Genomic DNA, 288,358 nt, shown 5'->3' on the forward strand with positions numbered 1-288,358 from the left:
CTGTGGGGTTGTTTGTGAATGGTTTGGTTGTTTTGGCAGAGATTAGGGGATTTGAAGATCTGAAGACTCTTGTGGAGTTGCTTACTTTTAAGTATATTGAAGGTGGACATGTGAGGGAAAGGGCTGGTGGTGGAGCATGAGTGCCATGCTGAATGGTTCTGACGTAAGCAATGAATGATAGATGTGTGGGTGTGTATTGTTTGTTTGAGGATTGAGTGCTTGGTGTAGTTGATGCACAGAGAATACTGAATTTAGATGGTTTTCATTGTGATTTAGGTATGCTGGTATTTGGGGAAGAGTGTATGTGTGTATGTATGTTGAGATAGGGTGAGGTGTTTAATGAGTGAGAGTATGTGCTGATACATTATGTGTATTTGTTTTGGAGGGCTGTATTAGCTGGTATTTTGGTGGAGATTTGAGGTGTATGATTAGAGTGTGAAGGACTGGTGAGTTGTGCATGTTCAGGGAGAAGGGTGTTGGTTTGTGTGTGAGTACAGTCTCTGTGTACACGAGAGAAGAGAATTTTTGATTTAAGATATGTTTGTATGCTAAACGGAGGATGATTTAGTCTTATTTGTGTTGATAGTGAGTTGTCATAGTTTGTTGGTGAGAAGAAGAGGATTGTTGTGTTGGTAAACGGTTTGATAGGTGGTTGAAGTAATGGTTCAGAGGGGTGGAGTATTGGAGGTCTGAGATACCCCACTGAGCACTGATTCTTTCACTTTTACTATAATGACATCAGCATGCCCTGTACGCTGATGTCATTACAGTATACAAAATAATTCAGATTCCTCTGGAAGTTCTTCCTGAGCAGTCTGATATTAAAAAAAGATAAAGCCACAGAGAGGCCTTTAATTACATCCCCTTTGTTGGCCAGCGGCCGAAGGACGCACTGGGGAGGTAGTGGAGGTGTTGTCCATTGGCCACCACCCACACTTAAAAGGTGAATATAATGCTTTATTGAAAATGTTGTGACAATCACTATTATTAAACACTGCAATGTGTGAATTTAAAACGAAATATTTGATTACATATAGAGATGAGTTTTTGACACAGTACTGTGCTAACCCACTGATAAAGCCAAAAGCCCTCCTGCTTTTTACGGGCGAGCGCAAATCGCTCTGTCCCGTGTTGTAATCTCTCTTTGGGCTTCAAACCACACCCATGCCAAGTCAGTTTCTTTCATTGGTTAGTGAGCTTGCCTTTTAAAATCTGTGCGCCTTCATTAGTGAAAGGCATGCATAAATCATGCCTTTTCCGGTGTTTAGCCCTCCTCGAGCGCAGCGACCAAGTACTGAAAACATACGAGGCTCCACGCTTTTCAGCCGGTTTCTGGACTACTTTTTCTCTTTTTTTTGCAGCACAATCTCCCTGAGCAGAAGTCGAGCCCTTTGCATGACATCGAACCAGTTACATTGTTAATAGCACTGTTGCCGGTTACGTAGATAAATGCACTTTTGACTGTTACATGGATAATTGCACTTTTGCCAATAGGTTTCACTACGAGTGAACTTTTATTTCCCTTTGTGTGTCGGCTTTGCACTGATGGCAGCTGTCAGCTTGCTTATGTGAAACTTTTACTTTTCAGTTTATATGGCAAGAAAAGTCCAGTTAGTTATGTGGAACTGTTTTATTTTCATTTTCAATTTATGTGGCAATAAAAGTCCGGTTAGGAGTTTACAATGCTAATTGCTCTAGCTCAAACAAACGCGAGACAGGTTGTATTCCAAATGCTTGTTATATTTTGGTCTTCTGATCCTTTAACAAAGCCAGTAGATTTGCCGTACTTAAAAGGATGTCCATGGGGGGGGTTGGGTGAAGGGCCTGGCCACAGGTGCCCGACCCTGCCACTTATGACAATGGACATCTTATCTTACATTACAAAACCACAGAAATGTACTGACAAACCAAAAGGTTAAAGTGACGCTACAGCTAAGAATTGGAATAATATCTTACTACTCATTTAAAAAAAAAATCTTAGAAATTCACAGAAAAAACAAAGGGTAAAGGCATGTTATACTTAGGTAAAATGTCAGTTATAACCTACCATTTTAAATTAATTAAACCACTGAAATTCAACAAATATAGTCATTTCAAGTAACTATAAATTGTGCCCTAGAGTAAGTATAACTCTCGCCCTTGCCATGCACTGCTAATTACCTCATCTATTTCATGCTTTACTGATTGGGCCACAGCTACCTGATCAGGCCTTGCTCCTCCCCTCACACCTGCCACAGCTTCTTATGTTTGTGGGAGAAATTCCAATGGCAGCCACCTCTATTTTGCAGGACTAGATTCTGAGAGGCTTGAACAGCCTGGAGAACAAGGCCAAAGGAAAGCTGGTAAAACACACACTTTGTGCTGTGCAATCTTAACTCCAAAACTCCTGTTTTTTTTTTTTACTAAGCATGAATGTTTAAATTTCTTTCCTTGTTTTCCTAAAACTGTACCAAGGCTACAAGAAGCCAACCCTCACCCGCATATAGAATCCAAAAAGAAGAAAAAATACACCCCTAAGCCTAACCTGAGTGTCTTAGAGACTGATAAATCTGTTGTGTGCTTTAAACTGTGTTTGGAAAGTGTATGTGGCACTGGCTTTCAGCTGGTTAATCGAGGTTTTTAAGTGCACGAAAAGCATTATTCAGGGGCTTTACATTTGGGCCTTACCTGCAGGGTTAAATAGGAACTGAAAGGTGTGTATTGGCTTGTGTGTATCTAAGGAAACTGTAAGCTGCAGAGTATTTCCCTCCCATTCTACACACCAGTGTCTGCTTTAATGACTGGGCCAAAGCCACCTGAGCAGGCCTTCTTCTCCCCTCACACCTGGCACAGTCCCTTAAGTTTAAGGTCACATGCTCTTTAAATAAGTGTTTTGGTTTGGGTTGTGATTGGTTGGTAGGGCTAAGCTTTTGATTGGTTCTTGGGTCAAGTGTGTTTGGACTTAGGGTTTGGGTTCTGATTGCCTCCTAGGGCTAGCATTCTGATTGGTTGCTAGGGTTTGTATTGGACCTAGGACTTAGGGTTTGTATTCTGATTATTTGGCAGGGCTAGGCGTCTGATTGGCTCCTAGGTCTAGGGTTTGTATTGCACTTAGGGCTTAGGGTTTGGTTTCTGATTGGCTAGGGTTACGGCTAGTGTTCCAATTGGTCCAAGGTCACCTGATCACCAAGGATATTTAGCAGTAGGGCTCAGGGCATCTCAGTCCATGCATCAAGGCTAAGGGCAGAGAGTACAAGAGCAATTGCCTCTTTGGGCCTGTTTCGGCATAGGGCCAGAGATGCTGCCCATTTCACAATCCAAAACCACTCGCCAAGAAACAGCCACAAACACAGCCATGCACACAATCTCACAAGAAACACACACCACTCTCTACAAACATACATTGTCAATCCACTCTCCGTTCACTCTTCAAACTCTATCTAGTAATAAAATATGCTCACACATACTCTTATATTTATACACCCACAAACTCTTACACAATCCACTGCTCGGTACTACAACACAACCAAAAACACCTTTTACTTACCAATAAAAGACACCCCAACTGAATGAGGGCAACAGTCTTTTTGCACCCCTACCCCATCACACTTTGCAAAAAATGGGTCAGTTTTGAGTGGACAAATGTGATGTATCCATGTTGCGTTTTGGGCCAGTTCTGGTTGCGGACACTAAACTACCCACACAAGTGAGGAACCATTTTTATCAGAAGACATGTGGGACCAGAGAATAGTATTTGTTATTACTAATTGGACTGAAAAATGCCAAAACTTTGGAAATATATTTTTATTCATGTCTGAATGTTCCTGAAAGCTGGGAAGATGTTGACTTTAGCACAACAAACCATTCGTTGATGACATTTCTAGAAGAAAACAGACACTTATTTAGAGCACTTTCTCGTATTTTTCCCCAAAAGCTCAAGCCATTATTTTAAACTGGGTGGCCCGGTGCACCAACAATATATAAACGTTTTTGATGCTGCAGGGACCTTTGGGCCCCAAGGCCCCCACTACCCATGCCGGCCCTGCAGCCAGCACCCGTCCTGTGTGACAGCAGGAGCCAGCTGCATTTCGTTGCTTACACCCAGGACCTATTGAGCAGACTGAAATATGACAGCACTACTGTACTCTTCCACAGCAAAAGTACTGTGTCCCTATGCTCAGCAAAACCCTTTGCTTGCCTCAGAATCATATTGCTATTTCAACCAATGGATTACAAGATCAAATAACACATTTTTAACAGGCTTTGTCAATCATTTGAAAACTATTAGTAAAGCATCCGTCACAGCTTACAAAATATGTATTTGTTAGACATTGTTTGCCAAAAAATAGTAACTAATGTTCCGATTGCTTACTTGTAATCTTCCTAACCACATTCTCTGCCTTCCTTGTTGCAGTTTCGACATAAGTGAGGCTCTACAAAGCACATTAACTGGCATTGTAAATCATAACGAGTGCCCACAGATTAACAGTTTTATTTAAGGACTATGCAAATGTTCACAGAAGCAGAACCATGAGTGCCGATGTGGAAAGAGCCCCTACCTGAGCTAAAGACTTCTAGACATTAGTGGGAGACAAGCATGTTAGAATGTAACTGTGGAGGGATGGACGGAAATATGGCTTTGGAGGCTTTTCGGTTTTCCGAATGTTGACTTTTATTTAATACAAATAAGGGAAATAAAAAATGTATATATAATTCTGCGGGCAAACAGTTTAAAAAAAAATCTGCCTTTCTTTTTATATCCAGTTCTTCTAGGTGGTGCAGATGTTTGTTACTTTTTTTTAACCTTGTCTTTTTCTCCCGTCTCTCCTTAGCTTTCTCTGGATGATCACCGCCAGCACCCTCGGAAGAAGCAGGTAAAATGTAGTTGTAGGTAAAAAGGTAGGTAGGCTTTTCTCCCCCTATTTTTGCATCTGTCCTACTCCTCCAGGTGTTTCATTGACAAAGTTGATAAAGCCTCCCCGGTCATCTGTGAGGGAAAGAGCAGGGGGCTAGAAATCCCCCCTACTATATTCTGGTGTCTAGTTTCTCCCATTTTTAAGTGTCAGGGTCAATAGGATATTTGGGAACGATGGAAAAAGGAAAAAACATGAACGTAGGATCCAAAACCAAAATTTAGATAAGCCTTCTCCCTTTTAACCTTGTACATAGTGCCAGATTGACGAGGCCCTATCACCACCAGAGCGTCACTTTTTGCAATGCTCCGGTGGCGCTAACCAATTCTTCATGTTTACAAGGAGGTGTAGTGCCACATTTTGTGGCTTTATGCCTCCTTGGAAATATGGGCCCCTCGGAAGCAGTTTTCTGCATCAGAGGGGAGTGCAATAGATGGTGCAGTGGGTGTTTCATAACAACACCCATTGCTTTTGATGCTGCCCCAGATTTACGAGAAATTGTAAATCTGTGGCAGTGTCAAAAAGAACTCCACCCATGGGGTGGCGTTAGCATGGCACAACGAGGAGGAATACTTTTATTCCTCCTCGAGTTTTGCTTTTTCCATGTGTGCTGCATTCTGCAGCACACATAGAAGAAGAAAATGTCATGGATGATTGTTTATGTGCAGGAAGGTGTACCTTCCTGCACATAAACAATCATTCAAAAATGACGCTTTGACACTTCTATGTGTGCTGCATCTTTCAGCACACATAGAAGTGCCAAATCACCACTGTAAATTTTTTATGTGCAGGAAGGCACACCTTCCTCCACATAAACAATCACTCCCCTCAAAGCAGACACCCTTGTACTATGGTGCAAGGATGCCTGCCTTGGTGCAGTTTAATGTAGTGCTGGCACAGGGGGAAACGCAGGGTTGTGCCGTATTCTTGTAAATACGGCGCTGCCCTGCATTTCAACACTGGCTCAGCGCGGCGCTGCTGATTTTGGTGCAGCACTGCGCTGCACTAGTTTCTTGTAAATTCGGCCCATAGTTTCACCAGCAAGCAATATCCCTTTTGCTTAATGGTTCTGTATGTTCCTCCCTCCTATACATAACACCAAGATGAACTCTATGGTTAATACAAATGAAAGGACAGACAAAAAAATGGTGAGTGGGAATAAAGGGAAAGAAAAAAAATCTCCAAAGTGCTACAACTTCGGGGAGACAAGATCCCTCACCTGGGTGGCCACAGTTCTCCTGAGCTGTGGCGGGTTGAAATGCAAAAGCTGGAGGTGTCCACCAATCTGTAAATGAAATGAGTACACTGTTCCAGAAGAATCTGTCTATAAGGACGAAAAGTGTCAGTATTGTGGTAGGAGTGCCCTCAAGCATCGTTTAAGACGCTAAGCATCATCATTGGGCTAACTCCTCGTCAGACCGGCACTGCAACATCTGACGGGCCACCACACAAGTGGTGGTGGCACTAAACCGAAGGTGGTATCGCAGATCCAGTGGAGTCTGCAGTACGTGCTGACAAGGAAAGGAAAGGAGAGTGAAATATATGTTAAAATTAGCTCAGAACACCCAATATCTCAATTTAATTACTCGGAATGAGGATCAGGCCAAGATTAAAATTAAATAAGGGAGTGCTTGAAGGGAATAATGTCCCCCTGACAGATTCTTCTGGAACAGTGTACTCATTTCACTTACAGGTTTACGCTTAGGGAGAATGTACACTGGACCATTAATCTCCCAGTCCCTCCCCTCTTTTTAGGTGTCCACCAATCCTCATTCCACTCCTCTGGAACCTTGCTTGATTCTCCCTCTTTGTCAGGTTGCATCTTGCTTGTTTCCATTCTGTCTTTCCCTTGTTCGGGGGTATGCTGTTATCCTGTTGCTGGTTCCTGTAGTTCTCCTCCCCTTGCCCTGACCTTTGACTTTGGCATCTTCCTTGCATGCCGGACCTGCCCCTTTTTGGCCCTCATTTCTTTTATTGCCTCCGATCTTCCCATCTGCTCCTGGAAAATTCTTCCTTACTTTAGGTAGGTGGGTGGATTACGTTAGCCCATTCTTGTTTCTAACGCTATGTTTTCTTTCTTCCTTCAGATGCCGCTGGTGTGGGACCTGGATCTCCGAATGAGAGTTGTTCACCCTGGCAGATAAGTCCAGGGTGGAGTTTGGCCCCTTTTCACATCTCCTCTCCCTTGCTTTCTTCCTCAGAAGAAATATTTGTTGAAGATAGCGAGATAGGAAATATACGTTGATTTGTTCACTCCCTTTTCGGTGATGGGTTTGAAATCTAAAGGGTTGAAGGGCTAAGAACTATCCTAATACACAAGCATTGTTTCCGTTATTCTTAGCATCCATTCCAGTGGAGCTTGATTGGTGTACATATCAAATTCTCGCCCTACTAGATAATAGCTCAGAGTTTCAGTAGCCTACTTGACAGCTAACCCCTCTTTCTCTACTGTAGAATAGAATAATTATTTTCTTGTGTAAGTAATGCCTCTAGCCCCACCCTGGAAGCATCAGATTGTAATATAAATTTTTTGAATAATCTAGGATACAGAGGTCAGGGTCTGAGGTGAGGGTTTTTTGAAGCTTCATGAAGGAGTCTACCACTGCTTGTGAGGGATGTTTTAATTTGTGTTCTGTTTTCCTGTTAGCTTTCAGTAAGTCACGTAGGGAAGATGCCAACTGGGAAAGTCGGGGAATGAATCGTCTATTATAGTTCAGTAATCCAAAGGAAGGCCTAAGATCCTTTTTGGACTGTGAAAAGGGTCCCTGGAGGATAGCTGCTACTTTTTCTGTTTGGGGTTGAATCAATCCCTTTCCTAAGAGCTATCCCAAATATTTTGCTTGCTTAGTGGTCAGATGACTTCTCCCCGGGTTTACTTTTAACCCTTCCCTGTCTAATGCCCCCAAGATGGCTTGTACATGTTTTATGTACTCTTCTCACGTGGAACTACATATGGTTATATCATCATTACAGGCGGCAGCACAGGCATTATGAGGTTGCAGTATTTTATTCAAACTTCTTCACAAGGTGGCTGGTGCCTCATGTAAACCGAAGGGTAGGATGGCAAAATGGTATAGCCCCCCTAGGAGTGGAAAATGTAGTCTTTTTCTTATCTTTAGGGTTGAGAGGGACCTGCCAGTATCCTTTATAAAAATGAAATGTGCTGATATATTGAGCTTGTCCCAATTTTTCAGTCATCTCATCAATGTAGGATAATGGGAAAGTATCAAATTTTGAGATCTTGTGAAAATCTCTACAGTCTATAAAAAACCTAATTGAGCTGTCTGGTTTTGGGACCAACACTGTAGGTGAATTCCAATCACTTACAGACAGCTCTATCAACCTCATTGCTAGCATCGTTTGAACGTTCTTTTCAATAGTATGGCACTGGGCTTCAGTTATTCAATAGGGTTTAAGGTGTACCCGTTTCCCAGGTTCAGTAATGATTGAGTGTTGAATTAATTGAGTTCTTCCCAGTGTTGTGGAAAACACTCCTAAACACACCTTTAATTGGGCTTGTAACTCTTATCTCTTTATTTCCCAAAGTTCTGCAAAAAGTAATTGTGAAAGCTGAGTGTCCACCGATCCTCACACCACTCCTCTGGCTCCTCACTTGGTTCTCCCTCCTCATTTGGTTGCGTCTCGCCTACTTTCATTTGGCCTTTTCCCATTTGGGGTCTGTTGTTGTCCTGTTACTGGTTCCTGAAATTTCTCCTCTCTTGACTTTCACCTCTGACTTTAGCGTATTCTTTGCGTACTGGACCCACTCCCTTTTTGTTCCTCATTTCTTTTATTGCCTTCGGGCCTCCCACCTGCTCCTGGAAAATACAGTCCATCCTTAATTGTGATAGGTGACTGGACCATGTCAGCCCATTCCCCTTTCTGACAATATGTTTTCTTTCTTTCTTTTGGTGCTGCCGGTGTTGGACCTGGGTCACTGAAGAAGTCGCGTTCACCCTTGCAGGCAAGTTCAGGGAAAGTTTGGCCCCTTTTCACACTTACCAAGTGGTTGTCATAAGTATTTCATGTAACAGAACCTCACAAGCCTTAGCCAAAGAGGTAGCAATGGCCCTAGCTGCTGCTGTTTAGAGCCCTTCTGGAGGAGCTTTACTAAAAGATGAATAAGCCTTGATTTAGGCAACTGGTTCAAAGCAGCAGTGAAGGGCTTTTTTTAACTCCTACAAGAAATCCTAAAGATAACAAAAAAGGAATTCTAAAACCATGAAATCCCTTGATTCTGTTCAAGTGAATGAGCAGGGACCATGGACAGCTAAAGAGTGAAGATCATCGCCTATGCCTTCAGGTTGAAAATCTGTAACAACAATTTCCTTGGATAAATAAAATTGAGAAGCAACCATTGGGCGAATGTTGGACCAAGGCATAAAGCAACTCGGTCAGGACAGAATTTTAAGTAGGGAGGGGAAATGATTAAAGAACCCAATTTTCCTAATTTTCGAGGTGAAATAATCAGCAGTAGGAAAGAGACTTTTTGAAGAGGAGCCAATTCTAATGTTTCAAAAGTGGTACTTTGCAAACCTTATAAAACAGTGGGAAGTTTCCAAGAAGGAAGTTATGAGTGGAGAATAGGACTTTGGCTGCTCAACTCCTTAGATATTTCTACAACAAGAGGTAACTGCAGACAGGGACCCCCAGAATTGCCTCAAACTGCAAACCGCTGCCCATTTAGCCAATTATGTGGAAGGAGCCAAAACATAAAAAAGCCATCAGGAAGTAATTTCAGAACCAGAAAGGGATGACAAGACTTGGGATTAAATTTACCTTTCTCATGCCAGTTTTCGAAATATCCCCAGTGTTTGCAATAACAGGCCGCAGTAAATGGCCTCATGGACTCTTGAATATCCATTGCTATAACTCTGGATCTGTAACCCTAGCCGCTCAACTTCCAAGTCGTGAGGTCAATGCGGAGAAATGCCTGAAGGGAGATGCTAGGAAACTGCAGAGGAGATTGGTACACTTGTAGGTGGAATGAAGAACCCACCATCATATGTAGAATGCTCAGCAAACAAGGGTGCTATTAAGATCACTGATGCGGTCTACCCTCAAATATTCCTCAGTACACACAGGAAGAGGGGAGTTGGAGGGAAGGCATACAGTACTCCCAAAGAGCAAACCAGAGACAGGTCATCTACTCCCAGGCCCTCAGACATTAATACTCCAAACAGAATTTTGGAAGAAGGGTGCTAACCTTTGAGACAGAGTTCCAGTCAAGGTTGTTTCAACTGGGTGGATATTGGCTGAAAAAAGTCTACAGTCAGATAGAGTAACCCCAAGGAGGGAAACACCCAGCTGTGGTGATCGGCTGCCTGGATCTTTTTCCCTGAGGCCTGAAGAGACAGGAGGTGCTCTTCTGACCATAAAAAGATGAGCTATAGCAGCTGTGTGGTGCCTCCCTGCCAATTGAAGTATGCCTTTGTTACCCAATTGTTTATCCGGACAAGGAGTGCCAGACTTTGATGAAGAGGAGAAACTGTAAGAGTGCTCTATGAATGCCTGAGAGCTCTCTTCAATTTTCGGATCCTTCTGGGACCAATCATTAAATTCCTGACTATTCTCTAATGGCCGGCATCTGTGGTTAGGAGCATTCAAACTGGAGGGTCTGAAGTACACCCAACTGATGGGTTCCTCAATCAACCACAAGGCTATGGCATGGAAAATTACAGGAGCCACTGGAATTTGGGGCCTTGTAATTCAGTAAGGCCCATCTCCAGTGAAACAGAAGGTGAACTGACAACAGTTTCAACTGCAACTGATTTTGCAGAATCACTGCAGTTTTTCTGACATGAAACACTGGCTTGTGCTGAATGAATTCTCAATAAGTTGCAGAGTTACATTTTGAAGGCATCGACTTCTGTCCTCTCACAGGAACACATAACCCAAGTCGGTCCTGAACAAGGTTCAGATAAGTGAAAATGTTTGAGCAGGCACTAGTTTAGGCTTTGCCCTGGTCAGAAGAAACCATAGCATCTGAAGGGAGCACACATTCTGGGTATCCAATTTCTGCTTAAAGAAAGAATATGCATAAATTACCCAGTCATTGAGATAAGTGAAAATTAGAATGTCTTCAAGTTGTAAAGAAGCAACTAAGGCAGAAAGTACCTCTCTAAAGACCCAACGAGCCAAAGCCAGTCTGAAGGTTAGCACCCTGGGGAGAACCTGGTGCCTGTATATGACCTGCATTCCATCACGGTTGGCCTGAACTTGTGATTTTCACTTGGTTCATCGCCACCAGATACCTGTGAGTGGAGCTTTTTATTGGTGCCCTTTTCACCTAGACCTTTAAAAATTAATTACTCTGGTTCTACTTATTGCTTTTTTGTTGTTTTGGTGTAGTTCTATTTATTCCTTTATGATTTTCTTTGTATTGTGTTTTTGCTTTATCGCTGTTTGATTGCTGCATAAATACTTTATACGTCAACTCTAAGTAAAGCCTGGCTCCTCTTGTCCCAAGCTACCAGAGGGTTAAGCACAGGTTTATTTACTGACTTTTGTGGTTCACAATGACAAGGACTGTGTTTACTATTTGAGCAGGACTTCCACCCTTCTGAATAACCCAAATTGTTACAGCGAGCCAGCTCAGGAGGGGTGTGAAATTTTCAGAGCTTATTCACCTTTTGTCAGATGCCAGATTGGAGATCCAGTGATGGCTGTATCATTTAGAAGTATGGAATGGGAGAGCTATCTTCAGAATATCCCCTTGACATAGTTATAGAGTCGGTGACAGCCAATGGGGATCAACAACCAACTTCTGGATTACTTCAGCGAGAGCTGGAGGGAAGACAGCGGTGGACACTTTCCTGCAGGACTGGTCGAGTGCTTAGAATTATGCCTTTCCACTGTTTTCCATGTTTGCAAGACTCTCAGCTCACGTGAGATGATAGATGGTGGATCTGATTCTGGAAACTCCCGTTTGGAGATCGCAGACTTCATTCCCAAGCCTGCTCGAGCTATAATGAGAGGCTCCAGTAGCTCTACTGTCCAACCCAGAAACTGTAACAGATTACAGAGGCTAATTTCACCCTCTGGTCCTAAAGGGTCACCTAAGATTGATGTCTTGGAGGTTTTCAGGGGAAATTGGATGGACCAAGGAATTTTGGAAGTTGCTGCAGATGTCATACAAAATATCAAGGAATTACACCGTAGTCAGGAGGTACCACTCTCCCTGGCGGAAGTGCCATAGTTGATGAATGGAGAAACACTGAGATACCCTGGGGGCAGAATTGTTGACATCCTAAATTTTTTGTCAGAGAAAGTGGAGTCAGGATTGGCTTACAAAATAGTGAAAACCTTCAGATTAGTGGTCTCAGTAGGGCACTACCAGTTGAATGACTCTCCAATGGAGGAACACCCCAGGGTATGTAATCTAATGAGAGGGATAAGGCTGTCCAAACCCTCAGAGCCTATGTAATCCAATTTATGGTATGTGGACAAAGCGTTAAATCTGCTGTTGACCTGTCGAGACAATGAATTCTTAACTAGGAAAGAATTATCAGGCAAGTTGACCACATTATTATACCTTGAACAATAGAGTAAGATTTCTGATGTCAGGGCTTTAGACATCTCAGGGTGTTATGTTTATGTCAGAAGGAGTTACCTTTGTCATTGTTGTTAGAGGTTGTCTTGAGACAAGGTTGTTTTAAGATATATATATATATATATATATATATATATTCACTGAAAAACACAAAGGTTACAGGAACATTATAGTTAAGTTGATGCTTTACCTGTACAAAACTATTGAAATTCAGCAGTTATAGTTATACCTATAGTTGTACTTAGGTTAAGAAAATATAACTCGTGGCCTAAAAGTTACTTAACGGCGTGAGTTATAGTTTCTTCAGATAAGTATAATTATAACTGCTAAATTTCTGGGGTTTTGTATATGTAAAACATCAACCTTACTGTAACGCCCCTGTAACCTTTGTTTTTTTCAGTGAATTTCTTTTAACGTAAAGTAATATATAATTATTATTGTATGGTATTACAACCACCGTTAAGTACAGCCAAAGGCTGGGGTTTGGTGTGTGAGTGGGTCTATGTTTTTCCTTGGCTTTAGGATTCGCTGATCCATCGCAGGTTTATACTGAGGTCCTTGCTAAGCGCCACGGATCCGCAGATCAGCCCCCCCAAAAAATGGGATATTTGTTGCCCATGAGGGGTTCCCTCAGAGACCCCTCCATGTGTCCTATAGGGTCAGGATACCTCTATCCTGACACAAGATGTTATTTTTTTACTTTTGTCCCCCCCATCCCTCACCACCGCTCCCCAGGCCAACTAAGAAACAAAATAATGGCCTCAACTTTCCTTTCAGGTTGGGGCCAGCAAATCAGGGCCTTGCTTTTGTCCAGGATCCGCAGATACACCATGGGTGGCTCTGTGGAGGAGCCGCGCCTCTAGATATCTATATTTTGCTTTCTGTAATAACTCCCAAACTACTGAACAAATGTACACAAAATTACAAAAAGGGCTAATTCTAAACCAAGTTTGGTGTAATTATGTTGAGCGGTTCAGGCTGTAGTCATGTCTAAAAACTGAAAATTCCCCATAGACATTGCATGGGGTGAAAAGCGTCAGGGACCCCCTTCCCCTTTCAAAACTGGTACACTAGTTCTGAAAAAGTTGTCACGATTCGTTAACAACACTAAAGTTATTAGCAAAACAAAAAACACTTTGTCTATGGGAAAAGTTGGCCCTAACTATAACTAGCTACTGGCTATTGCTTGTAGGTAATACTTTTTTGTTTGTCTTGATTAAGTAAGATATATCATTTGATTTGAAACACTTTGATGATAGAACTGAATATTTGGTTGTATTTTTTATGAGGATCGGATCAGAGGATTGAACAGATAATAGGAAAGGAGGTTAGGATTTCCTTGCATGAAAAAAGAGGATGATCACAGGATTTTTTAATGGACTGAGTATTGTGATTGGTGAAACATGTGGTTACTTTGATGTTTGTTTTTTCTCAGTGTTCTGTAGGAAATTAAGGGGGTCATTCTGACCCTGGCGGTCGGCGGTGAAGCGGTGGTAAGACCGCCAACAGGCTGGCGGTCTTTTTTCATGTATTCTGACCATGGCGGTTACCGCCATGGTCAGCCGCCGATTCACCGTTCCGACCGCCACGGCGGTAACGACCGCCGGGCTGGAGACCTGGATCTCCAGCCCGGCAGTCGTCACATACCGCCGGCGGTATTCCAACCCGCCTGACCCCGGCTTACCGCCATGGATTTCATGCGGTTGGGGACCGCCATTCAATCCATGGCGGTAAGCACTATCAGTGCCAGGGAATCCCTTCCCTGGCACTGATAGGGGTCTCCCCCACCCCCAACCCTCACCCCGACTCCCTCCCCTACCCCCCCACCACCCCTGCCACCCCCAAAAGGTTGCAGGACCCCCGTCCCCCACCCCGATCCCCAACATATACACACACATACACACATACAGGCACGCATTCATGCACATACACACACCCCCCCGCATTCATGCACGCATTCATGCACATACACACACCCCCGCATTCATGCACATACACCCCCCCACATTCATGCACGCATTCATGCACATACACAAACCCCCCCGCATTCATGCATGCATTCATGCACATACACACACCCCCCGCATTCATGCACGCATTCACACGCCCCCTAAATATACACACACGCACACCCCCATGCACGCACACAACTCACAACACCCCCCAACCCCCCTTCCCTAGCGGACGATCACCTTACCTGTTCCTGGTGATCCTCCGGGAGGGAACGGGCAGCTCCGCCGACACTGCGACGCCAACAGAACACTGCCACAGCGAATCACAGGTCGTGATTCGCTGGGTGGTGTTCTGTTGGCGTGGAGGTGGAGCTACCTCCACTTCCCCACCTGCCGCCAGTATAGGCTGTTGGCGGCTCTTCATCCGGAAACGGGTGGAGAGCTGCCAACAGTCAGAATGGCCCATGCGGAAGACCGCCAGAACTGGCGGTATTCCGTACGGCGGTCCCTCAGCGGTCTATTGAAAAGACCGCCGAGGTCGGAATAACCCCCTAAGTGTTTTGAAATCAAAAGAATGTACTTGGTAACAACTTTTGTCAAATAAAGTGAAGAAAGAAATGTATAATCCTTTCCTCCCTGTCCTTAATATAATTTAAACTTTCCTTCTCAATAGCTAGGAAATTTTATTTTCTCACCAATATCCATGCCCCAGGTACAGCACATGAGAGGTGGTGGTTGCTGTATTTTAACTACCTGTCCCTGCTGCATAAGCGCTGGTATAGCTGGAGTGAGGGAACAGCAGCAGTGTAAGGAGCACTGCTGCTGTTCCCTCACTCCAGCTATAGCACGAGTGGGTAGGTTGAGCGCTCAGAAAAGCATCTATTGTCCAAACTACAGCAGGACACGAGCAGACTTTCCTAAGCACCAGACATCAATCCAGGCTGGAGATCAGTGTTTCAAAATGTACTGTCCGTAAACGCTGTACAGAAAACAATATTTTTGTCAACAATAAGAGCAGACTTACCTGCATGTCAGAAGTGGGTAATCGTCACTGCAGGTGACCCAAAGAGAAGTAAATCTTGAGAGTAGGAAGAGGGATGATAAGGAAAGAGAGGGTTTTGTATCGTTTGGGAAGGGAAGGGAAGGAGGACTCTCCTAGGAAGTTAGCAAAAGCCTTTCTTGCCAACTATGCAAGAAGAGGGTAAATGGCACATGGTAGGCATGACTCATCAGGCATGTCAGGACTGGGTCAGGGAAGATGACAGCAGTTGAATGTCATGTGCTGGGCTGCTTAGCGCCCGCTACCATTTTGTATCACTTGACAACATTTTGTTTTTCGATTGTCTTGGTGGAAATTAATTGACAAGTTGATAACTGGAAGAAAGTAAATAACTCTAGCGAATCACTATAATAATTGCTTACCAGGTGTCCAAATACGTAAAAAAAGACTTTAGAATAATTGCCCCAAAATATATGAATCTGCAAATGACTCAATTTTCTCCAAAAATTGTATTTCGCAATTTAAATTACAATATAAAACATAAATGTAAAAATGTTCCTAGATAATAATATAGTACTTTTGAAGGTGCTATGGTTCCAACATTTATTTTAATTACATTCCGAAACACTGTCAGAGTCCAGTCCAAGGAGTGCATTGTCTTTCTGGTAAAAATATTCCCTTACACTGAAGTCACCCTCATTACAACTTCTCCAGAATTGCCGTTCTCCAGTGAGTTGTGCTGAGGTCGTATCCGATTGAACAGGTGTATAAGGACAAAGCCACACTGAAACCTCGGTGAGCTCAGCTGCGTAGGATGCACTAAAGTCCGGGATCTTAGTGACGTCAGCGGTAGCCACAGTGTCCTGGCCGCAGACGACATTGCGCGACTGCTTTCCTCAATGTCCATGGCCTTGTCATAATTTAATACGTTCCAGTGAATGTTAACCGCGCGCCAGCGCATGAACACCTTGTAAACTGCGGCCCCTTCGTGCAAAATGAGACCTGGGAATATATGAAATGACCCGTTAGATACAGGTGCTTTGGGTGTTCATTACCATAACACACAACAAGAAACTCGTGAGGCAGAATTAATGGTAATACTGCTGAACACTCCTGTATGTTATTTACAATTTATAATAAGGACATTTGGGAAACAATTAATTAAAATGTTTGTATATTTTTTCAACAAATATCGCTGCGTTTTCGTCTTCTGTCAAACGAAATTCGGTGGTAGTTAAAAAATGCTCTCACTGAAAACGGAAAGGGAAGGTCGGGAGGTTTAGGGAAACAACCGTAATAGATAACAGGGGTTGGTTATATCACATTTCAAGCGTGCACATTACAACGTTTCCTTTACCTTTGTCTTTTTTCACACCCTTTAAATGTACAAAAACGAGGAATTTGAGATGAATTAACTTTCATTTTTCTTAAAAACAAAAAATATTTGCCGTTACAATCTTCCCATCGGAACACAAACTGAAATGCATAGCGAACAAACACTGTGGTAAACATGGACCTCTTGCAGGCAGCCACAATAGCAACTTCTATAATGATAACCGTGGAAGCTTCGTTGCACCCTAGAAAGGAGGTAGTGAATGGACATCATTGAACTTTAGCTTACTGGTAGCTCTTATCATGTTGAACTCTCCCACCCACTGGAAATAGGATTCTGTTTCGAAATTCCTTGCCAATGTGATCACTTAAGTGCTTAATCATCACTTTTCATAACATGCTTATATGTTAAATGTCCTTGTTGAACGACAAAGGACATAATTTGTAGGTGGTCAATTAATTAACTTCTACTGCACTCCTGCAAAGAGAAATACGTCTTATCACTATTCTAAACCTCTCTTCCAAAACTCACCATACGTTGCATTTTTGACCTCATGTACAGAGGCTTACCTGAGAAATACTTCATTTGTATCTGGCATCAGACCTGTGACACTTGGAATCCTAGCAAAGAGTGTCCCTGTGTGCATCAAATGGGATGCAACTAGATACTCTTGGGCCCTTCCCATGAAAATATGTTTACCCCACTTGCGAGTTTCCCCTGGGATGCTCTTTCTCCTCTTTGCTTGTTGACATATACCTCAACATCTTTTAAGATTAATTCAAGAATCTATCGGGGCTTAATCCATGCACATAGGGGCATAACATCTGCATCACTAATTTATTCGTGAACCATTAGCTATAGAGGACACAAAGAGCAGACATAATTAGCAAATAATATGTTGTTATTATTAGTTGACTGATTTGATAGTAAACTGCAGATCTGTTGAGTCAACCACCTTTAAGTGACAATGAAGCCCGTATGGAATTAAGTGATGTGGACTGTAACAAATAAGCTTGTCGGAAACATACAATTATATAGTGGTTTATTCTTATACCTCACCAATAAGTGAGGCATTTTAAAACTAAAGAAAAGACATGTAGTGTCTTGTGGAAGGCATAGATGTATAGTATACAGACCCATTTGAAAGTATAGTAATAACTATGAAGGCCTGTTACATTTATCCTCCGAAGCTGCAATAGAACTTGACTAATATACAAGTCACCGACCTTAAGTAATTGGCAAGTACAGTTGACTGGTGGGTATCTAGGGAAAAAGAGACCACAACAAATCAGCCTGAAACATTCAGCAATTTCCAGTGCCCCCAGAATGGAAGGGAAAATGAAAAGTGGAGTAGGTCTTTTCTTCTGAGCCAGAAGTGTAAAGAGGCCAGGTAACCTCAAACAAAGTTTAGGAATGGATACCTAATTGTGGACTTTGACCTTAAGTGAGGCTCAAAAGATATCCACTGCTTTACTACTCAGTTAGGGAGTGTGCCAAGTACTCCTTTGGATGTTTGTTATGTAGTGTGTAAAGATCTCTCAAAGTTGCTACCAATCAGCAGCTACGCATAGTGTATGAAAATGGTGGGGGGACATGGATGGCAGCTGATACAGTAATTTGAGTTCCATGCCAACAGAGGCATTGATTCTATCACAATTGACGGCTTTGGCAGCACTTGCTGAACCTGAGGTGGTGAGAGTCAACCAGCCATATTAGAATAGCTGAAATCAGTGAGTACTGCTTCTTATGATGGGAAGCTTTAGTGCAGCAGTAGTTAGCCTTTCAACATTGCATCCATCTCTTCATACTAAGACTGAGTTCTCAGAAGACCAGGCCCAGGAGTTTGGAAGGAATTTGCTGCTAATGATACCAGTGAATAGGAAAGCAGAATATAAAAACAAACAAGCAGCAGCTGCTGAGTGGACAGTTTGGGTGGTGAGGCATTCTGACCTGGTAGAATGGGGAATGGCACTCAGGAGAGTTACATGAAGGGACCCACAAGAACAGCTGCGGAAAGCAGCAACCACATTCTAGGATAAATGGAGAAGCATTGTATTGGTATGGGCTTGAGGAGTTGTGTCCTTCTCTTCAACACCCTGATCTGAGGTATTAGTGGAATGTGATCAAAAGGGGCCGATCCATGTTTTTGCATAGAATTGCTGAGTCCATGAAACTGCACACAACCCTGCTGTGCAGAGATGATTAAGGAACTGTAGCCTGTAGTTTTGCCCTGCACTGAGGCAATACTGGCATCGCCGTGTAGGATGAGAAAGCCAGAAATCTGTACATGCACCAACTTAAAATAGTACTGCTCTAATTCATTGGATTTCTGTATGAACTCACTAATTGAAGCGGAGTGATCTTTTCTTGCTGATTTTAATATAACAGGGGGGGGGGCTGCCTCTATTTTATCCCCAGATTTGTGCGTCTCAGGAACTGAGGTGCCATGAATAAATTCGGGCAGCTATCTTAAATGGCCCCATCCCTAGTAGGACAAACCTCTTGAGAACAGAATCCCCACAGCTTCCCTGGAACCATCTGACCCCAGGACCTGCACTGCCCAACCAGACAATAATAAAGCAATTCTACTGGTGTTTAAACACAAAAAGGGTGCACTAGTACACAAAAACAACCCTTTTGCTATAGATCTCTGCCTTATACAGGTGCACCAAGGAAAGGGTAGCTAACACAGTCTGAAAATTAGAGCAAGCTGGGTAAACTGAAGCATGAAGTTGGCTATGTGCTTGGGTGGAAAATATTCAAGATATAATCAGTTACTTGGAATGTGAAACTGAAGACATAGAGGGCAGGCTCACTCCCAACAATGTGAGATTTGTAGAGCTACCTGAAGGAACCAAATGTGGTGCTGTTTCTGAAAGGCTGTTTTAGGAAAACTGTTACAACTATGATAATATTTCTTCACTGTGAAGCACACCTATAGGGTGCATGCATCTGTGCCTGCCACAGAGAAGCAACACAGACCAGTCATAACTAGATTCATGAATAGAGCGATTGTGACCTACTCATACAAAGTGAGCAGCAACATGGCCCTATCGAAGTGGAATATGCCTAAGCCCTATGTTTGTAGTCTATACTGCTGTAGAACTACAACAAAGAAGCTCCTTTTGGATGGTGAAATTACAACTTTGCAAACTTGAACTATGTTATACCTTGATGCTCCCAGTCAATCTCAAGGTAATATATGGTGAGACAACAATCTTCAAAAACCCGAAGGACTGATGGAAGGACAAACTAAGTCTGATCGCTGGCCACAGCCGAACTGTGACATCCCCCGCAACACTGTAAAAGGGCAAAAAGTTATGTATTACGTTGTGTTTTAGTTCACTCACTTGGATGTTGGTATATTCTTTATAGATGCACAATGGCAACTCTATTATCTGTACTGGGAAATATGGGTGGAGAACTGCACACAGTAGCAATATTTAATGCTTGCACAAAGAAACCTTTAGCAGGAGCTGACTTTATGGTAACGGTCTCTACTACAATGACTACCATCTCAATATCCATTTATGCCTTGAAATATTAGGGGCATTGGTGACATGGTAAAGAGGAACAAAATGCATATGTATGCATGAGAAGAAGCGATTGACTAGGCTAGAGAGAGAGAATATTAACCTCTTTGGTGCGTGCGTCGGCCACTGGCCGATGCAGCCACACCCTCCCTCCCTGCAGTGGCCGATACCAGGGAGGGGTTTTAAAAATCCTCCAGTGCGTTGCACTGGAGGTTTTTTTTTTTAACTTAAAAGACCCTTGCGAGACACGGAAGAGCTTCTATGTCAAACCCTGAACCCCCCACCCGCCCCTCTGTGACATCAGCACACCGTGATGCGCGCTGACGTCACAATTGTTTTTTCCCAGCAGAGCAGGAAGTGGACGTAAGGCCGCTTTCTTCTCCAGTATGGGTAAACAGGCCTGATAGGCTCCCCCCACCTTTCAGGAAGGCCTCATTTGAAAGGGGATGCTGCGATCCATGGGCAGGAAACCTCACTAGACAGCATGGATTACACTTGGGAGAGGGGCATATTTAAAAAAATATATATGTTAGTTTACCCCTGGGGGGGGGGCGATCGCACCCCCCCAGGGGTTAAAAATAAATACATTTAAAAATAAAAATGAAACGAACAGGGGGTTGCCCGAGAGCAGAGCTGACCCCCTGTGGGGGCATTTAAAAAAAAACATAGATGTATGGTTTCCCTGGGGGCCATGAGCCCAACCCCCCGGGAAACCATACAGCTATTAAAAAATATATCTATATATCTGTATATATCTGTAGATCTCTCTCTCTCTCTCTCTCTCTATATATATATATATATATATATATAGATCTATATATATATATAGTTTTATATATTTATATATAGATCTATATATGTATGGAGATCACTTTTGCATGTGTGTGACTTCCCAGAGGGCTGCAATCGGCCCACAGGGAAACCACACCCACATATAAAAGTGATCTCTTTATACATATATATATAGGTTTTATATATATATATATATATATATATATATATATATATATATATATATATATATATTGTGACCGTCTACCCAGGGGTAGTATTTCAGAGGGACAGTTTAACCAGTAGCAGAGATGGCGTCTCGTTGGATGACTGCTGCTCAAGCCCTTACTCGGGTTATGGAGGACAGTTCTGACGTAGGAACAGAGACTGAGACAGCAGATACTGAGAAAGCATCTGAGGGAGAGGACAACAGAGCAGAGTCTGGGAGTGATTTGTCAGTTGGAGGAGTCCCACTCGACAACTCCTCTTCCAGTGAGTCTGAGGGAGATGATGAGGACACTCGTGCTGTCCCTTCGCAAGCACAGTCTGTGCAGCAGGACAGTAGCGGGTTAGCCCAACCCAGAGAGCAGGTGCATGCAGTGGTAAGCAAAGAGAGAGAGCTCTCTTGCGAGCTCCCCTATTTTAGTTCAGCCTCAAACTCCACCGCTCAAATCGTATTGTGGAGACATAAGAATTATCTATCACAAAACAACCTGGTTGTGTAAGGTAGGCACCTGCGTTTTTGGTCCTGGGCACCACGGCCATATAGGAAAACCTACCAAAACTACCACCCAGTGTTTCCCCTCCTGTCCTGATAAAAACGCTACTGCACTTGTACCTACTGCCTGCATCAGGAATGGATCACCCCAGGGTCAACAGTTGCCCTTGTGTAAGGACTAACATTGACCATTGTGTGATCCAATCCTATCACGGGCACTAGGCCTACCCACACAAGTGGGGCACCATTTTTATCGGGAGACCTGGGTGGAAGGATGTTTGTGGCTCCCCTCAGAATCCAAAACTTCCAGTCGCCGAAATGTGCAGTAAACGTGTTTTTTAGCCAAATTTCGAGGTCTGCAAAGGGTTCCGGGTGCCAAAACTTGGTGAGTGCCCCACAGGTCACCCCATTCTGGATTCCACTAGGTGTCTACTTTCCATAAATGTATAGGTTTTGTAGGTTTACCTACGTGCCGGCTGAGCTACAGGCCAATATTCACAGCTAGGCACTTTGCAAAAAACATGTCAGTTTTCATTACAAAAATGTGATGTGTCCACGTTGTGTTTTGGGGCATTTCCTGTCGCAGGCACCAGGCCTACCCACACAAGTGAAGTACTGTTTTTATAGGGAGACGTGGGGGAATGCAGGGTGGAAGGAAGTTTGTGATTACCCTCAGATTCTAGAACTTTGCAACACTGAAATTTGAGGAAAATGTGTTTTTTAGCCTTTTTTGGGGGTTTGCAAAGGATTCTGGGTGACAGCCAGCCCAACAAATCACCCCATACTGGATTCTCCTAGGTGTCTACTTTCCATAAATGTATAAGTTTGGTAGGTTTCCCTAGGTGCAGGCTGGGTTGCAGCCCAAAATCCACAGCTAGGCACTTTGCAAAAAACACATAATTTTTCAATGGAAAAATGTGAGGAGTCCATGTTGTGTTTTGGCTCGTTTCCTGTTACGGGCACTAGGCCTATCCACACAAGTGAGGTACCATATTCTATTGGGAGACTTGGGGGAACACAGAATAGAAAAACAAGTGTTATTGCCAATTGTCTTTCTCTACATTTTTGCCTTTCAAATGTAAGGCAGTGTGCAAGAAAGGAGTCATTTTGGGAAATGCCCTGTAATTCACATGCTAGTATGGGGTCCCCTGAATTCAGAGATGTGCAAATAACCACTGTTTCTAAACTCCTAATCTTGTGCCCATTTCAGAAATATATAGGTTTCCTTGATACCTATTTTTCACTCTTTATAGTTTAACAAATGAATTGCTGTTTACCAGGTATACAATAAAAATCCATTGCAAGGTGCAGCTCATTTATTGGCTCTGAGTAGCTTGGTTTCTTCATGAACCTAGAAGACCTATATATCCCCGCGGCCAGAAGGGTCCAGCAAACTTAACCGTATATTGCCTTAAAAAATCTATCATAGTTGGAAAAAGTTACATAAGATATCATAGTCAGAAAGGGCTGTTTTTTCAACTCAATATTTTTTATTTCAACTATACTTTCTGTAGGAAAATCTTGAAGGCTCTACACAAATGACCCCTTGCTGAATTCAGAATGTTGTCCACTTTTCAAAAATGTTTAGCTGTCTGGGATCCACCATTGGTTTCACACCCATTTCTGTCACTAACGGGAAGGAGGCTGAAAGCACAACACATAGTAAAAATGCAGTATATCACAGTAAAATGCCAAAGCTGAGTTGGAAAATGTGGTTTTCTGATTCAAGTCTGCCTGTTCCTGAAACCTGGGAAGATGGTGATGCTAGCACTGGAAACCCTTTGTTGATGCCATTTGCAGGAACAAAACAGATGCTTTCTTCTGCAGCACATTTCCCCCATTTTTATTTTTTAAATTAGCTGTATTTTAGCAAATGTCTTGGTGTCCTCCAGGGGAACCCACAAACTCTGGGTACCTTCACAATCCCCAGAATGTTGGAAAAAAAGGACACAAATTTGGTGTGGGTAGCTTATGTGCACAAATGGTATGGGGGGGGATCTAAGCACAAACTACCCCAAATAGCCAAAAAATGGCTCAGCACTGGAGGTGGGGGGCAGAAGGCCCAGCAGCTAAGGGGTTAAGAAATGACTGATAGGGTCCGGTATTCCATACCATGTTCTTTTCATATGCCAGTGGCTTAGGGGGATTTAAGATGGGTCAACTTGGGAGTTCCATTCCTAGCCAAAAAAAAGAAAAAAATGACACTAAGGGAAGATACATCATCAACCAGCGTCCGTCAAATGGAGATGCATTTACTTATAATAGGTCTTGTGCACTAAGTGTCCTACATTCTGCTTTCTTAGAATGCCTCTCCCCTCACTTAGCTGTTGCACCACATAAGCCAACTTATGTACCTGGATACTTTAATTGTGGCATGCAAATGAAACTAGACAGCTCACATCCCCCACAATAGGGGGATGCCTCTTAAAAACACTGAGACAAACTGACGGTCTGAGCTAAAGGTTGCTGAGGGACAAACGTGTAGAAGGCAGCATACTCACAGGGTAGCAAGAATTTAAACATTTCACTCATGTATTATCTACATCTTATGTTCCTCTAGAACTACGGGGACTTTCACTACAAGTAGAATACCTAGCTAAAACTATTTCTGAGCACAATCTACTCCTAATGTTATTATGATGGGACAGGCTGATCACCATCATATATGAGTTGGTCGCTAAAAAATGCAGTGCTCAAAGAAGCAGCATATCTAGGTACTACCTGAAATTTAACACTGTTACTTCAGGGAAAATGCAGGCTTTACTGGAGAAACACTATTTGAATGGGAAGCTGTTAAGACATATGTTAGAGAAATATGCATCAAGACCATGGGTGGTGTTCTCTGGTCCTGCAGAGTGAATTGAGAGAAGCTAAAACTGAGCTTAAAGCTGTTGGGAAGCAGACCAGCATTCTTTCCTATGCATGGGGAGACAGTGCTTTAAGTGGGATGGAAAAGGTGTCCGCCTCTAAAATAGGTGTGGCTTCAGAAGCCTTTATACGAGGCGAGGCCTATGTAATAAATGCATGTGAAATAGCAACCTGTGTTTGACAAATTCATAAAAGGGTTCTTGGACAAAGCAAAACCAGATCAGTAGCATATTTTATTTAGCAATTTGTATAACACCATTATATAAGAAAAAAGGGAATAAAAACTTGACAAAATGAGTTCAAAAGTAGGTTCTCCAGCTGAAATGAAATAATGCTTCAGACCCTAGACCACCAAGGTTAAACAACAATAGCCACCAGTCACTTAGTCCCGGTGTGAAAAAAAGGGAATGTTTTGACATTGTGTTACAGCACTAACATGTGACAGACAGGAAGGTATGTTTTTTTTTTTATTCAGCCAGCAAATAACAGAAATAGAAAGCTCGACGGGTCCCTGCTCGGTTGTTCATTTGTTTGGCTTGGCAGGCCGGGCCTGGCCCTGCTAGAGCACTGGATTAAGCATTACCTGGAGCAATAGCAGCATATCTATCATTACTGGATAGGCTACGTTCACTTGACTACTGCAAATATAGAGGCAGCATTCAGAGTGGGAAAACCAGACTGAGGAGTATTATGCCATGTTATACTCACTGCTTACCTAATTTAACACTTCTATGTCATTGTGTGGCAAGTCCCAACATGAGGGCTGTCACTCATGAACAAAATTACTCCGCTGCGCACTCACTGTGTCACAAATTGATATTAGCAATAACACTGTTAACTCCCAGAAACACTCAAGGTGGTGATGGCTTGCTGACAGAATTATATGTCACCTAATAAGAGGTATTGGCACCACACTTACATGACAGGGCTACAAAATAAGACATACTCCCTCTAAGCCGCAGGAAAGCCAACATTGTGGTACTGCTCAAATCTAACCCAGACCCCGATGCTCCTATCTGCTTTTAAAACACTTTCTCAATATTTAATCTTGATTGAGAGATTCTTAGGAAAATACTAGCTACACGCGGAAGGGATGATGAAACATGCTATCAGAAGTGAGGGCCCTGCATTCTTTTACACAAAGATTATGAGTAAAGCATACTATATCAGATTGGATCTCCTCGGATCAATAGAAACCTTCTCAGTACCACACACTAATCCCAGTTATGCATCTTTTTGTTTCTTTCCTGATACAGAGGGGCACAAGGCAAGGTTTCCCCCCATCTCCATTGTCATTCACCCTGGAGATGAAGCCACTGACAATTCATCTAAGGGTTGTTGTACACTTTCATGTGATTATAATTAACAACATACCACACATCCTCTCCTTTACACAGATGTCTTATTATGTGTACAGGATATCACTTCAGGCTTGGAGTGAATGATGAACCAAGTAGAAGCTTTTGCCGCCATATCTAGCCTAGGAATTAATAAGTCAAGCCTTTTAGCTATAAATCTAAACAGCTCACAAATATTGACAGATCTGACCAAATTAGTTCTCTGATGGGGATATCATACTCTGTGTAGATAAGTGAGCGACTCTACCATCATATGGAAGACGTCATTGCTGGAAACATTATTACAACCCTAATGTCAGTTTGATCCTTAATCGCGTTCTGGAAGAGTCAGCCCTTGTCTGTTATGGGCAGAACAGCCCTATCAAAAAGGGTACTGCTGCTCAGGCTATTGCAGTGTTTTATCAATGCACCCATAGTACTTATGTGATGAGTGTTCAATAACCTCAACACAGTGCTTTTGGATTTGTATTAGGGCACAGCAAGCTACAGTAGCTGTTCCCTAAAGGTGACTTTGCAGCACTGGACTTTGAAACTCACAAACTTACACTGCAACTCCAATGGGTGACCAGGTGGATACAATGTGAAGAACTTACTGAAGTTTGGTAGCACCTTCAGAGAGGACTGGGGCCATACTCTCTACGAGATATTGGGGGTTATTACAACTTTGGAGGAGGTGTTAATCCGTCCCAAAAGTGACGGTAAAGTGACGGATATACCACCAGCCGTATTACGAGTTCCATAGGATATAATGGACTCGTAATACGGCTGGTAGTATATCCGTCACTTTACAGTCACTTTTGGGATGGATTAACACCTCCTCCAAAGTTGTAATAACCCCCATTATGTTTGTAGGGTACTGCCCCACGCCTTTCATCCCTGTCCTGCTACACGTAGCCAAGCACAGCACTGTTAGTACTAATATCTTAGAAAGACATGGACAGTGAGGTAAACACACCAGATCCACCTATGTATCTAGGGTACCTCCTGAGATTCTGTGAATTAGCTAAGATGGTTGACTTTTGTAGGAAGTTGGCTCTGTATATACTATTTCAAGGTAAGAAATAGTGTGCACAGAGTACAAGGGTTCCCCTTAGAGGTAAGATAGTGGCAAAAAGAGATAATTGTAATGCTCTATTTTGTGGTAGTGTGGTCGAGCAGTAGGCTTATCAAAGGGTAGTGTTAAGCATTTGTTGTACACACACAGGCAATAAATGAGGAACACACACTCAAAGACAATTCCAGGCCAATAGGTTTTTATAGAAAAATATATTTTCTTAGTTTATTTTAAGAACCACAGGTTCAAGATTTACAAACAATACTTTAATTGAAAGGTATTTCACTCAGGTATCTTAGGAACTTTGAATTATCACAATAGCATGTACAGTTTTGGCAAAAATGGCAATAAGCTATTTTAAAAGTGGACACTGCAAAAATCAACAGTTCCTGGGGGAGGTAAGTATTTGTTAAGTTCACAGGTAAGTAAAACACTTACAGGGTTCAAAGTTGGGTCCAAGGTAGCCCACCGTTGGGGGTTCAAGGCAACCCCAAAGTTACCACACCAGCAGCTCAGGGCCGGTCAGGTGCAGAGGTCAAAGTGGTGCCCAAAACACATAGGCTACAATGGAAATAGGGGTGCCCCGGTTCCAGTCTGCCAGCAGGTAAGTACCTGCGACTTCGGAGGGCAGACCAAGGGGGTTTTGTAGGGGACTGGGGGGGGACACAAGCAGGCACAGAAAATACACCCTCAGCGGCACAGGGGTGGCCGGGTGCAGAGTGCAAACAGGTGTCGGGTTTTCAATAGGAATCAATGGAGAGACCCGGGGGTCTCTTCAGCAATGCAGGCAGGCACAGTGGGGGCTCCTCGGGGTAGCCACCACCTGGGCTAGGCAGAGGGTCGCCTGAGGGTTGCTCCTGCACTGGAGTTCGGTTCCTTCAGGTCCTGGGGGCTGCAGGTGCAGAGTGGTTTCCAGGCGTCGGGTTCCTTGAAGCAGGCCGTCGCGGTCAGGGGGAGCCTCTGGATTCTCTCTGCAGGTGTCGCTGTGGGGGCTCAGGGGGGTCAACTCTGGCTACTCACGGGCTCGCAGTCGCCGGGGAGTCCTCCCTGTGGTGTTAGTTTTCCACAGGTCGAGCCGGGGGCGTCGGGTGCAGAGTGGAAAGTCTCACGCTTCCGGCGGGAAACGTGTGGTCTTTAAAAGTTGTTTCTTTGTTGCAAAGTTGCAGTTTTGGTGAACAGGGCCGGTGTCCTGGGAGCTTCTTGGTCCTTTTAGATGCAGGGTAGTCCTCTGAGGCTTCAGAGGTCGCTGGACCCTGGGGGACGAGTCGCTGTTGCAGTTTTTCTTGAAGTGGGGAGACAGGCCGGTAGGGCTGGGCCAAAGCAGTTGTTGTCTCTGTCTTCTCTGCAGGGCTTCAGGTCAGCAATCCTTCTCCGTCTTCGGGTTGCAGGAATCTAGTTTCCTAGGTTCTGGGGTGCCCCTAAATACTGAATTTAGGTGTGTGTTTAGGTCTGGGAGGGCAGTAGCCAATGGCTACTGTCCTTGAGGGTGGCTACACCCTCTTTGTGCCTCCTCCCTGTGGGGAGGGGGGAACATCCCTAATCCTATTGGGGGAATCCTCCAAAATCAAGATGGAGGATTTCTAAAGGCAGGGGTCACCTCAGCTCAGGACACCTTAGGGGCTGACCTGACTGGTGGGTGACATCCTCCTTGCTTTTCTCATTATCTCCCCTGGACTTGCCACCAAAAGTGGGGGCTGTGTCCAGGGGGCGGGCATCTCCACTAGCTGGAGTGCCCTGGGGCATTGTAGCACGAAGCCTGAGCCTTTGAGGCTCGCTGCTAGGTGTTACAGTTCCTGCACGGGGGAGGTGTGAAGCACCTCCACCCAGAGCAGGCTTTTGTTTCTGTCCTCAGAGAGCACAAAGGCCCTCAGCACATGGGGTCAGAAACTCGTCTCTCAGCAGCAGGCTGGCACAGACGAGTCAGTCCTGCACTGAACAATTGGGTAAGATACAGGGGGCATCTCTTAATAAATCCAACACTGGAATCAGTATGGGTTTATTATTCTGACAAGTTTGATACCAAACTTCCCAGTATTCAGTGTAGCCATTATGGAGATGTAGAGTTCGTTTTTGACAAACTCCCAGACCATATACTTAATATGGCCACAACTGTACTTACAATGTCTAAGAATAGACTTAGACACTGTAGGGGCATATTGCTCATGCAGCTATGCCCTCACATGTGGTATAGTGTACCCTGCCTTAGGGCTATAAGGCCTGCTAGAGGGGTGACTTACCTATGCCACAGGCAGTATTTTGTGTGCATGGCATCCTGAGGGGGATGCCATGTCGACTTTGCCTTTTTCTCCCCACCAACACACACAATCTGCAATGGCAGTGTGCATGTGTTAGGTGAGGGGTCCCTTAGGGTGGCACAACATATGCTGCAGCCCTTAGGGACCTTCCCGGGTCACAGGGCCCTTGGTACCACTGGTACCTTTTACAAGGGACTTATCTGTGTGCCAAGGGTGTGCCAATTGTGGAAACAATGGTACATTTTAGGTGAAAGAACACTGGTGCTGGGGCCTGGTTAGCAGGGTCCCCACACACTTCTCAGTCAAATCAGTATCAGGCAAAAAGTGGGGGTTAACTGCAACAGGGAGCCATTTCCTTACAACTTTTCATTGTAGACTGCTGCAGGGATAATGCACGCAGGCAAGCTCTTTGAATCAGAAAACTAATGAAACGCTGATGATATTAGAGGGGCAGCAACATTTTATTAGGGCAGTTCCTTATACAGTAATTATTAGTAAAAGCATCTAAAGTGGATAAGGGAACACATTGAACGAGCCTGTCACTGACGAGATGCTGCATTCATTGGTAATTGTTGGAGGTGCAAGAAGTAGTAGATTTACTAGCCTTTGGGAAGCTGTAGATTTGGCTTTGTAACTAGCCAAGCGACAGATAGAGATGAAGTGTTAATCATCTCATGCACCTAGCGCAGAAGCTTGAAGATCTGACCAAATGAAATGAGCGGTAGCTGAAAATTAAGCTTGTAATTTCCTAAGAAGGGCTGGTAGGGATCAAGCATCACAAGCTGGAACACACTGTTATTAGATCTGGCTCAAGGTCCGATGATAAGCCACCCTGATCTGTGAATGCGTGCTATTGTCTTGTCATATGACAATGTTAAAAACTACATTGCTGGATACGTGCATTTTGCACATCTCCTTTGTTTTTCTAGCATGTCGATGCTGGGCCACATGGACAGAACTGCATATAATACAGGCTCCTAGACAGTTGACCTATTTCTCATGTATTAGAATTTCGACCAATTTTTATGACTTTGTTACCTAACAGACTGCTCTTATGTAAATAAAACCGGGTTTAAATATTATAATGTATTGTACAACATGTTTGTCCTTCTTATTTCTAAAAAGAAAAAAACAATATAGACATTGTTTTAAGTGTATGACAATGGCCCGAATTTCACTTCTTCCCATGCCTGGCATACATGTGGTCATGCATCAGTTTGTAAACCTAAGGGGCACACTAGCTGCCCCCCTTTGTATGCATGGAGCCACTGTGGATCATTACTAGTCCTATGAACTGTGTTCAGTAACATAGTTACTATCATTTGAGCCTCCAGGCTCTGGTATACCTTGTGTCCTGGTGACTAAAGGCAAGTTGTGTTTACCTTTGCAACCTCCTTGTTCGTAGTTTGAGATCCAAGTCACGATTGTATGGTGGTTTACAAGGTCTTAGGAATGATGTCTGCAGCACTACAGTAGTTCACCCCCTATGAGCACCCCCCTTTAACATGAAGCATTGGAGGACACAAAAACAAAGGCAAGGCATACCGAAACAACTAATTACATTGTTATGTAAGCCACCCTCCTTGCAAGATGGCATTCGTAGGGTTGTCACCAGTCTCCACAGTTGCTAGAGGACAAACAGCTGAACTGTAAAAGCCTTCAGTGTTCATGTAACCACTTTAAAACATATATGTGGTTCTTCAGGCAATAGTTTTCTAAGCAGTAAATAATGTTTATGTTCACATTTTAGTCCAGAAGGTGCTCCTACCTTGTGGTTATTAGTACTGTTTTTTAAAAAAAACTGTGCCTCCTTTTCTGTGGGTATAAACCATTGTTACAGGAGCAGAATCTCTTGCTGGGCATTAATTTTATAGGGTATGATTAGAGTCATAATGTATTTGTGTTACAAATCTACTATTACTCCCTGCAGTAAGTTTTTCTTTTTCATCCAAGCTACTATTGGGAAGTCAAGAGTTCAAAAGCATATCTAATTGGATTGCAACAGTAAATAAGGTCATGTATCAATAGTGATAAATTGCAGTATCAATCAACAAAACTGCCCAGTTAGCACTGACTACCTAAAATGGAATATAAATGCCCTAACACTGAACAATAAATATAACAAGAAGGATGTGGAAGGACCAAAATGCCCCTTTGTGGTCTTTAGGCCAAATTAAACTAAATTAAAACCAACAGTTTTTCGTCAATATTTATCCAGAAGTGTGGCAAAATCATCTTGGAAACTCCAGACACTAAATACTGTACTTAGTCAATAGGAAACAAGTTATTTTTTTCCTAAGAACTATAGAACAACTATAGAAAACTAATGTCTCGTAAGATGGCCACACAATTTGTTTTCAGCTTTGCCTTACACGTCCAACATACGAAGGCAGCCTGCAGAATAGATAAATGGAGGTGGAGCATGCAGGTTTGCTCCTGTCACTTTGCAGCATGCACCTCAAAAATGTGGCAGCAAGTCAGGGTTGCATCGAGCAGCACTTGTCTGATGGTTAGCGGCAGAACAAATGTAGATGCAAGCATAAACAAATTTAACAATATTATTTGGTGCACTTTGAACCGAGGGGTATTAGAGCAGTTTGTAGCTCACTTAATTGATAACGATATATATACCCATAAAAGAATATCGAACAACAGGATGTACAGCACAATAGGTACAAAGTTTGTAGGGAACCTATGAAAAACTCACAGATTCAAATTACATTTTGGTAGATTCGTGGTAGGTTTTAAAAAGAGAGGTGAATATACCATTAGAAGATGTGGAAAAGATGATCATATCTGGACAAGACCTTTTGAATTACTAGTATTATAAATTTATATATTACAATTAATCATAGAGGCTTTCAGCCAGCCTTTTTTATCAATTGGTCTATTACTGTGTCATTCACATTTTTTACGCTCACTAGAAGCAGTGGTTCTTAACCTTTTGACTTCTGTGGACCCCCACTTTACCTTACTGGAACCTGGGGTCCCCTACTGAATCGTTATTGGAATACGGCGAGCTCCCAATAAGTCATTACTGGAACCCGGGGACCCGGCCTAAACACTGTCGAGCTGAACCGCAAAACAATACACAACAAATACAGAAAAAAGCATTCCATCAAACACATATACAAATGATAACACATTTTGTTTATTTTACAAACAAATCTAAATAACAAAATAAAAATGGAATTTTAATAGAAAAGTTGGAGCTTTTCTAATTTCAATTGAAGTCGCACATCATCCATGCTATATTCTGTTTGATTCACCTGCACTCCTTCCTCAAATCAATCTGAGGATACTAATGCAATTTTTAGAGCATAAAGGCTGGGGCAATGTTTCAGTCCACTTCAACCAGCCTTACTTCACTGGGAGTGGCTACATTCTGTTCTTCACAATGAGTATATGTACACACAAAGTAGATCCCTAGAGTGCCAGGGACTAGTTTGGAAATGTGTACATTTTTAGACCAAAAATACGTTTGCTTTTTGCCAATGTTTTGGTATTATAAGTATGAATGTCTGGAACATCCCTCATTAATAATGCTTTACAAAAACCATGGCAAAACAATGTTGACAAAGCCAAAAATTTGGCACTCAACACCAGATCTAAAGGGTTTGCCAGTGCTAATTTTAAGTACTTCCTGGAAGTGAGACAGGTGGTTTGAATTTCAACCAGCAGAGAGTTACAGACATTAGTTGCGGCTCCAGTGAAAGAGTGCTCTGGACAACAGAAGTTCTGAATCTTGTGACTTCCAGGAAAATTGAGTTTCTGTACCTGATGCCTCTTTTGCCACTGGATAAGGGCAGCAGATCTGATTAAGATCTAGGATTGTTCAGGAGAATGCCACAACGGCATAATTTGTGGAGAGTCAAAAAAGAAAGAAGTGGAGTGGTGCACTACTTTTTTGGGCAATTAGCCATGACTTTGAGAAATAAAGTTGTTATAGTCCTTTCCAGTGATGATATTCAAACTAGTCTGTTGTGATCCTTAGAGTACAGTACAATTACAGTTTGAGACATGATTATTATGAGGTATATTAGGTTTTGTTAAGGCTTAAGACAAGCTCTCCTCAACTTATACAGCATAGAAAATGGGTGATTTTGTTTTAGAGCAGAGTATGAATGTTGAACTAACTAGTAAAAGGGTTTGTAAATTACTTTTATGCTGCTCTTTGCTTTCTAAAATCTGAATGCATCATAGGTCAAATACCTGCAAGAAAGAATTAAGGGCACTTATGAAGGATTTTAACTTCCTAAACATTTAACCCCCAGAGTTCTGAGAGTTCACTTTACGCTCATTGATCCATGCTTCTCACTTGACAATCGATTTATTACAAGAAGTTCATAAAGTTATAGCAATTTGCTTGTCTCACGCAGAAAGAAAAGTTTTTATAAATTTTACTTTTCGATGGGATTGTGCTGAAGATTGGATAAAATTTAGATATTCAGCTTCAGTTCAACAAAAGCAAGACTAATTAGAGGGGTTGTAAAAGGTGTTGTTCCCCAGTTGCCGATTCATATTCTATTAAATCAGTTTAGTGCAGTAATTTTGTTTTTAGAAATAATAATCATCATGTTGTACCTAGCATTATGATGCATTCTAGTTTTACAATTTGAGCTCCAAAAGTTAAGAATCATCAAAAATTGGAATGAAGTTGTGTGTACATGAATATATTACTTTTTTAAAGCGGCAATTAGCAGACATGAAACCTTGATTATGAATCAACAGCCACTGTGCTGTCAACCCAGAGATTGCCAAATTTCTGAATAGCTGGTTTGATAGCCCCTTAGGTACGATTTGTGTGCACCAGTACTTTTATCGCTAGCCAAAGTTCATGAAACTGAACTGTAAAAGGTGATTACTCTGTGAGTTTGAGCCTCAACAATACCCTCCAACACAATAAAATGACTAAAGCCAGTTATTTCTCCAAAGGAAATGCTCAATGAGGTTCTAAAAGGATCGGGTTTACATCAAAGAAAGCACCCAAGTGGTCTGTAAATTAAGAGGCAGAGGTTATGTCACAGACGTTAATGCCCAATGTTGCATGAATATGATTACTGAAAAAAACAACTTGGAACTAGAGAAAAAAGATGAAAAATCAGTTTGCCTGAAAATCAGTTCTAACATGTAGGACAGACAACTAAATGTTCAGGTGTTATCAAAACTTATATGAAGTTGATGATGGTAGTTCTAGCCTACAGACTCAACAGATAGATGAGCATGTGGTCCGTGATCTCAGAAAGCATTTTGCATGGTGATAAAGAAACATACCCATCAGAATAAACAATTTCTATGACAAGTGACTGAAACCAAGAGATACAGCAACGTCCTAAAGCTCCTCATACACAGGCATATGTTTTTGAAACCTCACACCACAAAAAAAAACCTAAAAACCCTAATTTAAACTGTCATAAAAATAAAGTTAAATCCCAACTTTACACCAACCTACTTTGGAGTGTTTTTGTTTATTAAGTCTTATTTGTTGTTTTTGGCTGGAAAAAAACAGTACAACAACAAATACATAAATCAGACAACAGGAAATAAAGAAAAAAGCTCTAATAACTAATACCTATGCAAGTAAAAACAATATTTAAAACATCGCAATACACACACGATCTCACTTGCACCATTGTCCTAATACATGATGTATAAAAATACTAATAACAATGGAAGCAAATGTCAGATTTGTAGTTAATGACAAATACATACAATGTATTTACCACAATAAGCTACAGTGCAGGTAAAGACACAAGCATTTTGTTATGACAAAATAAAACTGCATACCCTGTTAAACTACATCTGCTTTCGACAAACTGTTGAGTGCCAGGTCACAAAAGCATACAACACAGGGACAATTTTGATGTTCTTACTAGTGTAAAAAAAATCAGGCACCTGCGAATATACCCTCTCCAAATAAAAATCGTTGTAAAAGATTATTTAGCACAGGCCAAGCTCAATTACATGTGCCAGAATGTCAGAACAGGTTAGATAAACAGCACTTTCGTCTAGCCTTGTTGCCGACCATTTTAAGATGACGTGTAGTCTAACAACATTTAAATATTTAAGGTCAAAAGGCCTTTGCGAGTACTGCAGCAGAAAGGTTCTATAAGATGATGCTGTGGTCGAATCAGATAAACGTGGGCCAGGGCAGTTAACATGTTCCATTCCAAAGCAACTGAATACCATCTTTGCCAAGAAAAATCTAGTTGCACACTGCCAAAATGGCTTTCATTCTTATTTCAGCATTGAAACAGCCATACTGATAATCCTGGATGACATGCGCTCAACGTTTCGAAAGATCATTCCACATTTCGATCCACAATTGAAGAATATTGTAAAGGGACACAGCTCAATTAAAAGGAGAATACCCATCATTCACCATCATTCAAATTATATAGTTTGCTATGACAGCAACTACGTCAGGTTCTGGCTCTTGGAGCTTTTCCAACTTTAATAGAATTCATCATCATCATATTGCAAAACATTTTATTTTCATTTAGATCGGAGGTACCATCCCATCTATTATATGAAGCCAAAACAAACTAATTTACGGGCCCATCCATCACACAGGCATCTTGACATCATGGGGCATATTTACAAGAAAGTGGCGCATTGGTCCCGATGGGCCACTTTTCTTGCATGCCTCTAACACCACATAATGACACTATGGTTGCGCCGTATTTACAGTGTGGTGCACCAGTATTGTGGTGCTTTGCAGGATTAGTGCCAAAAATTATGGCGCTAATCCTGCAAAGTAAATGGAGACCCATTGAAACCATGGGACGTCATTTTAATGCCTGCCTTTGGCAGGTGTTAAAAAGGACACTAAATATGGCGTAGTGAAAGCTTATAAATTTCACTGCCTCATTTTTCTGGACCTCCTAACGGGGAACACCCCTGTTGCATAAATTATGCCTGGTGCAGGCATGATGTGGTGCAAGGGGTTAGAAAGTGGCGTAATGCATGCATTGCACCACTTTGTAAATATAGCGTAACGAAAAGGCCACCTCACTACCACATTAGTGTAAAAAAGAAATACGCTAATGTTTTGCAAGGGGCTTGTAAATATGCCCCCAAAAGCCAGAATCCTCTGTGACATTTTATTAAAGACATTAAACATAATTATGCTTTCCTTTTTTGTCCATTTAATAGACCTTGGCACTCATTCAGAGTCCCGCAGACTTGGTTAGTACAACTACCTAGGAAAATACCATTATTGCAGAATGCGGTTTACCCCCGGGGGGCTTTTACTTTCCGATTCCGAGGTTACCTGGAGAAACCTGTGTGTGTTAAGATGGGGGTGGGCTGGGTTGTATTACTGGAGGTCCAAACGAAATTTGCGAGGAACTGAGAATGCCAAATCAGCGCGCACACTGTTACTAATTCAACCGCTACCAAGCAACTTGGATTACGCTTATTTTTGTACACATTGCTCGGGGTGGTTCAAGGCCCTTTTACATTGTCGTGGGATAAAGGCTGCATAAACAGATCTGGCAAAGAAGCGCTCGTGACAAACACTGACAGAAAGCCTCCAATTACTTGAACAATGTATGAGGTCCCTACTCAGATTTCCTCAGCTCCAGATAAGTGGGGATAATCTCCTTACATAAGAAAATGCGAGAGTTCAGCAGGGTTCATGCATCACTCTCAGTTCACTTTCCAAAAGCATCTGCAAGTGGATTGATCAGCCGTATGTAGCGCTGTACAAATTCAAGGTAACATACATTATAACAACTAAACATAAAACATACGTCATAGTTGTTTTGTAGTGCTGAGAGATCAAGAAATAATTGTTTTTATATATGATTTGTAGAGGACAGTCAATAGCATGGGGAATGCCTTTTCCTTATGTCTAAGACCCTGAGATATAACGTAAAAATATTCCAATGCGGAAGGAAGGGGAAAGGTCCTTCACGTTGAAGTGTGAAGTCAGAGAATGATAAGAGTATGATTCTCGGGTTACATCATTGCTGTCTGGAAAGACTTTGGTGCATAAAATGGGAGTGCAGGAAGAATAAGATACTTACCTGTACATATTGGTTCTCACACCTTGGGGAGTATGCAAGGTGCCACCAGAAATGGTGGGGATGCCTGTAAAAGGTAACAAAAATGTCTTTAGTGCTCCTCTTCATATTCGCTGCAGCAAACACTACTATGGCAGTGGACAAGGAAAATCTCTTTCTAATATTCTCAACACTCTCCTGTTCCCCCTGTGGGCAATGGTGGACTCCTTCAGGTGTAATGTAATACTTTGCAGATGCCACATACTTTTCCCTTAGTTGTGAATCACAACAGTTCTGGAACGTTTAAGGTACCTAGTAGTAGTCATGTCAATGTAAGAAAAAACATTGGTAACTTATATGCACCGCAAGTCATTGGAATCTATGTTTTCAGGTAGGTGACATGTTTATCATTTGACAGTGTGATATATTCAGGTCCATGCGCCAGCACGAGTAGTTAGATTCTGCAGGGATATTAAGAGAAAAAGATCCGTAGGACTGTTCTGCCAAATCTAGCATCAGACCTGGCATCAAGATGTGCCGAGCAATATCAGATAATGTGCACGTAAATGCCCAGTCTCGCACATCTCATTCATGGCAATGCAACTCATGCAATCATTAATTGTTGTCCCATGCCCCAATTCAATATGGAAAAGGAATGGAGGGAAGGTGGGAAAAAGGAAGAGAAGATGCGACAGAAGGCAGAGAAAGAAGATAGATCATAACAGAAAGAGAAAGTAAGCACGTACGCAAGTAGGACAGCAACATAGTGAGGTAACCCAATAATTTTAGGACAAAATAAGTAACATGTTTGCATTAATAAAGAGAATGTGCTGATAATGCTTAATGTGCAGAAAGGGCTTTTCCAAATTTGGAAGCATCAATAGCCCCCTAATGCTCCTCGAGTCATCACACTACAACATCATATAGACACTGGACACAATCTTCCTCTTAGACATAAACCAGACAATAAACTACCAACAAATGGTATAACTTGGATTTTGCCAACAAGAAAATATTAAGCCAAAAACTGACGTGCAGGTTGGGGACCAATCTTGAAGAGGAAAAATTTGGTGGAGATTTCCCTGTAAAGAAAAGTACATAGCTACCAGTATTGATAACAAAGGAGCACCATTCTAACTCTTGACCCACTATGAAGTTAGTAATCAATATCACGCACAAAATGAACCCAAAGGCCTCAAAATACTACTTGTGCACTACCCAACCTCGCTGAAGCAGAAATAGTGCAAATGTGAGTGGATATGTGTTGGAAACGACCATCCTTTCTGTGGCATTCCCTAAAATTTTGCTTTTTTCACTAAACAAGATTTTTTGGCCCTAGGACTCGGTGCACTTAATTCCTGCTAATGAATGATAAAGTGCTTGTGCTCTCACTTTAAACATGGTAAAAGTGACATACGCTCTATCATTTACTTTACGTCCCCATTATGTGGTACTACATGTTAACAGGGCCTGTAAATTAACTGCTACTAGTGGGCTGCAGCACTCATTGTGCCACCCACTGAAGTAGCACTATGCAACATGTCTTCAGGATTGCCCCTGCAGCTTGTGTATGCAGCTTTGAACTACCATTTTGACAAGGAAAAATAAACCTTTTGCCTCGCCTATACCTTCATTTTTTAATGCTTATAAATTACCCCTAAAGTAGGACCTATAAACCAACGGAGCTCTCTTTCGTGTTTCTTGCTCTAAATTGTGCTGTCAGGAGAGCAGTGCGTGTGATGGACACCAGAAGGCCAAATTGACTATTCTAACTCCAGTCCTACAATATTTGAGGAAAGGGAAATTACCCCAGATATTCCAGGGGTCGTAATATTTTGGGAGTATTTATAAATTCTAAAAGTACTTTTAGGAGGCGTTGGAAAGTAGTAATTGTTTATGATTTAGGCGAGGGCTTAAAGCAGTTCTGTGGCTGCGACTTGTGCAGTGGGCTTCTTTATGTGGATAAAGACTTCCTTTTGGATTCTGCACTTTGCCTGGATTTCTTTCAATTAAAGAGGATTTACTACAGTTTTGACGACGATCATGAACATACACTGTGGAACCCCTGAACACTTAAGGTACTGTTACTTTTTTGTCTGCTTTGCTTTTGCCTTTGCTACGGTCTCTCTGTTTGGATCTGTACACTCCGTAAAACGAGCGACAATTAGATTGTTTATCTGAATTTCCTCTTAAATTTATTGGCCATATTTTTCCTACTAATCAGGCCTTTCTTGTGTATGCGTTTGTCTCCAGTGTGCGGCCGTTTTGACTGCTTCTTTGAATGGAATCCTCAACATTTCCTTGCGGCTTTGGATTCCCTTACAGGAGCCTATTTTATGAACTTTTTAAAGTTCTTGCTAAGATAATTACTAATATTTCACTCTCCCCAAGCGTTGCCTATGTTTCACGCCCGTCTACAAGCTTTAGGGCCATATTTATACTTTTTGACGCTAAATTGCGCTAACGCAATTTTGCGTCAAAAAAATTTGCGCCGTCTAACGCCATTTGGATGCGCCATGCGGGCGTCAAATTTATACTTTGACGTACGGCGGCACAACCAACAGGTGGGAGTCATTATTTCGTGACGCAGACAGCGTCGGTCTGTCGTAAAGGAAACCAACGTAAATGCGACGCACATCACTGTGGGTCGATTTACGACAGCGCAATCGTGAAAACGCCGTTTTTTTTCACGCAATTGCGTCACATTTTTGCGCGAAAACTGCCCTTTCAGGAGAGGAGACCCAAAATGGATCCTAGATGCCCCAACAGACCCCAGGAGGATGAGAGCAGACCAGGAACCAGCCAGGAGGAAGCGTACAGGAACCAGGACATTTAAAAAAAAAAAAAAAAAGTGTCGCTTCAGTGCAGAGGAGCAGGAAATCCTGGTGAAAGAGGTGACGGAACACCAGCACCAACTTTTCATCACCTCCAAATTGCCACTCAGTAGGAGAGAGGCCATCTGGAAACAAATTGTGGACAAGATTAACAGTGTGGCTGAAGAACGCCGGACAGTCACCGAGTGTAAGAAACGCTGGCATGACTGCAAACGTAGGACCAAAGAGAAAATGGCCAGGAACAGGAAGGCAGCAATGCAGACTGGAGGGGGGAGTCCAGCACAACAGGAGGCCCTGGACCACATGGAGGAGATGGTCGCAGCCGTCATCCCGGAGGAGATCGTCACAGGGATTCAAGGACTGGACAGCGCAGACTACCACGACACTACGCACATGCAGGGTAAGTCGCATGGGGAATCATGATACAATAATGGGGACTGTAAGCAGGGGGGGGATACCTACTACACAATGCATGTAAGTCAGCACATATATGAAGTGGCATGGGGAAAGGGGCACGGCAGGGGGGCATGCCCAGTACTGACCGAAGCTGGGGCACGACAAAATACAGCAACAACAACAGTCCCACGGGGACATCCTGTAATTACAACAAGAGAGCCAAGGGAAAGCAGTGACAGGTGGGAAGGACACTACCTCAAATCCACATCCAGGCACTTGTATTGCAAAATCTATTCTACATCAACTAGGTCCCTATCTGTAATGCAGTAACAAATACAACAACTGTAACTTAACTGCAAACACAGTTGACAATAACACCTCTCATCTCTGTGCAGCTATAGTACCAAATGGCAGAAACCCCACCCTGGAACATACATACCTAAATTAGGGGGTGAGGGTGACATCTGCAATTACTCCTAGAAATAAGACAAAGGTACCAGTACACTCAAATGCCGAATGTCCATAACTGACACATACATAAGCCTAAGTAAACAGCAATAGGAGCCACACAGCACTAACGATACACACATGCTGCATACGTCAGGGTCCCTCACGTGCCTGGCTAACAAGGCTACATCACTAATGTCATACTGCTCAGACAACAACATTGAGGAGGGGACACAGGCAACTGGTCACTGAAACACACCTGCAAAGTCGGACAAACAAATAGGACCTTCATACGATAAACAGGCCAATCCAATTCAAAACACATCACCCAACATCATCTCAAAACATCAAGAATGTTTACATCCATACCACATCCTAACATTGACATGCATAGGTAATGCCACGTTACATGTACAGATCATGCAATGTGAATAAAAAGTGTATGGGGCAGGGCCTGAGAGGCAAGTGTGCTGGCAGGGCAGTCACAACACCCACAGTCAGTCAAAGTGTAGTGTGGCAAGTGAAACATATACTTTGCGCATTAGCCTCAGGCTGGAGGCCTTTGTGCATCTTACCCTGAATGTACTTATACTCATTTGCTCACATCTAAGTGCCTCAGAGCAATTTGCACTAAATGATTCTCATTGCCCTTCCTATCAGTTAATGTAGCAAATAGTCAGTCCTAAGGTGTTGTCAATTAGTCAAATCACACTGTTTTGCCTACTTCTGCACTGGAGTTTGCCAGAACATATTCACTCTGTGCCCCAGTCAAGGATACCGTCTGGTACGTTGCTGATAGATGTGGTAGGGGTCAAGGTTTGGCATTCCTGCGTAGGGAAACTTTGTCATCACCATGACATATGTCTTTTACATTCACTCCCTTGTCCCAAGACACGCATGGGGGAGTTTCCAAACAGAAAATAACAACTAGATGCTGCCTGCCTTGCTGCTGATGCACAACCAGATCCTAGCCCATTCCTCTGATATGAGGGATGATGTCTCCCCTGTGATTCTGACAGGCAACCTCCAAACTTAACAAGCTGTGCTATACATAGAACATGCAGGGGGAGAGTAGAAACAGTTAGGCACCATGAAAGCTGTGTACTAATGTATTACTCTCCTGCGGACTATTTCAATTCTAACAGTGTGTATTGTTTGTGTAATTAGGGCTCACACCTAAATTCCTACAAGTCAGGTGTACAATGAAACTTCATATCAAACTAATACTGTCTTTGTCTTTTGTGTATGGGAACATACCGGAAAAGATACAAATGTGTAGGACCTGAGTGACCACCACTTCCCTGAGAAGTTCCAAAGATGTCATGCGCTCGGATGTCTAAACATTCCTTTGATGTGGGAGACCAGAGGCACTGCTAGTTAGTCTTAGCTAAATTGAATATCTGGGTGACAGAGTTATTTTCAAGTGGGTCAAACTTAGTCCCCCACACCATTAGCTATCCTGCTGCCTAGAAAGCCAAGAATCACATGTTGGATAATGAGAGCCCACCCTACAAAATGTCCCTCCATAACAATAGTGAAACACCGAGTGAGGAGTAGGAGAAAAAAACGCCTATTCCTAAATAATTACAAAGCAACACCTAGAGGCGACCTGGCAGACATGTCTGAAAGATCCATATCAAACATGTGACACACAGGTGGGCCATAGGCCTACAACAATGCCCTATGACGGACAGCAGATACCTAGGCAAACACAGAGTACAATGTTAAGGCATCCAAAGGCTTGTATCTTACTGCAAAATTGTCACAACACAGACACACTAATTGTACCCTGTTTCATTGCAGAGGAACACGGATCTCCTGCTGATCTGCCTGTCCATGAGTTCCCTGATGACATGGATGACGAGACCATCAACCTCCCACAAGAGACCATTGACATGGTCCTTGAAAGTCTCCAAACCCCACCTTCAGTCACAAGGAGGAGCACAGAAGAAGCAGCCACCACAGTAGAACCACCCGCCACCCCAATTGTAAGACCTGCCAGCTCCAACACAGCTGAGGACTCTGACGACACTGGCACCAGCTTCGAAAGAACTGTCGTTGGGGTCCAGCGGGAGCTGGCCAAGGAGGTGCGGGTGGGGATGCAAAATATGGCAGCCAGCCTTGAGGGGGTGCGTTCGTGCATGTTGTCAACTGCTGATCAGGCAGCTGCAATGCAAGCCAGAAATTTTCTCTTGGAGAACATTTCAAAAACACTGAAGGAAATTGGCACAGCTGTCATCCAGTTGACACAACAACTCAAACTGCAAGCCACTCAACGTGTGCACGAATGCAACATAGAACCCCTCAGGGCCGACCTGGCTGCCTACCATCGGGATGTGGCTGCCATTCTGAAAAACCAGCAGGCCCTCCTTGCTGCAGTACTGCCCTTCCTTACTCAACAGGGATCAGCCCCCGGGATGTCTGCCTCCATGTCTTCTAACACTGAGGTGTGTGTTGCCCCTTCACAACCAACAACAACAAGGACACACCAGGCAACACACACATCAGAAGAAGAAGACATGGAACAGATAAAATTCACACGCAAGAGTACCCGGAAGCCCTAGTCCCTGCACCATGCCCTACTCTGACCAAGGTCCTACGTTTTGACACATGCCAGTCTCACTACAACTAACCTCAATGACTGTTCGGCAATCCACTGTATGACTTGTCCACCTTGCCAGTGAATGTTTCTCTCCTACCATTTGGCATTTCATGTTCCTCTGCACTGTCTGTGACATCACCCCAGCATGTCAGGAGCATCATCCACACCCCTTCTGTAGGATCACCATGTAATAATGCACCAGAAAGGAGTCAGCAAACATGGTGAATGGACATTTTGCACAACATCACTTATAAATAAATATCACTTGCACACCTATTGTGTCTCTGTGTCATTTCAAAATTCAACTGTGCAGTAGATAACTCCAAAGTGGCTGTGTGGAAACCATGTCGATTCTCTATACTACTGTCCTGATTTCATGTATACTGAATCATCTGTGCAGTGGCCAGGATTGCATCATAGCTTTACTATACTGAGGAAAATAACTGATGAAGGGACTAAGCACACACAATCATGCTGTGTTGGACAGAATGATGCACCATCTATAGCTATTCTACACAACTAATGGTGGCTGAGAAATGTAGGCACCATGCAATACTAAAATTTGAAATTATGCTGTAGAATGAAAGGAATGATAAACAAATTACACTGCATCAATCACCCTTACGGCGTATACTTCCATGAAGGAAAGTCATGCTGAATCAGTACACACATGATGCAGGTCAGCAATGATAGCAACAAGACAAGAGTGTGAACAAATCATCATCTATAAAGCTCTCCCTGAACTTCACAATGCTGTCCGACCTATCTATTTACCTACAATAACAAGTCTGGAAGCACTCTTTTGAAGTAGGATACATACCAACCCCAAACCTTGATGATCAATGCACACTACCAATGGTGGATCTCCAACATGGTGGATACTTACCAAGTTAGCACACGGGTAGCTGGCATGTTAAACCTCATAAGCCTGGGGATAGGGAGCATGGAACACAAATGTCATACTTAACATTTCTGCTACACTGATGTCAAGGCCATGAAAAGGTAGCACCTAACGCATCAGGTAAAGGGTTAACAAATTTTTTATTTAAAAGTAGTAATAAAAGAGGCAACTAAGGGAAAGGTAAACCTACACTAATCTAACCTGACTACTACTAACCCACAACTGTCCCTAACTAACCTAAGCTAAACTTACTCTACACATGTAACGAAACGATCTAAACATCAACCCCCCACCCACCATTAAGAGACAAGACACATGCAGGACAACACTTACTAACCTACACACATACTATACTATCCTAAACAAACATATATTTTTTTGTATTTTTTATTTTTTATATTTTTATTTTTTTATTAAACAGGAATCCCAACATTGCCCAACACACAAATATTAGATAGAACGTATAAGGACCCCCCACCCTCTTACCTAACACTAACTAAGCTAATTACCTATACTTATCCTATAACTAACCCCCCAAACCCAACTAACAGTATGAAAAGAGGAAAGAGGGGAGAGGGGAGGGGTAAAAGTTCAGGAGGGCAAAATAACTAAAGATTTGCCCTCTGAAGTGTGCGCCGGATGGAGCGCACCTTCTTTTTAACCTCCGCCATGTCCTCCGTCAGGTTGTCCACCTTTCGAATTAACCTGTCCAGTTTCCTAGACAATGCCTGGAAGGCTGCAGGGTCAATTGGAGGGTCACTGCTGGTCTGCGTGCCGGTGGAGGTGGAGATTGTCGCTGGAGTGGAGTGGCCACGGGACAGCCCTGCTCCCAACACATGGCTGGGTCCAGGTCTTGAGGAAGATGGCTGGTCCGTCGCTGGGTCCCCTTGGGCAGACCTGGTGGTTGTAGGTGGCACCGTTGGTGGAGCCTGTGGTGTGGCATACCACGCCCCGGAGGCCCGATCGGAATTGTATCTGCGGGCCATCCTCCGATACCCACACTGCACCTGCAGGATGTGCCTGTACCTCATTGCCCTGTGCTCAAAATGGTTGCGCTCTGCGGCACTCAGGTTTGCAGCTGTGAAGAGAAAAGGGAAATATTGAGCATTGAATTTACAGTGGGTTGAATCCCACAATGGCTCATTTGTCCATTACTAGAAATATATTGTATGCAGCAATTGTTACAACATAGTTCACGGAAATGCTCAGAGGAAGTACATGTGAATCATGCATCCCTAAGGTCATATCACACCTAGCATATCCATGTCTCTACATGATGGATGACATCACCCTAAACTTCTCATCCAAATCATACCTAAGGCATTTGACATTATGGCACCAGCTCTTCCGCATACTGACTTCAGTACATATGTCATTCTATGTGATTACACTCACACTCCTCACTCAATAGCATTTTTAATTAGTTGTGTGCTAAGATTGAACCCCTGGACCAGAATCATGTGTCCACACTAGGTGTCAGATGTAGGAATTTAGGAAAATCAACTAGCAAATTGCAAAGCAGAACGGTGTCTCTGACACCGTCTGCGAGTCGCTATGGGGTCCCTAAACCCACCTCATGAACATCAATGATGTGGGTTCCAAGTTGCCCCACCTTAGCAACATGGGCACTCACGGGGATGGTGGCCTGCTGGGACCAGCAGAACTCCATAGACGTGACTGTTTTTAAATTAAGCAAGTTATTTCTCCCCAAGTGTAGGCCGTTTACCGGAAAGAAAAATGAGCTGCAATTATTTTTAAATCACAACAATTGTACTTGGAAATTTTCACGGTAATTATTGGTCCCTTAGACCACTGGCTTTTTTGCGCAGGATTTTTTTAGTCCACTCACAAAGGCTGAAGCTTTACAATGAGGACCCCTTCCAGTCAGCAAGGTGGTTACCATCCACTTCAAGTGGATGATAACAGTTACTCACTTTGCAACCACGTACTCGGTTGCAAATGGGATTGCCTACCACTGTGATTTGCAAGTAGGTCTGGTAAAACCCTTCATTATATCAATTTTGAAAAGCATTTTACTCATATGTACATGACCACCAAAGACATTTTGGATTAGGAAACAGACGTTTGCAAATCCCACACAGATATTTATGCCATTTGCAACGTGTAGACATTTTTCTCACTCTGGCCCAAGGTACTAACTCAAGTCACAAAAGGTGTTAAGTACGTGTAACATACTGGTTGCTACAGTCCTAGGTACCCTGTTTCACAGTAACATCCCAGTCTTTGTGGGTGGTGTGGGAAGAACAACCAACAATCCCATGTTCAATGCACACCCAGGAGTGTACAGAAAGTTCAACAATTATGTGTCTTCACACACAACACCTATGAAGGGCTAGCAACACGTTGTAGTCAGCCCAACCTTGTCACATCCCAGGTCCACACATGTCAAAATGTTATGACTTAGCCCAACATAACATACTATTAGTGAGGCATGTTTAACAACACACACAGGGGAGGTAGTACACCCATTCACATGATTCAACTGAACACCTAGGGCATTGCACTCAAGTCATACACACTTCGAGTTCACCTTGTGGAAGTACATGCCCATGGAAGATCCAACCTACAGTGTACACAGTCCATCCTCAACTAGGAAGAAGCACTTGTCATCAATGCCATGTGCCTAAGCTATCTGGGAGACTGTCAGTCTGATATGCAGACTCAGTTCATGGCAAGTCCCTGACCAAGTCTAACATTGACCAGTCTATTCCAAATGAGTCATACCATTCCCAATTGCCTCCATAATTGAATGGGCTACAGCCCCTCAATCTGAGAGATGACTACGTATTGCTTTGCAGAAACATTATTCAAATTTGATATCACACTAAAAGAACAAAGCCAATGAACGGCCAGCACATCAAATCATGAATTCTCTTGAACACACAGTAATCCATCATGCGTCATTACCAAACAATGTAAATAGCACTCAGGCGACACTCACTGTAGGTATCGGGGTCGTCAAAATGGGCCACCTCTCCCACGGTGTACGGGGCTGGTCCACCTGTAAAGCATGAAACAAAGATTATACTCAGACTGGGTGAACGGACAAAAGATTTCTGTTACAATGACACTGTGTGAAAATGACATGGTAATGATAGACTTTCACACATGCTCATCCTGCATGGATCACTTTGTATTCAACATTAACATTGGATGAGTCTCCTGCTCCAGTGTCACACCCTACTACACTCATGCAGTGGTCAGGACAGTCATGTGTCGTCCAAGTTAATCCTCCATTAGTATGCCCCAACAATAATGTTATCCATACATCTCAGCATGTGCATCCCCGAGAGACATTCCAAAACTGGTTCCATGAGGACTGCATGACCACTCACAATTAAACAGGCTATTTGGACAGGGTCAACAGACAGCAAACAGACACACATGTGACATATGTGTGAACAACATGACTAACTTCATGTGACGTGACGGCAACACACATGTATAGCATCATCATGTGTTTCCAATTTTCTGTCTAGCTATGGCGTCTGCATATGTAGGTATGTTGTTTCTACATGACGTACTCACTGGCCATTATGACCAGTGGAGGACAAATAGAGCCGTTCACGTGTTGCTTTTCTGACACAAATGCAACACTACATTACATGCAGCTACAGGCATCTGGTATGTGTTGCAAAAATGATCCATCGGACTGGTAGCATAGGTCTTCATACACATTCTGCAACAAATACACATTAGGACACATATGTATACCTTTGTAGCGCAGCATTTGAAACATTTTGGGACGCAGAGAGGGGGCGACTTAGCATAATACAAATAGATGTTGAATTTATAAAGCTGTCATTGCGTGTACATGTGTTGCAAGAATGGGGATTAATGTGTATAACCATGGGCCTAGGTTTCCCTGGCATTACACACACTCAGCTACTTATTTTGCAGATTCGCTAACAATCATCACATGTTCACACACCGATTTCTGTCATTCCCATGTAATTGTTTTTTACTCACCAACATGGCCACCAATCTGGAGTCCCAGGTGGTCCAGCAGGTCCTGTTCCCTGGTGATCAGATCTGCCCAGCGGTGCTTGAGTTGGTGTACATTCCTGAGACTCCCATAGACCCGGACCAGGTGATGGCGCACCTTCTCCCACCGGATTTTCCTGGCCTCCGTGTGATACCCCTGTATCACACGGCCCCCAGCTTCCAGCATTAGTGGGAGGAAATGGCTTACGAGCCATATGAACCCCCCCAATTCGTCTTCCCCCATCCTGGACAGGCGAGGCCTACCTGACATATTGAGAGGGATAAGAATGTACCAACAAAATATAAAATATAAAGGGGGAAATGGGGAAAGGTAGAGGTGTGAAAGAAAAAGGAGAAGTAGAAAAATAGCCCAACTAACCCCCCAAACTATGCTACCCACAACAGACTCCCACAGACAATACAAACTATCACAGGTATAGACAAAATAACACTAAACAGACTGAGACAATGTGATACAACAATAATAGATTGACACTAAGACAAAATACAAGGCACACAGGACACTAGAGCAGTAAAACACAGGACAACACCTTTCACACAACCACACAGTCTAGAGAAATCTGAGACTGCAAAGTGAAAGTGAAAGTTACCTCCCAGTACAGATTTTGTAAAGAGAATATCCTATTACATCACTTCCTGCATAAAATGGCCGCCGTTTTTATTTTCCCGTTATGCGTCATATTTTCACGCATACACAGTTGTGCGTCAATTTTTTATGACGCATTACAGTGCGCATGATGCGGAGTGAAAAAATATGATATGAATATTAATAATTAATACTGTACATGAAATGACCAATATATTGTGCATGTAGCGTCAATTTCACCACGCATACATCATGGGCGTCGTTTTTTTTACACGTACAGTGGTGCACATGATGCGGAGTGAAAAAATATGTTATGAATATTAATAATTAATACTGTACATGAAATGACCAATATATTGTGCATGTAGCGTCAATTTCACCACGCATACATCATGGGCGTCGTTTTTTTTAGACGTACAGTGGTGCACATGATGCGGAGTGAAAAAATATGATATGAATATTAATAATTAATACTGTACATGGAATGACCAACATATTGTCCATGTAGCGTCAAATTCACCACGCATACATCATGGGCGTCGTTTTTTTTACACGTACAGTGGTGCACATGATGCGGAGTGAAAAAATATGTTATGAATATTAATAATTAATACTGTACATGAAATGACCAACATATTGTGCATGTAGCATCAATTTCACCACGCATACATCATGGGCGTCGTTTTTTTTACACGTACAGTGGTGCACATGATGCGGAGTGAAAAAATATGATATGAATATTAATAATTAATACTGTACATGAAATGACCAACATATTGTCCATGTAGCGTCAAATTCACCACGCATACATCATGGGCGTGTTTTTTTTACACGTACAGTAGTGCACATGATGCAGAGTCAAAAATATTGTGGATGTAAATAATATTTTGAAGGCGAAATATCAAGACACTTTTGGATACATTTGTATCTGACTCTGCATTGTGTGCACTCATGTACGTGAACAAATTATGACGGCCATGCTGTATGCGTAGAATATGGAGCAAATTTATCCAAATGTCTTCATGTGTTTAGCTTTGGAAAGGTGATTTGTCATGGTCAAACGGTGCGATGTGAGACACATTTGTGTTTGTATATGACAAATGTCCGTACTTTTATGTATAGACGGCCTTCACACTGTGATGTTTGGGATACGTTAACTAATGTATTGACCATATTTGACAACATATTTGGTGTAATTGCTGATGGCTATTTTGAAATGATGTTTTGGATACCATTATGTATTCCGTCTCCAAAATGTGCCCACCTTTATGATGGGGATGCTTTTATCTGTAGTCCTAACAGGGAGTGGGAGAGTCACTTTCAGTTTTTATGGGGCTGACCATGTCCCATTATGATTTTGTGTTTCATATTTGTGTAGGACTTGTGACATGGAGGCCACACATGTGCCTTATGCATGTGTTTAGTTCACAAGTACATGATTCTTGTATGTTTTGGGGGTGGTAGAGGTGGACTTAGGCCCCCAGCACCCTAGGATTTGACCATCCAGAATAGCTACTGTATCCATGGAGTATTTTTATCATATCATGGCAAACCTGCAGCAGCGGGCTAATGTAAGGCCATATGGTATGAATGACTGTTGACCATTCATTCATCTCATTAGCCCATTTGACGTTTGCAGTAATGATGATTTGGAGCTAAGTTGCATACCATTTTCATATGACTAAGTTTGCAAGACTCTCAGCGTTCACGATGTGATAATGCGAAGAATTTTTTGCTTGTCTGTGTCCCTTTCTGCATAAACTGGTTTAGTGTCATGTTACAATCTTCCTGCTAGGTTCAAACTGGGACACAACTGTGATGGTCTACTTTCAAATATTAGGTTGGTTGTATGACATATGTGTACATGTGTGTGGGAATGTGGATCCAGTATGACCTGTCTGTGTGTATGTTGTCACTGTAACTTCAAGGTCTCCTCCTGAGTTAGTGGCAGCTGATGTTGTTGCAATTGTGTATTGCTCACATCATACACTTGAGAGAAGCCATTGATGACATGTTCACGTACACATGGATGGTCCCACCCTGTCTATGAACACGTGTGATGTGACTTTCAAATGATCTCCAATTTTGGGCTGGATGAGAGACTGTTTCAGTTGTTTGGATCCGGCATGTGTAATTGTCACATTTGTACTCTTGTTGGGCTCTGTGTATGGTAATGTAACATGTCACATCCTACCCTCTGTGCATACAGTTGTGATGTTTATTTTTGGTGTGATGAATTTTAATGGCATTCTTGATCAATGAGACGACATTCATCTTCAGCTATTTCAAACTAAAGGTGGTCAGAAATGAATAGGCCAAAGCATGATGTGGTGTTTGTTATCTGTGTTTATTTACAAGTGTGGAATACAAGTGATTATAATAACTTAAGTAAAAAAATTGTTCACAAGCTGTTGGCGCCTACGCACTCCTGCTGCGGTGTTAGGTTGTTCCCCCTCCTGTTGCAGGCCAGCATCCTCCTCATCATCATCCTCAGGCATGTCTGGGTCCGGTTCAAGGAGGGGAATGTTCCTTTTTACACAAATATTGTGTAATATGGCACAAGTGAGTATGATCTTGCAGACCATCTCTGGGGAGTATAGTAGGCTTCCGCCAGTGATGTCAAGGCAGCGGAACCTTGACTTTAGGATCCCAAAGGACCTCTCCACAATGCTGCGTGTCCTCTTGTGGGCGTCATTGTATGCCCGCTCAGCAGCAGTATTTGGGTTCCCATATGGTGTCATTAGCCAAGGCTGGATGCCATACCCCTGATCAGCTGAAAGAGAAACACAGAATGGTATCAATTAGATGTAGGAGGCACTGTTGTACGTATCTTTGATGGCAGTAGTTGTGTTGTGTTGTCTGTGACTATTTTGTGTACTAATGTGACAACCTATGGTTGTTGGTGGAAACTTTGGCATTGTTTTTTTTCCTTGGCTGAGCAAGTGTTTGTTGTCTAACTGTTTGTCAGCAGGATGTATTGGTTTCTCAAGTACAGTGTGCCCTCCCTTGCATTGTGACTTGTGACACAGGTGTCCGTGCGTCCTCACTGGGGGTGTGATGATAGTTCCATGCAGAGTTGAAACATGAAAGGGTATTAGAAACTTTCATATGAACATACCCAGGCCATCCCATCCCTTAAAAGTTATGCATTGTATTAGTGTACAGGTTATTGTGAGACTTCCAATTTGCAAGGTGACATTTAGGCAACCACAGTCATGAATGTCTTCACACTAAGCTGTGGAGTAAATTCCAATGTGTGAGAGGTTCAATGGTGACTTGTGACACATGGCTAGTGATGTGAGTACCTCAGTGTGTTCCTGTCTAGGTGTTGCTATTCTGGTGTATGTGTTGTTTATCCTAGAGGGTTTCTGTGCAGTGAGTATATAAGTAGATTTTTGTCCTTACCAACAAGTAGTCCATTGCCATACCGTCCATCCTGGTAAGTGTTGGTTGATGGTGCAGTGACGGAAGATGAATGCGTCATGTACACTCCCAGGATATTTAGCCACAATGTTGCTGATCAGTCCTTGGTGATCGACTATAGCCTGCACGTTGATGGAATGTGTGTGCTTCCTGTTGCGGTAGAGGTGTTCACTCGCAGCAGGTGGCACAAGGCGTACGTGTGTGCAGTCGATTGCACCAAGGACGTGCGGAAAGCCACTGATGGCGTAGAACCCCTGTTTTGTTTCCTGCTGCTTCTGCACTGTGTTAGGGAAGCAGATGTGGCTGGGTGTCAGTCCAATGATGGCATCCAGTACTTTAGGCAGGAATGCGGAGAAAGATGGTTGTGAGATTCCACCAACCAGGGCACCAGTTGTCTGAAACGAGCCACTTGCCAGCAGGTGAAGTACGGCAAGCAGCTTTGTTTCGGTTGGGATAGTGCGTGGAGTCACTAAAGTGGGGGCCAATTGCTGTTCAATATTTGTCAGCAGCTGCTGAATGGCCTGCCAGTTCAACCGGTACCTCTGGATGATGTCTCGTTCCCTGAGGCCATGCAGGGTTGTTCTTGGGCGGAATATCCTCTCCTGCCTTCTGCGCTGTCTTTGGGGTCCCTGCTGTTGTTGTTGTGGCTGCTGTTGTTGCTGCAGGGCTCTGCGTCTACGTGCACGTTGAAGAAAAAGCACCTCCATGTCTCCCTGTTGCTGCTCTGCTGCTCTGCTGCTCTGTTGTTTGTTCTGTGTGTTCTGATTAAGTACAGGTGTGTTTGCCCCATTTTAACGCCTGCCCTGACCCAGGCGTTAAAATTTCACGATATTCGTGCTTTGCGCCATTTTTTTGCGCCGCCTGCCGCGCGGGAGTGATTTTTGCCCTGGAGCATAAATACCACGCACCGCTATGTGCGTCTGTTTTTGGACGGGAACGCCTACCCTGCATGTCATTAACGCAGGGCGGGGTGCCGCTTCCAAAAACTGGCGCACATAGCGCCATTTTCCTGGTGCGCCGGATTGGGCGTCAGGGTTTAAATATGGGGCAACGTTTGCGCTGAAAGTGCGTCAAAATTTTTGACGCACATTCGGCGCAAACGGAGTATAAATATGCCCCTTAGTTTCCTCGAAGATTTTCTGGCCAGTTTCTTCAAGCGTTTTCTGTCCTGGAGTGCCACCTGCTGTCTCCACTCCAACTTGCTCGCGCTCTCTACCTTGAATAATCCATCCCTGGACCCGTTCTCTCCAATTTTATATCTTGTTAGGTCTTTGCCTCCGCAATGTGGAGTTTTTGTCCTTAAGCCAACCGCGTTCTACCGCCAGACTTTCTTCAGCAGAACTATTGAAAATTGGAAGCTGTTATTTTCTGCTGAATTCTTTGGATATCCATTGGACAAATGTTCTGTCATTTATTTACTTTTTAATCACTAGAACGTCTGCCAATTCTCCTGCTATTCTAAAGACTCTGAAGTCATTTTTTTCAGCACTGGCTCTTATTCTTGGGGATCGTGGTTGTTTTTTTTTCTAATAGTTTTGCCTTTTAGGGCGATACTCTCGGGCACTACATGGAGTGTCAATGTTTTAACTTTTCAGCATGCAAAGTATTTCTCCATAGCCGTTTTTCTTATTATCTTCTGGAGAACCAATCCTCGATTGGTCAAACTGAAAGGAGGTTTTAGTTAACTATTTAAAGGACTGCGGTTCAAATGTATCACCAGAAAAGAAAACCTCTATGCTTATGCATTGTTTAGGAGATGATGCTCTGGAAATCTATGACAATCTTCCTAAACTTTCTGATGATGATTCAGATTCTGTGTCTTTTTCATTAAATTATTCTCATACTGCCTTGAAGAAGTTAGACAAATACCTCTCACCTAAAGTTTCTACTATATTAGAACTTTATCATTTTGGCGTGAGAGAGGAACTCAAAGTAGAGACTGTTGAAGAGTATGTCACCAATTTAAGAAAATTAGCACCTACTTGTAATTTCGGTGACTCTACTGAAGAACGCGTTAGAGATCAGGCTATGTTGAACTGTACCAGTGATTAAATTAAAGGGAAATTCTGGCTTAAGGAAAATCCAAAATTAGACGAGGTTATCTCAATAGCAAAACGCGTTGAACATTCAATGGCATGTGTGATTAAATTGCGCAAAAACAAAGATAATATACACTTCCGATGCTACTCAGTGTGGAATGATGACAATCTGTATTGTGTCCTCCCTTTGTTTGCAACTGCAATGTATAACTTTGTGAAAACTTAATAAACAGAACTTGAGCAGAAAAAAAACAAATTCAATGCCAAGTCAGTAACTTTTGTCGAAACGAATATTACTTGTTTTCAGTGTGGCAATCCAAATCATTTACCAAATAGTAGAAAATGTCCTGTTCTTAGGTTATTGTTCAAATTGGGTGGGAAAAGAGTCTCTTTTCCAAGTGCTCTAAAAAGGGAAAGTGAACGAAGTATCCTCAAAAAGTGAAGAAGTTGTTCTTCAGATTATGGATAAAGTTAATACCATTTCTAAAACCACATGTGAAAATCCTTTAGATGAGTGATTCCCAACCTTTTGACTCATGAGAACCCCCACTGAATCACTACTGGAAGCCCAGGTCCCCCAAGCAATTTGTACAATTTAAATTTCAACCATTAAAACAGTAATTCAAAAGAAATACACAAACAAGTACTGCATCTTGGCAACAACATTTTTGATGTTTGGTTTTAATTCGGGAAGTTGAATCCTCAGGTCAGATTCTACATTTGCCAAGCAATTTCTGTACCTAATTTTTAGATACAAAATATTAGAGAAAGCTTTTTCATATAAATATGTGATAGGAAAAGGAAGGTAAACCTAAGTGCATTTTGTCTCCCCATATCCCCTCTGTCACATGTTTTTCATTTGTTTCATAACACATCTCATACCAGGGTTAGGTGTCAGAGTACTCTACACCACACACATACAGAGACAATGAATCATATGTGTGTAAATCAGTGTATAGAAAATGTTGCATAAGGCAAAGGGGACTACAAAATGTATGATTCACGTCATCCATACTGGTAGGGATTTTCTAAGAGTGCTTAGTTTGGAGAAGAACAAACTCTGGATTCAGAACATAACACAGTGGTTAGTGTTCACTTTAATAATAAGAATGTATTTCCATGCCAACAGTCTTTTTTTAGCAGCATCAGTAGAATGAAAGACTGGGAAAAAAAACTTTCTAACTTATACCATGCAGTTTGTATGCAGCTCTTTGATGGGAGTTCATAGCTCACTGTGCTAGATTACGGTTGTAACTTATGAACTGCACAGTAACAAAAGGATCTCTGCAACAAAAACAGTAACCCACTGTGCTATGCACATAAAATACTGTTCTTTAATATGCATGATACATGTTCTTTGCAGTAGGCATAATAACCATCTGCGCTACCTTAGATGAGTCAAAACTGCCACTAGACAAAACTCTCATCTCTTTCCTCCAGGTACATTAAGTACCAGAGTTATCTTGACACTTTTATTTTTGCCTGAAATCTGCTAAATATACAAGAACCTTGCAGTGCTTTTAAAACTGCTGCACAAATAACAAATATAAAAATACTTGCATGTTTCTGTCATGAGACCCCAACTGGAGAAATGCCTTCTTGCCGGCCCAGGCCATAAGATGCCTGCACCCCCACCCCCCCAGAATGTGTCACGGACCCCTGGGTGTCCGCAGACCGAAGGTTGGGAACCGCTGCTTTAGACGATGTATCCTTCAATGGTGTCAATGGTAATAGGATGAGGAACCTGGGGCACATCTTGCTTTGATTTCTGAGCATGATTTTGCTTGTTTGTTTGAAGGAAAAGTTGGAATACGTGATCCTGACGTATTTCCATTCAGCTATGGTGAAAACCCTGTAGATTCTGACATAACATTTTGTGGTGGTAATCACACATCAGGCAAGATATATGTGCCCTTAAAAGGTGATACCATTTCAAGTTGGCCTTTTCAGAAGGTCTTAGGTATTCATCCCAATCCAAATCCCTTTCACCAAGTTTTAGTATCCAAGGTAGAGTTTCACAATTGATTTCCAGATATTACAGACAAAGTGGGTTGTGTAAAAGGTTACATACACCGCTTAGTCCTGAAAAGTAATGTTGCATTTGAGGTTTGAAAAGTTTGAAATGTACCTTTAGCCTTACAGGACAATGTCAAAAAAGAACCGGATAGACTTTGCCGTTAAGGTATTATTGAAACTGTAGAAGCCACAGAGTGGCTTGCACCAATTGTATCGGCTTCCAAGTCCATTGTGGATATCAGGAACAGTGGATATGAGATAAAGAAATGAGAGGATGGTGGAATATTGCTTTCAGTTATGGAATATAACTGAAATGATTTCTTTATTAGCTGGAGCTAAGTATTTTATCACTTTAGATTTAAGTTCAGCATACCATCAGGTCAAGTTGACAGAAGATTCTAAAAATTTCACATCTTTCATTACACCATTTGAGAGTTTTAGACTTAAATGCATGCCATTTGGGTTGTGTTCTGGTGCTGAGATTTTCCAAAGACTGATGACAAACTTATTAGGACATTTAAATTGTGTAAAATTCTTTCAAGATGATGTTCTTATTTTCAATGATTCACCTGAAGATCACGTGAATACGATTAAGGAAGAACTTGATATTTTCAAAAGCAAAGGTTTACTTTGAATAGTAATAAGTGCACGTTTGGTTGTGAGGAGAAAAAGTATTTGGGTCTTATGATTTCGAAGGATGTTGTGCATCCCAATTGAATATTAGTAAACACTCTCCTAAAATTGTCACCTCCCAGTAAGAAGTTCAAGTGTCTTTGGGAATGGTGGTGTTTTATTCATGTTTTATTCAGGATTTTGCTATTAAAACATTTTCCATAAGGAAACTGTTGAGAAAAGGAGAACCATTTGTGTGGTGTGTGGACTGTGAATAAGCGGTAGAAGGAATTAAAAAGTGTGTAGCCAAAGATCAATCATGGAGAGGTTTTGTTCCAGCTTGCCTTGCTAGGTTAATACTGATGCCAGTGTGAAGGGATTATATTCTGTGCTTAAACAAAGGCAACATGGTCATGAAGTTACCATTGCTATACAACTATAGAGGAGGAAGTGTTGGCTGTTTTCTGGGCTGTCAATAAGTTTAAGGAATTTTTGTGGGATACCAAATTTCTGGTGCAATCTGATCATAAACCACTGTGTGTGGTTTTGGCCAACAAGGGATTAGATTGTATGTTATCTCGTATTTGCAAATGAATTGTTGCTGTGCAAGATTATCATTTTGATGTTCATTATATACCAAGTGTTACCAATAAGGTAGTGTTTTTTTGTATAGATTGTTGTGTAAATCCTCTGACTAAAATAAATTTAGGTATACGTTGTGGAAGGATGAGGACTGCAAGGTTTGTGTTGTCATGCAGGGTTGTATTTCCCATGAAGAGTGGATATCTGAGTTGGAGAAGGATTCTGCAGTGAAGAAGGTTAGTCTGATGGAGTTGGAAGGAAAGTGTGAGAGTATTCTTGGAGAGGAAGAGAGGTGTTGTAGGAAGACCTTTCACAAACTATCTCTGGAAGATAGTTTACTGCTCCGAGGCTGGTAACTCCAGTGGGTGATTGTAAAAAATGTTTACTTGCTCACGAGGGGCATCAGAGTGTGAACAAGACCATGGAAAGATTACATTTCTCATATTGGTGACCAGGCATAGATCTACAAACTGAATTATGATCAGAGACTGTATGGAATGCAGGTTGTGTGATAAGTCTAAAAAAGGTGAGATTCACTTCAGTGGTGTGCCGAAAGCTTCCTGAAAGTTCATGGGATGAGGTAGCTTTTGATACTGGGGGGCCACCGTCCTCTAGGTGGGATAATTTGTATTTGTTTGTACTCATGGACATGTTTTCTAGGTGGCCTGAAGTGATGATTGTATGTGCTACTTCTACATCTTCTATTATCAAGTTTTTGTCAGATGCTTTTGCCAAAGAAAGTAATCCCAAATGCATCTTAACAGATAACAGGGTGCAGATGGCATCCAAAGCCATGACAGAGTTCTTAGTATGGAGAGGTATTACTCACATAAAATGTGCTTTGTATCACCCCCAAACTAACAGTATGATTGAGAGATTTAATAGGACTTTAAACAAAGCTATTGAACTCTCAACAGTCAAGGCTGAGTGTTGGGAGTGTGCTGTTATAGATCTTGTTGAGCAGTATAGGATTACACCACATTCAACTATTGTTGTGACTTCCTTTGAGTTGTTTCACAGAAGAAAACCATGTATAATCATTTGTCCACCCTGTGTGAACTCTCAATTGCGTTCTTCAAAAGTTTTGGAGGAAGGATGTGTGGATGGTGTAAAGGTAAAGGAAAGAAATGAACAACTTTAGTGGAAAGAGTGATTTGACAAAAGCAGAGGTGTGAAAGATGTGTCTGGCAGATTTGGAGATCATGTTTGTGTGAAGTTGCCAAGGAAAGGGAGCAAGCATAGTGCTCCTCAAAATGTTGTAAGAGTCAGTCAAGGATATGTTAGAACATGGTAAAGTTTGGAATTTCAGTACTATGGTGGCAATGGTAAAAGAACAAGGTAAATGTTTAATTTTTAACTTCTCTCTTTATAGTTTTATTATTAAGTGAAGTACATTTTAGTATTCTTTAATGTTGTTTTGCTTTCCCCAGTTTATTTTATGTTGTTTTTGTTCTCGTAAGTCTCTTTATCATTGTGTTTGATGTGTCTCATGTAGGTTGTTTGGGGTTTTTGTTTTGGTTGGGTGGGAGGTGTGTTGTGTCTTGGCTTTTTATGGTTATGTGTCTTTAAACTCTTTCTCCTCAAGCGGTTCAATTTGGAATGTTCATTTATGATTAGGGGAGGAGCTAAAGCAGTTCTGCTGCTGTGCTGGGTACTTGTTTAGTGGGTTTCTTTATGTGAATAAAGACTTCCTTTTGGAGTCTGCACTTCGCCTGGATTTCTTTCAATTAAAGAGGATTTACTACATATACCCCATGAGGCAGGGTGCATGGCATTTGAAAAGTGGGATATATATTTAGGCCCATATTTATACTTTTTGACACAAACCAGCGCCGGCGCTGGTTTGCGTATTTTTTTTTACCGCCGGCTAACCCCATTCCAACGCACCAGGCGGGCGCCTTATTTATGGATTGACGTTAGCCGGCGCTGCGGGTTGGTTAGAGTAAAAACAAATTACTCTGCCCGGGCAGCGCAGGCGTAGGGAAAAATGGGGGTTGTGCGTCAAAAAATGGTGCAAGTCAGGTTAGAGTAAAACATCATGGCTCTAACCGGACTTGCGCCATTTGTTGATGCACAACCCCCATTGAAATGACTTCTGTCCCCTGGGCATGGTCAATGGGCATAGTGGCCTATAGGGGGGCCCAAGTTAGGCCCCCCTATACCACTTAAAAAAAAAAAAAAAAAATTACTTACCTCAACTTACCTGTACTTACTTGGGATGGGTCCCCCCCATCCATGGTTGTCCTCCCGGGGTGAGCAAGGGTGGCAGGGGGTGCCCCTGGGGGCAGGGAAGGGCACCTGTGGACTGCTTCCATGGTCAGAGACCATGAAAATGAGCCCACATGTCCCTTAACGCCTTGCCTCACCCAGGCGTTAAAAAAACAGCGCAAATCAGGCTGTGCGCCATTTTTAAGGTCCACCCCCTCCTGTGTGTCAAAATGACACGGCTTTACGCCTTAAAGTCATTTTTGGGACGGGAACGCCTACCTTACATGTCATTAACGCAAGGCGGTTTCCCGCATCCAGAAAATGATGCATACTGCTGAATTTTGTCGTTCGCGGGGTCGGGCGTCAAAGTATAAATATGGTGTTAGGTTTGCACCGAATTTTGGTGCAAATTTGTCACAAACAGAGTATAAATATGCCCCCTAATGTTTTACATGTCCTTGCAGTGGAAACCCCCCAAAGTAATTTTTCATTGCAGCAAGGCTGGATCACCCATAGGAAAACCCTTACACTATAACAACTTATAATGCTTAATTTCAGTTTGGGGACAGCTACAAAAATGATCCAAGGGCTCATTTTGGTAATAAATTAAAATCTAATGTATTGGTAAAGTAGCATTTTATATTACTATTATAGAAATGACACTTTAGAAAGTTGGCATTTCTCTGCCTAAACCAAAAGGGCCTCTCTGCCAGTATCAGCAGACTGCTGAATGGTTCCCCTGTGGTGAGATGTAGATTGCTCCCTGACAGTGAACAAATAGATTGGGCATAGGTGCTTTTCCACATTAAAAAGAATGTCCTGTGCAAGCCCCCTCCTGAGCCTCAAAGGGGCCTGTCCTATCACAGGCAGATGTAGTAGACACATGAGCTTGCCCTCTCCACTGTCCTGCTAGCCAGTCCAATGGGAGGGGGAGCTACCCCAGAACTGGTTTAGAGTGACCACCAGGGAGGGTTTTTCCATTTTCAAAGCCACACCTCTAGGTGGGCAAACACAACTCTGACCAGGGAAGGAAGGGTTCTGCCATGTTGGATTTAGAGAAAATGGGATACCTTACAATACAACACACAGGAAGTGCTGCAGAAGTGTGTAGGGTTACCCCCAGGAACTTTTACCACACTGGTTAGGTAATGTTCATAACTTTCCGCCACCCACAGGCTGGCATGGGGCATACATTTGGCACTTCCAATAGTACTCTCTTCAGAACACTCATAGACCTATGGAGAGTCAATAGAAGGAGTGCCTTGCTGCATGAAGAACCAGAAATAAGAGTGGACCTGCTTGCCCTGAACCCAGGACCCCAGAAGTGACCCAAGGCACAGTTGGCTGACCTCTTCATTGAGCTATAGGGGCGCAACAAGGTTCCAGAGGCCTTTTCCTGCAACTTTCCACCTGACCAGTACCAACTAGACCTCTCCTGGACCATGCTACTGGCCTCTGTTTAGTGAGTCTTAATACCTAAGTGACGCCCACCAGATCCTGGACCCCTGACTGTTATTAGAGTGTATTCCTCCTGACCAAACTACAAAAACTGAGATTTGGAAACTTTTGAACAAAATTTACTCCAGAGAACTAATGGAAGACCAGGATCAGCATGAAGCAGAAGACAGTTATTGGCAGTCAAATTCAACTTGCTGGTTTGCCAAGCTGAAGGGGTCTGACTTCTATAAATATTCTCAGTCACCAAGAAGTTACCTGTCGACATCAAGGCCCTGCTGGTCACAGACTTCAGCCACTCTGAGATTTCACTGTGCCGTCAATGACAACCACACCGACACCCTGGTCTTCAGCAGCTCTCCATCCCCATAACTTGAGATCTAGCATGCCCTGCTGATGACTCATCGATGACCACTTTTCTCCATAAAAAGGTAAACTTTCCATAAAGACAAACCTGGTCCCTGTACCTGACCTGCGTTCCATCGCCGTTGGCCTTAACATTTGACTTTGACACGGTCTAGCACAACCAGATACCAGTGTGTGGTGTTATTTTTAATTTAAACTTTTAAAAAATCATATCTCCAGTTCTGATTAGATTTTTTCTGCTTTGGTGCCATTTCTTTTATTGAAATTTAATCTGTTTTGGATTAAGTTGGTTGGATTATTCTTGTGTTGTGTTTTCACTTTACTACTGTTGAAGTACTGCATAAATAATTTACCCACTGCCTCAAATTTTTGTGCCTAGCTACCAGAGGGGTAAGCCTGGGTCTACTTACTGACTTTTATAGTTCACCTTGACAAGGATTATGATTTTTATTTGAGATGGGTTCTCATTCTCCTCAACTAATACCCCAATTACTTACAATATGATTAACAACTGGAAGCAGTCGCCATACGCAGATACCAATGATTTATTCCTTTCTACTTTTGAACCCTTGACGGTGGAATAAATGAGTAAATTGACCAAAAGGATTTTAATGTCCAAAATGGTTGCTAGCCATGCTCAAACCATGAAAAAAAAGGAAGAAGCTTCTGCAAATACTGGGACCAGAATGACAAAAATCCCTAAAGTCTCTCTGACCAAGGACAGGGTCCCCAAATGCATTAGACATCAGCATTTCTACTGTTTCTGAAGAGAGCTACACGTGATCCTGAAAGCCTAGCTATCCACCACCTAATGCCAAACCTGCACTATTCATGCATATTACTGCAGCAGAACGATATAAAACAACTACAGGTACTTTAGGGCCTACTGATCCACTGCTGATCAGGCTTTATGACCAAGAAAGGAAATGAACACATGGCAACAAACTCAGGTCTGTCTCATTAGCTTGAATGAAGAATATCAGGCACTGCTAATTCAACTGGATATTTGCTCAGACACGCTATGACACAGTGAACCACAATACTCAGATTAAAATCCTAAAGGAACGGATTCCCGAGTGGTCACAGACAGAATATGACAAGTACTTCCAAATCCTACAGAAAGGTCATTATTGCCCACTACCGAGCTCCCTTTCCATTTTAAATATCTTTGCACACTATGACCCAAACAATAAATCAGTTTCAGCTGGGATTTTTAATGTTTACAAACTATTTACATTCAGCGTCATCTGGAAGCGGAGAAGGTAGGAAACCTGGCAGCAACCACTGTTGGAAATTAGGTTTTTGGTTGACTGTGGTGTGAGCCCTGTCAAGCAGCAACCACATTACTTGTCAGGGTAAGGCACAAGCAAACCCCAAATAGCAGTCAGGCTTAACTTGAAGGCAATGTGTAAAGTATTTGTGCAACATGTCAAACAATAAAACAGTGAAAACACTACACAAAAAGGATCCAACATCAAGTTAAAAAATAGAACTTAATTTAATAAGTAAAACAAACTGTAAAGTAGTGCTTAGAAGCAAGAAGCGCCAACCTGGAAAATTCGAAAGTTCAGCCGGACTACAATGGAGTGCAGGCCAAGTACAGGAACCAGTTTAGGCTCCCTGAATCAAAGTACCTTAAATGTTGGCTGTGGGGTGTTGCGTGGTTCCAAATCAAAGCTGTGTCGGCCAAGCGGGGTGATGGTTCCGAGATGCAGCGAGGCTGTGGTGCGAGGTCCTGATGCGTGACGTTGAGGATCCTGACTACTGGGCTTCTGAAGCGAAGATTGGTGTTGAGGATGTATGGTGCATTTGAGGTGATGCACTGGTTCCGATCCACGCAGTAGTGGCGATGGGGAGGTTCAGCATCACCATCAAGGCTGCTGTCAATGAGGGATGCGAGGAGCTTACGTTGAGGAAGGTATCGCGCAATGGCGGTTCCACAGGCGAAGTATCGGTCCCAAGATGTGGCGATGCAAGTTTATTGCTCTGGTTTCAACCACGCTGTAGTGGTGATGCCTCGGTTCTGTTGCAAACAACAGTGGCAATGGATCGGTCCTGCTCCCGCAGCTGAGGATGTGTTGGTTCCGCTGGAGCCTCTCTTAGTTGGAGATATGCAGGCCCAGTCCTTCTAACTCCCAGGCAAGAGGGCAGCAGGTCAGCACAGCAAAGCAGGAGTCCAGCACTACAGCAGTCCTGCAGAGTGGCAGTCCTTCAGCAGAACATTAGTCCTTCTTCCTAGTAGAGAATCCACAAGTCCAGAGTGTACTGAAGTGGTGGTGTCAGAGGCCCAGTACTTATATCCAGTTGGGCCTTTGAAGTAGGGGAGACTTCAAAGACATAACGTCAAGGGCACCGAGTTTCTGTCTTTCCTGCCCTGCCCCTAGACTCACTACAGGGGTTTATACAGCCCTTTGTGTATGGACAGGTCACAGCCTATTCAGGTAAGTAAGGCTGTGCCCAACTTCTCCCTTCCATCCTGCCCAGGATGGCCCATTAAGGCCCATCAGGTCACACCTAAGCTTCCACTGAGTGTGGTTATTTAGGAGGAATACACAAAGCCCAACTATTACCCCACCTAAGACATTTATTCAGAGACAGACAGTAGGCACCAAATAGCTAAAGTAAGAAATTGCCAACTTTCTGAAAGTGGCATTTTCAGAATTGCAATTTAAAATCGGACTTCACCATAAGTTGGGATTTTAAAATGTGATTTTAGGGATACCAAACTTTCGGGATGGTAATTTATCTCTTCCCATTAAGAAATTACACTTATACAGGATAATAAGGTAACTCCAATGTTTATCCTGTCGGAGGATAGGCCTTACAGTAGTGAAAAATGAATTTAAGAGTTTTGCACTACTAGAATATGTGAAACTTAAAAGTACGTGTCCAACTTTTTAAATACACTACGCCCTGCCCTTGGAGCTGTCTCGGCCTACTTTAGGGGTGACATATGTATTAAAAAGGAAAGTTTGAACTGGAAAAAGGTTTACTTTGCCAAGTCGGTATAGCAGTTTAAAACTGCATACACCTGCTCTGCAGTGGCAGGCCTGTGGCACATTTAAAGGGCTACTTAAGTAGGTGGCACAATCAGTGCTGCAGGCCCACTAGTAGCATTTATTTTACAGGCACATGTAGTGCACTCTAGGGACTTATAAGTACATTAAATGTGCTAAATGCAAGATATGTGCAGGAGGGATGGCTTGGATTGTCAAAGGTATATCTATATTATCTAGCTATGCAACTCCTGGTGTTCAATGATTGATTGACGGGTGGGTGGTCAGACCCGGCATATCAACTTGAACTATTGACATTGGACTTTCCCTAACTGGTTGACTTACTGTACGCTGCCCCCACCCACAAGATGTTCCTGGAATGACAAGAATGGTGTTTACGGGCCAGAGGGCAGCAGAGAGGGGGACTGGGTGGTGGATGAGTTTCACCAGCAAACTCCACTGTGGTGGAATATGTGGTTGAGTGTGGTTTCTGCGCTGGAGGGTTTCCATAAGTGGGACAATACAGGTATTTCCCTGTTGGGGGATGTCTGGAGAGGTTCCACATGCTGTCTTTCCAAGAGCTACAGGAGCAGTATTCGCTCTCCAAGACTCAGGCCCATATTTATACTTTTTGACGCACAACTGCGCCAACGCAGTTGTGCGTCAAACATTTTACTGCCGGCTTACGCCATTCCAACGTGCCATGCAGGCGCCTTATTTATGGAATGACGTTAGCCGGCGCTGCGGACTGGTGTGCGTCAAAAAAAATTACTCACACTAGGCAGCGCCGGCGTATGGGAAAATGGAGGTTGGGTGTCAAAAAATGGGGCAAGTCAGGTCTGAGGCAAAATTCAGGCCTCAAACCGGATTTGCGCCATTTTCTTTTTACGCCCAACCTCCATTGACATGACTTCTGTCTTAGCAAAGACAGGAGTCATGCCCCCTTGCCCAATGGCCATGCCCAGGGGACTTATGTCCCCTGGGCATGGTCATTGGGCATAGTGGCATGTAGGGCGGCCCAAATCAGGCCCCCCTATGCCACAAAAAAAAAACGGATAAAAATACTTACCCCAACTTACCTCAACTTCCCTGGGATGGGTCCCTCCATCCTTGGGTGTCCTCCTGGGGTGAGCAATGGTGGCAGGGGGTGTCCCTGGGGGCATGGGAGGGCACTTCTGGGCTCCTTCTGAGCCCACAGGTCCCTTAACGCCTGCCCTGACCCAGGCGTTCAAAAACGGCGCCCATCAGGCTGTGCGCCGTTTTTTAAGGCCTGCCCCCTCCTGTGCGTCAAAATGACGTCAGAGTATAAATATGGGGCACAGGCCTTAAAGTCATTTTTTGGAAGGGAACGCCTACCTTGCATATAATTAACGCAAGGCTGGTTCCCCCTTCCAAAAAAATGACACACATGGTGGAATTTTGACGCCCGCGGCGTCGGACGTCAAAGTATAAATATGGGGCAGGGTTTGCGCCGATTGTGCGTCAAAAATGTTGACGCACCTTCGGCGCAAACAGAGTATAAATATGCCCCTCAGTTTCATAAATATTTACAATTGCGGCACGCATTGGGAACACACATCCGGGGGGGTACAGTCCTCCCTGAATTTAGCCCGGTGGAGGTGAAAGTCATGATGGGTGGCTTAGGCAGGGGAGGAGTATCTCAGATCTATCGTACCTTGGTCACCAATACAGCAGCGTCGCTGGCGGGCCTCAGTTAGCGATGGGAGGGCTGGCTGGGCCCACTAGAGGAGGACTGGCTTGATGCCTTAAAAGCCACCAAGGCCTTGACTATAGCTACCCTCCTCCGACTGGTGTAGACATACTAACTGCATATCGCATACCTTACCCCAGATAGAATGTACAGAGCGGGTATCCGACCAAATGCTGGTTGTCCCCGTTGCTCAAGTCTTAGTGCAAACTTTTACCACATGGTGTGGACCTGTCCACGCATAACAGCCTACTGGCGAGGGTGAACAGGGAGCTATCTTAGGTGCTAGCAATGGCAGTAGATATGACCTCGCTGCAAATCCTTTTGGGTGTTCTGGAGGGAGTGGGGAATAGCAGAGCTGACCGAGCCTTCCTGGGGATGGCGTTCCTAGTGGCCAAACGTCACATAGCTGTTGCCTGGAACACAGAGGCAGCACCAACGTTCACCCGATGGAGGCAGGGGGTCGATTGGTGTGCACAACAAGAGAAACTAGTTTATGAGTCAAAAGGATGCCCGGGTAAATATAACAGGGTGTGGGGGAAATGGAGAGAGACAGTGTAAGAAGTACTGCAGAGTCATTCGTGATATGGCAAACTTAAACGAATGTAACTGTGGAACGAAGTAATGTATTAGCGATCTGTCCGACGGGGCCAAAAGGATATTTGTCATTACAAATGTATACTGTTGTGGATCTGCGGAGCGGATGTGATCTGCTGTTACCTTGTTGTTGATCCAATAAAATCGAATAAAATGGTTTATCGAAAAAACAAAAAATTTGCTAAATAGGGGTAAGCCAGTGATACCACATTTTTTAGAGAAAGAGCACAAGCACTTTAGCACTGATCAGCAGTAGTAAACTATGCAGAATCTTAAGGCCAGCAAAAACAAAGTCAACAGAAACAGGAAGTCTGAAGGCAAACAGCAATCTCAGCAGAGTTTACAGTCATCTTTGGGGTTTCAATAACATCTCATAGAAAGATTTTTCTTTTTAGATGGTAAACTGATGTTAGCAGAAATGCAAACGGTATTGATCAACCTTGATCTGCTCCAGCAGAACAAATGAATACTTTAATTTACAATTAAGTACACACAAAACCTAAAATGTGCACAACAAAAATAATTTCAATCTATTACAGTTCTCAAGAACATTGACTTACAAGATAATAAGGACACATAGGGCATCAGCCTATCTTTTTTATCTCACAACAAAAGTGATCATAAAACCTAAAAGAAATAGTGAACTCTTGAACTGATCATTGCCATTTTTGCAAGAGCTTTATTATTAGTTCTATCAAATAATCTTCATCTCAACACCAACCTGAAATCAAGCGTTTGCACAATTATTGAATGCAAACAAAACATACACAATCTTCATATCTGCTCTTAGTAGGTATCATGAAAATGAAATTCTTCCAATCAGTAGGATTCCACAGTTTTGAAGACAGGGAGGATGTCTTGTTTACTCTATCAAACTCTATCTATCTCTATCAAAATCATAGAGCATATAGCAATACACTCTAAATGTAGCAAATGTTTGTATCTGCCAAGTTCTAAACACATCTGTTAATAGCCCTTGCACTGCTAGGCAAGATATGCTCCTGCCTGTTTTTGCTTTTCAGACCTACTCTCTAAGTTTTCCCCAGAGAAATCGACATATGTGAACCCACTCAGAATAAATGATAATATTCCTCCACCAGTGGGTGACACGGGTCTGCTGCTCAGGGCTACACCCAAAGTGTACCCTGACCCACAGTGAAGGGAAGCTACTGCCAAATCCGTGCTTAGTGGTAGCTGATTATAGTACAGGAACTCAGGGTATTAGGGTGCATCTGTAACAGAAGTCACTTATGGGTATTAGGGTTCAACTAAAGCAGAGGTAACTCCCAGACAACTCTTCTGGTACTCTGAGAAATGTTCTACACTAAATACAGAAACTTCATAATGGTCAATGGGCTTCTCACAAAGTCTACATTTGCCACCATACCTGGCCATTCCCTGCTGTTTCACAACATAGGTACTTTTGGTCCTGAATTTCACTCCTAAATCTTGTGAGCATCTGGCAGCCATGTGTTTTTACAGCAATTATGTAAACCATGTCCCAGCTGGGGTCTCAATAGCATATGCAGAATGTTGCAGTACAGGAACACCAGCCAAGCATTTATATCAGTTGGCAAGATGGCTCAGTGAGAATAATGTTCATTTGTAAGACATGAGTCTGAATCCCAGCAAAGTCCGCTCAGCCTCTGATCATTTTTGGGAGGCTAATAGATTGATTATTATTAAATAAGGGAATTAGCAAACCTTCGTCATATGCAGGCTTAGTCACAGCAATAATTATAGTATTATATGCAAATACAAGACCAGAGGTATGTTTCACCACAGAGCACTGTCATGCTAGTCACACTTTGGATTTTATCTCATCCTTTGGACAGGAAGTGCATCCAGGCAATCTAGACTGGCAGTTAAACTACACCCATGTTTAGAGATAAAGGACAAACTCTGGAATTGAGTGCAATAGCGCAACCAATGATCAAGCCATACTGAGAAAATGAGAACACATGCAAGCTTTATACAATGCATATATTCAGGTCTGGTATGGAGCTTCACCAACAGAAAAGCAGACATTCAGTCCTGGTTTTGCTTATTGATGTTGGGCATTTACGAAGTTTCCATTACAGGTGTAAGGAGAAGAAAATGGTTAGCCTGTCTAGTTCTTGAGGTGTTGTAAAGCAGACTGTGGCATAACTCCTTTAGGTCTCATTTTCCTAACGGATAAGTGCTGGAAAGAATTTCCCTCAGACTAAAACTCATTACCACCATAAGAAAATGATTTTGAAGGAATGTGTGAACTGATCCACTGACAAAGAGCTTTTCAAGGGCTCAGAAAATGGACAAAGCATGCCCCAAAGTAAGAAGCAGTTAAAAGAAAAGTACAGAGCCAAAAGAATAGCTCCTAGGAAGACGAAATAGGCAAACTGAAACACCTTTAATTCGTTAAACTATGGACAACCACACATAACTGAACTGTCAATTCGGGGAGACAGACAGCTTCAGCAAGAGAGAGAGAGAGAGAAATCAAGATGTAGAGACATACACACGCAAACATATCTGTACCCTCTAAATTTGTTTTTTGCTGGAAAGTGCCCAGCAGCAGGCCAAATGCTGCCCAGCATGTCTGCAGGGTCTCTCAAACAGACATCCTGATGGCCAATTGGTTCTTCTTCCAATCAATACAATGTATGAGCACCACAGAAGAGGTGCCTAAATTAATGCCCTGGAAACATGACTCTGATGATGACATACCTTCATTAGCTGTGGAATTCTGGCAGTGCCTGGAGAACTAAATCATTACTGGCTGGCACAGTCAGTTGCAGTTTCTGGTAATCATGTGAAACTACGGAAGCTCTGCAGCATCAGATGAACCCCTTGTTGCTCTTCCCCTTAGGGGTAATACCAGTTCTAGGACACCTGGGACGTTGGAGGAAATGTGCTGCTCTGCCCTTCCTGGAGAACAATCTCTTGGAATGCTAAAGCAAAAGTAGCTCCACTGACCTTAAGGACAAATGTAAGGCCCACCATACTTTGGGGTGACTAGAGGAAGAGAGTGTTCTCTAGAGCCATACTGATGTGCTGCTTAGGCAGCCTTGCCCAAACTGAAGAAGTGCATCGTCTGAGGGCTGAACATATAAGTTGGAAACATAGAAACCCTACACCTGCTGGTGAGCCTACTCTGCCCCTTGAGGACCTGCTTGACTTTGAGGGGTGTGCATCATCCTTTTTTAAGCTACAGAGGAACACAAGATTTAAATCCCTATCATTCCAGGCTTTTTCGTGTATTCCAATGGTTGAGGCTGGTCATTCTAAATCCAAAACATTTGCACCATTGTTGTGCAATACAAGATTATAGAGATTTACCACTAGCTCCAAACCAATGGCTCCTCCAAATTGTAGGTTGTAGCCAGCTGGACAACTTGGAGCTTCTGGTCAGGTAGGTGTCCCCTATGCCACAAAGGTTTAACCATGACAAGCAGCTAAACAGATGTGGGGTCTTCCAGCAGTAGTGACGCTGCTAACATCAATTCAGTCAGTTTAAATAGCATCTTTCCTCCCTAAACAATGTCAGCAGTCCCTGTGCACTGACCACTGAATCTGCAAGTGGCCCACTTAACCAGACACAGAAGAAGTAGGAATGCTGTTCAGTGTGCTTTATGCCAAACAGTATTACTCACAAACGTGGGTTGGAATCCAGCTCACATTTGGATGGTGGGCATAGGGGACATTAAGTACTTGCTGCAGCACTCCCTCAGGCCCACTGAACTGAGCTAACCCCTGGGAACCAACATCGATTAGAGAAACAAGGTCAAAGGAGAGGTATGTCAGAATTATTTTTGTTACACTGCAGTAGCTCAATGATTGAACTGTAATTGATACATCTTGCACTATCAACAGGCTTACTCATGAACAGAATAATAGAACAGTCGTTCTTAATCTTTTGACTGCTGCGGACCCCCAACCTATTCATTACCAGAATCTGGGGACCCCCGCTGACTGCCTGGAATACGGGGACTACTACTGGGTCATTATTGGAATCAAAGGATCTCGGCCTAAGTAACTTTGATGGCTCAAACCGCAGAACAATACCGAAAAACACAAAACAGGCATTCATCAAACAAATACATACATTCTGAAATATTTTATTTAATTCACAAACAAAAGAATCGAAATTTTAATTTTAATGTGAAAGTTGGAGCTTTTCTAAATTCATTAAGGCCACTCATCATCCATATTATATTATGTTTGATGGCCTTAAATCAGTATGAGGATAGCAACCTAATTCTTAACCTCTAATTTTCAATTCTTCCACATTTATAGAACGTTTTCAAATTTTTAAATTTACCTTTGACTTGGTTATTTCTCATTATAGAATTTTCTAAGCAGTTGCTGACCCCTTGATTAGGCGTCGCAGACCCTTAGGAGTCCACCCAGCCAACAGGTTAAGAACCACTGGTCTAGAAGGTTTTCACGGATCACAATACGTTTTTTAACTTTATTTCTCATGCCCAGTATTAGAGGCAGTAAGTGATAGTAGCATTTCTGGTGTCATATTGTGGTCCCAGATGTGACTAGATCTCTTGGTTATCTTTGGTGAACAATTTTTAACTGCCCCGTCTTTTCTACAGGTAAACAAAGATGTGGTGACATAATAAAATTGTCATTATGCATGCGAGTACTGAGCTATACCATATCTGAGTACAAAAGTACTATGACACCTCTGCACAAAGCCTCAAGTGCGCCAATGAACTACACTTGAGGAATCAATAGGTCAAAAGAAATCAATGGAGTCAATGCTACCCACAGGTAATAAACACCACTTACACCAGCGATAAATAGCAGAATACACAAAGCATTTGCCGGGTAACCCAAAGACTTGTAGATCAGTCCTCACAGCTCCAAGCGCACCCTTGTGAATAAGGATCACAGCTGTGGCAAATACTCAAACCTCATTAAGGTGGTTCTGCTTATAAAAAGGGGCTACTTCTTGTGAAGCAGACTCAAACAACCCAACCTACAAGTCTGACAAGGATCTTCAGCTTATCCATCCTAAATGAATACCATCAGTGACTTGCATTTCAGAATTTTTGATGTTGAAACTTGATTAATAAGCCTATGGGTAAGCCTGTGCAATTTGAAACCATTCCCAGATGAAAATTAACAATTGCCTGAATGACAGTGAAGAGTGAATGAGAGCTGTTTATTTTCTATCAGCCGCAAACCAGAGATTCTTGTAACGGGTAGTCTTGGCAACAACACTGGTGGCAAACAAGGATCAAATCTAAAACCAGACTAATACTTTTTGGGTCTTATACCATATGCACTTCTGCAAAACCTACTACTGGACAGAGTTTCTACATCCCAGGTAATGGTGCAAAGATGGTTCCAAAAATCTGAAAAAGGAGACTACTACACTGCATGTCAAGACAGGAATCATTTTACAGTATTCCTGAAAGAGAACTAGTACAAACTACTACACCTTAATGGACACCTGCTACATTCCATAACTCCTCATTGTTTTGCTGCTCCTTGAACAAGTATATTGTCTTTTTTGATGCTTGCGCCTTTGAGGTAGAGTTTTTAAATGTTGGGGTAGTTTCCGACTGTTTTAATTTTTTTCATGGAAAAATGCTGACTATGGATTTATTTTTATGTGTGTTTGTTTAAAATGACTAGTTGATTTTCAATCACAATTTGTGTTTTTTCTTTGCTTTTGGGCATTTGATGTTGCATTTAGTGGTGTTTAGTGAGAGTGGCATTTCAGTGTTATTTAATCTCTGATGGCCATGGGTCCTGTGGTGACAAAGAGGTTCTATGTGCACTTGGTTATGTGGGTGGGTACATGACTATCCTCATCTGCATTCCCATTCGGCCACACATGTGTGTGTGATTTTTTTCATGTCAGTATTCATACTACCCTTTTTCATTGCAGGCCTTAAATTGTGATTAAGCTGTGCAGCCATCGTCCTAGCTTAGTAAATTGTTTATTTTTGTCATAGAAAACCGAGAACATCATTAAACTGCAGACTTTTTTAGTAGTTTCATACACATACATATTTCAGTGGTGTATATACATGTAATGTAAGAATATTTTCATATTCCAAATAGATTTAGAAAGAACTTGTACAAGAAAGTGTGATCAGACCAATAGTAATGGAGGTAAGAGTAAAATAATGGGGGTTAGAGTAAATTTAAGAAAAAGCTTGTGAAACTAGACAGCTGGATGAACTAGAGAAAGCTGCTAAGGTGAGATTATGTATATCACTGGCATAAACAATGAATAATAAAGATGAAATTAGACATCACAGTTTAGTCTTTTTCAGAGGGTATGAGTCAATCTTAGGAAAAATGAATCCAAATCTCTTTGAAACGACTTCAAGCAGTCTGATGTAGAGGCCAAATGCTTGCTTTATGTAGAAGTGTTTTTTAGAGGCAGCAGAAGAAGCTTTCCTGGGCAAAATGTTCAAATGTCTCACAATTTTGCAAACAGAAAACCAGTGTTCTCTGTGTTTTTGGATGTAGACATACAACTGCTTATTTCCAGTGCCAGGCAGATTTGGCTGAAAATAAGCCTACCATGCTAGACAGAAGGGATACAGACATGTGCTTTCATGTGAGGCATCCTCTCGCTTAGACTTCCATAAAAGCTAGGGAAAGCACAGACTGAAACATCTCAGAAGAAATAACAAATTATTACAACCGACATGTAAAATAGTGAAAATCTATGTGTAGGGAGCTGGTTTCTGGTTGCAGCCCTCCCCCAACTTTTTGCCTGTTTTTTTAGATGCAACCTTGACTGAAGTGCACTGGGATCCCGGTAACCAGGTCCCCAGTGCCAGGGTTCCTTCCCTCAAACAGGACACCTGGTCCCTTGATTCCCAGGTGACCAGGCCCTCAGTCACCTATAAGTCCCTAGTAAATGGCCGCTGGTACCTAGGGCATGGGTACTGAAGAGGGCCCCTGAGAGCTGCAGCACAACTTGTGTCACTCTGAGTAACCAAGCACTAACCTTATGCAGACTGCCATTGCAGGCTGGGTGACAAAGGGGTCCCAATATTGAAAACACAACATGGCACACAGCCTGTGTGCCATGTCCCCTAACACTGCATGCAAAATATCTAATTCACCCCTTTACAGGCCTTACAGCCCTAAGACAGGGTGCTTTATTTTACATGTGAAGGCATCTAAGCATCAGCAAATATGCCCCTACTATGACTTTATCAATTCCTAGACATATTAATTGTACAGAGAAGCCATTTTAAATGCATGTACTCACTACCAGTTCCCCAACTACATGATGGCTTCTATTAATCCTAGGATGTTTGGTATCAAACATCTCAGAATAATAAACCCTCACTGACTCCAGTGATGGATTTATTTAAAAATGCACACAGAGGGCACCTTAGAGGTGCCCCCTGAAAATCTACCAGCTACTAGTGTGCTGCCTGACAGGTCCAGACCAGTTCAGCCACCACAGATGCGTTTTTGGCACCCCAAGGTGAGAGCCAGGGCTCTTGAGGGCCTGAGACAAAGGCCTGCTCTGGGCAAAGGTATGACATATTTTTCCAGGCAGGGTGGACATTCCAGGGCAGGGAGTTTTAAAGGCCTTGCCGGGTTTGTAACGTGAGCCAGGTCTCTCCAGATGGTGGAGATAACCAGCCCTCCTTCCCTGACCCTACTTTTGTCGGCAGCACTGGCGGGAAAAATAGTTAAATTATGAGGAGTGCCCAATTCATGCCAATCCCACCCCTAAGGGGGACGAGCTGAAGTGGACACTAATTTTCAAATTCCTCCATCTTGTTGGGAAGGAATTAGGCTACTACAGTTAGGGTTATCCCCACTTCCCAGCAGAAGTGGTGATAAGAAGAGTGTAGTCACCCTCAAGGGGGTCAGCCCATTGACTACCGCCTGCCACTCCCTCTAACACCCCTAAATTAAGTATTTAGGTGGCACCCCTGTACCCTAGAACTCTGATTTCGACAACCTGAAAAGACACAGACTAGGAAGAGTTGCACCCACAGAAAAGGAAAAGAAAAAGCAGCTGACCTGGACCCAGCCCCTCTAGCCTGCCTGCTGACCTCGAAGCATTCTGCACAAAATGCCAACTCATCCAGCCTTCAATAAAGCCTCGAGTCTCCCATGGGCAGCGGACTTGCCCTGAAAGAAGAAAACTCCAAAGAAAAGACTGGAGCTGCTGGACCACAGAAACCTGAGACCAAAAGTGACCACTGCACTGACGTCCATGACCCGAGGTGAAGCTATCTAATGGTGCCAAAGCAGGCCCTCAGTTGCCCTGGGACCGAGCCCAGTGTGGTCTCACCCATCCTGGACTTTCCCAAGATGCCTGGAGCCTCTGCACGCTAGCCTCCTCTCCCACAGGCTTGTGGAGAGAGAAAATCGGATTTCTCCAGCAACCACTGCACCCGTGACCCCAGCTGAGGTAGGTTCTCGGGCCAATGACATCGCCCAGCCCCTAAGAGCTGGAGTCCACCCTGGGTCCACCCCTTCCGGACTCCCCCACAACGCCTGCAGCCTCAACACACAGGATCCCCTGATTGCAAGAACTCTTGGATGTGAAAAACCGATGCCTAAAGACACCCCTGCATCCGTCACCCCTGGGCACAGGAGAAGAAGACCAAATGTCCACCTATGTCCCCAAGCACCCCAAGTCTACCACCTACCTGGTTGTTGTCCCTGACTGGCTTCCTAGCCAGAGCCTGCAGCCTGTCGTTCCCAAGATTGGAGCATAAGTCATTGTTAAACCTGTGTTTGCTGAACATTGTTTCCCTCCCTAGGGTAACATTGAGAAGAACTCTGAAAATTGCATTAAATGTTGGTTTTTGAAACCTGAACAGTATTTATGCTTAAAAGTCTACTTTTATGAAGTTCCTGGATTTGAAACATATACAAAATAATAATTTTTCTAAATTAGTCTTGGATTTATTCTGTGAGTGTGTGTCTCATGTATTGCCTCTATGAATACAACAAATGCTTTGCACTACTTTCTGATAAGTCTAACTGCTCCCCCACACTTCCACAAATAGAGCATTAGTCCTAACTTCTTTTGCTTCTGCAATACCATTTGGAGATCCACTGGAGTCTCTGCACAGTGTACTTCATTTTAGTGCACTATATAGAGTTCCAGTTTCCTACATTATGCATACTTGCACAGCTGGTTCATAAGGAGACACAACATCTCACAACTATGAAGAAAAAATCAAAGAAGAAGGTAGATCCAGCAGTAAATGCTGCAGTAATGACATATTATCACTCAGGCACCTTTCACTTTTCATGGTCACTAGGCACTATATTTTTGGGGAGGAATAAAAGGAAAACAAAACATGTTATAAGCTTACGGTTCCCGACCATGGAAGAAATCCATCTGCCAAGATATAAGTTGCTTCATAAGGATTGGATGGTAAGATTGAATCTGAATAATGCATATTTCTTAGTTACACACAGCTGAATCATCATAGTTAAATTCAATTTGTTTAGAATGAAAGAAAATGGAAGTTTATGTCCCTTCCTCTTGGTCTCAAGTCTGGACCTTGGTGCATATCAGACCTCAAACAGGCTACGGTTTCATTGGTCTGTGATTGCTGAATTGTTGACAAGGTTCTCACTTTCTTTGCGATTACCAAAGATGGACATTAGATGCAAGGGACTTAAACTGCTGATAGGCAATACTTGGTTCATTAGAACTTCATTTGTTCACAAGTACTGTATTGTGGCACAGCTTTCAGGTTTAATCAGATTAATGCCAAAACAAAATCATTGACCTCTAATATGCATCTTTGTATTTTGAAGGTGACGGGAGATCGTGTGATCCATGTTATCCATGTTTGCTATGACACCTTATGCACTTTTGTCTAGCAGATGCACATTTGAATACCTAGTAAGGTTTTATAGTGAAAAATTAGGCCAGAGCACACAGAATGTCGTGTCCAATAGTGTTGCATGGGTTTTCATCCCTGCAACACTATTGGACACGACATTCTGTGTGCTCTGGCCTAATTTTTCTCTAGGTTTGGATGTGGGTATGTTGTTACCCGCTTTGGTGCCTGCTGGGTAGTAGGGCACTCGGCCTGATTGCACCAGACATTGCTCTTTCATATATATTTGTTAAAAACTACTGTGTTACTACCTAGAAGTGCGGCATCCGTCACCCTTACTACCCTTGTGTTTCTTTCACTTCCAGGTTATATTCTGTCTGAATAGGGTTAGCTGCACTCTAGAAACTGTACATTGTATGATTATATCACTTGTACTTCTTCTGATCGGAAGTGGTACCCCATCGTTAGGCTTCACAACATGGCCTCTTTTGATGATAACCGGGACGCCTTAGCTGCGGAGCTATTCTCTAGAAAACCCCTGACTCAACGTACCACAGACTCTACACCGCTCAAGGAAGGACTGAGACAGAAATGTATTAAACTTGAGAGACTAAGAAAACAGGAGCTTGCCCGCTAGTGCGACATCACCACTCTTAAACGTTACTTTGTACTTAAACAAGTCCCTAGAGGACTACGAGTGATAATCTTTCCATCCTTTGAAGACCTTGACCCTGACTTACTTGGGGAATGGGAACACCTTATCTCCTCCACCTCCTTCAGCATGATTAACATATTGATTAAACATGCTGATAGAAAACGCAACAAACTACTACAGGACATTGCATCCCTGGAGGAGGAGATCAAAAATCTCAACCTCCCGGAAGCTACAGACAAGAATTACACTATTATGAGGGAAATACTTACAGGGTATCATCTATATATTAAAGACAAAAAAATGTGCAAACTTGTCAGAGATGACAACGACTACAATAACGGTAGAATTTCTACCTTTGCACAGAAATTTGACCAGTTTAACAAAGACTCCGGTAACAGACCCGCTAAACCTAACACGCCTGCTGGGTCAACCACGGGTAGTTTATCTGACATCTCTAACCTATCCAGTGACTGCAGTGAATCACACATAGATGGGTCCTCTGATAGTACACACCCACATAATACTACTCAACAGTCGAGTTCTTTTTTAGAGGAACTTGGCCGATACAGAAAGGGATTACGACAGAACTACAACAGGTCAGGCCCAAATACAAACCCACCCGCAGGGGCGGTAGGAAACACCCTAGTAAACTCCAGGGAGGGAATGAAAACTCGCGCGGCCGCGAAAACCCAGAGATCCTGAATGGTCTCCCTCTACAACAAGCCACCAACGCTTCAGAAGAAACAGTACAGGTTATGAATCTGTCTAAATTGCAACTTTCTGTACATGAAATAAATGTTTTGAAAAAAGGTCTGGGTTTCTGTCCCACTTCCAAACCTGATTACACTACCATCCACATAGATCTTTTTAAATTCATACGCAAGCTCAAGCTCAGAAAGTTTTTTCATGGCAAACCAGACATTAATAAAGCTGCTCGGGCTACATTACCAACTTGCAACCAATCCATTAGGGATCTGCATGACATCCACACGGTTCTCTCCCTTGACAACGCTTCCTCGCCCTCACTAAGCTTCAGTGAACTATTGACTGAACTCAACATCACACCCAACTTAGAAGTTGACAGTGGGCTCAAACCTAGCTCCACGTTTGTCCCCATTTTACCACCGGACAATCACATTGATGTCTTTTACAAAGCCATCAGTACAGAACTTTTCAACTTAGAGGACAAGACAAACACCCGTACCTACAGACCTAGTAAGAATCTAAACCCCAATGAACTCCAAGCATTACATAAACTCTCCACATATACAGATATAGTTATCAGGGAGGCGGACAAAGGAGGCAACGTTGTCATCATGAACAAAATTGACTACATCACGGAAATCAACAGACAACTCAGTGACACACAGGCTTACTCTGTGGTCCAAACCAACCCTCTGGCTGACATCACCAACTTGATCAAAACCAAACTAACGTCTTTAAAAAATCGTTGTCTCCTGACTGATTTAGAATACAGGTTTTTGTTCATTGAGGCACCACGTGCCCCTTGCATATACATCCTACCTAAAGTCCACAAACCAGGAGGATTTCCTCATGGCAGACCTATCATCTCAGGGATCGGTTCTCCCACGGAACACATTTCTGAGTACATTGACTCTTTCCTCCAACCCTTGGTACGTAACTTACCTTCGTACATACAGGACACTAGGGACCTCTTGTGTCAACTTGAAGACATCGAATGGACGGATACATGCGTGTTTTGTTGTCTTGACGTTAGCTCACTCTACACGTCCATTCCCCTGGAAAGGGGTCTTGATATGCTCCAACGCACAGTCAGTACCCGGGATGCAACACTATATGAACACACACACATGCTTCTTGAACTCACACGACTGGTGTTAGAGAACAACGTATTTTTGCATGATGGCAGGTGGTTTCGGCAGTGTCAGGGTGTAGCCATGGGAGCCAAGTTCTCGCCATCGTATGCCAATCTATACATGGGTCAATTTGAGAAAATACACCTTTGGTCCAATTGTCCGACACATCTCACCCAGCACATTCTTTACTGGTGATATTCTTGCCATCTGGACTGGTGACATCCCTGACCTTAATATACTCATAGAACACCTCAACGCTAATGAATTCAACTTAGCGTTTACTCACAAGGTGGACACTACTCAAATTGAATTTTTGGACCTACTGCTGTACACTACCAACAACAAGGTTATGTCTAGACTTTACAGAAAACCCACCGCCTGCAATTCTATCCTGCATGCACAGAGCGCTCATCCCCTTACACAGATCAAGGCCATCCCATACGGAGAAATGGTTAGGATTCGACGCAACTGCACTGACACTGATGTTTTCAAGCAGGAACTCGAAAACCTGACCCACCGCTTCCGAACTAGGGGTTACTCCAACAAACTCATCTCGGGAGCTAGCAAACGCATCTTTAACAAGGAACAACACGAGTTACTAATCAAAGGCCCTAAGAAACTTGCCACTAAAAATCCCAGTAGCCAGAGACCGGTCTCATTTATTACTCAGTACAGCCCAGCAAGCAAGGCGATACTACGCATTCTCAAGAAACATTGGCACTTGCTAATGCTGGATACGTGTCTCAAAGACTCACTAGGCGGGTCCCCCACCATTGTGCATAGCAGGGGTCGGACTCTCAGGAACATTTTGTGCCCTAGCTTTCTCTGCCCCTCCTCTCCCACACGCCCTTTGGGGTGGATTCCAGAGAAACCAATTGGCTTTTACAAATGTGGCTGCTGCATATCCTGTCAATTAGCCCTCAAAAAAACCATATCCTTTTCGTACAACACCAGGACAACGTACCACATTAGGTGTTTCATCAACTGTAACACGAAATACACTGTTTATTGTTTGATATGTGTATGTGGTCTGATCTACATTGGAAGCTCTATACGCCCACTAAAAGAACGTATTCAGGAGCATATCAGGGCCATCAGAAATGTTAACATCAACTATCCCCTTGCCGTTCACTTTAACACTGCACATGGGGAAGGGGATCTTCTAAAAATCAGATTCCATGGCATTACTCAGGTTTCTAACTCACCAAGATGGGGAGACAGAACCAGGGAACTGCATAAATGCGAGGCCAAATGGATCATAAAACTCCGCGCAGCTGAGCTAGGCCTCAACACGGACCGTGAATTACACTTCTTTCTGACATAATCAACCTGATCCTCCATCCTGATGCATGGTGCATCGTATCTACTTATGCACAACCCGTATGCTCAAGCTCAATTATGTATACAACGCTTTCGCTATGTTCCACTAGGTTTGGATGCTTCTCTGTGTACTAACAATTTACTCATCCATTTATGAATAGATGTTAATTCTGTAACTCTGTCAATATATTCTATGTTCTTGGCCTTACTCTGCACCATGTGTCTAGTAACACTAAGCATCCACTTAGTTCGTTTGTATAGACATATGTGTTGTATGGGGATCCTCCATTCAGATGCATGTTGCATCATATCTACTTATGGACAACCCTTCTGCTTTAAGCTTAATTATGTACACAACGTTTTTGCTATGCTCTACCATGTTTGGATGTATCTCTGTGTACAAACAACGTACTCATCCAATTATGAATAGATGTTAATTCTTTAAATTGTCATTATATTCGGTGTTCGTTCTCGGCCTCACTATGCACCATGTGTTTGGTAATACGAGGCATTCATTTAGTTTGTTTGTGTATACATATTTGTTGTATGGGGTTCTTTGCAATACATGGCCTTGCCTCTCACATTCACCATTGCCTTCGGTTCTCTGGACTCTCATTGCTTCTTTTTCACTCTACGGTGCTTTTATCACCTTTTCTGTCCACTACCTATGTGTACTATCATCCTTTGGCATGATGCTCACACCCCCGCATAACTCTATATTTATCTTCACTCTTATTTTTACCGGGTTCTTCCAATGTATTTTGCTTCTCTTACTACTACTGTAAGGGTTATACACCCTGATCACCAACTTAGGACATGTCTCCTCCTTTTTCCTTTCTCTTCCCCCCGTTCTAACCTCACTTTCCATGTTCCCACTTTACATACTTACTTTTCGCCTGCTCCCCCCTTCTTTCTCTCACTAATTCTCTTTCAGTCTGTTTTTTCCGGACCTTTATTCTATACACCTAATATGGCCGCCTCATTGTCCCCCTCAGCCCTAGTTTGGGTCCCCCCTCCATTTCCATGGCACCCCAATTCCCTGATCACCATAAGAGCGCGGGTCGTCAACGACCATCAGACGCTCCTTTACTGTTCACCGCGCCTCCCCGGCCGGACTCTCTAATGTATGTCCTCAGTTTCTGGTTATTAGTCCACTCCGCTTTTTAACTCATCTGAATGTTTAGCTCATGTTAGATGCATTTATTTACTTTTTACATTATTGCCGTTCATGGCATAACCAATTTTCTAGCCTCAATTTAAATCCCTTGACGCATTCCGTTTCTGAACGCGCATTACTAATATTGTCTAATTGCCCATTCTTGATGTACGTTCGCCTCTTGCCCAGTACCGGCATAATATTACCGTTTATACTGCGTGTGACTTACCCTAATTTACAACGTATGGCCGCTTTCTCTCTCCGGGCTCATTTTCGAGTACCGTTCTATGCCCTGACTCTACTACCGAGGTTCAACACATTTCGTACTGCCGCAGGGGACCTCCTCCTTTGTTGCATGGACCTTTTCAAGCCTGGTCTTCAGTACTTTGGTACTTTACTGTTCCAATATTAGCGCTCCGTGTTTACATTACGTACCGCACCAATTTTTGGATTGACATCAATCTACCGTACTTGCCTCATATTTTCTTTTGTGGTTACTTATCCTATCCCACCAGGTGCACGTTGCAGCCCTGTAGGACTAGTGTTATTATTGGTCTTTAAACACAGACTTCAGCTATATTCGTCACTGGCCTAAAATTTACTTAAAAAATTTACTTTAATAATTTTTTCTTTTTTGCCTCTGCTCACTCCACACCGACCCTTTCATTTTATTTTTATTTTTCTGACACCTTTCAGGTCTTGTCTCAACGGCTTATCAGGGCCTCCCATACCTTTCTTTACCTACGTGCTACCTAACCACCCTGCTGCTGCTCAGGCAGCCTTACCACTTTGAACTTCACTAATCCATAAAGGTATGTACACAGTGACTTTCTTCTCTCTCCGTACATCATTCCTACGGACATTCTTGGATCGTATTCCCCTACGGGCTACTCATACCTGTTTTACTCTTTTTCTTTTCCTTCCTAGATTATTATCACCTATTCCAGCCCACAGATCTAAATAACATTGATCACTCTGGCCGGATGGCCCAGGTATAAACTATGGCTCTAAACCACTATGGGCCATTTCTTCTCTCTGTCACCCACTCACTATGTACCACTCCACATCCTCCTTTTTAGGTGTTCGCACTCATCCACTTGCATTGGTCTCTCTTAACCAGGCCCTAGTCTCGTATTCACCATACTTCGTCTCACTGTTTACAATGTATCAGCTCACTATTAGAGACATTCTGGGTCTCTACATTTACTGCATGGTCGTGCTCAATCATTTTATCTATATTGTGTCTCCTTTCTTTATTGGTGTCCCGTTCACACTGTATTCGCTCGTCATGTTCACTTAAATACCAATCTTCTCAAGCTCCCACACTAAGTCACTGGTTTTTGGTTTTGGAATCTTCTCTACATAAGTTCACTATTGATTCCATACACTTATATATACACCAACTGTTGCTTTTATCACTATTTTTTGCAGCCTTGATGAAGTCACTTGTGTGACGAAACACGTGTTGGCTGTTTATCTATGATGATTATCATGCTCTACAACACCTACGAATAAAGGCATCTTCTACTAACAAGACTCTGGACGTTTTCTTCAACCTCAAACTTTCGCTTACCTTCAACAAACCATCAGGGTTTTCATCCCTGCAACACTATTGGACACGACATTCTGTGTGCTCTGGCCTAATTTTTCTCTAGGTTTGGATGTGGGTATGTTGTTACCCGCTTTGGTGCCTGCTGGGTAGTAGGGCACTCGGCCTGATTGCACCAGACATTGCTCTTTCATATATATTTGTTAAAAACTACTGTGTTACTACCTAGAAGTGCGGCATCCGTCACCCTTACTACCCTTGTGTTTCTTTCACTTCCAGGTAATGTTTTATAGTGTTAGTGCTGACATTTCTATCAGAAACGTTTCATAATGGGAAATCTCACAAGTATGATAAATCGTTATTATTCATTTATTGTTGCAGTAACCACGTTGGAGACAGGAGGATCAACGAAACCCCAAGTCTAAAGTAGCAATCTCTTTGGGATATGAATGGACTGTTCCTTACTTGGCCAGAAAATATTTTAATCTTGAAACTACTCACTTCAATGTTGATCATGTTGTTGTGTGTGGTATTTTTCTGAAAGCTTTTAAACTGTTGAATATTAGGAAAAAAGTTAATTTGTGAGATTATTGAAAAAGAGAAGACTAATATGAGATTAGGTTAGCTCAACCAGCACAGTTATCAAATTAATATGGTAACCCATTAAACCTACCTGTCTATACCTGGTGGAGACAGCTAACTTTTGGACATTGAGCTAAAAATGCCAATGCTTTTAATATTTGTGGAAATTTGCAGGATATTTTGTAAACTATGAATTAATTAAATTCTATAATATTTTTCAAGTATCTTTATTAAGCCTACTGAGCTTGTCTCCAATAATCTGCAAATGCAGATACTGCAACCCTCTAGACTTCACATAAAATGGATAGTTTGGGGATTTTAAGAAAGACCTATGTTCTTAGCATTTAAATAGTTTTATGCCAGAGTTATTTGAATGTGTCTGTGGCACTGACAATATCAAAAACAGATTTGTGTTGTTGGGATTTGAATTCATTACCTCTAAATGTTATTGGCTTAGTTAAAGTGAACAACATTTAATTCAGTGACATAACATTGACAGCAATGAAAAATACATTATATGGAACAACAGCTTCTGCTGCTTAATAAAGTATTGCTGACACAAATCTGTTCAAATTGTAGTGCCAAATACCACCACAAAACTGAAATACCACATGTTGGAAATAGCCCTTTTAGCAGGGTTACCCCAAACTTCTTGCCTTCCTTCTCTTATTTTTCTGACCTTCTTTTTGTTGGCGTTAGGACTCTGAACTGTTTGGCATATTTTATTTACCTGTAAGTCCCTTCTAAAGTGGTATACCATACCCAGGGCCTGTAAATTAAATGCTACTAGTGGCCCTGCAGCACTGTTTGCGCCACCCACAGAAGTATCCTTTCAAACCTGTCTCAGGCCTGCCACTGCAGTGCCTTTGTGTGCAGTTTACTGCCATTTCGACTTGGCATTTAAGACCCCTGCCAAGACTTAATCTCCCCTTTTATTACATATAGGTCACCCCAAAGATTGGCACAAGGTAGCCCATAGGACAGGGTGTTATGTGAGTAAAACGCAGGAGATGTACTTTTAAGTTTACATGTCTTGGTAATGAAAAATTCCCAAAGTCGTTTTTAATCGCTGTCAGGTCTATTTCTCTCATATGCCAGCATTCTGTATTCCTTAATATACCTTTAAGCTGTAATTCCTGATCCAAAAGGAGTAGATATGTCATGTTTCATATCATCTGAATAGTAATGATAAATCCTCTTTACTTGTGAAGACAGATTTATTACTATTTTAGAAATGCCACTTTTAGAAAGTAGGCATTTCTCTACTCTTACTGCTCTCTGTGCTTGACAGCTGATCACCAATACAAATCTGGACTGGGTGACAGTTACATTTGTGCATTCCCTCCAGACAGCCACAACACAAGACACTCAACTGCATCTGCATTCATCTGCATACTGATGGGTCTTCCTGGGCAGGGAAGGTAGGAAGGGGTCACACTTTAACTTCAAGGGTAGTGACCTGAGCCCCACACGCAGGGCTGATTACCCCCACCTTATAGTCTGGTTCCAGGGCTTGGATGAAAAGGGGATCTGTGTACTTCAAGGATGCTGCTTTGAGGTCACTCCCACTTCAAAGGCACATTTTGGTATAAGTACTGGGGCTCTGACCCTAGCAAATCAGTACACTATTGGACCTGGAAAGAACTCTGCTGGAGTAAAGGCTGCTGTGCTCAAGGACTGCCCCGCTGCTGTGACTGTGTTCTGTGTTCTACGGAACGGCCTCCCTGCTTTGCTGAGCTGCCCTTCTGCCTACTAGTCTCTGTCCTGCAAAGAACCAAGGACCAAACACAAAGTGGCTCCAAGGGCTTGCCCCATGTTCAAGAAATCTGAGGGCCAATAAAGACTTCGCCTTCTTTCCACTGCTGTAAGACTGTCAATTGTGAGTCTAGCAGCTGGCTGTGGACAAGGATCAGAGTGTGTCTGATCGCTAGCCCGTTCTGCTACAAAATCAGAGCTTCGCTTGAAGGGATTCAGCGCCCTGGGAACAGTCTTGGCTTGATTGCAAGTTCATCTACTGCAAAGCATCAGTGCTCCATGAGCAGCACGGGCCTAATTACCAGTTCATTTACGCAAAAGACCCTGTGCCCCGTATTGCCTGAGATCGGCATGTCCCCCCTGAAGACCCAACAGCTTCTTCCAGTGCGGAGCTCTCTCTGTGATGATTTGCCCCGGTAACCAAGGGTAGACCAGAGAAGCAAGGATCATTAGCCGTCTCCGCCCACCCTTCCAGTAAGCCAACAGCACATGACGGTGTGGGCCCTGCTTCCGAGGCCTGCTGACAGCCTCACTGCCCAGCTCCTACCTTGGCCACCGCACTCGGTGTTACCCAACATCCTCAACTCATCCTCGCAAGGTCCTATGATATAGGTGAACCGTCGGGGGAGGCGATCTGCGCTACCTCATGGGTGGCACAAATCAACCAAGCATCTTGCCTGAGTGATCCCTGAGACAATTGTCCTAAGCAGTAGGGGCTCGGGGCCATTGCTTGTTTCAGATACGGGGTGGCAACCTCTGCAAAGCACCACCGACTGGAGTGGTGTAGATTTTCTATGGTCCAGCGAGATCGCCCTTGAACACTTGCATATAGTAACATTGTGAGAACTATTTTTTCCTGCATCATAAAAAAACTCATAAATTCGTTTTGGTCTTATTTTAATCATTTCTAAACTTGTGTGAAGTCTTTTTGTGGTGTTTTCATCGTGTTACTGTATGTGTTGCACAAAAACTTTACACATTGCATCTTTAGTTAAGTCTGACAGCTCTGTGCCAAGCTACCAGAGGGTGAGCACAGGTTAATTTAGGGTGTTAATCTGACTTAACCTGACTAGAGTGGTGCTCCCTACTTGGACTGAGTGCATACCTCTACCATCTAGAGACCCTATCTCTAACACAACATGTATATACCTGTTTACATGACATGGTCTGCTAAACCATATACTACCCCATCAAATTTTATCCACTCTTTCGCTATCTGTATTCAAAGTTTTTTGATGGAGAAATCAGGAGAGGAAAGTAAACGGTATCTTCTTTTAGAGGTAGACATATCCACTGTATTCTATTGAAAAAAAATACAATTGCTAATTTGCTATAAATATGCTTACCAGTAGTTTTTAATAACTGTAGTTTTTCTCATTTCAGTTGTTGGAGTCCTACTCTCAAGGAATGAAATGTATTTCCTAAAAAGCTTTCATTGGCGTTCCAGTAGTAATAATAATTGGGATTATATTCGAACAATTTCAAGAAGAAGAGTTGAAAGAAATACTTAAAAATGGTTATGGATTTTCTTTAACTTTCCTCAAATTATCCTGGGAGTGCAAAGGTAAGCAAACCTTGATTTCATCATTTCAAATTAATTGGATTGTTGTAGTATGCTGTAGGTTAATCAGGTTTTTCCTAAATAAAATAAGCAACGCATTAAAAAGTGAAAGTAAATAAGACATTAGAGAAATTGAAACCTTGAAAGCTGATCTATGAAAATAATAACCCACTGTTTCCCACATAGTCTTCTAGTCAGAATGATATAAACCTTTGTTTGTTCAAATGTTTTTCTGATCCAAAAAGCAACGTGTGGCTTGTGATACCAGCCATGCATCACTTGACAGCAAAAATAAATGAATCAACAGTTATTTCCAAGGACAGCTATGTATTTTTGAATCTGACACAGCAGTACAAGTTTCAGAATAGATGTCATGTGTTCAACCCAGATTTTGGAATATCCATGATGCCATAAAATTGTGAGAACATTTTTGAAAAAAATAGATTTGTTGGGAAGTCAATCGCAGTATGAACACTCTGGGTTTTCCAACCCCTTCCAATAAACGTAGTATCCCGCATGTGTGTGTTGGCACATAGACAGTGCTAAAATGGGTCAATACTGCACAAATGTCAAGTGATTCTGAGAAATAAAAAATACTAATAGGCCATAAGAATGTTGTAGTGATTGAGCAGGACATAAGCAAATACCCAGGCAACCCTACCAACCTGAGACATGGCTAAAACACAGACACCCAAGATAATCCCAGGAGCTGTGGCTTTGCAGATTGCATCATCTTGTATTGCCCACAAAAACAATAAAAGGTCACATGGGGTATGGGAATGCAAAATGGTTGGACATTTGCTTTTAGCAGCAAAATAAATTGTTTATCACAACAAAAAGTGTAAGGAAATATATATTTTCCACGGTATTTGTTGTTTCCAGGCCATTATTGGTAAAGAACTGTTTGCATGATCCAAGCAACTCACACCTCTGTAGATTCCCCCTTATCTCTCCTTTTCATAATGCACAGGTTTGGAGCTTTCCTTATGTTCTAAATGAACTCAGGCCAAAAACTACACACATACCACTAGTCAAATCTCAATGACACACCACGCCTCCCATTCTACACATGAATGCAGGTTTGATTTGTTCCTCTTCATGGCAGTGTGGACATCCATATATGTGGTCTGTTTTTGACAGAGTGAAGATTTAGGTAGGTGAGTGGTAGGGCAGAAAGGGGGGGGCAGACAAAATGTCACTTTGGACAGCTCCTGCACATTCTCATTTTTAGAAAAAAAACCAAATATATTTCTTGAAGTTAATGGGTCTCACCTCTCCTTTGATAGGTAGGATCCTCGGGCCAGATGTAGCAAACGTTTTGCGACTCGCAAACGGCAAAATTTGCCGTTTGCGAGTCGCAAAACGCGTATCCCAATGCAGAAATGCATTTTGCGAGTCGTTACCGACTCGCAAAATACATTTCAGACTCGCAAATAGGAAGGGGTGTTCCCTTCCTATTTGCGAGTCGCATTGGGATGCAATACCATTTGCGACCGCATATGCGGTCGCAAATGGCATCGCAGTTACCATCCACTTCAAGTGGATGGTAACCCAATCGCAAATTGGAAGGGGTCCCCATGGGACCCCTTCCAGTTTGTGACTGGAGCCCAAAATATTTTTTCAGGGCAGGGAGTGGTCCAAGGGACCACTCCCTGCCCTGAAAAAAACCCGAAACTAAAGGTTTCGTTTTTTTTTTAAGTGCAGCTCGTTTTCCCTTAGGGAAAACGGGCTACACTTCAAAAAAAAAAAACTGCTTTATTTAAAAGCAGGTCGCTAACATGGAGGTCTGCTGACGTCAGCAGGCCTCCATGTTAGCGAGTGCCTATACTCGCAATGGGGCCGCAATTTGCGACCCACCTCATGAATATTCATGAGGTGGGTCATTGCGACCCCATTGCGAGTTGCAGTCGGTGTCTGAGACACCGTACTGCATAGCAATTTGCGACTTGCAAATTGCGAGTCGCAGGGATTCGCAATTTGCAAGTCGCAAATTGCTTTTTTCCTACATCTGGCCCTAGATTCTGCTCCTCCATTTGTATCTAGTACTGCCTAGTGGTCTTTTAGCCCTGCATGGGAGAATGGATGAGGGGCAAAGCAGTCACAGCTCGCTGCGCTCTGAAGGGGCAGGGCGGGTGCGGCGCACAGGGTGTTGAACATTTAATACAAAAATAAAAACTTAACTGCTCCGTTGCCGCGCCGCTCCTCTTTCCCTCATCACTGCAGGCAGGCGCAAACTTCCAGCCTGCCCTGCAGCCAATCCGGCTGCCTCTCAGAGCAGCGTTACGATTGGTTGGGAGCGCCCAGCCAGGGCACTCCCAGGCAGACTGGGAGCTTGTGCCTGCTCTCTCCAGCCCGGCAAAACAGTGCTGAGCTGGAGAGAGCACAGTACGCATGTGTGTTTGGCCGGCCTGAGATGGCCAGCCAAACATACATGCACACTGAGGGGAGGGCACAGTGCACTCCCCTCGTCTCCCTCATCCCCCATAGCCCGCCCCTTTTACAACAAAAGGGTAAGAAACATAGTTTATTATCCTTTTGTTGTAAAAGGTGTGCAGCTTCTGCTTGCTGCTGGCGGTAGCAACACTCTGCCTTAGCAGAGGAGCCGCCCCTGGGGCAAAACTTGCCCTAGGGAGCCTGAAGGTAGTGTCTGTGGGGTTGGGGGGACCATGGCTTGTGCCAGGGGTCACCCATTAAAATAAAAATATCTACAGTCTATGATGAGATTCCTGCTCAACGATTGCCATTGCCCCAGGGATGACTGCCAGCAGGAACTCATTTGTGAGTGTTACAGCTTCTAAAGAAGGAGCATCTCCGTTCCACTGATACATGTCCCTTCCTGATACATAATCAAGAAGTAGAGTTATGTTTCTAAATGGCTCTGGCGGCTTTGATTATTAGTAACAGTAATGTCAGTGTGCAAGCAAAAAAATCTGCACTGGTTCGCCTGATGACAGGTACATTGTAGAGAGAAGGAAAAAAAAACTACAATAACCATTTTCTCTAACTCAGAACCATACTTATCTAGAAAACAGAATTAGATTTGGGGAAAACTGAAGAGTATAACAGTACAGTGACTTCAACAATCAAGCAGAAAATCCGTTTTAGCAAATGGAAGATGGCAGTGATTTAAAGAGAAAATAGAAACTGCTGCGCAAAAGCCAATTTAATATGATTCAGCCTGGCAAATGTTAGTGCCACTAAATAAGTAACAGAAGGAAAAGGATGTTGGACAGGTAGAAAAGGCCTTGGGGAATGAGGAACAATCGAATGCTCTGATCACTTTCTTGTAATTCCCATTAGTCTGCGTTGCATTCGTCACAGCCACCTTTTTCCATCTAAATTTAATGTCAGTGTAGATGTTTATTTTAAGCGTATTCATATCCAGCGTAATACGTGACAGACAATCACCCATGAAATATGCTGTGACAAAACCTGATTGGAAATAGTGGGGAGAACAGGAATGAAGCAGGGAGATTACAAGGAATAGAATCACTCAGTGTATTGACGAAAAAGTGATCAGGGCATTTTCACTTAACCACTTTTTCAGACTACAAACAATATCTATCAGGATATACTTTTGACTGTAATACCAAGAGTTGTACACAGTGCTGCAAACTTTATAAATCTGTTTTACGAATTAGCACAATGCTAAAAAAAAACAATGGCGTCTACAAAAAGAGATGAAAGGTGCTTAGATGTGGCCACAGTACTATACGACTAATATTTCACCAGTGTTTAATTTCAGACTTTTTAGTACCTGTAAGAATAATTGTCTCAATAGAGAAAATATTTTACAACAATTTATGGATCTGGAAAGGAATGTCAAATAGAAGAAGATGGAGTATAGTGGCTAAGCTAACTTTAAATCTGGGGACCTGGGTATGAAACACAGACTTGGCACTTGATTGAAAACTCGTATGATTTAGAACAAATCTCTTAATTTCATGAACATACAATGTAAATATGTGAAATTTAATTGCACAAATTAAAGATTTTATGATGTACAATGCCAGGTTTGCCTTGCAATAACAATACATATATGGAACACATGTCATAAATGGAGATGTAAAACAGTTACAGTTGCGAGCTTACCTATACATACTAGGTCCATAAAACCATACATTCCATAGCAGATCTGAAAGAGGATGTCCTTCCTTTGCCATAATGCGTAGGGGCTGAAAGCTGACCACAGGAGCCAAGATACACTTGAGACGAGGAACAAAGATCCTAGAATTACAGCAATGATTTGAACTTTTTCAACCAGTGTTACTGTAATGCTTTGCCACTGAAATACAAAAAAAAAAATGCACCAGATGTTTTAAACAATATCTTTGTAAAAATGCAGTATCAATATGATCTTCCATGTGTGATGTACGGCGTAGGGCCCTATCCACAAAGAGAAAATTACACATGTAAATTTACTCACGTGTGAATGTACTACTGCACTAAAGTAATAACTTCACATGTATTTGCTATTCACTATTTCTGAATATGATTAGCATAGGGAAATTTATTAAAGCTTATTGTTCTTGAAAAACATTTAAAATATTTCAATATAAAGTATTATTGTAAGTTAATTTTATATAGTTAGCTTAAACCTAGAATTTAAAAAAATAAAATCCTACAGCACATTAGGTTATACGTGCTTTAAATAATTAAAACAAATGTAATTCTTAAATAATATGTCTAGAACTGTAATTTAAAAAAAATCCCACCTATAGTAGAATTTTTTCTTTGCAGTTTTTTCAAACCAGGAACGAGAACCAAGGGAATTAGAGCACTTTATATGAGCACTAGATTACATTACACAGGCTCAGATCTTTTTTTGGCACAGGGAGATTAAATGATGTGCCCAGAATCACAGGCTATTGAGCCGATACCTGGACTCAAACCTGGTTACCCCCTTCCAAAATAGGCAGCTTAGGCCATAGGCCACGTCTCATCCTTATTTAATATCTGTCATGTTGCATTAAAAGTTATTTATAGAATTAATATACTTTTATAAAAAAAAGTAACAAAAGTTTAAAAGTATAATTTAATTTGAATATAAAAATACGTTTATCATTTAATATTGTAATACTATAATTACTTGTTAAAATATATATACGAATGTTCTTGGAGAAAAAAAAATCTCTCTCTCTCTCTCTCTATATATATATATATATATATATATATACACATACCTACAACTATATATATGAAACAAATGAAACTATAGCAGCGGTTATGCTGTTGTACTGCCTACAGTTGACGGCACGGCCTCTGTCCAATATAGATACAGTTCTTGCTGTCACATAAATACATAAATAGAGCGGCACAGGGAAAGCATAACACCAATTCAGAATTCAACTATTTAATTGTACATGTAAGTAAATACCAGGGCAAGTGCTTCAACGGTATGTTGTCACTTTCCATTAACCATTAAGTGTATATCTAAAGGAAATAGAGCACTTTTCAATTACTTTGAGAAAGACTTCTTTGAAATGCTGTGTCCTGAGCACGATTACATCAGTGAAACCTGAATTGGTGTGCTTCTCTCTGTCTGCTGCGCTATTTATGTGAGAAAAGGAACTGTATCTAACTATATATAACACAAACATTAAATTCTCTCTCTCCAATTTTTGGTGTGTTGTGAAAGTCTTAAGTAATAAATAAAGATGCCTTTAAATTCTGTATGTTTTGTCACATTTAATGGGTTTCAAAGACAGAGGTCAAATATCAGGTGTGTCTTCTGCCAAATTGCTGCTTATGTTTTTAACATGGGGACTGGTGTTTACAGGCTTCTCTTGCTTTGCAGTCAGAAATCGAAAAGTCAAGTAAAGTATGTGACAATTTTGCTGAGGTACAGGTAGTGTAGAAAGGCTGTAGGGTGTAATTTTTTGTAACACACTACAAAATGTAAATGCCTGTAAATAAACTGTACACATTCAGCAGTTAGGAAAGCAAAAACGAAGGACATTTCCTTCAATTCTGAAGAATGATGGAAGACTATAATACTTTCAAAACAAATCAAGACACTTTGGGGGTTATTACAACTTTGGAGGAGGTGTTAATCCGTCCCAAAAGTGACGATAAAGTGACAGATATACCACCAGCCGTATTACGAGTTCCATAGGATATAATGGACTCGTAATACGGCTGGTGGTATATCCGTCACTTTACCGTCACTTTTTGGACGGATTAACACCTCCTCCAAAGTTGTAATAACCCCCTTTATGAGGTGAGGTACAAGTAATATTCACTGAAACCTGATTTCACACATTAACATTTGTGTGCAGTATAATTTTATCAGTAAAACTGTATGTCTGCACAAATTTTGTTGCCATCACAATGGAAAATGTGCTGTCTGCAAATGGCAGTGGCCTACCACACTATGCTTTAGATACATTAAAAACGTGCTCGCCTCAGGTCCTTTAAAGCTAGGTGGGTTGCAAAGGTTTGTCATTTTAAAAACTGGGTTGTGGTTCTAAAGAATTTGAGAAACACTGTCCATGGTGTGTTATTTTACACCCCTGCCTCCATTATTTTCTATGGGAGTGTGGTACAACTGGTGTGAGTGGCCATGGGTGGTACTGGACTTGCTTGCCATGTTCTTTTATACATATTTTGTGTTAACTGTGGGTTTAGGCTTATTTTCAGAGTACTGGAACAACCCCAACCTATGTAAAGGTATAATCACTAAGCCTAAAGACTCTTTGAACATTATCACTAATAGCATTATAAGGGGCATCTTTTCAAGAACCCTGTATGCATGAAAAGGCTTGAAGAGTGTAGGTCAGTGTGCCGTTACAAATAGAATACTGTATTTAGTTGATAAAGGGTTGGATTTCTAAAGAGCAAAGTAAAAAATAATTATGGGGTTACATCTTGCATTCAAAGGCTAAACTGTATCACTCAACAACCTGACCATATATGATACGTCATTTACTTCAGTTAGGCCTACTGATGTTTGAATATATAACTATTATTTAAAAGAATAGTGTTGTTCCTCCATATATTAGCACACGGAGCAATTTTTAATTGCTATCTTTGTACCTATGTACTGATCTTGTTGCTGTCACAACGCCCAAAAACACTGCAGCGTCATCCCCCTACTGTATACACTGCTATATGTTTTTATCTCTTAATCACAAGGAGTATGCAGTGCTTTCTGAAATAAGAGAAATTAAAACAACAGTCAGTTGGTGGGAGGAAGGGGGTAAGCAAGCCAATTGAGGAGGGTCTAATTGCTCAGAAGCAAGAGCCCTCACATGCCCAAACTGGTGTCATGCTGCCGAGCAGCTCCTCGTTGGGCCAGTGCTGCAATGCCCAATGGGCTCCTCGGGGGGCTCTTTACCAGAGGTCTTGAAAATGAGCCGCCATGGTTAGGTGTGGATGGCGGTGCTCTATATGTAGATTGTTGTAGAGTGATTTAAAATTAACTAAGAGGTACTAAGGGGAATTCTTGTGGAGGTCCTCTTGTTATTTTTTTAATATATGTTTTTATTATTTTATGCAGCATCACACCACAAACAATCAGTACATTATATGATTGTTACATTAACATTCTATAGAAATACAGACAATAACCGGCAGTATGGTTGCAAACAAGTGTAAGAGGTAAAAGCACCAACATTCATCCCTCCCCCTACTGCTCATAGTACTTCTCGGTCCATTTGACATGATTATACGCTCAATAACTATTATACATTCTATTTTTTATTTCTAAACCCAAGAGGCAATGCGCCACTTTGGGCCTCCCCACCTGCAAGGTTAATTGATTTCGAACACCCTCTCCCACCCATTCATGCTTCACTCAGTCTCAATAGGGCCAGGCATATTCAATTAATTTAGCCATCGCTACAATTTCTGGCGGCGTATTTGGTGCTCTAAGATCTTGTAACATATGTGTCCAAGCCGCTATGTCATATGCCAGTTTTGCCTCTGTTCGGACATGCTATCCTCTTCCACCACTGCCCATTTGGAGACATCCCAGAGCCAGTCCACATACCTGGGGAGAACAAGATTAAGCCACTTGATTGCCATACGACGTTTTGTCAACAAGAGTCCCAACAGCATAAATTTGCGGCTTTGTTTTTTTCCCTTTTGGTGCAGGAAGCAGTCCTAACAGTATTACCCTAGGTGCATTTACCAGTTTCCACATGGTGGCTCTCTCCAAGGACGCCACTATGCTCTTCTAGTATGATTCCAGTGCACTACATTGCCACACTATATGAAAGAAATCCGCAGACGCCGCAGCACAGGCACCGAGGGAAACGCACAGGAGATATATATATATATATATATATATATATATATATATATATTTATATATATATATATATATATACGATGAAGAATGTTGGGGGCTAGATACGTCTAATGGTTATAGTTATATTGTATATATTTGAATTGCGCATTTACTAGTCCTAGTACCTTCATACATGCATTTCCACTCTGAGGCTGAAACCTCTTCACCAAGTACTGCCCCCAAATATGCTGAGCAGTCAGCGTAACGCTCAGGATATCACCTCTCAGGGCTCTATAAATATGCAACAGTGCAGTCAAAGTGGCCAAAGCTGAAGGTTCGTTAGGAAAACAGGGGCACAAATCATGTCGCCGCCATTTTATCGTACTGTAGGAACTGGCCCCTCCCCATCTGGAAAGCATCCATTGCATCTTGCTGGGTCATAAATTCCAAGAAAAATCTCTCCCATGAACTCACACCCAACCATCCCTCCATTTCTTCATAGACATATCCAAGGCAACTCTTGCAAATGCCTTCATATCCCATATTAGTGCATCCCTAGAGTATGGGTTGCATCGCAACAGGCATGACAATGTATGGGCCCATATATTACAGACCTGTTGAACAATATATGAGACCCTTCCCCAATCCGCCTGGTTCCCCAGCAACAGGGCCAGGTATATTCAATTAATTTAGCCATCCCTACAATATCTGGCGCGGTATTTGGTGCTCTAAGATCTTGTAACATCTGTGTCCAAGCCGCTATGTCATATACCAGTTTCGCATCTGTTCCGACATGCTAACCTCTTCCGCCTCTTCCAATTCGGAGACATCACAGAGCCAGTCCCCGTACCTGGGGGGATCAGGATTAAGCCACTTGATTGCAATATGACGGTTTGCCAACAAGAGTCCCAACAGCATAAATTTGCTGCTTTGTTTTTCCCCTTTGGTGTAGGAAGCAGTCCTAACAGTATCACCCTAGGGGAATGTACCAGTTTGAAAGTCACAAACGAGAGTACGGGTTTTTTTGAAATTACAAATGGGTTGAAAGTGTGCTAATTGCGTCACTATACCAATCCTAAATCTCAACTAAAGATAAAACGAGGGGTGGTTTAAGGTCTGTGTAGGGGGATTTCCTTTACGGACTAGGTGGTCTCACACACTATATAGTGTCATGCTTCATCATATGACCACCTAGCCCCACCCAGGTAGGACAATACCACCTGGGCGGACTCAACCTCGCTGTTAAAGGAACAGGAGGGAGTGCGTAAATTAGTTTGATTTCTGGAAAGTAGGGATCCAGCTATGCTATGGGAATAAAAACACCTACTCAGATACCAGGGTGAGTTTTAATAAAAGGTTCTGTGTGGTGTGATTAAAAGAAATGGGAGGCCAGGGTTAGAACAATGACTCACAAGGTCACCTATCTAGCCGACATGTTTCTGCCCTTGTGATTGAGCTATGGAGGGTCTCTAGGCATTCATCAGGGCGTTGGATCCCTGTTGCAGATGCTTATAGCGCGCCGCATTTTAAATCGCAGTAGGAAAAAACGTGGGAACGGAAGGAAGGGCCTACCTTAGCCAAGGGAATACCTGGGGAGGACCTATGGTAAATACAATAACATAAACAGACCAAAATTGGCGGTGAGAAGGTAATTCACGGCAAACCACAGCACACGTGACAAAATTTCATGCATAACACAATAGTACTAGTTGCAAAAAAAACGGTCGCAGCGATGCAGGTTATGCGGGGCGAGTGGTAAGTCAGGGAAGACAATTCCTTACCCTAACAATAAAGGCTACTAGCCTCTGGTATCCTGGAGAGGGAGCGTCCCCTTATAGTCAGACTCTAGGGTTAGAAGGGAGAGAGCAGAAGGAGAGTAAAGATAAAGAAGTATATATCAGAGAATAGAAATAGGACCGGAAAAAGGAAAAGAAAGAAAAAGAAGGAGAAGGGAAGGGGGAACAAGGGAAAAATAAGGGGAAGAGGGAGGGGGCAAAATAGAGGGGGGGGCAGAGGACTAAGGAAGGAATGAGACAGGCATAGAAGAAAAATTAAAAGAAAAAGCACAAAAAAGAAAAAGAGAAAAAAAAGAAAAAGAAAAAAAAAAAAAAAAGGGTGGGGAGACAGCTTGGAAAAAGGAAGGTGGGTGAAGTAAAAGAAGAAAAGAAAAGAAGAGAAGAGAAGGGCTTCTTATCTGTGTATCCATCGATGGTAGACTCACTGCATCAAAGGTGGGCGCTCTCTGTGCGCCTATACCGACCTCTCTTTCAGGACCGCTTGGGTAAAGTGACCTGAAAGTCGTTAGTTTATATAGTACTCTTAATGGGGGGAATTGCCTGCAGCTGTAGGTGATCACCGCCGCGGCCCGGGGGCTGGAAGTACTACGTGCTGTAAACGTTTGTGCACCGGAATAGATTGCGGTCCCTCCGAAAGTCGGAATTGGCCGAAAAGTTCCAAAAATGGGTGGGGTGCTCGTCAATAGCATAATCCACCTGATCGGCCCCCTCCGCGAGGGCCGAGGCAGCCACGGTCTGCGACCGCGGCTTTGGAAAAGCCCTGTACGGGCGGGGACGCGTGCCAGCTAGTGCTGCCGGGAATTGTAGTTCCCGAGCAGCAATGCGGGTAGCCTGCACTCGCGAGCCGGGAAATATGGTATCCCGGCTGCGAGTGAGGCTAGATGGGGGACAGGGAGTAGCCGATGGCGGCGGGGGGGGGGGGGGAGGGGGTACGGAGGAAAAAGGAAGGGGGGAGGAAAAAGGGGGGTGGGGGGGAAAAGTAAAAAAAAAAAAAATTAAACGAGGAAATCAAAAATTATATAAAAAGATATTTAAAAATTAGAATTAGTGGCTGAAATTGAAACATAAAAATATAATAGATATCCAAGAAAGGAGTGGGGGTGGGGGTGTTGGACAGAGGGGGAAGAGGGGAAGAGGGCAGATCTGGGAGAGGAGGAAACAGTGAAAGAAAGGGATGGAAAGAACCGACAGAAAAAGGAAGAGTAAAGGAAAAGGGGGGGGGAAGGGAAGGGGGAGGAGGGGAGGGGGAGGGGAGGGGCGAGGCAGGGAAGGAAAGAGATAAAGGGAAAAGAACAAAAGAAGATTCAAGGAGAGACTGCAGGACGAGGAGGAGGAGGGAGGGGAAGAGTGGGGGAAAATAGAGAACGTATGAGCGAAAGATAAGGAAAAAAGGGAAGAAAGAGAAACAGGTGAAGAAAAAAGAAAAAGAATTGAGAGACAACAGAAGAAAAGAAAAGGAGGGGAAGCAGCACTGCCAGAGAGGCGAGAGGGTGGGGAACAAAGGGGGTTCTAATTGTGAAGAGAGAACCACGGTATCTCGTCATTTAATCCAACCATGTCAGTGTGCAATCTCCAAATCCAGCGTTGTTCTGCCCTAAAAAGTTTATCGGACAAGCTGGGGGTTGAAGGAGAGAATTGTTCCAGGACCGTCCAAGACATGTCATCTGGAGAGTGGTTTCTTTTTAGGAAATGGCTTGTGAGCTTCGTCGCATCTCGTTTGCACCTAATTGTGCTTCTATGTTCACAAATTCTGGTGCTCACTTTCCTCGTAGTGATACCCACATATTTAAGTAGGCAAGGGCATTTGATTAAATAAACTACGTTTTTGCTGTTGCAATTTGTCAGTGATTTTTGCACCCATGGAGTTTTGAGGTCAAGATCGATGGTGGTGGATCTATGAGTAAAAGGGCACACGCTGCAGTTGCCGCAGGGGTAATGACCAGCGGGGGGGGGCATTTGCCAAAGTGTGGTCTGTGCAGACCCTCGCTTCTCCTTCGGTCTAGTGTGGACCACCATGTCCCGTATGCTAGTTGCTCTCTTAAATGCATGTAGTGGTGGTTCAAAGGGTAAGCCACCTGACGTCAAGATTTTCCAATTTTCTCTAATGATCTTCTGGATTTCATTGGAAAGGGGATTGAAAGTGGTAACACATACGATTTTATCCAAACTTGGTTTCTGCGCTTGGGGCTGGAGCAACTGGTCTCTGTTATTGTTACGTGCCCGTTTTTTTGCCCTATTAATCAAATGTGTGGGATAATCCTTAGTGTGTAGTTTGGTAGACAGTTTCTCTGCATGTTTGCGGTAATCGGTGATGGATGAGCAGTTTCGTCTTAACCGGAGGAACTGCCCAACCGGAAGGTTATCTCGTAGGGCTTGTGGGTGGAAGCTCTGGTATTGTAATAGATTGTTGCAGTCTGTTGGTTTGTAATAAACTTCAGTTGCTAACCCGCCGTCTTGCTCGAAGATTAGTAGATCGAGGAAAGGTAGTTTATTGTCACCTATGTTCATAGTGAAGGTTAAAAACGGGTTGGCCCCGTTGAGCCAGATAGCGAATGCCTGGGCTTCTTCTTTACTACCGGTCCATATCAGCAAAACATCATCGATGTATCGCTTCCAGAGTTTAATCTGATCTCGGTAGGGGTTGTTTTCATGTTTCGTATGTCTTTCAATATGGTCAACGTATAGACATGCTAGGCTGGGGGCAAATGTACTACCCATCGATGTGCCTTGTGTCTGCAGGAAGAAACTATCTTCAAACTTGAAGTAGTTTCTGGTCAGGGCGAGATGTGCTAAGTCCAGTATAAACCCGGGGGGGGGTTTGAGTTTGGGATACTCCCATATGTATGTCCAGTAGGATGCTGATTACTTCCAGAGTAGCCTCTTGCGGGATGTTTGTGTAGAGTGATTTCACATCAAGAGTAATTAGCAGTTCCTTGGATTTGTCGAAGGCTATGGACTCCAGTAAAAGGAGGACATGGGTGGTGTCTTTAAGATAGGTTGGGATCCTTTTGACTATTGGCTGAAGAAAGAAATCCACAAACTTAGACAAGGGCTCAAGTGCCGAGCCTATCCCGGAAACTATAGGCCTACCGGGTGGGGGGATCTTTCCTTTATGTATTTTCGGTAGAATATAGAAGTACGGGATTTTTGGATTGGTTTGTGTCAAATATGATGCCTCATGATCTGTGATCCAGTTGTTTTCTTTCCCTTTTGACACTAGGAAGGTGATCTCTTCTTGGACATCAATTGTAGGATCACCTGACAGCCGCTTGTAGTGTCTGGTATTCCCCAGTAGTCGCTCACACTCGTCTCTATACATTTTGTATGGTAGGATCACAGTGGCCCCGCCTTTATCTGCTGGTTTGATGATAATATTAGGATCGGCTGTGAGGCTCTTCAGTGACTCTATTTCGATATTACTCATATTATGGAATACTTTGTTGGATGACTCAGATAGCCCATTGATCTTGAGGGATACTGATTTTTCAAAAGCCAGTACCTCCGGGGGCATCTGCCCTGCTGGGGGGCAAAAAGTAGACTTTGGACGTAGTCCTGTGTTCTGTGCGGGAGTATCAAATTCTCTACCGAGGAAAAAGGTTTTTAGGCGGATCTTACGAAACAGACCTGCCAATTCTATTCTAGTTCTGAATAGGTCTACTCTAGGGGTAGGCACGAAATTCAGGCCTTTATTCAATGCTTGGGTTTCGGTTGGACTCAGGGTCCGATTGATTAGGTTGATAATGTTAACTGTATTCTCTAAATCGGGGTTCACTTTGTCTTGCTTGTCCCCGGTACGGCGTCTCTGTGCATTGGGTTTTCCAAAACATCCTCTTTTTGACGCCACTGTACTTCTTTTCTCCTCCCTCTGTCCCTCCCATGGCCTCTGTCTAAAAAAGGAGGTGGGGGTTCAGGGAAGGACCATTGGGCATGGTGTTGCAGGTAAGGTGCTTGGTATTGCGGAGGGGGGCCATACTGGTTGGGCCAGCCCCATTGTTGGTTAAAGTATGGTGGGTATTGGGGAGGTACGGGTGGATAATTCCATCCTCCTCGGCGTTGGCCACGTCGTCCGCGGCGTTGCCGTGTGTACCCTGACGAGTTGCTGTCACTATCTGAATTGGTGTTGCTCCCTGAGGAAGTATCAGATGTGTTAGAGGAATTTTTTGCTACGTAGTCAGGTTTTGTGTAGGGGTATATCTTTTCTAGGGAAAAACGGTTCAAGTCTTTTTGAAACTTCCCTATTTTTTGCTGAGTTAAGTATTCTTTGTATTCATTTATATTTTTGTTTACCTCCTCCAGTTTCTTTTTGAAGGAGAGAATACTCACACCTGATTTCAGGTTATTTTCACTGGTTTTTATTTGAATCAGTAAGGTTTCAGATAGCCTAGTCGCGGTTTTTATAATTAATATCAGCCAATCTCGTGTGCATTTCCATGCTATAAGTGACCAATCTTTACGAAACTCCAGGTCGTCTAGGAATATACGAGGTTCATTGGTGACAAGTAATCCATTCGGTGCCGAATTACTGCGTGAGTATTCAGTGAGGACGGCTCCGTGTAATATGGTCTTAACCTGGGAGCGTTTTAATTCCACTAGGGAGTCCCAGTCCCCAAGCTGGGACAGACTTTTGGACAAGGCCGTGTCCCCTAGGAGAGAGGGGGCTGAGAGGATAGCTGATACTTCCTCGTCGTTGAAGGAGAGACCTTCTGCCATGGTGTGGCAGGCGTGGTGGAGGGGGTAAAGAAAAGGAAAGTGGGTAGTAAAGGGATTCGGTCCAAAGGTCGAGGGGACGTCAGGAAGGAAAAGGCCCTAAGTACTGTGGGGCGCAAGCAAGGCACTGCGCTTGCTTAGGAAAAGAGGATTCAAAGAGTAAACAACTCTCGCAACCGGGAGGCTGCTCTACTATAATAGTACACAAAGGGAGAGTATAAGGGAGTAGGAGAAGACACCCTTCGTACTCGACTCCCCAAACACAATACTAAGTCACAAACGAGAGTACGGGGTTTTTTGAAATTACAAATGGGTTGAAAGTGTGCTAATTGCGTCACTATACCAATCCTAAATCTCAACTAAAGATAAAACGAGGGGTGGTTTAAGGTCTGTGGAGGGGGATTTCCTTTACGGACTAGGTGGTCTCACACACTATATAGTGTCATGCTTCATCATATGACCACCTAGCCCCACCCAGGTAGGACAATACCATCTGGGCGGACTCAACCTCGCTGTTAAAGGAACAGGAGGGAATGCGTAAATTAGTTTGATTTCTGGAAAGTAGGGATCCAGCTATGCTATGGGAATAAAAACACCTACTCAGATACCAGGGTGAGTTTTAATAAAAGGTTCTGTGTGGTGTGATTAAAAGAAATGGGAGACCAGTGTGAGAACAATGACTCACAAGGTCACCTATCTAGCCGACATGTTTCTGCTCTTGTGATTGAGCTATGGAGGGTCTCTGGGCATTCATCAGGGCGTTGGATCCCTGTTGCAGATGCTTATAGCGCCCCGCATTTTAAATCGCAGTAGGAAAAAACGTGGGAACGGAAGGAAGGGCCTACCTTAGCCAAGGGAATACCAGGGGAGGACCTATGGTAAATACAATAACATAAACAGACCAAAATTGGCGGTGAGAAGGTAATTCACGGCAAACCACAGCACACGTGACAAAATTTCATGCATAACACAATAGTACTAGTTGCAAATAAAACGGTCGCAGCGATGCAGGTTATGCGCGGCGAGTGGTAAGTCAGGGAAGACAATTCCTTACCCTAACAATAAAGGCTACTAGCCTCTGGTATCATTGAGAGGGAGCGTCCCCTTATAGTCAGACTCTGGGGTTAGAAGGGAGAGAGCAGAAGGAGAGTAAAGATAAAGAAGTATATATCAGAGAATAGAAATAGGACCGGAAAAAGGAAAAGAAAGAAAAAGAAGGAGAAGGGAAGGGGGAACAAGGGAAAAATAAGGGGAAGAGGGAGGGGGCAAAATAGAGGGGGGGGCAGAGGACTAAGGAAGGAATGAGACAGGCATAGAAGAAAAATTAAAAGAAAAAGCACAAAAAAGAGAAAGAGAAAAAAAAGAAAAAGAAAAAAAGGGGGGGGAGACAGCTTGGAAAAAGGAAGGTGGGTGAAGTAAAAGAAGAAAAGAAAAGAAGAGAAGAGAAGGGCTTCTTATCTGTGTATCCATCGATGGTAGACTCACTGCATCAAAGGTGGGCGCTCTCTGTGCGCCTATACCGACCTCTCTTTCAGGACCGCTTGGGTAAAGTGACCTGAAAGTCGTTAGTTTATATAGTACTCTTAATGGGGGGAATTGCCTGCAGCTGTAGGTGATCACCGCCGCGGCCCGGGGGCCGGAAGTACTACGTGCTGTAAACGTTTGTGCACCGGAATAGATTGTGGTCCCTCCGAAAGTCGGAACTGGCCGAAAAGTTCCAAAAATGGGTGGGGTGCTCGTCAATAGCATAATCCACCTGATCGGCCCCCTCCGCGATATTAGTGCATCCCTAGAGTATAGGTTGCATCACAACATGTATGACACTGTATAGGTCCATACATCACAGATCTGTTGCACAATATATGGGACCCTTCCCCACTCCGCCCGGTTCCCCAGCAACAGGGCTGATAGGGTATACTCCTCACACAATCCCTGTAAAAGCTTCTTCTCCCAGTTACTGTCAGGGTCAAGCTAATTTACTGCATGCTGCAGCTGGGAGGCAAAATAATTAAGTTCCATATGAGGGAGCTCAATTCCTCTGCGTTCCGACGTTTGCCACATCATAGGCAGGCTCACTCTCTTCCTCCTGTTAGCTCATAACACCTCTAGTATTAGGCTATCAAAAAGTACAAAGTGTGATTTGGATACTTCGTACAGGGTATTCTGAAGACCATATAGGCACTGTGTCAGTTTAAGCATCTTCGTGATGGCTGCTCTACCCATCCATGAAAGCGGCAACTCTTTCCAAAATCTAACGGAAGTTCTCAATCCCTCCAATACCCTGCCATGATTAAGGTCATAGAATTTGTCAGCGGTATGTTTCAATCTTATCCCGAGGTAACGAAGGCCCTCAGATGCCCATGGTAGTCCAACCGCCGGGAGGGCGTCAATCTGCTCCCTGGTTATAGTGCTAATAGAGAACAAGTAGGACTTTCAAATATTTACCCAGAGCCAGAACACACCCCAAATTTCCATAGGGCGTTTAAGAGAATGAGGATTGAAGATTCTGGGTGCCGCACATAGACCGGTACGTCATCAGCATATAAGGAGACCACATGCGTAGTCTCCCCAAAGCATAATCCTCAAGGGTTTAACAGCACAAAAAGGAATACTGCCAATGGCTCCATTGCCATAGCAAACAAAAGGTGGGACAGCGGGCAGCCTTGCCGCCTCCTCCGTCTCAATTGAATGGATTCCGAGACTACGTTCCCAGATCTCACATGGGCCATTGGGCGATTATACAGGAGCTGAACCCAGGCAAAATATTTCGGGCCGAGGCCCAACTTAGCCATAACTTGCCATAGACACCCCCAATCCACAGAATCAAAAGCTTGCTCTATGTTCAGGAGTGCAAACAACACTGTGATCTTCCACTGTAGGGAAGTATGATAAATATGGGAGAGGCGATGGAGATTAAACATCGTGCTGTGGTGGGGAATATATATTTTAACATCCACATTTAGAAGCGATAATGGCGTGTATGCAGCTGATTCTGCAGGATGTGAATTCGGCTGAGGGATAAAAGCCACCCATGCCTCCCGCATCGAGTCAGGTAAGCTACTGCAGGCTGTCGCCTCTTGGTACACCACTAGTAGGCTTTCAGAGAGGATGTCAACATACTTCTGATAAAACTCTGCCGGAAGTCTGTCAGAAACAGGCATTTTTTATGTGTTTAAGTGCTTTTATGGCAACTTGTATTTCGTCTCGGGTGATGGGAGCATCTAATAGGGCCCCGCTGTCCTATATCAGTCGAGGAAGTGTGATTTTGTCTAGCAAGGCAGTCCCAGTATCTAAGGGCACATTACTGGGCAAAGCTTACAGCTTGTCAAGGTGTACCCTAAATACCTCATTAATTGCTATCTGCGTAATATTCTCTTGCCTGTAACGTCCACCAGTGCAGTGACCGACTTGCGGACAGAGTGTTGCTTTAGCAGACGTACCAACAACACGCCCGCCTTATCCCACTACGCATGCAGAGAATGGCTGTAGGCCTTGTAAACATGCCTGTCCAAAAGTGGCCAGTCATCTAGTAGCGCAAGTTGAGATTGCTGCCATTCCTCTACACATTGTTACTGCATAGGAAGACGCTTCTCCAAGTCCCTGAGCTTGGCTTCATGCCCAAAAATATAGTTTTTGAGCAGGCGCTTAACACTGTAGGTTGTCAGCAGGCAGTGTCCCCTGATCAGTACCTTCATTGCTTCCCAGTCACAGCTCCTAGTCGTCGACATTCCGCAATTTACATCAAAGTATTGCGCCAGTCCATCTCTGACTGTCTTCTCAAAAGGTACATCAGTCAAGGCCACCGGAAGTAAGCGTCACATCGGGACCAAAGGCCCTTGATATCCTTCACTCAATTTAACTAGGACCGCGGAATGATCCGAAATGTAACAGGTCAAGTAAGCAATAGCTTTCACCTGCAGGGACAGTGTTTCGGACACAAAGATGTAGTCCAGTCTACTGTAGGTGCTCGCTGCGGGGTGTAACAGGAGTACACCCTTAGAGTGGGGTTCCTATGTTGCCAGAGATCACGTAACTGAAGTTCTCGTAGGCTATCTACCGGTTATCTGGGCAGGTGGGGTTTTGTGAGTTGTTGCAGGGGGGTCCCGGTCCAGCATGCCACCCAGAACACAATTGCAGTCTCCTGCCAACAGAATCTCTGCCGTTAGGTATGGGAAGGCAGCTCAGCTCACAGCCCTAAAATAAGCCCTACTGTCCACATTAGGGGCATATACATTTATCAAACATTACTCATGGCCATCTAGTGTCTCTAACACTACCACATACCTACCGTCTGGGTCCAGCACATGACTTTCGTGCTGGAATATGACCCCAGGGGCTATCCAAATCAAAACCCCATGGCAAAGTCAGAATAAGAGGTCGCATGAAGCTGGCCTCTTCAGTGCTTTTGGAGATTAGGAATACCCCAAGTATGAGTCTCCTGCAGCATTGCTATCTATAAATGGTAGCGCTTAAGGTAGGCATGTACCTGGTGACACTTATCCAATTGGGTCAAACCTCACACATTCCAAGATATTATTAATGTATAAGTGTCTGTCATCAGTACAACCTAGGGTATGTCTCAAGGAAAGCCATCCTATTGATCATGACTGAGAAATGCACATTTTCAGAATCTATTACAAGCAGGAGATCACCTTTTCAACCTGTAGACTAAGAAACAAAGAACATTCCCCAGCTCACCTCCTCCCACAGGCACAGACCTAATCCCATCCTGTGTGGACCAGAATGAGTTAGAGGCCAGTCGGCCCGCCCCATGACCCAGTTAAATGTTAAATGAAAAAAACAAGATATAACCCTATTAACTAATTATGTAAACAAGTTCTTGTAACATTACCCTTCGCCAGAGGTCATCACCGAGCCAAACCACAAGACTGTGCTTCTAGTGGTCATAGCTCTGCATGAATCCCTGTGGGGCTAGGGAGCCAGCCACCCCGTACATTAGTGTAGGATATCCAGCATTTCATCAGGATATTTAGATTGTCTCATAAGGCCAAAATAAGTCCAGACATTAGAAACAAATCACAACTGCTACGCTGTCATTTTACATCCATACATCTATTGCAGGTTCCCCCACTGCAGCAAGAACAATACTGGTACAGACAACTAAATTTTCCAACAATGTCAAGGTGGGACATCCCCTGTAGTGTCCATATCTGAGTCAGGATGACTTTGCATTTCTCTAAATTGTTTCTGGTTGCATCTTCTTGCACTGCATCCCCCTCTAACTTCAGGTCTGCAAATTTCTGGGACCTGACGGGATCCCCACTGCGGAGTCACTCGCTTCCTGTTGATCAGTGAAACAATTTACCTTATTATTATGAATTACTCTGAGCTTAGCCGGGAATACTAAGCTGCTGCAGATTCAAGTCTTGCAACTTTTTCTTGACGTAAAAGATTTTTTAAGATTCTGCACCTTCTGGGTGTAGTGTGAGAAAACCAGTATTTGGTGTCCTTCATATTGTGGCTGTCCATTATTCCGCATCTGCTGCAGGATCAAGTTGATGTCTTTATAGAGGAAAAAACGGGCAATGATTGCACAAGACAGCATCCCAGGTGGTGGAGGAGGCATCAGGGTCCTGTGGGATCATTGGACATTGATAGAGGGGGAACGTCCCCACAGTGGGCCACAACGCCTAGCCAATTTTCCAGGAATTGTTCCACGTTTCACCCTTCTACTCCCTCTGGGAATCTCACAAAGGAAAATTGTTCTGGTGGGATCTGACTTCCGTGTCCTCTGCCTGTTCCTCAAGCTGCACAGTGAGCTTCTGGAGGGAGGAGACAGTGCCCTTCAGGGTAGCCACTTCTCGGTTGAGCACTCCAATGTTATCCTCCGCCTCTGTCACCCTGTCCACCACCTTACGTAGGTCTGCATGTAGTAGTGTAACATCCACTGCTACAGCGTCAATCTTAGTGACCAGTTCAGTGCGCGTGCCTTTGATTTCATTCAGGATATCAGACATGGATAGCTCTGGAGGGTCACCGCCCTCCGTGGCACTCTGAGTAGCCTCCAGGGTTTTCGTACCCATCTTATCTCTATAATGGGTGGCTTACGTATAGCTGACAATCTTATTGATATTGGACTGTCGCCCTCCTTTGACTTTTCCCATATCACCAGGCTGTTCTAGTGTCATGAACCAACCACGGAATAGACATCAAAAAAGAAGAATTTGCGGGCACCTCTGTGTTGGACTTTTTTTGCTTTTGCAGGGTCATCCCCAATCTTTTTGACTCCTGTCTCCTAATTTTTCTTACTTGTTGCTGTTGGCGTTTGAACTCTGAGTACTTTACCACTGCTAACCAGTGCTAAAGTGCATATGCTCTCTGTGTAAATTGTATGGTTGATTGGTTTATCCATAATTGGCATATATGATTTACTAATAAGTCCCTAGTAAGGTGCACTAGAGGTGCCAGGGCCTGTAAATCAAATGCTGCTAGTGGGCCTGCAGCACTGGTTGTGCCACCCACATAAGTAGCTCTGTAATCATGTCTCAGACCTGCCACTGCAGTGTCTGTGTGTGCAGTTTTAGCTGTAAATTCAACTTGGCAAGTGTACCCACTTGCCAGGAATAAACCTTCCCTTTTCTTACATGTCAGACACCCCTCAGGTAGGCCGTAGGTAGCCCCAAGGGTAGGATGCAGTGTATGGTTAAGGTAGGACCTATAGTGATGTGTTTTATATGTCCTGACAGTGAAATATTGCTAAATTCGTTTTTCACTGTTGCAAGGCCTGTCCCTCTCATAGATTAATATGCGGCTACCTTTAAATCTAATTAATCTCTTTCCTTAACTGCCTTAGGATTCATACTCTGGCACGAACCACACCCCTCGACATCATGCTCAGAGCTAAGGCACCAAAGGCAGTTCTCATGTGGATCCGTGACCGACATCCTACCTCCACACTCACTACAAGGCTTGAAACCCGATGTTCTCGAAAGAGACATTGTAACAACCAAGGATACACACTATCCAACGAGCCAGGAAAAAACCATTGGCGTTGAAGGCACAGAAAAAAGAAAACTGACATCAGCACACCAAGAGGACCTCTTATTGGCACGTTGATGTCAGACCGAGTCGCGTGGAGCCGTGCTATTGTGACGACCTCGTTGACGTGGAGAGCTAGGAAGAGATCTTTCCATCGGATCCTGGCGCAAGGATGAATTCATAAGGTGAGGAATCCACAGGTAGTTTGTATCCATCAGAAACTACAGACTTTAGAAACACTTCTGGAAACAAGAGGAACCTCTGCCTGGAGAAGAGCTGAAGAGCTGAGGAAGAAGAGCTGCCCTGTCTGTGACTGTGCTTTGTGGAGCTATCCTGCAGTTGCTGCTTCTGCTAGAGTAAGAGGGCAAAGACTGGACTTTGTGTGCCTTCCATCTTGTGAAGAAATCTCCAAGGGCTTGATTTAGAGTTTGCCTTCTGTTGTTTGAAGTCTCAGGGACAGCAAAGACTTCTATCTGCCAGCACCTGGAGTCTCTGGAGAGACTCCTGCCCTGACGAGTGGTGCGCTATCCAGTCCCTGGGCCCTTGAAAGGAAAGCTGGTGAAAATCCAAGAAAAATCGTCTTCGGACGGCTTCGGATCGACGCCGCTGCTGAATCCAGTGACGACGCCTGCACCCGACTCAGTGATCTTCGCTGGAACGCAAGGACCTTCGCAGGGCCGACATCGCTGCAGCCCCACAGAAGTCCGTGACTCCATGGAAGTCGCTGCACCAAGTCGTGACCGACGCCGCTCGAAGTGCGCAGGTTCAATGTTTCGCACAGATGCTGCAGTCCCCCACTTCGCGCATTGGCTTGTTTTCATTTCTTTACCAACGTACTGTACCTGGGGGTCTACGCGACTCCGTGTCCGGTGCCGCTGGTATCAGATTGTTGGGAAGGACTCTGTTACGACACCGAAGCATTTTTTGTTTCTAAGCACTATTTTTGAGTTTGATCTTTAAAAATTCATAACTTGACCTGTGTATGTCGGATTTTTTTTGTTTTGGTCTTGTTTTGTTTAGATAAATATTTCCTATTTTTCTAAACTGGTGTTGTGTCATTTTGTATTGTTTTCATTGAGTTACTGTGTGTGTTGGTACAAATATTTTACACCTAGCACTCTGAAGTTAAGCCTACTGCTCTGCCAAGCTACCACGGTGGTAAGCGGGGTTAGCTGAGGGTGATTCTCTTTTACCATGACTATAGTGAGGGTCCTTGCTTGAACAGGGGCTAACCTGACTGTCAACCAAAGACCCCATTTCTAACACTCTGGTAGCCTACAATATAACAGCCGGGGCCTAGCAAATCAGCAGACTAGCCAGTCGCCAAACCACATCTGAGGTGTCCCCCCAACTTAACAACTTTTCAATCAATGGAGGAGATCTGGCACACCGCACCACTTTGTGCCCCAGTCTGGCCACCACCGCTCCACACACAGGCCTCTACTATTTAATATAAACTTTCGTAGCAGAGCCAAGTGCTGGGATTGATTGTCCCCCTTTCTTCCTTGTGCCCCCGAATGTCCATACTGTGACTGTTCAGGGCCTCTCTATGCTTTCCATTGAGCAAATGGCTGTCCAAACCATTTTGCATGACCAGGAATCAAGGGGCCCCTCCGTGGCCCGCAATCAATCTCCCTCTGCGATCGCCTCCTCACCTCTGGGTCGGGCTGTGCACCACAGCCTAGACAGCACCAGCAGCTGGCCCGGCTGCTGCCTCCGTCCGCCACTTCACTCCAGCAGGGGCCGTACAGCAATCTCGGTGAACCACGTCCGGGGAACAGCCTTCCAGGTCTCCAGTTTTGCCAACCTTCCAACGGGGAGGACCGGCGACAGGGCCTCACGGGCACCGGCACGCTCCCAGCAGCAGCCTTCATGTTGGCTCCTCTTGTGGCCACCTCACCGCTGTGACGGCCGAGGCAGCCACACTCACCTCTCGATCTTCAGACTCTGGGCCACACCACCTCCCAGCTCAGGCAGCACAGCGCTTGGGCCGCACCTCCGTCCACCTCACGGCACCCAGTGATGCCCGACCGCAACCAACCCCGGCCAGGGTAAAGGCCGCCAGCGCCTGACCGTCGATTCAGGCATGCAGGCTGGGCCGCTCTCCAGAGCTCGCTTGCACTAGTTCTAAGACCGCAAGACCTCAACTTAGTTTCCATATGAAAAATGTTTTTTGTTTTGCTAATAACTTTGGTGCCGTTTGAGGATTCTTCATGAAACTTTCAAAACTAATTTGCCTCTCACTTCAGCTGCTGTCTGGAAAGTTTTGGGGTAATTCATTGAGCAAGGGCCAAGAAAAAGTGGGGGTTCTAAAACATGTTTTCCCCATGCAATTTCCCCTAGGGATTTTTGTCCATGACTACAGCCCAAACTGCAGAACAGATTTACATCAAATTAGGCAGAAAGCAAGATCTTGGACCAGAAGGAGTGCTTTTATAATATGGTGTACATTCGTTCAGTAGTTTTGGAGTTATTAAAGAAAAAAGATTTATGTACATCTAGGGAGGTGGAGTGTTTGTGAGTCCAACAGATCTCAAAATGAGATCTGATCGGTTGCCAACCACTTCAACCTGGAAGTGGTAGCACCCACCTTGGGATTCAGACTCAGTTGAGTCCCAAGAAAAACGACAAAAAAACATAAAAGGGCCCCTTACCTTGGTGGTGGGTTCCACAGGGACCATGTCGGGGGACAAATATGATTTGTTTTAAAATTTTCCCAAGGATCCGCAGGAAATATTTTAAAAACACCACAAATGCGGTATTCTGCTCTTGTTTTTAGTAGACCCTCCAGGTGGGAAGATCCCAGGAAGGGATTGGGGGAGTTTTAGGGTTGACTGAATAATATGAAAGGGGGAGGGAGCGCATGAGGCCCCCGCCTGGGGTTGCATTTGGTCCCGGGGGCTGCTACACACTAGGGCACAGGCAATATCTACAAGAAGAGGGGGGCCATGTGCCCCCCACCCCTCCCCGGTCCGATTTCGGCCCCGGATTCCCCATCCCCTGGGGCCCAACCTTTTTTAACACTGGGAAGGGGCACATGACGCTCCTGGGGACTGCCACCCCTTGGGGCCCGGCAGTAATAATGAAGGGGAGGGGGGCACGCAGCCCCACTCCTGGGCTGCTTTTGGCCCAAGGACCCAGCCATGAACAAAAGGGCCCACCACTCCCTAGGGCCAGCTTCAGCTATGTCCCGGGGTGCCCAACGCGCAACATAGTGATTTTCTCTATTTGCTTATGCTTGGTGGGAGCAATTTCAAAGCTACCACCAAGCGAGAGCAAACACTCAGGGCCTGATTAGGAGTTGGGTGGTTGAACCTCCACAACTCCCATACGGCAGTGGTGAGGTGGACATTAAGCTGGCGGCCCCACCACTACTGTATTACAATTTTCCCACCAAGCTGACAGGCAGAAATTCATATTAAGATGTTTCCGCTCGGTTACAACAGTGTGGCAGCATTGGTCTCTGCTCTCTCAGGGAGCCGAGGACAATGACGTTACACAGAGTACAGACAGTGAGCATTCTGACGGTGCTGTCAGGGTGGCTCAACACAAATACTCTACAAAACAACACATATACAAATGATCCTTTGTCGCTCTCCTTATTTGGAAACCATCTGCATTATTTATACCATGAATCCACATCTAAGAGATGGGTGCATTATCTAGTGCATCTCTGATCTTCTTTTATTTCCATCCTTATTTAAACAGAGATGTGTTCCAAAATCCTTATAGGTCAACTAAATCTTCCTCGCAACCTCTCTTACTATCAAAAGGTTGACACGTTTCGGCCCCTTCCCATATGGGCCTCTTCGGGACTGACGGAGAGACAAATACCTAATAAATACAAACAATATACATTACTAGACTGAAACTTTTTTGTAAACGATAAAGCCCGCCACCGTGAGGAATTGTCTTTAAAAAGTTTTTTTTAAAAACTTTTTTGAAACGCTCTAAGATGTCTCCAATCAACTAACCACCTTGGAGTCTTTGCAGATAACCACATAGTTTCCAAATAAGGAGAGCGACGAAGGATCATTTGTATATGTGTCGTTTTGTAGAGTATTTGTGTAGGGTTTTACATGTATGTTAATGTGGATGCTGATTTGATATAAGTTTCATATTGTCCTTTTTGCTGGAGAAAAAGATTGAATTAATATTTGTATAGTTAAATTACATTTGAAATGATTGATTTACAGTTTCATTGAATGGGAATTAGAAATAGATCTTTCCCTACTATTTGACCAATTGTGTTTAGATGGTGTCTCAATCCACCCATGGTATAGTAGGGTCAATAGTGTAGACCCCTTTGAATAAATTATCAGTCAGGGGGGCTCCATGCACTGCCTTTCCCCCAGCCTTTTCATGGAGAGGACACAGTCATGAAAAGGCTGTCAGAAAGCAAGGTCGTGATCAGCATGGCGGTCTCCTGAAGGTCTGACTGCCAGGATCGTAATCTAGCAGTTGGACCGCTAGGATTGTGGTGGTCGACTGCCTCAGAAATTTTGGCGGTCCATGGACTGCCAAACTTGTAATTAGGCCCTAAGTCTGCTCCAGGTGGGCGGGAGCATGAATATTGCTCCCACCCACTGGGAGCGGATTTTTCATCTCTTTCACTCTCCGCTTGTTCTTTTAAGCCCCCTCAGGTGGGCCAGGTCCTTGGGAAGAGACATAGGTCCTAATTACAACCCTGGCGGTAAATCCCGCTTACCGCCGTGCAGAAGACCGCCAACATACCGCTGCGGCCGCGGCATTCCACTACAGGTATTACGACCCACAGCTCGGAATCCGCCACAATACAGACACCCACACAAGTCCGCCACACCAAAGGTCAGTGATAAACTGGCGATAACAAAACCGACACCGTCACGCCAATAAGAATACGCCCACACTATCACGACCCATGAATCAACGCGGAAGTCTTTCAACCGCTGTAAACCATTGGCGGTACACACCGCTGCACTCAAAATACACACACATTTACAAAACACAACCACACTGGACAATTCAAAATACACACACCTGATACACATACACACCACTATAAAACACACACCCACATTACCCACAAACCCTTACTACTAGAAATTTGAAAGCAGGCCAGAGAGAGACACTACCAAAAACAGCTCCAGCATCTACAGACACACAACACCATCACTTACACAACATCGACGCATCTCAAACAACACACACCAACACATCCCCTCACACATCACAACAGACACCACCTCACACATCACCCACACCACATAATGGCACCTCTAAGACACCCCAGGTTCTCTGAGGAGGAGCTCAGGGTCATGGTGGAGGAAATTGTCTGGGTACAGCCACAGCTATTCGGATCACAGGTGCAGCAGACATCCATTGCAAGGTAGATGGAGCTATGGCGAAGAATTGTCGACAGGATAAACGCAGTGAGACAGCATCCAAGAACACAGGATGACATCAGGAAGAGGTGGAACGACCTACGGGGGAAGGTGCGTTCCGTGGTATCCAGATACCAGATTGCTGTATTGCTGATTGCTGTGGAACCCCACCTCCTCCCCAACAACTAACAACATGGGAGGAGCAGGTCTTGCCAATACTGCATCCTGAGGGCCTTGCAGGAGTAGCAGGAGGACTGGACTCTGGTAAGGCAAATCTTTACTACCTTATCCCCTCCACCTGCATGCCAACACATACTCCCACCCTTACCCTCACACCCATCACCCCAACAACCCACAGATACTCCACCAACACAACCCACACATCCCAAAATCAAGCCCTGCATGTAACACCAATGCATGGACACCCATCACCCAAGCATGTCCAGTACAGAGACTCACTCATGCCCCAAAATCACCAATCATACAAGGACCAAGCCAATAATGCAAGCACTGGAGTAGAGGGTCACTCACCCAGTGCACATGATGGCACACACAGATACAATAACTATGCATTTACACCCCAACAGGATCCCTACCCAACGTCACCGGACAGGAGGTGTCAGACATATCCATCCCCCCCACAGAAGAGGCCAACAGTGATGACAGTAGCTCTGCACGCCTGGATCAAGATGACCAGCCCGGCCCAACTGGGACCTCAGGACAGTCAGTTCCCCTGCCACTGTCACAAGCCTCCACAGAGCCTCCCCCCTCAGGAAACACCATCACAGCACCCACCCAGCGGGCCCATCCCTCTGTCCCCAGGACACGTCCACCACTACAGGGAACCCAGGCAAACCCACCAACCCAAGAAAATCAGGGACCTGGGGGAAGTGGCAGTGGGCACAAGGTTCAGGGGACAGAGGCACAGGATAACAGGGAAACTGGGAGGACTGCTGTGCGACGGGGGGACAGGCCCAGGGAACTGACACTCCACGAGGCACTCTCCAACATCATGGGAGCTTACCATCATTCTCAGGAGACCATGGCAACGGTACTGGCCATGTTTCAGGAGACCCAGCGGCTTAAGGAGGAACACTACCTTGGGATTAGGGAGGACTTGAAGTCCATTAACACCACCCTGGTCACCATTGCAAGGGTGCTGGCAGACCTTCTCAACACCAGGAGGGACACAGTCGCAGAACAAGGGGTCCCTGACACTAGCCTGGACGATGAACAGCCCTCCACCTCCGCCGGCGCTGGTGGACAGGAGGCACTGCCACAGGAACAACAGGACACCAGCACCCCACCCTCCTGCAGATGGTGAATCACCCCGCAAACGCTCCCTGAGATCCAGGAACAAGACAGAGAACATTGCTAAGACCCCTGCCAGGAAATGAGACCCCCCTGAATGTCACCCTTCTGTCCCACTGTGCCACCCTGTCCATCCTTAAACTGCCATTGCTCCTCTTCCTATGCCCCTTTGGACAATGCACCTGTGAAACAAATAGACTGGACTCTGCCATGGACATTCCTCCACCATCACCCCAGCCCATTTTACAACCCCCTCCACTTATTTGCACAGGAATAAACACACTTCAAACACAAAACAATCTGGAGTCAGTCTGTGCTTTCACAAATGTGTAATTGCAATAACAATGGAATATAGCAATGTCAATTTACTTGTTCACATACCAATGTAACACAGCTGTAGGCCCGGAGTAAACAGAGCAGAGGGCACAAAGTGGGACCCAGATCTGTGAAATGGAAAGTCAAAGTGACAAGTCAGGGGCCATACACTGACTGAAAATGACAGACTTATGCTAGCTCAAACAACAGTATGAGATGTGGGAAGCAGTTACATCTTCTTACCTGTGTCTCACTGGAAGTATTGCATGATGATGTTGTTTCGGTTGTCGATATCCTCTTCTTCTGCCTCCTCTTTTTCACTGTCCACAGGCTCCACAGCTGCCACAAGACCACCATCTGGCCCATCCTCATGCAGAAAAGGCACCTGCCGTCGCAAAGCCAGGCTGTGCAGCATATAGCAGGCCACTATTATCTGGCACACCTTCTTCAGTGAGTAGTGTAGGGAGCCACCTGTCAGATGGAGGCACCGGAATCTGGCCTTAAGGAGGCCGAAGGTGCGTTCAATCACCCTCCTAGTTCGCCCATGTGCCTCATTGTAGCGTTCCTCTGCCCTTGTTTTAGGATTCCTCACTGGGGTCCGTAGCCATGACAGGTTGGGGTAATCAGTCACCTGCAAATGTCGATAGACACACATGAACCCTTAGGGACAGCCCCATACCCAGACACCTATGTCAACTGCATTGGGACCTTGCCCTCAGCTATTAGCCACACACAGTGCCTCTGGAGTTGCCCCATCACATAAGGGATGCTGCTATTTCTCAAAATGTAAGCGTCATGCACAGAGCCAGGATACTTGGCATTGACATGGGAGTTGTATTGGTCTGCTAAACACACCATCTGCACATTCATCGAATGGTAGCTCTTCCGGCTTCTATACACCTGTTCATTCCTGCGGGGGGGGTACAAATGCCACATGTGGCACCAATGATGTCATGGCCACTGTTGTTTGAAAAGACCCACTAGCCAATCAGGTCTGGCTCCAACTGGGCACACAGTTCCTAGATTGTTGCACGATCAAGTCTGTATGTGACTAGGATGTGTCTCTCTTCCATTGTCGACAGGTCCACCAGGGGTCTGTACACCGGAGGATGCCACCATCTCATCACCTACCTCAGCAGACATGCCCTATGGAGGAGAACAGCGAGCAGAGAGTCATCCAACACTGAGGTATCACAATTTGTTATTTGCAGAAATGTTATTAATTCGCAATGTGCAGGTATCTGTCTATATTCCCGGCCCAGATAGGTGTGACGCAGTTAACCTTCATCCCATGTGGCCTCCTGAAATGGTGGCTGCCTGACCTGTAAGGTGGGACAAGGTGATATAAGGTAACTGCGCTGGCGTTGTACACCGTTGCGGTGGACGGTCGAAGACCGTGGCGCAATTCTGCATTGGTTAACATTGGGCCCTATGGGTCCCAGGAACCAATGACGATGTATGCTGGCGGTGACGGTATGCACTGCCGCGGACGTGACCGTCATTTTCTGTCTGTTCCCTCACTTGATACCTGACCTTCAACAGGAGAGGACCTACACTGCAAGTGCTGCTGTGACCTCGGTCTGGAAGCGAAGATGGCTACAGTGTCTGGGGAAAGGGTCCCTGCCTTCACTTCGGAGGAGTTGGAGAAACTAGTGGATGGGGTCCTCCCCCAGTACACGCCACTGTACGGTCCTCTAGACAAACAGGTGAGTACACTGTGAGCATGCTGCATGGGCAATGCCTGTTTTGAGTGGTGTGGATGGAAGATACATGGGGGGGCTGAGGCCTGCGTGTGCAGATGGTGAGTGGATGTGCGTCAGGGCATGGGTGGGGACTGGTGGGCAATGAGTATGACGGTCCGGACGGGTAAGTAAATTCCTTTCCCCCTGTACCATTCCTCTAGGTCAGCGCCCAGGAGAAGAAGGATATTTGGTGTGCCATCGCCAAGGGCGTCCGGACCCTGGGGGTCTACCACAGATGGAGCACCCACTGCCGTAAAAGATGGAAGGACTTGCGCCGCTGGAGCAAGAAGACGGCGGAGGCCCAGCTGGGGATGGCCTCCCAACGTGATAGGGGTCCCTGTCGCACCATGACCCCCCCTGATGTTCCAGGCCTATCCGGAGTTAGATGGGCGCTTGAGGACATCACAGCAGCCACAAGGGGGTGAGTACACTTTCATTCAGCTGACTCTGCGCGCATTACGAGATGTCTGAGTGGGGGAGGTGGGCAGTGCGTTCCCCTAGGCCAGGGCGAACTTGGGAGGCAAAGTCCCTTGTGAGGCAGGCTATGTGGCACCCTAACCCACCAGTGGTAAGAGCCATCTACACCTAGTCAGGCTCCTGTGACTTCCAGGTGTGCAACAATTGTTCTTATGCCTCGTACCTCATGGTCAGCTGAAATTTCTAGGAACTGTCAGTGCATAGAGTAGTGCAGAGGGCTGCTCCATGTGTGTTGTGTCCGCCAACGGTAGTGGTGTTGCATGCACTGAACATGTCTGTCTTTTGTCTCCACCCCCTTTTTTTGTGGTCTCTCTTTTCTTGTGTGCAATAGCATCATCAGGCGGAGGAGCATTGGCACCGGAGCAGGACAGAGCTGCAACCCACGTGGCCCTGGAGGGTGAAGCAACGGAGTCTGAAGCCACCAGTGGGACGGAGGGCGAGGGGAGCTCCATGGTGGGGACAGGACAAGACAGCAGTGACAGCAACTCCTCCTCTGATGGGAGCTCCCTTGCGGTGGCAGGCACCTCTGTGCCCACCGCATCAACAGGTACAGCTGCCACCCCCCCTACCAGCACCGCCCTCCCAGCAGCCCCTCAGAGTGTGCCCGCTCACCCAGGAGGGTGGGCATCTCCTTCGCCCCAGTCACCTCAGGCCCTGCCCCAGTCAGCCCTGCTGCTCTCAGTGAGGAGGCTATTGACCTCCTGAGATCCCTCACTGTTGGGCAATCTACCATTGTGAATGCCATCCAGGGTGTTTAGAGGCATTTGCAACAAACAAATGCATACCTGGAGGGCATTCATTCTGGGCAGGCAGCCCAACAGAGAGCATTTCAGGCTCTGGCCTCAGCACTGATGGCAGCCATTGTCCCTGTGTCCAGCCTCCCCTCTCCTACTTCCTCCACCCAGACCCAATCCCCTGTACCTCAGCCTATCCCAAGCACACCATCAGACCAGCATGCACACACATCAACACACAAGAGTGGACATGGCAAACGTAAGCACCACACATCTCACAGGCACCCATACAAGCACCATCCCCGTGCAGACACAGCAACATCCACTGCCTCCACTGTGTCCCCCTCCTCCACGTGCTCGTCCTCCCTCCCTGTCTCATCTCCACTCACACCTGCATGCACTACATCCTCAGCCACTACCTCCATCACCAGCACGCCCATCTCCACACACCGCTCATGGGCACTCACCACCCCCACTACCATTCACACATCCCCAGTGTCCTCTCCCAGTGTGTCAGTGAGCCCTCCTCCCAAAATACACAAACACAGGCACACACTTACCCAACAGCCATCCACCTCACATCAGCCTTTGGCCCATGCACCTTCACCCAAATTCAGCAGGCGTACACCTCCTACAACCACTACCTCTACCTCTACTCCCAACCCCCCTCCATCTTCCCGTCCCAGTGTGTCTAAAAAACTCTTCCTGGCTAACACTGACCTCTTCCCTACACCTCCCCCCGTCCTGCCAGCAACTGCGGGGTCATCAAGTGCACCACCCATCAGGGCTGCCAGTGTGCCACGTAGCGAGGCCAAGGACATTCCGCCACCTGCCAAGGTGAAAAAGGTGCCCACATCCCAGAGGGAGAAGCCGAAACTACCAGCCACCAAGGGCTCAGCAAAAACAAAAGGGGATAGTGGCAAGACAACTGCGGCACCATCAAAGGTGGGGAAGGGCCAAAAGCAGAAGAGCGGGTCAGGAGAGGGCATGGTGGCACCGACTGAGGGACCAGTGTCACACCTTCTGTCCACGACCACACCAATGTGTACGGCAGCAAACACCGCTAGCTGCCCCACCACCACAACCGCCACCTGCACCACCCCGGCACATCTACAGCCTCAGCGACAGTCCCCAGCCTCTTCCCCAGTGGGCAGCCATCCGAAGCTGCAGGAGACGTCCTGCTTTGTCCCTCAGCATGTGCTGACCTATGAACCGCCGCCAGAACCGCTGCCACAGACACCACCGCAAGCACCGCCGCCACCGCCCAGCAGCGTCCTCGGACACTGGCACCACCGCTGACATGGCTACCATCCCCAGTGGTCAGTCGTCTGAGGCTGGAGGAGAGTTCCTGGATCCTGGGCAGCTTCCATGAGGCATGACTTCCATCACTGTTTGCACCTGCAGGTGGAATGTGAAGCTGCAGCAGTGTGGGGTATGTCGCTGCCTCCATGGTGTATCATGCTACCTGAACCTCGCCAATCTCATGGCACGCACACCCAGGTGAGGGAATTGTACCGGCCACACTGCACGTGGAGCACTCTGGGCCCCATGCCCCCTCCAGAACCAGTGGAGTATCACATTCACTACCTCAGTCCTTGGCAGGATGAAGCACTCTGGGCACCATGCCCCCTCCAGAACCAGTGGAGACTGTTATCCACTTGAGAGACTGTGGCTTTGCACTCCCCAGGATAGAGCAGTGGGCAACCCACCCAATGGAGAGACTTGAGAAACTGTGGCTTTGCACTCCCCAGGATAGAGCAGTGGGCAAACCACCCACTGGAGAGTCTTGAGAGACTGTGGCTTTGCACTCCCCAGGATACAGCAATGGGCATGGAGCAGTGGCGTCGTGCGTTCATCTGGCTGAGGTGCCCCCACTCCCCCTCCCCCTGAGGTGTCTGTGTATTTTCGATCTGATGCCCCAGCAGTGTTCTCTCCGTTTCCAGTCAGGTATCATGTGTGGACTTCGCCCATGCATTTTGGGCCCAGTGGTCCACGGACAATGATTGGTACACTATCCGGACTTGTGTAGTTGGTGTACATATTTCTGTATACTGAATTTTGACTTTTGACTAATGGATTTTAAATGATTACAATCGTTACAATCATTTCCTTTTGTCCTCACGTTCTTCCAGGTGGTGGGGGGTGTCTATGTAATGTTGATGCATGTACTTGTGTGTAGGTTGTTGGGTTTGAGGGTGGAGGTGTTGCGTGTTGCATGTGTGTGTCACTCTCTTTCCTTCTCCCTCCCCTGTGTTGTAGGTGCAGTACTCACCGTAGTCGCCGCCGCCGCCGCCGCCGTTCGTACTCCTGGTAGAAGAGGAGGTAAACCAACATAGGTAACACCTGAAGTTCGGGCTCCATGGCGTCCTGGTTCCTCGTTGGGTGTCGAGAGGTGAGTGGTTTCCCTTCTGTGTAATGTTTCCGTTGTGCTTTTGATAGTGTTGGTTCCACCCCAGAAAAGGTGGCGGATAGGCGTCTTGAAATACGGTGGGCGGTACTTTGTCTTCCGCCTGTCTGTTGGCGGTTACCACCACGGTGTTTGTTTCTACCGCCATGGCGGTCGGAGTGTTAAAGTGGCTGTCTATGTTGTAATCCCATTTTTTTTTTCTGTTGGCCTGTTTGCGGTATTACTGCCGCTTTAACACCGACCGCCAGGGTTGTAATGAGGGCCATGTTTATAATCTGGGGGAGGGGTGCATGTGGCCCCCCTCCCCAGGTCAATTCTATTACCTGGTGCCTGGACACATAATAAAGGGGAGGAGGGGCACGTCACTCCACCTCCCTGGGCTGATTTCAGAGACCCCATCCCCTGGGGGACGGCCGCAATTTAAAAGGGGAGGGAGGCACGCCTTCCCCCTTCCCAGGCCAAATATGAAAAGGAAATTCACTGAAAAAACAAAGGTTACAGGGGCATTATAGTTAGGAAATATAATTGAAAAACTCTTTAGCAATTCACTAACAAACCAAAGGTTATAAGGACGTTAAAGTTAGATTCAGACTTTACACACACAACCCATAGAAATTCAGTAGTTATAGTTACAGTTATCGCAAGAAACTATAACTCATGCCCTTGCTATGCACTACTAATTACCCCACATATTACATCAGTCATGGCATCTCCTATGACATCATTGATATCACTGCAACATTTGTAGTGAAATTATTGATGAGAAAATTGTGCATGGTGGGGGCACAAGTTATAGTTACCTTAGGGCACAAGTTATAGTTACTTGAGAAATACAACTATAACTGCTGAATTTCTATGGTTTTGTGTGTGTAAAGTCTGAACTTAACTATAATGTCCCTGTAACCTTTGTCTTTTTTTGTGGGGGAAAAAAAAAAATATATATATATATATGTATACAACTAGTCTGCAGCTTCTTTATTATAGACAACATTTGCCTAGTATAAAGAAATTACATCATAACTCAACAATAATGACTTATTACGGTTGAGTTTTGACATCACAATGCCTGCTGCAAGAAAGAGGAGCTGAAGGAAAAGGCAGGTCAGCTATTTAAAGAAAAACAAAACATTGCTTTTTTTCTCTGCTCTGTTTTTCTAGCTTACAGTGACAAGCAGAAAGGAGATATTTATGGCACCATGTTTATATTTTGCACCCCATGGGTAATTAAGGAAAAGTTTGAATCTTTCTACATGTTTCTACTGCTGTTATTTTTTTTAAACTAACTTGTAATAAATTGATTCTATTATCTTTTTGTAACAAATGTCTAACAGTTTTTTTGATGTACTTAATTTTGCACAAGAGGTCCTATTTTAATTCTTCATATTTGCACCCATGCTCTGTCTTTAATATGGAAAACAGCCCTGTCAAGTACCAAGCATCAGGGGTTAGACTAACACATTTCAGTGATGTGGTCAGCATCTCCGCACTAAAATGCAAAGTCACCCATTTATAGCGCCTCCTCAGCTGTCAAGCCGGAACGCTGCTAATTAGCATGGTCCGCGCTGCTTGTGGACAGGCTCAGCTCGCTCTCCCTACATGTAACACAACATTCACCCAACACCGCGGCATTCAGATTAGTGTGACATCACGAGAATCAGCATGATTTGCCCAATGGTGACTGCCAAGACTGCCATGACACACTGTGACTGACACTTTTATAGGCGGGAGCGAGCGGGCGGCAGGCAGTGAATGTTTGGCAGTACAGCCCTTACCCCCGCTGCTCGTGCTGCATTGTGCAGCATAATGCATTGGTTTTGGACCCGTGACCTGCTGACTGACCCAGAACTGCGGCCGCCAGCGGAGTGGTGGTGCCTCAGCAGCCGGCACTGCAGCCCAGTGCAGTCTCATGAATACCATGCAAGTTGAGTCCTGGACCGCAGTTGAAGCTAGGGAGTCATTGCGGCTGGCTGTACAGTGGTTCTAGCTCTCAGACACAGAATAGTGTCACTCACACTCTCTGGTTGTTATCTCCTTCCTAATTTATATACAATTTACTTTAGAGAGTGCTTCATAATTTTGAGCCTTAGGTACAGCTCATTAACTGCAATTTGCTCACGTCAGTCTCAGGCTGTGCTGTGGACCATCGGTCAGTGCCACCGGCACCTGGGTGGAGCTGTGTTCAACTGCTCTGAGCTCAGTTGTTGAAGCCAGTTATTTCATTTTGCATGCAGAGACACAATAATTTGTTTTGGGGTGAGGTGAGTTCCATGTTTACTTCCAGGGCACAACAGCGTAGTGCAGTTCTTGAAGGGTAGGTGTGATGGTTTGTGGGCTGATTTTTTGTCTGTTTGTGCAACTGCTGGGTTTTGTGCAGTGAGCTTACTGTAGATTTTCCTAATATGAGCACAAACCTTTTCTGTGGGAAGCCTAAATGCACTTGTTCTCCCATAGATGCAAAACCTTGCCTGCAGCAAGTATAAATCCATGCTGTCTACAATACCTAGCAAAACATCTACACAGCAAGTCTTGACAAGTTCAAAACTTGCCCGATTTGCAAATGTGGGTCACATTTCCCACTGTCTGATTTGCAGATGGAGGCCATTTTCAATTTAGTGACCTGGCTCATTGTATGTCCCAGCTGGGGGAGTGAAAAAGGTGGTGGGGTGTTATATATAGATAATTCTAATCTGCCTTGACTGGCAGACCTGGTGAGCTTTCTGACAGCTCAGAGCTGGACTGTCTGCAGCTATTCATCCTTAAACGAATCAGCACCGCCTGTTGTGACAGCCCAGGGGGCCACCTGCCCAGCACAGCTGAAGAACTTTGTAGTTAAGTGAAAATGGTGTGACCATGTATTACATGGGGTAAAGTACCACTGCCATACATGATAAGGATTTTCCACTACCTTATAAAGGAACTCTAGCTTTGGCCTCATTCCTCTAAATGGCCATGGAACTCCTCTGTGACTTGCAACATCCTTACAATGTACGACAAGAGGTATATATTCTCACCAAAAAAAACATAGGTTGAAATGCCATTGTAGTTAGGTGAACATGTCAGTTAAAACATAACATTATAAACTAAATAAAATCACTGAAATTCATCAGTTGTAGTTTACAGAGTTAACTAGAACCGGTGCCATGCATGGCGTGTGGACCGCTAACCACCCAGGGGTTTCTACCTCACACCATAAACTGCCTGCTTATATACTTTAAAAAAAAACAATTTCAGGATAGGGGACCAAGTCCCAGAGTCCAGTAATGGCCACCACAGCATTTCTGATCTTGTTGCAGCCGGCTAATCAGGTTTCTCACTCAAAAAGACCCTCTCAGTCAATCAGAAGGCTTTAATTTTTTTATTTCTGACCAATTGTCCATATACCTATAACTTCTGAACCTTGATTTCTACAAAACTACTGATCAACACCAAATTACAAATTTAAAAAGCACGCCCTCTGGGTAAGGATCAAGCTTTGCGCCAAATTTGGTGTAATTCCATTGAGCAGTTTTGGCTTTATTGCTGTCTAAAATTCCCCATGGAAACTGCAAAAGGAAACTGTGTTTTGGAACCACCACTTTTTCTCGTTATTCGCTTGAAGCATCACCCCAAAGCTTTCCATGAAAAAGCTGAGGTGAGTGACCTTTTTTTGGAACGTTTCAAGAAGATTTGTCAACAGCACCAATTTTATGAACAAAACAAAACCCACTCTTCCTAAGGAAAATATGACCTAACTATAACTATACATTAGCAACCATCATCTTTTATAAACCATAGACACGATTTCTATGTTTTGATGTTGTCGATGAAACTTTGGCCGCTGTGGACTGTTCTACTTGAATCCATGGGTCTTTGAGTATACAATTCTGTAGTACAATAAAAAGATTAGCCAAGACATGATTAGATAATGTTTCTGGGTATTAATAACACAATTAACCTTAAGACTAACTAACCTCAATGTTCAATAAGCAGCAAAACAGTTCATTCCTTAAGATGGCATTATAGATCATTGCAGGCTTTCATATTAATGCATTTACTTACATCATTCCTTTTTCAGCATTTTATTCCAGCCAACTTTGACAACCCCTCGAACCCTTTTGCCCCTTCCCACCACACCGATATGTCCATCTCTTCCTTCACTTACCCTATTAAGGCTGATCCCAACCAAACCCATGTCTTAACATCCCACCCCAGGTGCTGCTTCTTCTAGGGCAAAAAACACTGACCTCTATAAAGACTGACCAAGTCACCCTTCAGAGTAGCCAGCATGAATCTGTAATCTAAGCCTGGCCAATGGCACTCAACCAAGAAAAGAACATTCTTAGCAACACTTCATATCATATGAAAATGCCCAGACCCGAACACGTACAATATAACCAGCTGTACAACCAAGGCTTGGGTGCTAGTCTCCTTCCAAATTGGTACCATTGGCCCCATCACCCATTTATGTCAGGAGCTGTCAAAACCCATGTCCACAAAACTTGAGATGAAAAACTGGTATTCACTTTCTTAACTTTGAGATCTCCTTCTTCTATCAATGCCTGTTCCTTCTAAGTCAGAGGAAAAATAGGAAGGGGCTTTTCTTACCAAATTTAGAATTGACAAATTTGAAACAGTGTTCTAATAGAAACATCACCAGGACAGAAAGTTAGAAACGTCCTGTAAACAAATTCATGAAGCTGACCACATTGCCATCCATTTTTAATTGCACGGATAAGCAATGACTGGAACAAGGTGATCATTTTGCTAAACCACCATATTTCAATTTAATTGTATTTATTTATTTTTTCAATTGTGACAATCTACTTTGGACTGTTCCCAGGTTATCTTCCATATCATTGAGCTGCTCGAATTTTTCTTGCTCAGTTCAGAATGTATTGGTGACTCTTAGCTGGTTGTACCAGAAGTAAGGCCCAAGTTAGTGAAGGAGTAGTACAGGAGAAAATATTCCTTTACGTTTCATGCTTGGATTCTGAAAGCTTACCAGGTAAACCTGATCCCTCAGAGTTGGGTTGAATTTTATCACTGGTATGTTTTTAAGCATTAATTCTACTAAACAAAGGCCATTTTCTTAAATTATTAACTACAGGATCAAACACAGTACTAGAAGGCAACAAGGTGGTTTCCATGGGGCCTGAAAATATGTCCATTTTGTTTATTATTTTAGTTATCCATTTTTAGAGGGCAATTGATGTCCTAAGTCAGGTTGTCCTGACCATGAATTTCAAAATTCCTCCAACCTATCAAAAAAATGAAATCAATTCAAATAGTCTTCAGCTGTATTTTAAAGAGATAAAAAGAAGACTCATGTCTAACAGGAAGAGTAAATGTGTTCACCCTCTGGGTGCAAGAAAACAAAAAAGGGCTGCCACTTGCTCTACTGTGACGTATCCAAGGAACTGCAAGCAGATGGCCACTGGTGGGGCGAGTGGGACAGTTAGCTACAATGGAGCTCATAAGATATCCTAGGCCACTCCAATGCAGGGACCTATTAGTCAGACAGAGCGACTTAAAGAGATCTTTCTTGAGGATGGGAAGCCAGTGAAGTGCCCTCAGGTGGTGTTCCATATGTGTGGTCTTAGGAAGATAGAACATCATCCTAACCGCAGCATTCAGATCCTCCTGAAGACGAGTAATGAGACTCTCCGTAAATCCCAGGTATAGGGCATTTCCATAGTCCAATCTGGATCAATATGGATACAATCAGTGCTTGGACCACTGTTTTATGGGCCCCTCGATCATTAAAAAAACTCACAAAAACTGTTTTAATAGGGTGGAACATGTGCTGGCTAGGTTAGCAATTTGGGGAGCCATCAAGAGGTCACGATCAAAGAGGACACCAAGGTTCTCAATATGGGGCACCGAACAGGGAACAACACCCACATCTGCCTGCCATCACACATTATTCCAAAACATTAATAATTCTGTGCCCTGTTGGAGAACACTGGTCATGATACTCGACCATGGGACTTTTACCATCTAATGTAAATCTTTAAACTGAACTGGGATGGGTGGACGGGCGTGGGGGTGTTAGAGAATGAGGGGAAATTGCAATTATACGAAAGAGCTTTGAAGCTACACAATTTTATGTTTATTGATTTTGTGATTTTGATTGAACTAAATGCAGTAAAAAAGATTTGTTTAAAAAAACTGGAATACTTCCGCATATCCAATAAAAAAGGACCTCTGTCTTGTCTGAGTTCATTTGGAAGCAATTAGTGTGCATCCAGCTACCTACCACTCTCAAGCACTTACAGAACGTGATCTATACAGGCAGAAAGTTCTCGGATATCTGCTTAGGAGATGGTCACCAGGCCAAACAATTGCACTAACTCTGCCAGTGAAGTCTTACACACATCAAAACCAGTAGAGCTCAGGGATGAGCCCTGGGGAACCTTTTTTGTGCCATGTAAGTCACAGATGAAGAGAAGGGGGCTAAGAATACTGCCTTCAACCTACTTGTAAAGCATGAGGCTAGCCATTTAATGGCCTGGTGATAAACTCCGTTCTTGAAGCACTAGTCAATAAGAATCGCATCAGATACTGTGTCAAAACTGCAAACAAATCCAAAAACAACAAAGACGGCCAAGCTGCTTTAGTAAAACAATTGCATGCAGGTTGTCTGTAGCCGCCAAAAGAACAGATTCTGTACTGTGATTTACACAAATATGAACGGAGAAACGCTCAATAAATTGTTCTATTCTGTGTACTTACAAAGCTGCTAGTTAGTTGCTTTTTCCAGCAGCTTTGCAGGGACAGGCAATAATGAAATTGGGCATTAATTGGCTTCAAGATCAGGATTGGGTCGAGGGTTTCTTCGAAAGTCGAAGAATCTTGGCATGCTTCCGAAAGTACATGCTGATGAACAGACTGCAAACAGCAGTCAGTGAGGGGACCAAAGATGGGTGCTGTTTTCCCCACAAAGCATTTCCCTCATAAGTATCACCTTCATTTTTCCCAGTGTTTTTCTTCACCCGGGATAGTTTGGGAGATTGTCTGGATTTCTGAACGGACGACTCCTTGGCAGACTTTCACTACCTCTCTGCCTTACTGTGGTTTTCCAACTGATTGTATCACCTCGCTCTTGCACTCACGTCAACCAAGAATCTATGGCGGTCATTACAACCCTGGCGGACGGTGTTAAAGCGGCGGTAAGACCGCCAACAGGCCAGCGGTAAATAATTTGCAATTACGACCGTGGCGGAAACCACCAACAAAGACAGCCACTTTAACACTCCGACCGCCACGGCGGTACAGACAAACAGCGTGGTGGTCACCGCCAACAGACAGGCGAAGGACAATGTACTGCCCACACTATTACAACCCACCAATCCGCCACCTTTTCCGGGGCGGATTCACCGCGGATAAAAACACGGCGGAAACAGGAATTCCAAAGGGAAAACGCTCACCTCTACACACCCCACGAGGAACGAGGACACCATGGACCCGGAACTTCAAATTCTCCCTGCGATAGTCTTCCTGCTCCTCTACCAGGAGCACGAACGCCGGCGGCGAAGACCACGGTGAGTACTGCACCTACGACACAGGGGAGGGAGGAGGGAAAAAACAGGGACACGCAACACCCCCACCCTCGCCCACTACGACACACACACTAATGCATATTGATACATCACAGTTACAGCCCCCAACCCCCCCCGGAAGAATGTAAAGACAATAGAAAATTTGTGTAACCATTGTAATCGATTAAAATCAAGTAGGCAAAAATATATCTATATATATACACCATGTAAAAAATATATACCAAGCATAGTAGTCCAGGTAGTGCTCCAATTAAGTCCGTGGAACACTGGGCCCACACGGTATGGGCGAGGCCCACACAAGATCCCCGACCATGACGGAGGGAACACTGCAGGGGCATCAGAGAGCAACAAAACAGGCACCTCAGGGGGAGGGAAAGGGGGGGCACCTCAGCCGCTTGAGTGCACAATGCCAAATCCACGAGGGGGCCACATGCCCATTGTACAATCCTGGGGAGTGCAAAGCCACAGTCTCCCAAGTCTATACAGTGGGTGGCTTGCCCACTGTTCCATCCTGGGGAGTGCAAAGCCACAGTCTCTCAAGTCTCTACAGTGGGTGGTGTGCCCACTGTTCAATCCTGGGGAGTGCAAAGCCACAGTCTCTCAAGTCTCTACAGTGGGTGGTTTGCCCACTGTTCAATCCTGGGGAGTGCAAAGCCATAGTCTCCCAAGACTCTACAGTGGGTGGTTTGCCCACTGTTCAATCCTGGGGAGTGCAAAGCCACAGTCTCTTAAGTGGATAACAGTCTCCACTGGTTCTGGAGGGGGATTGTGCCCATAGTGCTTCATCCTGCTAAGGACAGAGGTAGTGGATAGATCTCTCAACTGGTTCTGGAGGGGGCTTTGTGCCCAGAGTGCTTCATCCTGCTAAGGACAGAGATAGTGGATAGATCTCTCCTCTGGTTCTGGAGGGGGCCTTGTGCCCAGAGTGCTTCATCCTGCTAAGGACAGAGGTAGTGGATGACAGTCTCCACTGGTTCTGGAGGGGGCTTTGTGCCCAGAGTGCTTCATCCTGCTAAGGACAGAGATAGTGGATAGATCTCTCCTCTGGTTCTGGAGGGGGCCTTGTGCCCAGAGTGCTTCATCCTGCTAAGGACAGAGGTAGTGGATGACAGTCTCCACTGGTTCTGGAGGGGACTTTGTGCCCAGAGTGCTTCATCCTGCTAAGGACAGAGGTAGTGGATGCATCTCTCCACTGGTTCTGGAGGGGGCTTTGTGCCCAGAGTGCTTCATCCTGCTAAGGACAGAGGTAGTGGATAGATCTCTCCACTGGTTCTGGAGGGGGCCTTGTGCCCAGAGTGCTTCATCCTGCTGAGGACAGAGGTAGTGGATGACAGTCTCCACTGGTTCTGGAGGGGGCTTTGTGCCCAGAGTGCTTCATCCTGCTAAGGACAGAGGTAGTGGATGCATCTCTCCACTGGTTCTGGAGGGGGCCTTGTGCCCAGAGTGCTTCATCCTGCTAAGGATAGAGGTAGTGGATGCATCTCTCCACTGGTTCTGGAGGGGGCATTGTGCCCAGAGTGCTTCATTCTGCCCGTGATGGACTCAGTAGCGTCAGTGCCCTTGGCGCTCATGGGCCAGCGGTGCCCTGTTCAGCGGTGCCTGAGACGGCGGTGCCCTGTTCAGCGGTGCTTGAGACGGCGGTGACCTGTACATCGGTGCTTGAGACGGTGGTGCCCTGTTCAGCGGTGCCTGAGACGGCGGTGCCCTGTTCAGTGGTGCCTGAGACGGCAGTGCCCTGTTCAGCGGTGCTTGAGACGGTGGTCTCCATTGCAGTGACTCAGCTGCTGGCGGACCTTCATGGCCCAGTGGGGCTTTTGCTGGCGGTCCTTCATGGCCCAGCGGGGCTTTTGCTGGCGGTCCTTCATGGCCCAGTGGGGCTTGTGCTGGTGGTGGCCTCCTGGGCAGCTGGGCTGGTGCTGGCGGTGGCCTCCGAGGCAGCTGGGCATGTGCTGTCGGTGGCCTCCTGGGCAGCTGGACTTGTGCTGGCAGTGGCCTCCTGGGCAGCTGGGCTTGTGCTGGCGGTGGCCTCCTGGGCAGCCGGTGCTGGCAGTGGCCTCCCGGGCAGCTGGGATGATGGCGGTCTTCTCCGCCGTGCTGCTCTTCCCAGACTTGCTGACCTTCTTGTGGCCCTTCCCCACCTTGGAAGGTGTGCAGCTGACTCCACACTCCCACCTGTACCCCTGGGAGTGGCTTTGGTGGCTGGAGTCTTCCCCCTCTCCCGCCGGGCACTGGCCAACTTCTGATGCTTCACAGGTGGGGGACTGTCTGTGCTGTGGCTCCGTGCCACACTGCCTGCCCTGGTGGCCTGTACACTCCAGATTCTGGTGACTACAGGCACCACTGGTCCTGGAGATGTTGTGGCTGAGGTGCTAGTTCGGGACCTATGAGACGGACGGGGTGGGGGAGGTGTGGGAAAGAGGTCAAGGTTGGACAGGAAAAGTTTTTGGGAGACACTGGGACGGGTAGCTGGACGGGGTTTGGGAGTGGAGGAAGAGGTTGTGGTTGTAGGAGGTGTTTGTTTGCTGACTTTGGGTGAAGGTGAATGCGCTGGAGGCTGTCGTGAGGTGGATGGCTGTTGGGTGGGTGTGTGCCTGCGTTTGTGTATCTTGGGAGGGGGCGTCACAGACACACTGGGAGAGGACACAGGGGACGTGTGAATGGTAGTGGGGGTGGTGACTGCACGTGATCGGTGTGTGGTGGTGAGTGTGCTGGTGATGGTAGTAGTGGCTGTACAGGTAGTGCATGCAGGTGTGAGTGTAGACAAGACAGGGAGGGAGGAGGGAGACGAGGAGGATGGGGACACAGTGGAGGCAGTGGATGTTGCTATATCTGCATGTGTGTGATGCTTGCGTGAGTGCTTGTGGGATGTGTGGTGCTTATGTTTGCCTGAGCTTCCCTTGTGTGTTGACGTGTGTGCATGCTGGTCTGTAGGTGTGCTTGGGATAGGCTGAGGTACAGGGGATTGGGTCGGGGTGGAGGAGGTTGGAGTGGGGAGGCTAGACACAGGGACTATGGCTGCCATCAGTGCTGGGGCCAGAGTCTGAAAAGCTCGCTGAAGGGCCGCCTGACCAGAATGAATGCCCTCCAGGAATGCATTTGTTTGTTGCAACTGCCTTTCTACACCCTGGATGGCATTCAAAATGGTAGACTGCCCAACAGTGAGGGACCTGAGGAGGTCAATGGCCTCCTCACTGAGGGCAGCAGGGGTGACAGGGGCAGGGCCTAAGGTGCTGGGGCGAAGGTGATGCCCACCCTCCTGGGTGAGCGGGCACGGGGCGAAGGCTGATGGGCTGCTGGCAGGGCGGTGCTGGAAGGGGGGTGGCAGCTTTACCTGTAGATGCGGGGGGCACAGATGTTGCTGCCACCACAAGGGAGCTCCCATCAGAGGACAAGTCTGTGTCACTAGTTTCAGCTCCTGTCCCCGCCGTGGAGCTCCCCTCGCCCTCTGTCCCACTGGTGGAGTCCGATTCCGTAGTATGGCCCTCCATGGCAATGTGGAATGCAGCCCCCTCGTGCTCCGGTGCCACTGCTCCTCCGCCTAATGATGCGGGAGACCACAAAAAGGGGGGGGAGGGATGACAGAAGAAAGACATGTTGAGTGCATGCATTACCGCTACCGTTGGCGGACACGACAGACACAGAAGCCCCCTGCACTACGCCGCGCTCTTGGGCTCCACTGTTCAATTCCTGGGAAATGGCCTACAAGGCTATGGACGACATCTTCACACATGGATGACAGAGGGGCATGACTAGGTGTACTTGGCAATCTACAGAGGTGGGGTGGGGTGCCACATGGCCTGCCTTACGGAGGGACCTTGCCTACTAAACTCGCCCTGGCCTAGGAAAACCCACAGCCCACCTCCCCCACCCAGACTCCTCCACTGCGCGCAAAATCAGCAGAATGCGAGTGTACTCACCCCCTTGTGGCTGCTGGGAGATGCCCTCAAGCGCCCATCCAACTCCGGGTACGCCACCGCCAGGATCCTGAACATCAGGGGGGTCATGGTGCGACGGGCACCCCTCCCACGTTGGGAGGCCATCCCCAGCTGAGCCTCCGCCGTCTTCTTGCTCCAGCGGTGAATGTCCTCCCATCTTTTCCGGCAGTGGATGCTCCGTCTGTGGTAGACCCCAAGGGTCCGGACGTCCTTGCTGATGGCACGCCAAATATGTTTTGTACAGGGGGAAGAGAAACTTATTACCAACTGCACCGTCAAAGTGATTGGCCCCCATGCCTACCCTTGCCATGTGGCACATGCACTCACCGTCGTTTCATGCATGTCGCACTCTCCCCCCTTCCTTCTTACACCCACCCCTCTCCACACAGGCATAGCTCAAACAGCATGCTCCCAGTGTACTTACCTGTTTGTCTGGAGGACCAAAGAGTAGCGTGTACTGGGGTAGGACCCCGTCCATGAGTTTCTCCAACTCCTCCGATGTGAAGGCAGGGGCCCTTTCCCCAGACACTCGAGCCATTGTCTCTTCCAGACCGAGGTCACAGCAACACTTGCAGTGTAGGTCCTCTCCTGTCGAAGATCAGGTATCAAGTGATTGTACAGATAGAAAATGGCGGTCACGTCCGCGGCGGTGCATACCGTCACCGCCGGGGTACATCGTCATTGGCTCCTGGGACCCATAGGGTCCAATGTTAACCAATGCAGCATTGCGCCGCAGTCTTCGACCGCCTACCGTGACGGTGTACAACGCCAGCACAGTTACCTCACATCCCATTGTCCCACTTTACAGGTCAGGCAGCCGCCATTTCAGAGGCCCACATGGCTTCATTTTCAACTGCGTCACACATACCTAGGCCTAGACTGAACACACATACAGGCCACTTTTTGATTATGAATGGTGTTCTGTGTAAGCTGTGGGTACGTACCTCTGAGTTGTTTGACTCTGTGCTCGCTGTTGTCCTTCATAGGCGCCATCCGCTGGGACATGTGAGGCGTGTACCGACCGTTGGTGGACCTGTCGACGATGGAGGAAAGACATGTGATAATCACATACAGGCTAGACCGTGCCACAATCCAGGAACTGTGTACCCAGTTGGAGCCAGACCTGATGTCAGCTATCCACCATCGCACAGGAATCCCCCCTCAAGTGCAGGTTCTGTCAGTACTCCATTTCCTTGCAAGTGGGTCATTTCAAACAACAGTGGCCATAGCATATGGGATGTCCCAGCCTATGTTCTCCAACGTGTTGTCCAGCGTGTTGTCTGCCCTGCTGAAACACATGCGGAGCTACATCGTTTTCCCTCAGGTGGAGGATTTGCCTGCAGTGAAAGGTGATTTCTTTGCCCTGGGACATATCCCCAACATCATAGGTGCCACTGATGGGACACATGTGGCTTTGGTACCCCCCCCCCCACAGGAGTGAACAGGTTTACAGAAACTGGAAGAGTTATCATTCCATGAATGTACAGATGGTATGTTTGGTAGACCAGTACATCTCCCATGTGAATGCCATGTTCCCTGGCTCAGTGCATGACGCCTACATCCTACGGAATAGCAGCACCCCTTATGTTATGGGTCAACTCCAGAGGCACCGTGTGTGGCTATTAGGTGAGCACCTGGAAGCTAGTCAGTGGGAATGGTTGTCTGGGTCTGGGGATATCCCTCCAGGTTAGTGTGTGTCTAACAGTTGTCCCTCGCCATTTGCAGGTGACTCTGGTTACCCCAACCTGTCATGGCTACTGACCCCAGTGAGGAATCCCAGGACAAGGGCAGAGGAACGCTACAATGAGGCCCATGGGCGAACTAGGGGGGTGATCGAGCGGACCTTCGGCCTCCTGAAGGCCAGGTTCAGGTGCCTCCATATGACAGGTGGATCCCTATTCTACTCACCAAAGAAGGTGTGCCAGATCATCGTGGTCTGCTGTATGCTTCACAACTTGGCCTTGCGATGACAGGTGCCTTTCCTGCAGGAGGATGGTCCAGATGGTGGTGTTGTTGCAGCTGTGGAGCCTGTGGACCGTGAAGACGAGGAAGCAGAGGAAGAAGACATGGACAACAGGGACTCAGGGATCCAGCAATATTTCCAGTGAGACACAGGTAAGAATACAGACCTGCCTACAACATGTACTTAAACACTACTACCTCTCTACTGTCTGTCGTTTTCACCCAGTGTATTGTCACTGAGTTGTCACTTTCCCTTACGATTTCACAGATGTGGGTCCCATTGTGTGACATCTGCTTTGATTCCTCATGGACTAGAGCTGTGTGACATAGCTATGTTGACATTTCCAATGAAAATGCTTTTTGTTACAGTTATTGCTAATACAGTATTCCGAAATCACAGACAGACTCCAGATTGTTTTGTGCTTTAAGGGTGTTTATTTCAGTGCTCAATATTGGAGGGGGTTGTAGAATGGTGAGGGGTGATGGCGGAGGAATGTCCATGGCAGAGTCCAGTCTATTAGTCTCACAGGTGCATTGCCCATATGGGCATAGGAAGTGGAGCTGGGGTACTTTAAGGATGGACAGGGTGACAAACTGGGACAGTAGGATGACAATCAGGGTGGTCTCATTTCTTGGCATCGTTCTCTGTCTTTGTCCTGGATCTCAGGGACCGTTTGTGAGGTGGTTCTCCCTCTGCAGGGGGTGGGGTGCTGGTGTGGTGGTCCTGTGATGGTGTCTCCTGTCCACTAACGCCGGCGGGGTTGGCGGGCAGTTCATCGTTCATGCTAGTGTCAGGGGCCCCTTGTAGTGCCACAGTGTCCCTCCTGGTGTTGAGTACTTCCTTCAGCACCCCTACGATGGTGCCGAGGGTGGAACTGATGGTTCTGAGTTCCTCCCTGAAGCTCATATACTGTTCCTCCTGCAGGTGCTGGGTCTCCTGAAACTTGGCCAGTACCTTTGCCATCATCTCCTGGGAGTGGTGGTGGGCTCCCATGATGGAAGAGAGGGCCTCGTGGAGAGTGGGTTCCCTGGGCCTGTCCGCCCGTCACACAGCAGCCCTCCCAGTTCCCCTATGTTTATGTGCCTCCATCCCCTGGACCGTGTGCCCACTACCACTGCCCCCAGGTTCCTGTTGTTGTTGGGGTGGTGGGTTAGCCTGGGTTCCCTGTAGTGGTAGACACACAGCTGATTGACGTGTCCTGGGGACGGAGGTATGGGCCCGCTGGGTGGGTGCTGTGCTGGTGTTTCCAGAGGGGGAAGCTCTGTAGTGGCCTGTGACTGTGTGAGCGGAACTGACTGTCCCGAGGTCCCCGATGGGCCGGGCTGGTCATCTAGATCCAGTTGGACAGAGGTGCTGTCATCACTGTGGGCCTCTTCTGTTGGTGGTGTGGACATGTGTGGTCCCTCCTGTCCTGTGTCGTTGGGTAGGGGTCCTGCAGGGGTATAAAAGCATGATTATTGCATCTGTGTGTGTCATGGTGTGCAATGGGTGGGTGACTGTGTACCCCAGTGCAAGCATTCCTGTGTGGGACCTTGTGTGATGATGGTTTAGGGGGGTGTATGGGTATGTGCAGTGGGCATGCTTTAGTGTTGGGTGTCCATGCTTTGTTGTTGCATGCAGGGCTTGGTGTTAGGATGTGTGGTTTGTGATGTTGGGACATTTGTGAGGAGTTCGAGTGATGGGGGTGAGGGTGAGGGTGGGGGTATGTGTTGGCCTGCAGGTAGGGTGGGGGATGTAATAGTTAAGATTTGACTTACCAGAGTCCATTCCTCCACCTACTCCTGCGAGGCCCTCAGGATGCAGAATCGCCAAGAACTGCTCCTCCCATGTTGTTAGTTGTGGGGGAGGAGGTGGGGGTCCGCCGCCAGTCCGCTGAACCGCCAGGTGGTGTCTTGAGACCACGGAACGCACCTTCCCCCGTAGGTCTTTCCACCTCTTCTGATGTCCTCCCTATTTCTTGGGTGCTGTCCCACCGCGTTGACCCTGTCCACTATTCTTCGCCATAGCTCTATCTTCCTTGCAATGGAGGTGTGCTGCACCTGTGATCCGAATAGCTGTGGCTCTACCCAGATGATTTCCTCCACCATGACCCTGCGCTCCTCCTCCGAGAACCTGGGGTGTCTTTGCCGTGCCATGGGGTGGTGTAAGTAATGTGTGGGGTGATAAGTGTGCTGATATGTAGTGGGGTGTAGTGTGAGGTGCGTGGAAGTTATGTGGGTGATGGTGTTGTGTGTCTGTGGATGCTAGTGTTGTTGATGGTGGTGTCTCTCTCTGGCTTTCGTTCGTGAATTTTGGTTGTAAGGGTTTGTGGGTGTGTGTTTTATATTGTATTGGGTGTGTGGGAGTGGTGTGTGTATGTGTATCAGGTGTGTGTATTTCGAATTGTCCAATGTGGCTGTGTTTTGGAGATGTGTGTGTATTTTGAGCGCGGCGGTGTGTACCGCCAATGGAATACCGCGGTTGAAAGACCACCACGTGGATTCATGGGTCATGATAGTGTGGGCGTAATTCTGTTGGCGTGACGGTGGAGGTTTTGTTTTTGCCAGTTTATCACTGACCTTTGGTGTGGCGGACTTGTGTGGGTGTCTGAATTTTGGCGGATTCCGAGCTGTGGGTCATAATAGCTGTGGCGGAATTCCGCAGCCGCGGCGGTGTGTTGGCAGTCTTCTGCACGGTGGTAAGTGGCTTTTACCGCCAATGTTGTAATGAGGGCCTATGTCACTAATCGGGATGTTATCATGTTTTTTGCATTGTTAGTCTGTTAGAGAACTCTGTGCCTGCCAAAATGCTTTTGGTTGCTTACATTCAGAAATAAACCTGGTGCCTTAATTAGACCATAATTGAAGCTGAAGGAGGGAGTATGAATACCTGGATAACAGGAGGGGACGATTCCATGGTCACTAGACCTCCAGCTGCCACCCACTCCTTTCTAGTGCAGAGGTATCAAATTCGGAAGTGAAGTCTGAGGTTTGATGGCCCTCCTGCATTGAACACCGTCATTTATCGTTCTGCTTTTTCCGACAAGGAGATTTAATTGGACAAGCAGCTGTTCACTGCATCAAAGTTTACATTTTGTGTTTGGAGTCTAATAAAGGTGAAGTGTGATCTCAGCACCTGCATTTTGCAGGTGGAAGCAGATGTTCAGGGAACGTGCCATGCTAGCTCCCTGGTGAAATTTGTCAATAAAGCTGGAAAATTATTTAACTTAACCACTATCGAATTCCTCCTAGTACTAGAGTGGAGAACTACCACCTGGAGTAAATGGGGGACAGTGTTCAGCCAACTTTTAGCAGAACCACTGGGTCACTACCTGATTAGTGCAGGTCCCCCACTGCCTGCTTCAGTGGCTTTCTGGCTTTCACGTGGATGTGGCAGAACTCATCACATCACTGGTATTGCTTAGTGACCATTAAATAGGACAGGGCCTGTGATACATTTAATTTTGACTCAATGACAGCCAGGGATGGAGGCATGGAAAGAAGGACAACAGGGCAGGCTTCACCCTCGCTCCTTCCTTTTAATGAACAGGAGACAATGGACTTAACTGGCTTAAGTGAGTGATGTGTATATTTCATCATGTTTTAGTCTCTTGATGGAAAATTATTGGATCAGTTGATAGGATACCAACAGCAAATTTCTGGTTGGTACATAATGGTGAACCAGCTTTTGGAGACAGCCAGGACCATTGACCCACTGTCCTTTACGCATCTTGCATATTGACTTTAATTTTTTTCTGGATTCACAGGGATCTAACAGAAAGCTTCTAACACTGGCTTGACATGGCTGTGTCTCCATAGTTGTATATACATTGAATGCTTGGTTTGGCACAATCTAAAGCATAGCAGCGAGTTTTTGGATAGGCCGGAAGGAAATGGATTGTAACAGTAGATGAGTGCCATCACCAAAGCTCAAGCCGGCTTTATTCAGAGTTTAGTTTGCAGGAGTGGAAGGATTTACCACAGGACAAACAGTTGAAAGTTCATTTCCTCAGTGACGGCATTAATTTAGGAAGTTCAAAACTGAAAATAAAACCATTTATTGCTAACTTTTTGTGTGAAAGTTGCTTAGATTTTGACTAATGGGCCACTTGAAATGGATGACTCAAGGCCATCTCTTCTGTGATTAAGATTCGGGGCCTGGTTTAGATTTTGGCGGAGGGGTTACTCTATCACAATGGTGATGGATATCTTGTCCGCCGAAATACAAATCTCATTATGTCTTATGGGATTTATATTTCGGCGGGCGGAATATCCATCACAGTTGTGATGGAATAACGCCTCTGCCAAACTCCATATCAGGCCCTCAGTTTTTTTCCAAATCAGACAGAGAGGGAAATTCCAATATTTCATCAGTTGATTCAACCTAGGTACTCTAAGCTGTACTAGCTCCTTTGCTATTCTCCATGCAGATATGAATCTGGATATCATTATTGTACTTTTGGGACGTATCTATTCTAAATCAAGTATTTGCATCAGGTGAAGCATGTAGACATTGAAGAGAAATGAGGGAAAACCCTGTGGTACTCTACACTGGACTTTGCAGGAGGATGATAAAGAAGGCTCTTTACATATATGGTGCCTTCAGTTGTAGTCAAATGATCTAGTCCAATCAAGGACTAGCCCTCATACCCCTAACCATTACTTCAGCCTCTGCAAGAGAGTGTTAGGAGACACTATGATGAAGACTGACAAGAGATGCATGAGACAGAAGGCTACTTAGTAACCTATATCAAGGATGACACAATTTGGATCCTGTGCCGCATAATGGTATGAAACCATAAAGTTGGTCAGAACTGACCCACCCCCTCTAATTTCCACATTTAGTTTTTCAGTAGTCTCTTGTGCTCCAATTTTAACTGACTCAAAATAATTGAATCTTGACAAGGCATGCTCTTTAGGTTACTATGATCAGACGATGAGTTGTCTCATATTTCCCTGTATTTTTCCCTCTTATACCACTGTGTAAGTTAGAGGTGTAAACCATAGATTGCCATCAAAACAGCCTCTAAACAATGGCAGCCTTCCATTGCAGCTAATGCTGTTCTTAAACTCTAAGGCTAAGTAAAAGGCAATATGATGTATTGACTATTGTGCTCAGCAGCCTCCTTTTGGAAGTGCTAAGTAAGCGGTAGCAGTGCCTCAAGGAGGAATCCACAACATACGATCTCTGCTGTGGAACCAGTAAGCAACAACCAGGTGGATGTGAAGCAGATAAGCATGAAACTGGGAAGCTGCTCCAAGAAGTAACCCTTTCTCTACATGCTACAAATATACCACTAGTCTTAGAGACCTGTCAGCTCAAAGAAAAAGAAGCTGCCGCTTCCTTCCAATGGAGAGATAGGCATAGGAGATGTTGAGGTCATAGTCAGCAAGAGAAATGAATGCTGCGTTTTTAACATTTTCTCAATCAGAATACCATTTACTTAGTATCATTCATGCCCACTTGTTTGCTACTGAAGGGTTATGGTCTGGGCCAACAGTGGCTCTAGTAGCATGAGAAACGTGGACCTCAAGCAAGAAGATGTACTGACCATAAGTAGGCTTAAAAAGGCCGGTACTATCAATGTTGTTTTTTTCTATCTTTTTAGGGACATATTTAGTAAAGGCACACCAATTCTGAAGTGTGAGAATCCCTTATTAAACAACTCTAAAGACTTTCACCAAGAATTCAAAACAGTGTTTCTGCAGGCTTTGCTGCACTGGTGAGAGACTAAACTCTTTGGCAGTAGACATAGAAATTGTGATCCTTTCACAAATATGTTACATTTTAAATGACTGATAACCGAGTACACTGGTCCCCGCAAGCACAAGTAATTGCATTTATTTCAGTGTGGGTAAAACAGGGAATTAAAAGACATTATTTCAAAAGTTATCCTTTTACTAGTAAAGTAGGAATCATCAGCATTGGCAGAGAGGTTTTTACGGCAGCCAACACAAGGATGGTAATCTTTATCCTCCATAAAAATTTACACATTTCAAACTGATGCGTCTCCTTACTATAATCACCAATGCTGCTGCTGTGACATTTTTCTTACCTGCAGTCTTAATCCCAAGTAGACATTGATGCTAAGGGCAGGGTATTCATGACTCTATTTTCTGTAGTACCTAATTTCTGTCACGCCGGTTAGGAATTTAGTTAAAATACCCAAATAGCCTGTTATTTCTTAAATTTCTACTGGTATAATGCCTGCCCTTCCTCCAGTCTAGTAAGAGCTAAGAGCTACAAAGCACTGAATTGCTTTTGTGAAACCCTACAGCAGCCACTGAATAGAATGTTGTCTTTGGGAGTACCAACTTCCACAAAAATAGAGCTAAATTACTGAAATTACACAAGCTGCCTTGTCGGATCTCACCTTGAGTAGGCAATTTTTAAAACACTGTCCTATTTGTAATAGACATAGTGGGTCATTCCAACCCTGGCGGTCGGTGTTAAAGCGGCGGCCAAACCGCCAACAGGCTGGCGGTAAAAAAAATGCAATTCCGACCCTGGCGGAAACCACCAACAGAGACCGCCACTTTAACACACCGCCCGCCACAGCGGGACAAACAAACAGCGTGGCGGTCACCGCCAACAGACAGGCGGGAGACAATGTACCGTCCACCCTATCACAACCAATCAATCCGCCACCTTTTCCGGGGCGGTAGCCCCGCCGATAAAAACACGGCAGAAACAGCCATTTCAAACGGAAAACGCTCACCTCCATACACCCCACGAGGAATCTGGACAGCATGGAACCCGAACTACACATCCTACCAGCCATTGTCTTCCTGCTCCTCTACCAGAAGCATGAACGCCGGCGCAGAAGACAACGGTGAGTACTGCACCTACGACACAGGGGAGGGGGAGGCAAAAAATTACAGGGACACACATATGCGACACACCCACCCTCACCCTCACCCTCAACCACTACAACACACACATCAATGCATAGCAACACATCACAGTTACACCCCCAAACCCCCCGGAAGAATGCAAAGGCAAAAGGAAATGATTATAAATATAGAATTATATTGTAAGACTGAGTATAAAATATATCACACATCTATAACTTTATATACATAAATTGTCCAGTCCGATATGTCTATCAGCCATTGTTCGTGGGCCACTGGGCCAAAACACATGGGCAAAGCCCACACAGGATACCTGCCTCCAACGGAGAGAGCACTGCAGAGGCATCAGATAGGAAAACTACAGGCACCTCAGGGGGAATGTAAGGGGGGGCACCTCAGCCAGATGAGTCCACGACGCCAGATCCACGAGGGGCCTCCATGGCCACTGTGCCATCCTGGGGAGTGCAAAGCCACAGTCTCACAAGTCTCTACAGTGGGTGGGTTGCCCACTGTCTCTCAAGTCTCTACAGTGGGTGGGGTGCCCACTGTGCCATCCTGGGGAGTGCAAAGCCACAGTCTCTCAAGTCTCTACAGTGGGTGGCTTGCCCACTGCCATATCCTGGGGAGTGCAAAGCCACAGTCTCTCAAGTCTCTACAGTGGGTGGCTTGCCCACTGCCATATCCTGGGGAGTGCAAAGCCACAGTCTCTCAAGTCTCTACAGTGGGTGGTTTGCCCACTGTGCCATCCTGGGGAGTGCAAAGCCACAGTCTCTCAAGTGGATAACAGTCTCCACTGGTACTGGAGGGGGACTAGTGCCCAGAGTGCTTCGTGCAGCCCTGCCCGACACAGATGCGGGCCTGCCCCTTCCGCCAATGGGCCAGCGGTGCTTGAGATGAAGGGCCCAGTTCAGCGGTGCTTGAGATGAAGGGCCCAGTTCAGCGGTGCTTGAGACGGCGGTGCCCAGCGGAGCAGTGCTTGAGATGAAGGGCCCAGTTCACCGGTGCTTGAGACGGCGGTGTCCAGCGGAGCAGTGCTTGAGATGAAGGGCCCAGTTCAGCGGTGCTTGAGACGGCGGTGCCCAGCGGAGCAGTGCTTGAGATGAAGGGCCCAGTTCAGCGGTGCTTGAGACGGTGGTGCCCTGTTCAGCTGTGCTTGAGACGGCGGTGCCCAGCGGAGCAGTGCTTGAGATGAAGGGCCCAGTTCAGCGGTGCTTGAGATGAAAGGCCCAGTTCAGCGGTGCTTGAGACGGCGGTGCCCAGCGGAGCAGTGCTTGAGATGAAGGGCCCAGTTCAGCGGTGCTTGAGACGGCGGTGCCCAGCGGAGCAGTGCTTGAGATGAAGGGCCCAGTTCAGCGGTGCTTGAGACGGCGGTGCCCTGTTCAGCGGTGCTTGAGCCGGCGGTGCCCAGCGGAGCAGTGCTTGAGATGAAGGGCCCAGTTCAGCGGTGCTTGAGATGAAGGGCCCAGTTCAGCGTGCTTGAGACGGCGGTGCCCTGTTCAGCGGTGCTTGAGACGGCGGTGGCCTGTTCAGCGGTGCTTGAGACGGCGGTGCCCTGTTCAGCGGTGCTTGAGACGGCGGTGCCCAGCGGAGCGGTGTTTGAGATGAGTGTCCTGGTCAGCGGATCCGGGCCAGGCATGGATGTCACTCGCCACCTGACATGTGGCTGGCGGGGCCTTCCTGCCCATCTGTCTGTTGGCTTGCGGGGCCATCCTGGGCTGCAGTTCTCGGCCTGTGGGTGTCCTCCTGCCCACCTGGGACGTGGCTTGAGGGGCCCTCCTGGGCTGCAGTACCGGGTCTGTGGGTGTCCTCCTGCACACCTGGGATGGGGCTGGTGGGGCCCTCCTGGCCAGCTGGCCTGCTGCCGGACTTGTCGGGCGTGCTGCCCTTCCCACCCTTCCCTGCACGCTTGTGGCCCTTTCCCACCTTTGGCGGTGTGCCAGGTGGCACCCGACTTCCTGCCGGAGCCAATGTAGGGATTTTTGTCCCTGGGGTCTTTGGTCGCTCGCGCCGGGCACTGGCAATCTTAGGATGCTTTTCCAGTGGTGGGCTGGCCGTGCCTTGGCTCCTAGCTGAACTGGATGCCCTTGAGGGTGGGGGACTCCACAGTCCATGGACAACAGTCTTCACAGGTCCCGGTTTTGTGGTGGCTGAGCTGCTGATTGGAGTCTTAAGAGATGGACGGGGTGGGGGAGTTGTAGGAAAGAGGTCAAGTTTGGAAAAGAAAAGCAATTTGGAAAGAGAGGGACGGGTAGGTGTAGTGGGTATGGGAGTGGAGGAAGAGGATGTGGTTGTAGGAGTGTGAAGTCTGGTGTCTTTGGGTGCTTGGGCTGGAGGCTGTCGTGAGGTGGATGGCTGTTGGGTGGGTGGCTGCCTGCGTTTGTGTAGTTTGGAAGAGGGGGTGACAGACACACTTGGAGAGGACACATGGGATGTGTAAATGGTAGTGGGGGTGGTGACTGCACTTGTGCAGAGTGTTCTGGTGGGTGTGCTGGTGATGGACGTAGTGGCTGAAGATGTTGTGCCTGCAAGTGTGAGTGGAGACGTCACAGGGAGGGAGGAGGGAGACAAGGAGGAGGGGGACACAGTGGAGGCAGTGGCTGTTGGTATGTCTGCATGTGGATGTTGCTTGTGTGAATGCTTGTGTGATGTGTGGTGCTTATGTCTGGATGAGCTTCCCTTGGGTGTTGAGGTGTGTGCAGGCTGGTCTGTAGGCGTGTCTGGGATAGGCAGAGGTACAGGGGATTGGGTCTGGGTGGAGGAAGTTGGAGGGGGGAGGCTAGAGACAGGGACAATTGCTGCCGTCAGTGCTGAGGCCAGAGCGTTGAACGATCGCTGATGGGCAGCCTGACCCGAATGAATGCCCTCCAGGTATGCATTACTCTGGTGCACCTCTCTTTGTACACCCTGGATGGCATTCAAAAGGGTAGACTGCCCAACAATGATGGTCCGTAGGAGGTCAATGACCTCCTCACTGAGGGCAGCAGGGGTGACAGGGGCAGGGCAGGGCCTGAGGTGCCTGGGGCGAAGGAGATGTTCACCTTCCTGGGTGAGCGGGCACGGGGCAAACGCTGAGGGGCTGCTGGGAGGGCGGTGCTGGTGCGCTGGGTGGCGGCTGTACCTGTTGTTGCGGGGGGCACGGATGTTGAAGCCACCACAAGGGAGCTCCCTTCAGAGGACGAGTCGCTGTCACTGACATCAGCACGAGTCCCCGCTGTGGAGCTCCCCTCGCCCTCCTTCTCACTGGTGAAATCCGAGTCAGTTGCATGGCCCGCCATGGCCATGTGAGATGCAGCTCCCTCGTGCTCCGATGCCACTTCTCCTCCGCCTGATGATGCTAATGCACACATGAACAGGAAGACCACAAAAAAGGGGGGAGGAGAAATAAAGACATGTTGAGTGCATGGATTACCGCTACCGTTGGCGGACAAGACAGACACAGAAGCCCCCTGCACTACGCCGCGCACTTGGGGTCCACTACTCAATCCGTGGGACATGGCCTACAAGCCTATGGACGACAACTGCACACATAGATGACCCAGGGCCATGGATACCTGTACTTGGCCCCCTACAGAGGTGGGGGGCGGGGGCACAGGGCCATGCCTTACGGAGGGGCCTAGCCTACAGAAATCGCCCTGGCCTAGAGATACCCACAGCCCTCCTCCCCCATCCAGACACCTCCATTGCGCGCAAAGTCAGCAGAATGTATTTGTACTCACCCCCTTGTGTCTGCTGTGATGTCCTCACGCGCCCATCCAAATCGGGGTAGGCCACCGCCAGGATCCGGGACATCAGGGGGCGTCAAATGACGACTGGCACCCCTCCTACGTTGGGAGGCCATCCCCACCTGAGCCTCCGCCGTCTTCCTGCTCCAGCGTCGGATGTCCTCCCACCTCTTCCGGCAGTGGGTGCCCCGTCTGTTGTGGACCCCCAGGGTCCGGACGTCCTTGGCGATGGCACGCCAAATCGCGACTTTCTGGTGGGCGCTGATCTATGTGACATGTACAGGGAGAGAAGAATTGTCATCACCTTCTGCATGCTCGATGTGAGTGGCTCCCCATCCCCACCCTTGCCATGTGGCACATGCTCTCATCTGTCGTTTGATGCATGCCTCAATCGCTCCCCTCCCCAGCATCTTTCATCCACCCCACTCAACCCAGGCATTGCCCACTAAGCATGGTCCCAGTGTACTTACCTGTTGGTCTGGAGGACAGTAGAGTAGCGCATACTGGGGGAGGACCCCATCCACAAGTTTCTCCAACTCCTCCGCAGTGAATGCAGGGGCCCTTTCCCCAGTCGCATGAGCCATTGTCTCTTCCAGACCGAGGTCACAGCAGCACTTGCAGTGTAGGTCCTCTCCTGTCGAAGATCAGGTATCGAGTGATTAAGCAGATAGAAAATGGCGGTCACGCCCGCGGCGGTGCGTACCGAGGCGGTGCGTACCGCGACCGCCGGCGCACATCGTCATTGGCTCCTGAAACCCATAGGGTTCAATGTTAACCAATGCGGCTTAGCGCCGCGTCTTCGACCGCCTACCGCCGCGGTGTGCCACGCCAGCGCATTGACCTCACATCCCACTGTCGCACTTCACAGGTCAGGCAGCCGCCATTTCAAGGGCCCACATGGCCTAATTACCAACTGCGTCACACATACCTAGGCCATGCACCAACACTCATACAAGCCATTCAATGCATTGGGAATCGTGTTATGTGCAAGCTGTGGTTACGTACCTGTGGGTTGCTTGACTCTGTGCTCGCTGTTGTCCTTCATAGGCACCGTCCGCTGGGACATGCAAGGAGATGGAGGAATCTTCCCGTGTACAGACCGCTGGTGGACCTGTCTCAATGGAGGAACGACATGTCATACTGACATACAGGCTTGACCGAGCCACTATACAGGAACTGTGTGCCCAGCTGGAACCAGACCTAATGTCACCCATCCGCCAACCCACAGGGATCCCCCCTCTAGTGCAGGTGCTGTCAGTACTCCATTTCTTAGCAAGTGGGTCATTTCAAACAACAGTGGCCATATCATCAGGGATGTCCCAGCCTATGTTTTCCAAGGTGTTGTCCAGAGTATTGTCTGCCCTGCTGAAACACATGCAGAGCTACATCGTTTTCCCTGAGGTGGGGGATTTGCCTGCAGTGAAGGGTGATTTCTATGCCCTTGGACATATCCCCAACATCATAGGTGCCTTTGATGGGACACATGTTGCTTTGGTCCCCCCCAGCAGGAGTGAACAGGTGTACAGGAACCGGAAGAGTTATCATTCGATGAATGTACAGATGGTGTGTTTGGCTGAGCAGTACATCTCCCATGTTAATGCCAAGTTCCCTGGGTCAGTGCATGACGCCTACATCCTGCGGAATAGCAGCATCCCGTATGTGATGGGTCAACTCCAGAGGCACCGGGTGTGGCTATTAGGGGACTCTGGTTACCCCAACCTGTCCTGGCTACTGACCCCAGTGAGGAATCCCAGGACAAGGGCAGAGGAACGGTACAATGAGGCCCATGGGCGGACTAGGAGGGTGATCGAGCGAACCTTTGGCCTCCTGAAGGCCAGGTTCAGGTGCCTCCATATGACAGGTGGATCCCTAATGTACTCACCAAAGAAGGTGTGCCAGATCATCGTGGCCTGCTGTATGCTTCACAACCTGGCTTTGCGCCGCCAGGTGCCTTTTCTGCAGGAGGATGGTCCAGATGGTGGTGTTGTAGCAGCTGTGGAGCCTGTGGAGAGTGAAGAGGAGGAGCCGAAGAGGACGACATAGAGAACAGGAACACAGTAATACAGCAGTATTTTCAGTGACACACAGGTAAGAGTCGTACCGGCATATTACATTTACTTAATGACTCCTACCTCTCTACTGTCTGACTTTTTCCCCCAGTGTATTGTAACTGTGTTGTGACTTTCCCTTCCGTTTTCAGAGATGTGGGCCCCACTGCGTGACATCTGCTTTGTTTCCACATGGACTACAGCTGTGTGACAGCGGTTTGTTAGCATCACAATGTGAATGAACATTTTGGCACGGTCATGTCTAATACATTTGTTCTAAATCACAGCCAGACTCCAGATTGTTTTGTGCAATAAGTGTTTTTATTCAAGTGCTCTAAATTGGATGGGTGGTTGCAAATCGGTGAGGGGTGATGGTGGAGGATTGTCCATGGCAGAGTCCAGACTATCAGTTTCACAGGTGCATTGTCCAAATGCCTGTGGGAAGTGGAGCAGGGGCAGTTTAAGGTTGGACAGGGTGACAATGTGGGACAGTGGGATGACAATCAGGGCGGTATCCTTTGCTGGCGGGGGTCTTGACATCTTACTCTGTCTTCTTCCTGGATCTCAGGGCCCGCTTGCGGGGTGGTTCTCCTTCTGCAGGGGGTGGGGTTCTGGTGGCCTGTTGGTCTTGTGTCGGGGCCTCCTGTCCACTAGCGCCGGCAGAGGTGGTAGGCAGTTCTTGGTGCATGCTAGTGTCAGGGGCCCTTTGAGGTGCCACAGTGTCCCGCAATGTCGTGACTACCTCATTCAGGGCCACTACGATGGTACCCAGGCCGGAACTTATGTTTCTTAGTTCCTCCCTGAACCCCATATACTGTTGCTCCTGCAGAAGCTGGATCTCCTGAAACCTGGCCAGGACCGTCGCCATCGTCTCCTGGGAGCGGTGGTATGCTCCCATGATGGATGAGAGGGCCTCGTGGAGAGTGGGTTCCCTGGGCCTGTCCCCCCCCTGTCGCACAGCAGCCCTCCCAGTTCCCCTGTTTCCCTGGGCCTCTGTCCCCTGGACCGTGTGCCCACTACCACTGCCCCCAGGTCCCTGTTGTTGTTGGGGTGGTGGGTTAGCCTGGGTTCCCTGTAGTGGTGGACACACCGCTGATTGACATGTCCTGGGGACAGAGGTATGGGCCCGCTGGGTGGGTGCTGTGCTGGTGTTCCCAGAGGGGGGAAGGTCTACTGTGGCCTGTGGTTGTGTGAGGGGAACCGACTGTCCCGAGGTCCCCGATGGACCGGGCTGGTCATCTAGATCCAGGGAGACAGAGCTGCTGTCCTCACTGTGGGCCTCTTCTGGGGGTGGAGTGGACATTTGTGGACCCTCCTGCGCGGTGACGTGGCGTTCGGGTCCTGCAGGGGTATAAAAGTATGGTTATTGCTTCTGTGTGTGCCATAGCGTGCAATGGGTGGGTGCCTGTGTACCCCAGTGCTGGCATTCCTTTGTGGGAGCTGTTGTGACGGTGGTTGGGGGGGGGTTGTATGTGTATGTGCAATGGGCATGCTTAGGTGATGGGTGTCCATGCTTTGTGGACGCATGCAGGGCTAGGTGTTGGGATGGGTGGGTTGTGATGGTGAGGCAGTTGCAAGGAGTAGGATGTGATGGGGGTGAGGGTGAGGGTGGGGGTATGAGTTGGCATGCAGGTGGGGTGGGGGGAAGAAGTAGTTAAGATTTGCCTTACCAGAGTCCATTCCTCCGCCTACTCCAGCGAGGCCCTCAGGATGCAGGATGTTCAAGACTTGCTCCTCCCATGTTGTAAATTCTGGGGGAGGAGGTGGGGGTCCGCCGCCAGTCCGCTGCACCGCGATGTTGTGCCTGGATACCATGGAACGCACCTTCCCCCGTAGGTCGTTCCACCTCTTCCTGATGTCGTCCCGATTTCTTGGGTGCTGTCCCACAGCGTTGACCCTGTCCACTATTCTGCTCCATAGCTCCATCTTCCTGGCAATGGTGGTGTGCTGCAACTGTGCCCCGAACAGCTGTGGCTCTACTCGTACAATTTCCTCCACCATGACCCTGAATTCATCATCGGAGAACCTGGGGTGTCTTTGCGGTGCCATGGGGTGGTGTGGGTGATGTGTGGGGTGGATTGTGTGGTGCTAAGTGTGGTGATGTGTATTGTTGTGTTGTGTGAAGTGCGTGCAAATATTGCTGGGTGACAGTGAATTGGGCGTCTGGGTGCTCGGATGTCTTTTCTCTGTGCGTGTTCACGAATCTCTAGGAGTGGAGGTTTGTGGGTGATGTGGGTGTGTATTTTATATTTAATTGGGTGTGTGGGAGTGGTGTGTGTATGTGTCTCAGTTGTGTGTATTTTGAATTGTCCAATGTGGTTGTATTTTGTAAGTGTGTGTGTATTTTGAGCGCGGCGGTGTGTACCGCCAATGGAATACCGCGGTTGAAAGACCGCCGCGTGGATTCGTGTGTCGTGATAGTGTGGGCGTATTTCTGTTGGCGTGACGGTGGAGGTTTGGTCATCGCCAGTTTCTCGCTGCCCTTTGGTGTGGCGGACTTTTGTGGATGTCTGTATTTTGGCGGTTTGACTGTTGTGGGTCAGAATGACCGTGGCGGTTTACCGCAGCCGCGGCGGTGTTATGGCGGTCTTCTGAACGGCGGTAAGCGTTTTTTACCGCCGAGGTTGGAATGACCCCCAAAGTTTCTTATTACCTCACATTGCTGTTCTCCAGCAAGGTTTGTGTTGTAAGAGTGCCTGTAACTGGATACATACAGAACACGTGATCTTCACATTTGTAGAACAGTACCATGTTTTGCGGTGTGCCAAATTGAAAAAACATCATTTTATAAACATATAACAATTTCTGAGATTTCATGTATGCCATATATAGAGTTCTAAGTTCCACCAGGAGGCACCAGATATGTAATATAGTACACATGCCCATGAACTTTACTTTTGAGCACAGACAATTTCTCTATCAGTCTGCCAGTATGCAACTTCAGTGTCCTGTGGCTATAAAGTATGAGTGGAAATGGGAAATGCCTCTTGAGGCTCAGAACTGAAGCATCATCTAGTGTTTTAGCTCAAACGTTCTGGAAGGTTGGCTTTTTTAATTTCAATACTTTTTATTGAAAATGTATGACATCATGTAACATCAAGATACTTCTGTAGCACAGACCGCGTATGACAAATGTTGACCTTCACTGGTAGCAAAAACATGTAACATTCTTTAATGTGCATAACAATCATAAAACATTAAAAGCAAACACTGGCATTTTAACATTAATCGGGTGCCTGGGTAAGGGGAAGAAGTGGGGAGAAAACAAGGGATAGAAAAAGGGAATAATGATTATGATCTAAAACAAAACTTAGGGCATGATTTAGAGTATGGTGGAGGTGAACTCCCTCACAAATATGATGGATATTCTATCTGCCTTATTAGAAGTTAATTTCATCCTATGGCACATGTAATAAGGCAGACAGGATATTTGTCACGTCTGTGACAAAGTAAACCTGGTGCCAAATCAAACTCCTAGTCTCCAACAAACAGTCGCTGGAATTATTCCTATAATCACACTCAAAAGAGCATCTCTCTGTTAGCATATTATTCCTGGCTGCCTACGATCGCAAGAAGGATCATTAGATGACACTCAAGGTTAACCAGCATGGAAAAGGGACAACAAACTCAATTAACTCCTGCCTCTGCAGCATCTCTGCCACTGTAGGCCCTTAAAATATCCTAAGTATCATAAGGGTGTACAAAACTATATCTCTCACCTTTGCGTTTTACTTCCAGACTCAAAGAGAATCAAGGTGATGCATCAAGACCCCTCACAATAAATTCCTTTTAAGAGGCTGCCATTCTTGTCTTTTCAGAGATGTGGCTCCGTTTTGGCCAGCAAGCACATGTATTCTGATACTGGAGAGGCGAAGATTGGACTTGTTGGCCACTGCCATGGCTAATATTTCTCTGTTTCGAATTTGTCACCTCTCACTCCTCCAGAGACCTTTGTGGGGAGTCTGAATACCTCTCATACGTTAACTATACATTCAGAGTATTGGCCTAACGCCTTACTTCTTTAAAAACCTCTGGTTCATTCCCTTATGTTTCCAAAAACTTCTGATTTAAAATTGGCAGTTCCCCTTTGCCAAAATAAATGGGCATGTCCAGTATTCGTAAATAAAAGCCACATATGTTAAACATATTTCACCTTGTTCTCTACATTACTGATGGAGACAATGGCACACTGTTTGAAGTTATCACAGTGTTACTCTTTTGCCTACACTTCTCTTTTTTTCCAACCCAAATTCTTGATTGAAAAGGTGGACCACATAATTTTTCGGCATACAGCACCAGAAATCGAAGAGTATCCACTTTACTGAAGGCATCATAGCCTCGATCAGTTCTCATGGTCCTCAGGGACTCACGAGGCAAAAATAAAGCCTATGTGTGTTTCACTCTTTTCCTTGTACTCCCTTGAAGGGGTTCCTTTTGAAGCAAAACAGACCCTCATCCTTGAAGCATTTTCTGTCATCCCAGTGGCGTACTGAGCTGTTGCTCACCCTTTGAATACAAACAGCAGCTGTCTCCAACTACTGGGAGCAGGAAAGGAAGGATAGCTGCTTTGCAGTCATTCTCCTTTGAACTCACTCCCCTCACTGCCCAACCATCTTCATCAAGCGCAGGGCCTGTTTTCCATTGCAATATGAATTCACCCTCCCACTGTTCTAAGCAGTGCCGAATGCTGCAAGGGACAAAGAACCTATTCTGGCACCACAGCAATTGATCCTCTTCCTGCTGGTTCTCTATAACAGCTGCACACAATGCTACCTCTTACCTGTATGCAACCACCATGACTGTCACCACCTCAATGGTAGAGAGGAGCTCACCTCAGGTTCACAGGGCCAGGCATGACTCCTGGTCCCACCAGGGTCAAACACCAATATCTATTCCCATAGCTGAGTAAACACACATTTCTTGCTTCTCAGTGGTCCCTTAGAAATGGCCAGGACCTCCTTCCAGAAGGTAGACTTTTGATGAATGGCTGGATGGGAAAGGGAACACAACACTGTAGGTTTCAGAGATCTCTAGTTCTTTCCTGATCTTCAAAAATGTGCTGTACATTAGAGACCACATCTCAACATATAGTCGCTGCATAGTTTGTAGGGCATTTGCAGTAAAATCCTCAATTCCCCCTTTAACTTCACGTTATTGCATTAGCTTCTCACACAATATTTTACACATATAGAAGCTATCAACTTGGCAATGTTATAATAAGGGCTTTTTTTACAGTGACAAGTAGGTTTAATTCGTAATTTTGATTGCAATACATTTGACTTTATGAATAATTTCAAAGGCTGGCACTAGAAACTAGTCAGATTACCTCACACTGCCCATCCTGAAACTATATGCTGTTTTTGAAGTGAAGTTTATTAAAATAAAAGGGTGAGCAACCAAATCCACATATTAATGGCCACTGCTATTTGTTCAGTACAGTAGGAAAGATTTCAAGTTGTTAGATGTTTGCTCTTTTGTATGCCAAAGTCACCTTATCCACTTTTTTTCCTGCATATTGATGGGGGTCACATGTTGAATCTGATCGCAGCCCCGCCTGTTTTAGACTGATGCTCTGGAATAGCAGTGTAGGGCATCAGCAGTGCAATAATAAACGCATTGCAAGACACATCTAGCCCGGAGACTAAAAACCTCCTTTGTGTATGGGTGCAGACTTGAGTAGGTGAGAGGGGATGGCTTGACTACAGGGATGGCAGATTTCAGAGTAGCTGTTCCATACTTAACAATGCTCCCCTGGTGGCACCATCTCTGCAAATTACCGAAGTCCAATTACCCTCTCCAACCCAGTAGCAAAGACAACAGAAAAGCAAATTGTTTTAGTTTTTTCCCTAATTTTGAATAAATATATATAATTAATATAAATTATTTGGGAAAAACAGGACCAGGAAACCTATGTACAGTGTATAGCACTAAGAAAATAATACTTGGACGAAAATCGAAACCAAAGTTAAGTAGAATACACCCCATTCAAAAATATGCAAAAGTTAAAGGGTTTGTAGACCTCCTGAGTGGAGCTGAATGTAAAGTCAGAACCATTTTTCTTACAAAAAAGATTGTTCTACCAAATAAATCTTTGCATCTGTTCATAATGCTGGCTGGGTCTATGCTGATGTAGAGGGCTACAATGCCAAAACCATTATATGTCTCCTTAAAAAAAAACTGTAAGTTTGAAAATGCCAAATAGATGACAGTTTCAGAGTGAGTGAATAACTCCACGCTAGTATATGAATTTTCATGAAAAGGTAGTTGGTTTGTCTTAGAGGTGAGAACTTTGCACTAAGTAGAAAAGTGGCACGATGAGGAGTAATAAACATACTCAAGGATTGCAATGTACTAAATGTAGGAAAGTACCATCTTGCCTGGCATGTTATCCCCATATTTCACTGTATATATGTTGTTTTAGTGTATGTGTCACTGGGACCCTGCCAGCCAGGGCCCCAGTGCTCATAAGTGTGCCCTGTATGTGTTCCCTGTGTGATGACTAACTGTCTCACTGAGGCTCTGCTAACCAGAACCTCAGTGGTTATGCTCTCTCTGCTTTCCAAATTGTCACTAACAGGCTAGTGACCAATTTCACCAATTCACATTGGCATACGGGAACACCCTTATAATTCCCTAGTATATGGTACTGAGGTACCCAGGGTATTGGGGTTCCAGGAGATCCCTATGGGCTGCAGCATTTCTTTTGCCACCCATAGGGAGCTCTGACAATTCACCTGAGTGAAATAACGTCCACGTTATTTCACAGCCATTTACCACTGCACTTAAGTAACTTATAAGTCACCTATATGTCTAACCTTTACCTGGTAAAGGTTGGGTGCTAAGTTACTTAGTGTGTGGGCACCCTGGCACTAGCCAAGGTGCCCCCACATCGTTCAGGGCAAATTCCCCAGACTTTGTGAGTGCGGGGACACCATTACACGTGTGCACTGTACATAGGTCACTACCTATGTACAGCGTCACAATGGTAATTCCGAACATGGCCATGTAACATGTCTAAGATCATGGAATTGTCACCCCAATGCCATTCTGGCATTGGGGAGACAATTCCATGATACCCCGAGTCTCTAGCACAGACCCGGATACTGCCAAACTACCTTTCCCGGGGTTTCACTGCAGCTGCTGCTGCTGCCAACCCCTCAGACAGGTTTCTGCCCTCCTGGGGTCCAGCCAGGCCTGGCCCAGGAAGGCAGAACAAAGGACTTCCTCAGAGAGAGGGTGTTACACCCTCTCCCTTTGGAAAAAAGTGTCATGGCTGGGGAGGAGTAGCCTCCCCCAGCCTCTGGAAATGCTTTGATGGGCACAGATGGTGCCCATCTCTGCATAAGCCAGTCTACACCGGTTCAGGGATCCCCCAGCCCTGCTCTGGCGCGAAACTGGACAATGGAAAGGGGAGTGACCACTCCCCTGACCTGCACCTCCCAGGGGAGGTGCCCAGAGCTCCTCCAGTGTGCTCCAGACCTCTGCCATCTTGGAAACAGAGGTGCTGCTGGCACACTGGACTGCTCTGAGTGGCCAGTGCCAGCAGGTGAGGTCAGAGACTCCTTCTGATAGGCTCTTACCTGTGTTGCTAGCCTATCCTCCTTCCTAGGTAGCCAAACCTCCTTTTCTGGTTATTTAGGGTCTCTGCTTTGGGGAATTCTTTAGATAACGAATACAAGAGCTCATCAGAGTTCCTCTGCATTTCTCTCTTCACCTTCTGCCAAAGGATCGACCGCTGACTGCTCAGGACGCCTGCAAAACCGCAACAAAGTAGCAAAGACGACTACTGCAACCTTGTATCGCTGATCCTGCCGCCTTCTCGACTGTTTCCTGGTGGTGCATGCTCTGGGGGTAGCCTGCCTCCTCTCTGCACTAGGAGCTCTGAAGAAATCTCCCGTGGGTAAACTGAATCTTCCCCCTGCAACCGTAGGCAACAAAAGACTGCATCACCAGTCCTCTGGGTCCCCTCTCAGCACGACGAGCGTGGTCCCTGGAACTCAGCAACTCTGTCCAAGTGACTCCCACAGTCCAGTGACTCTTCAGTCCAAGTTTGGTGGAGGTAAGTCCTTGCCTCCCCACGCTAGACTGCATTGCTGGGTACAGCGTGATTTGCAGCTGCTCCGGCTCCTGTGCACTCTTCCAGGATTTCCTTTGTGCACAGCCAAGCCTGGGTCCCCGATACTCTAACCTGCAGTGCACAACCTCCTGAGTTGTCCTCCGGCGTCGTGGGACTCCCTTTTGTGTCTTCGGATGAGCTCCGGTTCACTCCTCTTTGTAGTGCCTGTTCCGGTACTTCTGCGGGTGCTGCCTGCTTCTGTAAGGGCTCCCTGACTTGCTGGGCGCCCCCTGTGTCTCCTCATCTAAGTGGCAACATCCTGGTCCCTCCTGGGCCACAGCAGCATCCAAAAACCCTAACTGCGACCCTTGCAGCTAGCAAGGCTTGTTTGCGGTCTTTCTGCGTGGGAACACCTCTGCAAGCTTCTACACGACGTGGGACATCCATCCTCCAAAGGGGAAGTTTCTAGCCCTCCTCGTTCTTGCAGAATCCACAGCTTCTACCATCCGGTGGCAGCTCCTTTGCACCCTCAGCTGTCATTTCCTGGGCATCTGCCCAATCTCGACTTTGTCGCGACTCTTGGACTTGGTCCCCTTGTTCCACAGGTACTCTTGTCTGGAAATCCACTTTGGTTGCATTGCTGGTGTTAGTCTTCCTTGCAGAATTCCCCTATCACGACTTCTGTGCTCTCTGGGGAATATAGGTGCACTTTACACCTATTTTTCAGGGTCTTGGGGTGGGCTATTTTTCTAACCCTCATTGTTTTCTTACAGTCCCAGCGACCCTCTACAAGCTCACATAGGTTTGGGGTCCATTCGTGATTCGCATTCCACTTTTGGAGTATATGGTTTGTGTTGCCCCTATACCTATGTGCTCCTATTGCAATCTACTGTAACTTTACATTGCTTGCATTACTTCCTTTTGCTATTACTGCATATTTTTGGTATTGTGTACATATATCTTGTGTATATTTGGCATCCTCATACTGAGGGTACTAACTGAGATACTTTTGGCATATTGTCATAAAAATAAAGTACCTTTATTTTTAGTATATCTGTGTATTGTGTTTTCTTATGATATTGTGCATATGACACCAGTGGTATAGTAGGAGCTTTGCATGTCTCCTAGTTCAGCCTAAGCTGCTCTGCTATAGCTACCTTCTATCAGCCTAAGCTGCTAGAAACACCTCTTCTACACTAATAAGGGATAACTGGACCTGGTACAGAGTGTAAGTACCCCTTGGTACCCACTACAAGCCAGGCCAGCCTCCTACATTGGTTGTGCAGCGGTGGGATAAGTACTTGCAACTACTTAGCACTTCGTCATTGTGTACTTTTCATAAGAGAATAATATACAAAACAAGTCCAGTGTATGTACACCTAACCAAAAAGTTTTGCTTTTCTTCTCTTACACTATCTGCTAAGTGCTGAAAAGTACCTCTAAACTTTCTAAAAGTTTCTAAAAAGTTGAAAAAGTTTTTTTTTCTGTTTCCTTAAAAAGTCCAGAAACTTTTTCTTTCTTTTATCCGTCCCTAACCCTTTTTCTATCATGTATGATGTAGGAACTTCTCTTGATATGGTCAGCTCAGCTTATGACCACCTTAACTGGAAGGGTTTAAGGAGTCTCTGCATTGATAGAGGTTTAGGGGTGGGGAAGAATCCCTCTAGAGAATTGTTATCTAACATGCTTATTGAGAATGATAAGGCCTTAGCTGGCACATCCATTGAGAAGTTAGGAGATGGTTCACACTCTGAGTCAGGGGCACCCCCAGTGAGAGTGTTAGATGGTGACCTTCCCAACCTGCCCCTTAGCAGACCACCTAGCATAGCTGGTACTAATGTGAGCTCACATCACAGTAGGGATGTTAATCCTGCAGGCCAGGTTGTTAGGGTGCCAACTGTTAGGGACAGGTCTCCCTCTGTTCATTCACATCATTCTTCTGTGTCAAAGCATGCCCAACCCACCCACCCTGATGACAGATTGTTAGAAAGGGAACTCAATAGATTGAGAGTGGAAGAGTCCAGGCTGAAGCTTAAACAGCAACAGCTGGCTCTAGACAGGGAATCTTTAGACTTAGAAAAAGAAAGACAGAGGTTGGGGTTAGGACCCCATGGTGGCAGCAACAGTATTCCAGATAGTAATCCTGTGAAAGAGCATGATTCTAGGAATCTGCATGAGATAGTTCCCCCTTACAAGGAGGGGGATGACATTAATAAGTGGTTTGCTGCACTTGAGAGGGCCTGTGTTGTACAGGGGGTCCCTCAAAGGCAGTGGGCTGCTATCCTATGGCTATCTTTCAGTGGAAAGGGTAGGGATAGGCTCCTTACTGTGAAGGAAAGTGATGCCAATAATTTTACAGTTTCGAAGAATGCACTCTTGGATGGATTTGGCTTAACCACTGAACAATACAGGGTTAAGTTCAGAGAAACCAGAAAAGAGTCCTCACAAGACTGGGTAGACTTTGTTGACTATTCAGTAAAGGCCTTGGAGGGGTGGTTACATGGCAGTAAAGTTTCTGACTATGAAAGCCTGTATAATCTGATCCTGAGAGAGCATATTCTGAATAACTGTGTGTCTGATTTGTTACACCAATATCTAGTGGACTCAGATCTGACCTCTCCCCAAGAATTGGGAAAGAAGGCAGACAAATGGGTCAGAACAAGAGTGAACAGAAAAGTTCATACAGGGGGTGACAAGGATGGCAAGAAGAAGGATGGTAAGTCTTCAGACAAGGGTGGGGACAAATCTAAAAATGAGTCTTCATCGGGCCCACAAAAACACTCTGGTGGGGGTGGTGGGTCCAAATCCTCTTCTAATCAAGTAAAGAAACCATGGTGCTATTTATGTAAAGTAAAAGGCCATTGGATAACTGATGCCAGTTGTCCAAAGAAAAGCACCAAGCCTCCCACTACCACAACCCCTACTGCAACTCCTAGTGCCCCTAGTAATAGCAGTGGTAGTGGGAGCAAACCTACTAATAGCCAATCCAAGGGAGTAGCTGGGCTCACTTTTGGTAATTTAGTTGGGGTTGGTCTTGTTAGGGAGACCACAGAGGCTGTGCTAGTCTCTGAAGGTGCCATTGATTTGGCCACCTTGGTTGCTTGTCCCCTTAATATGGATAAGTAGAAGCAACTTCCCCTAATAAATGGTGTTGAGGTTCAGGCCTACAGGGACACAAGTGCCAGTGTTTCCATGGTAATAGAGAAACTGGTACACCCTGAACAACACCTACTTGGTCACCAGTACCAAGTGACAGACGTTCATAACAACACTCTTAGCCACCCCATGGCTGTTGTAAAACTCAACTGGGAGGGGGATAGTGGTCCAAAGAAAGTTGTTGTTGCCTCAGATTTACCTGTAGACTGTCTACTAGGGAACGATTTAGAGACATCAGCTTGGGCAGAAGTGGAGTTGGAGGCTCATGCAGCAATGCTGGGTATTCCTGGACATATTTTTGCTTTAACCAGGGCTCAGGCCAAAAAGCAAAAAGGACAGGGTGACTTGGATCCTGGAACAATGGACCAAGTGCTCCCTAAAGCTAGGGTTAGTAAGGGTAAATCCCTACCCACTATCCCTCCCTCTACAGATGATTCTACTTCTGAAGAAGAAGAATTTCCCCCCTGTGCAGAACCTTCACCAGAGGAGCTGGAAGCAGACACTGCTGAGCTTTTGGGTGGAGGGGGGCCTGCCAGGGAGGAGCTGAGTGTGGCACAGCAATCCTGTCCCACATTAGAGGGTCTAAGACAGGAAGCTGTCAAACAGCGAAATGGGGATGTCAGTGACTCACATAGAGTTTACTGGGAGGACAACCTCATGTATACAGAGGCAAGGGACCCAAAACCTGGAGCAGCCAGGAGATTGGTCATTCCTCTGCAATACAGAGAGTTCCTCCTAACTCTGGCACACGACATTCCCTTGGCTGGACATATGGGTCAAATTAAAACATGGGAAAGGCTTGTCCCCCTGTTTCATTGGCCTAGGATGTCAGAGGACACAAAAGACTTTTGTAAGTCCTGTGTGACCTGCCAAGCCAGTGGCAAGACTGGTGGCACACCAAAGGCTCCCCTTATTCCACTGCCTGTGGTTGGAGTTCCCTTTGAAAGGGTAGGGGTTGACATAGTTGGCCCCCTTGACCCTCCTACTGCTTCAGGCAATAGGTTTATCTTGGTGGTAGTAGACCATGCCACAAGATATCCTGAAGCAATTCCTCTAAGGACCACTACAGCTCCTGCAGTGGCAAAGGCCCTCCTGGGAATCTTTTCCAGGGTGGGTTTCCCAAAAGAGGTGGTATCAGACAGGGACAGCAACTTTATGTCTGCATGCTTGAAGGCCATGTGGAAGGAATGTGGTGTAACATACAAATTCACCACACCTTATCATCCACAAACAAATGGACTGGTAGAGAGGTTTAATAAAACTCTCAAAGGAATGATAATGGGACTCCCTGAAAAACTCAGGAGGAGATGGGATGTCCTGTTACCTTGCCTCCTTTTTGCTTACAGGGAGGTACCCCAGAAAGGAGTGGGCTTCAGACCCTTTGAACTCCTATTTGGGCACCCTGTAAGAGGTCCTCTAACACTTGTAAAGGAGGGTTGGGAACAACCTTTAAAAGCTCCTAAGCAAGACATACTGGACTATGTACTCGGCCTAAGATCCAGAATGGCTGAGTACATGAAAAAGACCAGTAAAAACCTTCAGGCCAGCCAAGAGCTCCAAATGGCATGACCAGAAGGCTGTTCTGATTCAGTACCAACCAGGACAGAAAGTGTGGGTCTTGGAGCCTGTGGCCCCAAGAGCACTCCAAGACAAATGGAGTGGACCCCACATCATTGTTGAAAAGAAGGGAGAAGTCACCTACTTGGTTGACTTGGGCACTGCCAGGAGTCCCCTTAAGGTGCTCCATGTCAATCGCCTAAAACCCTACTATGACAGGGCTGATCTCACCCTGCTCATGGCAACAGATGAAGGACAGGAAGAAGAGAGTGACCCTCTCCCTGATCTCTTCTCTTCCACAGAACAAGATGCTCTAGTGGAAGGTGTAGTTTTGGCAGACTGTCTTACTGCTGAGCAGAAAGACCACTGCATAAATCTCCTGGGTCAGTTTTCTGAACTCTTTTCTACTGTGCCAGGCACCACTTCTTGGTGTCAGCACACTATAGATACTGGAGACAGCATGCCTGTCAAAAGTAAGATCTATAGGCAGCCTGACCATGTCAGAGACTGCATAAAACAAGAGGTTCAGAAAATGCTTGAAGTGGGAGTGGTTGAACATTCTGAAAGCCCATGGGCCTCTCCTGTGGTGCTTGTACCAAAGCCTCACTCTAAAGATGGGAAAAGAGAGATGAGGTTTTGTGTAGATTACAGAGGTCTCAACCAGGTAACTAAAACTGATGCTCACCCTATACCCAGGGCAGATGAGCTCATAGATACACTGGCATCTGCCAAGTATCTAAGCACCTTTGATTTGACTGCAGGGTATTGGCAGATCAAATTATCAGAGGATGCTAAAGCAAAAACTGCATTTTCAACTATTGGAGGGCACTACCAATTCACAGTAATGCCCTTTGGTTTGAGAAATGCACCTGCCACTTTTCAGAGGTTGGTGAATACAGTCCTACAAGGGTTGGAGGCTTTTAGTGCAGCATATCTAGATGATATAGCTGTCTTTAGCTCCACCTGGGATGATCACCTGGTCCACCTGTGGAAAGTTTTGGAGGCCCTGCAAAAGGCAGGCCTCACTATCAAGGCTTCAAAGTGCCAGATAGGGCAGGGGAAAGTGGTTTATCTGGGACACCTGGTAGGTGGAGAACAGATTGCACCACTTCAGGGGAAAATCCAAACTATCATAGATTGGGTTCCCCCTACAACTCAGACCCAGGTAAGAGCCTTCTTAGGACTCACTGGGTATTACAGGAGGTCCATTAAGAACTATGGCTCCATTGCAACCCCACTTAATGACCTCACCTCCAAGAAAATGCCTAAAAAGGTATTGTGGACAGCTAGCTGTCAGAAAGCTTTTGAGGAGCTGAAACAGGCCATGTGCACTGCACCTGTCCTAAAAAGCCCATGTTACTCCAAGAAATTCATTGTTCAAACTGATGCATTTAAATTAGGGGTACGGGCAATCTTATCACAACTCAAATTTGAGGGTCAGGATCAACCTGTTGCTTTTATCAGCAGGAGGTTGACCCCTAGAGAAAAGCGTTGGTCTGCCATAGAGAGGGAGGCCTTTGCTGTGGTCTGGGCACTGAAGAAGTTGAGGCCATACCTGCTTGGCACTCACTTCATTGTTCAGACAGACCACAAACCTCTACTTTGGCTAAAGCAAATGAAAGGTGAAAACCCTAAATTGTTGAGGTGGTCCATATCTCTACAGGGAATGGACTATACAGTGGAACATAGACCTGGGAGTACCCACTCCAATGCAGATGGATTCTCCAGATATTTCCACTTAGACAATGAAGACTCATCAGGTCATGGCTAGTCTTATTGTCCTTCGTTTGGGGGGGGAGGGGGTGTGTAGGAAAGTACCATCTTGCCTGGCATGTTACCCCCATATTTCACTGTATATATGTTGTTTTAGTGTATGTGTCACTGGGACCCTGCCAGCCAGGGCCCCAGTGCTCATAAGTGTGCCCTGTATGTGTTCCCTGTGTGATGACTAACTGTCTCACTGAGGCTCTGCTAACCAGAACCTCAGTGGTTATGCTCTCTCTGCTTTCCAAATTGTCACTAACAGGCTAGTGACCAATTTCACCAATTCACATTGGCATACGGGAACACCCTTATAATTCCCTAGTATATGGTACTGAGGTACCCAGGGTATTGGGGTTTCAGGAGATCCCTATGGGCTGCAGCATTTCTTTTGCCACCCATAGGGAGCTCTGATAATTCTTACACAGGCCTGCCACTGCAGCCTGAGTGAAATAACGTCCACGTTATTTCACAGCCATTTACCACTGCACTTAAGTAACTTATAAGTCACCTATATGTCTAACCTTTACTTGGTAAAGGTTGGGTGCTAAGTTACTTAGTGTGTGAGCACCCTGGCACTCACCAAGGTGCCCCCGCATCAATCAGGGCAAATTCCCCGGACTTTGTGAGTGCGGGGACACCATTTCACGCGCGCACTATACATAGGTCACTACCTATGTATAGCGTCACAATGGTAACTCCGAACATGGCCATGTAACATGTCTAAGATCATGGAATTGTCACCCCAATGCCATTCTGGCATTGGGGAGACAATGCCATGATCCCCGAGTCTCTAGCACAGACCTGGGTACTGCCAAACTACCTTTCCCGGGGTTTCACTGCAGCTGCTGCTGCCAACCCCTCAGACAGGTTTCTGCCCTCCTGGGGTCCAGCCAGGCCTGGTCCAGGAAGGCAGAACAAAGGACTTCCTCAGAGAGAGGGTGTTACACCCTCTCCCTTTGGAAAAAGGTGTCAGGGCTGGGGAGGAGTAGCCTCCCCCAGCCTCTGGAAATGCTTTGATGGACACAGATGGTGCCCATCTCTGCATAAGCCAGTCTACACCGGTTCAGGGATCCCCCAGCCCTGCTCTGGCGCGAAACTGGACAAAGGAAAGGGGAGTGACCACTTCCCTGACCTGCACCTCCCAGGGGAGGTTCCCAGAGCTCCTCCAGTGTGCTCCAGACCTCTGCCATCTTGGAAACAGAGGTGCTGCTGGCACACTGGACTGCTCTGAGTGGCCAGAGCCAGCAGGTGACGTCAGAGACTCCTTCTGATAGGCTCTTACCTGTGTTGCTAGCCTATTCTCCTTCCTAGGTAGCCAAACCTCCTTTTCTGGCTATTTAGGGTCCCTGCTTTGGGGAATTCTTTAGATAACAAATGCAAGAGCTCATCAGAGTTCCTCTGCATCTCTCTCTTCACCTTCTGCCAAAGGATCGACCGCTGACTGCTCAGGACTCCTGCAAAACCGCAACAAAGTAGCAAAGACGACTACTGCAAACTTGTATCGCTGACCCTGCCGCCTTCTCGACTGTTTCCTGGTGGTGCATGCTCTGGGGGTAGCCTGCCTACTCTCTGCACTAGGAGCTCTGAAGAAATCTCCTGTGGGTCGACGGAATCTTCCCCCTGCAACCGCAGGCAACAAAAGACTGCATCAACGGTCCTCTGGGTCCCCTCTCAGCACGACGAGCGTGGTCCCTGGAACTCAGCAACTCGGTCCAAGTGACTCCCACAGTCCAGTGACTCTTCAGTCCAAGTTTGGTGGAGGTAAGTCCTTGCCTCCCCACGCTAGACTGCATTGCTGGCTACCGCGTGATTTGCAGCTGCTCCTGTGCACTCTTCCAGGATTTCCTTCGTGCACAGCCAAGCCTGGGTCCCCGACACTCTAACCTGCAGTGCACAACCTCCTGAGTTGTCCTCCGGCGTCGTGGGACTCCCTTTGGTGTCTTTGGGTGAGCTCTGGTTCACTCCTCTTCATAGTGCCTGTTCCGGTACTTCTGCGGGTGCTGTCTGCTTCTGTGAGGGCTCCCTGACTTGCTGGGCGCCCCCTCTGTCTCCTCATCCAAGTGGCAACATCCTGGTCCCTCCTGGGCCACAGCAGCATCCAAAAACCCTAACCGCGACCCTTGCAGCTGCAAGGCTTGTTTGCGGTCTTTCTGCGTGGGAACACCTCTGCAAGCTTCTACACGACGTGGGACATCCATCCTCCAAAGGGGAAGTTTCTAGCCCTCCTCGTTCTTGCAGAATCCACAGCTTCTACCATCCGGTGGCAGCTCCTTTGCACCCTCAGCTGGCATTTCCTGGGCATCTGCCCAATCTCGACTTTGTCGCGACTCTTGGACTTGGTCCCCTTGTTCCACAGGTACTCTTGTCCGGAAATCCACTTTGGTTGCATTGCTGGTGTTGGTCTTCCTTGCAGAATTCCCCTATTATGACTTCTGTGCTCTCTGGGGAATATAGGTGCACCTACTTTTCAGGGTCTTGGGGTGGGCTATTTTTCTAACCCTCACTGTTTTCTTACAGTCCCAGCGACCCTCTACAAGCTCACATAGGTTTGGGGTCCATTCGTGATTCGCATTCCACTTTTGGAATACAGGGAGTGCAGAATTATTAGGCAAGTTGTATTTTTGAGGATTAATTTTATTATTGAACAACAACCATGTTCTCAATGAACCCAAAAAACTCATTAATATCAAAGCTGAATATTTTTGGAAGTAGTTTTTAGTTTGTTTTTAGTTTTAGCTATGTTAGGGGGATATCCGTGTGTGCAGGTGACTATTACTGTGCATAATTATGAGGCAACTTAACAAAAAAAAATATATACCCATTTCAATTATTTATTATTACCAGTGAAACCAATATAACATCTCAACATTCACAAATATACATTTCTGACATTCAAAAACAAAACAAAAACAAATCAGTGACCAATATAGCCACCTTTCTTTGCAAGGACACTCAAAAGCCTGCCATCCATGGATTCTGTCAGTGTTTTGATCTGTTCACCATCAACATTGCGTGCAGCAGCAACCACAGCCTCCCAGACACTGTTCAGAGAGGTGTACTGTTTTCCCTCCTTGTAAATCTCACATTTGATGATGGACCACAGGTTCTGAATGGGGTTCAGATCAGGTGAACAAGGAGGCCATGTCATTAGATTTCCTTCTTTTATACCCTTTCTTGCCAGCCACGCTGTGGAGTACTTGGACGCGTGTGATGGAGCATTGTCCTGCATGAAAATCATGTTTTTCTTGAAGGATGCAGACTTCTTCCTGTACCACTGCTTGAAGAAGGTGTCTTCCAGGAACTGGCAGTAGGACTGGGAGTTGAGCTTGACTCCATCCTCAACCCGAAAAGGCCCCACAAGCTCATCTTTGATGATACCAGCCCAAACCAGTACTCCACCTCCACCTTGCTGGCGTCTGAGTCGGACTGGAGCTCTCTGCCCTTTACCAATCCAGCCACGGGCCCATCCATCTGGCCCATCAAGACTCACTCTCATTTCATCAGTCCATAAAACCTTAGAAAAATCAGTCTTGAGATATTTCTTGGCCCAGTCTTGACGTTTCAGCTTGTGTGTCTTGTTCAGTGGTGGTCGTCTTTCAGCCTTTCTTACCTTGGCCATGTCTCTGAGTATTGCACACCTTGTGCTTTTGGGCACTCCAGTGATGTTGCAGCTCTGAAATATGGCCAAACTGGTGGCAAGTGGCATCGTGGCAGCTGCACGCTTTACTTTTCTCAGTTCATGGGCAGTTATTTTGCGCCTTGGTTTTTCCACACGCTTCTTGCGACCCTGTTGACTATTTTGAATGAAACGCTTGATTGTTCGATGATCACGCTTCAGAAGCTTTGCAATTTTAAGAGTGCTGCATCCCTCTGCAAGATATCTCACTATTTTTGACTTTTCTGAGCCTGTCAAGTCCTTCTTTTGACCCATTTTGCCAAAGGAAAGGAAGTTGCCTAATAATTATGCACACCTGATATAGGGTGTTGATGTCATTAGACCACACCCCTTCTCATTACAGAGATGCACATCACCTAATATGCTTAATTGGTAGTAGGCTTTCGAGCCTATACAGCTTGGAGTAAGACAACATGCATAAAGAGGATGATGTGGTCAAAATACTCATTTGCCTAATAATTCTGCACTCCCTGTATATGGTTTGTGTTGCCCCTATACCTTTGTGCTCCTATTGCAATCTACTGTAACTTTACATTGCTTGCATTACTTCCTTTTGCTATTACTGCATATTTTTGGTATTGTGTACATATGACTTGTGTATATTTGGCATCCTCATACTGAGGGTACTCACTGAGATACTTTTGGCATATTGTCAGAAAAATAAAGTACCTTTATTTTTTGTATATCTGTGTATTGTGTTTTCTTATGATATTGTGCATATGACACCAGTGGTATAGTAGGAGCTTTGCATGTCTCCTAGTTCAGCCTAAGCTGCTCTGCTATAGCTACCTTCTATCAGCCTACGCTGCTAGAAACCCCTCTTCTACACTAATAAGGGATAACTGGACCTGGTACAGAGTGTAAATACCCATTGGTACCCACTACAAGCCAGGCCAGCCTCCTACACTAAATTAGTATTGATGAGCTTGCAGGAGATCACACACCAGCCAGTAAATGTCCCCTGTCCTGGCATGGGCAAGTGTATAGTGTGCTGATATGTTTCCACTACAAAGCATTGGTGCTAGTATGTATTCACTTAATAGGACCTGTGTACACTATGCTTCTGGTTTCAGCAGCATGGGCACGGCACAGCATACATGGGTTCCCAACAAAATTAATATGTTTTGTATTGCTCATCTTAACTCTCAGGCATCTATCTCTTGGACAAGTTAATTGGCATTATTATCATTTAGCATCAGATATTCACTTGGAATACTTTAATGTCAATTAAAGTGTGATAAGATGGTCTGCAAGAACTGTTTTCCATGAATTGAACTTTATCATATTATCACGGTTTGACCAGCTGGAACACTGGAAGGCACTGCTGTGATCAGGAGCCTGGGGTTTTCCTTTAGCGCATGATTACTTGACGAGATAGAGAAAGGCAGGTGCAGAAAAACAGATGCCACTTTGCTGCAGAGAGATCAATACTTTGTTGGGGATCCTTTGATGACAACCATGCAGAATGCCAGGAATGGTTAACTGTGTCACATGTTCCATATATGACATGAAGCACTTAATCATCCAGAGAGCCAGAATTTTGTTTATCCTCAATTTGCTGTAATCCCCTTTCAGTAATAAAAACTGATCAGTTGTGACACTAAAATATTAATGAAGTTGAACTCAGGTTAATGGAGAGTTAAAGCCGTGCCAGTGTTTTAATGTCAGAGAAAATTAATTGCAAGAAATAAGTTACTTACCTGTAACTGTAGTTCTCCAGTATTGGTATCTTTCATAGATTCAAGTGCTTGAATCATTCCCCATCGTCAAAGTCGGAATCCCATACTACAATTAGAAAAGCAGTGTAATGTTAAACTTAGCATGAGAAGGTCATGAAGCGTTCACTTTAGTAACATATCACTATCATTTAAGATAAACCAATCAGGTTGCAACATCCTCTAGAACACTTCCTTCAGAGACTTCTGTCTCTGAAATTTACATAGTACAAGTGTGAATATGTAAACAGGTGAGCCTATCAGGGGAGGAGGGTGGGTCGGCTGTGAATCTATGAAAGATACCAATACTAGTAAGTAACTTATTTTCTTCTCCAGTACTTGATCTTTCATAGATTCACATGCTTGACTCAAATTAAATAGCAGTTGAATGGCACATGTTTTGTATGAACATCAGAATACACTTTTGGCATATCCATACATTTATACGTATACATATATACACAAAGGAAAAATGTGCTAAATATATTAGAGGATGGTGGGTACCACTTACTACAATAACTCACTTTCACTGGAAAAGTTGCTGTAATACCACCTGGCCCACTGCTGCATCTCTGTGAACTGTAGAATCCAAGCAGAAGTGCTGCTTAAAGGTGTCTATTTTATCAGGTCTCTGCTCTGCAGACATCTTGGCTAGACACCCCATCAAACTACACTGTCGAAGTCAATATATCTCTAGTGGAATGAGCACACGTTTGTTTATAGTGATGTGCTGGCTTTCTGATGACAAAATTGTATGGCATTAGCTATCCATCTGGCTATGCGTTGTTTCGAGGGTGGGCAGTCCGTTCTAGGAGCCCTGTATGCTACTAACAACTTATTGGACTTGCAGAAGTGTTTCATTCTGTCAATGTAAAATTCTAGACAATTCTTGAAGTCCAAGGAATGCAATGTCCTTTTGGCTGCAGTCTTGGGATCTCGGAAAAAAGTCTTTAGAACTATTGGTTCATTTAAGTGGAAGTCTGATGGAACTTTTGGAATGAATTTTGGATTCATTGAAGAATCCCTTCATCAGTTGTGAAATGAAGGAAAGGTTCTTGAATGGTGAAATCCTGTTCTTCACCAACCTGTCTTGCTGAGGATAGTGCCAAGAGTAGAGCTACCTTCCAAGCCAGAAATGTAATGTCCGCTTTGTGTAAAGGCTCCAATATGCTTTTCATTAAATGAGAAATCCCAGTGTTTAGTTGCCAGGGAGTGGAAGGACATCTAATGGTGGAAAGACCCTAAACACCTTTGAGAAATTGTTTGATGAGCATGCCAGACAATGATGGTGATGCAGCTGATCTCCTGGAGCGGGGTATCACCACTAGTTGAACTTTCATGGAAGCATGACCCAGACTTAAACGTGCCAGATGTAGTAAATAAGGAACAATGTTTCTGGTGTATATGATACTTGGTGCACGTTGGACTGTTGACATCAGATGCAAAACTGCTTCTATTTAAGACTGTAATTCTTGTTTTTACTACCTGCATGAGCCCTGGCCAAAGTATCCCTCATTCTCCTGGAATGTTGAGATGCACAAATTCATTGAATTCAGGTGACACACTGATAAGTGTAAGGATTTTGGATCCAGATTAAGTACTTGGCCTTGGCTCATGTTAGTAGAGATGGAAGAGGTTGTAGTTGGACGTGCTGTCTAACTGACCAGAGAAGTAATTCTGTGAACCAGAGTTGCTCTGACCCTCTCGGAGCAATGAGGACGATCCTGCAGGGTTTTGACTTCATCTTCATGAAAATCCTTGCGAGGAAAGGAGTTGGAGGAAAAGTGTAAGCAAAGATTCCGGACCATGCAATGAAAAACACATTCCCCCATGAACCTGGTTCTGGATGCCAGCTTTTGTAGAATCTACATTTCCGGTTCTGGCAGGTTCCAAACAGGTCCAGATTCGGTCAGCCCCATTGATGGAAAATTCCCTTGAAAACATCCTGATTGGTCTTCCATTCAAGGCAAGTACTTCTCATTCTGCTCAGTGTCTGCTATGAGATTTTGCTTTTCTGGCACATGTCCTGCTTTCAGATTCACCTTGTGACAGATTGACCACTTCCAAATTCTTTGCGCCTTTTGGGGCAACACTTCAAGCCTTATACCACCTTGCTTGTTGACATATTGCATGGTAGTGGTGTTGTCTGTGCGGATGAGAACTGCAGAGTTCTGTATCCTGGGTTGGAAGGCTTGTAAGGCTGAATGTATCACCTTGAACTCTAGAAAGTGGATGTGAAGAGACAACTGAGATTGCTCCCATTTGCTGCTGACTTTTCAAATTGTGCAGATGAGCTACCCAATCCTCTAGGTAAGTGTTTGTGGTGATGATCAACCGGGAAACTTGGGGTAAGAATGTAATGCGGAGAGATCTGCCTCTCTAATCCATCAGGGCAGAACTGAGCACATCTCCTGGGTGACGCAAAGTATATTGTCAAAAGAGCATTTGGGCCAGATTTACTACAAAGTGGTGCAACGCGGTCTGAGACAAAATTTGCAGTGCCACATCACTTCAGAAATGCAGGGATGCACCGTGTATACTAAAATACACAGCACTCCTGTGTTTCCCGCTCCGCCAGTGCTTAATATAGCTGCCAGCGCAGGCATCCTCGCACCATAGTGCAGGGGTGTCTGCGTTGAAGGGAATTATTGTTAATGTGCGGGAAGGTGGTACTTTCTGCATATAAGCAATCTATAATGGTGATTTGGCACCTCTATGTGTGCTGCAAATACAGGACACATAGAAGTAGCAAAACGTCATTTTTAGGGTCGAGCCTGCGTTCCATGCGGTCGCGCATGCGTATCGCAGCAAGACTCTTTTGTATTTAGAAAAGGGCTCGGAGCCACGTCAACTTCACGTCAGTGTTTTTTATTGGTTCATGGGCTTCCCTAATAAAATCTGCTTGCTTTCATTAGTCGAAGGCACCCATATGTCATGCCTTTTCCGGTGGCAAGCCCTCCTCGAGCGCAGCGACCAAGTACAGAAAACATGCAAGGCTCGCTGTTTTCCATCGGGCTCATGGACTTTCTTTTCTCTAATTTACAAGCGCGATCTCGCTTGGCAGAAGTCGAGCGCTTTACATACTTGATTTAACTTTTTCGGGTTATGTACATAAATGCACTTTTGCCCGATAGGTGAAAAATCGTGTTAAGAGTTTACAACGCGATCAGCTCTAACATGAGCAAACGCGAGACCCGTTGCATTGTAAATGCTTGTTGAATGATTGTTTATGTGCAAGAAAGGATACCTTCCTGCACATAAACAATCATTCATTGCCTTTTGCTCATTCTATGTGTGCTAAATAATGCAGCACCCATGGAAAAAGCCCAAAATGAGAAGGAATAAAATAATTCCTCCTCGTTGTGTCATGTTAAAACCACCCTGGGGCGGCGTTCGTTTTTGGTGCTGCCATAGATTTGTGACTTCTTGTAAATCTGGGGCAGCATCAAAAGCAATGGGTGTTGCAGTGGAACCCCAACATTAACACCCATTGCAAGCCGTTCTAAAGTAGAAAACTGCAGCGGAGGTGCCCATATTTACAAGGTGGTAGTAAGCCACAAAAGTGGCTTAGTGCCGCCTTGTAAATGTGGCACACTACATCGCCACAGGAGCGTCACAAAACATGACACTCCGGTGGCGCAAGGGCCTTGTAAATGTGGCCCTTTGTGTTTGGATCCGTTGCCCACCCAGTTCCTCTTGCAACCGTTGCATTAGAAGGTGGTAAAACGGTACCAAAGGAATGCATGAAAATATCACCCCTAGCAAGGATTTGAAGAGGCAAACAGAAAGTGACTTTTTTCCTTCCACTGGACGGGCTAGGTGCAGTAATTCGGTCAGTGTTTCCAGGGTTCGATATGCTTTGTTCAGTACTGTGTCCAGTGTAGCCCCTAAGAATGTTATCCTTTTGGATGGATGAAAGGCTGACCTTTGCGGATTCCGTGTAAGGCCCAATTTGCCGAAAAGGTGTAAGCAGTGGTTGATTGACCTTTGTGGGGGTTGATGGGAAGGTGCCTCGACTAGCCTGTCATCGAGATACGGGGAAACTTGGGGCCTCATTTAGAAGCCCCTAGAGCCATACTGTGCCACCGGACCGTCATTTTTTAGGACGCTCTGGAGAAGCAGTGTACCTGCCCATATTTATAAGGCCAAGCAAAGCCACCTTGCGTGGCTTTTCATGGCCTTGTAAATATGGCCCCCTTTCACACACAACTCTGTGTGAAAGGTGCATTCCAAGGGTGCGCTGTGGGTGTTACCAAGCAAAACGCATGGAATCTGATGCATTCCTAAATTTACAAGACTGTGAATGTATTAGATTCCTATGCCACCTCAGGGGTGCCATTAAAGTGACGCAACAGGAAGAAATAATGTTAATACTCCCCATTTGTTCCTCTTTCTATGTGTGCTGCATTCTCAGTGAGGTGTTATGTAAATATTAAAAAGCATGGGGCCAAGGAAAGAGACCTTAGGTTCTCCTTTATCCAGGTGTTCGATGCGTGATTTGAAAGACCCTAAGGTAACAGTTTGCGTTCTATTAGTAAGAAAGTCCTCAATCCACTGTAGTGCTAGACCACTGAGGCCACATTCCCTAAGCCTTGAGAGTAGTCAGCAGTATGACACCATGTCGAAAGCCGCTAATAAATCCAATAGCATTAGCATAATGGGGCAGTTTGTGTCTAAAGAATGTCTGATATGGTCAGTAGTAGTCACTAGTGTGGTCTCAGTGCTATGGAAAGGACAGAAACCAGACTGCAAAGAGATCAGGAGCTGACTGGCTTCAAGGTACTCCATAATCTGTTTGTTTATTAGGCCTTCCAATAGCTTTCCCAATAATGTAAGTAATTAAATCAGACGATAGTTTTTATAGATCGTCAGGAGCCATGTTAGATTTCTTTTGAATTGGAATCACTTATTCTGCTTTCCAAGCTGCCGGGATTTTTCCATTTGTTAAAGATAAGTTTAAAAGAGAACCCACAGCAGGAGCAAATATTTTAGGTAAGGAAGTTGTTATCCTGGGAGGACAGATATCTATATGGGACCCCGATTTAGCTGAGGTAAGAACTTGCTGGATTAGTTCTTGGAAAAAAAATGGAGAACTGCTCTGGGCGAGATAAGCATGCAGCCATATCATTATTTGTTTCTGAAAGCATATCTGCCCGTTCTTTAGTGTTGGAAAAGTCCAAATGAATTTTATTTAGTTTGCTCTCAATGTGAGAAGCGAGAGAGTCGCATACAGCTAGAGAAGCCTGAATTTTTCGAGTACAGGTTTGCAATTTGATAAATGAATTGAGAACTTTATCTAGTTCTCTAGATGAATTGCCGTCAGAATTGATTTTATTCACTAAATATATTTTTAAAGCTTTTTTTAAAATTAAGGTTATAATAATTCAAGGCTGAATGGAACAATTCTTAATCTCTAGATCCTTATAGTGCTGCCAACGCCATTTCACCTGGCGGCTTCCTCTTCTTACAATTCAGGGATAAACCAAGGTGCATGGGCGTTAGGTTGTGCTCTAAACACCAGGATTTAAAAGGTGTTAGCTTATCAAAGGCCTGAATTAAAGTATTATGGTATTGAGCTAACCCTGTCTCAATGACTGTCACGTTATGAAAATTAGGTGGATGATAGGCCTCCACAAAGGAGGAGGATGAGATTTTAGACCATTGTCTTAGCATCCTTGTTTCATTATATTTGGCCCTTCTAGACTTAAGGAGTAGCGAGATTTGGAAATAGATGACCGCACGGTTAGACCATACCAAATGAAACAGACCATTACCAGTTAGGAGGGTGGAATTAGAAACAAATCAGGTCCAAAGTATGATCAGCCTTATGGGTGGAGCCTGAAACTTTTTGAAATAGGCCAAATGAAGCAAGGTCAGACAGGAGCTGTGCTGCCTCCGAATCTTTGAGGTTTTCGCTATGGTAATGAAGGTCCCCCAAAAGAACGAACTGTTGAGAAGCTAAAATACGAGGTGCAATTAGTTCCACAAGCTTTTGACTAAACTGCTTTTTAGGTCCAGGTGGTCGATAAATTATAGTCCCAAGCCCACTGACATTGGCAGAAAGTTCAAATTTAAAGATACATATTTCTGCCCAATCGACAGTGAAGGAAATGAGAGTCCTTAAAAACAAAGGCAATGCCACCCCCACTCTAGGATTGTGCTCGTCCAGAAAGGCAGTTCCCAGACTGATGGGGTCTTATCTCGCTACAAGGATTGGATACAGGTGCTGCATTGCTGTTGTCTGCCGCAGCTGCATGTTCCTGGGATTGGTTCTTTCATTTCCTGCCTTATAGATGTGCGGCAACTCAATCCATGCATCGGTCTGCAGTGTTAAACAGCAGGAGGCCATATTTGGTGTCTGTGCCATGTCAGGTTGCTGGGGTTTGCCACTCCTCAGTACCCTTGCTTTCTGAGTCAGGCAGTACGATGGATTGTGTTTACCAAAAGGCATTGTTTGCTACAAGAGTATGTTGCAAGCCAGAAACTCCAGTCAACCAGTTTTCTTCAGTTTCTTCTGGAACCTTGTACTTTCAGTTCCTTTTGTTGTGAGTTTTTTATGCTTTACAGCTTTTTCCTTCTATCCAGTGTGACACGTCTCTGCAGACAGCTCATCTATTTCAATTTGCATTCAACAAAGGAACAAGTTTGCTTCCAGGGTCTGACATTTGTATCTTAGAACTTCCAAGACCAAGATTCTTGGCAGCCAGCCCCAGACTCCATCTACTGGCACCACATACAAGCTTTAAAGGTTGAGAGCATTGGAAACTACAAATATATAGGCAAAACCATTATGAGTCTGCCTTCTAGTTAAGGAGAGTTAGCATATTTAAATGTTACATGATGCCACCAAAGAAAATATTTTACGTACAAGGAGTTCCTTGAGGCAGTACAAAGTAAATCAGTGAACAACCATCGTTTATCTTTCAGAGATTTCTTTAGTGCCACCAGTAAAGAGATGCCTATTTAGGAAGTGTCCCCAGAACCTAACTCACTTCAGCTACTGTCTGAAAGGTTTTGGGGTGATTCATCAAGTTGGGACGAGAAAAATGAGGGTGTCAATACACATTCTCCCCATGACATTTCCCATCAGGACTTTAGACACAACTACAGCCTGAACCACTGAATGGAATTATACCAAATTTGGCAGAAAGCTAGATCTTGGGCCAGAAATATCTCTTTTTGTAAGTTGGTGTAAGTCTATTTGGTAGTTTAAGAGAAAAAAAAGATTTATGAAAAATCTAGAGATGTGGATCCATGCGCTAACAGCAATGATGTGATTGGCTGGCCGCAACCTGAAAGGAAATTTGCGGTTGCCATTTTGTGTATCGGCATGCGGCTCCTCGGGGGCTGGGGGAACAGTGAGGGAAATGAAAACTTAAAACTGATAGAAGGGGCCAGGGTAGAGGTATCCTGACACCATGGGACTGATGGAGGGGCCTGTGAAGGACCCCTCATCAGTAAGAATTTGCCTAAAATTGGGGCACTTAGTGCGGACCCCATGTGAATCTGCGACAGAGCCGCAGCTCCAGATCCCTATTAATAAAAAACACCCACTAACAGACTGACACACACTCACACATCCACCCAAAGATCCACATAACCACTACCACACCCAGTCACAGGCTCATACAGCCACAAACCCACCCACTCACACACCCGCCCAATCACACACACTCACACACCTCCTTACCCAGCCACACAACCGCTCACACACCCACCCACACATCCATTACAGCCACTCACACAACCATTGACAGACTCACAAAACCACTCGCACACCCACTCACAGACCCACACAGCCACTCATACACCCACTTACACACCCACTCACACACGCACTAAACACTCACACAACCACTCACACACACACTCATACACCCATAAAGCCACTCACACACAAACTCACATATCCACAAACCCGCTCACAGACCCAAACAGCCAGTCACACATGGACTCACATGCCTACTCATACACTCACACAACCACTTACATGCTCTGTGGCTAACCCCTCCCCCACACAGCCAAAGGCCATGCGCAGTGACGGTGAGAATAACGTATGGTAATTAAATATATATATATATTTTCACTAAATCAACTAAATATTACAGGGACATTATTTACACACACAGATCCCTAGAAATCCAGCAGTTATAGTTATATTTATCACAAGAAACTATAACTTATGCTCTAAGGTAACTATAACTTGCGCCCTTGTCATTGTATGGTTTTCTGACTTTTAAACTCAAAAACACTAACATTTCCCAATTATATAGTTATTTCTAGTAACTATAACTTGTGCCCTAATGTAACTATACCTCCTGCCCTGCCATGATGAAAGCTCTACTTTTTAAAATTGGGTTTGAGCCTTGAACCCAACTGTCCAGATATACAAAACATTTTGTACCTTAATTTCTCAGAAACTACTGGAAAGACTTACAACAAATGACAAAAAGCATGCTTTCTGAACCAATATCTAGCTTCCTTCCAAAGTTTGTGTAACTCCATTCAGCAGTTTTTGTGCGAGCACTATTCAAAAACTTCAGTGGAAAATGCATGGGGATGTTACTATTTGGGATTTGGGATTTGGGACCTCCTTTTTTTCTGAGCCCCGCCTTGAAGGATCACCCTTAAACTTTCCAGGAAGAACCAGTTGTGCTAGTCTTGGGAACAGTCTGTCCAAAACTGCCAAGCAAAGCTCTTTCCAGAAGAGACCTCAAACAACCCTAGATGGGAATCATCAGTAGGGTGTAGCTTGAGTCCAGTGGCACAGTGAGCACAGCACCCAGATCCGGGCATATGCATCGCACTTGGGATGTGAAATGCAACAACAACAAGGTGATGGATGGAAATGTTTGAATTAATCTCAGCCACTGGCAATCGCTTGGGGCCACATTCCAATCCATTGTTTTTCACCCACCTACCAATGTAGGGAAAAGCCCATCTTATGCAAATCAGTACCAACCCTGCTACTCATTGGAACTGCAAGGCAAAGTCCCCTCCAGAACGGATCGGACATGGGTCCTGTGCTCATTATGGCACTGAAACTAAGCTGCACCTGACTGATGAGCCACAATCAGGGTGAAACCAGTCTTGGGTTGCCTGTATTTCAGTAAGGAAAGGATCCAGCTTGGCAGTATTGGTTAGACTATTCCTATTGAAGTCAGATTTGAATATTGCTGGGTCTAATCTGAGGTGGCATGGTGGGCAAAAGAACAATGGGCTGAATGCTACCCTGAATGATAAATAATATTTTAATTCCCTACCTTTGTTTTTTTATAGTACCAGTGGTTGGCCATGTTTTGTGCTTCACTTACTACAAGTCTGGGCTGGAGCACATTTACAACTATTTTTGGTCTTTTGCTGTAGTAAATTTAGAAGTGCAACTTGTGAATAGGAATCGTCTTACTCTTTTGTGGGTAGGTGCATGTCTGTCTCTAAACCCTCCTTAATTCTCCATAAGCTCCTCACATGTAGTCGGAAACATTCCCCCATTTTCTAGCCACCCCCATATGTATTACAAATACTTGTACATCAGTGGAGACTCCACACTGGTGGTGGAGATCTCCGAACAGGAAGGAGTGTAGAGGGGGAATCCTCCACACGCAGGTTTGTGAATAGCATGTTGTAGTACATGAGTAGTACTATTGTAGCACTACTAAATTTACTACAAAATGCAGTTTGTGAACAGCCCCTAAAGTATGCAATGGATGCATGTGTTACTTTCTACCACATCAGCCGCACAGTTTCTCCATGTATCTATCTGCTCAGCTCTGCACAGCACCTTCAATAAACGTACACAAAAGTCTAAACCTTCTCCACATCCTACTTTGGAACACTAGCCATCATGTGCTTGTCTTCTGTCAGATTATATTCAGCCTCACAAACCTTGCCTTTCTTACCCAGGTCATACATCAACTCAGTACAAATTATATGCAAGTACAGGTTGAGGAATAGCACACTCGCTGGCTGTCCTCTAAAGAGGCCTCAACAAGTCCAGCTAAATGCTGACGTATTTGGGAAAGGAAGGGTCAGTAAGGCTGCCATCTGGCCCCTCAGACTTCCGCTATGAGGAGGATTTCCCTTGTGTATTCACAATCCTTTTTCAGCTTCACCATGTATTTGTGCTCCAGGGCCTTCAGCTTATTGTTCCATGCCCATAATTGTGTCTTTCTTCATAATCACTCTCCTTGATGGGGAACTGCCAGGTCCCATAGCCTCAGCTGACCGAGGCATTGTTTACAGAACAGTCCATCCTCCTTCTTAAATAGTATTGTCCATGCAGGATCAGCAAAGTTTCTCCCAAACTTCCAACCAATCCCATCTCTTTTCTGAGGACAGGAAAAAATTGTAGCTTTTGGCGAGCAGTCAAAGGCTTCTCAGAGAGGTAATGTGGAGGGCAAGAGCTCATAACTCAACAGTTAAACAACAAACACAGTAATTATGTTGTCCAGCCTAGTGCTTACCTTAGTAAAAATAAAGAACTTTGTGTTAACATAGTCCAACCTACTACAACACAGTTCAATGAGGCTCAGATGCAAGATTGGGATTGCATATACCAGCTCTATTATAGCAACTCACAAGCAATGGCACCCTCTCCCCGTTCTAGAAGATGGTATAATTCTGGAGCGCTTTTATTAAAGTCATAGGTACAGGTCATGCACCATTGTAGTTCAATAGGTCTCCAGTCATTTGGAGCTGTCCAGTTCAAGAATTCATAGCCAAATTACAGGGATTTTTTTTAGGCAGCAATCACTGTTCCCACTGCTTTGGTCACCCTCATGAGGCTCCGTTGCTTGCTCAGATTCTCACAGTTGATTAGTGGCAGACGTTTCTCCGATTGGCGCTGTTATCAGTGTATTCACTGACATGGGACCACATCGGAAGATTCACTTGTCACTGGAGGGTGAAGGAGAATAACAGCAGGACTGCTTGGGAGATGCCCATCCAGGTAGACATAACCTCCAGGCCGAGATCCAAGAGATGTCCTTTTCAGTTTTAAAAATGCAGTCCAGACTTCAGAAATGGAAAGAAATATGTGTGAAGAACAATAACAAAATAATAATAAACAACGAGCAGAAACAGCAAGATAATCTCTCCTCATGCCAGCCTAGTCAGATGCCCACATTTTCCCACACTTGAAGTCATGATTACGAAACAAAACCTAAAAACCACTGAACTATGCCAGCTACGGCTAGCTCCACAATCCATAATTCTCACAACTTTCAGGTACACGATAATTCACACACCAAATGAAGATGCATGAAAGCTACTGTGTCTGTGACCAGTAGGTAAGTCTCTTGCGCTTGTAGCTCATTCCATAATAAGTTTTAGAATCAGAACAGGTTCACTGCAATACACTTGGGCTCTTCAGCAATCTCAGTGCCTGAACAATCTGCATGTTGCAGCAGAATTCAGTCACAAAGTCCCTGTTATTATTCAGTGGGTCTGGCCCTGCCTTTCCTTAGACATGAATGGCTAGTCTGAAGATGTTGCGCTAGTGCTGGGGAAGAGGCGGTTCAAGCTCAAACAAAAAAACACCACCCAAACAAATGTGAAAAGCCCATTCAAAAGACTGATGGCAGACTCACAGGAGTTCCAAGGGTGATAAGAGCTGGTCTCAGGAGCACTTGATGGTAACTGGGGGCACACTTTAGTGCAGTGGGGCACTTCCTAAACTCCTGCCAGCGCTGGTGTTGTAGGTGCGGGTCGGGCAGGATTGGTCATCCAATGATGTCTCATCAGTCTGCAACACCAGTCCTTGATCTCAAAAGGTTCCCTGACACTGTGCGCAGTGTCAACTACACTCGTCAATGAGTAATCCTGGAACCATTTGGGTCTGGTACAGTCCACCTTTCATACTGCTTTTCAAGACAGGGATTACCTATGATCTGTTCTGGTACATGTTCCAGTTGGTTTCTTTTTTTGTGTAGCTTTCCTCTCCAGAGTAGACAGTCTTTTAATTCAGGTAGTGGTTAAACAGCAGGGGGCTGATGAGTGGAGTTTCCAAGAAGAGAACCCATAGCACTTGCATAAACAGTGAAGTACTCACACCTGGCAGCTATCAGCCATTTTGATGTGACAACTCTGGGATAATAAATGGCAGGCCCCAGCCAGAAAGGTTCAATGTGTCCCTAAAAAACATGAAACCACTGTCTCCATCTCCCCACACCCTCCTTATAGACTAACTGGAGTGTGCCAAGAAGTAAATAAAGGGAGGATCCTAAAATTGGTCACTTCTGCACTTCTGTAGAGAGCCATGTATCCATGCTTACACAATTCAGAGTCTGTGTCTCAGAAATGCTAGTATTACTTAAAGCCATTCTGTCAGTCTACCTACAATCTCCATTTTGTGCAGCTGTTAGTCAGTGAAAGTCCAAACTGGATACCCCTGACAGATGCCCACACATTCCATATGCTCCATTGGTTCAACCTACAATCCACAAAATATCATGCATTTGCACTAGTCATGCACAACGAATGTAGCAAAGCAGCCGGCTACCTAACTTGGGCAGAACTTTGGAGGCGACACCAGAAGGTCACTTGTCAATGTTAAGAACAGGGATAAAAGCCTATCCTGCATTTATGACTCAGAAATACTTTGCCATCAATGCCAAGCTCATGGTACCTGGCACAAGGTCAGTAGTTTAGTGTCCAAGGAAGGACGTTTGTGTTTTATTGTGTATTATTACATCTGAAGTTTTAAATAGTAAGCAGCATTTTAAGGATATAATAACGTATTCTAAAATGTCTTTATTTTGTAGTATAATGTTATTATAGAGTAAGTTTATCAAGACTGGGGGTAGATTTAAAGTTTGGCAGAGTACCCTGTCCCTCTATCTGGCTGTCCTACTTAGGATTAGGAGGACCACCAGCTTTCTGTCAATGGAAAGCTTTCTATGATGGCCCGATGGAATGGGGGACATCAGAGGAAGAGGCATTACACCATCCATCCAGTTCAGGGTGGAAAGTATGATGTCTTTTTTTAGCTGGAGCCTAGACAGCATGCATGTGCTGTCTGCAAGACCTGTTGAATGGAGTATAGGACTCTGCTTCTGCCTGATGCTGCCTGCCGCTTACCATAGGTTAAAAGCAGTGTTGCTGTTGTTTTGCTGCCTCCGGTCTGGTTTGGAAGCCGATACGTCACTTCCTGTACTTGGCTGAGGAGCACCAGCCATGTACAGTTTAATTACGCCTGGAATGTTTTTCTGTAGCTGGGATGGACTATTTTTTTATGTTTGCTGCCTCTCGTGTTTGTTAGTAAGCACTCGTGTTCACGCACGTGGTTCGTTTTCTGCCTTTGCCATTCACTTGTTCCATACTTTACATAATTAGTCATTTACAAGTAGTTGTGTTGTGCTTTGAAGATCTATGGAGAAATCCTTAACACGGGCTCTCCCAAAACAATATTCACTGCACTCTAGGAAACTCACCCCATATTGCTTTGCAGGCATTCCTTCTGCAACACATTGTTGCCCATAACTCATCCTGCGGTGGGCCTAGGGCAATGGGACAACCACCACCAAAACATTCAGAACAATGTGTTCTTTCTGTTCAGGGCATCTTGTGGTCACACTAAGTTAGAGGGGGTCCGAAAATCATAACCTCTTCCACCATTTAGTGCATATTTAAACTCTCTTATAGCTGGGGCTTTTGTTATTATAGCTGAAAGGATGTTGTGCTATAAGAGCCTTGCTTGTAATAATCACAGTGCAAATATGTACAATGCTCTAAGCTCTCCCAGTGCTAAAGGTTGATAATTGCCCCAAGGAAGGACTAAGTTGTCTTCACAGGGATATCTAGCCATGACCGGTGGTATTGCACCTTTGGCTAATGCACGAACACAGTTTATTTCTGACAATGGTTTAATGAATGCACAGAAACTCACCTGATAATGCTTTGTAGGCATTCCTTTTACAACACGTTTGCCCATAACTCAGCCTGTGGTGGTCCTACGGCAATGGGCCCACCACCAAAACATTCAGAACAATGTACTCTTTATGTTCAGGGCATCATGTGGGTCACACTAAGTTAGAGGGGGCCCAAAATCATAACATCTTCCAACATTCAATGCATATTTAAGCTTAATTATAGCTTGAACTTTTGTTTTTACAGCTGGGAGGCGTTTGTGTTCTTAGGGCCTTGCTTGTAATAATATTCTGACAGCCTTGCTTGGCCTGCAAATGTGTAATGCTCTATGCTCTCCAAAGGCTTAAGGATGATAATTACCTCAAGGCAGTAGTAACTGACTTGGCTCTACGTGGACATCTAGGCACTAGTAACTGACTTGGCTCCACATGGACATCTACACACAACCAGTGGTATTGCACCGTCTGCTAATGTACAGACACACTTTATTTCTGATAAAGGTTTAATGTACACACAAACACAATTTATTTCTGATAAAGGTTTAATGTACAGCATGGCTAAATATTTCTGCCATTTCACTGAGGACCTGGTACTTCTCCAGCCGTTTCCAGGTTTGGGGGACATTCTGAGCTTCTGACGTCAGAAGAAGCTCTGGCAGTGTTCTGTGACACTGTACTCTGAGTGCTTTTGGCTCCACAGGGACAACTAGCCACAGCCAGTGGTACTGCACCTTCTACTGTTGATTTTACAGGGACCTCTAGCCACCACCAGTAGTACTGCACAATCTGCTGTAGACCCTATGGGGACATCTAGTAACGACCTGCAGCACTGCACCCTTGTGCTGCTGACTCCACAGTTACATATTTAAAAGGCCTACTAGTCCTGAAAATGTGTAATACACTATGCCCTCAAGGGGCTGATTATATGGTTACACTGCAATGTTCTTTAGCAATCTTTTTTGTATGTTATTATGCCCTCTAGGGGCCAAATATATGCTTACATGACCATGCTTCTTCCAAATGCTACTTTATTGTGGTGCTCTGCAGGGGCTGTTCAGACCATTACAGTCTAATAATCCTTTTGTGTTGCTAACATTACAGTCCAATGCCAAGTGTATAAAGGAATGCACAAACACAGTTTATTTCTGATAAAGTTTTAATGTGCTGCATGACTAAATATTTAGAAGGTCCCAAATGCGAGGTTGTCATGTTCATTTACAATGCCAAGAGCTCTAACTCTTGTTTATGTGAAACCTATTGCATTGCAGATGCTTGTTTTTGCCCGTCACCACCAGTGATCTGGTGGCAGACAGAAAAGAACAATGTCTGCCACACTGAGGGAAAAAACTCCTGGGGTGTGGGTTTATTAGTTATTAGTTTTTCAATAACAAATTCCCACTTTGGGAGTTGGTGTTTGAAAACCAAAAACTTTGGGAAAGCTTGATGAATGGCTGTTAAAACTGTTGAGGGCTGTCCCCAAAAATGTTTGTACCTCTACAGGAATCACCATGACGGCAGTTCCATAAAGGTAAAGAAATCACTGCTGAACAGGCAATGGTTTATCAATCTGGCGCACCGCAATCAGTCAGGGTGGTGGACATAATGTCCTTCACCACCCTAATGAACTGAACTCTGTTTGACTAAATCTAAATCAGGCCCCGAATATGGGAAAATAAAGTACAGTGTGGGACACTGTATTTACCTTTTTGCTGACAGGGTTCTGCTTATTTAAACACAGTGAGGAGAATTAATTGACAAATGCATGTACCAAAGATGGGGTGCAATGGTGTGTTTGTCATTTGTGCTGATTTATGCTCTGAGAGCGGCAGCATTATGAAATAATTTTTAACAGCACTGAAAGATAGAAGGAATGTTGTGTAAACCATTTATTTAACTTCATTTGTTAAGAAAAAAAGAATTTCACACAAATGAATCAGCCCTGTGAATTACAGGAAATATTTCACAGTGAAGACATCTTTCTGTGAAATATGAGCTTTGAGACCTCTGACAAACATAGGTCTGCATTATTTCCAAAATTATTAAATATGTATTTGCAGCTCTGATAAAAGTACTACATAATAATAAAAGTCAGAACATTCAGATATGTGCTAATACCACCCAGACACAATGACTGTCCCAAAAACTGAGACAATGTATGACCCCCAAGAATCGATCCCCAGGCTGGGCACTAGGTTTCCCACATATTTACATTATATAGTGAAATATGTTTCCTGACACTATGAGACACATGAGCAAACATGCCTTTCAGAAAAAAAAGTTAGGGAACCTTTTGTTTTAGAGCACCATTATACCTATGGTCGTTGTTTCATAACACTTTGGTACTATTTTTTGTTTTAGGTACTTTGTACATCATATTGATTGACTGATTCATGCTTCTTCTTTGAAATATAACTAACTGATATGGAACCAGCAAACATGAAGTTTGTGGGCTGCAAGGCTTCCCACAACGTCTCAGGCGAGACCGAAGGCGGGACTTTATGTTGAAAATACTCCACAATGGAGCATTCCACTTGGCTGTGGTATTCCGGTTCTTTGAGGTGCCAGGGCGAAAGGTGTCAGCGGAAGGCCGGGTGGAAATGATCCACCTGGAGCTGCATAAAGATCGGAGAGTGGTCAGAGAGCCCTCTGGCTAAAATCGTGATGTCAGAAACTCTATGTTGGTAAGGCTGCGGGACCAGGAAATAATCCATTTGAAAAAATACAAGACATGGGCAGAGGAGAAGAATGTATCACCTCTGTCAGTAATGTAATGGACCCTCCACAAGTCCTCCAGGCCCAATGCAGAAATGAAGGAGGACATGGGCGTTGCACCCAAATCTGGGAGCGCTCCAATAGGGCGCCATTGATCCATGGTAGGGTTCACCACCCTAGTCCAGTCCCCACCCAACATTATTAGTACCCCAGGAATGTTGCCCCATAACATTATCATTTGTCCTACAAAAGTGGGAATAGAGGGAGGAGGTGTGTAAACGCATATAAACGTAATGGATTCCCCATGCAGCTCTCCTGCCACTGCAAGGTAATGGGCCTGACAGGCCGACCATGTTTTATTGTGTTGGTATGGAACAGTATTCCTAATCAGCATACCTTTACCCCTGGACCACCTCGTAAACCTAGAGTGGGAGACCTGAAAGTAACTAAATCTAGCCAAGCGTGGGACTCTGTTGCCAAGTAAGTGTGTCTCTTGAAGAAGAGGGACATCCACACCCACCCATTGGTCAGTGGCAGTGCTGCCCTTCTCTTAACCCTGTCAAGTAGGCCAGTGGTCTAATTTGTGAGGTAAAAATGTGGCTGTTTCAGTCTCCATGGAAAAGCCTCTGATGAGATCAGCATGCTTCTTACCAAATGAAGAGAAAAAAAATGTAATATAATTTCTCAAGACTCGTAGTAGGCCAGTGTCCTGAGAAATATGCTTGGATTTCTAAATGAAAATGAGAGTTTTGTCCATCTCCATCAGACTAGCAAAGTGTACTTTTACAGCTCCAACTACTAGCTAAGAAGAAGAAAGCTTATATGTGCTTGTCAGAGTTAAGACAAACCCTTTACTCCTACTAGTGTTAACATGGTCTGGGGATTGATACACGGGAGCTACAAAATTACACGCATGCACTCTAGCTTCCCATTTCTGTACTTAACATAGCTACCCCTAAAACATGCCACCGTATTTCTGACTGGTCATGCAAGAATTATAGAGTCACTTGATAACTAATGTATCTATGTGATGGCACAGGCCTGTCATGCCAGATTTTCTAATTTAATACAATAGCAGGAAAGGGCATATTACGCCTGGATTAAGACAATCACAATAAAATATATAAAAGCAATAAACCCGTTCCATCCTCTTTTTAAGAAAACATATTTGTAACCCAAAAACAAAGAGATTATTGTATCATTTACATAATAGGTCTCAAAAGCACATCTGGATCAGACGTTACCTGACAAGGTCTTTTCATTCTTATTGCTATGACATGGTATCTATAGCAGCAAAGCTCGCACGTCCACGATCCTCTTTCACTGATCCACTTTAACAAACAGAGTTGATGTGTGTACCGTACAGACCCGTCACATCTGCAAGGATTCAGAAGGTCGCCCTAAAAATAAAGCAAGCTGGATTATAGCCATGTTTTACAGAATTTGACCTTATGTTTGTTCAAGGATGTCTTGACTCACTTGTGGTATCATCAGTGACTGCAGAGGTGATTGAGAACACTAGTTATAGACCTTTACTTGACTAATGAGCTGAAGTCTTCGGCAAAGGTGCATAATGACGATAAGGGACAATGCCCAACATTACTGACCTATTTCAAGGGCATTTATGATAATAGCAACAATTTTGTCAGCACCAATAGCCCCTTCTTACTCGTTCTCTCTCCTTCCAGTAGTTAAGTTTTTGCTTATTGCCAGTGTTTTGAATTGGATAAAGAACAGATACATGTACAGCTTCAAACGTATATTTTATAGTTCTTAAGAAAGTTAATAGATTTGTGCCCAAATTTACGAAAAGTGGTGCTGCACCTAGTGCAGAGTCACTTTTCTTGCACACCTTAGTGTCTCCTTAACGGCACAATGTGTGTGCCGTATTTAAAATTCGGCGCACCATGGATGTAGTCAGGAGGACTAGTATCATAATTTTTTACGCTAGTCCGGCGCTTTGCAGGACTATTGTCAAAAATATTGATGCTAATCTTGCAAAGCACCCAGGGGCCCATTGAACACAATGGGAGCCTCTTCTTAATGCCTGCACTTAGCAGGCGTTAAAAAATGCAGATAAAAATGGCACAAAGGAATCTCCCATATTCCTTTGTGCCATTTTTACAACGCCCCTAGCGCCGGAACGCCCCCTTGCATACACTGTGCCTGGCACAGGCATAATGTGGCGCAAGGGGTTACAAAGTGGAGCAGTGCAAGCATTGCACCACTTTGTGAATATGGCACAGCATTTTTGCCCTTCCAACACCACATTAGCGTAAAACAAATGACGCTAATGTGGCATTGGAATGGAGCTAGGCCACCATAAAGCTGGGCCTAGTTTCGCTGCTTTAGTAAAATTATATTCTTCACATAAATATGTTAGTTCATACATTTAATAAGCACTACCTCCCCAAGTTGAAAAGTCTCAAAACACCATATGCTATATTCAGAAATAACTGATAGTTGCATCAAATCATGAAAGAAGGAAATGCTAAAGATCCTAAAAGGATTACTATTTTTGATTTTCCCTGGCAGCACACAATATCTGTTTATATACTCTAGGAGGTGTTGGACAAGCTGTCCAGTCTTGGTACTATCTGTAAAAAAATTATATATCAATTACCAACTTCAAATTCAGCATTCTCTCTAATGACCATATAGTTACATAGATAAGTACTGGATTTGAAAAAGGACTGGTGCTTAACGGGTATTAGGAATCATGGACAAATAATTTAGTGACTATGACAAAGCTGAATTTGAAACTGTATGGTATCTGTTATCTTACACTTACCACCCTAAGACAATAGCATTTTTCTAGAAGTACGAAATGATTTAAGCGAATCGTCGGAGATGAATTCTCTTATCTACATTTACTCAGATTGTAGAAAAAAAACACTTCCTCTCAGAACTGATTATCCTCAGAACTGCTTCCTTCCTAGACACTTAGCAAAGAACTGCCAGCCTTCTTCATTTCACTGCTCAAAAATCTGGATATCATCCAGTTACCATTCCTCAATTGATCTTTCACGTAATTGATGTTTTGATTTATTTGTTCCCTGATAACTACTTCTACCTTTCGCCAATTATTAAATTGGGGTTACGATACGTCTTTTTTTCCCCAATTTATAGGTGTGCGATATATACTCGCCTGCCCCTCTGGATACTTGGCTATCTTCACTGTTAAAGCTAGATTGTGGATTGAGGTAAGAATGTGGATGCGCAACTGTGTGTATTTCTAGCTGCTGGATCAGTGGCCGAGGACAGCTGAGTGGAGCAGAAGTGCAGGTTCTGTTGTTTTGTCTTTTCCTATATGTGTAACTTGGATCCTCATTAAAAATAAAGAGCACAGTTTGTATCTGACTAAATCCTGCCTGGTGCGTCTATAAATTACCGTTCTAACAGTCGTGCTGACACGTCCTGGGAATAAGGAAGGTCTGGCAGGATGGAAAGGCTACTTTAGGCTAAGACAGTGAGAGGTCAAGTGAAAAGTAACCTGCCACATACTAGGAAAACGATGGAGGAGAGCAGTAAGCCTGTTGGATCCAATAAATAAACTCCGCGTGGGGCTAATGGGGCTTACAGTGAAGAAGCCTTCTAATTGCCGGGGCTACAGAGCTGCTAAAGCAATAGGCAGAGGTCTAGGGCATGGCAAGGTAATCATTTCCAATTTGTGCCACAGGTCAGTGCACTTGTATGTATTTGGCCTCTTCAACTGCCTTGGGTAAGGAGGCTAGGGCTTGACAAACTAGCCTGCATTACCTGGATCAAGTGTGCAATTCATTTCTATGGGTGGCATGATAATGTAGGCGAGAGGAGGCCTTCAACGGTGTGATGTAGCACTGTTGGGTGTCCTTGTCACTGGGCAGTGGGCTTTTGGTTATGCAAGTATCTACTGCCTTATATTCATTGTGTATACATATAAAACAGTGAAGGCTGCCAGGGTGAGTGCCTGAAGCATCTGTGTGCAGGTATGCTCAGCAGAAACTTAAACAACCGGTAAAATAGTGTGAGAAGGGAAGGACATGCTTCATCTAGATTGTCACATGAAGAAGATGGCAGCTGTACGCGGTGTTTGTCTGCCACCATGAAGAGGATATGCATCCTGTGCTCAAGATTCTAGATTTACAAATTGAAGTGAACAGTTGGGTTCAAGCATACCTACACCTTTCTTGAATGCACACTATGCAAGACGAAGGGAGAGCCAGAAAACAGGCCCTGAGCAACTGTCACATTCCTTGAATTGTTTGGAGGACTGCTTCTCTCATCATGGGAGATATGCAAGTAAAGGATACGGAACCGTAGAGGTTTGGGAAAAGATACTTGTGTTGTGCAGCAAATACAGAAGTGTTTTTTACATATATATTTGTGGAGTGTAGCTATCCTGGCACTTAAATTGCCGACATCTTTAGGATAAGTGACTTGTCCTCCGAATAAAGATATTTTTGTGCTAATAATTTTTGCCTCGGGGAATTCTGATGTATACTCACAGAAAGAGACAGAAAGACACACATACACGCACACAACCTGCATCATGTCTTGCGTTATTGCTTAATTTTTTTGATTATTTGTGTATTTGGGTGTGCTTGCTGTTGGAAAAGAATATCAATGCTGTTAATGTACAGTGTTCCTTTCACTGTGTGTTGCTGATGGACCATGTGTTGCTGACCCTTTCCTATTCTGAGTCTGCTTGCAAGCTCTGCTCTGATGGACTGTCCTGCGGCTTTCTCTACCTAATTGGAAACTCCCAGTCACCTCTTTAAGGCCAGAGGAGAGGGGACTGAAAACTGTGACAGAGGGGCTTCCCATGCTGCACCATAGTTCATGCTAGGCCAGTAAGGCTGCGACCCACCCCTTCAGAGGTGATGGGATCCTGGGCTTGGGAGCAGAGGGAGCCCAGAGGGTCTTGGTCTTGGACCACAGGCTTTGGAGAGGGAGCACCTGGCACCGGAGGCAAGTGCAAACACTGGAGACTGCCCAGAGGCGGAAAACAGCCTTGGGTTCATGGTATCCAGCAGTCCACCGTGAGTGACAATCTCAGGTCCCCCTCTGAAGGAACGGAGGCCAGAGCCGTGTGAAGAATGGATCTGGCCGCCAGGGGACTTCAAGGTCGCTCATTAAAGGTCTGAACTACCAGCACAAAAAAAACACTAGAGGAAGAAGACCGAGAGGAACAAATGAAAAGGACGCAAAGAGGTACAAGCCATGTTGAGATAGCACCAGACAGATAGGAAAGAAAACACTTCCATTACAACTTGCAACTACAGACCACATCCGGTGAGCTCATTTGAGCCCGAGCTAGAGGCTGTGTGAAAATTAATCATGACAGTACCCTAAAAAAGGAAGATGAGCTATCCCGAATATGGGAACTAAATAACACTACTCAATAGCTTAGAGAAAAAAGCAGAGACCAGGAACTTGCATGCACATCCCCACCCTATCTTATCGCAACCTAAAGGGAATCTGTGGTAAACATCAGGGGCTCCCTCCTACTCCCAGTTCATAAATCAACAATATACCTTAAAACCAAGACCTGGTACATAACAAAAATGAAGGTGTAAAGATGGAGGCATGAGTGGCCTCACGAAAAAAAACGCCTCACCAATACAAACTACAGAAGTATGTGCTTGTGAGTTCACCACAACCCACCATGAAAAAAGGGCTGCAATCGAGAACTGCTTTACAACACAAGAAAAGACCCACTGGCGATCTATGTGAGCTGCATAAAAGTGCGTTTCTACGACGGCACCAGACAGAGTGGGAAAGGTGGAGTGGAAGGTGAGGGACCAAATGAATGACATGACAAGTGTGAAAGAGAACGCATCACTAAAGCATGAAACAGACCTCCTGGCGATACACAGAAGAACACCGGCGGTACTAGCAGCCACCTTTCTGCCACGGTTTCCGCGGCAATAGCACCACCATGAAAACCATGGCGGAAAGGCTACCGGTGACAGGGAATTTCTTCCCTGTCACCGGTAGACAACTCCCACCCCACCTAGCAAGCACTAAATCCCTCTCCATACACAGCACCCCCTCCGACCTCCATACACAGCGCCCCCTCTCTTCATACATGCACACGCACACAGACAGCCACACGCACCATGCATATACTCATTCACCTACACTTACGTATACGCATTCACTCACACGCATTCATACATGCATTCACTTCAACATTCATACACTTATACAGACAAGCATTCACAACAACACTCACATTTGCATATACATATGCGTGCAAACACACATTCACAACAACACACACTTGCATACATACACACTTACATGCATACACATACTCACATCAACATTCAGACATGCATACACACATTCATGCACACACGCAGACACCACACACTCACACGCAACACCTCCCACCCTCCTCCCCTGTCGGACGATCACCTTACCTGCTCCGGGGAGAATGTCATCTGGCAGGGAACGGACATGCCGTATTATTACACATAATATGGCGGGCGGTGTCCTTAACCACCCCAGCGCCTCCACCCACCAGCATGACTACTGCTGGATGTCCACCCAAAGTGTGGTGGAAATCTGGCAGTACTTGTAATATGGTGGGCGGAAGACTGCCAGCACTGGTCATCTTCTGGCACCCGTGGCTTTGGCGGTCTCCTGAGAAGGGCCAGAGTGTCATGAGGGGTGGATGTCTATGTGAAAGTAGTGGAAGATTATGGTAAGAGGAACTTGTGGTAGATTGTTCTGACGGAGACGCGCAGTTGGCTGCTTATGATAAGGTACCAGGATATGAGGTAAAGAGGTGTGATTGTTAGCTGGTTGAAACACTAGTAGCTGGCTGGTAATCAGGGAGATTATTTATAAATCTATATGAAAGTATATTGGTTAGTAAGCTACTCAGCCAGAAGAGCATATGTTTAAGTGGCAGAGTTACCAGCATACCTCATAAGAATTAGTGGGTAGAGAAGTAGGTCAGGTAAGTATTCATGTTCCAGTCCTGAATTTTCGTGATGAAGGAGTCCATGTGTAGTACAGTGCCAGATGCACTGAATACCTCCAACATGGCCGTTCCCAATTCTCCAGGCGGAACAATGGGCACCCCACTAGCCGCACAGGAGAAGACACCTGTGGCTGCCAGCGCCATAAAAGATGGACTATTCAGGTTCTAAGGCATCGGAGGGAGAGAGGAAAACGCGAAACAAGAGGAAGACTGCTGCGGGATGACGGAGGAGCTGGACAGCGAGGACAGTGGAGAGAAAGCCTGTGTAGACAAAAACAGTGGCTGGGAGAAGGAGAGAACAGATGGTGTCGGATGAGAGCGAGGAGCAGCTCTGGGAGCACTGCTTACATGTCCAGCGAGCCCAGAGGAGAAGCAGATGTTCTGAACCAAGAAATCATGACCTAGAAGGGCCATGGTATCAGGCAAGTCCTGTTGCCACATGGGGGCTTCTTTCAGAGGTGGTGGGCTGGTGTACAGGGGCACAAGTCAGGCATGTGGTGAGTTCTGTACTATCACTATAAATCACTCACCACTGCTCACCGGGTGGAGGGCACAATAAACAAGAGCTCAATCTGGCCTATGTTATGTAACATGTAAGCTATTTTATACTACTGTCCAAGGGTTAGCACGCTGCACTCTGAGGGTGGCGACAACGCCAATCAGCAGACGATCTAAAGTTGGTTCAGAAATGTGCCTCAGGATAAGGCATGATCCTCTGACCCTTCTGGGAGACCAAAGATACAAAGGTTCCCTCTTCTGTGCCCGTCTTTCAAGTCTGTGAGACTTCTCTCCAGTCATGCTAGTCTTAAATTTGTGGCTGTTAAACCTTTGGTCCAGCTCTGTTTATGATATTCCAGAAGGCTTATACGCGGCTATGCTTCTGTCATTCTTTAGCCTTGTAGTTGAATATCCTGTTTAATGCAGGCAAGGTAATTCTGCATAGAGTCTGCTAGCTTTTGTATATTGGACATGTAGTGTATCGAGATTCTGCATGATGAGGTCCAAAGTAGGGTTAGTGTCCAGTTTGAGTTCGATCGGTGAGTCAGAGTCTGTGTGGGGGGGGGGAGGCGGTTCTCCTGTCTGGATCACTTTTGGCCAGGTTTTATGTTCTTCTGGTCACCCCTGGCATCTTTGTTGTCATGTGCTCTAGGAATGGACATAATGACTATGCATGAAGATTTAGCTGATATCTCCGGAAGGAGTGTAGAGGGTAAGCAGGTGTGTGTCAGGTCCTAGGTGAGGGTATGTTAATGTTTAGGGAGTGGAGAAATCCCCTCCCCCCCCAGTAAATCAGTGATAGCCATTTTGGAGTCAGGCAGGGCCTCCAACACTTGTTAGGGTGCCATGCAGTGTAAGCTTGATGAATTGGGAATCCTGCTTGGAGGCCAAAAGAGGGTAAGATGAGCCGCGCAGCAGCAGCACCGTATATTCTGGTTATCAAGATGGTAATGGAGGGTGTACGCAACCCCTCCGGATGGCAGGAAAAGCTGCTGTGGCTGCTGTGGCTGCAGGCATGGCGGAGCAAAGGAACTAGGCTGCCATCTTCCCAGGCGGTAGCCACGCCCCTCCATGTGGCTCCCACAACCAAACCAAATATCTGGAGAATAAATAACCTCCTCACAGAAAACCCTATGTTTAGGGGTAACACGGCAACTGCAGCACTGAGTTTAAAAAACAGACTCCAACACATAGCCCACCATTATGGATGTGGCTATTCATAAAAGAAGTGGCATAGCTTGAGGGGTTTACCAAATGGGACCTGATGGGTATATTAACCCTTCTTAACTTGGATTCAAAGAAGAATGAAATTGTTTGAAGAAATATAAACCGATTTCGACCTCAACAATTCTGAAATCTTTTCACATATCAGTCTGAGGCATATCCAAAGGTGCATATAATCTTCAAGACAGAAATTTGAGAGTACACACAACAGAAAACATGGTACTATCCGAAAAAAATATATAAAACCTTGATCAATAAAATACCAAATTCATTATCATGGCTTAGACAAGAAGTTAGAGGACGAAGTATGAGTAGGACTAGGAATAGAAAGAAGCAATTCAACACCTGGAAAAGTCAGGCTTTCGTTGGATGCAACTGAAAATGTTGCAGAGTCTAGTTTATCCGTATTTAAATTGTGAGATTCTGAGGGTACAACAATTATCTTGGTTAAAAGGCTGTGGTCAAGTAATAACTTTTTACTACATGACTTGGGCTTCCTCCAAATTAGAGAGGTTATAGACAGGAATGGAGGACTTCGAGTTATGGCACAAGTAGCACAGATCACAATGGGTGCAAGCCTCAAACTTTTCATTTTGGGAATATGACCATAGGGCTCTCCTCTCATATACACTCAAACATTTAGTAATGCAGGTCTAGCGGGGGTGAGAAGATATATCACAAGACACTGTGGCAGCAGAAACAGTCCAAGAATGTCAGATTAGAAGACCAACATGGATTGGAGTTTGTTGGTCGAAAAGAGCACATATGAAAATAGAGGTTGAACTGGGAAAACATAGGGCCTGATTTAGGTCGTGGCAGAGGGGATTACTCCATCACAAGTGTGACAGATTTACCGTCCACCTTATTGCGATCTCATGATATTTTATGGGGATCATAATAAGGAGGAACGGTATATCTGTCACGTTCGTGACATGGTATTCCCTTCGCCAGGATCAAAATCAGACCCTTAATGATAAGGGAAACTTGTGGAAAACATTGTAGCATAGATTGAACACTGAACTAGATAGCGTTGACTGATCTAGCTCCCCCTCATTCTTTATTGCACCCTCCCTATTTTCAATGATGTAAATCTACTGGGCCTGTATGTTTATGTTAAATAATGAAAATTCAATACAAATATTTTGAAAAGAGTGACAAAATATGTAGTGAAGGAGGGTAGCTGAGCCATCCATAACGGAAATATTTCCAAGCAGTAGTAAGTTTATTTATGGTCATGCCCCTCTGAACAATATTTCTCATCATCCCTTCCATTTTGGCTGCTAGTGTCTTTTCAAAGCACATCTTGATACAGTGACAAGTACTATTCGTATTTGCTTATAGACTCCACTACTTACTGCTGCCCTTGGGAATAATGAGTAGTAATACTGCATCCTTCGAAAAAATTTAAATGGCTCGTCAAGTGCAGCCTGTGCTTTCTGGCTGCATGACATCACAGAAAACAGCTGGATTCTGACAGCAAACCTTACTCCCAATTTACTGTTGTCAAAAAGTGAATCATAAATATTGACTGAATGGACCAGGTTATGAAAGCTTGGATATGCCATTTTGCAGTTTTTACTTTATAACATTAGGAGAATGTGCTGATTCTGTTTGTTCTTATTGCAGTAATGGACTCTCTCTTAGTTAGAGAATGCTCCAATATCTGCAGTAGGAAGGTTTCCTTTTTCCATTTCACAATGCCAAACAGTCATACATCCCTCTTACCATACTCCCTCTTTCACATCTGTTTCTATAGAGTTTTTAATTTCAAATTTCTACCTTTGATGCACCCCACGTAGCACTACGAAACAAATTAAATATTCATACTAAATGTTAGTTCAGCACAACTGGGAGTGTCCGGATGACTTTGAAAAATAGGTAGCAGAGTACTTTACAATCCTAGATAGGGTGGGATGACTCTGATACAGTCGTGTCTCCTAAACACCAGCAGGCCTGAGGCAGGCCGCAAGGTATCCAGTAGTTGGACAGGGGAGTATGTTTCTTCCCTGTCCTTTGCGGCGAATGGCCAGAAATGCCCTCGAGGGCATTAACTGGGTGACATGTCTGTGCTACCTCAGGTTCTGAATAGATGAGGCTCTCAAAGGCACCAGTAGGACTTCATGCACTTAGTAAAAGCTAGGGAGGGGTATATCTAGAATAAACCACAGATCTCTATCCATGTTGTCTAAAAACATTAAATGTTTGCCTTAGCATGGCAACTGGAGGCACTGTAGGGGAAAGTGGGATCTCTCTCAGAATGTGGGATGTCTAGCACAGAGATGTCTACATGCCCAAAGGAGAGATGCACACAGACGCGGATTCATCTTTCCCTGTGATAGGATACAAGGCTCAAGATGGGATGGGTGAATATGCATGATCTTCTGCCTGAATGTATTATGTAGCGTGAGGTGGACTAATCTGAAAGGGATGAGTTGAACTCATCTCCTAGAAAAGTGATCAACTTGCTTTGCTTGAAGATCATTCATGTCCACTGTGTATTTATTTACCCGCTTAAATGTCATGGTACACAAGCTTGTGGTAACTGCTCTTGTGAGAGGTTATTGCTCTTTAAAACAAAGGGAGGGCAGGAATGTGAGCAGACGGACTTCTTTCACTGCTGCCTCTGTTGGTCTTCCCTTTCAGGTCCAGGTATGACTAAGACAGATACGTATGGTGGACATGGTGGGGCTGGGACAGATAATAGGGCCAGGCACCAAAATAAAAGTGGCCCCCTGTAGCGAATCCGAAAGCTAGAAAAAGTGCCCCACATTTGCAAATAGGGCAGTTTAAACTTGTAAATACATGTTGCATGGGTGTTTTGAACGGTGTGGGAGTAGACATGCATTTGTGCTTGCTACGGGCATTGTATGTGGGGATATTGGAAAAATCAACAGGAAACATTGGACCACCAGACCATAAAACAATATCACAAACCTCAAAAAAACAGCCCAGAAACCAACCTATTGCACCATCCCTTCTAGCACCGCTTCAATGCCCTGTAGGCCAGTCGGACCTTGATGGTGGGCTTGGGGTGAGCAGACCTTATCTTGTAGCCACATTGAGAAGCAATTCTACAGACTATGCGGTCTCCAGTGCAGCTATAACTGAGAAGCCCTGCAAAGCTAGCAGTAGCTGTTCACTTTAAGATGGTGCCGAAAGGTGAGCAGTGGCCCAAGCAGGTTTCAAAAACATTGTGGACAGGCCATGTACTTTCCTAACCTGTATAAAATGGTGAGTGAGGAAGCACCTGGTGAGGATACTATATCCCAGAGTATTCTGCAATGAACTCGTAATTGTCAGGACACCTGCCTTAGAATGCCTGGGGAGTCATGAAAAACACAAGCAGTGCATCCCTCCTTCCCTCACCCCAGGGTAAAGAAATAGGGCATGGCAGCCGGTGACAGAGGAACTGCTAAACACTGTGAATGAGCACAAGAGTGCCTTTGAGATAGTGAAAGTGGTGCTCCCTAAGAAGCCCATACACTGAGACTAAGTTAACACTGAAAGATAGGCCCATTGGCCAAGAGGGATAAGTATGGCACTCAAAAATCAGAGGCCAAAATGCTTCAACGCAAAATAGGATTTCTTCAAGCAGCAATGCTTCTCTACTGATGTTCTGAATAAAACTAAAGGAGAGGAAGGGGACCAGGCAGAAGCACAACTTACTTAGGGGAAGGCCCCAATTGTGGGCACTGTGAGGACACTCATTTTTCAGTGTCCAGAGTAGATCAAAGAATAGTTAAGACCAAGGTTTGTCTGGAATACCTCACGTTGCAACATTCAGGAGTGGAACAGAGTCACAATGGTGGTCCGAAATCTTGCTGTCCTAGAGACCCAGAGGAAGCTGTGTCAAGATGAGAAATGCCAGTTTGTGACATTCTAAGGAAATGCTTTAAAAATATTGTTGAAAATGGAATCGAAGCTGGAAAGCCCTGAGAATAGAATAAGTGCTGCCCGTATCAGAGTGTTGGAGATGCTGCCACTCTCTAAGAAGGTAGATATGGTTGCCCTGTTACTTTCTTTGCTGAGAGGAAATGTCCTACAAGCAGTGACTGAGGCTAAAATATCCATCATAAGAGTGTAGAGAGTTTCCACAAGAGGAGCAGAAGGGAATACATGTGAGGTGAAGGGAGCAGGCACACGGCTATTGGAGCTAAGTAGTCTGACTCAAAGAAAAGTGTCAATGAGGCTGCTGCAAGAAAGAGAAATCTTCAGTTCCGAGGTGTAAAAAAACATTCTGTATTCCCTGACTTGAGCAGAATGACAATGCAGAAACGATGGGAACTAAGAGAGACCTTATACAACCAAATTTGTTAGCTTCGCTCGGGTATCCAGCAGAGCAGGTAATAAAGGGTGATAAAATGTACATATTCACCCAGGTGCTTGTATCCCAAGACTTCCTGAGGACAAACTTGAGAGCAACTTTGGCATGAGGCCAGGATCAAATGTCACATGTTTGCTTCAAGTGCCATAAAATTCTCCCTGTCAATCAATTAATCAATCAAAAAATGTATAGAGTGCACTACTCACCCGTAAGGGTCTTAAGGCACGGGGGGAGGGAAAAAAGGAGGGGGGGTGGGAAGCCGATTACTGTTCGAAAAGCCATGTCTTGAGGTGTTTTCTGAAGAGCAGGAGGTTCTGAGTCTTGCGGAGGTTGGTGAAGAAGGAATTCCATGTTTTGGGGGTGAGGTAGGAGAAGGACCTGCCTCCGGTGGTGGCGCGTTGGATGTGGGGGACTGTGGCGAGTGCGGGGTCGACGGAGCGGAGGTGGCGAGTGGGAGTGTGGAAGTTCACTCTTTCGTTGAAGTAGGTTGGTCCAGTGTCGTGGAGGGATTTTGCGTGGATGAGGATTTTGAAGGTGATCCTTTTGTCGATTGGAAGCCAGTGAAGGGATCTGAGGTGAGAGGAGATGTGTTCATGGCATGGGAGGTACAGGATGAGGCGGGCGGCTGAATTCTGGATCCTCTGGAGTTTTCATTTGAGCTTGACTATGGTGCCGGCATAGAGGGCGTTTCCGCAGTCTAGCCTGCTGCTGATGAGTGCATGGGTGACGGTCTTTATGGTCTCTATGGGAATCCAGTTGAAGGTTTTTCGCAGCATGCAGAGGGTGTTGAAACAGGAGGAGGTGATGGCGTTGATTTGCTGGGTCATGGAGAGGAAAGAATCCAAGATGATGCTGAGGTTGCGGGCGTTGGGGGGGATCATAGGCGGTGGGCCACCAGGAGTCGTCCCATATAGTTTTGTTGGGGCCGAAGATGATGATTTCGGTTTTGTTGGAGTTTAGCTTGAGGTGCTTTGCTGTCATCCATTTGGCGGTGTCAAGGAGTCCGGCGTGGATGTTGGTTTTGGCGATGGTAGGGTTGCGGGTGAGGGAGATGACGAGCTGGGTGTCGTCTCCGTAGGATATGATGGTGATTCCGTGTGGCCGGAGGATGTTGGCGAGTGGGGCCATGTAAATATTTAAAAGGGTGGGGCTGAGGGAGGACCCTTGGGGGACTCTGCAGATGATCTTGGTGGCTGGGGAGTAGAAGGGAGGGTGGCAGACTTTCTGGGTTCTTTTGGTGAGGAAGGAGCCAAGCCAGTCTAGGGCCTTGTGTTGAATACCTGCGTTGTAGAGGCGTGTGCAGAGTATTTGGTGGCAGACAGTATCGAAGGCAGGGGAGAGGTCCAGGAGGATGAGTGCGACGGTCTCGCCCTTGTCGCCTCTGGTTCTGATGTCGTCAGTACATGCGATGAGGGCGGTCTCAGTGCTGTGGTTCTTGAGGAATCCAGACTGGGAGGCATCTAGTGCATTGCTTTCCTCTAGGAAGTGAGACAGGTGGGTGTTCACTAGTTTCTCAGCGACCATGGCGGGGTAGGGGAGAAGCGAAATTGGGTGGTAGTTGGTGAGGTCATCAGGGTCTGCTCTGGGCTTTTTCAGGAGTGCAGTGATTTCTACGTGCTTCCAGGAGTCTGGCAAGGCGGCGGCATCGAAAGAGCTGTTGATTTCGGCGCAAAGCTTGGGAGCAATGGTTGGGCTGGCTTTGTTGAAAGTGCGGTGGGGGCAGGTGTCCGAGGGGGAGCCTGAGTGGATGGAATTCATCGTTTTTTCGGTTTCTTGAATAAACACAGGTGATGAAAGAGGTGGTTAATACTTGGCATAACTTGATAACTAGAGGAGATAATTATAGGGTCTGAAAAACACTGATTTTGTTGTACGTCATTATCTCCATAGAGGTAGTTGAAATGTTCAGTTACTTTGGTTTTCAAGGCATCCTCAGCGAAGTGATATGTTGAAATTGCGCACTCATACTCTGATGAAGACTGCAGGCCTTGCGAAATCTATTCAACCACTCTATATGGTGGGTTAAATTTTTATCAGAGCAAACTATTTTTAGGACCTTCTGGCCTGGTTTTTTGCCAACTGGGGCTCTCAACTAGCAAAAAAGGGTGTTCTGTTCAATCAGAAAGTGAATTAGCAATAAAGATGTCTTCAAATCTTGGTTTACCATTTTATATTGGTGTGTTTAAAGACAGTGGTCAAATGTCAGCATATTTCTTCTTACAATCTGCTGCTTATTTTATCTTGGGGATTGGTGTTTACCTTGCCTTCTGACTGCAAAGTTAGAGAATTTTGTAAAGTGAACTATTGGACAACTATGCTGGACACACAACATTTATAAATGAACTTTATAATTATTTCAAACTATATTTCAGTAGCTAGGAAAGCATTTTTTGTAATTCTGAAGTGAGATAAAAACAAAGATTTTAAAAGGATCAAAACGAGTCTGAATACTTTACTTGGTTATGTGCAAATAAATATTTGCTGAAACCTGATTTCCACACATTTTTGTTTGTACGACATATAGTTTTATCAGTAAAACTGCATGTCAGTGAAATAGTTTGTAGCCATTTCAATGAAAAATGTGTGCCTGTAAACGGCAGTGTGCTATCTACCACATCATGGTTTAGCAATACATTGATTAAAAAAAATGATGACAATGCTATCTGTGAACTAAGAGGCAAGTCAGGGGTCACTCCTACATGTGAACTAGATTTTAATATACATGGAACAAATGTTTAGTTTATGAAATCAAACAAAATAATTTTGTACAACAGAAATACTGAACTCACTTATTTGAAGGTGCTCTTATGTGATAATTAAGAAAAAAGGTAACTCTGTGAAATAAAATATTTGCCTAGGGTCACACAATTTGAGAAGAGTTTATGGGTCAAGCACATTACAGTTAGGTCAATTTGAGATGAGTTTATGGGTCAAACACATTACAGTTAAGTCGAGTCAACTCAAGTCACTAGGCCTGCAGGTCTGGAACATTCTGATTTATCAAGGCTTGGATTGCTACTGTGTTGGCTCAGTAATACAGATGGAAGCCTAATAGAGTGAATAGGCATTGAGCATGTAATGTCAATTAATACTCTAAGGGAGACTTACAGACAAGGGTGCACACATATAACATGTACAGTAATGTGCTGTTTCCACAACTTTGTATACATGTGCTAGTTGTCTCACTCTTCGTTCTGCCTACTGGGATAGTAAACTATGCGTCACCCTGTGGTTTTTATGTTCACTAAAGAATCAATGTTAGAACTGGTCCTCTCTGCAAGGTCACCCCCAAACCTTTTGCTTTCACCCCCTCTTATTATTGCTGAATTAATTTTGTTGGCCGTATGACTCTTTGCCCTTTGCCACTACTAACCAGTGCTAAAGTGCTTGTGCTCTCTCCTTTAATCGTGGTAAAATTACCTTATATCTGACTGGCATATGTGTTTACTTATAAATACCTTGTAGAGTGGTATACCATATAGCCAAGTCCTGTAAATTAAATGCTACTAGTGGGCATGCAGCACTTATTGTGACACCCATTTAAGTAGCCCCTTAAAACATGCCCCAGGTCTGCCATTGCATCCTACCGATGCAGTTTTAAACTGCCCTTTCAACCTGGTAAAATAAATATTCCTTTTAATACATATAAGTCACCCTTAGGGTAGGCCCTTACTGTAGGAGGCTGGCCTGGTTTGTAGTGGGTACCAAGGGGTACTTACACTCTGCACCAGGTCCAGGCATCCCTTATTAGTGTAGATGAGGTGTCTAGCAGCTTAGGCTGATAGAAAAGGTAGCTTAGCAGAGCAGCTTAGGCTGAACTAGGAGACATGCAAAGCTCCTACTATACCACTGGTGTCATATGCACAATATCATAAGAAAACACAATACACAGATATACTAAAAATAAAGGTACTTTATTTTTATGACAATATGCCAAAAGTATCTCAGTGAGTACCCCTGTATGAGGATAGCAAATATACACAAGATATATGTACACAATACCAAAAATATGCAGTAATAGCAATAGAAAGCAATGCAAGCAATGTACAGTCACAATAGATTGCAATGAGAGCAGATAGGTATAGGGGCAACACAAACCATATACTCCAAAAGTGGAATGCGAACCACGAATGGACCCCAAACCGATATGAGCTTGTAGAGGGTCGCTGGGACTGTAAGAAAACAGTGAGGGTTAGAAAAATAGCCCACCCCAAGACCCTGAAAAGTAGGTGTAAAGTGCACCTAAGTTCCCCAGAGAGCACAGAAGTTGTGATAGGGGAATTCTGCAAGGAAGACCAACACCAGCAATGCAACAACAATGGATTTCCGGACGAGAGTACCTGTGGAACAAGGGGACCAAGTCCAAGAGTCGCGACAAAGTCGAGATTGGGCAGATGCCCAGGAAATGCCAGCTGAGGGTGCAAAGAAGCTGCCACCGGATGGTAGAAGCTGTGGATTCTGCAAGAACGAAGAGGACTAGGAACTTCCCCTTTGGAGGATGGATGTCCCACGTCGTGAAGAAGCTTGCAGAGGTGTTCCCACGCAGAAAGACCGCAAACAAGCCTTGCTAGCTGCAAGGGTCGCGGTTAGGGTTTTTGGATGTTGCTGTGGCCCAGGAGGGACCAGGATGTCGCCAATTGCGTGAGGAGACAGAGGGGGCGCCCAGCAAGACAAGGAGACCTCACAAAAGCAGGCAGCACCCGCAGAAGTGCCGGAACAGGCACTACGAAGAGGAGTGAACCAGAGCTCACCCGAAGTCACAAAAGAAGATCCCACGACGCCGGAGGACAACTCAGGAGGTTGTGCACTGCAGGTTAGAGTGTCGGGGACCCAGGCTTGGCTGTGCACAAAGGAAATCCTGGAAGAGTGCACAGGAGCCGGAGCAGCTGCAAATCACGCGGTACCCAGTAATGCAGTCTAGCGTGGGGAGGCAAGGACTTACCTCCACCAAACTTGGACTGAAGAGTTACTGGACTGCGGGAGTCACTTGGACAGAGTTGCTGAGTTCCAGGGACCACGCTCGTTGTCCTGAGAGGGGACCCAGAGGACCGGTGATGCAGTCTTTTGTTGCCTGACGTTGCAGGGGGAAGATTCCGTCGACTCACAGGAGATTTCTTCGGAGCTTCTAGTGCAGAGAGGAGGCAGACTACCCCCACAGCATGCACCACCAGGAAAACAGTTGAGAAGGCGGCCGGATCAGCGATACAAGATTGAGGTAGTCGTCTTTGCTACTTTGTTGTGGTTTTGCAGGCGTCCAGAGCAGTCAGCAGTCGATTCTTGGCAGAAGGTGAAGAGAGAGATGCAGAGGAACTCTGATGAGCTCTTGCATTCGTTATCTCAAGAATTCCCCAAAGCAGAGACCCTAAATAGCCAGAAAAGGAGGTTAGGCTACCTAGGAAGGAGGCTAGGCTAGCAACATAGGTAAGAGCCTATCAGAAGGAGTCTCTGACGTCACCTGCTGGCACTGGCCACTCAGAGCAGTCCAGTGTGCCAGCAGCACCTCTGTTTCCAAGATGGCAAAGGTCTGGAGCACAATGGAGGAGCTCTGGGCACCTCCCCTGGGAGGTGCAAGTCAGGGGAGTGGTCACTCCCCTTTCCTTTGTCCAGTTTCACGCCAGAGCAGGGCTGGGGGATCCCTGAACCGGTGTAGACTGGCTTATGCAGAGATGGGCACCATCTGCGCCCATCAAAGCATTTCCAGAGGCTGGGGGAGGCTACTCCTCCCCAGCCCTGACACCTTTTTCCAAAGGGAGAGGGTGTAACACCCTCTCTCTGAGGAAGTCCTTTGTTCTGCCTTCCTGGGCCAAGCCTGGCTGGACCCCAGGAGGGCAGAAACCTGTCTGAGGGGTTGGCAGCAGCAGCAGCGAAACCCCGGGAAAGGTAGTTTGGCAGTACCCGGGTCTGTGCTTGAGACTCGGGGGATCATGGAATTGTCTCCCCAATGCCATTCTGGCATTGGGGTGACAATTCCATTATCTTAGACATGTTACATGGCCATGTTCGGAGTTACCATTGTGACGCTGTACATAGGTAGTGACCTATGTACAGTGCACGCGTGTAATGGTGTCCCCGCACTCACAAAGTCCGGGGAATTTGCCCTGAACAATGTGGGGGCACCTTGGCTAGTGCCAGGGTGACCTCACACTAAGTAACCTAGCACCCAAGCTTTACCAGGTAAAGGTTAGACATATAGGTGACTTATAAGTTACTTAAGTGCAATGGTAAATGGCTGTGAAATAACGTGGACGTTATTTCACTCAGGCTGCAGTGGCAGGCCTGTGTAAGAATTGTCAGAGCTCCCTATGGGTGGCAAAAGAAATGCTGCAGCCCACAGGGATCTCCTAGAACCCCAATACCCTGGGTACCTCAGTAACATATACTAGGGAATTATAAGGGTGTTCCAGTATGCCAATGTGAATTGGTGAAATTGGTCACTAGCCTGTTAGTGACAATTTGTACAGAGAGAGCATAACAACTGAGGTTCTGGTTAGCAGAGCCTCAGTGAGACAGTTAGGCATCACACAGGGAACACATACATATAGGTCACAAACTTATGAGCACTGGGGTCCTGGCTAGCAGGGTCCCAGTGACACATAACAAACATACTGAAAACATAGGGTTTTCACTATGAGCACTGGGCCCTGGCTAGCAGGATCCCAGTGAGACAGTGAAAACACCCTGACATACACTCACAAACAGGCCAAAAGTGGGGGTAACAAGGCTAGAAAGAGGCTACTTTCTCACACAACCCCCCCCCCAAACGAAGGACAATAAGGCTAACCTTGGCCAGTTGAGACTTTATTGTCTAAGTGGTGATAAGTAGAGAGTAGCTCTGCAATAGACTGGTTACTCCCTTTATCATCCACTATATGGTTACTTCCCTGTGGGGATGTAAACCACCCTGTTTGAAGTTTTTTAGCTAAGCAACAATGTGAAGATATATTTTCAGAGTTTCTATCAGTAAGTTTTAGTTTAGAGCAGTGGGAATTGTCCACTGAACCTATTTGTAGTGATGAGAATGCCAGACAGGGATGCTGTCTCAGTAAAGCCATAGCTGGGCAAAAACTTTGTACATATGGCTGGAAGAGAGAACAGGGATGCTGTTTCTCTTTAGTTGGAGCAGGGCAGGGATGCTGTCCTATGAGCTCCACACTAGGGCAGGGATGCTGTCCTAAGTGTTGTGAGGCAGTGCAGGGTTTCTGCACTAACGTTTCTCTGGGAGGGTTGGAGGCATGCTCCATGTTAACTAAAATGGTGCTCTTTTTGTCACCAATGTTAGTTATCCCACAGAGAGGTACTTCCACCTCAGGGAGTACAGCTATGCCAGCTGATGATTCCCTTGGAACAGGTGCCATCCCAGGAGAGGTTTCTCCCACCACAGGAATGGTATCCTGAATGGCAGGGTGGTTAGGGGATTCCGTGATACCCTTTTTACCTGTTGTTGGAGAGGGATCCTAAGTTTTCAGGCCTTCTCTCCTTTGCTCTTTCATTTCAGTAGAAATGAGAGGGAACAATTCCTCAGGGATACCCAGCATGGCTGCATGGGTATAAAACTCTACATCAGCCCAACCTGAGGCCTCTAGGTCATTACCTAAGAGACAGTCTACAGGTAAACTAGGTGATACTACCACCTGCTTAGGGCCAGTAACTCCACCCCAACTAAGCTGAACTATAGCTAAGGGAAGAAACTTAGTGGAGTTATGGACATCAATAATCTTATACTGTTGTCCAATGATGTGTTGTTCAGGAGCCACTAGGTTTTCAGTCACCAAAGTGATACTGGCACCTGTGTCCCTGTAGGCCTGGGCCTCAACACCATTTATTTAAACTGTCTGCCTGTACTTATCCATTGTAAGGGGACAAGCAGCCAGTGTGGCAAGGCCAATGCCACTAGGTGTGACAGAAACTGTATTGGGACTGACTACCCCAGTTTCTATGATGGACTCATAAGTGAACCCAACTACACCCTTAGTTTGACTGTTGCCAGCAGTCCCACCACTACTACCACTACTGCTAGGGGCACTAGAGCTTGATGTATCAGTGATGGTAGGCTCAGGAGGTTTACCTGGACAGGACTTATCCTCTGACCTATGGCCTCTGTTTTTACACACAAAGCACCAAGGCTTTTTAATGAGTGCAGGTTGTGAAGAAGAGGAAGAATTTGTTTTATCCCCATCCCCTGAAGAGTGTTTAGTATTTGAAGAAGGATCTTTGGTTTTACCCTTGTCCCCATGCTTATCCTGAGATTTCTCACCATCTTTCTTCTTGCCATCCTTGTCACCACCTGTATGAACCTTTCTATTCACTCTTGTTCTGACCCATTTGTCTGCCTTCTTTCCCAATTCTTGGGGAGAGGTCAGATCTGAGTCCACTAGATATTGGTGTAACAAATCAGACACACAGTTATTAAGAATATGCTCTCTCAGGATCAGATTATACAGGCTTTCATAGTCAGAAACTTTACTGCCATGTAACCACCCCTCCAAGGCCTTCACTGAATGGTCAACAAAGTCTACCCAGTCTTGTGAAGACTCCTTTTTGGTTTCTCTGAACTTAATCCTGTATTGTTCAGTGGTTAAGCCATAACCATCCAGGAGTGCATTCTTTAAAACTGTAAAATTATTGGCATCACTATCCTTCACAGTAAGGAGCCTATCCCTACCCTTTCCACTGAAAGATAGCCATAGGTTAGCAGCCCACTGCCTTTGAGGGACCCCCTGTACAACACAGGCCCTCTCAAGTGCAGCAAACCACTTGTTAATGTAATCCCCATCCTTATAAGGGGGAACTATCTTATGCAGATTCCTAGAATCATGCTCTTTCACAGGATTACTATCTGTAATACTGCTGCTGCCACCATGGGGTCCAAACCCCAACCTCTGCCTTTCTTCTTCTAAGTCTAAAGTTTCCCTGTCTAGAGCCAGCTGTTGCTGTTTAAGCTTCAGTCTGGACTCTTCCACTCTCAATCTATTGAGTTCCCTTTCTAACATTCTGTCATCAGGGTGGGTGGGTTGGGCATGCTTTGACACAGAAGAATGGTGTGAATGAACAGAGGGAGACCTGTCCCTAACAGTTGGCACTCTAACAACCTGGCCTAAAGGAATGACATCCCTACTGTGATGAGAGCTCACATTAGTACCAGCCATGCTAGGCTAAGGCTAGGCTAAGGGGCAGGTTGGAAAGAATACCATCAAACATTCTTGCTGGGGCTGCCCCAGAGTCAGAGTGTGAACCATCTGCTAACTTCTCACCACATGTGCCAGCTAAGGCCTTATCATTTTCAATGAGCATGTTAACTAACAATTCTCTAGAGGGATTCTTCCCTACGCCTAAACCTCTATCAATGCAAAGACTCCTTACACCTTTCTAGTTAAGGTGGTCATAAGCTGTGCTGGCCAGATCAAGAGTAAGACCTGGACCAGACATGATAGAAAAGAGTTTAAGGGACAGAAAAAGAAAGAAAAAGTTTCAGAACTTTTTAAGGAAACAGAAAAATCTTTTTCAACTTTTTAGAACTTTTTGAAAGTTTTAGAGGTACTTTTCAGCACTTAGCAATAGAGTAGGAGGAGAAAAGCTAAACTTTTTGGTTAGGTGTACATACACTGAACTTGTTTTGTATATTTTTCTCTTATGAAAAGTACAAAATGACAAAGTGGTAAGTAGATGCAAGTACTTATCCCAATGCTGCACAACCAATGTAGGAGGCTGGCCTGGTTTGCAGTGGGTACCAAGGGGTACTTACACTCTGCACCAGGTCCAGGTATCCCTTATTAGTGTAGAAGAGGTGTCTAGCAGCTTAGGCTGATAGAAAAGGTAGCTTAGCAGAGCAGCTTAGGCTGAACTAGGAGACATGCAAAGCTCCTACTATACCACTGGTGTCATATGCACAATATCATAAAAAAACACAATACACAGATATACTAAAAATAAAGGTACTTTATTTTTATGACAATATGCCAAAGGTATCTCAGTGAGTACTCTCAGTATGAGGATAGCAAATATACACATATACACAAGATATATGTACACAATACCAAAAATATGCAGTAATAGCAATAGAAAGCAATGCATGCAATGTACAGTCACAATAGATTGCAATGAGAGCACATAGGTATAGGGGCAACACCAACCATATACTCCAAAAGTGGCATGCGAACCACGAATGGACCCCAAACCTATGTGAGCTTGTAGAGGGTCGCTGGGACTGTAAGAAAACAGTGAGGGTTAGAAAAATAGCCCACCCCAAGACCCTGAAAAGTAGGTGTAAAGTGCACCTAAGTTCCCCAGAGAGTACAGAAGTCGTGATAGGGGAATTCTGCAAGGATTACCAACACCAGCAATGCAACAACAATGGATTTCCGGACAAGAGTACCTGTGGAACAAGGGGACCAAGTCCAGGAGTCGCGACAAAGTCGAGATTGGGCAGATGCCCAGGAAATGCCAGCTGAGGGTGCAAAGAAGCTGCCACTGGATGGTAGAAGCTGTGGATTCTGCAAGAACGAAGAGGACTAGGAACTTCCCCTTTGGAGGATGGATGTCCCACGTTGTGAAGAAGCTTGCAGAGGTGTTCCCACGCAGAAAGACTGCAAACAAGCCTTGCTAGCTGCAAGGGTTGCGGTTAGGGTTTTTGGATGCTGCTGTGGCCCAGGAGGGATCAGGATGTCTCCAATTGCGTGAGGAGACAGAGGGGGCGCCCAGCAAGACAAGGAGCCATCACAGAAGCAGGCAGCACCCGCAGAAGTGCCAGAACAGGCACTATGAAGAGGAGTAAACCGGAGCTCACCCGAAGTCACAAAAGAAGATCCCACGACGCCGGAGGACAACTCAGGAGGTTGTGCATTGCAGGTTAGAGTGTCGGGGACCCAGGCTTGGTTGTGCACAAAGGAAATCCTGAAAGAGTGCACAGGAGCCGGAGCTGCAAATCACGCGGTACCCAGCAATGCAGTCTAGCGTGGTGAGGCAAGGACTTACCTCCACCAAACTTGGACTGAAGAGTCACTGGACTGTGGGAGTCACTTGGACAGAGTTGCTGAGTTCCAGGGACCAAGCTCGTCGTGCTGAGAGGGGACCCAGAGCACCGGTGATGCAGTCTTTTGTTGCCTGCGGTTGCAGTGGGAAGATTCCGTAGACCCACAGGAGATTTCTTCGGAGCTTCTAGTGCAGAGAGGAGGCAGACTACCCCCACAGCATGCACCACCAGGAAAACAGTTGAGAAGGCGGCCGGATCAGCGATACAAGGTTGCAGTAGTCGTCTTTGCTACTTTGTTGCGGTTTTGCAGGCGTCCAGAGCAGTCAGCGGTCGATTCCTTGGCAGAAGGTGAAGAGAGAGATGCAGAGGAACTCTGATGAGCTCTTGCATTTGTTATCTCAAGAATTCCCCAAAGCAGAGACCCTAAATAGCCAGAAAAGGAGGTTTGGCTACCTAGGAAGGAGGATAGGCTAGCAACATAGGTAAGAGCCTATCAGAAGGAGTCTCTGACGTCACCTGCTGGCACTGGCCACTAAGAGCAGTCCAGTGTGCCAGCAGCACCTCTATTTCCAAGATGGCAGAGGTCTGGAGCACACTGGAGGAGCTCTGGGCACCTCCCCTGGGAGGTGCAGGTCAGGGGAGTGGTCACTCCCCTTTCCTTTGTCCAGTTTCGCGCCAGAGCAGGGCTGGGGATCCCTGAGCCAGTGTAGACTGGCTTATGCAGAGATGGGCACCATCTGTGCCCATCAAAGCATTTCCAGAGGCTGGGGGAGGCTACTCCTCCCCAGCCCTGACACATTTTTCCAAAGGGAGAGGGTGTAACACCCTCTCTCTGAGGAAGTCCTTTGTTCTGCCTTCCTGGGCCAAGCCTGGCTGGACCCCAGGAGGGCAGAAACCTGTCTGAGGGGTTGGCAGCAGCTGCAGTGAAACCCCGGGAAAGGTAGTTTGGCAGTACCCGGGTCTGTGCTAGAGACTCGGGGGATCATGGAATTGTCTCCCCAATGCCAGAATGGCATTGGGGTGACAATTCCATGATCTTAGACATGTTACATGGCCATGTTCGGAGTTACCATTGTGACGCTGTACATAGGTAGTGACATATGTACAGTGCACGTTTGTAATGGTGTCCCCGCACTCACAAAGTTCGGGGAATTTGCCCTGAACAATGTGGGGGCACCTTGGCTAGTGCCAGGGTGCCCTCACACTAAGTAACTTAGCACCCAACCTTTACCAGGTAAAGGTTAGACATATAGGTGACTTAAAAGTTACTTAAGTGCAGTGGTAAATGGCTGTGAAATAACGTGGACGTTATTTCACTCAGGCTGCAGTGGCAGGCCTGTGTAAGAATTGTCAGAGCTCCCTATGGGTAGCAAAAGAAATGCTGCAGCCCACAGGGATCTCCTGGAACCCCAATACCCTGGGTACCTCAGTACCATATACTAGGGAATTATAAGGGTGTTCCAGTATGTCAATGTGAATTGGTGAAATTGGTCACTTGCCTGTTAGTGACAATTTGTACAGAGAGAGCATAACCACTGAGGTTCTGGTTAGCAGAGCCTCAGTGAGACATTTAGGCATCACACAGGGAACACATACATATAGGTCACAAACTTATGAGCACTGGGGTCCTGGCTAGCAGGGTCCCAGTGACACATAACAAACACACTGAAAACATAGGGTTTTCACTATGAGCACTGGGCCCTGGCTAGCAGGATCCCAGTGAGACAGTGAAAACACCCTGACATACACTCACAAACAGGCCAAAAGTGGGGGTAACAAGGCTAGAAAGAGGCTACTTTCTCACACTTACCAGTTCATAACACAGGGTGCAGTGTATTTACAAAGTTATATATGTACATTTAAGATTTATATGTCCTGGTAGTGAAAATCTCCTGAGTTCATTTGTCACTACTGTGAGGTCTACTTCTTCTACAGGAAAATATTGGGCTTCCTTACTACATTTAATAAGTGCTAAACTGTGATTGGGAACAGGTAGACTTTTCAGGTTTGATGTCTGAGAAATTGTAAGTAAAAAGCCTCTTTAATGGTAAAGTCTAATATTAAGTTACAATTTTGAAAATGCCACTTTTAGAAAAAGTGGCATTTACAGCTCTATTTGGTGCCTTCATCCTGCTCCTGGGACACATGTCTAGGTATAACTGACTGGCTGGCCTCCCAGACATCCACACAATAGACGGATTGGGTGTGCCTGGATGGGCCATCAACTGGCAGGATGGGGTGGTGGAGCTGGGCACAGCCCAAATGGCAACTAAATAAGCTCTGCTCTGCCTTCACACAAAAGGACTTGTCACCCCTGCATTGTTCATGCAGCCAGCTTGGAGCAAGGGCAGGGAAGTTTGGAAATGTAAAGCACTTTGAAGGGAATTCTCTAGAAACTTCTCCTACTTCAAAGAAGGCACCATGTATAACATGCATCAGCATAGCCAATTGGTCTCGCCTTTGGGACATTATAAGTGCTTAATCATGCAGCACATTATCCCGAGTTCTGTGCCACCAGGGATTGAAGAGCTACACAATTACTACACACTGGCCCATGCAGTCTGATTCAGAAATTCATGCTTGCCTCAGTAAATACTTATGGACACATTCTATGGTTTTTTTAACACGAAGACAGAGAGCCAAGTGCCTTGATTCAAGTCAACAGCACAGGAGTGGAAAGGAGGTGTAACATACTGAGAGACGGCCCTGCTGTTTACCTTGAGCGAAGCTCCTTTAGCAAGGCATAAGTCTTACAGAATGAGGGATAACTGAGCTCTTTACATTCGGGTAACACTCTTTCAATTCACCATGCAAGTTATAGCTTACAGCTTAGTTCCTTTGAAAAGCCAACATGCAAACATCCAAAGTATGTATAAGTCAGCTAATTTATGTAGTGTACACTACAGAACAAACATTCTAATGGCACCAAATACAATCGGAGATAGCTCCGCTTTGTGCTGCTGAGACAAATAGCACCATACAAGTAGAGATAGCACTGCCATTTACTTCATGGACCTGCAATGCACAAGGAGAGATACTTCTGTAGCTTCTAATAGGAGAAAAACTTTAACTAATCTAAGTGTTACCCTCACTCACAAATTTCTGATGAGAAACTGGCATGGCTCGATAAAGGCTAACACTAGAAGCCATATCAGGGAAAGGAAAGCCTGGCCAGCATACCAGATGAAAATACCTCACATTTATGACTAGCTTAGAGCTATAAGGAAGGGTTTTTAAGTAGGAAGGCCAGGACTGTTGTGCATGCAAACGTCATCCATGCCTTCCTGGAGTGCTTCCAAAAGAGACATTAAAAGCATGGTTTGATTTCTATAATGTTAGACTGTGATTGTGTCCATCCAACATGCCTTATGTCCTCGTCAGCAAGCAGACTTTGCAGCTTGTTTTACCATGTGCTGGATTTATTCAAATTGAAAATTGCTCTCTATGCATAATGAAAGTAGCCCTTTATTAGGGCTCCCTTAAATTGTACATTCCTGCTGTGCCGTTCTGGCAGTGTCACAGCAAGAAGTTTATACTAAAATGGTTAACCCAGACACTGAAAAGCAGATCCAGCTTTACCTTTCATACCTGTCATAGAAAGAATGCTGCCAGTAGTTTTATTGAAAAGTGTGTGAATTCAGGACATATTGCTCAAAAGGGCAGATTAATATGTATAACGTGGAACGTAAGAGAACACAAATCTTACTTAAAACGTTTTTCTCTTACAAACTTTAAAACACTGATAAACAAAATAGCTCATTGTTTACTGTATCAATCTTGACTTTAAAAGGTACTTCTGACGAGCATGCAATCTGAAACAAGTGAGCTCCACATTAGTCTTGCAGCGTAGGAATCGTAAATACCTACGTTCTCCGAATTTTCAACAAAACTTCAGACTAACTCTTCTGTGAGCTTTTGTTTGTTTTCACTCCAAATGTCCCTGGAAAACCCTTCACTTAATTTTGGGCCCCCTTCAGGGTCTCCTTTGTTGCTGAATTTGCTTTAATTCTGTCTGTCCTGAACTTGACAAAGTATCCGCTGTATAAATTGTGGCACAACAAGAATGTGGCATCCTGGTTTTTTGATGTCACTTAGATAGTTTAAAGTGTGTGTTAGCAGTTCTGTGGTTTGTGCTGCACATAGGTGAGGCTTTTTTTTCAGGCACTATGGTCGACTGTGCTGCAGGGCTATCCTGAATGCTCCACTGCTGAAGACTGCTGAATGTCTCTTGTGTACGATTGGTATCCAATGCAGACGTCTGGATTTTAGGAAATGACATGCACAAAGTGTATAGATTTAAATCTTCATATTATCCTATTTTTGTTTCCAGTAATGTAGAACGTTGTTCATATTGTGTATGTCTTTTACAATTATGGAATGCCTGTTTTAAGAGTGCTAGACTGTTTTTGGCACTGAGAGAGCTCTACATGGTTTGTGGAAGTAAACAGAATTCTCACTACAAAGACCATGGTGACAAAGGTGTTGCATACTACCACACGTTTGCATTCAGTCTGTCCCCTCTTCGATATATTGTTCTCCTGTAAATGTTCCCTGTTGACAAGTACCAGAAACCTGCTAAAGTACTGAAAAGCTGTGTATTGAAAGGAGAAAGACTGATCACTTTCCTATTTTCTCTCTTCCAGCACTCTTGACATGGGAGTGCCTGAAAAGACAGTTTTTATTAATAAATGATACGCTTCAGGTAACTCTCGAGGAAAAGAGGCTGTGCATTATGCTTTATGCATGTTGTCTTGTAGCACACCGGAGCCATTGTGGTCCATGGATTCGAGGAACTGAGCGTGAGGAGATTTCCGAGAGACAGGGGGAGGAGAGCAAGTAGACAAACAGCCACACAGTGGAGCGCTAAGTCCAGGAGGAGAGAGGCAGAGAGAGAGAGTGTGAAGGATCCCAGAAGCTAAGGAGGAATAGGAGCAAGTGGAGCCAAGGGTCATCGAGCAACGAGGGAGAGGAGGGCTAAGGAGCCTGGGAGAACCCTTTCCGGACACAGCACAATATGACATGGACTGGCAAAGGTGAGGCTGCAGTCTGACATTTGATCTCCTTTGAATGCTCCGCAAATGTGACTAGATAAGAACATGTTTTATGGCCCTGTTTACAACATCACTGTAGCAAGTGAAAACACAGGTGCTCCTAGGAACCCACCAAAATGGAAGCTTATCCAAACACAAGCAGGAATTATTTTATTTTTTTAAATAAGAGTCCCCCAAATGAACAGATACACAACCAAAGCATAAAGATGCAGTACTTAGTCCCTGCTCCATGGGAGGACACGAATGACAACAAGGTAGGACAAAAAGGAAGGATTCACCACTAGCAAGCAAGCATTTTAGAAGGACAATCCAGGTAACAAATAAAAAGCAATGGGCGGGAAGTAAGTCCGCAAAGTGTAAACAACAGGTCTCGGAGGCTCAACCTAAGAAGGGGAACCTCAAACCCACTCTTTATTATACTCCTGGAAGACTGGCCCTGCAACCTCCTTCCAATGGTCGGTGGATTTACCTGTTTTGAGCTAAAAGGACATAACACTCTCCAGAGACTCCTTCCAGTTGTCCAGCTGACCTGCTGCTTGGACCACCCTGAGTTCTTCTGGCCTCTGCTAGAGTAAGTTCCTGATCCCCATGTGGTGCCCCTCGGTCCTAGACCCTTGATGTGGAATTAGTTGAGGTCCTCTCCAAAGAAAAGGAGAAATCCTGAAGTTCTGTGCTAATCATGAACGATCCAGCTTGCACCAAGATACTGTCGCCCGCCAATACAAAGTTCGGGTGAACTATGATTCTCCATGCCACAGCTACTGCCACCGAAGCCCCGAAGTGCAAGGTCTGCAATTCACGCTACAGCATTGATAGCACACTGTGACCACCAACATGAACCTCCAGCAATGACCGTCCTCAATGCCTGACAGGATCTCTGCACTACAGCAACGCGACGACTGTTGGTGATACCCAGCCTACTCTTCACACTACATCGATGACCATCCGCTGCGCTCTCCCTGCTACTTATGGCCCCCTTCACCGCAAATGGAACTCTTTGTACTGGAATGTGATGGTAACTCTTTCAGCAGGACTAACCTGGTCCCTGTATCCGGCCAGGGCTTCATCATGGTCAGCTTGAACTTGTGACTTTCACCTGGTCTCACACGACCAGATACCCACAAGTGGTGCTGTGTACTTGTAGGTGCTTTATTAAACTGAAATCTTTAAAACTGCCCATATCAGGTTCTACAGATTGGATTTTTGTTGTTTTGGTCTCAAATAAGTTAAGTTTTACTTTATTTTTCTATATTTGTGTTGGATTGTTCTTGTGTTGTGTTTTCACTTTATTACTGTTTAATGTGCTGCATAAACAATTTGCAAATTGCCTCTAAGTTGGGACTGACTGCTTTGTGCCAGAGGGTTAAGCACAGGGTAATTTGGAGTTTGCATGCGACTTCACCCTAACAGGAATTTTGGTTGCTGCTTGAGTAGGGTTTTATCCCCCCCACCCCAATACAGTAGTAAAGGCTATGATACCTAAATAAGCTTTATACTTTCAACCATAAAAAATAATATGCATCCTGGTGATGCTTGCAGTGTCTGCAAATGTCAAGGGAGGTGCGCGGGGGCAATAGGATGGGGGAAAAATAAAAATAAAAAAATAAAAATAAAAAAACGACATACCTTTCCCGCCGCCTCCTGTCGCCTCTCTTGTCGCTCCTCTTCTGGTGGCATCCCAGCATTCATTGGGACACCAGCACAGGCTCCCCAGCAATCTTGGCACTGCTTTCATGTTGAAGATAGCATGAAAGCAGCACCAGGATTAGTCTGACCAGCTTGGACTGCTGCTCTGACACAGCCCTGGGGTCGGTGCAGTTTCTCCAGCCCGGCCCTGTACACTACAACACATGTCACCTTGTCGTATTCAGGGTTCTGTGTCCAGCAGGAAAATACATTTTTAAAAATCAACGTGTTACTTAGAGAACCCTCCCTCAAATGATGCAATAATGTGGCACCCACAAGAAGCATTATGTGATGGTGAGTAACAAAACATTTGAAATGTTCCCTTTTAGTGGCTAAGGCAAAAACATACCTCACTGCTGCGCAATTACTGATAAATAATAAGAAAATATAGTCACTCTTATAGGAGTCAACAGGTATTTGCCGCATCTTGAACCAGAATAACTACTATCCACACTGGCTAGATAATGTCAGTTATAAAAAAAACATATGACTATGAAAACGTCTGTAAGGGGGGTAGCAATATTATTTGAGACCTTCCAGGTCATTTTATTTTTTACTAGTCTGTATTATATAGTGCCAGTTGCAATAACATAAAATCCAGATTTTTAAACGTGTAAGGATTTATTTTGCCAAAGTGTTGTTTACAAGTCTGTCAAGGGCTCTGTGAGAATTTGCTGCAACAACGAAATGACTAAAATGCCAACTATTTCTGAGAGGAAACCTGTCATCTGAAAGTAGTGAAGAAGGCAGATAAGCAGGAAGAAAAAAACGTTCCTCGCTCTGGTTACCCTTCTTTTTTCATGTTAAGACCCCCAGTGATTCACTTTAAAAGCATGGAAATATTCCTGTCAACAGTTTTCCTCCGTGGATGTATACCTGTTAATGCTAACACCCCAACCATCAAATCCTCCCTCCAGATGATAGTTTTTCACATAGCAGCAAATTATGCTAGTTATAAACATTCACTATTAGTAATGCAGCAATCATAATTCCCTGATGCTCTTGATAGGGCATCATAGTCAAAAGATTTCAATTTCGAAACATATGGATTACCAAAAGGCCAGAGTGAATACAGGCAACATATAACAGCTGATCGCCTTTGATGGAGAGGATTATCTGCCAGTATGGTCTCATTAGTCACATTCGAAAAGCTCTAGAACACATAAGTACATCCGCTGAGGTCTATAGAAGATTACATTAAGCCGCAGAAGCCATTAGGAAGCTCGCAGTTTTGAAGGAAATGTACCATTGGAAAGTGGCTATGAATAGAATAAAGTAAACCTCGCCTTACAGGATGTCGCACTAAAAATCACTGCACCATTTCAAGATGAGAGAGCATGGAGAGTATAGATTGCCTGCTACTCTCTTGGGGGTCTATCTGTGGCTTTTTCTGCCTTCTCAGTGAGTGGACATATCCACCAATCACGCTCAATCCACATTACGTTCAAAATGCACAAGAGAAAGCACAGGGTACTAGCTTTGGGCTCATCACCTGGGCTTCCATATGTTAATGTGGATGGGATCTGTGTGGTTGCCTGACATAGTATCCTACCATCAGTTTTGGCATCCTGTGAGTAACTTGCAAACTAAATTGATTAAGGATACCATGTACATTAACTATATAGTTATCTTAATGGAGACTTATCGGAATAATAAATAATGAAAAGAGAAACTGTATACGTTAACTTGTAAACTTAAAATTGTTTCAAAATAACAAGCGTGCATTTGTGAAAAAACAGGCTTCCATTGCTTCGGCCCAAAAAACGAATTACGTACGCAGCGGGGTCATCTTCGAGCAAAGAAAGTATGGTACAAACCATGCAAACTGCAGGTTTCCCACAGAAATGGCTCTGGGGCCAGAACCGGAGATGCATTAACTAGATGTGCAACTTTAGTAAACCTCGAACAGCCATCGCAATAAATACTAGCATTTTCAGCGTGAAAGGGGACCCAAACACGAGCCAGAAAAGAACGCTCTTTGGTATTTCAGCAGCTTACAGTTGCCCTTTTCTCATCAACTACAACCTAACCTCACCCAGGGGCGTGATGCAGGCCCCTGCGGCGCATGGTGGCGGGGCAACTGTTCAGGTGCCCCTTGGCCTTCGGGGGGGGGGGGGGGGTGCATTAAGTAAGAGCTTAGCGAATATCTGTGATAAATGCAAGACTCAATGGCCTCTCTTCACATTCTGCAGAGGGTGCCATTTTTTTTTTTTGCATTACGTCACTGGTGAGGCCTGCACTGTCTCGAAAAAGATATGATTGGCAGTAAGGGAGCTACACAAATGTCAATAATATAACATAAAAGCAACACTGTTAACAGCACGCTGATTTCATGCATAATGCAAACGTTGTTAATTTGGGGGAGAGTTTGTACAAATCTCAAAAGCTGGAAATACACAATAAGTTGGAAGACAAATAACAAACTCAGCAAATGTACAGTTTGTTGAATTACTGACAATGTAAGTGTGCGGCTTTTTTTTTTAATAAATGAAGGATAATGTAATAAGACTAAAACTCATTATGTCCTAACGTGGCCTAACCTGTTTGGATGTTGCCATTACCATATGTTCTGTAGATTACAAAAAGGATAGGTATGAAATGGCCGTTAACATATGTGAATGGAGGTAAGTCAAATGAAATCTAACTACTTAAAACACCTGTAGATTCGTAGAAATCGGGAACTTTTAATACTAACACCGCTAATCAGAGGCTCTCTGTGTTTCGGGATATGTAAAACAGTTTTGGATAACATGTTGAATGCTGACAGGATAAACCAGACTTCGAACCAGGTTGTGTTAAACGCTATCAAGCCAACGCCAAACTATACCACCACCTCAGAGGTAAGCGCCCTATTTATTTATTCTATACGTAATGAACGATTATTGACAACAAATCGTACTCTATCTAGCTCACGGCTGTCTTCGTACCACAGAGACATCTATTCATATTTCCAAATAAAATACGTTGGCTGGAAACAAACACTATTGTACTGAAAGTAAATCTGTTTGACAGATCAAAAGGACATTCTGAACGAAGCCCTTACGCGGTTTAAAAGTCACGCTTTTGGTGCACTGCATTATCAGCGCTTCAAACAAAGCATCAACGTCAATGTTTGAATGTGTCATCCATATTATTCTTTCTTTTTGATTTGCTAGAATCCATTCATATTAATAGGGCAAGGCGTTATTCTACATTGGATTGGCAAAAGAGTATTTCGCCAATAACTCTCTACACAGCTGTGTTGTGCTTACGATGTACGCAAAATGGATTCAAATGATAAACGGAACCGCCGAGAAAGAAAAAGAAACGGATATGACAAAAAACGCAGCTGTCACAGCAGCGGGGTCATGCCCAGGGTCGGCGCCTGCCACAGGAGGCTGTAATGAACGTGCAAATTCACAAGTGGTTTCAGGCGCAGCCCCCCCCACCTCGCGCAGGTACTGAAGTCGCAGCTTCGACTGGTGTGTGACGTCCGCGAGAGCCTGATCTGCTTTTCAAAAGCACACTTGTTGCTGATAAGGAAGTGACAGTGCAGCGCGCAGATATGACAAAGATAAAACACAAGGCAGCCGCAGCTTCTGTCCATGGTGCTGAAGCTGCATGGCGGCAGGAAAATGGTTTGCTTACTGTGCCAGGGGACGCTGAGGGGTATCTGGGGTTCAGCAAGTTCGCGAAGAAGAGCTGCCTTGAATTGGTGGAGAGAGTGAGGGGTGGGGGCGAAGGAGAAAGAGCTCTCCTGTTTTGTAATCTCTTTTGCGGGGGTGGTGGGGGGGTCACTAGAGACTAACCGATGCAGTGGGACACGGGCTCCTGTAATACTCTCCCTGCTAACTGAATGCTGTCTTGGTGTTTGCAGGGCATTCCCTGGACCTGGACACGAGGAGGCTGGGGGCTCTCGTTAGTATTGGGATGAGTGGGGGGGGGGGAGGGGTGGGAGGGTGGCTCCTTGGCTCCAAGAGACTTCTGGCCTCTGTAAGGGCTAGAGGGCCATTCAAGAACAGTGGTAGGGGCTTGGTCACAGGGAGGGGCTGTCCCTAAGGGCGGAATTTGGGGTGGTGTTTGGGCTCCTTTGAGCCAGGGGCTCTTCTAGTATCTGGGAGGGGTGGGGGATGAACCAGAGGCGCTCTGCCTCGGTTCTGGAAGGTCTCTGTGATGTACGGGGTCCGGCATGGTGGCGGAAGATGTGTTGATTTGTAGCCTGGTTGACCAGGACTGGGCGGCTCTCCTGGGTTTGGAGAAGGGTCGCTGGTGCCGTGTGGGCTCTTTGTGGTGCAGTGGGGTTTTCCCTTGAGCTGAGGGACTCTGGCATCTCCCCATCAAAGGAGGGGCTTTCGTACCTGCTCGGCTCCCTGGAAGCATATCTTGCAGATGGGTGTTGGGCTGCTTTCGGCGCCGCTCGACTCTGAGTCAGTGTCACCCTTGGCTCCGGTGGTGAAGGTAGCTGTGCATGGCTCTTGCCCCGGGAACTCCGGCGCCAGCAACGGGTCCAACGAGGAAGAGCCGTGTCGTGGCGACTCTCTGTTCTCCTCATCTGTTTCCTCCTCGGGGGCTCCAGTAAGTGGACTCCCAGCGCCGGTGAGCCGCGGCACCTCCCGCCGGCTGCTCATGCCGGTGGGGCTGGGGCCGCGCACGGCGGGGCTGCGGCTGCCCTCGGAGCCGTGGCAGCACAGCTCACTGCTGCAGGTACAACCGCGGCCCGGGGGCGAGGCCAACGTCAACCTTTCGGTCCAATCAAACACTACAGGAGGTGTGTTAACAAAACCAGGGGGCAGGGTCGAAGAAAAAGGCGGAGAACCACCGCTGCCAGCGTTGCCTACTGGCTGGAAAGAACCATGCGTGTGCATAACGTCATGTACAGCGTTATGACGTTTGGCTTTTGACACCGTCTAGTAATGTTACGTCACACCCCATACATAGCTAGCGCTGGCATGGTTACTGGCACTAGTCTTCCCTAAGATCCGTAAAGTCGTACGATGCAAGTCCAACTGGGTACTATTTTGCCCGACTACAACATCTTGAGTCACCAACTGCCTTGTCGCCGCGGCCAAACAGCCCTTTGGAGGCACCTTTGCAAACATTATGACGTATGGCCGTGCGCAGCAAGCGGCCTGCGTATGTTTTTGTTTGGCTTTTTTCCGTCTTCACTCTCTAACAGTACGGTCATGCGTGCGTCGCGACCCACAACATACTATCTGGCGCGTGCAGTCTCTAGCTGTTTGACGTGGTGAGGGAGGAGCGCATTGTTAGCCACGACCTGTTAACCTGGCCAGTGCTATAGTCTCAGTCATTACATCCGGTTGGAATGTAAATCTTTAAAAGGACAGGACTGACAACAAGGAATGCTGCAAAGTCCCCCAGCTCACACTCAGCTGACTACCTACCATAAGACGGTTAGGGTCAGAGCTTTGTGTTGGATGGGTCTCTCCGGGTCTCAGACGTGATAGCAATTAAAAACAGACATTGATAGGAGTTCCTTTTGGGCCCTTAACAGGCAGATAGACCAATCGACTTCTGAACAGTGAACGTAAAAACATTAAGGTAAATGATGACAGCGATTTTGTTTCATTGAGCTTTTACCAGGCTGCTGTGTTTCTGTTTTCTGTGTAGCATATTGCTCTTGTTAAATGCATACTTTGAACTGTTGCCTCTAGGTGTTTATAAAGGGCCACCATTGTGAGATCTGGTGTTGAGACTGAAGGCAGTTCGATTTTCTCATAGTGGTTGCCAGAGGATCAGAACGGCGTTCAGAATAAATGGTCAATCAATCCTTGACCTCTCTTCAAAGCGCACAGAACAATGTTCACCTGTTCCAGTTGCAATTGTTATTCTTTTCAAATGTGTGTGAAGTACATACATAGTTGTCGAAATATTGACAAGGGTAAAAGAAAAGCCAGGGCGTGTGTTATGTGTTTAGTGGGTAGTAAAGTGAAGGATTTGAGGGGAAGTGCATTCAGGAGTGAATGAAAGGAGAGTGCTGAGGAGAAAACGTGAGGTGTATGTTATGCAGATGGACGAGAAAAAGGGTCTATATTTATAACATGGAGTGAATATAACGAGAGTGATTGAGACACTATGAAGACCACTATCTTTTCTACAGCCCTCAGTGATGTTTAATAGTCTCAATTTCAGAACTGAAATATTTTCAATATTATTTACAACGGTTATTATTGTTATTAATTTATATTTAACAACCATTGAAAAAGCCAATAGTCCTGACTGGATTTATGTGTATGCCATTTATTGAGTTATAAATCTGGATATAATAACAGAAAGTTAAAAGAGGAAACAAAATACCAGTTGTGTGGGCACACTATGGAAATAACAGAAATTTAATAGACATGTTTAAGTCCCACCCTTAATTATTTACAGAGGGCCTGGCTCCTCGATAGACACCCCTCCTCCCATTTTGTCATCTCTCTTAAGCCCTGGTTAGACTCTCCGCACTGCTTCCTGTTTTGTTTCCTGTTAGGAGGAGCAAGTATTTAGACCTGGCAGCTGGGATACTGCTCCCAACATTGTCCAAATATGTTCCCTCCTTGCTGGGCTTGGTGAGTTATTTTGGACCATCAAGGGACGACATGGTAGTGGGGAGTGTGGAAAGAAACCCCCAAATTCTCCAAAAGCAGAGAGTGGCATCTATAATGCAGTATGCACATTTTTCCGGCTTAGGATAGCAGCTTGTTGTATCCCTAAAAGCTTGGACTGGTTCCCTCTAACTATCCAGTTGGTTGAATGAAGGGCTAAAGTAAAGACCATAAGTTATTTATTCAGGATGTTGATGCTATTTAGAACATATTTATAGAGCAACTGTATTGGGAGCCTCTGCAGGAGAATCATGTTTAGCACATGCGTGCTGGATCAATGTTTGTAGGTGTGCACATATGCTGTTTTCTGAGTCTGTGCAAGAGCACTTTCATTTCTTCAGCACCCCTTGGTAGCCTGTCATGAGCAGAAAGGCTTAACCCAGAAGCAATGTGTAAAATATTTGCCATTACAAACCTTGAAGGCTGGGATTTCAGACATCAATAAACTGGATACAAAATATTTTAGACCGAGACCTCAGAGCTGTCCATCTATTTACCCAGAGATGAAGATACACAGGCACTCCAACATACTGCAATGAAGAGGTGTTTGATCAAATTTAGATTCCAATTTCACTGAAGTGGGTCACCCCTAGTCACTGCTACAATTATCAGTCAGGACAGCAAAAGGGATTAGCTATATTTAAATAAAATACCTTTTTGCTTATCGTTACACAGTTATATGTTACTTGCTGAAGTTGTGTTTACCTGCAATTGTTTTTTATTATGACAGATCTCTTTAATCAAATATGAGAGACTCCAGTGGCCCTGAAGTTTGCTCCCTTGTATGCTTCTCTTTTATGTTGTGTCATACGAGATAGCACATCTTGAGAAATTATTTTGTAGAGTTCGAGGAAAATGTACTGGTTTTGTTACATGTTGTTGACAATATTTTCATCATTTGGAAAGGAACTGAAAATGACCTTTTATAATTCCACTCTCTTCTGAATCAGACATCTGGAAATGTAGAATTAACAATAGAATGTAGTAATTCTAACATTAATTCCTTATTATGAAATATATTTTGGGGAAAATAAAATAATTAGCTAGTTGTATACAAGACAAACCTCTGTCGACAGTGTCTTACATGTATCATCAACTTGTTCTCCCCTCCAAAAAGTAAAATTCTTTATGAAGAGTTACACAGAGGGGGAGTATATGTACATGAGAGCAGGACTATACAACTGAAGTCGAAAGAGTTAAAATCAACTTTCTAGAGAGGAGCTATATGATAAATATCTTTAATAAAACAATCACAAGGTCAGTCTCAGTGACAGAAACCATTTGATAAACAAAAACAACCTAGAATCACAAAATTTAAAAATGAGAAGCTCATTTATTTTTACAAAATATAACATAAAAAATCGACCCAACTTTTTTAAACATTGACATTTACTACATCTTGAAACAGATATTGCTCATTTATACTCCTAAGCACTCTAAGATCTACTAACACCTTTAAAAGAGGCACTATGTTCAGGAATTAGGTATGCCCTACTGATACTAAAAAATATTCTGGAATGGAAAAGCAAAATAGTACCATTGATGATAAAAATGGCTGCTTCCATTGTGAAAAATGTGTGCTGTCCATTTGCCAGTGACAGACAAATTGACTACTGAGATGGCAAATAAGGAAAAAACATACCCCAAAAAGAGTTTCTGAATTGCAACAGGAGATCCTATTTATACCTTATAACGTGCGAATGTTAAAATATCTATGTAGGACTCACAATCGGACAAGAAAGGTGGATGCAACATCTTTGGGCATTCTGGAAAGTGAATACCGAATATCTTATATGATACACATTCAGGAATTGGATTGTCAGTCTAAAGTACAAGATATCAAAAGAAAAAAAGAAAAAGAAACAGAAGGGGCGTTAATCAAGATCAAGCCTTAAGGAAATGAAAGTTCTTTTTTGGAATTTCAAACCAGGCTTACAAGTCCATAGATTTATTCAAAATGATAAAATGCATTCATTCTTAAAAGTGTAACTACTTAAATATGAGATACGTTTGTTGTGATTGTTTGTTCAAACAACATGAATCCCATTTAGTCTACCATTGTCCCTTTATCGCTGCAAACACTACATGCTTGCTCTGCTTTTGCAGAAAAGTACACTTGCAAAGTGTTCCTTAGTTGTTTCTCTTTTAAAAAAATGCATTTTATTTTCACATTATTAGCCTTCAAACCAATGTGATGCTAATTAACTAACATGGTGAGTGATATATTCACTGATGGGTAAGGTTGTAAATTAGTATACTTGTAACAATTAGATCTAATGTTTGATACTTGGTTCATACTCAATAAAGGAATATATTTATTATGGAAAAGAAAAACATCTTTATTGAAACTAACATTTATTGGTGATTAACTTTTATTTTTATCGGTTTGAGAAGCAACCATAACAGAACAAAATATATTGCATGTCTGATATAGAGAGAAGACAGAATAAAAATAAGCAAGGAAGAAAACAAATACAATAGCTTACATCGGTGCATAAACACTGCACTTCATCAAATTAGATATATTAACAACACATCCTATAGTATCTATACATTTAAAATATTATTGATTCTAATTTTACATAGGTTCCCATTTTTTAAAAATTGTTGATAACCCTTACTGCCATTGGCTTGATACAAAGCTTTCTTAAGTTCATAGATAAATCATAACTTATTCCACCACTGCAGGTGGTCCTTCATCCTTCCAGTATTTGGGGATACAGATGTGTGCTACAGCAAAGGCAATAAATAATAACACTTTGATCTCATCCATTGTCCTCTCACCCAATCCAATCATACCTGTGTTAGTAGTAATTAAAACATCCTATGCAGATATGTGGCTCATATTTTGTGAAACAGTATCTCATACAGCTTTACGTTTTGACAGTTGGACACACATGTACATCTCCAGCATCTTCAAAGTCATCTCTTGGTCAGTTAGAGTTCAACCTTACCTCCATTTAGATAATTGAAGGGGAGTGTAGCATGGGGTATTAGTTATTTTAAAGTGGTGAAGTTTTAGATTTGCACATCTAAACACCACATGACCAATTTTAGTTGAATTTGATATAATTTCCCTGATAATTGCACTGTCTAAATCTCAGTATCAGCCTGATACAAGTTACTTTCAACCATCAAGTGTGTTGTTGAATATCATATATATTATTTTGAATAATGATGTCTTTGGACCTCTTAATAACATATCCATTAAAGGAATAGATTCCAATCTGATTTGAACTGTTGGGATATTAGTTATATATGCCTGAAGGTGCTTAAGATGGAGGTCCGAGGAAGCTCGTACTTCATTTACAAATCTTGGCAGGAAAAAGTGACACCATTAATATACAAAACACCAATTACCATTTTATATTTTTACGTGTTTATTGTTTTTTGTAGTGTTCAGTTGTTTACATTTAAAAATCTAAAAAAATGTTTAAAAAATAGGAGTATATTGTTTATAAATCATGCATTATCACTATAATATTAACATAATGCATTATTTCATATCCTGTCAGGATAAACACACAGTTAAGAGTATGCTATCTGTAGAATCTCAGTAATAGCAGATGAGACTAAACCTGAACATTTAAACCTGAACATTTTTTTCCCATTGATGCCCAGTAAACCGAAAATCAGTGACTGCCCATTCCCCTTTTACCATAGGTAATTTGAGAAATTAGATCTCCTCTCCACTATTTTGCTATTGCCCTGTAGAAAACTATTTATGGCAGACACAAGTTTCCTAAAAATGCGTTGTATACCAGCAATGGAAAAGGATGAAATAAGTAGAGGAGTTTAGGAAGGAACGTTGTCTGGACTAGATTACATCTACCACTGAGACTAGTAGATAATCTGTGCCAATAATGCATTACTAGTACACTGTCACTAAATGAAGTATGGAGTTTATCTTAAATATTGTGTTGGTTTTGTGCCTTATCCTAATACTTAAATATACTGCCTTGTTAACAACCCTCTCACCATGTATGTTGTTGCTGTGATTCAATAGTATCTGAGTCTTAGAAGGATTAAGGTCGTAGCTTGAACCCTACCATACTTGGTGGCCTCGCTTACAGCTGCCCCATACACTTTCGACACTGGTGGTACCTATGGCCTTGTTATCTGTATAAGCAGAACATTTCATTACATACTCAGTCACTTCTACAGGGATGACAGCAACAATATCCAGTAGATGTTTTAAATATATCTCCAAATAAATGGTATATTGTATTGTATCGTAATAGTATTTGTATAGCGCTTACTACCCCTGACGAGGCATTGAAGCGCTTTTCGGTGAGTAGCACGCTACTCCGGAACCCAAAAGGAATTAGTGGTGGATTAGTATAGGGAAATATGAGTACAGTTTTAGTATTATTATGAGGTAATTTGAGCCGCGGATATGTGAGTATGTTAGCTGGGTTGACTGGGGTAATGGAGGGGTGGAGGAGGGAAGAATCCAGAAGTGTTAATTGTGAGTTTATAGTAATAGGATGAGGCTTTGGATGAGTAAAGGGGGGTTGGAGGAGTGGAGAGTCTGTGGAAAGGGTTAGGGAGACCATAGTAGCAGGATAGGTTTTGGGTGAGTGAAAGGTGAGATAAATGAGGGAGAATTTAGTAGGGTTGTTTGGGAAATCATGGTAGTAAATGAGGTTTTGGTGAGGTACATGTGGAAGGGGAGGGAAGACCTTAGGCAGGGGTATTTAGGAGATGAAAGTAGTAGAATGGGTTTGGGATGAGTCAGAGTGGGGATGGAGGATAGATTGATAGAGACATGACATATGGTGATGGGTAGACAAAGTAAAGCTTACAAGAGAGTAAAAATACCATATTTTTTATTTATAATTATATATATATATATATATATATATATATATATATATATATATATATATATATATATATATATATATATATATACACACACACACACACATTTTTTTATCAATACTTTTATTCAATTTATTTATTCATTATTATTGTTAATAATAAATATATATTATTTAATTCACTTATTTATAATTCGAATTTTATTTATAGATTTTATTTTATTTAATTTATCTCTAGTACAGTAGGATGAGAGTAATACTTGAATAGATATGTAAATACAAAGTAAGGGAATATATGTTCAAGGAATATAATATGGTATTGAAAAGACTGGGTATCCTTGACAAGAACCTCTGATGGTGTCAAAGGGCCTAGAAGTACTCCTGTTAATGATAATTCGGGCTGGGTTTAGAATAGAGAGCTTGTAAAACTTTAATTAGATGATAACCCTGCCCTTTATGCATCACTGTCTAGAGGTAGAGTTATGACATTCAATTGGATGCCTTCTTGACGCCACATCTTTCCGTTCGATTTGTGTGAAATTAAATTGAATATTTGCCTTGTTTATGTGTTCTGTGGTGTAACGACTTGGTACAACCCCAAGTTTTTGTTGAGATTCCACTTGCTCTATCTAAATGGGTAGTGATAATCTTAGAATAAACCATAGCATTAGCATTGAATAAAGAAACAGGTCCATATGATCTTTTTCACCAACAAAGGCTTAGTTGCAGGATGTTTATCATGGCAGTGGCCTGCTCTACCATCTGAAACACTGTTTCTGTGCAAGTTAAGTCATTAAGTAAGTGACCAGAGGTGGGTAGATGGGACTTCCATCTGGGCGCTCCTGTGATAAAAATGGAGGCCCTTGAGATCACTTCAGCACTCGCTCCATATTGCAGCAACAGAGCAAGGTTTTCCTCTTGGGGAATAAAGAAGTAAAGAACAGGTAGCAGGAGCACAATCTTCAATCCTACGTACAACAGGTAATGAACAGTGAGCAGGGGTGGCAATTTTGTGCATTCACAAGAGAGGTACAACACTTTGAGGAGCACATGCTTCCATCACAAACAATAGATTCAGCATCAGTACCAAAGTTTCCTTCAATCCACAGACAGCACATGGATCATCTGTGCAAGCTTCGGACACAAACCAGGCACAGCAAGGACAGCAGGAGTGCCCACAGATGTGGTTGGACAGCAAATGTGAAAACAAACTGCACAATATATATATTTGGTAAAGAAAATCAGCTGTCCAAGCCCCACATGTGCAAAACAAGCACAGGATAGAAGGCAGTAGTGTAGGTTGCCTTTGCAAAAAGGTAAAGCACCGAGAGCGGTTTTGCAGGCTGTCCTTACACAAAACAGATATAGCAGGGGAAGCAGCAGTGCAGGTGCCCTTCACAAAAGAGGTACAGCAAGGAACCAGCTGTGCAGTCTGCATCACAAGAAACGGGCACCACATTAGAAGTAGCAAAGCAAGCCTCCACCACAAAGCATGCACAGAATCACTGCTTCGTCCAACTTTACACAGAAAAGGTATAGCAAGACCAGAAGTGCAGGATTCGCTCATAAAATCGATACAACACAGAAGGAAACTGTATAGGGCTTCCTCACCCAGTTACAGCAGGGAAAGCAACAATGCCTGCTTCTGCCACAATGCAGAGTACTCAAGGCAGCTGTGCAGGCTGCATAAAAACAGACATATCGAAAAGCATGTAAACCCAGGGGCAGCAGAATGCTCGTCCTCATACGAAACGAGTGCTGCACAGACAACAATGGAACATGCCTATGTTACAAAAAGTTAGTTGCCAAACAGAAGCTCGGTGAAGGATAAACATGCATAGTATTCACGCTGAGACATCTTCAGCCAGTCTTTTTTTATGCAACACACTTTGCAACGTCTGATTTTCAAGCTCCTGCTCCTAGTGGCAAACGAAGGCTATAAATTCTAGCAAGGATGCAAGATAAAGTTGATTTAAATAGAAGTATTGATAGCAACTTAGCATACTGTATGAAACGTGCCAGATGCACATACTTAATTGTGATAATTAAACTGCAATACAATGTATATTTACTTTCAAAATAGGTTCACGTGCAGTTCGTTTTTGAGTTTGAAAACGGGGTTTGAACTCAAAACTGAGATCAGTGTACATTTTCATGGTAACCAGCTGTGAATCCAGAGGTTTTTATTATTTGTTCAGTCTGCAGATCACTGACAAGAAATTACGTGATAATAATATTAATATAGTTGGGGTACCTTGACAAGATTGACTTAGTCCCAGATGCTGCAGATTTGTGTCTGTGAGACCCCTGGCTGATATTTGATTGATTAGTAAGTCCCTAGTATAGTGCACCGTGTGTGCCCAGGGCCTGTAAATCAATCATGGATAAAGCAATCACCAGTACAATTTAGACAGAGAGTATTTGCACCTTAGCACTGGTTAGCAGTGGTAATGTGCCCAGAGCCCTATATCCAACAAAAATAGGTCAGAAAAAGTAGGAGGGAGGAGGCAAAAAGTTTGGGGAGACCCTGCAAAAAGGGCCAGGTCCTACAGGGGGAGAGGGAACTTGCTAAAATTTATTTCTGATGGATACAACTACCTGTGGATTCCTCACCTTATGAATTCGATCCTTGCACCAGCATCCAACGGAAAGTCTTCTTCCTAGCTGTCTACGTCGACGATGACGTCATAATGGCACGGCTCCACGTGACTCTGTCTGACGTCAACGTGCCAATAAGAGGTCCTCGTCGGCGTACTGACGTCAGTTTTTCCTCTTTCCGTGCTGGCCCGTTGGTAACTGTAACGATTTCTCGAAGTTACAATGTCGCCTCTGAAGAAGTCCGGTTTTAAGCCGTGTAGGGAATGCGGGGGTCGGATGACAGTGACTGACCCCCATTCGGACTGTATTTGGTGTTTAAGCTCCGAACATGAAGTGGAAGGTTGTTCTTCGTGCCAGAGCATGAATCCGAAAGCTCGAAAGAACGCGAGGCGAAGCTCTTCTTAGCCAAGGCAAAGAAGAAGGAACACAAGAAAGTTTCCTCCCATGCTTCTCCCAAAAAACATAAGAAGCGGCGTCATCATGACTCTCGGCGCCATCATGACCTTCGACGCCGTTCGGAGTGGAGCCGATCGATGAGTCTTTCGAGGTCGAGGTCTCGTTCATCTCGGCGCCAGAAGATGTGGGAGATGAGTCCTACTGTCACGCCTCAGCCGGAGAGTCCGGGGTTGTCACCGGCGCCTTCAGTCTATGAGGTTACTCAAGGTAGTCCTCACTTTTCACCGGCGCCGAGGGATCCTGATGTTCATCAGACATCTGCACAGTAGTACCCGGCTTTCCCGACTCCAGGGACGGATCCGGCAGCATTTTTGAATGCGATGTATGCTGTTTTTCAATCCATGGCCCCTGCTGGTGCACCGGCGGGTCCCACGGGGCCATTGGCATTCAAATTGGGCTCGCCGGCGTCGTACAGGGCTGCTCCATTCATGCCCTTCTGCCCTACAGAGTCTGGTGGTCCGGCACCGGGGGTCTCCCTTGGCAGGAGTCCTTCGCCTGGGACCGTAGATCCGTCGGCTTCTCATCCGACTCCTTCTCCGCACCATCGGGTGTCATCGATGGCCTCATCCAGACCGGTTCCATCTCCTTCCGTTCATTCGGCTTCGAGGAGGTCATCTGCCGACTTCGGGCCGGCTCCGTTGAATCTAGGAGTCTTCCTGAACCGGTTCGGGGTCTGAGATCGTCGGCGTCGATGGAATCCTTGTCGACGCCGGCTCTGGAAACTCATCTTAGATCTCGAAGGAAGGCGTTGAGGCTTCTGGAGGAGGAGGAATACAGAAGGCTTGAGGAAGGTGAGATTGAGCCTTCTGATGACTTCCAGGGGCTTGCCACTGCAAGTGGTTTGGATACTTCCCCGGAGTGGGACATTGCGCCTCCGGGGGAGTTTACTGAGGAGGCCACCTCCTTCCATGCTGTGGTGAGGAAGGCAGCTGATTACCTGGATTTGCCTTTTTCCACGGCAGAAGTAAAGACTAACCTGCTCACAGAGGTTCTTCATCCATCTTCCTCCAGTGCTGACCCTTTGCTGCCTTTTAATGAGGCTTTGACAGAGCCTATTTTAGACCTATAGAAAAAGCCGGTGACATCTCCTGCTGTAAACAGGGCAGTGGCGAGGAGGCATAGAAGTGCCCCAGGAGATCCAGTTTTTCTGTCTCGTCACCCGACTCCGGAGAGCTTGGTGGTTCAGGCATCATGTTCTGCAAAGTCTGCCCCCTGTACATTCCAAGGTGTTCCGACGGACAGAGAATCCAAGAGAATGGAGCAGTCCTCGAAGAAAATTTTCTCCTCTTGCAGCATGGCCCTAAAAGCTACCAATTCCACCTGTGTGCTAGGCAGATATATCCATGCCCTAATGGACTCTGCTAAGGAGATGGCAAAAGGTCTGCCACAGGAAATGCAAAAATCTTTTAGGTCCCTTTTCTTGGATGCACAAGCTGCTGCGCAGCAGATTATACAATCTGGCCTGGATACCACGGATTCCATTGCCAGGGCCATGGGAACATCGGTGGCTACGAGAAGGCATGCCTGGTTAAGGTCTTCGGGTTTCTCATCAGAAGTACAATCCACTTTAATGGACCTTCCGTTTGATGGGGAAAAGCTGTTTGGGGACAAGGCAGACTCTGCCTTTGAATGGTTTAAGGACTGTCGGGCTACAGCTAAGTCCCTGGGTTTGCAGGCCCCTTCTACTACATCGTACAGACCTTTTCGTAGGTTTTGAGGATTTGTTAGAGGCTCTGCCTTTCGAAGGTCTCAATCTTATGCCCAGCAACCTGCCAATCCGCCCTATTGTGCCTTCAGAGGGCGGGGTAGGGGTAGGGCTAGAGGTCCAGCTCAGCAGCTCTCTTCTTCTTCATCCTCCTCTGGTGGACAACAGCAGAAGCAGCCCTAGTTTTCCCCACTTTATCAGTCATACTTCTCCTGTAGGGGGAAGATTGAGTCTTTTTCTACAGAAATGGAGGTCAATTACAACAGACTCGTGGGTGCTAGGAATTATGGAAAAGGGCTATGCTCTCCCCTTTCAGGAGTTTCCTCCTCCCTTTCCCCCCGTCCCTCCTTTTGTTCAGAAGACCATCTTCTGTTGTTGCAATAGGAGGTTGTCACCATGTTGGCAAAGGGCACTATAGAGTTGGTGCCATTGCAGGAAAGGGGTCAGGGGTGTTATTCAAGATATTTCCTGATTCCCAAAGTGGACGTTCGGTTGCGGCAACCTAGACTTGAGGATTTTGAATTTGTTCCTCAAGCAGGAAAAATTCAAAATGCTGACCCTAGCGCAGGTAGTATTGGCGTTGAACGAGGGAGACTGGATGGTGTCTGTCGACTTGCAGTACGCGTACTTTCATGTTCCCATAATCAAGTCGCACAGGAAGTATCTCCGTTTTGTGGTCGGATCGCAGCATTACCAGTTTGCGGTCCTTCCGTTTGGACTTACTTCAGCACCCCGGGTCTTCACAAAGGTGATGGCAGTTGTTGCAGCACATCTCAGAAAGAGGGAGGTAGTGGTTTTTCCCTACCTGGACGATTGGTTGATCAAAGCCAAGTCTCCAGAGATTGTATTGTCTCATCTGCGAATGACAACACAGTTGTTGTTCGATCTGGGTTTTTCGGTGAACATACCCAAATCTCACCTGGAGCCCTCTCAACACCTCCTGTTCATAGGAGCAGTACTGGACACGACAAAGTTTCGGGCCTACCCCCCGCCTCAGCGGGTACGGGACATTCAGGCGCTGATTCCTTTGTTTCAAAGTGGAGTGGCAGTTCCAGTCCTCAAGGTCTTACGCCTGCTAGGTCTGTTTGCTTCTTGCATTCTGTTGGTCACTCATGCTCGCTGGCATATGAGGGCTCTTCAGCGGTGCCTCCACAGACAGTGGTTCCAGCACAAGGGGGATCTCAGGGATTCAATAAAGATCTCCAGGGACGCTGTAGCGGAACTTCTTTGGTGGGCAGAGGACGGCAACCTTTCCCAAGGAAAACCGTTTTCACTGCCTCCTCCAGTGGCCACAGTGATTTCGGATGCTTCCACTCTAGGGTGGGGAGCTCATCTGGGGGACCTGGAGATCAAGGGTCATTGGTCTCCAGCGGAACAGATGTTGCATATCAATCTGTTGGAATTGCGGGAGGTACGTTTGGCGCTCAAGGCCTTCCTCCCTTCCCTTCGCGGTCAGTCTGTTCAGATCCTGATGGACAACACTACCGCGATGTGGTATATAAACAAGCAGGGAGGAGTGGGGTCGTAACTTCTTTGCTGAGAAGCCCTCCGACTCTGGTCCTGGGCTCAGGACCATTAGATTTGCTTGATGGCAAATTATTTGGCCGGCGTGTTGAATGTACGTGCGGAGGTTCACAGTCGTCACTTCTCATTAGATCACGAGTGGCGTCTCCATCTGGATCTAGTTCTCCACATCTTCGAGATGTGGGGTACTCCTCAGGTGGATTTATTTGCCACTCGTTAGAACACGCATTGCCCGTTATTCGGCAGCCTCCAGTATCCGATGCAAGGGGCGTTGGGGGACGCGTTTCAGATGTCCTGGAGCGGCCAGTTGCTTTATGCGTTTCCCCCCCATACCCTTGATTCCTTGGGTTTTGAGGAAGGTTCGTCAAGACCGGGCCCAAGTCATATTGGTGGCACCGGACTGGCCGAGAAGGGTATGGGATACAGACCTACTTCAACTCTCTCAGTGCCCTCTGCTCCTTCTCCCGCTCAGGGCAGATCTCCTCTCTCAATCGCAGGGGCAGGTTTTACACCCCCACCTCCAGAGCCTGCACCTTCATGCTTGGAGATTGAACGGGGCAACCTGAGTTCCTTTTCTCTCCCCCCGGATGTACTGGATGTTATACTATCGTCCAGGCGACACTCCACTAAATCTATTTATGCCGGAAGGTGGGCAAAATTTGTGCTGTGATGTGGAGAGAACCAAAAAGATCCTTTAAATGCCCATCTTTCAGATGTACTTTTGTTTGTTCTTAGTTTGGCGAAGAAAGGCTGTGCTATAGCTACAGTTAAGGGTTATTTGGCAGCTCTGTCGGTGTTTCTTTGCCTTCCGGACCAGCCATCTTTATTCAAGTCTCCGATTGTACATAGGTTCCTTAAGGGTTTGGTGAATAGCTTTCCTCCTACTCCTTTTCACATGCCTCAGTGGGACTTAAATCTTGTTTTAACATTCTTAACGGGTTCGCCTTTTGAGCCCATGCATTCATGTCCATTGAGATATTTAGCCTTCAAGACTGTTTTCTTAATCGCAAATACTTCTGCCAGGAGGATTGGAGAGCTTCAGGCACTTTCCGTAAAGTCTCCTTTTACCATGTTTTTCCCTGATAAAGCGGTTCTAAAAACCAGGGCTGCTTTTCTACAGAAAGTTGTCACCCCTTTTCATATAGGGCAAAATATCACTCTTCCTGCGTTTTACCCTCCTCCCCACCCGTCTAAAGAAGAAGAGAGACTCCATAGGTTGGACCCTAAGAGGGCCCTGAGTTTTTACCTCGAAAGGACTAAGGACTTTCGTTTAGATGAGCAACTGTTTGTTGGATATGCTGGTCAGCAAAAGGGCAGAACGGTTCAGAAAAGTACACTCTCCAGGTGGGTCATCTTGTGTATCAAGATCTGTTACTCTTTGGCAAAAAAGGTCCCTCCTGAAGGTATCAGGGCCCACTCTACTAGAGCTAAATCTGCATCCTCGGCTCTGGCGAGGAGAGTTCCATTAATAGATATATGTAAAGCGGCAACTTGGGCGTCCCTCCATACTTTCGTGAAACATTACTGTTTAGACTCTGAGATGAGGAGGGACGGTCACTTTGCTCGCTCGGTATTGCAAGATTTCTTAGTGTAATCAGGCGGGCACCCACCACCGAGTGCGGTACTGCTTGGGACTCTATTCATAAGGTGAGGAATCCACAGGTAGTTGTATCCATCAGAAGAACAAGTTACTTACCTTCAGTAACGCTTTTTCTGGAGGATACACTACCTGTGGATTCCTCACGGTCCCTCCCGCCTCCCCGTTGCCTGCCAGATTGCACAGTTATCTTGCAGTCTTTGGTTTAATATTTCTTCTTATATTTATATATTTATATGCATATATTTGCGTGTATATATATGTATATAGTGATATTTCTCTGTATATTTTTGTATATTCGTGTATTTAAGCTCTCAATAAGAATGGATGGTTTAAATGGAAAAGGTTTTTGTGTGGGCATATCTTTCTATATTAATTATCATTTTTCATGGTCGGTTTACTCCTGTTTGCTTTAAGAGCACGAAAAAAGATGAGGTGAAACTGACGTCAGTACGCCGACGAGGACCTCTTATTGGCACGTTGACGTCAGACGGAGTCACGTGGAGCCGTGCCATTATGACGTCCTCGTCGACGTAGACAGCTAGGAAGAAGACTTTCCGTCAGATGCTGGCGCAAGGATCGAATTCATAAGGTGAGGAATCCACAGGTAGTTAGTGTATCCACCAGAAAAAGCGTTACCGAAGTTAAGTAACTTGTTCTTTTCTTTTAGATTATCACTTGGAAATTATTTTAAAAAGATGTAAATGTGTAGGAACTTTGGAGCAAATGTGGAATATTCACAAAACATATACAAATAACTTGTGATAGTGTTACTTTGTTAGCCTGATATGATTCTGCCATTTTTGAACAGTAATGATAATGATTTTTTATCAACTTTTTTAACTGAATGATCATAATGTTGAATTTATTTAACGTTGTTGTTAATTGCGTGCTAGTGAATTCATTAAGTACTAACTATAATGGTTAATTGATATAAAATGTAATTTTTTGAATGTGTATTATATAATCTGATCTGTTGAATTGGCTCCTTTTTGTCTTCTTTGCTTCTCTTACGTTTTCAAATGTCCTGTGAACTCATGTTTCATGGTTTTAGGAATGTCCTGTAAAATCTTTAGTCTCGCTTGTCTCAAAGACGCTACAACTTGATTTGAATGTCGTAAAACACCTGTTGTTTTGTCTTTTTTAGTTGAAATCTGTATTGTGATAAGGGTTCTCTTTCGCAAATGTTCACAAAAATAAAGATTTTCCTTGGTTTAAGGAAAGCTCCTGTAGTATCAGAACATTTCTATTGTAATAACGTATGCTTCAATAGACTCTGATGACCTTAGATTTGTCTCTTTTTATATTATGTTAAGCAGTGCTTGGGTAACATACACTGCACACTGAGGTCTTTTACACTACCAAAATGAGCCAGTTCCCCTCCTTTGCTTCATTTTAGTATGCAAATTAGCTACAATTGGTCATGAACGAAGACATGAAACATGCTGGATCTGCACACCTTCTCTAGCTCCCTTTCCTTTCTCGCTCTTTATTTTTCATGATCACTTTCTGCCTTCCTTTATATTTCCTTGTCCTCTGCCTACCTCTTCCTCTCCATCCTGCTCTCAGTTCCTCAGTTTGCCTCTCCCTGGTCAGTTACCTCCTTCTATCACCATATTCCTTTACCCAGTTTATCTAGAAATAACTCGGATGTCAAGTTTCTCCCTGTCAACTGTCACAAGCCCATTTGCCTCGGTTTCTTTGTATTTTTTGATAGTTGTATTTTTGTATTTATAACTAAAAATGCAAACTTCAAATACAAAAAGGAAAATCAGACCCTGATGAAGTGCTCACACTTTATTTGGAACAGCTTCATATATCTGTCCGGTTGCTCGCATCCTCCTACCAGTTTATTAATTCTCCTCATCCCACCTTTTTCACATCTTTTCTCTTTCACATTATCTATGACATCTCACTTTCCATATATTTCTCTACCACCACACCCCCGGTATCCTTCAAGTCTGCATTCTGCTGTCTCTGTTACCATGATCTGTCACGGTCTGCACAATGCTTCTCACCTTTGACAGCAGGATTTGATAGGATATCCGGTCTTCTGCTGGTTCTGGATAGACCAAAATAGGGGCGACCCTTTCCAGTAGCCATGATGCTGTATGACAGGAAAACATCCTAGCAGACCATACCCTCCAGAAGGAGTCCCAGAGGGAAAAAACCCAAAATGTGGGAAAAACCTCAGAAATAGGAACTCCTGAAATAGAGGAAAAAACAGGAATGAAAAGAGGAACAAAAGGAAAAATCTCAATCAGCAACAGGAACAGAAAAAATGAAAAATCTCAATCAGCAACAGGAACAGGAACAGGAAAAAACACGACGAACAGGAGCGAAGGTCACCACCAAGAGGAAGTGTTTGCAACGCAAGGCAGATCAGGACTGAGTGACTTACATACTGGAAGACAGGAAGTGACAAAACAGGAAAGAGAAGGGAACACCATCTTGGATTGTGACAGACACATAGAACAGAATGGGAAAAAGTCAGAAGTATAAAAGAAAAAGGCATGCTGGGAAAAGGAACAGAAAGAATACAACATGGAAACCAGCAAGAAGACAGCATGGAACCCGGGAGAAAGAAAAAACAAAGTGCATAGAAAACAGAAGAAAAAAAAGAAGGAAAAAAGACAATAGGAGAAACCCACCACCGATAAGTAAGAAGAATGTTAAGGAAACAGGTAAGAACGACGCGACCAGGAGCACGAAATGTGCGTCCTGAAACGTGTCATTGTGTGAAAAAATGCAGAGGATGGAGCTCTGCTTAACAGAGTCGCGATCCGACCGCCGCTGAAGAAGGAGACGCTGCGGTTAAGCGCAGCGTCACATGATCATCTATTAAACAAAAAAAGTTACCTTATGCTCTATTATAAAGAGTGCGGAACTACAAACCAAGGGGTTCCCTGCATAATATTTAAGGTCCCCACGTGGACAGGAAATGCCTTGAAACTACAAAAACAGTGGTACAGCCAATGAGTAAAATTGGTAGGCAGAAGGTGTGCAAGAAAAGCGGTAGTCTACTGCCCAAATCAGTAGATTTGGCAGATATAAACCTGACCCATTATTGATGGCTCTGGAGTCATAAAAGCTATATGCTTTGGATAGTAAGCAAATCTTATCTCTCAAATCCTTAAGTAAGTAAAGTCATGTGATATCTATCAAACCTGACAAATGCATAACACATTGGATACAGTTTTTTGGCTGTATTAACCAACTTGCACAATTTAATCATTTGGGTATCAGCTGGTTCCCACTATGTTGCAATATCGAACAAAGCCTCAGAATCTCACTGGCACCCTCTGTAACAATAATCAAGATTTCAATATAAGCACAAGAAAAGACAATAGAGAATTAAGAAAGAAATTCAGAGTACAAGAACGGAATTCATGGAAAAGCAGGACCGGAACTAAGAACACCGGAATCCAAGACTAGGAATTCTGCACAGAAACAAGGAAAGGAAGGAAGTATGCAGGCAGAATTGGGAACACTGGCACACAAGGCATGGAGACTGCCTGCAAACTAAGACATGGTTGGAAAGGTGACACGCTAGCATACAAAAATGACTCTGCTTGTTACGATATTTCAAGATTGGGCTGGCTTGCTACTTAGGCTAGAAGCTTTGTCTCTGATAATGAGTTTTATATTCTTACAGATTTGGAGGAATAAATGACCCATGTCCGTCGTTATTGAATCTGGGGATTGTGTGTTCAGCACGTTTTCTCTTCAGGCATTCGGATGATTTAGTGGACATTTGAATACTGGTTGGAACACTAAGTGAGTAGTCATTTATATATGTGGAGCATGGTTTTGTCCTCATCTGCTAAATAACATTAGAGTTTTTTCTACAACTTAGATTTGTACGTTTCACTAAAGGTCCTTTCCCCACATTTTTCTCAGATATTTGGATTGTCTACTTCATCTAATTTCAAAAATACTGTTGGGTCGTTTTAATTTTTTTGTAGTCTTTAATATAAATGCCAGCTATGAAATAACGCAAGAGAGATAACAATGTGTTCATCTATGATTTGCATAGAGTACTGCCTCTGAAGACTCCGTTAGACTCTACTGGGGTAGATTGAAGACAACAGATGAGGTTTCTGAATCTTTTTCTGTCTCACGTAGGTTTTAGCTCACATAAGTGGGTGTTTGAAACTGATTCAGTCTGATGAGGAGGCGGTGTGATTTACAGAGTAAGTATTGGTAAGTTGGTAAACTTTGATGTGTGGCCTAGTGGATAGTAATCAGCATGATATCTGACTTTTGGTTCTGGATTTTTTTTGTTTATTCTTATCCTATCCTTTTATTGTCCTTTTCCCCCTTTAGTTTGAATTTAATATTGCGGCCGCACTCCCGCGGTAACCATTATGACATCCCCGCTGGGCCGCCCGGCGGAAACTCTATTTCCGCCCGCCGGCCCAATGGGGATGTGGGCTGCAACATGGGAGCCGGCTCCAAATGGAGCCGGCGGTGTTGCGGCCGTGCGACGGGTGCAGTTGCACCCGTCGCGCTTTTTACTGCTATGCCTCAGGGGCCCCGCGACTCCCCGTACCGCCAGCCTTTTCCTGGCAGTTCAACTGCCAGGAAAAGGCTGGCGGTAGGGGGACTCGTAATTCCCTGGGCAGCGCTGCCCTGGCGGATTATCACCGCCGGGGCAAATGTGTCGGGAAACCACCGGCCCCGGCAATGCGACCGCGGCGCTACCGCCGCAGTCGTAATCCCCTCTGAAGCACCGCCAGCCTGTTGGCGGTGCTTCAGCCAAAACAACCCTGACGGTCTTGGACAGCCAGGGTTGTAATGAGGGCCTGAATGTCCAAAAAGACGATTAGTACCATTCTTCTTACAACACGCACTCTCAACATCGCATGAATTTAATAAAGTAAATAAATTGATAGTCAATTAAAAAAAAGAAAGCTGTTTGAGTAATATTGGCAAGTGGAGATTTGAAGAACTTATTATTGAGCGAACCATAAAATATAACTATTTAGTGGTACAGGTAGAGGAATGGTGTCTACATAGATGACTCCGATCAGCACTAAATTGAAGTTGAAGTCCAACATTTATGCCCAAACTCATTTATGAACTTAGGAGTCCCTTTTCTTTTCCCTTCCACAATGATAAGCTCAGAGAAACTACTGGCATCATTACTGTACATGCATTCTTTAGTAACCCTTCAGTTTGGCTGGAGAATTCCTACTGTGTTGCATTTTGTACACTATTCCACTTGCCACAGTAGAGAGTGATGAACCAGGATGTGATTAGAATTACATTTTGTTAAGTCAGGTAGATATGACCAGGCTCAAGTTCTTGACAATTTGCATCCATCTGCATCTGACTCTTCTTTAAAAGGAGACATTTGACAAGAGGCAGATTTGAGCATCAGTGGTCATCCTTGGGCTAATTAGCTGTTGGACACGTTAGAACACCTTAGAACAATTACAGTTGGACAGTGCGATCTTAGTTGCGTCAGTGAAAACCCAAGTGCATGCCCACTTAAGTAATAAAGATTCGGGATGATTGTATTACGTGTAAATCCTCTACCTTATTACAATGTCCCTGCCATGGAGAACCAGAAATGCATGTCTGTACATTTGAATTCTCTTGTGGGATGTTCTCGATCTGAGGTCTTGCCTGGCTGAGAATAAAGATAGAGATGGCTTAGGCCACTTATGGAGGGAACGTATGAAGGCTATACTCCATTTCATATTTATCTGTCCCCATCTGCTGTTGCCATGAAGGAAATAGATAAGACCTCTTTTCTTGGAAAAATAATTTGCACCTGTCAATATGGTTTGGATATATTGTTTAGTGGAGAAAGTTCCAGGGTGTTGTGGTGCTTTGTTACATTTACAGATTTTATGTTAAAAAAGAACTTTGAATTGTAGTCTGTATGGATGTGTATTGCTTATGAGCAGCAGTACCTTGTTTTTAGTTTTTATAAGTTATGGATGGGCAGCACAGTGATTGCATTTTTTTCTGTTTTAACTGATTCGATTCTTTATGCATGTTGTAAAAGCTTCAATTTATCGAAAATAATAAACTTTAAACTTCAAACATGAAACCAGAAACCCTTAATGTTATTTTCACCTCAACCATACTCCTGTATACAATGCAACATAAAGTCAATAATTCCTTTATGCCTAACTCCAACCTCAGCAGTGCTTGAGCAGTTGCTTTATGATATTAAGCAAATATCACAAAGCATTACTTTGTAATGGGTAAATTTGTTTTTAGCTGCCCCTTGCAAGCAATATATGAGCACAATAAAATAGAATTTAATGTACTCTGCAACTCTGCAACCTTCAATAAACGTTCATTGGTCAAAGGTCCTCATGTTTTTTTTTTAACACAACTTTATTGCATTTTATAGTTTACGAAAGCAATATAAAATAAAACAATATCCGTTGATCTGTATTTTAGATTGACAACATTGTAACATACAGTAGGGTAATGATATTGTGATGTTTAAAGTAGACAGTATCCATGTGTTTTGCAAACATAATGTCGAACCGGCTAACTTAACCACCCACCCGCCCTTGACTGACATGCTTACTCGGCTGTTCCACAATCATGAGGAGGGCTAGACCTGTGTAATAATATGAATAGACATTGAACAATCTTGTCACGGTTAACAAGTCATTAGTGGGGAAGCCTACAAACAGTGGCTAAGTGAAGAATGGCACCTGGAGTCCATTCCCGGGGTAAAGCCAATCTACCATAAGTACAAGCAGCATGAAACATAATGGAGAATAGTAGGAGAAAGGGCTACTCTGCACATTGATCCCATGATAGCACTTTAAACACCATCTCCATCACCATACTGTGGAGAAAGTTTTCCTAACATTGTGTCCCACTGCATCACTATTGGTCATTTACGTAACCCATTATACTCCTATCGCCGGATGGCAGTACTTTCCGCCAGTCCCCACCGCTTAACCTCATCTTTCCATTGTAGTAACGGGAGCCTGGGGGATTTCCAACGGCGCATAAGTAACTTCTTGGCCAGCAGAAGTGCCATGTCTGCAAACCGGGAAGTCACGGATGCTAATTTGGGTCTCGGGTATAAACTTAGTATGCAATGTATTTACGTTTGCCAGCGAGTCTCACCTGTTACAGTCAACAATGTTGTCCTAACGTCTTCCCGATAAGAACGCAGTAGTGAACAAGACCTTAGGAAATGTATTAGGTCCACACTCAGCAGGTGACACCGTGGAAAGGACGCTGAGGTCGATGGGAATATCAGATTCAATATATGTGGCGTGAGGTAGGCTGTGTGAAATATTGAAAATTAAATACATTTGAAGTGTGAATTTCGAGATATTTGTTTTGAATGCTTTAGGAGGAAGATCCATTCTCCATCCGTTAGCGTCCTCTGTATATCGAGTTCCCATCTGTTCCATAGGGAGACCAATGAGATCCCTACATGTTTCCTAAGTCCCTTATATAGCCATTTAATTAGTCGTCATTCATGCCCAACAGTGTGTATTGCCTGCAACAGTTAGTGCGTTTCAGGCATGTGGCCGTCTGGGGCCCAGTGTCGACGTACATAGTTAATAATACTAGCATGTATTAAAAACAGGGTATTTGGAAGTCCATGCAGGTGCGTAAATTCTTGGTGGGTCAACAACACTCTCTCTGCAAACAGGGAACCTATGGTTAGCTCTGCCTGCTGGTTCCAAGGATGCAGCATTTTATTTGTAAGAATACCTATAGATAAGGGAAAACCACATAATGGTATATGTGAAGAGAACGGGTGCGATGAACGTGTGTATTTCATGGCGAGCTTCCAGTACGCATGTGCAACGTTTAGTAGCAGAGGGCCTTCCGTAGGAGGCACAGAACCCATACAAATCAGTGTGTGTAGCTTGCAAGTGTGTAGCATATGTTGGTATAACCTATTTATTTTAGATTATGGCCAGCCAACCAATATGCCAGCCATTGTAACTGACTGGCAATGCAATAGGCTTTTACATCAGGAGCCCACATACCACCCTCATCAGATGGCAGCTGTAATTTAGCCAGGCCGATCCGCCGTCGACCCACACCGCATATAAGGTATATTAGTATTGTAATAAGCGTATCAAAGGTGTGTGGCTGGACCAAGACCGGCAAATTGGCAAAGTAGTTCAATAGGCGAGGCAGGAGGACCATCTTGGTCAATACAAGCTGGCCGGCTACAGACAAAGGCAGAGTCTGTCAGAAGTTTACCTGCGCTCTCAATGCTGCTGTCACACGGCGCAGATTGCCATCTAACAGGTTGTCTGGGTTGCGATATAGTTGCACCCGAGGTACCTGAATGATTGTGCAGCTAATTGTATCTGAAATGGTCCGAATGCAATCAGGGCTATATCCAGCTGACCGTTGAAGGAGAAAGCATAGGACTTATTTGCATTTATCCATAGGCCTGACAGGTTCCCAAACGTTGTCATAAGCTGGGCTGCTGGCTCCAGTGAGGAGCGCAGATCCCTAAAATAAAGGATCCTATCATCAGCGTATAGAGATATCGTATGAAGCGATCTGTCCACTCGTATACCCAACGTCTTTGCTCGTTGTCGAAAGCATTGGGTCAATGGTTCTACTGCCAGAACAAATAATTGGGGGGATAGGGGGCAGCCTTGTCTGGTACCACATGAAATCTGGTACAAATCCGAGATACAGGCACCAATCTTAGCTCTGGCCGTAGAGGACGAGTAGAGTAGCCGAACCCAGCGGATATACCTGGGGGGTATACCATACGCTGTGAGAGCCGCCATCATGAAATCCCAGCTAAGGGAGTCGAAGGCCTGTTTTAGATCTAGGGAAAGGCAGCCAGCGTAAGGTTGGAGAGTATGGAGGCAGCCATGATATGAAATAATCTACGAATGTTTAAGGAAGTGTTTCTACGGGGGACAAAGCCACATTGGTCGGAGTGTAACAGTCGTGGAAGCAGAGGGATTGAACGGCCAGCCAGTATCTTGCTAAGGATCTTGTACTTGGTGTTAAGAAAGGAGAGGGGTCTATATGAGGACATCTCTGCGGGGTTTCTACCAGGTTTCATCTGAGAGTTCACCAATGCTTCTCGCTTAGAATAAGGGAGTATCCCAGATTCTAGTGAATCCGTGTATAAAGTGAGGAGATGAGGGGTCAATAATGAGGAGTACATAGCATAAAACTCTGGTGGCAGGCAGTCTGTGCCAGGCGTCTTGTTACGGGCCAAGTCCTTAACAACATTACGTATCTCACTTGTTGTTATAGAAGCCTCCAAGGACTCCAAGGACTCACTCTCTGAGGGTGCGACCTGCGGTAGCGTAAGTCGGGCCATATATAAGGCCATCGCCTCCGGGTCTGTCATGTTGGGTGGCGTATGAAGTTCTGTATAATAGTCTCGAAACACTTGATTAATTTCGAACTGGGTATGTACTGGACCATGTTGTGGTGTGCTGGTGCTAAGAATTGGGGTGGGGGACTGTATAAGTTTATTCATTTGAGCCAATAGAGTGCCAGAACGGTCCGCCTCAGAAAACATTTTACTTGGATATGTTCTCTGATCAATAACCCGTAGTCTTTCTAGTGGATCATCATATTCAATGCGTGCATTCTGGATTTGGGAATTATCTTCCGGGTGGTTTGCGGCTCTGAGTTCTAATGGGCCGAGCTAGTTCTCAACTTGTGTCAGGTCACGCAGGATTTCTGGTCTAGCTCCCACTCAATGTTTTAATTGAGACACCCCCTATTACTGCCTTGCATGCCTCCCATTCTATCTGTGTAGAAGAAGCTGTGCGAGTATTTTCAGCAAAGTATGTAGTAATAGTTGTTGCAAGAGTATTGCGGTACGCTGCATCTTCCAGTAGCGTAGGCTGTAATTGCCATGTAAGGATCGGGGTTAGGACGTGTTCCCACAACAGCGATATCTCTAATGCGCAGAAGCATGAGGACATCTCCACAAAGACACACTAGTAACAATCACATTGCCAAAGGCACACAAGGTTGTTGGAGACGTTTCCCCTGTGGTCCATCACGTAGCCTTAGTGTACAATATAAACAGGGCGTATAAAACATGCTAGGTATCGCTTACTGACTTACTCGTAGAAAATACTCAGGTTGGGTAGGCCATGATGCTCATTTTACAGAAACTGAACCTCAACAGGAAGCACTTACAAATATAAACGTAGCAGGTGCCCCAGTTGAATCTCGGCTTCTGGAAAGGTCAAGCCACCCTAACTCTTGGGCTTGGCAAAGATAAAGCAAGGCTGTGCGCTCAGAGATTCCATAGCAGAAAAGATCTAGAATCCTTCCTGGAGGTGAATTGATGACGTACTGGAGCGTAATCTGTATCTGACTGTGACGCGCGGGTTCTATCTTCCTCACCTGGAGACACAGAGTAGAAGGTTCTCCCTTTATAAGTCACCTGTAAGCTCCGCCCGCTGAGCCACGCCCCGTCCACCCTCGAAGTAGGCAAAGGAATTCCCGCCTTTTACCAGGATGATGGACAGCTTTCCGAAACGACCCCACCGCGTTTACCTCCGATTCAGGTGGTGCGTTGTTGATGCGCAGAAGCACGAGGACATCTCCACAAAGACGCACTAATAACAATAACATTGCCAAAGGCACACAAAGTTGCTGGAGACATTTTCACCATGGTCCATCACGTAGCTTTAGTGTACAATATAAACGGTGCATATAAAACATGCTATGTAACGCTTACTGACTTACTGGTAGAAAATACTCCGGTCTGGTAGGCCATGATGCTCATTTTACAGAAACTAAACCTCAACAGGAAGCACTTACAAATATAAACGTAGCAGGTGCCCCAGTTGAAGCTCAGCTTCTGGAAAGGACAAGCCATCCTAACTCTTGGGCTTGGCAAAGATAAAGCAAGGCTGTGCGCTCAGAGATTCCATAGCAGAAAAAGATTTAGAATCCTTCCTGGAGGTGAATTGATGATGTACTGGAGCGTAATCTGTATCTGACTTGAATAGCGGGTTATATCTTCCTCTCCTGGAGACACAGAGTAGAAGGTTCTCCCTTTATAAATCACCTGTAAGCTCCGCCCGCTGAGCCACGCCCCGTCCACCCTCGAATTAGGCAAAGGAATTCCCGCCTTTTACCAGGATGATGGACAGCTTTCCAAAACGACCCCACTGCGTTTACCGCCGATTTCAGGTGGTGCGTTGTTGATGCGCAGAAGCATGAGGACATCTCCACAAAGACGCACTATTAACAATCACATTGCCAAAGGCACACAAGGTTGTTGGAGACGTTTCCCCCATGACCCATCACGTAGCCTTAGTGTGCAATATAAACAGGGCGTAAAAAAAAAACATGCTAGGTAACGCTTACTGACTTACTCGTAGAAAATACTCCGGTTGTGAAGGCCATGATGCTCATTTTACAGAAACTAAACCTCAAAGGAAGCACTTACAAATATAAACGTAGCAGGTGCCCCAGTTGAAGCTCAGCTTCTGGAAAAGACAAGCAACCCTAACTCTTGGGATTGGCAAAGTTAAAGCAAGGCTGTGCGCTCAGAGATTCCATAGCAGAAAAAGATCTAGAATCCTTCCTGGGGGGGAATTGATGATGCACTGGAGCGTAATCTGTATCTGACTGTGACGCGCGGGTGCTATTGTCCTCTGCTGGAGCCACGCCCCGTCCACCCTCGAAGTAGGCAAAGGAATTCCCGCTTTTACCAGGATGATGGACAGCTTTCCAAAATGACCCCACTGCGTTTACCGCCGATTCAGGTGGTGCGTTGTTGATGCGCAGAAGCACGAGGGCATCTCTATAAAGACGCACTAGTAACAATCACATTGCCAAGGACACACAGGGTTGCTGGAGACGTTTTCACCGTGGTTCATTCACGTAGCTTTAGTGTGCAATATAAACGGTGCATATAAAACATGCTAGGTAACGCTTAATGACTTACTGGTAGAAAATACTCTGGTTGGGTATGCCATGATGCTCATTTTACAGAAACTAAACCTCAACAGGAAGCACTTACTAATATAAACGTAGCAGGTGCCCCAGTTGAAGCTCAGCTTCTGGAAAGGACAAGCCGCCCTAACTCCTGGGCTTGGCAAAGATAAAGCAAGGATGTGCGCTCAGAGATTCCATAGCAGAAAAAGATCTAGAATCCTTCCTGGAGGTGAATTGATGATGTACTGGAGCATAATCTGTATCTGACTTAAATAGCGGGTTCTATCTTCCTCTCCTGGAGAAACAGAGTAGAAGGTTCTCCCTTTATAAGTCACCTGTAAGCTCCGCCCGGTGAGCCACGCCCCATCCACCCTCGTAGTAGGCAAAGGAATTCCCGCCTTTTACCAGGATGATGGACAGCTTTCCAAAACGACCCCACTACGTTTACCTCCGTTTCAGGTGGTGCGTTGTTGATGCGCAGAAGCATGAGGACATCTCCACAAAGACGCACTAGTAACAATCACATTGCCAAAGGCACACAAGTTTGTTGGAGACGTTTCCCCCATGACCCATCACGTAGCCTTAGTGTACAATATAAACAGGGCATATAAAACATGCTAGGTAAACGCTTACTGACTTACTCGTAGAAAATACTCCGGTAGGGTAGGCCATGATGCTCATTTTGCAGAAACTAAACCTCAACAGGAAGCACTTACAAATATAAACGTAGCAGGTGCCCCAGTTGAAGCTCAGCTTCTGGAAAGGACAAGCCACCCTAACTCTTGGGCTTGGCAACGATAAAGGAAGGCTATGCGCTCAGAGATTCCATAGCAGAATAAACAATCTAGAATCCTTCCTGGAGGTGAATTGATGATGTACTGGAGCGTAATCCGTATAAGACTGTGACGAGCGGGTTCTATCTTCCGCTACTGGAGACACAGAGTAGAAGGTTCTCCCTTTATAAAACACTAACAAAGAAAAAAAAAAAAAAACATAACAATCCCACAAAATAGCCTGCTACCAGTCCAAAATCTCGACAGGACCTGAAGCACTGTATACATCAACTATAGCACAATGCCTCTGCCAGACCTTGGTATGTTTTCACACCCTGGATGAAGTCTGCTTTATTCAGGGTTGTTTTTAAACTCGGCTCAGTAAAAAGCGCTCTTAAATCTAGTGAAAGGTCTCACTTGACATCCCCTTCCGAAGTCTAGCTATCTTGCTATTCTTGCGAATCTTTTAAACCCTCACTGGTCCTTATGTGTTTGTTTCTAACTGCATGTCAACACAGTTTAATACATAATTGTCTCATATACAAGAAACAGAAGGAATACAGGCTGCCTTTGATACGGTTGACCATGACGCCCTAACTCAAAGACTCCATGAAGCCTGCATACAAGGGATTGCTCTCGACTGGATTACTTCCTATCTTTAAAAAAGAGCAAATATCATCCACTCGCCCCCTTCTCGTCCGAACCCTACCTCACAAAAGCAGGGGTCCCCCAAGGGTCAATCATCTCACCTTTGCTTTTCAACATCTACATGATATCTTTACCAGAAATGACAATGATTTCCATCTCACATGCTACAACTATGCAGATGACACACAAATACTACTTAAATAAGAAGACCCCCAAAACATTGAAAACTCACAAATCTTCAGTTGCCCCAGAGCCGTTGATCAGTGGATGACCTGGAGCCATCTCAAACTAAATACCTCCAAAACAGAAATACTCATATGTCTTGACTGGAAAAGTTATGACCCTCTGTTCGTCTGGCCTGACGATCTCGGACCACCTCCTCAATTATCCAAGGAAGTTACAAACCTAGGAATCACCATGGATTCCAAGTTAACTATGAATGCCCATGTAGACAAATTAGCACGCACAAACTTCATCACCTTAAAGACTTTACGACGCATCTTCCCCCACCTCGGATTTCCACACAAGGTGCAAGCTACCATCTCACTTGTACTATCCAAACTGGATTATGCCAATAGCCTCTACCATTGATCATCTCTATCTGTTATGAAAAAACTACAACGTATCCAGAATTCCACAGCCAGGCTACTACTGCATATAAAGCCGCAAGCCCACATCCCCCCTGCCTTGAGAGTACTACACTGGTTACCCATTGCCAGAAGATGCACTTTCAAGCTGCTTTGTATCACCCACAAAGCTATACATGGAACAGGACCGCTTTTTATCAGAAAGAAAATGACCAAATACATCCAACAAAGAACCCTCCGCTCAAGACTGGCACCCCGCCTTAGAACACCACCACACAAGAAAAAGACTATAGGTGGTACATCCTTCTCCGTCCAAGCAGCCAAACTATGGAATTCATTACCACCAACTATAAGAGCCACAGATAACTTTCTTGTCTTCAGAAAACTACTCAAGAGTTGGCTCTTTTCTTCATAACCACCTTTTTCAAACAACTATGAACTGCATATGCCTATGTGGATAAATATTTTTTTTCAGATTATATGTATATTTCTATTTATTTATAGTTTCTTTGGAAAATATGTATTGCTACTATGTCATAACAATAAAATACACACACACTCTTTAAACCTGTCTGACTAAGTATTTTTTACCCATGATTCTAATTATGTATTGTATGTGCACATGTGTGTGTGTGTATATATATATATATATATATATATGTATATATATATGTATGTGTATGTGTATATGTTGTTTCTGTGCTTGGCATGTTCGTGGATCATTGCATGGCTCCTGTTTTTGTTTTTTTTTGGGTTGTTATACTAGATATCTACGAATTCCTGCTCTCATCTTATCACACTTATCTACTCATCACTCTTATGTCATGTCTCTATCAAACTATCCTCCATTCTCACTCTGACTCATCCCAAATCCCTTCTACCACTTTCATCTCCTAAATATCTCTGCCTAAGCTCTTCCCTCCACATCTAACTCACCAAACCTCACTCTACCTCTGTGACCTCCCACACAACCTTACTAAATTCTCCTGCATTCATCTCACCCTGCTACTATGCTCTCCCTAACCCTTCCACATACTCTTCCCCCTCAACCCCCCTTTACTCATCCCAAGCCTTTGGGTTGAGTAAATGAAGGATATACTCCCAATTAACACCTCTGGATTTATTTCCTCCTCCACACCTCCATTACTCCAGTCTAACTAACAAACTCTCATATCCGCAGCTCAAATTAACTCATAATAATACTAGAACTGTACTCATTATTTAACGATACTAATCCATCACTAATTATTGTTGGGTTCCGGAGTAGCGTGCTACTCATCGAAAAGCGCTTTGATGCCTCGTCAGGCGTAGTAAGCGCTATATAAATACGATTACAATTACAATTACTTAGAGGTAATATAGGATTTCTGAAACCCTCCCCCTGCTGGGAACAGTTAACGTAGCCTTAGCAGAAATTATAGTCCTACCATGATTAATATACCTTTTCACATATTTACCTCTAATACTAACGTCACAACTATTCAGGAAAATAGTGCTAATGGACTTTAAATTGAACAACTGAAGACTTTACAGCTGTACGGCCTAATTACAATGGGCAGTGAAAAGGTGCATTATGCCTGAAGCCTATGAAATGAAACTAGAGATGAGAGAGCTACCAGAAGGTGTGCTATAGAACCTGCTACTGGAGCCCAGAGCAAGGGTAAATATCCTGCTTGTATTGATCAAAGTTGCAAAGCAGAATTGGCTTAAAAAGAGTGGATTCTATGTCAGGACTGGAGGCGAGGATTATGCATAACTTTCTCTACTTTATTAAACAGCAGATTTAAAGAAAACAAAGAAAAAACTCTATGCAAAAACTACATGTCCCATGAGGCTCTGGGTATCAGAGTCCAAACACAGTCCAATCAGACTCCAGACCAACATATATAAGCATATGACGTTGCTTGCTGTTCTTTCTTCACTGCTCATCAGTTAAGTGACGTGTTTTTTTTCTCATTATCATTGAAATACTTTAAATATTATATTCAGTTAAGTGTTAATAGTGTACTCTTGTATCAGCGCAGTTGGCTTCTGCACGATCGCTTGTTTATTATTTTTCTCACAGGTCCGACGAGGGTACCTGAGCGCCACTCGACGGCCTGTCAGGCATGTCAGCTGTGCCTTAGGCAGCTTCTCAAGAGCACTCCAGCTGACTGCTGCGCGTGTTTTGGGGGAAGCCTGACAGGAAATTGTTTGAATTCCTGTCAGATGATTCGTTATCCCCGAACCAACCCTTGGTTGGTGTATATTTAAAGTAATAGCACCACCTAGTGGTGGTATTTCATAAACTTTACAATTATAAGTTAAAGACTATGGCCCTCATTACAACATTGGCGGTAAATGCCGCCTACTGCCGTGCTGACAGCTGCCCACATACCGTGACCGCGACGGTATACCCACACAGAGACATCCGCCACTATACAGACACCCACAAAAGTCCGCCAGGCCAAAGGTCAGTGATAAACTGGCGGCACCAAAACCCACACCGTTACGCCAACAGAAATATGCCCACAGTATCAGGACCCACGAAACACCGCAGCGATCTTTCAACCGCGATAAACCATTGGCGAATCACACAGCCGCGCTCAACATACACACACATTAACAAAACTACACCACATTGGACAATTCAAACTACACACACCTGACACACACACCACACACCCTCACCACTATAAAACACACACCCACATTACCCACAACCCTTTCAATGAAAAAAAATATTGCTAACTGAGAGAGAGTCAAGCCAGGAGCACCCACTCAATCTGAGCCACAGAACACCATCACCCATACACCATCCACGCACTTCACCGCACACCCCAACACATCACCCCACACACCCTCACACATACCACGCACACCACATCCATGACACCCCAGGTTTTCAGAGGAGGAGCTAAGGGTCATGGTGGAGGAAATCATCTGGGTAGAGCCACAGCTATTCGGATCACAGGTGCAGCTGACGTCCATTGCTTGGAAGATGGAGCTATGGCGGAGAGTCGTGGACAGGGTCAATGCCGTGGGACAGCACCCCAGAACAAGGGATGACATCAGGAAGAGCTGGAAGTACTTTTGAATGAGAGAACTTCTGTTGTCCACATCTTCATCCTCTACCACCTCTTCATTACTGTCCACAGGCTCCACTGCTGCCACAGGCCATCTCCAGGCTCATCCTCCTGCAGAAAAGGCAATTGGGGTCTCAAGGCCAGGTTGTGCAACATGCAACTTGCAACGATGATCTGGCACACCTTCTTGAGTGAGTAGTACAGGGATCCACCTGTCAGATGGAGGCACCTGAACCTGGCCTTCAAGAGGCCAAAGGTTCTTTCAATTATTCTCCTTGTTCGCCCATGTGCCTGATTGTAGCGTTCTTCTGCCCTTGTCCTGGCATTCTTCACTGGGGTCAGTATCCATGAGAGGTTGGGGTAACCAGAGCCACCTGCAAATATCGAGGGATACCTGTTAGCCACACACTCACCCGTAGGGACAACCCCATACCCATACACCAACATATATGCCGGGTGTGGACCTTGGGCTCACCTATTAGCCACACCCGGTGCCTCTGGAGTTGAGCCATCACATATGGGATGCTGCTATTCCTCAAGATAAAGGCATCATGCACAGAGTCAGGATACTTGGCATTCACATTGGAGATGTACTGGTCCGCCAAGCACACCATCCTCACATTCAGAGAGTGAAAGCTTTTTCTATTCCTGAACACTTGTTAATTTCTCCGTGGGGGGGGGGTCAAATGCTACATGTGTACCATCAGTGGCACCAGTGATGTTGGGGATATGCCCCAGGGCATAAAAGTCATCCTTCACTGTGGCCAAATCCTCCACCTGGGGGAATACGATGTAGCTGCGCATGTATTTCAGCAAGAGCAGAGAACACCCTGGTCAATGTGTTGGAGAACATTGGCTGAGACATCCCTGATGCCATGGCCACTGTTGTTTGGAAGGTACCACTTGTCAGGAAATGGAGCACTGACAGGACCTGCACTAGAGGGGGGATACCTGTAGGGTGGCAGATAGCTGAAATCAGGTCTGGCTCCATTTGGGCACACAGTTCTTGGATTGTGGCCCGATCAAGTCTGTAGGTGAGGATAATGTGCCTGTCCTCCATAGTCGCCAGGTCCACCAGGGGACTGTACAAGGGGGGATGTCCCCATCCTCTATTCATCCTCAGCAGTTGAACTCTAGGGTGGAAAACGGTGAGCAGAGGATCATATTCACACAAATGTGAAAATAAAAATGCATTTCCTCCTTTTCAGAAACAGTATGTCAATTTGAAAGTAAGTTGATTTGCCAATGTCTGCTGTGACGCAGTTAGGTGCCATGGCCTGTGCCCCCCTGAAATGGCGGCTGCCTGACCTATGAGGAGAGACAAGTGGAAATGAGATAATTCCACTGGCGTTGTGTGCTGTTGCGGTCGGCAGCCTTCGACTGTCGCGCAACTTTGCATTGTTTATCATTGGGCCCTATGGGTTCCAGGAGCCAATGGTGATGTACGCCGGTGGTGACAGTACTCACTGTCGCGGATGTGACTGCAAATTTCTATCTGTTCAATCACTTGCTACCTGACCTTCAACAGAAGAGGACCTATGCTGCAAGTGCTGCTGTGACCTGTATCTGGAAGCGACAATGGATCGAGTGTCTGGGGAAAGGGCCCCGCCTTCACTTCGGAGGAGTTGGAGAGACTGGTGAATGTGGTCCTACCCCAGTATACTTTACTCTATGGTCCTTCAGACAAAAAGGTGAGTACACTGTGAGCATGATGCGTGGGCCATGAATGTATGGATTGCTGCGTGTGTAAGCCTCGTGTGGGGGGGCTAAGGGGTACTGGGCAGAGTGCTGCATGTCTGGTGGCCAATGTCTGTGCGTAAGGGGTTGGGAGGGATATTGTGGGACATGAGTGTAACAGTCAGGACGGTATGACTAATCCCTTTTTTCTATGCATATTTTCCTGCAGGTCAGCGCCTATCAGAAAATGGGTATTTGGCGTGCCATCGCCAAGGGGGTGTGGACCCTGGGGGTCTTTGACAGGCGGAGCACCCACTGCTGCAAACGGTAGGAGGACCTGTGCCGCTGGGCAAGGAAGATGGCGGAGGCCCAGCTGGGGCTGGCCTCCCAATGAGGAAGGGGTGCCCGTCGTACCCTGACCCCCCCTGATGGTCCGCATCCTGGTGGTGGCCTACCCGGAGTTGGATGGACGCTTGAAGGCAGCACAGCAGCCACAAGGGGGTGAGTACAGATTCAGATTAATTACTTTGCGTGCGTTAAGGTTGTATCGGGGTGGGGGATGTGAGCTGTGGGTGCCGCTAGGCCAGGGCAAACTGGCAGGGTTAGGTCCCTTGTTGGTCAGGCTCTGATGCACTCCAACCCCAATAATGTGAGTGGGCATCTACTACTGGGCAGGGTCCGCAGCTAATGGCGTTGGGCAATGTACCCCATGGGCTGGTGACTAGCATTGTATCTGGTAGTGCATGGCCTAGTGCATAGGGCTGATCCCTGTGTGTTGTGTACGCCAACTGTAGTGTTGTTGCTGGCATTGACCAAGTGTATTCTCTGTCTCTCCTCCCCCTTTTTGTTTTGTCACCCTGTCCTTGTGTGCATCAGCATCATCTGGCAGAGGAGCAGAGGAACCGGCGACGGAGAGAGCTGCATCCCACATGGGCCTGGAGGCCCAATCCACCAACGGTGAGGGCACCAGTCGGACGGAGGGCGAGGGGAGCACCACGACGGAGAAAGGAGGGGACACTACAGGCAGCGACTCCTCCTTCAATGGAAGCTCCCTGGCGGTGGCGGACACCTCTGTGCCCACCCCAACAACAGGTACAGCCACCACCCCTCGTACCAGCACCGCCCTCCCAGCAGACCCTCAGCGTGTTTCCCATGCCCACTCACCCAGAAGGGTGGGCATCTCCTTCGCCCCAGGCACCTCAGGCTCTGCCCCAGTCAGCCCTGCTGCCCTGAGTGAGGAGGCTATTGACCTCTTGAGATCCCTCACTGTTGGGCAGCCGGCTGCCCTGAGTGAGGAGGCTATTGACCTCCTGAGATCCCTCACTGTTGGGCAGTCAACCATACTGAATGCCATCCAAGGTGTCGAGAGGCATTTGCAACAAACAAATGCATACCGGAGGGCATTCACTCTGGTGTGGCAGCCCAACAAAGAGCACTTCAGGCTCTGACCTCCGCACTGACGGCAGCCATTGTCCCTGTCTCCAGCCTCCCCCTCCAACTTCCTCTACCCATTCCCAATCCCCTCAACCCCAACCTATCCCAAGCACACCTTCAGACCAGCATTCACCCAAATCAACACACAGAAATGGCCCAGGCAAACACAAGCACCACACATCATCCCACAGGCACTCACACAAGCACCATCCAGAATCAGACACACCAACATCCACTGCCTCCACTGTGTCCCCCTCCTCCTCCTCGTCCACCTCCCTCCCAGTAGCATCTCCACTCACACCTGCATGCACTACATCCTCATCCACTACCTCCATCACCAGCACGCCTGTCACTACACACTCCTCACTGGCAGTCACCACCCCACATTCATGCACACGTCCCCTGTGTCCTCTCCCACTGTGTCTGTTACCCCTCCTCCCATAGTACACAAACACAAGCACACACCCACCCAACAGCCATCCACCTCACAGCAGCATCCAGCTCATGCACCTGCACCCAAACACAGCAGACTGACCCCTCCTACAATCACTCCCTCTTCCTCCACTCCCAAACCATCACCCTCTTCCTGCCCCAAAGTCCCTAAGAAGCTTTTCCTCGCCACCCTTGACCTCTTCCCTACCCCTCTACCCCCACCCCCGTCCTTCACCTCTGGCTAGGGTGGCCAGAACCTAGCCCAGCACCTCAGCCACCAAGTCCACGTCTGCTGTGGTTTCTGCAGCTCTGAGAGGCTCTAAGGAGGCACCCGTCAGCCCAGCCAGTGTGCCAACAACACCTGCCAAGGCCAAGAAGGTTCCACCACCAGGAAAGGGCAAAAAAGGGAGAGCATCCAGCAAGGAAAGGGAGACACAACCAGCCAGCAAGGCCAAGTCAAAGACTCCAGATGGCAGAAGCAAGGAGGCACCACCATCTGCCAAGGGCAGGAAGGGGCACAGAATACCAGGGCACTTAATCCGTCCGAGGCTGCAGGGGAAGGGCTGGAGCCTCCCCCCTCCACTGGCAGCACCGCCACCTGCACCGCAGCCAGCAGCGCCGCAAGCACTGTCGCAAGCAGCACCGCCACCAGCAGCAGCAGCCCCAGTGGGCAGCAGTCCGAGGCTGCAGGGGAAGGGCTGGAGCCTCCCCCCTCCACTGACAGCACTGACACCTGCACCGGCACTGCAACCACTGTACAACCGTCCCCGCCGGCGGATGGTCTGTAGTCCTGCATCCATGGTGTGTCATGCATCCTGCCCACAGAAAATCATTTGGATCTGACACCTAGGTGAGTGACTGTGACCTTGCACACCCCATGTGCTGCATCACTGGGCACAAATCCCCCTCCAGAACCAGTGGAAGAAGGCTTCCACTCACCCTATCCTTGGCAGGTTGCAGCACACTGGGCACAAAGCCCCCTCCAGAACCAGTGGAAGAAGGCTTCCACTCACCCTATCCTTGGCAGGATAAAGCACACTGGGCACAAAGTCTGAGAGACTGTGGCTTTGCACTCCCCAGGACCAATCAGTGGGCATGGAGCCTCCTCCAGGAGCAGTGGTGTTGTACCATCTTCCGGCTGAGGTGGCCCCCCTTCCCCATCCCCCTGAGGTGCCTGTGTGTTTTCGACCTGATGCCCCTGCAGTGTTCTCTCCGTATTGAGGCAGGAGTCAAGTGTGGGCTTGGCCTATGTGTTTTGGCCCAGTGGGCCACGGACATTTTGAGTGGACATTGTCCCGCCTTTTGTAAATATTGTATATTTTGTAAATACTGTTTTTGAATTATAAGTGTATTTCTAACTATTTCTAATATAACACTCATTTTAATCCATTCCTTTTGTCCTTGCGTTATTCCAGAGGGTTACGGGGTGTATATGTAATGTTGTTGCATGTGTTTGTTTATATGGTGTTGGGGGAAGGGGTGGGGTTGTTGCGTGTGTGTGTCACTCTCTTTTCCTCCCACCTCCCCTGTGTGGTAGGTGCAGTACTCACCATGGTTGTCGTCGCCGGCTTTGGTACTCCTGGTATATGAGCAAGGGGAAGACCTGCAGCTCGAGCTCCATGGCGTCCTGGTTCTTCCTTGAGTGTCGAGAGGTGACTTGTTTCCCTTCAGAACACTGTTTCCGCCGTGCTTTTGATGGCGTTGGTACCGACCCGGAAAAGGTGGCACATAGGCCTCTTGTAATACAGTGAGTGGAACCTTGTCTTCTGCCTGACTGTTGTCGGTTACCGTTGCGGTGTTTGTTGCTACCGCCGTGGCGGTCGGAGTGTTAAAGTGGCTGTATGTGTTGGGGGTTTCCGCCATGGTCATGATTCCATTTTTTTTACAGCCGGCCTGTTGGCAGTGTTACCGCCGCTTTACCACCGACCACCAGAGTTGTAATCAGGGCCTATATTTTGTTTGGGAGCACCAGCGTGGGTGGCTGATTATGTCGCCAATAAGATTTGCCAGCCTCTGGAAAAAGAAGTAAAGGCTAAACTTAGGGCGGAATGTCCCAGACGTTCCCTTTCAGGCAATGTTGCTGCCACTCCTGACACTGACCCAAAATTATGTACCTTTTTCAGCAAATACATAAGGACCCTAAAAAGGGGATTGATAAATCTTGGAGCGGTTGTCAGGATAAACTCCTAGATGTGGTTGGCCCTCTCGAATTATACAACTAGCGGAACAAGCAAAGCACACTGGAGCTCCATTATCGGTGGATATTGTAGCTGGTTGGGCACTAAGGGCCATTTGCCTCCTTGGAAATGCGAACTGTGCTCTGGCAGCAAAACACAGAAGATCGTTAAAATCTGTGGACAAGTGTGTCACAATGGTTAGAGCAGCAGACCCTGATGCAGAGATCTGACCTGGGACCAGGGTTCAATTCCCACCTTGGCGGGTCTTGGGCTCAGTTCCCTTGGACCAGATAATTTTCGTCTTGGTGCCTAATCTATATGATGGGTCCCACTCTGTAACTCTGGGCTGTAGCTTGCTTAATGTCCACAAAGGCCCTCACAGCACTTGGATGCCTGGCTTCACCCTGGGGCTGTCCAGGAGTGGGTGCCTCACAGGGAAAAGTCAGGAGGGGTATCACAGTGGTATGTGTACAGCGCCTTGAGACCCTAACGGGTGAGTAGTGCGCTATACAAGTGCAAAGTTTACAGTTAAAATAGACCCTAAGCTCGGGGAGTTAGCTACTTCAGAGGCTGGGGCTATTGCCCAAGGCAACCTTTTTGGGGATCCTTTTGTTAAGGAGCTAGGGAAGTTCATTGCAACTTCTCGGCCTTAGATAAGGCTCAAAGTTCCATAAAAAAGATTTTCGCTAATAGGGTTTTTGCTGGGGCCGGAAAAGGAAGGAGACGCTCTTCCGGCCGTCTTTATCACCAAGGTCCCTCAAGACCTTACCCAAAAAGGAACAATGGTTGGAATGATGGTTGTCAATGAAGCTTCTATCCTTCCTTAGGTTCCAGCAGAGCCAGAAACAACCTTGTCAGAGGAGGGGCTAATGCACCAGGAGGAAATTCCGGTAAGCTTTATCCCTTTTTCCCCTCAAGATCTTGGGGGAAGGCTTCAGAGATTTGCTCAAAGCTGGGAAATGATTTCAAAGGATCGCTGGATCCTTCAAACAGTGCGGGGTTTTCACACAGAGTTTTATGGATCTCCAATCCAACAGACTCGACCCAGACCTTTAGTTTTCTCAAAACAGCAAATGAATCTTGTAGATTTGGAAGTGCATGATCTTCTGCAAAAAAGAGCCATTTGCAGGTCAGTACTTCACCCAAACAGGTTTCTGAGCAATATTTTCCTTGTAGAAAAAAGGGGAAGTGCTTTCGCCCTTTTATAAACTTAAAAGAATTTAACGAATGGATAGTATATCGACATTTCAAAATGGAAGGTATTCCTCTTTTGAGGGACATCCTTCTTCCGAAAGACTGGATGGTCAGGTTGGACCTCAAGGATGCATATCTTTCAGTTCGCATTTTTCATCCTCAACGGAGATTTCTTCAATTTGCATGGAGGGAGCAAATGTACAAGTTCAAGACTCTCCCTTTCAGTCTCTCCTCAGCCCCTTAGTGTCAAAATCGCAACTTATTCCAACCCAACAGATTGTATTATTGGGGTTCCTCATAAACTCAGTCACGGCTTCTCTCAGCCTTCACCAACAAAGCTTACCAAGATTCGGAAAGAACTCAAGAAGGTTCTCAGAAGAGAAAGAATATCTCTCTTCCAATTGGCCAGGATAGTGGGACTTCTATCCTCGTCAATTCAGGCCATCTTTCCAGGACCCCTTCATTACCCTGCATTACAGAGACTGAGGCCCATATTTATACTTTTTTAGCGCCACATCTGCGCCACTTTTTGACGCAAAGCCGCGCAAACTTACAAAATACAATTGTATTTTGTAAGTTTGCGCCACTTCTGCGTCAAAAAGCGGTGCAAACGCAGCGCTAAAGAAGTATAAATATGGGCCTAAAATCGCCTCATCTCCGGAAGGGACTAACGTATTCAGAGAAAATTTCATTATCTCAGGAACCAAGACAGAACGCCAGTGGTGGATAGAACACGTGGAAGCTTGGAACAGGACAGCAATATACAGCACATCACCAGACATGGTAATAGAATTGGATGCCAATCGTCTGGGATGGGGAGCCAGTTGCAGGGACATATCAATGGGAGGCAGATGGTCAGAGGAAGATGGTCTCTCCATATCAATTGCCTAGAACTCCTGCCGGGTTCTTTTGCAATCAAATCTCACCAAGGACAAAGTGTGTTGTTCCATTCTCCTGAGGATGGGCAACATATCAGCAGTCCAATACATCAACCGTTTGGGGGGCACTCAATTGAGAGCCGTCTCAGAATTAGCAAAAGATGTTTGGCATTATTGCCTGCTGAAACAGATCTCGGTAACTGCAGAATATATCCCAGGGATCAAAAACATTGTGGCAGACTGGAACTCCAGGAACTTCGCAGACAATACAGATTGGAAACTTGATCAGAACATTTTTCTAGCCCTAGTGAAAATATGGGGTCCTTGCAATCTAGAACTCTTTGCCTCTCGACTAACTCACCAACTAGCGAGATATGTCAGTTGGAGACCAGATCCGGAAGCAATAGCGATAGACGCTCTTCTTCAGGACTGGTCGAAGGATCTTCAAATGCATTCCCTCTGTTTATAATGATTTTCAGAGTAGCAGTTCAGGTAAGATGTCAAGTTGCATCTTTGGTGCTAGTGACTCCGATATGGAAATCTCAAGCATGGTTTCCAACTCTGATGGAGCTATCTTGGGATCAACCATTAAAATTACCATCATTCCCTTCAATACTTCTAGATCATCAAGGCTCTCCTCACCCATTAGTTCTCCAGGGACATCTTTCCCTCATGGCCTGGAGGATTTCCTGGGATGTTGGAAAAACAAACACCTATCAAAAGAAGCTACTAACTTAATTCAACAAGTACAACCAAGGCATATCGATCGGCTTGGAACCGATGGAATCGTTGGTATATGGAGAAACATCTTGATCCCTTGGGGGCAGAACTTACCTACATCTTGAACCTCTTAGCTGAACTTGCCCAATCAGGTCTAGCTTATCACGCAATCAACTCTATTAGGTCAGCAATTTCTGCTGCAGATATCACTATTGACAGGAGACCAATCTGCGAACATCCGTGGGTATGTAAATTAATGAAGGGCATTCGCCTTTCCAAGCCTCCAGAACCCAGATAGTCAGGTCTCTGGGATATTAAATAGTCTTACATTTTCTCTCTCAATGGCAAGATAATCATGGCTTATCCCGGAAACAATTATCAGCGAAATTGGCTTTTCTTTTATGCCTTATACCTTGCAAAAGAGTTTCTGGTGTTAGAGCCCTTGATTTATCAGCCAGAGTCTTCACTCCAGAAACTGTCACCTTCACCATCTCCAGAAGGACCAAAACTAATATCAGGTTAGTATCTTACCCTGCTTTCCCAGAACATCCTAAATTATGTATAGTCAGATGTATCAAGGCATACGAGGACATGACACTTGATGTCAGACCCTCAGGGGAGAATCAACTTCTTATGGCCCTGCTTTTAAAGCAATTTCATCTCCTTCTATTGCTAGAAGGGTTAGATGGATCATGACAGAGGCAGGTATTGACATTCATAGGTTTGGGGCACATTCCACCAGAGGGGCAATGGCATCTAAGGCCATCCAGGTAGGTGGTAGATTGGGAGACATTATGAAGTCAGCGGATTGGTCATTAGACTCCACTTTCAAAACTAATTTTAAACCGATATTGGAGGCTGCAACTCTAGTAGTCAGTACGCTTTAAGCATGCATAATCCTCGTCTCCGGTCCTGACGTAGAATGAAAAATTTCCTAGCTAACGAGAAGGAAAGTTTCAATTCTATTAAGGACAAGGAGGTGAGGATTATCCCTCCCAGACAACTTTTCTTCTTAAAGTACCTCTCCCTCCCATAGGCTGAATACCTATGTTTATTCTGTAAGTAATATAAAATCATACCTCTATTATTGTATTCCTGAAAATAAGCTTCTTTTTCCATGAGTATGTTATAATTTTTTAGTATAAAATGATAATTCATCTTTTGAGTGGTTTTATTATAATACATTATATTATTTTAAGATCCTGATAACGTGGTTCATATTTTTTCTCCATATGGAGAGGAAACCATCAAGGATTGGATTAGGATCGTCATCAACTTGAACTTCCTCGAGTGAAGAATACAGAACAGGAAGTGAAGTCATATGCTTATATATGTTGGTCTGGACTCTGATTGGACTGTGTTTGAACTCTGGTACCCAGAGCCTCATAGGACATGTAGTTTTTGCATAGCATTTTTTTCTTTGTTTTCTTTAAATCTGCTGTTTAATAAAGTGAAGAAAGTTATGAATAATCCTTGCCCTTAATAGAACTGAAACTTTCCTTCTTGTTAGCTAAGAAATGTTTCATTAATATTATTTATGCACCAGCAGTGCCAGGCTGAAGTGATCAGTGGGTGCATGGGCTGAAGCCCTGGGGAGAGGTAGTAGACATGCAGAGAAGCCCGTAAATGAATGGAGAGGTGCAAAACATTATAGAACTAAGCCAAAATTAAGGCATACCTGTAGGGCAGTTCCTGATGCATGGCAAAATAATGTAATTCCTGAAACAACCAACTGGTAGAGAAGAGGGAGATCTGCAAATGTATACAGTTCTTCAACAGAGTCTGACAACAGAGAGAAGTAGCCAACTAGTGACACAGAGGAAATATAACTTAAAGGAGAGAAATGGTCTCATGATATTGGTAGGGAGCTGGAATAAACAGACTGGTCACTAATAGGTTATAACCCGAAATGCTAGGTTTAAGCTACTACAATTCAATATGAACCTACCTCACCCTTTGCAGACTCCTTAAGATATACAGACGGACCGCAGCAGAATGTCCCAGGTGCAGAATAAAAGAAACTAATTTCTGGCATACATTATGGAGCTGCCCAAAGATAGCAGAACACTGAGTGGCAGTGACACATTGAATGGAAAAAGTAATGGGGAAGAAAATCTGCTTCGAATGACAACTTGCCTGCTGGATCTGATGCCCACTCCTGGAATAAAATTGATGGCAAATTCTGAGATTCAGCACTGGTCCTAACCACAAGAGCTATAGCCATGAAATAGAAAGTGATGAAAGAGCCGGGAATAAAAAAGTGGAGAGCTGAGGTGATAAGATGCGCTAAGATTAAGGGAGAGGCTCTTGATGTGGTGATAAGGAAGGGTATCACTACCGAGGAGAAAGCCCAGGCATGTAATGCTCTGCTCTTTGAGTTCATGAAACAGCAGAACAAAAGAACAACAATACTACATAACTATAAAAGACTCAGAAGGAACAGGTACATAAGGATAGAAAGGCCGACGAGAATGCCCTCCCAGGGGACTACACATCTCACAAACCTGGTGCCAATAAATTGTTGCTGGGGGCACAGACAGCACAAGGATAAATTGGAAGTCATACTAGTGTTGTAAAACACACTATTGGGAGAAGCTTTCCCCCATTCTTTCTCTTTACTTTGGTAAAACTGGATTTAGCTGATATTATGGTTGTTACATTATTCTGTTTAAACTTATCTCGTCACCCTTAAGGAGTGTCTTGATATAGTCTCAGATATCTTGAAGATTTAAAAATAATACCCCAGTATGATGAAAAACACTAAAGATAGTAACACAGGAATTAAGTCAATGTAAGGGTCGATGGATATAGGAAATACAATGAGAGAATGACTTCATAATGAGACCTAAACTGTCTTTTGTTTCTGCATGTGTTTTTTTTTAAAAAATGAATAAAAATGTGGGTACAAAAATATTACCAGTCATATAAGTGCAAGCAGTTTTAACAAGGAGCCAACGCTGATATACATAGGGGGATGAGGGAAGCTGCCCAGAAATCTTGTTCAGTCTTTAAAAACTCAATTGGAACACTGTTTGCCAGCTGCATTGATGATTTGGCCGTCATGATCACCAAAAAAAGCCCTTCTTAGTGACAATAGGTTTGACACAAAAAGTTCTTAATAGATGCTGTGTGTGATTTGGTTGTGATAAGTTTTCATTTCCATATAGCAGTGCAACATGTTCTATCTATCCTTTGTCTGGTATTAACAAATAAGTCTGGCTTCACCCCTTGCCTGTACTCCTTGCAACTATTTGCCAAACTTCATTCCCGCTCATGCTGTCTGGGCTTTTCAGTAGAATTGCACAATATGCAGCATAACACCTCCTCGCCCTCATATACATTTTGTGCAGGATAACATTTTCCAGTTCCTCATTCTACGCAATCTATCCTCAAATTTAGGCCCATATTTATACTCTGTTTGCACCGGATTTAACTCCATATTTATACTTTGGCGCTAGACCCGTCCAGCGCCAAAGTTATGGAGTTAGAGTCATTTTTTGGACGTGAAAACCTACCTTACGCTAATGACATGCAAGGTAGGCGTTCCCGTGCAAAAAATTACTCTAAGGCATGTACGCCTTATTTATCCTCCCGCGTCATTTTGACGCACAAGAGGAGGCGGGCCTTAAAAAATGGTTCCCAGCCGGATTTGCGCCCTTTTTTTAACACCTGGGTCAGGGCAGGCAATAAGGGACCTGTGAGCTTATTTCCAAGGTCCCTGACCATGGAAGCAGTCCACATGTGCCCTTCCCTGCCCCCAGGGCCACACCCTGCCACCCTCGCCCACCCCTGGAGGACACCCATTTTTTTTTAGGTGGCATAGGGGGCCTAACTTGGGCCCCCCTACATGTCACTGTGCCCAGTGGCCATGCCCAGGGGACAGAAGTCCCCTGGGTTGAGGGGCATGACTCCTGTCTTTGCTAAGACAGGAGTCATTTCCATGGGGGTTGTCAGTCAAAAACTTACGCTAGTCAGGTTAGAGTCATTTTTTTTTACTCTAACCTGACTTGCACCATTCTTTGACACACAACCCCCAGTCTTCCCTACGCCTCCGCAGCCCGGTTAGAGTCATTTATTTTGACGCTAACCAGGCCACAGTGCCGGCTACCGTCAATCCTTAAATATGACGCCCGGCTGGCACGTTGGAATGGCAGTAGCCGGCGTTAAACTTTTTGACGCAAATCTGCGCTGGTGCAGGTTTGCGTCAAAAAGTATAAATATGGGCCTAAGTTCCTACACTCCTAATCAAACCATGGTGGATTCATATTGGTTGAACAATGGTACTTCATACGTAATGCCTTACAACCTTTATTTAAAGAATACATTGACACTTTATATAAGCTTCACTAAACCTGATGACTTTCATTTCTACAAATACCACACGTAACCATTTAGACCTGACAGTCTAAGCTGTATATAATTTTTGCACCATAGTGGTAAAGTCAACCTGCCAGATTATTATCAGGTTGCATGGCTGGAGGGAATGAGCATGGTGAAGCTATATTCAAAACTAATAGGCACTGAGTTTCTTTCTTTCAGTGTCGAGGCTGTCTAGGCTGAGACTGCACATGAATGTAGAAGACTCTAACAAGCTGCATCCCAAACAATGTACTACAATTCCTAGCAGGTCATGAACTGTTGCTTGGTCTAGAGATGCAGCAGCCATTTTGCATATAACGATTTAAATTCCTTTGTGGCCCAGGACGCCTTTTCTCTAACTGTGAGATAATAATGCAGGCATGACGTTGCTTTGCGGGTCTCGGATTTCCTTGCCAAGACCAATCTGTTTTCCTGTGGATTTGTATTAAAGGACATTAAGTACATAGAAGTATTCAAAAACATGTTGGTGGTGTAAACAAACTTTGAACTATTTTATGAACTTTTGTATGTGCTCTTTTAATACTGAGGGTTTTTACATTTATTAAGGTTTATCCTGTGATTGAACAGTAAGGATTCTAATCCTGGACAATGTTGCTCATGCTATCTATGAATGTCAAAGTATAAGGTGTTGGAGTTATTAAATGTGCACTCAAAGAGCAGCCGAATATTAACACTGTTAGTTATCTTGCAGATCTACAAGAGTAGATGCTTTTACCCATCTTGACAGATTTTGCATAGTGATAAAGCTTGAGGTAGTTACTCAAGTTATAGTTAGCAAACATATATTTGCTGTACTCATTCTTTTTATGTTTAGTTTTCAAGAATTACAAGTCCCATTTCAAAGTATGGAGAGTTGGTTTTACAGTGACATTACTTATATTATTTCATTATTATAGTTAAGCACAGAACCTTCAATTGGAAGTTACCTAAGATAGCTCTTTCCCTTTTAGATATCCACTACATCCTGCAGACATTCTTGATCTACAAAGAAGATTGTGGAGTTTAGTGTCTCTGTTTTCTCACGTATCCTTCCCCCTTCCTTGTTTCTACCACTGGCACTCATATTTCAGTGTATTAGGTCATTGGTGGATGTGGTGTGAATTGGAGGAGTGCATTGCTCTCACTGGATACTGAGCACAAATTTAGTGTATCTTGACAGATTGTCTAGCCCATGTTGTTATCCAGCTTGAGCAATTAATTTGGACACTCCTCTGTCTCCGGCCTTTGAGGTTATAACTAAATTGCAAACTGAGGTCTGTTTAATGCAATTAAAGAATACTGCCTACATTCAGAACTAGTTGCAATTAAACAAGACAGCTAATATTTTAAAGTCAAATGAGAAAAATGTGCAAATTACCTTTACCTATAGATTCTAAGAATTCAGATTCACAGGCATTACCACTTCTCTTCTAAGACACCAAGGGGCATATTCATGAGAGGCTTGCGCCACAAAAGCGTCACTTTTTTGATGCTCCAGTGGCACAAGCCTCTCAACCATATCTATGAGGTCACGCAAAGCCACTTTGCTTGCTTTGCACGGCCTCATATATATATAGAGTAAGACAAAGAAGCACAAGTTGCTGTGTTAGTTTACTCTGCACCAGGGAGGCATTACATGGTCATTGCAGTGAGTTTTCCCACTCATTACCCATGGATTTTGACACTACCTCAGATTTACTTCATCACGTGAAGCTGGGGTAGAGCCAAAACCTTATCCCTCCCTAGGGCAGGTGTAATGAGGAGAAATATTTTCAATTCTCCTTGTTTTTTTATTCTGCTGCACACATAGAAAGAGGAAAATGCCTCTCTTGATTGTTTTTGTGCAGTAAGGTGTCCCAGGTTCTGTGCATGTTTTTGCCCTTCAGTGACTCCAGTCATACCCTTAGCTTCTCCAGAAAAGCTCTTTGAAGACCCAAAGAAATTCACATTGTTTCTTAATTACTGTTGGTTACTTTTTTGTCAAATCTGAGACCGTCCATGATGAACAAATCAAAGTAGCTTTTGTTTTATTGTATTTGAGTGGGAATGTGTCAAATAAAGTATTGTGGTAGTTGACAGAAATTACCCTCTGCTTCATAATGTTTCTGCCTAATGTGATCAGGTAAAGAAATAGTTTCAATGAAAATCACACATTCTTTCTTCAGAATAATGAGTTGTTAAAACTAAACATTACCATCAAGGTCTACCAAGTTACACTACCACTTTAATTGCTTGACGTTCTTAGACTTTTAAGGGCTGTGACGTTAGTTGAAAGTCATTGTGCCACAGGTTGTTAATCCTCCAGTTAAGTGTGATGAGCCTATGGCGTTAATGGTGCAGTTGGGCCATCTTTTACTTGAACAACGTTCAGAAAAGACTAAGGGGCATATTTATACTCCGTCTGCGCCAAATGTGCATCAAAAATTTTGACGCACATTCAGCGCAAACGTTGCCCCGTATTTAAACTTTGACGCCCACGGACGACAAAATTCCGCCGTGTGCGTCACTTTTTGGATGCGGCACCTCGCCTTGCGTTAATCATATGCAAGGTAGCCGTTCCCGTCCAAAAAATGACTTAAACGGCCGTGCGTCGTATTTATACTTTCGGGCAAAAATGACGCACGGCCGGGAGGCGGAGCCAGAAAATGACACACATCCCGATTTGCGTAAAAAATTAACGCCTGGGTCAGGGCAGGCATTAAAATGGGGCAAACACACCTGTGTTTAATCAGAACACACAGAAGCAACAGCAGAGCAGCAGAGCAGCAACAGGGAGACATGGAGGTGATTCTAATCCAGCGTGCACACAGACGCAGAGCCCAGCAACAACAACAGCAGCTACAACAACACCAGCAGGGACCCCAAAGGCAGCGCAGAAGGCAGAAGAGGGTATTCCGCCCCAGAACAACCCTTCATGGCCTCAGGGAACACAACATCATCCAGAGGTACAGGTTGAACTGGCAGGCTGTTTAGCAGCTGCGCAACATTGAACCGCAGTTGGCACCCACTTTGCTGACACCCCGCACCATCCCAACAGAAACCAAGCTGCTTGCCGTACTTCACATGCTGGCAAGTGGCTCTTTTCAAACAACCGGTGCCCTGGTTGCCGGAATATCACAACCATCATTTTCCGCCTTTTTGCCCAAAGTACTGGATGCCATCATTGGACTTACACCCGCCACATCTGCTTCCCTAACACACTGCAGAAGCAGCAGGAAACAAAACAGGGGTTCTACCTCATCAGTGGCTTCCCACATGTCCTTGGTGCAATCGACTGCACACATGTACGCCTTGTGCCACCTGCTGCAACTGAACACCTCTACCGCAACAGGAAGCACACACATTCCATCAACGTGCAGGCCATTGTCGATCACCAGGGATTGATCACCAACATTGTGGCTAAATATCCTGGGAGTGTCCATGACTCATTCATCTTCCGACACTCTACCATCAATGAAAACTGCCAGGATGGACAGTATGGCAATGGACTACTTGTTGGTAAGTACAAAAACCTACTTATATACACACTGCACAGCAACCCTCTAGGACACACAACACATACACCACAACAGCAACATGTGAACAGCAACACACTGAGGTCGTGACATCGCTAGCTATGTTTCTTAGGTCACCATTGAACCTGTCACACATCTGAAATTACTGAACAGCCTAATGTTAAGACGTCAAAGATCACAATGAGTGGAGTGGGTTGCCTAAATGTCACCTTGCAAAATGTAAGTGTCTCAATAACGTTTACATGAATCCATTGCATAAGTCTAAAGGTATGGGATGCCCAGGGTACATTGCTATGAACGTGTTAACAACACTGTCAATTTTAACCTGTGTATGGAACTATCATCTCACCCCCATTGAAGACACAGGGACACCTGTATCACAAGTCACAATGCTAGGGAGGGCACACTGTACTGCAAATCCCAAAACATGCTGCTGACAAACGGTCAGCAGACAAACACTCGTTCAGCCAAGGAAACAACACAATGCAGATGGTACATCCTACAAGCCTAGGATGCGACATTATAACACAAAAGAGTCACAGACAACACAAGACAACTACTGCCATGAAAGGTCATTTCAATAGGGCCAGCTACATCAACATGATCCCATTCATTTTCTCTTGCAGCTGATCAGGGGTATGGTATCCAGCCATGGATAATGACACCTATTGGCAACCCGAGTACTGCTGCAGAGCGTGCCTACAACGACGCACATAGGAGGACACGCAGCATAGTCGAGAGTACCTTTGGCATACTCAAGTTAAGGTTCCGGTGCCTCGACATCACTGGTGGTAGCCTTCTATATTATCCGTAGATGGTCTGTAAGATCATCCTAACATGTGCAATATTGCACAACATTTGCATCAAAAGGAACATTCCCCTCCTGGAACCAGAGCCACACATGCCTGAAGAGGAGGAAGAGGAGGATGCTGGCCTGCAACATGAGGGGGAACTACAGAACACGGCCGCTGGTATACGCAGGCGGCAACATATCATCAACAATTTCTTTTAAATATAATCACCATCACCACTTTAGTTAACTAATTTGAATACACACCTATGATAATCACCATATCATGGTCTGGCTAATCATTTTTGCAGACCTTCATCTCTACTTATCAGAATAAGAGTGTTGCCTCATGGAGCATTGCTGAGGTACTGATTAGGACACTGAAAATCCCAGAGCTAATGTGATGCCTAACATACAATGGTCACATACACACACTGTAAATGACATATATCATGTACATTTCTTCTTTGAAGGCCAATAGCAGAGGACCACACCTATTTCACACATACATGTTGAAATCAAGGTCCAACGCAGGATATGGCACACAACTAAGACATCATCACTCAATAAGGGGAAAACAAGCCTCATACATGAGGCAGTTGATGTGCTTTTGCATCAGTAACAGGAATGTCTGACCAGACCCTTGACAGCAGTAAGTCCAACTGCATCCAATATTTGCAAGGACTATCTGTGACTAGAGTTTCATAGAAGCAGAACATAGACAGCACAAGTGCCACTCATATGAGCAGCATTGCACACATGACATTCCATGTACATGTCAGCCCATTTTCTAACTCCTGACACACCCATGCACCTGGTCACAGCCCACCTGTCTGAAGAGGTCCCTGGAATACTTAGATGTGTACCCTGATATTACCTCCTCTACACACACAGACTAACAGTAGCAATCCAGTGTGCTACACCCTTTCCTATGGTATGCCATTGTCATAGAACATCTGACTGCATGGACGTCAGGTTAATTTATACACTGTCTTCTAGTTTCTAAGCCCTGTTAGCACCTGTAGATTGCTTCCAGTGTGAAAAAGTATGTTGGCCCTTAGAATGCAAATCTCACCTACAGGACCAGTGAGAAACAGATGCAGCCCACACCTGTGATCACCTCCATGCACACCACCCATTTCAACAAGCACTGCCCCTGCTGATGCCTGGAACAGCATAGGAGTTGCCATTATGTCCAATACACCATTAAGCATTGATACTAATTAAGCCGTGTAACACAGCCCTTGGGTCCATTTGTCACCTTCAAAAACACAGGACATACACAGTTTGACATGTCAACTGTCTAGTTCGTCCTCCAGACAGTCTAAGTCAGACCACTGATTATGTAACTTGTCAAATTGCTGGATCCTGAATCACCCTGCATTCTGTCAGCCTTACTGGCATCTGTCTGTGCGTCACACTAAAGTATACCTGTGTCTACACCTGTGTACCACACTTGCATTAGCAAACCTCTCATTCATCAGGGGGTATTGGGCATGGGCTTCTTCAATGCATACCCAAATACATTGTATAGCATCATCTGCCTTTTAACTGTACCATTTGAGTTAAATCCTCTGTGAAAAGCAAAATTCATGGCCCATCCCTTGTCTGAGTCTCATTTATGCATGAATGACAAAGTGTGACAGTGTCCCAGGGCTGTATGCAGGGATTGGGTATGGAGCCTTCAGCAGAACCAGCAACCTCTGATAATGTCCATGAAAAATACACACATGTCAGGACCCTGACAATTCACACACAGAATCACAGTGCTCACAACATATTGATGGGCCGTGTGTGGTTAATAGCTGCGAGAATAATCAGCACAGAGGCTATGATGTTCCCAGATGCAGTGGGAATTGCAGAGGCTAACCTGTGTACAAATTGTGTAATGACACCTGCCTGAACATGACACCTGAGACATTATCTCACTCAGCACACCAAGATTGCCCTGTTGACTCATTGCACGTCTTTAGTGACAGGGTGGGACCATCCCCATGTAGGTTCACATGTCCTCATCCACTTTACTCACATTGATCAACCAAGGATACTCAGTAGATACAGGAATAGCTGTCACTGACTCATGATGAGTCCTGGACCGAACTGTGACAAATTACACCCCAAACAATATACAGGATCATCATTGGACCACACACATGAACAAGACACCTATGTGCAATTGATCACTGGAAATATGTGGACACGTGCTGCCTCGTATGCTGATCCACCACAGCCACTTGAGAGTTGTGGCTCACTTCTATGACCTCAACTGTGGTGTCATCATACATTTGAGATTCACCCTTGTCTGTCTGTGCAAACAACATGGTACCAACTTCCTCAATGCATGTGTATGACTCACTGTTGGATTCACCAACTACTGCCTAGGAAGCTGTTACCAAAACTCTAGGACATAGGATGTTGAAAATGTTGACCATTGACATGAACAAGCGTCTGCCATCTATCTGGTGCATGCTTTGTCACATGTGGTGTCTACGTTACCCTAAATCTTGGAAGTCCACATTACGGATGTTGCAACATGTATGACTAACACATGCCCTCTCTCAGTTCCACAATGACTTGCACTTAAGGACTGGACACATGGACGTCACATTCATATAAGCATATGTGCAATAATGCTTCATGTGATACACACACACTTGGTCAACAAATACATTAGTTGCCAAAGCACACACTTTGAGCCAAAGGCATTGAGGTATTGTACATATGTGCGTCACATTGCTATCCTCTCCTTATGCCAAACATGCCCAATTTGTGCAACACATATATGTAGGCCACACATATGATCATCTATTGCGTCAGCCAACCATAAAAATACTGTGAAGGGAGTAGTGGATCATGGTCCGCTGCAGTATGATGTCACACATGTGAACATACACCATCAACACCATAGTGTGTGCAATCAGCCTATCTCTGATGTGTCCCAAATGTAACATAACAAAAAAACAGAAAAATTGCCCAAAACCAGTTCATGCACTGAAATTTTGACGTTCCTAGCATTATGCGTAATTTTTTGCCCACCAATACTGTATTTGCGTCATTTATTTTTGACGCACAGTAGTGAACATTAGGCCGCATCCAGATATTTGTACAGGCCATGTACTATTATTTGGATGCGGGGTAATTTTCAGTCCTGTGCGTAAAAAAAAATGACGCAAATACAGTATTGGTGGACAAAAAATGACGCATAACGCGAAAAAGGGCAGACATTTCATACAGGAAGTGATGTAATAGGATATCCTGTTTACAGATCATGTACAGTGGGTGTACTTTCAGTTTCACTTTGCAGTCTATGATTCTTCTAGACTGTGTGGCTGTGTAGAGAGTGGTGTCCTGAGATTTTGTGCTTTTTTGTCCTGTGTGCTATCTGTATTGTCAATTTGTGAAATAAATATTGTTGGTGTATACTGTCCTACTGTGTTTTGTGTACATTTGACCATTTACCTAGTGTTTTTGTTGTTTGTGGGAGTCTGTTGTGGGTAGTGGTAGTTTGGGGATAGTTGGGCTCTTTTAGTGGTTAAGTTTACTTTTCATCTGTATTTCTACCCCTACTTTCCCCCTTTTCCCCTTTCTATTTCTTCAACCCCTATTCCCTCTCACATTTCTACTATGTCTGGTAGGCCACGTCTTGGGAGGATGGGTGAAGAGGAGTTGGGGGGGTTAATTTGGCTTGTGTGCCATTTCTTGCCACTCATGATCGAGGCAAGGGGCAGGGTGATACAGGGGTATCAAACACTGGTGGGCTGACCTCATCACCAGGGAGCAGGATCTCTTGGACCACCTGGGAATCGTGATTGGTGGCACTGTTGGTGAGTACTAATCATGTAAATGTGCACAATGAAATGCTCCGTAGTGACATAAGAGGATTTGTACTATGTCTGCCAGCTAACTTGCTGACTGTGTGTAATGCTGGGGAAAAATACAGGGATAATTGATGCACTATGGTAAGGATCACAATTGCTATCTGTCAGGTAGACCGTGCTCAGCAAACTTACAGGATACTTTTCCATGAAGTAAATTGGTGCGGCCTTTGTGTCAGACAACCAAACAAAATAGGAGCTAATCATGTCTATATAGGGCACTTTTGACAGAGAAGTAAAGATGTACCAACATATTGGCTAACTTTGTTGACACAATAGCTAGACTGACTTTAGAATCACTACATGATGCAGAAAATGAGTGCTGCCTTCACGTCAATTGATAATAGCAAAGTGGCTCAGACATATGTCTCATGTGAGTCTGGTGAGTGTGGAAGGAAAGCGTTCACGGAAGTACTATGAATGTTTGGGATTATTGTGGTCCTTTATCTTTTTGGATACATGTCAGATCTGGATTTGAAAACATTGTGAAAAGGTGTAAGGTGCCCTCAGCTAACATCTTAGAATGTTTGTTGGAGTTAGTTGTGCCACATTCCAAATATGGATGGCAGGTCAAAGGTATGCACATGGGTTCACATCTCCATGTTTGGTGCAAATCACCATAGCTGGGCCACATCAGTTGAATCAAATGTAACAACAGGAGGGCTTACAAAAGTCCCTGCCCCTCCCTCTGTACATTGTACCTATGTGTAATAAATGTGTCATGGCCACAAGGCATGTTTGACTGGTAATGCAGTCCTCAAGTAACCAGGCTTTGGATGTCTCTCTTGGATGCACATATTTTTTTCTGGTCACCAATTACGGGGCATGTTTGCAACCACATGATAGTTAGGACCAATGTTTGTGTGCAGATATGTGTGTAACTGTCACAGGAGACCCATGCTATGTACAAGTTGGCCGTGATATATCAGATGCAGTATCATCATGTCTGAATGGCTGCCATTTCCTTATTCAGCCTGTTTATGAAACTGTTGCTCTGTGCACAGATTTTGAGCACATTTCTTCCTTCCATGCCTTACAGGTGGACCGGCACCCTACACTGTGGAAGAGGTGGCGACATTTGAGGACCCCGACCACTCCAGTAAGTGTTGATATGTCTGTTATGTGTTGTGTTTGTTGTTTATGGACTCGTGTGTGTTGAACGCATAGCAAGGTGTGATGTGTTGGGCAATCATTTCTCTTGTTTCATGAGTGGGAAATCAGTTTCTCAAATGTTTTGAGTTGGCCAATGCGTATCCAATGGTATTATCTAGGGATTGTAGGCCATTCCTGTAGGCCCCACTGTGAGTACTGGGGTTAGTCATGTGGATGACACTTGTATCAACAAGAGTCGCACTGGAAGTCAGCTCCGATTTAGTCAGCCTGTCAGACCCACATTCTCCAAGATTTGCATTCAGCAAATTGCTTTCCAATAGACTCCTGCTTCCCTATTTACCAACGTACTTATGAAACTGTAGGTAGAACCTCCTAGCAGCATGTACTTCCACATGTAGTGCTACAAGTATTTGGAACATGAGTGCCATGGCCTAGGTGTGAATGCTAATCATGATCATGTGTGTTCTTGCAACTCTGTGTCTGATGTAAGTCAGGCCTTACTGGAAGTATATGTTGTGTACCAAGTTCTGCATTTCCTGCCATATGTGGCCCTGTGATTGGTCTAGGGTTTGCTGACTCCTCATTGTTGATAGACCTTACCTGTGGTGTGTGTTTAGAGCCAAACATGTGTGGAGTTTTCTATACACTCCTCGGTGTACATGTTGTTGGAAATTGATAGTTGTTTATCCACCCCGCCACCCTCAAACATGGGCATGGGTTTGTGAATGGGGTACCTAGTACTGATGCTACCAGTATGTTACACATACATGTGAACAAGTGACTATTTGGTTGGACCCTAGTATACACACTCAGGTATGGCACTCGGTACTGTACTGGCAAGTCCAGTTACAACTTGCAGACCATGTGGCTTTAGTTTTGCATTCCGTACACTGACGTTTGTAGCCCAGGTCTTGGGGGAGGATATGCAGCATGATTCTTAGCTGATAACTGGCAGAACTCAGATGGCAAGTCAAAGCCAGTTGTTACCCATCTTGTAGGTTATGGTTGTGCTATGTGTGATGTGGCCTTTGTAGGCTGGCCTGCCATGTACTTCCTCAGGGACATTCAATGATCTGTATTGTGATATGAGCTGTTACAAGTACAGTAGATGTATTGTCTGATTAACTTCTTGTGCCATTTCACACAATGCAGTTACTAATGTAGAATATTTGCATTTGTCTTCACAGCTGCAAACATGACTCCAGACCAGGTCCGTGAATTCCAGCGCCGGGCCATGAGATACCAGCACATCCTGCTGGTGGAGTCGGGGTTCAGGAGGATGGCCCTTCGATGTCGCCATGAACGGCCCTCGGGGGCATGGAGAGCCTTCCCACAGGGTGGTCCTACTTTGCCCACCACAGCCACCACCAGCACAACCACCACTTCAAGCCAGGTGGCCTCACCCACAGCTGGGACCGTTGTGCCTACATCTGCTGGCCGCAGCATGGCCACAGCATTGCTACAGGTGCAGGACAGCCCACTGGCCCTGGCTCCACACACACACACAGACCTCCTCCACCGGTACCCAGACTGCCACAGCTCCATCTGTTGACCCTGCAGCCTTCCACAACATGAAACGGAAGATGGACTGTGTGCTGCGCAAGTTAAGCCACCTGAGCCGGGATGTGCGCCAAATTAACCGGCGTGTTAAGTCAATCAAGAGGACCCTCCGCAGGGCCTACCTCTAGACTGTATTTGTAATGGACATGATTCCCTCCCCTCCCTCCTCTTTTCTTGTTCTTATAGTTAGTGGGCTTAGGGGGCTTAGTGTTAGGTTAGTATAGGCTGTTAGTTTAGTTAGTGTTAGTGGGTGGGGGTGGGGGGTCCTGATTCTTTCTATTTTTACTTATTAAGTGTGTGGGTGGGTGGGTGGTGGGCTATGTAGGGGTTCTTGTGTGTTTCAAAAAAAAAAAAAAAAAAATACAAAAACATATATATTTGTTTAAGATAGTATAGTATGTGTTTAGGTTAGTATGTGTTGTCCTCCATGTGTCCCGTCTCATAAGGGGGGTGGGGTGTGGATGTTTAGAACGTTTTGTTACATGTGATAAGTAAGTGTAGCTTAGGTTAGTTAGGGACAGTTGTGGGTAATGAGTAGTCAGGGTAGATTAGGGTAGGTAAGATTTTTCCCTCAGTTTCCTCTTCTGTGATTAGCATTTAATAAATATTTGGTTAACCCTTAACAGTATGTGTTAAATGGTACTTGCTCCTGGGTTTGGAATCAGTGTACATGAATTTTGTACTATTACATTTGTGTCCTATGCTACAAACAAATCCCAACTGAGCTGTACGATTGGCAGCTACCCCAGAGCTACCTTGCAAAGTTTCCACCATTTGTTGCAACCACCAATCACAGTTAATATGGATGACAATGTGTTTCTGTTGATGTGTGTTTTCTACGTCACAAACTGTGCTTCCAGACTTGGTATTGGGGGAACAGTTTTAGGTCTGACTGCAGTGTGATGGTGAAGGACACCCTTATAAGATGAGTTCTCATTGGCACTCTTGTATTCTTGTCTTCATGACTCTCATACGTCATTTATGACACAGTTCAGCATGATTACCCCATTGTATGTAAACTCAGACACCTTCATTTGTGCAGTTTTTGTAGTGTTTGCTTAGATTAGTGTGCATTGTTATATGTGTTAGTATTGCATGGTGACAACATTTTGCGGCCACTATTTGATGACTTAGTTATCCCTTGAGGAAGCATTCTTCTGTCCAACACAGCATGATGGTGTATGGTTTCTCACTTCATCAGATCTTACCCTCAGGAAGGGCAGAGTATGGTGCAATCATGGGCACTGTGCTGATTTATATGACTACATAATATCAGGACAGTTGTATTGACAAGCTACGTAATTTGACAGTTGGCACATTTCAGTTATCTACTGCACAGTTGATATGTCACATTACCCAGAGACAGATTTGTTGTGTAAGTGCTATTTATTGAAAAGTACTGTAGTGCTATCTGTACATTGTCCATGATTGTGAGTCCATTATAGTGACATCTTACATTGTGATCCTACACAAGGGGTTACGGAAATGCTTTTGACATGCTGAGGTTGATGTTTCAGACAGTGCAGAGGGACAGGATTTGCCAATGAATGGGAGAGAGACAATCACTGGGCTGGGTGACAAGATATACAGTGGTTTGCTGAACAGTGCTTGTGTACAGTTGTTGCAAGACTGGCAAGTTACAAAGCGCAGGACCTTGGTAATAGTTGGCCATGTGGCAGGGACTAGTGCTTCTGGGTACTTTTCCTTGTGAATGTGATCTGTTCCATGTCTTCTTCTTCTGATGTGTGTGTTGCCTCCTCTGTCCTTGTTGGTGGTGGTTGTGAAGGGGCAACACACACCTCAGTGTTAGAAGATGTGGAGTCAGACATCCCGGTCGCTGCTCCCTGTGAAGGTCTTAAGGGCAGTACTGCAGTAAGGAGTATCTGCTGGTTCTTGAGAATAGCAGCCACATCATGATGGTAGCCAGCCAGGTTGGCCCTGAGGGGTTCAATGTTGCATTTGTGCACAAGTTGACAGGATTGCTGTTGTAGGTGTTGGGTCAACTGTATTACAGCTGTGCCGATTTCCTTCTGGTTTTTTTGCAGTTCCTGCAAGATAGATGTTAGGGCTTGCATAGCTGCTGCCTGATCTGCAGATGACATCATGCAAGAACGTACCCCCTCTAGGCTGGCTGCCATAGTTTGCATCCCCACCCGCACCTCCTTGGCCAGCTCCCGCTGTACTCTAACTACAGTTCTCTCAAAGCTGGTGCCAGTGTTGTCTGAGTCCTCAGCTGTATTGGTGCTTTAAGCTCTTACAATTGGGGTGGTGGGTGGATCCTCTGCGATGGCTGCTTGTTCTGTGCTCCTCCTTGTGACTGAAGTTGGGGTCTGGAGGGTTTCAAGGACCTTTTGGATAGTCTCCTGGGGAATGTTTATCGGCTCTTCATCCATGTCATCAGGGTAATCTGGGACAGGCATATCCGCAGGAAATCCATCTTCCTCTGAAATGAAACAGGGTACAATTAGTGTGTTTGTGTTGTGGCATGGGTGATGTGACATGCCTGCCTTGTGATGAATTCACATTGTGACCTTGTTTTGTGTTCCTTGCTCCAGTCCTTCAGATGGGCATTCTTACAGGCCTATGGCCCACCTGCATGTCACATGTATGTTATTGAGTTATTAGACTTGTTGGCATCATCTCCTCTAGGTGTTGGTTTATGCCAAATAGAGAATTGCCACCTTCTTGTCCTACTCAAGCCTCCGTCTACATCCATTCTCATGGTGAGACCTTTCATTGGCTGTGGGTGTTCTGATGGCCCTGGCAGCACACTTAACAATCTGGACCTGCCCCAATCTCTGATCTTTCACATCCACTAAAATGTATTTGACATGTGGCATATCCTATGCATAGCAATGTTATGACACAATATGGATGTTGGCATTGGTAATGTGTACTGCTGATGTTGGGGAATGTGTGTTACAATGGATTGCCCTAATAATCGTATCAGTGTTGTATTTCCTCCTCTGACTGTGCAGGTGTATTTCAGTGACCAGTTACATGTGTCCCCCCCTCAATGCTGTTGTCTGAGCAGTTTGACATTTAGGATGTTGTTACCCAGGCACAGGATGGACCCTGACATATGCAGCATGGGTGTGTCCTTAGTGCTGTGTAGCTCCTATTGTTGTTTACATTGGATGATGTTTGCGACAACTATGGGCATTGACATTTGACAGTACTGGGGCCTTTATCTTGTTTCAGGATATTGTTGAAGTTGTCATCCTCAACCCCCTAATTTAGGTGTGTATGATCCATGGGGAGGTTACTGCCATTGGCTACTTGAGCTGCACACAGAGCGGAGGTGGTAGTGGCAACTGTTGTCGCAGTTACATTCCAGTTGTCGGTATGGCTAGAGGTTGTTGAGAGGGCCCTAGTTAATGTAGGGGGTATGGTGGCTGACGTGTGCCGGGATGTCAGTTTGACGTTGTGCCCTTCCCTCCTGGCGTGGCTTTCCCTTTGCTCCATCATTGGCATGACAGCATTCCCCCATGGGACTGTTGTTGGTGTAGTGTAATGGTGTGCCCCAGCTTCTGTTTGTGCAGGCCATGCCCCCATGCTGTGCCCCTTTACCCATGCCACTCCATGTATATGATGACTTCCATGCATTTTGTGGTCGGTATCCCCCCCTGCTCACAGTTGACATTATTTCATTTTAATTACCCATGCGACTTACCCTGCATGTGCGTTGTCTCCTGGTAGTCTGCGCTGTCCTGTCCTTGAATCCCTGTGACGATCTCCTCAGGGATGACGGCTGCGACCATCTCTTCCATGTGGTCCAGGGCCTCCTGGTGTGCTGGACTCCCCCCTCCAGTCTGCAGTGCTGCCTTCCTGTTCCTGGCCATCTTTTCCTTTGTCCTGCGCTTGCAGTCATGGCAGCGTTTCTTGCACTCGATGACTGTTCTGCGTACTTCTGCCACACTGTTAATCTTGTCGACAATTTGTTGCCATATACCCTCTCTCCTACTAATTGCCAACTTTGAGGTGACAAACAGTTGGTGCTGGTGTTCCGTCACCTCTTTAACCAGAATTTCCTGTTCCTCTGCACTGAAGCAACACTTTCTTTTCTTCTTATAAGTGTCCTGGTTCTTGTGTGGGTCCTCCTGGCTGGTTCCTGGTCTGTTGTCATCTTCCTGGGGTCTGTAGTGGCATCTGGGATCCATTTTGGCTCCCCTCTGGTGAAATGGCAGTGTTCACGTTTTTTTTTTACGCTATTGCGTCAAAAAACGGCGCATATCCGGTTTGCGGGGTCGTAAATCGACCCACAGTCATTTCCGCCACGTTAACGTTGTTTTGCTTTACGACTTGACGCTGCGGTGTGCATCAAAAATAATTACTCCCACCTGTGGTTTGCACCGCCGTGCATCAAAGTATAAATTTGACGCCCGCAAGGCGAACCAAAATGCCGATAGCCGGCGGTAATATTTTTGAAGCAAAACTGCGCCGGCGCAGTTTTGCATCACAAAGTATAAATATGGCCCTAAAGCCTTAGTAGTCCAGCCTAAACTAGAAGAGAACAGAGGTACTGAGACCTTTGAGCCAATTAGGTTGGGCAGCACAAGAGAGCCTATCTGTAAAGAAGAGAGAGAAAGAAGACCTGTAAATGTTTTGGAAGACCTTTTCTTTTGGACGATCAGGTAATTTGTAAAAGATTGTAGAAGTGAACCCAGGACTTTTAAAAGTCATGTTTCAGTAAAAGTACCCACTGAAGGGCCATAATCAACAGAAAACTAGAATCCTCAACAATGAAAGGAGCTACTTTGTAGACTGAAGGTTGAGTCAGTTCCAGGATAGGTAGTGAATACAGTACATTGTGGTGCATATGACAATTCCCATGAGGAAGATTTTTGTCAGAAGGTCCGAAGAGAGTGATTTCGGGGCTTTTGAATTTTTGAGCTCCTGAAAATTATATGGATATTACGTTTGCTCAATCCTTGAAGATCTTAGTAATCAAGGAAAAGATTCCTGAGGATGTTAGGGCAGTGGATGGTTCTAATTTATTGTCCAGTTTAGTGAGGTTTGATTCATATATGATTTATTCTGTCTGTTTTGAAAATCATCAAAGATAATCACTTTGGATTAGATAGATGCTTCTCAATTTAAGGTAATTTTGGGAATGCCCTGGTTGACCTTACATAGCCTCGTATTTAGTGAGCAGCCACAACAGTTCAATTGAATTCAGCCTATTGTCAGATTAATTAAATGATTTCATGACAGTCTGGAAGAGTTGTCTTTCTAAAGTGCAGTAGTGGATATTTTGTCAGATAATGTATGTGTTATCCCTTTACCCTTTGTTACGAAAAGGTTAGTGGTGATTTTAATGAGTAAAAATCAAATGTGTTACCTCCACACAAAAGGTATATTTGCAAATTTGATTTGGGTCCAGGTGCACAAATGTGTTATACTCGAGTATATAAGCTTACTGAATCACAAGAAGAATAGCTTAGGCAGAATCTAGATGAAAATGTGGCAAATGGGTTAACTAAGCTTTTTGAATAATTAAATTGCCATTTGGATCTTTGCATTGAAAATACTATTTCTAGGGGCCATTGTTTTTCTTGGCTATCAAATCATTTAAGACAATAGGCTATTAACTAGTTTCATAATCTGACGAAGACTGGACATCCTGGAATTGCTAAAACTCTGGCAGCAGTAAGGAGATATTTTTAATGGGTAACTATTTGCTGATGTTATGAGGTATGTACAAAAACGTTCAATCTCTGCACGAATTAGGAGTTCACATAATAAAGCAATGGTGTTATTGAGGTCTTTGCCTGTTGTGCCTGGACCATGGCATACGGTGCCAATTAATGTTATTATAGAAGTGCGCAACACTCAAGGTCGCACAGTAATTCATCTGTCTACCGGCTAGCATTCTTAGACAGATGAAGAGACTGATAGGTTGAATCAATATGTTGAACAGTATTTGAGATGTCAAGCAGTGTCACAAAAGAAGGACTACAGCATGATGTTGTGGTGGCAGAGTTAACATACAATAAGAAGGAACACTCATTTATTAGAATCTCACCTTTCTTTAGTATGTATAGCCTTCAGGCCCACATGTTTCCTTGGGACCAATGTCTGTCGACATTAGTTTCTTCTGTGCTAGAACACTTAACTGAGTTAACTGATATTGAGAAAAGAGTCCAGAAAGCATAGGAAAAAGCTAATTATGCTTGTAACTTACATGTTGATATTGAGAGAAGTCTGGCACCTCAGTAAGTTGTAGGTGAGAAGGTATAGTTATTTTTTAAAAAGTGCAAGTGAGAAAATCTTCTTACCTGCAACCTAAGTTGGTGTCAGGATTGTCGGGAGAATACACAGGAAGTGACATGTGTGCAATGAGGTACACCAGAAAGACAGAGACTACCCTATTGTCAAAAAAGACTGGAGAAAGTGGAAGACTTGCCCTTGGTGGCTGGCGCACATACTGGTTTTCAGAAACACTCACTTCCGGTTTGGAGCCAGCAGAAGTAGTGAAGTAAACACATTGGTTCCAGGTTCCCATAAATAGAACTAGCAAGATAGTGCCTGACAACTTCTCGTAAATTGTAGGACTTTCACTTAGTTGCTCCCAGGTGCTGTGTCCTTCATATTTATTATTTTGGATTCCATCCTTGGTTTGCATATACCTCTGCTTTCACCCCTGCAGAGGCTTCAGAGATGTCCATATCTGCATGGTCTTCTACAAGGACAGTTTCATCAAGTCCACATGCTATATCTGACAGCTTCTACCATGCTAGGTCCTTCCGAGTACCAAGACATTTTTTTGTGTTTTGGGGATCATCATTATTTTGTTAAAATGAATCATCCAGTGAATTAAATACCTTGCTTGTACAGGTTAAACACTGTTGTATTCTGGGCAAAGCATCTCATTAATGGTATTATGCTACGTATTATCTTAGTGCAGCAACAACAACAAAGTGATGAATGAAATGCTTGAATTAATCTCAGCCATTAGCAATCGTTAGAGGCCTGATTCCAGTCCATGTTTTTTTGCCCACCATGGCACTCTAGACAAAGGCCCCTCCTATGAAAATCAGTCCCAACTCTGCGTCTCATGGGAACAGTCCGTCCCGACCTGCCAGGCAAGATCCTTTCCATCAGTGACCACAAGCCCCCAAGAACGGTTTCAACCTACTAAGGTCTCATCCCTGGGGTAAAGCTTGAGTCCTATGGCAAAGTGGGTATGTGACTCACTTCTGGCCTTACCTGTCATACTGAGAGTGTAAACTGCAACAACAACCAGATGATGGATGGAATACTTGAATTAATCTCAGCCACTGGCAGTCACTCAAGAACACATTCCCATCTATTGTTTTTGACCACCATGCCACTCTAGACAAAAGCCCACCATATGTAAATCTTTGGGAACAGTCCATCCTGAATTGCCAGGCAATGCCCCCTCCAGAAGGGACCACAAGCAACCTCAGACCAATTTCAATCTAAGGAACCGTCATCATGGAGGTACAGCTTGACTCCTGGCCCCTCCCCCCCCTCCCCTCCCCCCCAGAAGGGACCACAAGCAACCCCAGACCAATTTCAATCTAAAGAACTTCTATGAGGGAGGTTCGGCTTGAGTCCTGTGGCACACTTAGCATGGGACCTACATTTGGTGATACTCGTCGCACTTAGGATGTAAACTGCAAAAACAGCAGAAGTGGTGGATGGAATGCTGGCACTAATCTCAGCCACTGCATTCCACTACATTGTTTTTTGCCTACCATTTCCCTCTTATGCAAATCAGCACTGATTGTGCTCCTCATGGGAACAGTCCACACCAAACTGTCAGGCAAGGCCACTTTCCGAAGGACTGCAAGCCAACTCGAACCATTTTCAAACTGCTTAGGTCTCAACAGTGAAGTATGCTTTAGTACTGTGGTATTGTAAGCATGGAACCCATGTCTGTGCATATTTGTCACACTTAGGACATGAACTGCAACAACAATGTGATGGACGGACCCTTGAATTAATCTCGGGCACTGGCAATTGTTTTGGCCCGCATTCCAGTCAGTCGTTTATCAGCCACTATGCCACTCTAGACAAACCCACCGCAGGTAAATCAGCACCAACCCTGCTTCTCATGGGAACAATCTGTCCCGAACTGCCAGGCAGGGCCCCCTCCTGAAGGGGCCACAAGGAACCACAGTCCAGTTTCAACCTACTTAGGTCTCATCATTGAAGTATAGCTTGATTCCTATGGCATAGAGAGCACAGGATCCACATCTGGTCATACCTGTCTTACTTAAGGTGTAAACTGCAAAACAACAACGCGATGGATGATATGCTTGAATTTATCTCAGCCACTGACAAGTGCTTGAGCTGCATTCCAGTCCTTTGATTTTCACCTATGATGCCACTCCAGAAAAAGGCCACCATATGTCAATCAATATGTTGGCCTCCTCCTCATAAAAAGAGTGAGCCCCAAATTGCCAGGCAGAGCCCCCTTCATAAGTAACCACAAGCAACCAAGACCGATTTCAACCTACTTAGGTCTCAGCAGTGAGGTATAACTTGAGTCTTATGGCACAGTGAGCACAGGATCCATGTCTGGACATACTCATCAGTCTTAGGGCAAAAAATACAACAACAAGGTGGTGGGTGGAATGCTTGAATTATTCTCAGCCACTGCAAATGGCATGGGCTGCATTCTAGTTCATCGTTTTTCACCCACCATGCCACTCTAGATAAAGGCCTGTCATATGAAAATCCGTACTGCTCCGGCACCTCACAGGAAAAGTCTGTCCCGAACTGCCAGATAAGGTCCGTCCTTGGGGGACCACAAGCAACCCCAGATCAGTTTTATCCTTCTCTGGCCTCATCAGTGAGGCATAGCTCAAGTCTTGTGGCACAGTCAGCACAGGACCCATGTCTGGGCATACCCATCCTGTTATTACCTTATGGCGCATCTCAGACCAGACATTACCCTGATACCGCCATCAGCCATATAACTGCTAAGAAGCTGCTCCTTTGACAGCAGACAGTATGTGTGTTTTTCTTCTACTCCTTCTATTCCTGAACTCCCTTTTCCCAGTGCAGGACTCTTGGAGGTAGGCATACTTTTTTTTTTTAACTTTAGGGACATCTGTTCAGAGACATTATGGGATTACCCTTCAAATTCATCACCCCTCTTCCCTTGCAGAATGTGGGCTTTCTTGACAGTTTTCAAGGCCTACTTTCTGGCATAGTTTGAACATGAATCCATTACAAGTTAATGCACAAGTTGTAACCAAGATCTAAAAAGATTTAAAAGCGACACGATGCGATAGGGCCTCATCTTTGTGTTAAATACTATTAATATGATTCTGCATCAGACCACTACTATATCTATTGAAATCACTTCCTAAGCTGCTACAAATATTACCCAAGACCAGAAAGAACGTGGTAGTGCATCTACAATAACAACAATCTCTATGAGTAGCTCTCATTTTGTTCCACTAGAAACATTTCCAAGGGACCTTCCACTTAACCAAAGATTATTGGCTTGGATCACACCTTTAATTAAAGTAGACAGTCCATTGTTAAGACAGTGCTCAGATTTTCTACGAAATTTCCAAGTATGTTTACAGACAAACAAATCATTAATTCCATTCACGTGAATTTGTGTGCTTTGAAATAGGGCTCTAGAGATATTGTACTTTAAGCTACCCATTTTTATCAACTAAAGGCTAAAGCATGGTGGACAGATGAGGCTGCAGTTATCTTACTTGCTAATGAACCAACCATCACTGATGCCCCTATTGATTTAATGCTTCAGATTGAGGCATAGCAATTATGTCATCGGTTTAAATATAGGGATTGCTTTAATCTTCCTCCTTTAAGTGGGAGATTCAGGGTCACAAGAAGTCAGTGTGGAAGAACTCATGCAGATTGGGAATGTAGGATTATCTTTGGCCAGTGAGGTGAATGATCAACATCTCTATTGTGGAAAAGGTGGACAATTTATTCTTAAAAGCCCTTATTTACAGGAAGGCTGCCTGGCCTGTCCTTTTTCTGCAAACCCGGCATGGATCTATCTATGAAACAAGAATGTGCCTCATCCAGAGGTTAATATTATGTGCCAGTTAAGGTTCTGGCTACCACAGGGACCTGCAAAGGTCGGCTTTAATCAATTGTGAGGCTTCGGGATTTTCATAGACTTTTAAGGTTACTACTACCACAGGGACCTGCTAAGATCTGGCTTTAATTGATTGTGAAGCTTCAGAATTTTATAGACTATACATTCCAGAAGATGTCAACATTCCTATCCAGAACAAACAAAGGCTGGACATATCCAGGAAATAGATGGAAAATGTTTGACATCTGGAAACATCTCTCAAGCCGCGCTACACATGTTGATGGTAACTACTTCACAACATACAGAATCCCTTACATTTGATCTGATCAGTGTGCTGTCCTTTCCAATTGTTCTGGGAACCTCCTAGTTAGATTACGGGATGGAACTGATAACGCGTCCTTGTATGTTAATTTATACACATCGGGACTCGTTTTAGGCCGATGAATCTTTGGACCCAGTGGTGAGACACCGTAAGACGAGATAACTGATCAATATATCAATCAATACGTCAATAATATTGTCAACATATATCACCACAATATATTTCACTTTAGACATTAGTAAACCTTCGGCGCAACCATGACCTTTCAGTCATAAATAACCACACCTTATTGAAGTTTTGTGAATTTTATTCCCTATTGATTACAATCTAATAGCAAATGTATTAATCTCGAAACCAAGAAGCAAAAGAACATAGTCACAATATGGTAGTAATCTAAAGATCACAGTCATAAGGTAGTAGTATGAAGATGAAACAAATTTAGACGCCTAAACCTCATATATGTTTAGTTCAGCATAGCACCACGTCAGTCAAGTCAACTACGTCAGTCCAAGTGAATGCCTCATCTAGCCACTAATTAGCATCAGCATGTTGGGCTTCATGCAAAACAATTTAGAACATCAATTTGGAAAACATCTAACTAAGGTCTCTTATCAAAAATACACAGCAGTTGGTACCTAGAAAGAAAAGGCAAACAAATGAATTTCCATTAGCAACAGTATAATTACCCTCCTCGAAATAGGTCAGCATACAGGATCAGTCTTCGTCTTCAGGACATCAGTTAGATCGCCGTCAGTCTATCTAATCGAATGGCAGGGGACACTTCCCTCATAAGGAAGAAAGTGTAATGGGGCAGTCTATGGGTGAGGATGGTTTTGTCTGAGTCTCAGATCACCAAATAGAGTGACAGAGTTTCTGGATGCAATCGATATCATTCCCTACCTAATGTGTCTTGTCCCTCGTGTCATGAGTTTTTATCCCTTTTTCGTAATACGTTCCCCCAAAATTCTATTGGACAGTCACTACACCCCACTATCTTTAACCTATCAAATTATACATTGAGTAATGCACTTGTTCTTTTATGATAGTTCTTAACTTTTTGATTGGTCTTCATAATTGACGTTTTTCGTAGGTGGCACATCCAGGGTTACTTCATTTTCTGGCACGCTCTTCGGGTCAAGAGTTCTCTTTTCCGTGATTCGATGTCCTTGAAAGTGTCCATATTTGTTGCAAAGCTTATAATTTTTATACTAAAGCTGCTAGCATGCGGATGGGAATATAACTGGTAATGATACAATAAGCGGAGAAAAGAACAAATGCTGGGTCATGGCCTTTGCTCACACTAACTTAGGCTTATGGGTTCTAATAAAATGCAATCTTTATACGTGCTAATATTTTCAGTTAGTCATAATACAAGCAATTATTTCTTACAGTCGACATTAGTTTATGCATGTGAAAAATTCTCCACGTTTAAAATATGTTTCAATGAATAATATTATTAATGCAGCATTGTTAAATATAAGCATTTCACATCTAAAATAGGTAATGTTTAAACTACGCTCTCTCAGTCCCTCCTCTGATGACGCTCTTCATCACACAATCTTTCTCTCTGGGTTTAATTTTTCACTTTGCGCATAATACGCATTTCAACATCTTGCCCTTTATGTGAGCTTTCCCATATTTCATTGAACATTTTCTCTCTTTCACAGTCTTCATTTCTTCTGGTTCTTTTAGTCCAATTTCTTTTTACTTTGTCATTGATTTTACATGTCCCCCATAATCCTAATAGACAAATTAAAACAATTAATAGACCCATCATAATTTTTGCAAGTACCCTATTCCAAATGTTGGTAAACCAGCTTCCCACTCGGGCAATTCCTTTCCCAAATTTCTCCCAAACACCAAGTTCTTTCAGATCCTTCAAATCTGTACTATCTCTGGTAAGGTTAGTAAGCATGTTTCTAATTTTCTTACTGTTATCTGGAATAAATGAGCAACAATGACGCTCATTAAGCATTTTGCAAACACCTCCACTCTTTGCTAAAAGAATGTCTAAAGCAAGCCGATTTTGAAGAGTCATAGCTCTTTCTGCAGCAAGTTCAGTATCCATCAGGAGTATTGCTCCTGTAAAATTTGTCAGCATGTTATCCACAATAGTAGACAACTTTTGAATTTTCATAGAATTCAAGATAACCCCTACTGATGGGATTATGGCTCCAAATATATCACCAATGACAGCCGCCACTGATTCTCGTTTTTGTCTAGGATGTTGTAATTCAGACATTTTAGGTATTTGTTTTAAATCATCAATCTGGTATATCTTTGGAAATACTATTCCCAAATAACATGTCCCATACCATCCCTTAGGGAGACGGTAATATGCATTCAGTCCACAAATATAATAGATTCCAGGGATTGCTGGATCTTGTCCATTTAACATAAAGGTCCATTTACTCTGAAACAAAAACACATGCCTACATTCACTCGTACCCACAAACAAATTGTCTTGATCGGATTTCGGTCTATATATACAGAGCCTACCTACGTGTAATGCATCTATAGCTAATTTGCCTTGTGTTTTAATTGCAGTATAAGCATAATCATTTGCATAAGTATGTTTTTCTAGGCCTTTTTCTAACCTTTCTTTCAGTGCTTTGCGTCTATCATCTGTATGATCTAAAAAGCTTTTCTCTACAGGAGACAATAAGCAAGTCAAATTGTTGCGATGTGCATAAGCAGTTCCAAATGTAAATGTTGGCTCAAAGAATCCTCTAATTATTTTAATATCATGCTCTTTAGCTAATTTATTTAGGAATTCAATCACAGGCACAAAAGAAAACACAACATCCAAATTTGAATAAAAGTATTGCACATGCTCTTGATTATAGAATCTTGTTAATAACAAGCTGCAACTAATTCCATAAGTAAGAGGGAGGCTATGATAAGTAACTCCCTCCTGCACAGATGAAGGAATTTTAGTACATACATAACAATCTTTCGCATCCATAGTTTCCACATACTCATTTAATAAGCGATAGAAAACATTAGTAGGAAGTTCCCCTTTTGCATTAGTTCCCTCATGCATATGTCTTGCATCTTGCTCAAATCTCTCCCACGGTGATAGTTTAGTAGTAGTAGTTTCAGGTTTCGAAGTTGCATTAATAGTTTCTCTCTCTCTCCATGGCATTCCCACAATCACTCCCACAATCATTACTGCACATATAACACCTATTATAAGACCTAACCAACCACACACCTTACTCCCTTTGCTACTGTAAGCCATGTTTGTATAGAATCAGAATAGCAGATCAACAATCAACTTGAGGAGAAAAAAAAAATTATTTGCGTATATTACAGCGTCTTCACTCACTCCAGGACCCCTTTCCGTCAATTCCGGTTAGCAGCTTGTCGTAAT

At 44.8% G+C, this 288,358-nt stretch overlaps 1 protein-coding gene across 2 annotated transcripts; it reads right to left on the reverse strand.

Moving 5' to 3' along the window:
- Nucleotides 1-15,903: 15,903 nt before the first annotated feature.
- MARCHF11 (membrane associated ring-CH-type finger 11) lies at nucleotides 15,904-219,319 on the reverse strand. 2 transcript variants are annotated; one of them, XM_069218881.1, is made up of 5 exons: nucleotides 218,971-219,319; nucleotides 185,153-185,308; nucleotides 91,383-91,575; nucleotides 37,317-37,380; nucleotides 16,283-16,398 (listed from the first exon to the last, which is right to left on the reverse strand). In XM_069218881.1, the coding sequence occupies exons 1-5, from the start codon at nucleotides 219,238-219,240 to the stop codon at nucleotides 16,338-16,340; spliced, it is 744 nt and encodes a 247-aa protein (XP_069074982.1). In that variant the 5' UTR covers nucleotides 219,241-219,319; the 3' UTR covers nucleotides 16,283-16,337. The 2 variants fall into 2 exon arrangements, with proteins under 2 accessions (XP_069074981.1, XP_069074982.1); XM_069218880.1 differs by lacking the exon at nucleotides 37,317-37,380 and having other exon boundaries at nucleotides 15,904-16,398.
- Nucleotides 219,320-288,358: the final 69,039 nt, after the last annotated feature.

Source organism: Pleurodeles waltl, chromosome 2_2 (genome assembly GCF_031143425.1).
Source record: "Pleurodeles waltl isolate 20211129_DDA chromosome 2_2, aPleWal1.hap1.20221129, whole genome shotgun sequence".
NCBI classification, from domain to species: Eukaryota; Metazoa; Chordata; class Amphibia; order Caudata; family Salamandridae; genus Pleurodeles; species Pleurodeles waltl.

What these genes read in the sequence shown, in the direction of transcription:
- MARCHF11 (XM_069218880.1), bottom strand. Translation starts at nt 219,240, where the DNA reads ATGAGCAGCCGGCGGGAGGTGCCGCGGCTCACCGGCGCTGGGAGTCCA. An exon ending in GCTTCCAGGGAGCCGAGCAG is followed by an intron (nt 185,309 to 218,970) that starts GTACGAAAGCCC and finishes CTTTATTTTTAG; the next exon opens with GGCGACCTTCTGAATCCTTG. An exon ending in TATGGACCTAGTATGTATAG is followed by an intron (nt 16,399 to 91,382) that starts GTAAGCTCGCAA and finishes ATATATTCCCAG; the next exon opens with GTCTCATTTTGCACGAAGGG.